Source organism: Lacerta agilis, chromosome 1 (genome assembly GCF_009819535.1).
Source record: "Lacerta agilis isolate rLacAgi1 chromosome 1, rLacAgi1.pri, whole genome shotgun sequence".
Classification (NCBI taxonomy): domain Eukaryota; kingdom Metazoa; phylum Chordata; class Lepidosauria; order Squamata; family Lacertidae; genus Lacerta; species Lacerta agilis.
The window spans coordinates 130,695,993-130,984,350 of NC_046312.1; the positions used below are offsets into that span (position 1 = coordinate 130,695,993).

At 42.2% G+C, this 288,358-nt stretch overlaps 3 protein-coding genes and 1 pseudogene across 6 annotated transcripts; 2 read left to right on the forward strand and 2 right to left on the reverse strand.

Moving 5' to 3' along the window:
* Positions 1-43,965: 43,965 nt before the first annotated feature.
* HDAC4 (histone deacetylase 4) lies at positions 43,966-185,658 on the forward strand. 4 transcript variants are annotated; one of them, XM_033171306.1, is made up of 27 exons: positions 43,966-43,985; positions 68,865-69,107; positions 80,491-80,545; positions 98,537-98,781; positions 100,511-100,661; positions 107,381-107,501; positions 111,840-111,961; positions 117,022-117,153; positions 118,143-118,255; positions 122,848-122,964; positions 123,061-123,259; positions 124,964-125,202; positions 129,339-129,593; positions 130,982-131,168; positions 132,977-133,110; positions 134,833-134,953; positions 137,482-137,528; positions 139,547-139,654; positions 140,005-140,060; positions 149,922-150,009; positions 152,009-152,128; positions 164,589-164,686; positions 173,514-173,632; positions 175,641-175,774; positions 180,716-180,800; positions 182,720-182,864; positions 184,937-185,658. In XM_033171306.1, the coding sequence occupies exons 3-27, from the start codon at positions 80,494-80,496 to the stop codon at positions 184,974-184,976; spliced, it is 3,228 nt and encodes a 1,075-aa protein (XP_033027197.1). In that variant the 5' UTR covers positions 43,966-43,985; positions 68,865-69,107; positions 80,491-80,493; the 3' UTR covers positions 184,977-185,658. The 4 variants fall into 4 exon arrangements, with proteins under 4 accessions (XP_033027197.1, XP_033027195.1, XP_033027196.1 ...); XM_033171304.1 differs by lacking the exon at positions 80,491-80,545 and adding an exon at positions 80,569-80,640; XM_033171305.1 differs by lacking the exon at positions 80,491-80,545 and adding an exon at positions 80,569-80,640 and having other exon boundaries at positions 124,979-125,202.
* A 3,280-nt stretch (positions 185,659-188,938) lies between these two features.
* LOC117049109 lies at positions 188,939-190,183 on the forward strand (annotated as a pseudogene).
* Positions 190,184-201,293: 11,110 nt separating this feature from the next.
* On the reverse strand, positions 201,294-223,906 carry TWIST2 (twist family bHLH transcription factor 2). The gene is made up of 2 exons (XM_033174202.1): positions 223,144-223,906; positions 201,294-201,598 (listed from the first exon to the last, which is right to left on the reverse strand). The coding sequence occupies exon 1, from the start codon at positions 223,662-223,664 to the stop codon at positions 223,182-223,184; it is 483 nt and encodes a 160-aa protein (XP_033030093.1). The 5' UTR covers positions 223,665-223,906; the 3' UTR covers positions 201,294-201,598; positions 223,144-223,181.
* A 15,762-nt stretch (positions 223,907-239,668) lies between these two features.
* LOC117049176 lies at positions 239,669-261,017 on the reverse strand. The gene is made up of 3 exons (XM_033153928.1): positions 260,777-261,017; positions 240,053-240,607; positions 239,669-239,739 (listed from the first exon to the last, which is right to left on the reverse strand). The coding sequence occupies exons 1-3, from the start codon at positions 261,015-261,017 to the stop codon at positions 239,669-239,671; spliced, it is 867 nt and encodes a 288-aa protein (XP_033009819.1).
* Between the last annotated feature and the right edge of the window lie 27,341 nt (positions 261,018-288,358).

A 288,358-nucleotide genomic window follows, 5' to 3' on the forward strand; every position in this document is an offset into this window, starting at 1 on the left:
ATTATCCTCAGCTAGTAAACAAGTCATATTCAAAATACCTCAAGGGCTGTCACATGGAAGATGGAGCAACTTCAAGCTTGTTTTCTCCTGCTCTGCAGGAAAGGACCCAAACAAGTGGATTCAAGTTACAATAATGTAGATTTCAACTAAACATCAGGGAGAACTTTCTGACAGTAATTGCTGATCAACAGTGGAATGGTCTCCCTTGGGAGGTGGTGGAATCTCCTTCTTTGGAGGTTTTTAAACAGGTTGGATGGTCACCTGTCATGAATGCTTTGACTGAGATTCCTGCATTGCAGGAGGTTGGACTAGTTGATCCTCGGGGTGCCTTGTAACTCTAAGATTATATGATTCTCTCTGTGTGAAATATATAAAATACATGGAGGGGACAATGTAAACAGGGGGCCCAAAAGGCCATGAAAGCAAGAAATATAAAAGATCTGTGATATTTCTCTGCAAAACTCAGGTGTATGCAAATAACCATTCATAACAACAGTAAGTGTCCTAACCTTGCTTACTATGTTTAATGGGAGAAGAAACCATTGCATAGATTGAGGTCTAAACAAACACAATCAAAGTTACTCATAAACTATCTGCTCTCATTAACATTAGCTGCTCAGTCTGATTCATCGTCCCTCCCCCAACAGGAAGAACGCCAAAAACCCACCTTTCTTCTCCTTCCCTTCCGTTGCTCTCTGAGCTTCTCCCATCTCATATGGGGACTGAACAGCTAGCCTGTCCCTTCCCCATAGCTGTCAACCTTCCCTTTTTTGCAGTGGGAAACGGTGCTGGAATAAGGGAATTTCCCGCAAAAAAATGAAAAGTTGACAACTATGCTCTTCCCCAGAAGACACAGCCTCAGACTCTGGCTTATCTGATGGTTGCCTGGCAATGCTTTAGCCAACTTCCAACTCTTCCTCTCCTTGAGAGCAAACAGCTTCTTCCCTGGGAAGGAGGAGTCTGGGCTGTCCTCTCTAAACTCAGACAAACAGCTCTCATATGCAGTCAGCTCCTTGCTCACTCAGCTCAATTTCTGAGGCTGACTCTTCCACTGCGCTCTGAGGGGCCACGTTCCTGACAATTGACATAGACTATCTGACAGTGATGCAATAATCCCAGATGCCAACTTTGCTGCCACATAAACCCGGACAACACTATTACTGGCCCCAACAACATCAAACATACCATCTCAGGACTATTTAATTGTTCATCTTCCAACATTGTGTATGCCATCAAATGCCAACAGTGCCCTTCTGCTGTCTATATTGGACAAACAGGCCAAACCCTACGCCAAAGGATAAATGGACATAAATCTGATATGAGGAATCACAAGACAGAGAAACCAGTAGGAGAACACTTCAATCTCCCAGGACATTCTATAAAAGATCTCAAAGTAGCTGTCTCAATACAAAGGAATTTCAGAAATAGACTGGAAAGAGAAGTGGCTGAATTGCAACTAATCACCAAACTTAAAACCATGGAGAAACCTGGTCTGAACAAAGACATTGGAGTCTTATCTCATTATACATGACAAAGCTATCTTTAGCCACCTCACCCCTTGCCTTTCCCTGTAAGACCCTGTAAAAATTGCAGCCGTCAACAGGTTTTCCACACCTATCAGCTGATCAGCCATTCCCACCGCCCTTCTGAGTAATACCCCTCCCCACTCCCTCACTATATTTAAGGGTCTGGTGACTTCCGTTTCAGTGTATCTGAAGAAGTGTGCATGCACACAAAAGCTCATACCAAGAACAAACTTAGTTGGTCTCTAAGGTGCTACTGGAAGGAATTTTTTATTTTATTTTGTTTTGACAGTGATGCTGATACTGGCTGAGTCTGCCTTCCTTTATTTCAAATCCTAATAATCTTCAAATCCTGAGTAATCTACTGGAAACCCTCATTCTAGACCTGAACACTAGTGTGGAACACCTACCCCCACACTAGCCTGGTCTCTGCTTATGGTTTCAAACATTACCTTAATAAAATTTACATAATTTGCACATCAACTAAGCACTAAAGATGTCATGCTGAAAGGCTTAGTTCAGATTACAGGTAGAGGTTTACTACCAGCAGACTCCAAGAACCAATCCCTGTTCACTAGCTTTACAAGATTTCAGATCCTTACTAACATACAACTTTTCTCTCTAATTGTGATTATGTAAATCTTTGGGTTTAGTCTATATTTAATCTATATTTATATGGGGGTATGCCTTGTTGAATAAGAGAGGTCTTCTGAATGAACATACATAGGATTGTACTGCACATGCTATTTATAAAGTAGCAGCCTGTAAAATCATCATTTTTATGTGAAAACCTTTGATTGAACTATTATTATTATTATTATTATTATTATTATTATTGAATTTATATACCCACAGGTCTCTGGCGGTTTTAAGCTGTTTGCACCGCTTTGACATCAGAATCCTCTGTAAAAATTAGTGTGATGACTTTAAATAAAAAGAAAGGCATTAAATAAAAGGAAACGGTGATTAGCTGCCAGTGTGGTGTAGTGGTTAAGAGCTGTAGACTCGTAATCTGGGGAACCGGGTTCGCGTCTCCGCTCCTCCACATGCAGCTGCTGGGTGACCTTGGGCTAGTCACACTTCTCTGAAGTCTCTCAGCCCCACTCACCTCACAGAGTGTTTGTTGTGCGTGGAATGGAAAGGAGATTGTTAGCCGCTTTGAGACTCCTTTGGGTAGTGATCAAGCGGGATATCAAATCCAAACTCTTCTTCTCTTCTTAATGCATAATAATATGTTAATATGAAACGAATTGAGAGACTTCAAATAAGCCTTTATAGCATCTATTTTAAACTTAACCTGTGCTTTATTAATTAAAAAAACAAATTAACACAATATCTTGTGAACTTTTAATTGGCTATGTTAAGTCCCTCTGGATAATTCAGCATGTGAACTATTTGTTCTCCTTTATTGCCCTATTAGGTCAAGGTAAACTCTTTTCGGAAGCAGCTATGTGTCATGAGTCAACAGGGTGTGCAGCACAGGACCACTTGAAATATTTCCACTTTCCTCTTATAGAAAATAAGAACCCAAGCAATTTCCAGTCCATGTTTAGAGAGCCTCATGTCCGTAACAGGATTGGGGGTGTTGTCTATTTCAGAGTGATGTAGGGGTTTTACCCTCAAACCTTACTGATAAAGTAAGACTCCTTACACAAGACTTGAAGGTGAATCTTTACTTGTCAGGATAGCAACAATTTAACAAGCTGTATTATTTATATATCAAGTTCAATGCAATTTATTTCTCTTCCTTGAGACGAGGAGAGGGTCTCTAAAAACACATTCTTTCACAGCATTTATGCGCATATCCAGGATTTTTGTTAAAGGGGCAGGCCTTTTGTTGGTGGGGCAGAACCTCAGCTATGTATTTTTATTGATTTTTATCGATGGGGGGTGCAGCTACCCCTCTCTGCTGCCTTTGTGCCCCCCCCCCAGTTATGCCCATGACAGCAATGTATAAATCATTAGTCCATAGCTTGCCTGTCTTTGTAAGCTCTTCCAGAAAGAGTCTGCTTGAATTCTTCACATTCCCATGTTCTCAGCCAACAAAATAATGGCGACACAACCAGCCAACCTCCAACTTGCTCCCTCGCTTCTAAGACAGACAGACAGACAGACAGACACTCTCTCTCTCTTACTTTTAAAGGCAATTAACAAGTTAAAAGGGCAATGATTCAGAGTTTCTGTGACCTTGATTGGAGTCACCTGCTTTGCAGCTGCTACATTACATATGCTTTCTTTTCCCCAGTACAATTTATTCTTTGTAAAATACATTTTTCTAACAAATACAGTACAGTGGTACCTGAAACTGTTCTTAACCTGAAACTGTTCTTAACCTGAAGCACCACTTTAGCTAATGGGGCCTCCCGCTGCTGCTGCGCCTCCAGAGCATGTTTTCTGTTCTTATCCTGAAGCATTATTTCTGGGTTAGCGGAGTCTGTAACCTGAAACATATGTAACCTGAAACGTATGTACAAATACAGTGGTACCTCGGGTTAAGAACTTAATTCATTCTGGAGGTCCGTTCTTAACCCGAGGTACCACTTTAGCTAATGGGGCCTCCCACTGCAGCACGATTTCTGTTCTCATCCTGAAGCAAAGTTCTTAACCCGAGGTACTATTTCTGGGTTAGCGGAGTCTGTAACATGAAGTGTCTGTAACCCGAGGTACCACTGTAGTAACAAGGGAAATGTTCTGGAGTTGTATGGACCAGTGTTGTCCTCTTCCTTCCACTCCTCTCCAATGGCCAAACCAGAGCTGCATCTGTGATGAGCACCCTGCAGATGGTCAAGTGGTGTTTTAGACAGCTTTCTAGTAGGCAGCCTGGCCCAGAAGGCAACATGGAAATTGGCACATCATAGGAATCCCAACTAGTCACTAGTATAACTGGGAAAACAGAGAAAGCTGCCTTAGAGTTAGCAGCTATGATTCAGCAAGCCCAAGTAGGCCTATTGTTAATACCTGCTAGCCAAATATTCATTTATTAGACAGCCTGTCGGAATGGCTGGCAGATGGGAGATGGGGAAAAGGGAATAATTGAGGTCTCTGTTTGAATGGTACATCCCTCAGTGCTGGGGGAAGGCAGTTAAGTCGAGACAACAGATTTGTGGGGCTATAAGTGGGCAAAACATCACCTTATACTTTGGAAAAGGCAAAGCAGAGGGAGGTATTTGTGTGTGTGAATTGAAGACATGGGAGAGGGCATGACCTCTCTGGTCTGATAAGGAGGTAGCAAATTTGTTGCCTTGTAAGAGGCCTAGCTGTTTGCCCCCACTTACGTTCTGCTTCTATATTTGTAAATAAAGCAAACATTACAAGAAAGTCCTCAGTGCTCTCTCACCCAACCCCAAACAGTGCTACCCCTTAAATGTCTTATCATAGCCCGTCAAACTTCCCCTCTCAGGAAGTAGAGAGTATTTAACAGTTATTCTTCATATATTGATAAAATCAGAGTCTTATGAAACTATTTACAGAATTGCAGAGGAGGCTGAAACAAGCACAAGCCAACATGGTCCAGTGGGGAAAGCAGTTCAGTGCCAAGCCTTCAATAAAACATGAACAGTAAATGATGATGATGATGATGCAAATAAGTTCAAATTTTTGGAGATCTGAAGTAGGACTGGCTCCAAATTGGAAGGGCCCCTCAGTAAAATAGCCTCTGTGGGAAGGCCCTTCTCCATCATGGCATGGTGGGCTTACTTGGTTATGAAGGACGACAGCGTCTAGCTGCCATGTTGTTCTCTCACAATGCTTTGGAACACTACTATGTCAGGGGCATCTTGGGAAATTTTAATGGAGGCTAAACTAAAAGTGGGCAGGGCAGCCATCATTAGTGGGCTCTGCTGGGTTGTGATGCACCATCAACAGGCCCAGGAGGTGGGTGCTGCCACTGGGCCTGCTGGAAATTGGTCAGATAACCTGAATTCCCCCCCCCCCGGCCTTTCATAAACACTAACTATAAATGTATTGTTTTGACTGCTTAACGGATACCTTAATCCCAAACTCTGTTTTCCTGACTGAATTCCAGGGGCTCAGAAGCTTATTAGTCTCTAGGGGGGTGGCATGTTGGGATGGAACAAGTGTCCGTAATCTCCAGAATCCAATTGTTTCTTGTTTCTATACAAGATCTCAAAGTAGCTATCTTCAGGGGCGTCGTAGGGTGGGGGTGGTGGGGGCGGGCCGCCCCTCTTGCCGCTCCTAGGCGGGTGTGTGCGGTGCTGCTGCTCCCGGGGTGACGGAGGGAGCGGCGGCGCATGGGGTGAAAAGCGGCGGCCCCTCCCACCACTCCCACGCGCCGCCGCTCCCTCCGTCACCCCGGGAGCAGCAGCGCTGCACGGATGAGGCTCCGGAAGTGGCGGCCCGGCATCCCAGGGGGCGGGGCGTCGCCGCGTGTGCGTGCGTCATGACGCACACGCAGCGATGCCCCGCCCCCGGGGATGCCGGGCCGCCGCTTCCGGAGCCTCGGTGGGCTGCAAAGAGCCCTGAAGCCACAGCCTGGCACCCCTTTGCGCTACGGCAGCGGCTTTGGGGCTCTTTGCAGCTCGCCGAGGCCCCCAAGCCCCCGCCCGGCATACCCCGGGGGCGTGGCGTTGCCGCGCGTGCATGCGTCATGACGCACACGCAGTGATGCCCCGCCCCCGGGGATGCCAGGCCGTCGCCGCGCGCGTGTGCGTCATGACGTCATGACGCACGCGCGCCCCGCGATGCCCCGCCCCCCAGGGGTGCCTCTTGGCTTCCCGCCCCGGGCAGCCAAGGGGCTAGGAACGCCCCTGGCTATCTTATTGCAAAGGAATTTCAGAAAAAGACTGGAAAGAGAAGTTGCTGAATTGCAACATATTACCAAACTTAAAACCATGGAGAGACCTGGTCTGAATGGAGACATTGGATTCTTATCTCATTATACATGACAAAGCTATTTTTGGCCATCTCACCCCTTGCTTTTTCCTGTAAGACCAATTGCAGTCGTTAACAGTCGTCAACAGGTTTTCCACACCTACCAGCCAATCACCCATTCCCACCATCCTTCTGAGTAATACCCCTCCCCACTCTCTCACTATATATAAGGGTCTGGTGACTTCTGCTTCAGTGTACAGTGGTACCTCGGGTTAAGAACTTAATTTGTTACGGAGGTCCGTTCTTAACCTGAAACTGATCTTAACCCGAGGTACCACTTGAGCTAATTATTATTATTATTATTATTATTATTATTATTATTATTATTTGTACCCCGCCCGTCTGGCTGGATTTCCCCAGCCACTCTGGGCGGCTTCCAACAGAAATCAAATACAAAAATATCAAACATTAAAAACTTCCCTAAAAAGGGCTGCCTTCAGGTATTTTCTGAATGTCATACCAAGAACAAACTTAGTTGGTCTCTAAGGTGCTACTGGAAGGAATTTATTTATTTATATGTTGTTTCTTGACTAAGCTTGCAGTTCTGTGCACACTTACTTGGGAGTAAATTACATTTTATTGAATGGGGGCTTACTTCAGAGTAGACATGTTATTGGCTTGAAGGCCATTACATGTAGGATAAAACTGTATCAGATCACTGGAGGGTTTTTGCCACATTGTTATGTATACCCAGGAATGTAGCTTATAGTTTTCTACACTGACTAAGTACTGTACTATATGTACTGTACTGTCAAAACTGTGGTCCAAAACAGAATTTCAGATGACCTGATAGTTCATTATTCCACTATTCCTCCCACCCTCCTTCTTTTGCATATTTATAAACACAGTAGCAGCCAGAAATCTTCCTATGATGAAACAGGCTACAATACCTAAATAAGGCTTACAACAATGCCTTTTGTAAGTGGCCACCTGCAGATAAGTGTTCTTTTGTATTGCTGTTCTTGAACTGGCACAACATTTAAAACGTTTAAAGCAGAACTGAATGGAGATTATGCTTCTCTTACCTTCTCACATGGAACATTTAATTCTTCACACCTTGTCCTGAATTTAAAAACTTTACTTTCACAGATGAACATATATTATGTCAGATTTGGTGTAGATGGGTTTTGACTTCTCAAGCCCACATGTTGATTTATGCATTAACATTATCTCTTGTACCTTCCTCCACATCTTATGTCACATCCAACTTCCACCGGACCTACATTGCCAAAGCAGAAAAGCAGCCCTTGAGTTTAAAGCTGCGAAGGATTGGTTGACTGTGCTGCCCTTTGGCAATGCGGCTGGGCATTGTTGTGCCCTCAAAGGCAAGAGCAAGAACCTGTTGCCTGTCTACTGGCAGCCCAACAAGAAGGCCTGGGTGACTGCTGAAAACTTTCTGGACTGGTTCCACAAGTGCTTTGTTCTAGAGATGAGGCATCACCTGCTGGAGTTCAAAGTGCTGCTGCTATTGGACAATGCTTCTGGTCACCCGCAGGGACCACAATTTGAACATGAGCATGTAATTGTTGCTTTTCTCCCCCCACCCACGATATGACCTCACTCATCCAGCCTTTGGATCAAGTTCACTACTTCAAGGCTCATTATACCTTTTTTGTATTAAAAAAGGAGGATGTAATTGGTTATATTGATTGATAATATGTTTTGTTAAAATTCGTTTAATAAAAATAAAAATAATAATTTAAAAAAAGAATTGCAAGGCTCATTATACCAGCCTCACCCTTGCCTTGCTGACTTGATGTTCTGGATGCTGATCCAGATCTCGATCTCGTGGCATTCTGGAAGTTCTTCAGCACTGCCAAGTACATCACTTAAAGCAGACAGTGGATGCCATCAAGCCTGAAACCGTGAGCTCCTGCGGGTGCAACCTATGAAAGGAATGCCTTGATGATTTTAGTGGATTGAGGGGGCCAGGCCGCCTGCCAACAGATATTGAGGGGGTCAAAGACACTCTGGTGTTGGTGCACCTGCATTGCCACCAACTTGCCTCACAATCTGGACAATGTTTTCCATCTCAGTGGCAATGCCTGGGAATCCACTGAAAGTGATGGAGTTGCCAATGCTGAAGAAAATCTTGGAAATGGGGGGGGGGCTTCCCCCCGCCTGCCCCCCAGTTGGTGCACTTGCTGGCCAGCCAAAGCCGTTTCCTGGGGTGTGGCCACGGTCGCATGCTTACAGCTTCTAGGAGTCGCAGGTGAGAGCTGAGTGCAGGGTGGGGACCAAAGGTGGACAAACTACCCCAAAAGGAGTTCAATGTCCCCCCCCAGGTACTACCCACCCCCTAACGCCCCATACACAGCAGCAAGGCTGAGAGGGGGATCTTGTCAGCTGGGCAGCCCAGGACCTCCATATAAACTGCCCAGGCTCACAGCCCAGGGAGGTCACCAGTGTTGCTAATGCAGCAGTTTGACTTCACTCCTGAAGGCGCTCCATGGTCTCTCGAGACAGACGGATGCGAAAAACAACCATTATAAGAGAGTGACATCTGCTCTAGCGTCTGAAGATACAAACTTCCTGAGTCCCTACTGCAGTCAGAACCACATGTGGAAAGGTGCATATGTTCTAATAGAATGCTCATTAAATCAAAGTAGCTTATTCCTCCTTCAGGTGGAAGTAGTGATTTTTTCCCCTTTTTTTATTAAAGATTTTCTTGGTTTACAAAAGTGTGTACAATGTCTCTCGCATTTTCCCATGTAACATTTTTACAGATCAATTTTGGTTGTTGAGACATTAGGCAGAAAGGGGGAAGTAATGATTTTTTTGGGGGGGGGAAATCCTCCTTATTTCTGCTTGAAGAAATGATGTTTCATGTCAAGACAGTGAACTTAATATGAACTAGCTAAAAGCATTTTGAAGGGTATCCTCTCCCTCCCACCTCCCCAGCTATTGCTGTGAAGTACAACTCAGGATCTGACATGTGGTGGTCACTCAGACTTTGGCAGATGCAGCAGTTAGGCTCAGTTGACACTCTTCTAGCCCACACTAGATAGTCTAGAATGATATGGCTGGATTTCAGGAAGCAGAGGAAGGTGGCCAGTGAAAACGATTTCTCTCTTCACAGACTATAGCACTGCAGCTTCACAGACGTAGGTAGGAGCTAACTGCCTATGTCTTGTTACAGGAAGGTAGCCGTGTTGGTCTGCCGTAGTCAAAACAAAATAAAAAATTTCTTCCAGTAGCACCTCAGAGACCAACTAAGTTTGTTCTCATACCAAGAACAAACTTAGTTGGTCTCTGAGGTGCTGCTGGAAGGGATTTTTTTTATTTTTTGTTTTGTTTTGCCTATGTCTTGAGAGAGTGCTCCTCCCCATGGCATAAAATGGAAATGTAGCAATATAATTATAATGGCAAATCATCATAGAGTTGGAAGGAGCAAAACTATCTAGTCCACATCTAATCCATTTTTCTAAATGTGCCAGCATCTGCCCATTCTCATAGTTTGTTAAGATTTCTTTTCTCTCTCTCAGTGGCTATACCTGCTCAGCTATTGCAGCTTAGATGCAAAAGAAGATTGTATTTAATAGTGCGATGGAATAAAATACTGTAAAGCTGATGGCTCCTATCCAAAGATAAACAATGCACTTCATTTTGGTTGTGAATTGAACAAGTCTGCAGTGGACCATTCAAACAATGGAGAGATTGAAATATAATTTTTGGGAGACATTTCCCCTGTGCTTAGCCAGCACTTTAGGCATGCTGATAATCCTATGCGGGAGTTCCAGAAAACAACAAACCAACCTGTATCATTTGGAGAAAATGGCCTGCTGCTGAAGACATTGTACCCAAAGCAAATGATGATGTTCTGCATCTTTTAAACTTAGGATATTCTTTCATATTGCTCTGAAAGTTGTAAAAATGTCACGTTCTCTTTTACCTTTTGCCCCCTGGAATGAAATGACTGGATTTGAGACTGTTCTAATACAGTGGTACCTCAGGTTAAGAACTTAATTCATTCCGGAGGTCCGTTCTTAACCTGAGGTACCACTTTAGCTAATGGGGCCTCCCGCTGCCGCTGCCCGATTTCTGTTCTCATCCTGAAGCAAAGTTCTTAACCCAAGGTACTATTTCTGGGTTAGCGGAGTCTGTAACCTGAAGTATCTGTCACCTGAAGCGTCTGTTACCCGAGGTACCACTGTACTTACTAGTAGTTGTAAGGATGGTTTCACCTCCACTTCTCTGTAACTAGAGCTCTGTCCCTGCATGATTCTATTTATCCCATAACCAGTTTCAACAGAGTTTGCCTGCCAGCCCCGAACTAGAGGAGAAGGGTGGTGCTGAGTGATGCATGCAATAAATGCACTCCTCTGGTATGCTAGGACCATAGCTGTCAACTTTTCCCTTTTCTTGCAAGGAATCCTATTTGGAATAAGGGAATTTTCCTTAAAAAAAGGGGGAAAGTTGACAGCTATGTCTAGGACTACCCCTTTTAGAGGCTAAAGTTTAACTAACCCATTGCACTACAGTGCTTGGCTTTTATTTGGAGATCCATCTAGGTTCTAATCCTTGCTTGGCTATAAAGGTGTTCCTAAGAAGTAGGTATTGAATCTAACCCTAAGATACCCCAAAGAGTTGACAGGAAGCTAAACTGCACAACTGAAATATTGCAGCCTGCTTTCTTTCTTTGGGATTATGGCAGGGGCGTAGGGAGCCGCTTTGCCGCCCAGGGGCAACCCCTGGGGGCGAGGCGCCACTCCCTAGCACGCACACGCCGTGACGTCACAGTGCACGCGCAGCATCACAGGTGGACTGCGCATGTGTGAACATGCGCAGTCCACCCAAGATGGTGGGCACGAGCGGCCGGCACCCCTCCTGACCGTGTGATGGCATGGCAAGTTTTAAGGCTGCAGCGCGTAAACAGCAGCACAGACGCTGTGCAGCTATTCGCACGCTGCAGCCTTAAAAATTGCTGTGCGCCGCCGCCGCCGATCACGGGGGCGGGGCACCGCCCAGAGTGTCACCCCCCCCAGGGCGGTACCTGGGCACCTGGGGCGGACCACCCCCCTGCCCCCTTGCTCCGCCCCTGGATTATAGCATGGGAGAAACCTTCATTAGGGTTCTTGACTTTTGATGAACTGCATGTCCTCCTTCTGACTGATCACATCTTACCACTGCCTGTGCAGGAGATTTAAGGTGTTGCAGTGAGGGGATGCAGATGGGGGGGGGACTGCATGGCTGGATGCTCCCCTGAATACAAAACTCCCATAAACTAAAAAACAAAACAAAAAACTAGTGGAGCAGGGAATGGACTCAGCTGTAACCTTTTTCCTCAGTATGCTGACTTTGTAAAAAAGTAATGAGTAAAAATGAAAAAGCATTTCAGAATTCTATCTCTGTAGTTTGAAGTGGAGTGGTTCACTGTACTGTACCAACTCAGGATTCTACTGCCTCATTCCACCGCATTTGCAAAAATATGCAATGGTTCATTTCTTTTTGCTAATTCTTTTCAGAGCAGTACTCCACTGAGGCCACTTTGAATTTTAATTCTACATGGTTCCCTTTGCAGTGTCGCTTGATGGCAGCATTGCTCCACTTTGGTCCAGGAAATGTCACTTTCAGACTCCATACGCCCTAAATACCACAGAAGGCATTTAATCTAATTTGTGGCATTTTTATAATGTGAAGGGGTCTGCTCCAGTGACTACTTCTACTTCCTATATACTGGGAGTTCCTGCTTTCCTGCCTGATGCTCCCTAGTTCATTTCTGCCTACATTCAAGTAAGAAGTCATTTGAGAAATAAGTACTAGCAAAGTGTGCAATTCTAGCAACACAGAGTGCATATGTGTACATAGGGTGGTAGCTATTGTGCAGAGTGATGCCTATAAGAACAGAGTAGGGCCTATTAATCAGTTATACAAAATTTGAAGTGTTGCAGCTCAATGTGAGTTCAGAAGCTTGACAACATTTAAAGAGCCTCCGAGGAGTTCCCATCCACCCCGGCTCCATAAAACACATTGGAGTTGTTGTTGTTGTTCAGTCGTTCAGTTGTGTCCGACTTTTCGTGACCCCATGGACCAGAGCACGCCAGGCACCCCTATCCTCCACTGCCTCCCGCAGTTTGGCCAAACTCATGCTAGTCACTTCGAGAACACTGTCCAACCATCTCATCCTCTGTCGCCCCCTTCTCCTTGTGCCCTCCATCTTTCCCAACATCAGCGTCTTTTCCAGGGAGTCTTCTCTTCTCATGAGGTGGCCAAAGTCTTGGAGCCTCAGCTTCAGGATCTGCCCTTCCAGTGAGCACTTAGGGCTAGTTTCTTTAAGGATGGATAAGTTTGATCTTCTTGCAGTCCATGGGACTCTCAAGAGTCTCCTCCAGCACCATAATTCAAAAGCATAAATTCTTCGGCGATCAGTCTTCTTTATGGTCCAGCTCTCACTTCCATACACTACCTTGGAGTACTTAGCCCCAATGACCTAAACTGTGTTGGGAGATTAAATTTCAAACCACTAGGTAGATGGATCAAGCAGGAATTGTGGCAATGGTCTAAAGTTAATTTGTCATGGTTTAGCCAAATAGCTGCACTAAAAAATGCCCATATTCCCTTATCTTACCCATAGCACTACAACTTGAAAGTTGCTGAGCCTTGCACAAAATGCGAAGTTTTTTTTTTCCACATAAAGGAAATTGGTCAATGTTTAATTGACATCTTGCATACAAAATTGTGAATCAGGGACACCTGGGGGTCCTGAACATAAAATTATACTATGATACTTTCCAACCGAGGCAGCTAATGAAGTTAATGCAAAATGCATAAGATAGATGATGGATTTTTAAAGAGTCAGATATTCTCCTTCTTACTAATGTTTTTAAGGCAACATAGGTAATCCTTCCTAAAAGTGCTTTACAGGAAATTATTTCACAGGTGGCTAACACCACCTACATTATTATTATTATTATTATTATTATTATTATTATTATTATTATTTAGGGGGAGTTAATAGCGCTATTTTTGTAAGATCCACTAGTAAAGTAAAGTCTAGTAATCAGCCAATGGGAACTTTCATTCCATTGCAAACAACTGGGTCAGAAAGTTAGATCAGGGCCACCATGGAAACAAAGCGTTAAGTACATAAGAACAGCTTTGCTGGATCAGGCCTAAATCCAGTCTTGTTCAGCATTCTGTTCTCACAGTGGACAACCAGACACCTGTGGGAAACCCAGAGACATGAGGGCAATGCTCTTCCCCATCCTCAACATTGGGGAACAGCCATCCTAGGCCTTCTTCAGAGCAAAGAGAGAGATTGCATGTATGGCTGACTAGAGACATGAATACAGTCTAACTGGCTTACCACACAGTGTGGAATTGTGTCTACTTCTTAAAAGTGTGCTGATATGTAGTGGTTGGTTTGGCTTAATGTGTGGTTGCTGAAGCGACACCCCCAGTTGCTCACCTGTTGTGTTGGTGTAGGTTGAATGCCTAATCCCTTCCTGGTTCTTTGATCAGGGAAAAGTTTATTCATAGTATTTATGGTGTTTCATAGAATTGTACAGTTGGAAGAGACTCATGGGTCATCTAGTCCAACCCCCTGTGATGCAAGAATCTCAGCTCAAGCATCCATGACAGATGGCATCCAACCTCTGCTTAAAAACCTCCAAGGAAGGAGAGTCCACCATCTCTTGTGGGTGTCTGTTCCACTGCCAAACAGCTCTTACTGTCAGAATGTTTTTCTGTACGTTTAGTCGGACTCTCCTTTCTTGTAACTTGAAGCCATTGGTTCAAGTCCTACCCTCCAGAGCAGGAGAAAACAAGCTTGCTCCCTCTTCCATGTGACAGCCCTTGAGATATTTGAAGATGGCTATCATATCTCCTCTCAGTCCCCTCTTTTCCAAGCTAAACATACCTAGCTCCTTCAACTGTTCCTCATAAGGCTTGATTTCTAGTCCCTTGATCATATTGGTTGCCCTCCTCTGCACACGTTCAGCTTGTCAATATCCTTCTTAAATTGTGGCACCCAGACATGGACACAGTATTCCAGGTGTGGTCTGACCAAGGTAGAATAGACTGGTGATATTACTTCCCTTGAACTGGACACTATATTACTGTTAATGCAGCCTAGGATAGCGTTAGCCTTTTTTGCTGCAGCATCAAACTACTGACTCATGATAAGCTTGTGGTCTACTGAGACCCCTAGATCTTTCCACATGTACTACTGGCAAGCCAGGTTTCTTATATCTGTGCAGCTGGTTCTTGCTGTCTATGTGTAGAACCTGACATTTCCCCCTATTGAAATTCATTCTGTTAGTGTGGGCCCAGTTCTCCAATCTGTTAAGGTAATTTAAAGAGAAGTGGACACGGAGCAATGGATTCAAACTACAAGAAAGAAGATTCCACCTAAACATTAGGAATAACTTCCTGACAGTAAGAGGTGTTCAACAGTGGAATTTGCTGCCAAGGAGTGTGGTGGAGTCTCCTTCTTTGGAGGTCTTGAAGCGGAGGCTTGACAGCCATCTGTCAGGAATGCTTTGATGGTATTTCCTGCTTGGCAGGGGGTTGGACTGGATGGCCCTTGGGGTCTTTTCCAACTCTATGATTCTATGATTCTAATTTTGAATTCTGATTCTGCCTTCTCCACCATTAGCTACCCCTCCCACTTTAGTGTCATCTGGAAACTGGATGAGTATCCCCCCAACACCTGCATCCAGCTCATTTATAAAGATGTTGAACTACAAAGGGCCCAGGATAAAACTCTGCAGCACCCCACTTGTCACTTTTTTCCAGGATGATGAGGAACCATTAGTGACTTTCTTGTTCTGGTCAGTCAACCAGCTACAAATCCACAATAACCTCATTAAGCCCACATTTTACCAGCTTCCTTGCAATCATATCACGGGGGAGTTTGTCAAAAGCCTCACTGAAATCAAGATACACTACATCCACAGCATTCCCCCCCCCCCGATCCACCAAGCTTGTAATTATCTGTTCAAGACCTTTCCTAGTTTTGATGTAGGGATGGTGGAGGCACTGTGGTCTAAACCACTGAGCCTGTTGGGTTTGCTGATCAGAAGGTTGGCAGTTCAAATCCATGCGATAGGCTGAGCTCCCGTTGCTCTGTCCCAGCTTCTGCCAACCTAGCAGTTCAAAAGTACGTCAGTGCAAATAGATAAATAGGTACCACTATGGTGGGAAGGTAAACATCATTTCCATGCTACTGGCTTTCATCACTGTGTTCCATTGTACCAGAAGCAGTTTTGACAGGCTGGACACATGACCCAGAAAACTGTCTGCGGACAAACGCCAGCTCCCTTGGCCTGAAGCAAGATGAGGTCCACACCCCTTTACCTTTACTGTACCTCAGTATTGATGTCAAGCTCACTGGTTGGATCTCCTTTTCCCCCATTTTTGAAGATAGGAACAATATTGGCCTGCCTTCAGTCTGCAGGGACCTCACCTGTTCTCCAAGGTTGGACACGGTTTTCCTTTTGGGTCAGACAGAGGCAAAGTTGGTGTTGAGCAGTTCAAGTTTGCAGGTGACACCAAATTAGGAGGGGTGGCTAATACCCCAGAGGACAGGATCACACTTCAAAATGACCTTAACAGATTAGAGAACTGGGCCAGAGCAAACAAGATGAATTTTAACAGGGAGAAATGCAGAGTACTACACTTGGGCAAAAATAAAAATAAAAATGGAAGGCACAAATACAGGATGGGTGACACCTGGCTTGAGAGCAGTACATGTGAAAAGGATCTAGGAGTCTTGGTAGACCACAAACTTGACATGAGTCAACAGTGTGATGTAGCAGCTAAAAAAGCCAATGCAATTCTGGGCTGCCTCAATAGGAGTATAGCATCTAGATCAAGGGAGGTAATAGTACCACTATATTCTGCTCTGGTCAGACCTCACTTGGAATACTGTGTCCAGTTCTGGGCACCACAGTTCAAGAAGGATACTGACAAGCTGGAACGTGTCCAGAAGAGGGCAACCAAAATGGTCAAAGGCCTGGAAACGATGCCTTATGAGGAACAGCTTAGGGAGCTGGGTATGTTTAGCCTGGAGAAGAGAAGGTTAAGGGGTGATATGATAGCCATGTTCAAATATATAAAAGGATGTCATATAGAGGAGGGTGAAAGGTTGTTTTCTGCTGCTCCAGAGAAGCGGACACGGGGCAATGGATTCAAACTACAAGAAAGAAGATTCCACCTAAACATTAGGAAGAACTTCCTGACAGTGAGAGCTGTTCGGCAGTGGAATTTGCTACCAAGGAGTGTGGTGGAGTCTCCTTCTTTGGAGGTCTTTAAGCAGAGGCTTGACAGCCATCTGTCAGGAATGCTTCGATGGTGTTTCCTGCTTGGCAGGGGGTTGGACTGGATGGCCCTTGTGGTCTCTTCCAACTCTATGATTCTATGATTCTATGAGGGGTCAAAGGAGGAAGACTGGGAAGAGGAAGGTTCAGAAGCTGAGGAGGTAACAGAGCTTAGTGAGCTGTGAGAGTCTGTGGCAGAGAGAAGATAAAAATCAGAGGCAGAAGCTGAAGCAGGGGAGGAGAGACACCAAGAGGCAGAGATGATTCAGGCTGGTGAAGAGTCGTGGGTGTCTCTCTCTCTCTCCTACTGCAGCATGCTTCCCTCCCTGCTTCCCTCCTAGCATGAAAAGGGCAGAGGAGAGATTGATGATGGGCACACACAGTCTCCAATTGCTTGGGGGAAAGCCCTGGAAAGGAGGGGACTTGGGCAGCTGTGGGGAGGCAGGGACCTTCATTCTCAGCAACTGCTTCATGGAGGCAAGACCTACTGGGGATGAATTGTTGTGCTCATTAGGCCTGACTTTCCCGTGTCTGTCATCTTTTTGCTCATAAAGAGTTAACTCCAACTTGCACTGCTGGGTCGCTCCTGACATTCACACATCACAAATCAAGATTTAATTAATTAATTAATTAATGGAACTTTTTGGCTTAGAGTACAATAAAAAGCAGATTAATCTAAATAAATAAATAAAAAGACGAAAAGAAAAAAATACAAAGCCCTGTGAGGTAGATCTTAACCCTTGTCTCACATAAAAAGGGGCTGGACCCTCCTGGTTCACCTTTCTTCTCCCAGTCTCTCACCCTGGGAGATCTTCCCTTTCCTGTCTCTCACACAGAACTCAGTTACATAAGTATAAATAAAATGTTTTAAATGCATTACACCACTGTGACACCAGATGGTGATGCAGATCTGAAATCAGAACTCTCTCTCTCTATATATATAAAAATCCATTGTGAGCTTTAAAACGTTTTCCCCTCAGAGCATTTTCAGAGCGTTTTTTTAACAGTTGTGTAGATGCAGCCACAGGGTCCTTCACCTTCTATCCATTACCTTCTTATGTGTACCCTCATTAACCCAGAGCAGAGGACCTCAAAAAACAAGACCAAACATAAGCAAAAGCAAAATGGATAGAAGAAGAAAGAGAACAAAATAAATACCTTTTTAAAGGTTTGGGGTTGGCTGCTTTTGTTTACCCCAAAGCATCACATATGAAGGAAACAGTTGCCTTCTTTTTGTTTATGACCTGTATTCATGTGTATATATAGTGTGATCGTAATATAATGTATTAATATCAGTTTCAGTTGTAATAAAAAAATGGCTACACTGAAAGTACTATGACACATTTATCCATATTTGCACTGCAGCTTCATGGACAGAATTAAATGAAACGCAAGCTCTGTGTTCTCCCTTTTTTGCCATGTTAGTTATCAGCCCACACTGACTCAGCTTCCAGAGTGGTAATCCCATTTGTCTGTTTATTAAGAACAACAAGCATGAGTCTTGTGGCACTTTAAGGCTAACAGGTTTACCACAACTTTTGTTACTGACTAGACTCTACTTTATCAGATGAATAAAATGTCATTTCTGAGCTGGCAGGTATGGGGGGAAGAATTGGAAACAGTGGGGCCAAATGGCCTTGAAATGCAATCACACAGCCTGTGACAATTAATGTAATGTTAAATGTATCCCACAGTAACCAACATAGCAGCCGTAATTGGGGAATTATGAAATGAGAAATTTATGTCTTAGAAGAAATTTGAACTAGGACATCACAGCTAATTCTCCTATGATAAAGCCATAGCCAACTTGTTTTCAATCACAGACAGAGAAAATGAATTTTTTCCTTCCACATAAGTTGCTTTAAAGATAGATGGTAAAGGTACTAAGGTACTAAGGCTTAACATCCAAATCATGTTTGTAATTTGTAATTTCCATGCCCCGCAGAACTTGTAAGTGAACTTGTAAGTAGATTAACTCTTCTCTTAACCTGAAGATTTAAAAATATGTACACAGTGACTATTCATCATAAAGCTTTAACTGGAGCAAGAGAGTCAGAAGTTACTGCAGTTTATGAATCCATTTTGGGTGAACTTTAGGCATATTTCTGAGATAGCAGGGGAGTCAGTTGTTCATGTTAAAAAATGGGGTTGAATATCAAACATTCCCTGGCCTTATTGGGACCTGGTTCTGACTTACTCGGGATTTCCATAAAATGGAATCAGACTTTTATAGACTGTCTAGTTAAGATATGGAAATGACTGCTCTTAGGACAATAAGGGTCACAGTTACAAGGCTGCCTTAGCAAGTGTTTCAGGGCCTTTGTGTTTTTAACACACGTGATATAAAACATACTTTGTGTTTTAGTGGTTTTGTTCCAAGTGAAATAAACACGCAGCTACTCTCTGCATGGTTTTGCAGCAGCTCTGTCTGTGCAACCAGGAACAGTTTCCTTGGCAATCCCAACCCTGCTAAGGCTCTTTGAAATCTTCCAATATTATGAAGCCAGTAATTACCTCCTCCTTTTCCTGATTCCTTTTCCTCAGCAGACACCCTGCGGTGCTTTAAAAGACAGAATGTAGTACCAGAGCAGCTTGGTTAACAAATATCCTTTATTTTCTTTACTATTTGAATGCCCCCTTATGCAGAATTGGCAGATTTTGCCCACTTTCTTCCCTAGTATAATGAATACATGCCATTTTGCTGATCTTAAAGATACCAGTATTTGACCAGGGACGACTTAGCCATTGAGGCTACTGGAGCAAGGCACCCCGGCCAGAGGAGGGCCTCCAGCCCCACCGGCAGTGCCACTCTCACCCACCTCTTCTCGGGCTGCGGATGCTGGGAGGCCATCGGCAAGCCTCCCGTCGGCGCTGCAGCCAGGGCTCCCTGGATGGCAGCACCACACTGCCACTTTGGCTGAGCAGGCGGAGATGGAGCACATCTGGAAGCGTCCCCACCCGCCCCTCTGCGCCCTCCGGCTGCCCGCTGTGCCTGGCCCTGCCCAGCAGAGCGCGGGGGGCGCCGGAGGGATCTTCGCACCAGGGCACCGGATTTACTTAAGACGGCCCTGTATTGGACCCTATCTGCTCTTCCTCCACACCTCCCTTCCTCTTCTCCTCTATGCAAATTGACTTATCTTGATAAAACTCTGAAAGCAAAATTCATGTGATCTCCTTTCCCACAAACAATATATTCCTCTACTTCATGAAGTGCAGTTGATATATATATATATATATATATATTAGACATTAGAAATATTAAGGAAGCAGGCAAAGACCATCACCTTCCTTGTAAAATGACAATTAGCTTTGTGGATATTTTGATGCTCAGTTTGAGGAGCTGGTGTATCCATCTCCACTAGTGAGCTTGGAGTACTGTGTGGGTGAGGCTTCAGAAGAGTCTTCAGAACAAGACTGATAAACTGCACGAGACAACTGGAAATCTATACAGTGGTACCTCGGGTTACAGGCGCCTCAGGTTGCAGACTCCGCTAACCTGGAAGTAGTACCTCGGGTTAAGTACTTTGCTTCAGGACAAGAACAGAAAATGCGCAGCGGCGGTGCGGAGGCAGCTGGAGGCGCCATTAGCTAAAGTGGTACCTCAGGTTAAGAACGGACCTCCAGAACGAATTAAGTTCTTAACCTGAGGTACCACTATATAGAAAAGAGCAACTTCTCACTATGGCAGAATTACCAGGAGTGAAATCCCACGATATGTACTTTAGCTGCATTTGTTGTCAGATGTGACAGTTTGCCTCCTGTCCTGTCCCATAATCACTGAGAGCTCATTTAAGTAGTCCAGTGCCTTGGTAATAGCAAGTTCTCTGACAACCATTCAACCTGCTGGTATACCTTTGAATACTAGTGGGGGACACACACATCTGGCTCGTGGGCTTTTCCTGCAGGCATTTGGCTGGCCACGGTAGGAAACAGGATGCTGGATTAGCTAGCCTGATCCAGTGGGACTGGCCTTACCTTCTTATTGAAGGTACAGCTCCACGATTCACCTCTGGTGGGTCCCTTGCACCGGGTAGCCAGCCAAGGGGGCACAAAAAATAAAAATAAAACCTTTATTTACAAAAGAATAATAATATTATGGGTGGGTGGGTTTGCCAAATTCTGTCCTTGTTCAGAGCGCAATATTACCAAAGTCCACTCCTGCCTCTGGACTCAAATGGCTGCAGGAAGTGAATGCATGGTGCCTACTAACTGACTCCACCAAACATTTTTTGAGATGCAGGTGCCTGTGTTGGCTGCCAACATTAGAGGAATGGTGGAATTTGAACCCTTGGTCTGATTGGATGTAATCTGAGAGTGAACAACTGACACAACTAAACTACTGAGCTGCAATAGCCGTTCATTCAAAGTTTTTGGTTGTGTTGTGTATGCTTCAAACATAGCTGTCAACTTTCCCCTTTTCTTGCGAGGAATCCTATTCGGAATAAGGGAATTTCCCTTGAAAAGGGGAAAAGTTGACAGCTATGGCTTTAAAATACTTCACTGCAAATTCATGAAGCGTTCCATATTTTTGCAAATATGTACAAAACTGGGTCAAATATATGTTGGAAACGTAAAGAAAAAGAATGTACGTGTTATTATATGTGGTGGGAATGTAGAGAAGTTTAAAATTTTTAGGAGATGATATATAATGAACTGAAAAAATGTTTAAAATGACATTTGTTTAAAAAAATCCTGAAGCGTTTTTGTTAGGGATTTTAGGACAAGACCTGCCAAGGAAAACAAAGAACTTATTCATGTATGCTACAACAGCGGCAAGAGTCTTGTTGGCACAACGCTGGAAGAATGAGGAAATCCCAACGAAAGAACAATGGCAAGAAAAACTGATGAGTTATGCGGAAATGCCAAAGTTAACATATAAAGTACGTGAGAAGGACAACCGGGACTTTAAGGAAGAATGGCAGTTTTTCTAAAAACTACTTAAAAAGACAACAAAATTATTTGGACTCCTTTATTAGTAGAACACATGATAAATGAAGTAATGATATGTACAAATTTATAACATGCAGAAAATAATATGTACAAAGAAATCGGAGAGGGCAGCTGAGGGAAGTCTCGGGGGTGGGAGGGAGCGGTGGGAATAAAAAGGGGGGGAATGTAATTGATTATATTGATTGACAATTGTTTTGCTAAATTTGACAATTTTTTTTAAAAAAAATACTTTCTTGCCCTTAGCTGTGACAGGATAAATAATAAGTTAATTAACACAGAGTCTAACAGAACAATCATGTTTGTGTGTGTGTGTGCCCCCACTTACCTGGAAAGTATGTGTGATACACACACACACACACACACACACACACACACACTTTCCAGGTAAGTAAGTATAGGAGTGCAGCCTTCAAATCATTGTGTGGTATGCAACTACATTTTACTCAGAGTAGACACAGTGAAAGTAATGGCCATAACTGTCAGGAACGTGGCTCACCAGAGTGCAGGGGAAGAGTCAGACTCAGAAACTGAGCTAAGTGAAAGAGGGACCGACTCTGCAGATGAGAGCTGGATGAGTCGAGAAAGGGCCGTTCAACCCCCCCTTCTCGAGGAAGACACTGTTAGCTCTCATGAAGAGGAAGAGTTGGAAGTTAGACCCTCAGCAGGTGGGGCCCTTTGAAGCAATAGAGCAGATCATTCTGGTGGCATTCAGGTTTAGGTTGCCAATTTCCATGAAAATACACCCTGTATTTCACAGAGCACTGTTATCCCCAGTAGTTCCTGCATACCCTTACCAGACCCCTAGGGAAGCACCCCCCCCTGGTAATGGTGGAGGTAGAAGAGGAGTTTGAAGTGGAGCAGATTCTGGACTCTTGCTGGATGAGGAAGTATCTGATAGAGTGGAAGGGATATGGTCCATCAGACAGATCCTGGGAATTCACAGAACATGTCCATGCTCCTGAACTACAGAGGGAATTTCACTGTAGCCACCCCAACAAACCTAGACCCAGAGGGTGGAGGGAGGAAGAAGAATAAGAGGAGGAGGAGGAGGAGGAGGAGGGGAGTTATGGAGCGGGGTGGTGGTGTCAGGAATGTGGCTCACCAGAGCACAAGGAAAGAGTCAGACTCAGAAATTGAGCTAAGTGAAAGAGGGACCGACTCTGCAGATGAGAGCTGGCTGACAGAGCCGAGAAGGGGTAGTTCGACCCCCCTTCCCAAAGAAGACACTGTTAGCTCTCAAGAAGCAGGAGAGTTAGAAAGCAGCCAGAGCATTGCTAGGCAATCAGCAGATAAGCAGAGGTCTGAGTCTGTGTCAAGTGAAAGTGGGGAGGGGGAAGGCCAGCCTCTCAGGCCCCATTCTAGGAGACTGGATAAGATCAGAGGGCAACAGAAGGGCAAGTGGGGAAAGGCGGGAGATTGGCGTCCTTCCTGCTGTGGATTCAGACTGACCAACTATCATCAATGCGAGCAAGCAAAGAAGCAGCGCTCTGGATGTGTTTTGTTGAAAATAAACGTACATAAAACTGCTGGAGAGTCATTACTTCTTATCGAGGCTTGCTTGCCTGCCAGAGATCATTACACTAACTTAGTCATGTTCATGAAAATCAGTGGGTCCACTCTGAGTAAGACTTAGTTGCCGTAACTACCACCCATTTGCAATTATGAAAATGTGAGTGCAGCCTACCTGTTGTCTCCCCCTTAAGCACTTGCTGTGAAATAGACAAATAAACGTGAACATTGTGCACAGTCATAGGAGCCGCACATTGTGACTAGAAAAAGCACAAGCGCCAGTCAGTGCTATCAATCACAGAGGTGCCTCTGGCCATCAAGACAGAGTAAAGAAGAAAAGAGAGAAATAATCTCTCAGCTGATTTATGGAGAAAGGAGCCGAATTAAGAGAGCTTTCCCATTCATTACTCAGATGTCCCGAGGGAAAGTTTTAACTTAATGTAAAGTCATGCATTTCTCTCGCATGCATTCAGAAGGTGATTCAAGGTGATTAAAAAAAAGGAAGGAATTAAATGCATTGAGGAAGGTTGTCACACTGGGGCTTTGATTTGGCTTGTCCATATTATTAGCATTTTATATTTATTGCTATTTTAATAAAGCTGTTGAGGCTAATTGACTTTTAGGAGAAGCATCTTTCTGGACTAGAATTTGTATTCATGTTTTGCCTCCTTCCTTAGCTTGCGATGTCTCATTTCCCTCACAGTGTCTGTGACCACTTTGAATGCATTTGTTGGTATATAATTGTATTAATGCTACTGTCCTACTCCAACCCCCAACTGGCTGGCAAGATGCTTTATCCAATTCATCAGAAGAATCAAGTGACATGGCTTTTGCTTAACTGTATCCACTTTAGATGTTAAATGCAGGGTTGTTGCCTCTTGGGGTCCCCCACAACTATGGGAGGCTACCCTGACATTCTATTACTCTGTGTATCAGAAAGGTTTAGAGAGAAGCATCCCAACATCCCATCTGTAGATTGGAATGGTATAGCCCAGGAAAAGCTTTTCTGCTTAATTTTGGTGTTAAAATTTCTGCTTAATTTTGGTGTTAAAATTCTGGGCACCACAGTTCAAGAAGGATACTGACAAGCTGGAACGTGTCCAGAGGAGGGCAACCAAAATGGTCAAAGGCCTGGAAACGATGCCTTATGAGGAACGGCTTAGGGAGCTGGGTATGTTTAACCTGGAGAAGAGAAGGTTAAGGGGTGATATGATAGCCATGTTCAAATATATAAAAGGATGTCATATAGAGGAGGGAGAAAGGTTGTTTTCTGCTGCTCCAGAGAAGCAATGGATTCAAACTACAAGAAAGAAGATTCCACCTCAACATTAGGAAGAACTTCCTGACAGTAAGAACTGTTCGACAGTGGAATTTGCTGCCAAGGAGTGTGGAGTTGTTGTTGTTGTTGTTGTTGTTATTCTATCCTATACTCAAAGGTCTCAGGGTGGTTCACAACACAAAATTACAATATGCAAAGCACAAAATATATACTAAAAATAATCAAAACAAAATACATAATAGAAACAATCAACAATAGTAATGTAAACACACTAATAAACAGGACACTCCCCCAGCAAACCCAAGGTCAGCCTCCATATCTGAGAACTGGAAAATGGTCCACAAAGTATATTTTTTAAATAAAAGGATCCAGAGTGGATCTGAGAAATTATAGTTTATTTCTGTTCCAGGAAAATGGGGCTGCACATACTTGGAAGAGTCAACTGGTTCTTAACACAGTTGCTACTGCATTGTCGGCAGGAGATGACCATTCTGAGCAGAATATAGCTGAGCTATATTCTACTATACCTTCTGCGAAAGCCCTTCTCTGGAGGATATCCCACCTGTAGCTATCAGCGATGTGGCTACCAGGGAGAAGGCCTCTGTGATGGCCTGGGATTCAGACTCAGATGCTGAACCTGAGAGAGTCCAGCCTGCACAGGATTCCCTGCCTCCAGAACCAGCAGAGCTGGGGCTAGGGCCTGAGTCTGAAAGGTCCTCACCTGTGCTGGATCCTCAGGTGTAGGCATCTGCTGAGTCGGCTCTGGCTCCTGATGGGATGGAGGACCCATTGCCTACAGGTGCTCCACTCCCAGCCCCATCAGAGGAAGCTGAGGTTGCCTCTGGGTCAGGTAACCCCCCAGCCTCTCCTGAGCTGCAAAGACTCAGGACAGAGAGGCGAAGGGAACTCTCCAAGCCAGGAGAGGCAAGTCTCCAGAGGATCGGGGCTGCCCTATGCCTCGGGGCAGATAAAAGCTGGTCACCCCCCCAGCCCCAGGTTGAAACCTGTCCTGCTTTCCTGCCTGAGCTTCTGACCTGCCCTGGTTCCCTGCTTGCCTACCTGTTCCTGACTTTGCCTGCCTCCCTGCCCTGCACCCAGCTTCAGATACTACGGACTGCCTTCACATTGCACTTCTGACCACGGACCGGACTTGGACCTCACCTCTCAGGTGACCCGCGGGACCAGCACAGCCTTCTTCCGTAGTTGCACCATGAGTGTGGAAAGCCACCTTAAAGGAGATCTACTTAATGCCTTCCTTTTCTTTTTTAATGCCTTCGGTGCTGGGCAAAATCTTGTTTTCTCCAGGCTTTTGGAGCAAAATTAGGTTGTCTATTTGTGTGTGTGTGTGACTGAACTACTGCTTTAATTGCTTTGTTTTCATACTGTGACATGTTTTAGTCTGGTTGCTGGAATTTTGCAATTTTTTAGTATTTTTATTGTGCTTTATGCTTTATTGTTTGTTAGCAAAACAGTGGTGTACAAAAGAAGAATAAAATACTGTAAATAATCCAAGGGGAAATGGCAAGATGCTAGCTAATCTCTATGAAATTACCGCCTGCTAGTCCTTGTCTTTTATGCTTGACTCTTCTCTAAATTGGGGGTGGTCCTACCTTCTACAAACCCAAACTCAAACCTTCATACGCTACTAGTTGTTTGGCCGTTTTTCTAAGCCTGAAGTATTTCTCTTTGTATGCCAATTGGTTTCAGTTTTTTTTCAAAAAGCCATGCTTAAAACTGGACTTCATCATGATGACTTTCAAACACAAATTAAGAACAAATGGTAAACCAAACATAATGCGAGTCACAAAGGAAACAAGAGGTTCTCAAGGATTATAACACATTTTTCTGGTCAAGGCCATGCTTTTATAATTCTGGTCATGGTCACAGACTTCGTTTTTTCAGTTTGTTTCAGTCTTTTGAAGTTCATTGTCCCTGTTCAGCTAACTTCACTTTGCTGATCTCAATCAGTTCATGATCATTAATTTAAGCTTTCTTCTGCCACTATATAATTCTCAGCTATTTCCTGCCTGCTGGATAGAATCTGATCTCAAATGCTCCATCTTTGAAACCTCTAATTTCTGAAAGAGAAATTTTCCTGTGCTGACTTTACATTCTAATGTTCTGACACCATAGGTGCCAACTCCCTGGATCCCTGGATGCCCAAGCACCCACAAAATTCCCCATGAAGGGGCTGGGCACCCACAAATTTTGGTGCCAGGGCCATGCATGGCACCCACAGTCGCAGGGATAAATTGGCACTCATGTCTGATACATAGATTATTTAGTGACATTCTTGTTTCAAACTAGAAAATGCCTTTCCCTTTGTTGTAGTCAACCATTTGGCAACTTTGATTCAAGTCTTGTGAGTCTGCTACTTCCCTGAACATTCCAGCTGCTTATCCTCCAAAAGCAGGGATACCTTCTCACTACATTTTCTGTAAACCACATATAAAAGATCAAGTCATGCTGTATATTAAACATACTCTTTGGGTTTCATACTTAAATGAATCATGCAGGTTACAACTACCACTTCACCTATAAATCAGTGGCAGGAAACAGCACAGATCAGGAGTTTTGCAGACACCATAGGAAATCTATTTGGTAATCTTCATTGGTGTGCAATGTTACTAGTCTGGTATGCTCAGTGGCAGAATCTTTCACTGAGGTCTCTTTTTACTCTTGTACTGCTCCAGCACAAGGGAAGAGTTGCAGAGCGATTGATTTGTATGTGCAAGGTCTCAGATTCAATCTCTAGCATCTCCAGGTATGTGCTGGGAAAGACTCCCGTGAGTCATTGTAGACAATATTGATCTAGCATGGCCAATGGACAGGAATGGTGGGAGTTGCAGCCCCACAAAACATTCTTATTTATTTATGTCTATGCATTTCCAGTTTTTATTTTACAAACATTTATAATCTTACCATCCTATCCTTCAGTGACATCCTGAGTTGGCTGGCTGCATCTCCATTAGTTTCTCCACCCCATGTCGTCCCTTCACTTCCCTTGTTTTGTCAACAGTAGGTTCGTCCCTCCTTGCAGATTATACTTAATGCCATATCTTTTAAAGTTTTCTCTAAGACATTACCACTTGCTCTTTATCTTCCTCTCAAGCCAGTTCCCGATTTTAGCTGTCTGCAAATTCTATTAATTTATGCAACCATTGGTCTTTTGTCAGGATAACCTTTTCTTTCCAGTTTCTTGCATAAACTGCTATTGTGGACACTGTTGCATATAAAAATAAATTGTGTCCTTTCTTTGGTATCTCCTTTCCTATTATAGCTAGAAGAAAGCCTTCTGGGTTTTTTGGAATGTGAGGAACATTTTTTTTTAATTCCTCATATACCATCTCCCAATATTTTTTTTGCATGTTTACATAGCCACCACATATGTATTAAAAAAGCCTTCCATTTCTAAACACTTCCAACACAGTGTAGCCCCACAAATCAATGGAGAGCGCCATGTTGGCTATACCCAGTGTGGACTGTAGTGAGCTAGATGGGCCATTGCTCTGACTTGGTATAAGGCAGTATCTTTTGCTTCCTATGTTTCTATTCAGACACATATTCTTTCTGTTCAATGGTTAAGCACAGAATGTTCCCTGAAGTTGTCTAATTCAGCACAACAAACAACAACAAACACCTCGTAGCTGTACCTCTCGGGCTATTGAGTTCTACGTTTATTTCATATTGTGCTTGTAAGTCCTGAAGCTACAGCCCATCAGCTTCGTTGTGAACCCAATGAGAGGGTGAAGCCTCTTTCGCTCCAAACCAATTATGGTATAAACCTCATTCATGTCCTCCTCTAAACTGAAAGTCACAGCCTTTCCTGTGTTGCAATGTTCTGCCATGCTAAGAATGTTTTAATATTGATTAATTGTTTCCAAAGCTGGTCCACTCTCCAGTGCTGGAGAGCCTAGCCATCTAACACCCCCCGCCCCCCCCCCAGCTTACAGCATTACTATTGTTCCTACTGTTCTTTACTCTTACCTATTTGATAACAGTGTCCTTAGATGCAGACTCAGTTAAAGGTCGTGGTGCAGTTGGGTAAATATTCATTTATAACCTGGATAAGCTATTTACTTGGCAAATGCATTTGATGTTGCCACTGCCACAACTTCTTTATCACCTGCAAGATTTCTTTAACATCTCCCAGATTTACTTTTTATTTTACTTACTGGCAAGAATTCAGCAAATGCGCACACACATCTGTAAAATGTTTGCGTGATCTTCTTTTTGAATGCTTGACAAATTAAGTCCTGTGAAAACTGATAATGCAGTGCAATGAATGACATTTTAATAATCACAGAAAATAAGCCTGATGTTAAGTAGAATGTTTAGCGGCATCTTCTCCCTGGTTATTAAACATCTATTTAAGTAGCCGAATTATACATCTGTCAACAATGTTTAGAACGAGAATAAAACTTTCTTCCATGGCGAAAGGTTATTTGAAACAAAATACACAGTATAATAAGTAGGTTTAGTTTTGAAGGTTTGGGGACAGCCTCTCTTATTCACTGCTCTGTGCTCCTTGGCAGCAGTGCCCATGGCAACGCTCACTGGTACAAGTAAGACTGCAACAATACTGCAGCTGTTCCTATCATAAGAAAGAGGGAACTGAATCACTAGTGCATGGCTTTCTCAAGGCTGCCATTCTCTCTGAGCAAGGCTCAGGAGTGTCACTGGCAAGCACCCAATCCGGATGGAGTAAGAGACACTTCGTCCACAAAAGTAACTGAATGAGTGCAGCACCATGACTGACTGACTGACTGACTGATTGCAGATCTACAAACCTTTGGCTCCCTCAGAAGTGTTCCTGTGTGACTGAATTCCCGTGGGTTGGGGTTGAATGAATAGAATTGGATGCTTTAATTTTTACTGTCAGGAGAAATGGTAATGTGAATGTGGAGGAGGAATATTAATTATGCTTGGCAGACCTTCTTCAAACTTAAAAAAACCAAAAACCTCAACTGCACAGGCACAAAACAGCACAAAGAAGGAGTCTGAGGAGCTGATAAGTGGTGGAACCTTTTGTACTGGAGACCTGTAGAAAACAGGTGGGTAAAGGAGAATTACTTGTCATTCTCAGTTTATCAGTTCCATAATTTTATTTTTGCCTTAAAAAAAAAGCCACACAATTTAAAAACAGAATTTAAATATATAGTTTAAAAAAAAAAACATTTGAAAGGCTATAACATGGATTAAAAAATAAAATATAATACCATAAAACCCTTCCTTCCAGTCACCTGCCCTTTCTCTGTCTGGTCAAGTACACCAGTTCTTTACATTAGGGAGATGCAGAGCCTGGGGCAATAGCTGACTTCTTCCTGAAGAGAGCTGCCAACTGGCGAATCCAAGAGTGCCCTTCAGCCTGGCCTATTTACATATGGTTGATAGGAATGCCAGGGTGTATGGGGTGTTAGGGGAGGGGTAGTACCTCTTGTTGGGGACACATCATGCTCCTTCTGGGGTGGTTTGTCCACCTTTGGTCCCCACCCTGCACTCAGCTCTCACCTGTGGCTCCTAGAAGCTGTCAGCATGCAACAGGAGCCACACCCCCCAAAACTGTTTTTGACTGGCTGGCTAAACCAGGTAGGTGAGGGTAGCTGATGGGTCTCAAACCCTTGGTGAGATAGGGACTTCCCCTGCAAGTGAAGACAAGGCTCTGGTGGACTGTGCAGATGAGACCAACAGTGGGTCCAATGGTCAAGAAGACGATTTCTGCATGTGCTGTAAAGAGATCATAGAATCATAGGGTTGGAAGAGACCACAAGGGCCATCCAGTCCAACCCCCTGCCAAGCAGGAAACACCATCAAAGCATTCCTGACAGATAGCTGTCAAGCCTCTGCTTAAAGACCTCCAAAGAAGGAGACTCCACCACACTCCTGGGCAGCAAGAGATGCTTGTCAACTAGGTAGCCCATCTAGGAGAAGGAAAACTCTGATCCTAAACCTCCACTGCCTTGTGAGATATCTTTGGGAGAAGAAAAGGCTAAGGAGTAAACCCTGCACAAATCCAGAGTAGAGGTCCTAAGGCAGTTGGGTGGCGCCTTGTACACCTTGTATGCCTCCTCCCACCAAGCTGGTGCCAAACGTCTTGCTCTTTCTTTGGGCCACATCAGCAAGGCTGAGGGCAGGGTCATCTGGACAGCCCAGGCCCTCCATACACACTGCCCAGGCTTGCACTTCGGTGCTGCTAACACAGCAGTTTGACTTCAGCCATGGAGGTGCACCCCACTGTCTCTTCAGACAGATGGATGACAACGATGACAGCAGCAGCAGCAGCAGCAGCAACTGATCAAAAGCCATTCCCAGAGGGACAGAAGAGCCAGTGTGAGCAAAGGCTATTTAAGTGTCAGCTGGACAGCTATTAGCCGTGACTGTCATTTTGGAATTTAACTGCTTGTCTCCCTATTCCTACTGCTTGCAGGGAAAGACCAGCCAAATCTGGTCAGCCAGCTAGCCAAGGGACCACTAGCATCTTGGTCCAAAGTGAGGGCATCCCATCACCCACAGCCTGAAATACCCACTGCAAGGTATGCTTCCTGGTATGCAGAGATAACACCCGGTGCCAATATAGACTGCATCAGTGCAGTGTAGGCAGTTTGAGCAGCTGGGAGCATCGTCAAGAAATGCATTGTAAAAAAAAAAAAGAGTACAAAAGATGGCACAGATCTGCATGTGCTGATTTAATATACATAGATAGAAATATAGAAAAATCACTGTAATAGAATTGCAATATATCTCACCATAGAGGAAGAACTGTGACCAGGTGAACTGTGTGCTTGCTCTGCTGTCTGGATGCTACCAATAGGTTTCTTCTCTTTAACCAGACTTGGACTAAACAGGCCTTCAAACAGAGGACGACCAAAGCACAAGGAAGAGGCATTCTGGACTTACTGTAACATCTGGCCCTTCACTTCGCTACTTCTACCACTATGGCAGAACCCCATTTACTGATTTTAATGGTTTTGTTGCTTCTCTGAGGGTGCTGCATTTATCACTGTGATGTATATTATGGGATGGTTTGTAGCCGTTCCATTCCTCACTCTTAGGTCTATCTGGTCCAGTATTCTGCTTCCCATTCTGGCCTCTGAGAAGCCTTCCAGCTAGTTAAAAATGTGATAGGTAAAGGTAAAGGGACCCCTGACCATTAGGTCCAGTCGCGGACGACTCTGGGGTTGCGGCACTCATCTTGTGTTACTGGCCGAGGGAGCCGGCGTACAGCTTCCGGGTCATGTGGCCAGCATGACTAAGCCGTTTCTGGCGAACCAGAGCAGCGCACGGAAACGCCGTCTACCTTCCCGCCGGAGCAGTACCTATTTATCTACTTGCACTTTGACGTGCTTTCGAACTGCTAGGTGGGCAGGAGCAGGGACCAAGCAACGGGAGCTCACCCCATCGTGGGGATTCGAACCGCTGACCTTCTGATTGACAAGTCCTAGGCTCTGTGCTTTACCCCACAGTGCCACCCGCGTCCCAAAAAGGTGATAACCCTCTCCAATTCTTACTTATTTATTACATTTATATGCCACCTTTATCTTCCAAGGATCTCAAGGTGGTGTACATGGTTCTCCTCCTCCTCGTTTCATCCTCACATCAACCCTGCAAAGTAGGTTAGGCTAAGACAGGGGTAGTCAACCTTTTTTTACCTACTGCCCACTAATGCATCTTTCTTGATGGTAAAATTTCCTTACTGCCCACCAGTGCTCGATGGAAGGATTTTCAGCTTGTGCCGTAGAACCCCCTACTGCCCACCTAGAATCCTGAAATGCCCACTAGTGGGTGGCAGGGACCAGGTTGATAACCCCTGGGCTAAGAAATGATGACTGGTTCAAGGTCACCCAGTGAGCTTCATGGCTAAGTGGGGATTCAAATCCTGCTCTGCCATGTCCCAGTCCAACATTCTAGTCATTACGCCACACTGACTTTACTATATGAGCAGTAAACTGCTTCAGAACATGGAGATGTCATATAACTGCATTTTAACTTTAACTGTAAGCTACTTTCATTGGACTGAAAAATGGTGTCTGAATACTATAAAAATGGTGAAAATAGTATTCTGCTTACTGTCAGTACTGCTATCATGCTTTGGTGCAGGGATGCCAACTTGCCCACCACATGGGGGGTGCATCATGTGACATGTCATGTGGTGTCATGGGATGCATCCCGCCCCCACCACTGTGATTCGCACACTGAGCTGGACTCCATGCTTGGCCTCCTCCTTCCCACGGCATGTGCCAGGCAGGGGCAGGACACATGGAGGGCGATCTTTTCCCTTACTCGTCCCAGTCCCCCTGGCTCCCGGGCAGGGGCTGTGGCACGCGGGGGGGGCATGTGGCGGTGGCAGGGGATGTCTGTGCCCCTGCTTTGATGTATTACCAAAAGAGTCATCATTTGAGGAGATACCAAAAATTCTTCTCAGGTTGAAGGTTCTTTTGACAAGTAGCTGTGAAAGATGGTTGGCTGAAGGGAGTCATCTTCCTTCATTTTTAGCAGATTCTACCAAAATATCATGGTGGAGTACTGAAGAATAAACAAGGTGTGGATTGCAGCCAAAGCCCAACTCTGCACAGAATATCAGGGGAGACAACAAAACCAGTTGGTGAACATACGGGAAATTTAGGACCGTTTCAAAGGCAATACGTAAAACACACATATACTCAATACTCAATAATATAATGACAGGACTGTAGATTTCTAAATAACATACAAATTTCAGAGGCTGTTAAATTAATGGCATAGAGCTAAGACTTCACATACAAGCATTCTTGTGAAATTTATTTTCATGAGCTTCTATAGTCTACAGCCTCTTCATTCAGTTTTGAATAATGGTTCAATTGAGCTGTAAAAGCTTCTAAAGTTGGAAACTTCTGACAAGTTAATTTCAGCCACACAGGGTAAAAATCCTCCTCCACCTCCCAGCCAGATAAAAGCTTCCATATCATGAATGTAGCAGTCATTCTAAGGAATTTAGAAAACAACAAAAATGACGTCAACCCTATCTTGCCAGGAAAAGAATAACACATATAGTGGTATGCTTTACGGAGAAAGTAGATTACACTAAAACACTGCTATTCCAAAGAATAAAGAGAAATACAGACCTAATGTGGAGCGGGGGGGGGGGGATAAAGTGGAATGCCTTATAGAGAGCATAGAATCATAGAATTTTAGAGTTGGAAGGGACCCAAGGGTCATCTAGTCCAACCCCCTGCAATGTAGGAATCTCAGCTAAAGCACCCATTACAGATGGCCATCCAAACACTGTTTTAAAATGTCCAAGGAAGGGGAGTCCACAAACTCCTGAGGAAGACTGTTCCACTGTCAAACAGCTCTTACTGTCGGAAAGTATTTTCACATGTCAAGTCGGAATATCTTTTCTTGCAACTTGAAGTCATTGGTTCAAGTCCTACCCCCACTGAGCAGGAGAAAACAAGCATGCTACATCCTCCATGTGCTATCCCATCTCCTCTCAGTCTCCTCTTTTCCGTGCTAAACATACCCAGCTCCTTCATGCGCTCCTCATAAAGCTTAGTTTCCAGAGCCATGATCATCTTGGTTGCCCTCCTCTGCACACATTCCAGCTTGTCAACATCCTTCTGAGATTGTGGTGCCCAGAATTGGACACAGTATTCCAGGTGTGGTCTGACCAAGGTAGAATAGAGAGGGACTAATACTTCCCTTGTTCTGGACTCTATACTTCTGTTGACACAGACTAGAATATCATTCACTTTTGTTGCTGCTGCATCACACTGTTGACTCATGTTAAGCTTGTGGTCCACCAGGAGCCCTAGATCCTTTTCATGTGTACTGCTAGTAAGTCAGGTGTCTCCCACCCTATATTTGTGCGTCTGGTTCTTCCTGCCTAAGTGCAGAACCTTACATTTGTCCCTATTGGAATTCATTTTGTTATCTTGAATTGCATGAATTGCACTAAATAATAAACCACTAAGCGTTTGTAGTCATCATATAGTGGGGCCCGCTACAAATAGCCCGTGAAGACCTGTTCCTCACTCGTGTTTTAGATTGTGAGCCTTCGGACAGGGACTCCCTTAGTACTGATTTTTGTAAGTGACTCAGAGAGCCTCTTTGACTAAGGTGGCTTATTAATTAATTAATTTTATGTACTACTATGATCTGTGCATTGTGAAATGTAAGGTACCAACATATTGTTTGTAGACATACTCCATTTGCCATCCTGGTATAACTACTGATGGCAAAGTGAGCCAATTTGTCTATGCAAGCCAAGCATAGGGATGTTTTGCCAACCATTGCCTCAAAAATCAGAAAATAAACTAGAGGAGATTATTCTGTGCTGTTTAAAACAAGCGAAAACAGTACATTTAAGAGAAATTCTAAAGTTGTAATCTAACAAATGATTTAGTAATATATAATGGACAGTATAGGGGAGATTTAGCTCTGTTAGATCTGACTAGAGCCAGACTATCAGTCAAAGAAAGAAGTAATGATTTGGTAGCACTGCAAAATTTGTGAAGAGTGCATTCTTAACAGATGTCCCTTTCTTTGAACATTTTCAGAACTCTTCACTGCTATGGAAATGATCTGAATACTATAACCAACAATCAGTTAGGAAAAGCTGTGAAGTTATGAGCAATTAAAGTTTGTGAGTTTAATTATTGCTATGACAGTATGTAAATTTATGGGCTATGCATTTCACTAAAATATTAATACCAACAATTTAAAAAGTGCTTAAATACATCATAAGCAGCTAGGGAAGTAGTTGTTTCTTTGGACAGCAGTGGACTTAAAGGTGTGCTAAAGAAAGCAAAGGTAATTGTGTAGAAGCTGATTTAATCATTTCCATTTGTTTTTACTGTGGGAGATGGAACATAGATACTGGTGCCTGGAGTGACAATATCAGAAACAGAATCTGAAGAAATGGGACAAATAAGAGGGACAAGAAATGAAGTTCTGGGCGGTATGGCAAAAATATTAGAACTGGGAAGAGGTCAGCATAATATTCTTTTTAAAAATTGGATCAGGTGTGTGAATTGATAAAATTACAGGCCAGTTAGAGAATCTGCTCTGGGAAAACTGATGGGAAGAATATGTCCTGCTGGAAAAAAATCAACATGGCTTCTGCCAACAAGTCCTGTCTCACTAACCCTTTTCACTCTCAAGAGCCTCATTTCTGTGTGCCCCCTGGCTCTCATTGGTGGATGCAGCACTCATGTTCTCAACTCAGGTTTTGCTGATGGCTTTAATGCATAGATCACTATGCGACGTAAGTCAGGTTACAAGGGACACTGGTTAGCATCTGCAGCAGAGGTTAAAATATCTGACTAAGCACAAACTGGGCCATGTCCCCCAGACTCATTTTGAATAGCAGAATGGACACTGGCATTAGTATGGTTGGTGCTCCAAGAAACAGGACTGGGCAAGTAAGTGGCACTCCTTTGAATGGTCTGGGTTTGCTGAGTTTGTTCATGCAGGTGCAGCCATCTTTGTGTCCTTGGGGCTGGCTTTCTGCCTGATCTACCCACTGGCACCTCCTTAATGGGAGGAGGTTCTTTGGGGGTGGGAGGTGGCCTGGGCATCATGAGGCAGCTGTGACGTGGCACCCAAAGTGTCTGATGGCACTGAAGCAGTCTTCTCCCCCTCCCCAAAGTCTGAGTCAATGTCTTCCAGTACTGTTAGTACCCCATTTTCCTCTTCACCAGACCACTGCTGCAAGATTTTTCATGGGGTTGGGCTCTAGTGTGTCAAACGAAACAATCTTTTTCAGTCTGTTGATTGAAATACTTTGTTCTTTTAATTTAGATTAAAAACTGTTTTGGATAATGAAAAGTTAAATTGATTTTTGGGAGGGATAAAAACTGAATGCAACCAGAAGCAACTTTTCCTTTATTTTAAAAGTTTGTGTTCCCATCCCTGGAGTATTCATTTTGTACCTACAGTTTCAAAAAGGTTTTAATAAAGTTTCTTACCAGTAGTTTCTGAGTAACTTAACAGTCATAAGATAATATTAATAATATTAATAATATTAATATTTATTATTTGTACCCCGCCCATCTGGCTGGATTTCTCCAGCCACTCTGGGCGGCTTCCAACAGAAATCAAATACAAAAATAAGATAAGATGACAAATTCTCTTATGGATCTGTAACTGGTTAAAGGATGCAGAAAAAGGAATAAATAGACCATACTCACAAAGGATAAATGTATGAAGTGAGGTCCTACAAGGATCTGTATTGGGACCTGTACTTTTTAACGTGAATAATCTGAAGTTTACAGATGAGCAGTGAAGTTGCAATGTAATGACACCACATTATTCAGGGTGGTAAAAATTGTGGGGTCAGGATGGGTAACTCAATGAAAATGCTGATGTAGCAGCTGTGATAGAGGTGTGTGAATTTATAGATGGTGTGGAGAAAGTGGCTAGAGATTTCCCCCCTCTTTCATAATATTAAAACCTGGGGTGTTCCAATGAAGTTGAAAATGTAAGAGTCAGAGGGGAAAGTACTTTACATAGCACATAGTTTCAAACTATGGAATTTGCTATACAAGACGGTAGTGATGACCACGTTTGTTTTAAAAGGAAATCAGACCAGTTTATGAAAGATGAGGCAAGCAGCAATGGCTGCCGTGATGTTCTGATAGTGTGTATTGTGTTAAATGTGGACGTAATTAGATTAGATGAATTAGGCTAAATGTTGGTTGGGAGGGGGAGGGAGCATGTGTGGAACATTGGAAGTGAGTGGTGACGAGATAGGAATTTTGAGGGGGAGTTTGAAAACTAGTTGGGATTGAACGTGGTTGAGAGTATATTGGATGTAAGGTTTGTGAGATGGAATAGGGTCAGTGTTGTTATTGGTAATAGTTTTGGGATAAATGGTGAGGGAGGATTTAGCTTAGCTATTTTTGGAAGGGTAGAATAGGTATGAGTGTTTATATGAATCAGAATAACTTCTAAATACATAAATTCTAACTACATAACTAAAACCATATGCTTCTGTGTGCTGAATTAATATTTGATTACTTTTATTAGTTCTGTTATCAGTAAAGTTGTTGTATTAGACACGTGTTTCTTGACTGGCCTCGCTAAAGGTGGAATCATTCAGACAGTTTGTATCTGTGGTGGCAGCAAAAATAAAAGAGATCCTAGATAGCTAACTATCCATTCTCAAGGAAATCGGCCCTGAGTGCTCACTAGAAGGACAGATCCTGAAGTTGAGGCTCCAGTACTTTGGCCACCTCATGAGAAGAGAAGACTCCTTAGAAAAGACCCTGATGTTGGGAAAGATTGAGGGCACAAGGAGAAGGGGACGACAGAGGATGAGATGGTTGGACAGTATTCTCGAAGCTACTAACATGAGTTTGGCCAAACTGCGGGAGGCAGTGAAGGATAGGCGTGCCTGGCGTGCTCTGGTCCATGGGGTCACGAAGAGTCGGACACGACTGAACGACTGAACAACAACAACAAAGATAGCTAACAGGAACCCAGGTGAGGGCTGTACACCTTAGAGAGAAGGTGGTCCACTGAAGTTGAGGTAGATCTGAGGGCGATGTCAGAGAAGCACAAAGCAGAAGCAAAGTGGAATGACACCTATTAGTCACGATGGCTGCATGCTACCTGCAAGATCAGAGGAGGTATAGAAATAGGACTTTCAGGATGCTGGAGAGATTCAAAAACTAAACTGAGTGATGCAATTAAAATACTGGCTTGGTTATGGGAACAGTCTAGAATAGGTAACAGAATGGGATTAATTTCTAATTATGTATTATTTTCTATAATGGATAAGTACACAAACTGAAAAATCACCTTTTTTCTAAGAACAATTTCTAATTTTTAAATAACTTGTTACCATACCAAATTTTAAGTAAAAGCATAACAGGTTTTGGGAAAAATTGGTCTGAGACCCTGTTATTTGCACCATGTCTAAGTGCTATAACAATGTACCAAGTGTTGCGAGTAGGTTGATTGGACTAATTAAAGTCCTGAAGGTTAAATGAGTATTTAGAGGAAGCAGCCAGAGGAAAATAAAGATATCTTCCTGGTGGCAGTGCTGAAGTTAACAAGAAAGAGGAATTGTTTTGGCTGGTTTGCTTGCCTTCCTAGCCTCTCATAGTACAAGCTTCAGACTGTGTCAGCCTAGCCTCTGAATATCAGTACAGTATCTTGGGAACAACAATTAAGGGAGTGTTATTTCACTCATGTTCTGCTTGTGGGTTTCCAGCAGGCATCTTGTTGGCCTCTGTGGAAATGGAACGCTGGGCTAGAAGCATTTGGCCTGATCCAGCAGGGTTTATCAGCTCATCTGGGAAAAGCCATCTGAATGCACACTTAGTAGTATTAGTCCCACTGAATTCAATGAGGTTTACTCCTAATTATGGGTACATAGGATTCCAGTTTTCCCAGTAGTAATGTATGGAAGTGAGAGCTGGACCATAAAGAAGACTGATCGTCAAAGAATTGATGCTTTTGAATTATGGTGCTGGAGGAGACTCTTGAGTGTCCCACGGATTGCAAAAAGATCAAACTTATCCATCCTTAAAGAAATCAGCCCTGCAAGTTGAGGCTCCAGTACTTTGGCCACCTCATGAGAAGACTCCCTAGAAAAGACCCTGATCAATTTTTTTTACCTCATGTCATCCAATTTTCTTAATACTTTGTACACTTGTTGAATGATCAAGACTAAGTCTAAATCTAAAATTTTAATTTTTTATCTTATCCTGTTTTTGAGTTATGAGGGTTTCAAATTTCAACTTTTGGGGGGCTTGCCGGACTACACAAAAACCTTAAAAGCTCAGCCCAGAATTGAGATATTTCAAAAATAAAAAAACCAATCTCTTCAAATGTCATATGATGGGCCTACTTTAAAATTTAAAGTTACATAATTTAATTTTTTAGTGAATTAAAAAATCATTAAAATTTCCCCCCAAATTGTATTAATTATTTCATATTTCTAAGAGCTTCCAGCAAAATTTCATTTTGGTATCTCAATGGGATCACATTAAAAAAACATATTTTGTATATACATGTTGGGCTTACTGGGTTCTATTTAGGATAAATGAGTCTTCTTGAGGTAAAATAAAACAGAATAAACAAGACTTCAAAGTATAATATCAGTTAGTTCAGGGATTTCTTCAAAAAGTTATTCAATTAAACAGTAACTGAACGGCTAGTGAGGCTTTTCTTTTTAAAATGTGTTCCAAAGCAGAGTGATAACTTGCTGTTGCATGATAGAATTAACGCTTTGAAAAAATCCTTGTTAGTACTTCATTTCATGAACATTACAACAAAATACATATCAAACAAAATTATGAAAAAACCTTACACATCAAATGGGTCTAAAAACATCTATTCTTCCATTAATTATACTTTATACCAAACACTTTTCAATAGAATTTGTTGCACATGACGTTTGTCAAAGTGTAAGTGTGGCCAGTTGTAGTCCTTGGTTTGACCCGTGTTAGAACTTTTGCTCGCCTTACCTTAAGAACATCCCAACTAGATGTGTAAACAAATTATGATGCTGAGCTTGGCAAGTGTCAGAAGGGCAGAGTTACGTCTTCACTTTCATAGTCCACCAACAGCACACAGGTCAACCACCATTATTACTTTTTTTGTATTCATAGGTTACATACCCAGTTATCTCAGCCATATCCATAGATTTTGTACCTCCTTCAATGTCGAACTTCTCACTCTCATTGCTAAAGGAGTACACTTTGGTCACAATTTCTGTTGGACTTGATGTAGATGAAACAAAGCAATGAAATCCTTGCATTCCCTTGATTGCTTTCACTCTTTCAAAGTGTTGTTTTAGGAATGTTCTTTTCTGTACTCATTTGTTGAAAATGACAACTCGGTAGAAGGGGTGTTATCTTGGGACCAGTTGGAGTTCCAGTGGTGTCATAATTTTGTTTGCTTATTTTGTTGTGACTGTCAATTTTTAGATTTAAACTTAGTTTTGATCATTCAACAAATATACAAAATGTTAAGAAAATTGGATGACATGAGGTAAAAAAGTAGGATCATTTGATATGGAATGACCTGTATGTGAAAAGCTTTTGGCACTTTGCACTTAGTATTTAAATAACTTTTTTGAAATTATTATACATTTAATGAATTAAAATGTATCTCCTACTTCATCAGTTGAATATGAACATTCATCATCTTTCTTTTTAACAAGGTTCCAACATGTCAGGACTACTTACACAGTAATCATTTTGATTACAACAGTGCACTGGCTTACAGACCAAATAAGGGAGTGCTGAGTAACTGGATGCAATCTGTAAGTAGATACAATAGATTCCCAAATGACACCATGTTAAAGGTTTGGGTGTACTCTTGCAAGGAAAAACAGTAAATAATGCTTGAAGGAATTTATGCTAGTATGTGGTCGTTGCGAACATATGGCTTAGGTGCTGAACTGAAAACTGTTTGACACTGAACTCCTTGGTGGTTTGATGGCAAGTCACAGTTATATGCAGTGCTATAAATGTAAATTGTGATCTATTTATGTGAAAATAAATAAAACAAGGATCATTATGAGGCTAAGTAGCAGACAGGTGTTGCTTAATTGATCATCAGCAATTGTGATTATCTCTATAAAAGTCAAAATTTTAGCAGTTTGATGGAGCATTCAGATGTGTTTTAACACAATGCCAAGGAGGAAAGACATCAGCAGTGCTCTTAGAGAAGCAATTGTTGCAGACCCTGATGTTGGGAAAGATGGAGGGCACAAGGAGAAGGGGACGGCAAGATGGTTGGACAGTGTTCTCGAAGCTACCAACATGAGTCTGACCAAACTGTGGGAGGCAGTGGAAGACAGGAGTGCCTGGCGTGCTCTGGTCCATGGGGTCACGAAGAGTCGGACACGGCTAAACAACAACAACAACAACAATGAAACTGGGAAGGGTTATAAGACCAACCAATTTAAAGTGCATCATTCTACAGTAAGAAAGATTATTCAAAAGCGGAAAACATTCAAGACAGTTGCCAATCTTCACAGGAGTGGACATCCCAGCAAATTCACCCCAAGGTCAGACAGTGCAATTTTCAGAAGAATTGCAAGAAACCCAAGAGTTCCATCACAGGCTCTACAGGCCTCAGTTAGCATCAGTGTTACAGCTAGAAAAAGACTAAACCAGTATACGGTAGGTTGTTGGAAGGGCTGTCAGGAGAAAGCCTCTTCTCTCTAAAAAGAACATGGCAGCATGGCTTAGGTTTGCAAAATTGCACCTGAAGAAACTACAAGACTTCTGGAAAAATGTCCTTTGGACAGACAAGACCAAAGTGGAGTTCTTTGGCCAAAATGCACAGTGCCACATTTGCCAAAACCAAGCACAGCTTATCAGCACAAACACCCCGTACCAACTGTCAAGCAGGGTGGCAAAGTGGTGATGATTTGTGCTTGTTCTGCAGCCACAGGACCTGGGAACCTTGCAGTCATTGAGTCAACTATGAACTCCTCTGTACAGCGAAGTATTCTAGAGTCAAATGTGAGGCCCTCTGCCCCAAAGCTGTAGTTTGGCTGAAACTGGGTCATGCAACAGGACAATGATGCCAAGTACACCAACAAATATACAACAGAATGGCTGAAAAAGAAAAGAACCAAGGTGTTGCAATGCCCCGGTCAAAATCCAGACCAGAGAGCCGTGCATAAACAAATGTCAGCAAACCTCAACAAACTGAAGCAACGGTGTAAAGAAGAGTGGGCCAAAAATCCACCACCACAATGGGAGAGACTGAAGTCATACAGAAAACAATTGCTTCTAGTTATTGCTGCTAAAGGTGGTTCTATTGAATCGTAAGGTGTACTTACGTTTTTAACACATGGCATCTCCATTTTGGTTTCATTTTTGTTAAATAAATCATGACACAGTGTAGTATGTCCTGTGTTATTGTTCATCTGTGGTTGTATTTACCTAATTTTAAAACCTAAGGAACACATGATTTTTATTATGTCCTAATACGTACAGCCACAAAATTAAAAGAGGGTGTACTTTCCCCCAATGGTAGGAAAAGGTAAGACCCCTGGACAGTTAAGTTCAGTTGAATTCAACTATGGGGTGTGGCGCTCATCTCGCTTCAGGCAAAGGGAGCCGGTGTTTGTCTGCTGACAGCTTTTCAGGGTCATGTGGCCACCAGACTAAACCACTTCTGATGTAATGGGACACTCTGTCGATTGCCAGAGCACACAGAAATGCTGTTTACCTTCCCGCCAGTGGTACCTATTTATTTACTTGCACTGGTATGCATTCGAACTGCTAGGTTGGCAGAAGCTGAGACAAAGCAACAGGTGCTTTTGCACAGATTCCAATGACTGTATATTATACAGTGGTACCTCGGTTTAAGAACAGTCCAGTTTAAGAACAATTTGGTTTACAAACTCCGTAAAACTGGAAATAGTGTCTTGGTTTGAGAACTTTACCTAGGTCTAAGAACGGAATCTGAAAGGTGGAAGGGCACTGGCGGTGGGAGGCCTCATTAGGGAAAGCACGCCTTGGTTTAAGAACGGTTTTGGTTCAAGAACAGACTTCCAGAACGGATTAAGTTCGTAAACCGAGGTACCACTGTACAGTCCAGCATGCTGTCACTTACTCCTGAGTTGAAGTGACAGAGGGGACACAATCTAATGATGTCTGGGCTTGCCCTAAGGCATTTTGTACCTAAGGTGGAAAACCCAGATGGGGTTCTGTGTCCAGTGATAGTAAGAATAATAATCCATACAGCCTCATCAATGCATTTGCTGAGTGGGACACAAATGTAGAGCTCTTTCGTCACAATACATACATTTATGCTATTTTTGTAGCAGAGCTGTGAGTTAGTCTGGGCCCTGGGTGAGATCCAGGGCGTTTGGGTGGGGTCCTAGGTGGGAGGCAGGCGGCTGGGAAAGGAGGCCACCTCACCTGGCCTCGCGGGTGGGCCGGCCCTGACCTCGGGCCAGTAAGGGGGGGGGTTGAGAGGGCGGCGGCGGCGGCAGTTTCGATTGGCTCGATGCTTTTGTGAGAGAGATGAAGGGGCATGCATTCCCCCCGGGGGGGGGAGGCCTGGGGCTGCCCGCCGTTCCCCACGCGCGTGTCGGAAAGGTCCCCCGCCCGCAGAGATGCGGAGACCCCTCTTCGGCGGCTTCGGGGACGCGCCTCCCGCTCCCTCAAAGACCAACCCGGCGCAACCCCGCGCCTGCCGAGCTCGCCTCCACTCCACTTCCGGTGCGGAGGGGGCGGGGATGTTGTTGGTTTTTTTTTTTTAAAAGGGAGGGGGTGAGGATGAAAAAGGGAAACGGTGCTATTAATAGCGCCGCTGCCTGATTGGTTTAGGGAAGCAATATATATATATATATATATATATAAATATATATATCTATAAAGCGGATTTTTTTACCACGTGATTTTCCATCCGAAAACTCCAAGATGGCGGGTGCCGTCACGGGCTGATTCCGTTGGCGGCGCGCGCACCGCTGTGCCAGCGCCAAAGGGCCCGTCTGGTGTGTGTCCCTCCCTCCCCGCCGCCGCCGCCGGCTTCCGTGAGGGTCCGTCGTCGTCGTCGCCCCTCCGCCACACACTCAGCCCCCCCCCCCCCAGCTTCTTAGCCTCCCGTCTTCGCACGCAGGTCAGTGTAAGCGGCGCGACTTCCCAGCAGATCCTCCCTCCCTCCTTCCCGTCTGCGGTGGGGGGCAGTTGTTCTCCCGCGGCCGCTCGACCGGCACTTTCCCTTTAAACGCGCGCGCGGGGGGAGAATGGATGATGGTGGTTATTATTATTATTCCCCTCTGCAGTTGTGCTCTTCAGGTCGGGCGGCGATGATGCGGTGCACGCCCCCCCCCCCCGTTTTCAAGAGATGAACAGCGTTCGCGTGCTGCGTTCGAAAGGCGCGTTTTTGATTTCACGGGCCGCGTGCGGGGGGGGGGCCGGCGGCCGGTCTGCGGGGGGGGGGTGAATGGAACGTCCACGGGTGTGTGTGTGTGTGTGTGGTGGGGTGACTGACGCCTCCGAGCGCCAATCAGGGCCCCGCCTGCTGTCTTGGCGGGCGCTTTTGAGCCACCGTCTCCGATGCCCCCCACGTTGGGCTGTGGCTGGCCAGGATCTCGCGGGGGTGGATTGGGGGGGGGCGCTTTCGCCATCCGCCGTCCCCGTCGGAGAGCGGAGGGCGGGCCTTGGGGTCCTTGATCGACACCTGCGCCGGCCTTGCCCCCCGTGTCGCCCATGGCGCGCTCTTCTCCCTCGGCGTGGAGGGGAGGGAGCCGCCCTTTCGGGCGCTGAGGGAAGAGCCTGTTCATTGATCACAAACGATAGATATCTGTTTGCGACTGAGGCGGCGGCGGCGGCGGCGAGTGGTCCAAGAGCCGCGCCCGCCTCCGCAGCGCCTCCGTCCTCCGAAGTGAGCGAGGCGCCCGAGGGGTGAGTCTATAACGGGGGACGGACGGGAGAGATGCGGCGGCTGCGGCGCGGAGACGCCCATCGGGGCGAGGCTGGGCGGCGTCCGCCTTCCCTCCCGGCAATCCCGGCAGAGGCCGGCGCGGAGTGAAGGGGAGGGGGAAGGCGGCCCGTTCCCGCCGTGCTCGCGGCCAGGCAGGCAGCCGGCCGGCCGGTCGGTCAGCCTGGCATCCCCGACGGGAGAGCGAGCGGTTCCTTTTGCGAGTGTTGGCGGCAAGGCAAAGCCCGTTCAAGAGACAGCAGCTCTCGCTAGATATGTAGGCCTGTCAACAAGGTGTTCTCGGGTCTGACCGTCGGAGAGGGTAATTGCGGTGCCGAAAAGGGCCAGCAGACCTTACAGGGGCTTTCGGTGGCTCGTCGCCCGCTTTGGACATCTGAAGTACGTGCGTGTGTCTGTGATTTTGTGGAGAGAGAGAGAGAGAGAGCTGTGGGTTTCCTTGCCTAATCTCTGCCTTTTAAGCCCCGAGTCTTGCCTCCCAGGGCGATCGTGAAAAGGAAATAGCAGCCAGAAGACTAGAGTTTTTGTTGTTGCGAAAGTGCTTTTAACTTTTACATATGAGGCTTGTTTACTGATCCTAGCATCTTTTCCATCTCTCCTTCCTTGGAGGTTTATAAGCAGAGGTTGGATGACCATCTCTCACAGATGCTTTAGTTGAGATTCCTGCATATTGGGGTTGACTAGATAACCCTGGTGCCCCTTCCCACTCTACAATTATATTCTCCTCATCTCATGTATCTTGGGTATAGTTCATTAATGGAGCTTTGCTTGCATAAGGTTTCATGCTCAATTCCTGGTATCATCCGAGATCCTTTTTAATTGGAAACAGGGCTCTAAACAGCCATTGCCAGTTGAACTAGACGGTATCGGGCAAGATGGGCCACTGATCTGACATGAGATATGCATAAGAAACAGCCTTATATCAGTCATATGTATTTAATGATTCTCTCCCCCCCCCCCCAGTTTGGGTTAAAACTATCTGTTCTTGCTGTGCAGTATCACAGGTTGTGCTTGCTTACAACTTGTTCTCAATGCAATCATGCTTCACCTTGGTCTCTCATGCTCAAATATATGTCACATATTGTCCTGGTTCTGTATTCCCTTAAGAAGCATTTGAGCCCTAGGGCTCGTCCACACTTACACTTTCTCCACCTCTTTTCCCCGTGAAAACCCACTCTTTATCACTGAATTGGAGTGAATGTAAGTTGGATTTTTTGTGGATTGACATTTGCTCTGATTCATTGATAAAGAGTGGGTTTTCCTGGGGCAAATGGTGGGGCAAACAAAAAGCTGTTTAGACCAGTGCGTAGAAAGCATGGGAGAAGCAGAAAACCTTGGAACTGTGCTTTCTAGGCACAGGGCAAGCAAAGTGCAGACATAGGGTTGACCTGTGCCTCTTGGTTTCTTACAACAGGAGCTGGCAGGATGGTGAGGGTACTTTTTTAGTACCTTGCACAGTTCTCATGCTGTCTTACTCCAGAGTAGGCTTCTGTGTGTCATTACTGTAAAAATGAAGGACACGAGTTTAGGTTTCTTTTTCTGGATTTGGAACTGCAAGATGAACGAGAAAAATGTTCATTCATCACCATGTTGATATTTCCAGCTGTAGATATGCTGTAAAATATCTGGGGTTGCTTTGGAACCTGAGATGTTTGGTGGGGATGAAATGGGCTAGGTGGTATGGTGTTGCAGCAGAGAAGAAGGGGTCAAGAATTATTTTCCATTGTGCGTCTTCTTTTCTTCAGATTGCACTTCCAGCACCACTTTGCAACAGAAAAGATGTATGAAAAAAGTTTTGTAAGGTCCTGTGAGCAACTTTTAGAGAAGAGGCATTGCACAAACGCACTGAAACATAAATAATAAACATAAATACCTGTAATCATGGGGTTACAGGTAGGTAGCCGTGTTGGTCTGCCATAGTCAAAACAAAATAAAATATAAAATTCCTTTCAGTAGCACCTTAGAGACCAACTAAGTTTGTTCTTGGTATGAGCTCTCGTGTGCATGCACATCTCTGTGCATATCTGTGCATATCTGAAGAAGGGTGCATGCACACGAAAGCTCATGCCAAGAACAAACTTAGATATGCATCTAAGATATGCATATCTGTGCATATCTGAAGAAGGGTGCATGCACACGAAAGCTCATACCAAGAACAAACTTAGTTGGTCTCTAAGGTGCTACTGGAAGGAATTTTATATTTTATTTTGTTATAAATAAATAAGTAACCTGTTCTTGCTCAAAATCAGTATGCTCACCTCTCCACGCTGTCAATATGCACTTTTTTTTGTCTCTTTAAAATCTATGAAACAGGTGGATCATTTTCAAAATTTTGCTTTGACACTTTTCATTACTGACACAACTATCTTTTGCAGCTAGGAAGCACAGCTATACACACACCATACTCCAAGTCATTAGCAGCAGTGCCAGTTTTGCCCGTACTGATTCTGAGAAGAGTCCACATTTCCCACTATTAAACCTATCCTGTCAGCTCCTGATGGAAACAAGACAGGCATTAGTCAACCCAAGAATGATTTTTCTAGCAATATAGTAAGGCTTGGATACTTCATGAGGTAACTGGAAGAAGACAGCATAGGACATATTTACTGGTTCTTCATCTGGATTTCACCCTGAAAGACCAAAGAAGAGTATTAATATGCGGAAAGTAAACTGGAAGCAAGCACAGTTTGTGACATTACACAACATTGCTGATCATGGGGTATGTGTATGAAGGCACTAGCCTTGTCTTCTGATTTTTGGACATTGTGGAGTTTCATCTAATGTGAGAGCCTTAACTGATTGTAAACTGGCAGGTTTAGCTTTTTATTATTGACTTTTCTTGGTTTTTGAAAAAAAAAATGCATTAAAATTTTATGGGCTGTTTAAACATGATAGTAGTTGTTTTGTAACATAATTGGTAGTTTTCAATTATCCATTCACTTCCATTCACACTCCAAACTGTACATTGCTCCCTGAAGCAGCAAACGGAAGTGGAATGCAGAGTATTACAGCATGAATTTGCATAAAGTTCGATTTAAAAGTTTGAACAACTAACTGCATGGCATATCATTTTTGAAAGTAAAAAGAGAATGTCTTAAATCCTCTTAAGTTCAGTAGAATGGCCTGGACAAATCTTGTCCAAATCTAAGAGCCATCTCCAAAATTTAGGAGCCAGAATTAATAATTGACATTTTAATGTACCGGAACCAGGGTATATTTGATTTAAATGAAATCAATATAAATCACAAATTAAACCACAAATTATATCACTAGTCAGTAAGACTTGATTTAAATCGGGGGGGGGGGGGGAGTTCCAGAAAGACATTCCTGCTGGTATAATCTTAATATTTACAACCACATGAAGGTTTCATTTTTGGAATAATAAATTTTCCGAGTAGTTTTTACAGTTACATAAAAAATTACTGATTTGGTTATACTATTAGAAATACATAGCCAGATAATTATGAAATTATTGTGAGGTTTAATAAGTTAACTGTTTATATTTGGACAACTTTTCTGTACTTTATTAGGAGAAAAATAATCATTTCCTTAATAACAATTTAAACAATTCAGATCAGAGTTGTTGAGTTTTTTCAGGGAGGAGGTAAAATGTTAGCCGCTTTGAGAATCCTTCGGGTAGTGAAAAGCGGGATATCAAATCCAAACTCTTCTTCTTCTTCTTTTTTAAGAGGAGCCACAGTTGTTCAGCTTCTTTGGGGGGAACCAGTGATCTACCGGTGATCTACCGCAGACGTCTAGTGATCTACCTGTTGGACATGCCTGACATAGAAAATTGCTGTGAATTTTAACTTGTTTTTAGTATTTTAGCATGTTTTAAAGTATTACAAACTTTTCTTGATTTTATTGTTCTTTATAAACCTGTTTAAATACTTTTTAACAATCGAGCAGTATATAAATTTTATGAAAATAAACAAATTAAACAAATACATAAATGATAGTATCATAATTTAAAAATGACTTAACTCTGCCTCTAAATGAATAAGAAGTTGGAGCAAGATGCACAGATGCAGAGCCACAACCCAAAAGCTCTTAATGGGCCCTCACAATAAACATCTCATTTAACACAGACCACCAGCAGAGCCTTATCTGTTCAGCTTAATACATTGGTAGGATGATATGGAGGAAGGCCTTCTCTCGGATATTTGGGCCCCAATTGTTTGGGGTGTTAAATGTCAACATAAGTACCTTGAATTGGACCTGGAAGACGACTGCCAACCCATGCAGCTGTTAGGAACAGCAGGTCAGTTGCATATAATTCATTCTCTATCAGCACTCTGATGCCACATCTTGCACAAGTTTGCAACTTCTGGATTGTTTTAAGGGCAGCCTCATGTAGGTGCATTACGTTAGTCAGAGCATGAATTATAGTACCAGGCTACCCCTGTGCAGAAATGGGTGTGGTAGATGCACCAACTGATATTAGGTAGATGCTCCTAGCCACTGAAGTCACTTTGACCTCAGCTGACAACAATTGTTCTAGGAGCACCTTGAACTTCCAACCTGCTCCTTTAAAGAGTGTGCAGCCACATCATAGCACAGACCTCAGAACCACCCACCCATAGGACCTGCATCTTGTTTGAATTTATTTTCAGTTTATTGATAAACATTTAGCCCATTAATCCACACACCAATTCAGAACCATCACTGCCGCCTCTGATACCATTAGCTGCGTGTTATTAGCATATTGATGGCACCTTGCTCTAAATTTCCTGATGACTATGCCCAGTGGCTTCATATAGATATTAAACATGGGCCACAAGATTGGCCCTTCAGGAACCCCTAGGACAGCTGCCATGACTAAACAGAAGATGCCTACTTCTATTTATATAAACCACTGAATTTAGGCTGTTTACTGGCTGTTCAGTTTTCTAATGTTTTTCTCCTACATGGCATACTTTGACCCAACAACCAACCTTTTGGGGAAATTTGAGGAAATAGCTACTATGGTTGAGTGTTATTAGATGGAGAATGATTGCTGTGGATTCGGGGCACATACCCAATTCTTCCAAACAAAGAATCAGCTATTCAATTAGCTCTCAATCCACTCATTTTCCATCTGCCTACAAACTCAGCCTCCTGTCCCCCCCTCCCACCAAGCAGGAATGGATAAGGATATAGGGGCAGTGAAACATCAGTGGAAGCCCCCACCCTGAACGAAGCCTGTTCCCACTTTTGTTTCTGCCACTCATGTTACAATCATTCACTTTCTGCTCTCTCTGCCTTCCAGGAGTCTGCATTGCTGTGGCAAGGGTCTGGCCCTGCTCCAGAAAAATAGGTTTCTCCAAGCAATTCCCATTGAAAAATAGTGTTCAGGATGGCAACAAGACTTGCCAGTCTTCCAAATAGACTTACTTCCTTGTGATTGGTGGCACCCAGCCAATCAAGGCACAGATATTTACATTAATCATGAGGAAAAAGTTTTGAGGACTTCCGGTTTGGCGCCATCCCCACCGGTCGGGAGAAACCTCGCGTCCGAGGTTTCTCCGTCGCTGCGGGGGGAGGGGGAGTCGAGACTGCTACTCGACCCCCCAAAATCACCAGGTGGAGAGTCCTGGTGCCGTGGGACCCGGCGGGCCCCCCAGGGCGCCTCCCTTGCTCTCCGGTTTGCCCTAGTAAGGGCAGCCGTGACGAGCGAGGTTTGAAGGCGTGGGGGCTGTGGGTTCATCGCTAGCTTCGCAGCGGGAAGCGGCGGAGCCGGCGGGGGAGAGCGCCAAATTCTTCTGGGATTCGGCTAATTGGACCTTGTAAGTACCAAATTTGTTTTTTTTAAAAAATTGATTTAATTTGGAAGTTTTGGGAACTCTAAAAACGGAAGTCGGTTCCCTAAACGTTGAAGAAGGAGGACGCAGTGTAACTTTGAGTTCTGAAGCATTTTATGGATTTTGTAAATAGAAAATTTCCGAAGCTTTTAAGATACAATTGTTCTCTCTCTGAGATATTATTTGGACTGCATAAGCTTGCTGGAATTTATGGACTTTACTGACCTTATGGACTTTATTGATTTTATGGATTTTATGGACTTTGAGGATGCCCAAAAGGAAATGGTCTAAGGATTTCAAAATAAAAGTCTTGGAACTTTTGTGCAATTTAACAGAAGGATTCAACCAGCTAAATCAGCTAACGGGGACAGTACTAGCTGCGGACTTAGCTGTGCAAGAAAAGGAATTTAAGGCCTTTTGTGAGAGCTATAAGGACAATTACAATGAAGAGGAGAAAATCCGAGGAAAAAAAGGTGGATGCAACCCGTCGAGGAAAAGTAAGAAAATTAAGAGGCAGAAAACAGCAAGAAGAAAAAATGGGAAATCTGTAGGAAAAAAGAGTGTCCGGAGGAAGGCGGTACAGACTTTGGTTGTTGAAAAACTCTCAAGGACATGTGAGATAAGAATGGAGTACAAACCAGTTTCCCAGGACTGTGGAATTATGGTATTTGAAAGGGAGGGGGTGGGTTGAAAAACTTATGAACTTTGTGGAAACTTCTTTGCTATTATGGTTTGACGTATGGTATGTTAACGGATAATGGTATGGTCTTAAAATGAATGATGAGATAAAGGGGGGAAGGACTTTAAGGTAAATTTAATTTTAAATATGTTGCTGTAATAGATTGGGGAATAACAATGAAAGCTTAGAAATACAGTGAATGTGGAGGACAGTTAAAAATGATGAATTAGATTTATAAATTGGAAAAGTATTTTGTAAGAAATATTGGTAAATGTAAGAAAGAGAGGAAATAAGATTGGGTTTAATTGGTAATAACTGTAAATTAGGTTTTGTATGGAGTCAACGGGTGGGAGCCGGGGAAGTCCACAAGGCTATGATGATACGTACATTGTAAGTGATTAAATTGGCAAAGTATAAGTGTTCACCCCAGTGAGAGGGGGGTTTATTGGGTATGCTCCTCTTGGTGAGAGAAAGGGGGGTTAGAAAAATTTAATCATGTGTTGTAATCTGATTGTAATTTGGTTATAATTGGAAAAAGCCTAATAAATATTATTATTTTTTTAAAAAGGAAAAAGTTTTTGGCATAAATTTTGTCTGTGATTAACATCCACAACCATTTAATTTCAAGCAGTGTTCAAAACTCCCATTGTTCTAGGCACATTTTGTGACAGAATTTCATCAATGCGAGCAGTTTCTGAGCTCGGCGCAGTACTGTACCTAAGATTTCAAATTAAAACTGCAGTGTGGAAGGAAAGGAGGACCTTTTTCTGCTTCCCCACTTCCAGCTACTCTCTGAAGTCTGGAGAAGAGACCCTCTTAAAAATATTAGGGGGGTGGGCAGGGGAAAGACTATACCATGTGAAAAATGAACATAATATTTTAGCTGCAGTTCATTCATTTTCAGCTTTGTAGACATTCCATTGTTGTGCCCATAACCTAGGTTTAAGGTGCCATTTAGCTCCTAGCTTTCATACCTCAGTTTCTAACACTGACTTCAAGCACTGTGACTCCCATGAAAGCAGTAGTAGCAACCCTGAGAGCTCTCAGAACCAGACCTGCAGCTACAAGATAGTTTTAACCTCCTCTCCCTTTTCCTTCCTTACTCTTAATGCTTTGGATGTGAGATGGGAGGTCTTTGATTCCCCTGAAATGGCATTTTGTAGCTTTGTTTTTTTGTATGTGTTTTTGTTTTGTTGGCTTGTACACTCTGTTGGTCTTAAATTAATTGGCTTTGGGTCTGACAAGTTTGCATGCCCTGAAATGGGGTTTGGCAACAGAATTGTGGCTGTTAAAATTTAGTGAATGCATTTCAGTGCCTGGAGCAGCCTCTCAAATTTTGTTGAATCTGCATTCTTAGGAAAGATACACCTGTTGAGTATCTGCCTCTGCTGTAGCTGTTAAAGGTACAGTAGTTTTGTGTAGAGAAAAGGTGGTAATCGTACTTGTCCCTGCAATTTTATGACCTCTGGCATCTTTCTAGACTACATGGCTGGCAGCAGAATCACCAGCTTTTTTACTAGTTCTTCTCCTATGAGTACCAGCAACCATGCTGTGAAGAGCTTCGCCTGCTTAATTTCTGCATTGCAAACTGCTCTTAAAGACAGAAGAACAGGACCAGTAGAAAGAAGAGAATCATAAAATGGCAATTCAGTATGCGCTTTCTTGGGAGCAAGTCCTAATGCATTCTACAAGGCTCATTTGTGAGTAAACGTTCATAGCGCTGGGTTGCATGTTGTAAAATAACACTGTTTTTGAGGTCATGTTTGCTGGACTGTATCAGATTAATGCATTTTCACTATATGTAATGTTTGTTTATACTATAATTACTAGCAGCCCTATGCATTTTACCCAGAAGTCCCACTATGCTCAGTGGGTTTACTCTTAACGTGAATCTCTGTAGCCTTGCGCCTTGCAGCATTCTTGCCTATTGTTATTCCTGCCTAGGCTTCTTTTGGATGCTGTCTGCTTCCCTGCTCCCTCTAGCCCTGGTGAACACCAGCAGCCACTGTGTTGAATGATTTGGCTGAGGTGTGTGTGCAAAATCTAAACTAAATATGGGCAGGGCCTAGAGATGTGAAGGCTCGGAAAAATTCGGAAAAAACTGGTTCCCCCCCGTTTTTCCCCTGAAGCCTTTTTTGTCCCCCCCCCCCCCCGAAAAAATGAAAAATATATTATGGAATGTTTTATTTTAACATGATGAATAAATATTTTAAGATAAGTGGTTCAAATATTTTATAAATCATTTCTAAAAAATATGTATGGTATCAGATTATTCTAATTTCTGTGAGGACAAGCAAGTCCTAGGTTACAAACCTATGCATCTCCAATGCAAGAACAAGATACATTTCTTCCTTTAGGAGGTACTGTTGTCACCAGAAAAGAAAAAGGTTTCAGTTTTGTTTTTGCATATGTGTGGTATGCATTGGTTCTGTTCCTCTTCACTAGGCCTCAAAGCACTGGAAGAAAATATAGAGCAACAAAAAGGGCCTGAAAGTATATACTTAATTACAGCTCAGAAAATGATTCTGATTAAATTTCATGCCCATTCATTGAAACTTAGTCCCACTTCCTTCTTCAGTTCTCTTTACGAGAATTTTTTTAAATACTGTGGAGAGGAAATATATATAATTGTTACTTTTGGATTTTTAAAAATTGTTTTGTGGAGTTTTTTTTTTTTGTTCCACATAAACTAGTAAACAGTTCAGGAGATTGTTGCTCCATTTGTTAAAAATACAAATAAATATTATTTTAAAAGTAAATTCTGTTTGTAATAATTATTTGGATACACTATATTTTTAATATGCTAGTTGTGATAATTTTATGCCCATTAAAATTGTCCATAGTTATATTTTATGTTTCTAAAGTAACAGAATGACTTTCAATCTGGAAAAGAAAAAAGAAGTGCTAATATAGCATTTTTTCAATTTTTCCGAAATGTTCTGTTTCCTCCCGGAAAAAACGGGGCCTATGGCTCAGTGGTACAGCATTTGCTTTGCCTGCAGAAGGTGCCAGTTCAATCCCTGACATCTTCAGGAAGGAATGGGAATTTTTCTTGCTTGAAATCTTTGAGAACATAATCGTGTTCAAATGAATGCATGGTTTTAGAAAGACCTTTCTTTCATTAAGCCTGACCTTTCCCTCTCTACCCTCTCTTTGTCAGACAGACCTCTTCAACCCTCAAAAGTACTTCACTGTTGCATCAGTTGACATTTCCTGCAGATGGAGAAGGGGATCCATGTATGGTTGTCCTTGCCCACTTGTTCCACTGGATAGGAAGTAAATTGAGAAGAGGTCATCTGAGTGGGTCAGGAGACCTCTCCCCAGTTTGATACCATGACATCTTTCTGGACTGTCTAGAGGGGCTGGGAGCTGGGGGCACTGTTATACAGTGGTTCCGCTCCTTCCTCCTGGGCCATGTCCAGAAAGTGGTGTTGGGGGATGAGTGTTCAGACCCCTGGGCCCTCACTTGTGGGGTGCCTCAGGGTTCCGTCCTCTCCCCCATGCTTTTTAACATCTACATGAAGCCGCTGGGAGAGATCATCAGGGCTCTACCTGTCTTTTAAATTGGAACCAGTGAAGGCAGTGAAGGTCCTATGTGAGTATCTGGAGGCGGTTGGAGGATGGATGGCAGCTAACAGTTTGAGGTTGAATCCTGACAGGACAGAAGTACTGTTTTGGGGGGACAGGAAGTGGGCAGGTGTGGAGGACTCCGTGGTCCTGAAGGGGGTAACTGTGCCCCTGAAGGACCAGGTGCGCAGCCTAGGAGTCATTTTGGACTCACAGCTGTCCATGGAGGCATAGGTCAGTTCTGTGTCCAGGGCAGCTGTGAAGGAAATAAACAACTATCTGACTTTTAGAAGACATCTGAAGGCAGCCCTGTTTAGGGAAGTTTTTAATGTACGATGTTGTATTGTGCTTTTAATTCTTGGGAGCTGCCCAGATTGGCTGGGGAAACCCAGCCAGATGGGTGGGGTATAAATAACAACAACAACACCAACAATTATTTATTTATTTAATTCCTGACCAGCTTTACAGCAGGCTGCTCTCTCCATAGCTCTAAGATAGCCTTGAGCTATGATCCCCGCCCCAAATTTGATTGGAGGGCTGAGGCATCAGAAAGCCTGACCTCACCAGCCATCTTTGCTAACTCATCTGCTGACTTGGAGCAGCCCCAGGTTGCATGTGGAGGGGGCTCTGGGACTCACTGCAGGAGCCCATAGCTGCTACTGTCCAGGTGCACCTCAGTGGCAGCTCTGACAACAACTTGCTTTGGTAAGCAGGGAACTTGGGAGAGGGGGTCTGGCCATAGTATCCCTCCCCTCACATAGGAGCCAACTCCTAGGGGCTGAGGGGTCTTCGGTCCCTGCCCCTCAAGTTGATGGTCGTTACCATTCAAATGGTGTGTGTGACTGCGTGTGCCGCATCATGTAGTCGATTATGCAGGGTGAGGCTTACCTCCCCCCCCTCATTTTATTCAAATTGGCATCCCTGCTCCCAGTGCTCCCAGAAGAAAAAGGCCTTGTCCAAGAGCTGCTTAGATGTCTCAGCCAGGGCCTTCATGCCAGTGGCTTGGCAAGTGCCCCCTGCTGTAGACAGCAGTGCAGGTTGTCGACCCTTCCTGGGCATCCAGGTGTATGTGACCCCTCAGACGGCGGCCGCCCTGTGGATGTTGTGGAGCTGGGAGGTGATGAACAAAATCAGTCCTCCTAGCAAATGGGGAAAATATCCCATCACTTACCCAGTTTAGGACATTTGACACCTTTCCTCAGCAGGGTATGTTTTTCTTTGAGAAAAATAAGTGGCTTACTTAAATGTAAATAATAAAGAAAACTGTAACACAATAACATAATGAGAGAAACTAAATACAACAACATGAGGCAAGTACTCATACATGAGGCAAGAAACAAGAAGAGAGGCGGTTGGTCCCTCTTAAATAAAACTTAACGGAACACCCTGAAGGGAAGGCTGATTCTTGGAACAGAACATGCACAGAGAGCCTACCAGATCCCAAACATTCTACTGATTTTTTCTTACTTTGGCCACCATCTTGGAAGGAGGCGGAGGGGGGATGCGCTCTTCTGCTACCTTCTATTTTTCCTCCCCCCCTCCAGTGGCAGAGTTCCAGAGGGTGCTGCAAAGGCTTTGAGTGCCGCCATACAAGTGCAGGCCCTCCTTCAAAGCCCCACAAGAGTTGGCTTGGTTTCACATCTCAGGCAAACAGTTTTGGCCCTGAAACCTAAGCAGCTCTTCCTTCCTCTGTGCACAGGCTCTCATGTTAGAATTTCCAATGCTATTTCCAGGAATTTCCAGTGCTGTTTTTCTAGAAAAAGAGGAGCCGGAACTCAACATGAACACCTCCCTCGTTCTTTTAGAATGGCAATGGCACCCAACATAGATGCCGGAACTGAGTTCCCGTGAGTTCCCTATAAAAAAAAACCCTGGGAATTTCTATATGTGGATACAGTCAAACCTGGGTTGTTGAACATAATCTGTTCTGGAAGCCTGTTTGGCTTCTGAAGTGTTCAACAACTGAGACGTGGCTTCCGGTTGGCTGCAGGAGCTTCCTGTATTCAAGTGGAAGCCGCGTCGGACGTTTGGCTTCTGAAAAACATTCGAAAACCGGAGCATTTACTTCCAGGTTTTCGGCGTTCGGGATCTGAGGTTTGTCTGCAACCCACTTACAGCAGGGGCAGTACAAACGTGGCATGACCTCTGCTTCTGTGGCTGATACTTCAGTGGATGCACTACAGTTCTTCATCAAGGCCATAATCATGGATGTAGCTGTGCACAGGCAGCTATAACTAAATAATTGGAAAGGCCAAGAGAAGTTTTCCAGTGACGCCTTAAATGAGGGCAAACTTTTTGGGGATGGGCTTGATTATGTCTTGGTGAAAGCTAGTCACAAGAGGAAAGCATTGTTCCAGGGACCAAAGAGATGATTGGAGGGGAAGCAAGGGCACCCTTTCCTCCTTTCATTCTGTTAAGATTTGCTATCCTCCCTGGGATGGCAGAGGTTCTAGGCTCTTCTGGGGTGGACAGGGCTTTGCTGCATGACAGCAGAGGTAGAGCTAGATTACCTTCTCCAAAGCTGGTCAGTCAGGCAGGCTGGCAGTGGGGCAGGGAGGGCAACAATAGTAACAGCAATAGGCATGACCAGGCACCCATACCAGTGGTTGGCTTCCACTATGGAGCAATGGATTCTGAGCATCATCAGATGGATACCTCACCACTTTGCCTCTTGCTCCAGGGCCTGCAAGTGTCAAAAACATCAATTGAAGCTACAGGTCATCAAGCATCTTCAGGACATCAAGGCAACAGAAGTTGTGCCATATTCTCAGATTCTATCTGCTATTCCTAATAAATTGGGGGACCAGAGTACCATATTGAATTTGAAGTGGGTCATTTGATTGTTAAGAAAGTTCTGGATGGAGACTCTCCAGACATTACTGGAGAGCCTTGAGCCTGGGGACTTCATGTACTTCCAGGACTTGACAGAAGTCTAGCTATATATACACAGATTCACTGACTGCATTTCCAGTAGGTGTGTTCTGCCTACCGGAGTAGATGCTACCAATACAGCTCTTTCATTTGGTTTAACCATTGCTCCAAGCATGTTTACAAAGGTATAGGTGGCAGTGGTACTACATTTGAGAAGGCAGGGTGCCCACATGTTTCTTTACCTGGTTGGCATTCTTGTGTGCTCAGGCTCTCCCCACATGCCCACCATCAGGATGTCACAACAACACAGGATTCCCAGCATGATTTCCAGATAAATATGGAAAGGAGCTAGTTAGTACCTTTACAGGAGATGTCACATCTAGCAGCAGTGATCAGCACCCAGATGGTGTGGTGAGTCTGCCAAGGAAGCACATCTCCATACTGCATAAGGTGGTGGGAGTAGTTCTTGTTTCACAAAGGCTAGACATCTTCCATCTAGCCCAGGGAGCAATAATTGCTTCCATAGGGTCCATCCCATGGGTGCCGTTCCATTCAAGTCTGCTCCAGTGGGCCTTCCTCCCTTATCAATTGGAGATTGTACACCACCACTATGTTAAAAGTTCAACTGAGCAAAAGGGTGAGGCGTTCTCTACTCTGCTGTCTCTCTACAGGGAAGTCTCCTTCCAGGAGTTACTCCAGATCACTGTGGATGTGTGGCTCTTAGACTAAGGGCAGTGAAAATCATTTGGGGGAAAATCCATTAAACTTTGGGCTCTGGAAGAGGTAGAAAGACTGATAAACTATCTGGAGCTGCAAGCAGTAAGGTTGGTCCTTCTCCATTTCTTACCTCTGGTAATCCACAGGTGTCCATGTGCTCATGGGCCATATGACCACCAAGGCCCCAGAGATAAATAGGGGTCCAGATATCACTCTCTTCTTTGGATTAGACAGAGAAGCATCTAGAATCCCTGTCAGTCAACCACATCTCCACTGCCTCCAATGTGCAAGCAGAATGGAGTCTACATCAGCAGGTGTTTTTACAGATCACAGTCATGTTCTGAATGCCTTTGGTGAACCTGTTTGTAAGTCTGGAAAACGGGAAGCTGAGCATGTTCTTTTCTCCCCTCAGGACCCAAGGGGCCTTGGGCATGGATGCCCTGATGTCAGAATTGCCGTATAGTTGTATGTCATTGTTTTCATGGCTCTGATCCAAAGGGTACTTAGGAGGAACAGGACAGCAGAGAGGGAGGTGATTGCTGTGGCCTCCTGCTGCATTTAAAGGGCCTGGTTCTTGGACTTAAGCACCATATGGGAGAAGGGAAGGCTAAGGAGAAGCTACACCAGAGCTTTCCAAACTTTTCATGTTGATGACAACCCCCCCCCCAATTTTATAATTTTATTTTGACAAAGTAATAATAAAAAATAAGAATAAAAATGTGTACCCCATCACCGAGACCATTCCGTTATAACTATCCAGCCTCCCAAAATTTTAACTCCTCTTGCAATGGTTGATCCCTTTCCATTTTAACGGTACATATTCTGCAAACACCTTCCATATCTCATTCCCTGTCTTACCTTAATAGCACATGTTAATTTATCATTAATATTTATATCCCACACCTCTTTATCCTGCACCTCTTTATACCATTCTTCCATTTTATATTCACCTTGCCCCTTATACTTCCTAGCTATAATAACTTGTGCAGCTGTCATTAAATTTGTGAGCAAGTCCTTCATAGCCTGCGAACCTTCCAGCCCATCGTAAATTGATAATAATTTTCGGTCAGCTTTAACCCAGTGATTTCTGTTATTTCTTTAAACACCCTTTGCCCCCCCAAATTGTAAATATTTACAGCCCCACCACATGTGAACAGAAGTCCTGGTTTCCTGGCATCCCCTCCAACATAACACCGAATAGTGATTTAATCTGGTGTTAAATACCAACTCCAAACTAAGTTATAATAATTTTCTTTTATCCTTATAGATAATATTTTCATAGTGTGTTTCTTCAATATTTTCCCCAGCTTTGACTATTTATCTGCTCTGTTGTCTCCTTTTCCCACACCTCTTTTAATTGATCTTGCTGATTCTCCATTTCTACTTACATTTTATAAATTTCACTTGTTTCCCCTTTTAAACTATATTTCTTCTTTATCCCCCTTTTTATAATATTTTTTCAAATTTTGTATATTCTTTGCAGTTCTTGTTTTCCCTTAACCACTTCCTTGTCCATTGCTCCAGTTGTATACAGCTAAACCAAGTTATTTTACTCCTGTTAGAGCTTCTCTTAATTGTTCTTTGCTTCCAATTTTCTCCACCCATTCTTTAATTTTAAGTTTTCTCTTTCGCTTCTTTTTCAATTTCCTTTTTTAAATTTCATGGGAAGTCTTCTATCATCACCACCACCAGAGTTAGTGGGGAATTTGCTGGTATCAATTTTCCTTTATATTTCACCCTTATCCCAATGATGTTTCTTAATGAGGGATTTTCATTGCCTATTTGGTTTGATAAAATATATATTCACTAACTTCTCCCTCACTTTCTGTGTACCACTCTAACCATTCTAACTCTCCTTGTTCTGTTATCCCATCTATGTTATATCTTAACTGATTTGCTATATAACTTTATGTTGGAGAGACCCATTCAACCTGTTTTCTGGGGTTTATACCATCTTCTTTTATTCTAGTTTTCTTATCCTCATTGAAAAATTTATTAATTATGCTTTGCCAACTTTATCTCCATTCCAAATATTCCAAATAAAAAAATTATTCTAGACAAAATTTTCATTGTAATTATCACTATTTTCCCAAACCATGAAAGCTTAATTATTTATGAAATCATTTTTATTTGGTTTTACAATACAAAATTATATTTAAAAAATTCAGATGCATATTCATATACAGAGATTTCTCTGAATCTCAGGCCTCTTCCCCACCCCCTCCCTGGAGTCCCATTTTAAACATTAAAACTGCATCTTCTTCCATACTCTATTATATCAATCCATATTTCCCATGGTAATTATTACACTACAAGTGGAATCAAAATCCTGCCAGTGTTTCCATCTGCTTACAGTGGTCTTTTAAGTAACTTACACCCCGCCCCCCATTCTTTTGTAAAGTTTTTGTCCTCTTGGTTCCTGAGTTTTCCAGTCAGTTTGGCATAGTCCATCAACTTGGTTTGCCATTCTTCTCTGGTAGGGACTTTGTCTTGTTTCCATCTCTGAGCTAGTAGCATCCGTGTGTCTGTTGTTCCATACATAAAAAGTCTTTTCTGGTCCTTTGGGATATCGGTACCTATAAATCCTAATAAAAAAAGCTTCTGGTTTTTAAACAAAATGTATTTTAAACATTTTTTTATTTCATTATATATCAACTCCCAGAAAGCTTTTACCACATTACAAGTCCACCACATATGATAAAAGGTACCCTCTTTTTCTTTACATTTCCAGCAGGTATTTGTACTTGTCCTATATATATATATATATATATATATATTTGCCAACTTATTCAGAGTCAAATACCACCGGTACATCATTTTCATGTAATTCTCTTTCAAAGTACAACAGGCTGTAAATTTCAGGTCTGTTTTCCATAACTTTCCCCAATCTGCTATCTGAATATTATGTCTCAAGTCTCTTGCCCAGTGTATCATTACGGACTTGACCTGTTCATCTTTTTGTTAATTGTTAATATCTTAATTTTCTTATATTCCTCCAGCTTTTCCTTAATTTCCCTCTTTAATTTGTTAAGATTCTCTTTAAATTTTCTGAATTTATTGTTATAGTTATTCCTAAGTACTTTATTACATTTCTTAACTTTATATCTATTTTTATTTCTTTCAAAAAATTGTTTTTCATCTTCACCGTAATTTAATATTATCATCTCTGACTTGGACCAATTAATTCACAACCCTGTTATTTCTTCATTTCCCCCCCAAATGTGCCTCTATTACCTGCATATTTTCCATTGGATTTTTGATTGTTAGCGAGGTGTCTTCTGCAAATAACACCTTGGTGACACACTTTTTAGACATGCATCATTTTGCGACACTGTACTTCTGTTTTACTAGCAAACCGGAGGTTAAACTAACCCTTTTCCAGCCCCAAGAGGAGCATGGAGAGCAATCGTGTGAAACACAGACACCCTGCGGCTGATACACTGTTGTGTCACGACACCCAGTTTGGAAAGCTCTGCCCTGCACAAATCCAGAGTGGAGTCTTGTATGCCTCCTTCCAGTTTGGCCAAGCTGATGCCAGACCTATTGCTCTGCTTTGCTTTGGACCACCTCAGCGAGGCTGAGAGGGTGGTCCTGTCTTCTGGGCACCTCAGGACTTCAATACACCCTGTTTAGGCTTGCACCCCAGGGAGGTCACTTTGGTGCTGCTAACGCAGTGGCTTGACATCACCCCCGGAGGTGTCCTCTGTCTCTTGAGACAGATGGATGCCAACAACAAGGCTATTAGTGGCTACTAGCCACAGTTGCTATCTCCATGCTTGGAGGCCATATGTTCTGAATACTAGTTGCTGAAAATTGCAGAAGAGGATAGTACTCTTGTGCTCAAGTCCTGCTTGCTTGCTTCCCATAAGTATCTACTTTGCTCCTATGAGAAGAAGAAGAGGAAGAATTTGGATTTGATATCCCTCTTTATCACTACCCTAAGGAGTCTCAAAGCAGCTAACAATCTCCCTTTCCCTCCACATTCTGTGAGGTGAGTGAGGCTGAGAGACTTCAGAGAATGTGACTAGCCCAAGGTCACCCAGCAGCTGCATGTGGAGGAGCGGGGAATCGAACCCGGTTCACCAGATTACAAGCCCACTGCTCTTAACCACTACACCATTGGCCTAATCCTACAGGCTCTTATTTCCCCCCCCCCCCACCCACGTGCCAGTTGATGGTTTGCTTCCATGGCAAGGGTTTGAGGGTGCTTGTGCTGCAAGTTTCATCATTTGCTTTTTAAAATATTGGATGACACATGTGTCTTAAGATATCTAGCAGAACAAAGAAGTGTTGAATATTTGGAGTGGACTTCAGGCGTTGTTACAGTCTTTCAAGTTCACAGTGGTTTAGTTAGCAAAGCTTCCTAATTTTATTACAGTTGTACCTCGGCTTCCGAATGCCTAGGGAGTCTAATGTTCCGGCTCCTGAATGATCAAAAACCGGAAGTGAGTGTTTCAGTTTTCAAACATTCTTTTGAATTCCGAACATCTGGCGGGACTTCTGCGGCTTACTGCAGCCAATCAGAAGTCAGAATGGATTCTGTTCGACTTCTCGTGTACAAGTGTAATTCTCTCTATCATCTGGTATATCATCTGTCATGGTTGTTCTCATTTTGCAGATGTAGAATGGAATTCAAATCAGGATTTGTAAAGATTTATTGTACATATTAAATGTAAACTATACTAATACATTGATAGCCACCTTCAAAGGTGTATTAATAGTAAAGCTTCTGTAGCTTCTGCTGATCTTTGTTCAGAGTAAACCACATACACAAAGCTTGTATTTCAAGCTGTTCTGACTGAAAACCCTGCTTAAAATGCAATGCATGATTTCTGAAACATACATCTTATTTCTTGTTTCAATACATATTCTAAGGCAAGGGTAGGCAACCTAAGGCCCGTGGGCTGGATGCGGCCCAATTGCCTTCTCAATCCGGCCCGCGGACAGTCCTGGAATCAGTGTGTTTTTACATGAGTAGAATGTGTCCTTTTATTTAAAATGCATCTCTGGGTTATCTGTGGGGCATAGGCATTCCTCCCCCCCTTAAAAAAATTATAGTCCGGCCCACCACATGGTCTGAGGGACGGTGGACCAGCCCACGGCTGAAAAAGGTTGCTGACCCCTGTTCTAAGGGTTGGTTGGTGCAAGGAAGCAGACTGCTTTTCTATCTATACTGCATACCAGGTCATGGGAGTGTGTGTCTGGTTGTCACAATCTCTACTTTTGAAAAGGGGGTGGGAAAGCAACACATAAGCAATGCATGTTACACGGTGTGTGCTGTGACGTGTGCATGCATGATTGTATACAATACTTTAGGACACAGCTTTTCAAGTTGGCGACACACTTTTTGGACATGCATCATTTTGTGACGCAGTAATTCAGTTTTACTAGCAAACCGGAGGTTAAAGCTAACCCTTTCCAGCCCCAGGAAGCGTGTGGGGATGACACACCTACACACTGCAGACGACACACTAATGTGTTGCGACACACAGTTTGGAAAGCTCTGCTTTAGGATATCAAATGGAGGACAATTCACCCAATCTTCTAAAGCTTTGTCAGCTTTTCTAAGTAGCTAGCTGTAATTTGCAGACAAACTTTTTAACTATAGTAATAGTAAGGTATTTGTATCTGAGTTTGGTTAGTTTACCTATTTTTTAGAATATGATGGATTGTTGCAACAACAACAACAACAACAACAAAATGAACTATCTAATAAGAACCTGGGGCAGTATTCAACTAAGTTCTACTCAATAGTAAACCCATTTACATCAATGGTCCTATGTAACTTAGTTCTCTTCATTAATTTCAACAAATCTATGAGTAAAATGCAGTTGAATACATTCCATACATTCTATACTGCTATGTATCCATATATCCATATTTCAAGAGTGACTGGGGCAACTCAGTCTCATGGGCGGGGTACAAATAATCAGTGTTAGAAACTGAGATAGGAAAGCTAGGAGATAGGAAAGCTAGGAGCACCGGTAAATGGCACCTTAAACCTAGGTTATGGGCGCAACAACGGAATGCCTAGGCACACTTTTTTATTACAAGAATACAAAGCTGAAAATGTATATAGCAGTGATCTATAATAGATACACAGGTATATCTTTGTTTATCTATATAGCTCCTTATTACATTCATATTTGCCTTTCATTTAAATAGCTCAAGTTGGAATACCTGCTACTCTGCCATTTTCCATGTTATTCTTGCAACACTATGAAGTTTGTTAGTCTGAGAAAAAGTAACTGGGCCATATTCGTTCAGTGGAGCTTTATGGCTGGATGGAGATTTGCATCCAACTCCCCCAGCCCTCATTGACTGCTGCACCACAGTATTTTCTCAGTTACCTGAGACTGTTCTTTCCCTATTTGTTTTACTATGTTTTGAAATTAATATTTTGTGCAGTGAGGGTGTGCAGTCTGCTTGTTTTTAGTATGTGGCAATCTTGTAAGAAATTTCTGTGTCTGAATTTTATCTGGATAGCACTTTAAGCTACTTTCTGAGTATTAATACTTTGTGATGCATTACAGGAATACATGTGGTAGCATTTGGAAAAGTGTGAGTCTGATTAGTTTATAAACTACTAAAAGTAAAGTTCTGTAACTAACAGTAATAGAGCTGCATGATTTGAAATTATCTGTAAATTTTGTGTTGGAATTTGTCAGCAGAGATTACGTGTAACCCTTTGTATAAAGTTTTGTATGAATATGCTTTTAAAATTGCATTCTGAAGTTACATCATGACTGTTTGGATGTCCTCCTAATCTGGCATTGGATGGATTTGCCTTAAATTTGCAGCCATTCAGTAGAACCAATGGATGTTTATTTGGGGCTTGTTAGCAGCAGAATTATTGATTGCCTTTTTTTGGTTGGTTATGAATGAGGCATACTTGATTACTAGTTTTTCAATAAACAGCTCCTCAGTGGAAAGTGATGGTTCTGCAAGGTACTCAATTTGCATTTATTCTGTCAAGAAACACTTCACTACTGTGGCAGCAACCGTTACAGTACAATTTCGTCTGGTGTCTTCTATACATTTATAAGTCACAGAAAAATATATCGCCAAGGACAAGTGCTCCACAGTAAGGTGTATAGACAAACAGAGAAATATAGATGTAGTCTTTTTCTCTACAATCACTTGTATTTGATAGAAGTAACACCTATTCATAAGTCAACACCCAGACGCTGTTCCAGTAAACTCAGTGTTTCTTCCCACAAAGGGGCTTAATCATTGAGCTGATAAGATAGAACAAGATATATAGTGAACATCTGTTTCCGTGTGGAATAGTTACATTTCAGTGAGAATACATACATTATCTATTACCTGTACTCAGTAGTAAGCAAGCAATAGCTTAGAAAACAGGACAAATCTATAAAGATAGGACAAAATGACAAAATTATTAATCAAATTGCAAAAGCATCTGGAACTGATGCCAACCATAATCACTTATATGGAAAATTTGTAAAACATACCTCTCCCTGTACTAATATTTCCCAATGGAAGAACAGAAAGAGGCTCTCCAGCCTTCTATTTGTTAGTCTTCCTTGGGGAATGTTTGCAGGGCTCACATATTTACAGTTTTTGAGTCGTTCGGAAAAGTAGATGGCAGCTACGGCCTTTGATATGTGGTTCATATTTTTTTTGTGACCAAAATTCATAATTCCATTGTGGAAGGATTCTTGGCCAGGTGGTGGAGTCCCTTTGCTGCTTTTAGTATTGGTTTTGGGGGTGCTAATGGAGGACCCCTCCCATATTTTCCAGTGTCTTTGGTTCCTTGTTATCTCCCTTCCCTGGATTTTGAAGCTTAAGTGCCATTGCTCCTTTTACGTTTACTATGCAATCCTATACACCTTTTTTTTAAGTACAGTAATTTTTTATGATTTCAATGGGGCTTACTCCCAGGTACATGGGTGTAGTGTGGACTGGGTACTGGGATGAAAGAGTGCTCCACTCATTGCTCTGCATTTATTTACACTGGTAACACAAACTTTGTTGAGGGAGCTTCTGCTAGAGAAAAACGGGGGAGAAAAACCCAGGATCAAAAACAGGTTGCTGTTTTTGAGTCTTAAAAGGGTGGTGAATTAAGTAAGCTCAGCTGCTTGTATAGAGGCATCAAGCCATTGCAAGGCAGTAGTTATTGTAGAATTTCACTGTAGCTATGGCAACGTTCACTGTGCTACATTTGGAAATCCAAAATGCCACCCAGCAAGAAGAGATTAAGTTTTAGCTGGATTTTGGTGCAGTCAAAATTAGTGCAAGGAAACCTTCTAGATTTGCATAGTCTTTTTAATTTTTATATTTTGAGTCTGAGATTGCTATATGCAGTCATGGGAAAAAAGAAAGTATATCCTCTTTGAATTCTGTGGTTTTACAGGACATAATAACAGTCATCTGTTTCTTAACAAGTCTTACAATACAACCTCAGATGAACGACAACACAGGATATATTACACTGTGTCAAGACTTATTTAAGAAAAATAAAACCAAAATGGAGAAGCCATGTGTGAAAAACGAAGTATACCTTACAATTCAATAGAACCACGTTTAGCAGCAATAACTGGAAGTAATTGTTTTTGTATGACTTTATCAGTCTCTTCCATTGTGGTGAAGGATTTTTGGCCCACTCTTCTTTACACCATTGCTTCAGTTTGTTGAGGTTTGCTGGCATTTGTTTATGCACGGCTCTCTGGTCTGGATTTTGACCAGGGCATTGCAACACCTTGGTTCTTTTCTTTTCCAGCCATTCTGTTGTAGATTTGTTGGTGTACTTGGCATCATTGTCCTGTTGCATGACCCAGTTTCAGCCAAGCTACAGCTTTTGGGCAGAGGGACTCACATTTGACTCTAAAATACTTCTCTGTGCAGAGGAGTTCATACTCAACTCAATGACTGCAAGGTTCCCAGGTCCTGTGGCTGCAGAACAAGCCCAAATCATCACCACTTTGCCACCCTGCTTGACAGTTGGTATGAGGTGTTTGTGCTGATACGCTGTGCTTGGTTTTTGCCAAATGTGGTGCTGCTGTGCATTTTGGCCAAACAACTCCACTTTGGTCTTGTCTGTCCAAAGGACATTGTTCCAGAAGTCTTGTAGTTTCTTCAGGTGCAACTTTGCAAACCTAAGCCGTGCTGACATGAAGAACTCCAGGCACGACTGGAGGATGTGGACCATTTGGATCCTTTCCAATTGGGATTCAGGCCTCATCATGGGACTGAAACTGCCTTGGTCACGCTGGTCGAAGTTCTCCGGCGGGCTAGGGACAAAGGTGAAATCTGTTTCCTAGTTCTGCTGGATCTCCGGGTAGCCTTTGATACCTTTGACCATGGAGCAGGTCAATTCTGTGTCCAGGGCAGCTGTCTACCAGCTCCATCTGGTACTTAGGCTGAGACCCTACCTGCCCATGGACTGTCTTGCCAGAGTGGTGCATGCTCTGGTTATCTCCCGCTTGGACTACTGCAATGCGCTCTATGTGGAGCTAGCTTTGAAGGTGACCTGGAAACTACAATTAATCCAAAATGCGGCAGTTAGACTGGTGACTGGGAGTGGCGGCCGAGACCACATAACATCAGTCCTGAAAGACCTACATTGGCTCCCAGTTTCTTTCCGAGCACAATTCAAAGTGTTGGTGCTGACCTTTAAAGCCCTAAACGGCCTCGGCCCAGTATACCTGAAGGAGTATCTCCATCCCCATTGTTCAGCCCAGACACCGAGTTCAAGCTTCGAGGGCCTTCTGGCAGTTCCCCCACTGCAAGAAGTGAGGTTACAGGGAGCCAGGCAGAGGGCCTTCTTGGTGGTGGCACCTACCCTGTGGAACACCCTCCCATCAGATGTCAAGGAAATAAATAACTATCTGACTTTTAGAAGACATCTGAAGGCAGCCCTGTTTAGGGAAGTTTTTAATGTTTGATATTTTATCGTGTTTTTAATATTCTGTTGGGAGAAGGGATAAGATAAAAGTTAACTGAAAAGAGAAGGGGAGGAGAAATTACAGGTGATGAGTAACAATAGTTTGAGAGGCACCAGGGTGGGATGGAGGAGGGTTGAAGGGGAAACATAAAATAGGCCCTCTGCTTAGAGTGTCTGGAGCAGCAGATTCTCCCTAAATTGTGCGGCTAAGTCAGCGTATGTGCACAATTAATATCTGAATTTAGCTAAAAACCTGTATTTCAACCAGTGCTGCTTCTAAAAACACTTGATAGACGATCAGCTGAGACTTTCTGCTTGATGCATTTATTAAAAAACCCTTTACTGTTGCCCTGAAATATGAATGTACATATGGTGAGAGTGAAATCAGGCAAAAGGAGAAATGCTGGAAGAGATGCAGAGTGGTATATAATGATCTGTTGTGTCTTAAAATGAAAGATGGTAACAAGCAGTAAAGTATGGGAGCATGAACACTGGATGTAAGAAACCAAATTCATTTGGCATTTTTTTCTTTACAGGATTACGTTTTGAAAACAACTTGAATAGTCTACCATCTTGCTGGATTGCATTGCTTCACAACATAGAATGTCTTTCTGATCTGGAATTTATCTGGTGGCTATGAATGTGTTTCCTCCTGAATTTACGTCCTATGTTCCATTGGAGCGCTGAAGCTCTTCAGGACTGTTGTCTGTTCAGAAGCTAGCCTCTTTTTCTCACACTTGTTTAAATTCTGCTAGCAATGAGTTCTCAAAGCCATCCAGGTAAGGTCTAAAATCCTTTCTTTCTAGAACGAAATGTTACCACGGGAAACCAGAAGTGATAGATGATGTGAGTTTTAAGGCTACTTACACAATATGGAGCAAGTTAGGAAACCTACCATCTCTGAATTGTAATCAGGATCTTGCAAAGAACAAGGGATGTAGACATGTAGCAGGATCTGGGACCAGGTATGAATAGAGAGGTCTAACCGGGTACTCTGGATGAAAATGACAAATGGAAGAATTTGAGGAATTAAGAAGAGTTTTAAAGTAGTGGGGGTAGATGTTGGTGGAAGCTGAAGCAGTGGGTCATTGTAGTCGTCCCTGGTAAATTGCAAGATCTGCCCCATTTCCTTCTGATACCAGCTTCTGCCAACCTAGCAGTTTGAAAGCATACCATTGCAACTGTAGATCAATAGGTACTACTGCGGCAGGAAGGTAAACGACATTTCCTTGTGCTCTGGCACTTGTCACGGTGTCCCATTGTGCCAGAAGCGGTTAAGTCATGCTGGCCACATGACCCGGAAAGCTGTCTGTGGACAAACGCCGGCTCCCTTGGCCTGAAAAGCGAGATGTGTGCTGCACCCCATTATCACCTTTGATGGGACTTAATTGTCCCGTTACCTGAAGAAGTGTGCATGCACACGAAAGCTCATACCAAGAACAAAGTTGGTCTCTAAGGTGCTACTGGAAGGAATTTTTTATTTTATTTTGTTTTGTCCCGTTACCGTTACCTTTTACCCTTGGAGAAGTATGACTAAGTGTTCTGTAACGATTTATAAAGCTTCTGCAAACAGAAGCTTAGGAAGATGCCTAGAATTAAAGGAGCCGTGTCTTCAAAATTTCCTACAGGGGCTGGATAGGCTTTGTCTAGCTGACTTACAGAATCTGCTGCCCCCGAAAGTCTTAGGACACTGGATTGCGTCTTGTATTACAGCCTTCAATGTGCTTCAACTGGGCCAGCTTGGCCAGCTGTTGCTCTAACTTTGTGCATACCAGCTAGACTTGCGGTGGCATCTAATACCTCCAGCCGCTGTGCCTTCTACTTAATGTGATCTGAGGGCTGGGAATTAAGCTTGCACACTGTCTCCCCCAAAACTTTGTTTGGTGCTGATTCTATGTATGTCGGGCATCTTTTTACTGATGTTCCAGTTCTTTGAGCCTGGGCCAGCTCCAGTCTCTCAAGTTTCTCAGCACATCCCTCAGCTTGGGGCCTTTCCAGGCTTTCGTCAAGTGGTACATGCTCTTTTCAAAACCTGGACTTTTCAAAACATCGGAGTTCTGAACTCCCAAGTTTTGATATAATTGCTCCTTTAATGGCTAGGAAGTTACCACATATTGACAGTCTTGGTCTGTCACATTTTTGCTAACCCCCCCCCCCAAGTAGTGTGTCTTCTGTGCTTTAATTTACTCAGTGCAATCTTGTGGAGATGACACGTTATGATAAGATGTTGGCATGAAAGAGGCCTCCACATTCTGTCCTGCATAGATGTGACCAAGAAACACCACCCAGGTAGTAGTATTGGGTTCAAAAACAGGATATAGTGATTTTTATGTGCTAATATGGTGCTGGAGGAGACTCTTGAGAGTCCCATGGACTGCAAGAAGATCAAACTTATCCATCCTTAAAGAAATCAGCCCTGAGTGCTCACTGGAAGGACAGATCCTGAAGTTGAGGCTCCAGTACTTTGGCCACCTCATGAGAAGAGAAGACTCCCTGAAAAAGACCCTGATGTTGGGAAAGATGGAGGGCAAAAGGAGAAGGGGACGACAGAGGATGAGATGGTTGGACAGTGTTCTCAAAGCAGTGAAGGATAGGCGTGCCTGGCATGCTCTGGTCCATGGGGTCACAAAGAGTCGGACACGACTGAACGACTGAACAACAACATGTGCTAATATAGCCACCAATAATAACAGATGAAAATGTTAATAGTTCTGTGAATGCTATCATAAAATAATGAATTATTTTATTCTCTTCATTTTGCTAGTGTGGAGGAGTTAACTTTTCCTCCACTTACTTTAACTGCTGTGTTGCCATGCAGTAAAATATAATTTTCGCATTTGGGAAGTAAATATAAATTATTAGTAGCTGGTTGTTTGTTCCTGAAAAGAATTCAAGTTGAAGTAAAAGTTGAATTATTGCCCTTTTCTTGCTGCTTTTAAAATAACCTCAAATATTGGTGCTCTCTGTTCATTCTAATGCCAGAGGTCACCACACTAAGGGTGCCATACTTCCATTTTATCTTAACTACAAAAGCTTTTTTTATTCCAGAGAAACATTATTGGAGAAAGCAAGTTAATATTCTTTCATAAAGGTTATGACTGATTTTTTTAAAACTTGAAAATCTGGGGCACAAAGTATTGTGCGCCATTGAAGTATGTATTTTTATTTTATTTTTAAATATGCTGTTTCTGTCAGTACTAAGCATCCTGAGATGCTTTCCTTACTGGACCTATACCATCATGCTTTACTTGTGGTGTTCTAATAAACCACTAGGGAGTATTATCAGTGGCATTGAGCCTGATAGTCATAGTTCCAAGGCACCATGCGTTTAAGCAAAATCACATATATTTGAAAATCTATTGTAAAAGCCCGCAAAGACCCCACTCCTGCCCTGCCCCACCCCTTTTTGTGACTTTGGGGTCATTTCTGGGTTCAGTGTGCCTGCGTGGTCATACATATATAGGACACGCCTAAAATGGTCACTGCTTGTAGTGCATTTTAAAGTGTTAATTTACCGAGCTTGCTTTGACAGCACATATACTAAAATATAATAAAGTCAAAAAAATAAAAAATAAAAAGTTCCTTCCAGTAGCACCTTAGAGACCAACTAAGTTTGTTCTTGGTATGAGCTTTCATGCACACTTCTTCAGATACACGAAAGCTCATACCAAGAACAAACTTAGTTGGTCTCTAAGGTGCTACTGGAAGGAACTTTTTATTTTATTTTGTTTTGACTATGGCAGACCAACACGGCTACCTACCTGTAATATAATAAAGTGTTATTTACCTTACACTCCCACTTGTTCAGTCGTTCAGTCGTGTCCGACTCTTCGTGACCCCATGGACCAGAATGGGGCTTAAAAACAAAAGAGGGACACCGAACTGGACACTCAAGGTGGGTGTCTCTGCCATCAGTTGTGTAGGCATGTAATATGTGTTGGCAGGGGCACCGGCTATAGTGAACGGAAGGGGCTTCAGCCCCCTTAATATTTCCAGACAGAGAGCTGAGCCCCTCCAATCATGAAGGGTTGCCATCCCCCGCTTCCCCCAGGCAAACACTTGTGCCCAGCCTCAGCTCTGCTCCTGAGTCAGGTCTGACCCAGTGGAGGAGAGGCAGCGGCAGTAGCGTTGCTGTGCCACCACCCCTCGTCTGTACAGGGCTGCAGGTTCAAGGGAGAGGAGAATCATGGTGGCGTTGCCACTGCTCTCAGCTGGGCAGCACCGTGAGACGATGCTGCTGAGGCATCATTCTCGTGCAAGCGCTGGCCCGCCAGGTGGGTGCGGGAGGCGTGGAGGGTGTTTTTCACCCTCCACACTCACTGCTGTGATCACCAGAGTGCTTTTTGGGAAGGCGTTCTGGCGATCCTCAAAAGGACGCCTGGCTGGACTGGGGGGCAGGAGTGAGGAGCGTCACGCATGTGACATCATGTACATGTGACGGCCTCCCTAATGTTGGGCCCAACTCAACATGCCTGTGTGTGTGTGTGTGTTGTTGTTGTTGTTGTTGTTGTTGTTAGTACAGAATCAGGAAATGGTAGTTACTCTGGATTAATTTGCCCAAAATACAATAGTATGGTTTGGGATACTTTTGATGCTTTCTTTTTGGAAATGTTAATTGCTTCTGTGTTTCAAAAGGCCACAAAATACACCTGAAGTAACCAAAGGGAATCAAAACAGAAGCTTAAAAAGTGGGAAAACACCACATTACACTTTTTGAAATTTATTGTGTTGACAATATATACAATTCACTTTCAGGTTTGCAATCTTGTTTTTCAAAAAAGGTGCCTAGACATTCCGTCACAGCGACTGTAACCTAGGTTTAAGGGGCAATTTGGGAAGTAGCTTATGTATCTGAGTTTCTAACACTGCTCACCTCCTTATTCTCGAACTGTGAGGGAGGAGTGAGGGCATTGCTGGTTGCATGGCATTTTGGAAATGTCTTGCAAGTCCAGAGCAACTGGTGGTGATAAGTCTGCTTCTCGCCATCTACCTGCCGTGTTTGTGATGCATTTGGCTGGCCAGTGTGGTAGGCAGGATGCTGGGCAAATTCAGGGCATAGAAGAGACCATTACTCTTCAAAAGATGTGAAGCATTTCAGGATTTGGACTGAAGACTCATAAATGATTTCTCTAACTAACTGTCCAGAGCACCATGCCAAGAGGGTACAGTATATTCCAACCTTTACATTACTAAGATGTGCTTCCAAACTGTGTCATCCTTCACATGTTTGCTTTGGAAACTCATCTGGATCCCTTGCTTATTTGTTAGGGATGTTTCATGGGGATAAGCATCCTTTTAATTTAATATCTCTCCCAAATTGCTGCATCCCAATGTGCATTTTTAGTACAATAATATTTATCAAGGTTTGGGATTGTGATTGGCTGTATAATGTCTTCCAGCCCCTGACAAAGAGTTGAATTATTTTGACTTCCGGCGAGGTCGCCATCACGGGCGGTCGTGGGTTGCCTCGGCAGCGAGGCGACCCAGTCCAGCCCAGGGGTTGGAGCCCCGCTACCGCTAAGCGGGGCTCCGGTGAGGCGCGGGAAGAGCGTCCCGCGCCTCGGGCTCCCCGGCGGGCCCGCTAAGCTCCGTACCCTTCCCTCGTTCCCCCTGTAAAGGGGGAGTGGGGGTGAAGGGAGCGCGGAGCTGGGCCATTAGGGGACATGCCCCAACCGGGCGGAAAAGCGGCGAGTGCTGGCCGTGACGAGCGACAACGTTCTCCCTGCAGAAGATGAAAGGAAATGAAGCCCGGTGGTTGTGAGTACTTGATTGGATTAATTTGTGGACTTAACGATCCGGGAGGTTTCAGGGAAAGGAAGCCTGCCTCCCTCCCTTCGGTGGCAAGAAAATAACGGTTTTTGACAGACTGCTGCTACAATGATGGTTACATTGTTTTGTCTTTTTGATAAGTGAGACTATTGAAATTTTCCTTTGGGGAGGAAGAAGATGGAAAATATCCCCTTTTAAAGTTGTGGTCTTTACGCCCCGGTTTCGGGGAAAATGGCTGCGAAAGCTTGAGTTGGAGTGGAAAATTACTGGCATTAAGATGGAGAATCATTGAAATAGAAACTGAAATTTGACACCTATGCCCGCTTCTACCATGTTGGGCTTTGTTTTTGAGCTTGTTTTGAACTCTGGATTAACTGATGAACAAAGGATTACCTTTTTGAGACTGGAACTGCTTAACCAGAAACTGATGGTCTTGAACTGGGGCATGAAGAAAAATGTGCTTCCCACAGAGGAGACCTTTCAGGTGATTGATTCTATGGAAGAGAGCCTTGGCAAAGAGCTGAAGGGGATGATAGAAGAACAGAGAGAGATGGCTTGGCGACTCCGGGGAAAAGAAACGTCCTTTGGGGGTGGCAGGCCCGGGACGGTGAAGATTGTTATATCCAGCCCTCGAGGTGAGAGCTCGGGAGCGATGGGCAAAAAATTGAGATGTCTACAAATAGAAGAAGAATGCAGCATTGAACCGGAGAAGCTGGAAGAAGATCAATTGTGTACCCTGATGCTCGAGGCAAGGACTGTTATGGACTACGTCTGGATCTGTGGACTTATAAGAAAAGAGGACAATTCGAGGAGTGGTTCCGGTGTAAGGTGGAGAAGGACAATGGTTAGAGGGGGGATAGGGTGAACTGTATTAAGTGTAAAATATAAATGGTCTGTTATGGTAACCTGAAATCGGTGTGTCAAGATATTAAGTCTTTAAATAAGAAAGGGGATATTTTGAAATTTTTTTTTGTTATTAGCAGCAGTTTAAGGGAAAGAAGAAGTTTGTTTTGATGTGATACAAGAATAATATGTTAAGATAGAAAGTTTTGCTATGAATTGTCATGAAGTTACAATATGATTTGATTTTATCCAAGATAGAAGTGAGATATAATTGTAAATTGAAAATAAGATTTTAAGAGGTTTGTTTAGATTTGATTTTTTTTGTTTAAATGAATTTAATTTTTAGAGAGGTGAAGTTATTAAAGTAGAATCTGGATTTGAAACCGAAGGAGAGAAGGCAGGGAAAGTCAATTGTAAAGATTCGAAACAAGAATTTTTTTGTTTGTCTATGTAAACAAGGAGAAGAATCTTGGTTATGTTTGTATTTGTCTGGTATAATTGTGGGTGGGTGATTGTTTGGGTAGATGTAGGTGTGGATGTGGGATTATTCTTTGTTATGAAAAATACCAATAAATTCTTTATAAAAAAAATATTTTGAGTAAAGCTAGCACTTCAGACTTTTTCATAATGGCAGGTGACCTTTGTCATTCAACACACATGGATTGTCTGTAATATTGTGTTTGTCAGGAATCTGCTGAAGGAACAATTTCTTTACATTTTAGTGTATTACACGTATTTCAACAAAAATGTATTAAATGTATTTTTCACTTACTTTGTCTGTCAGGCAAGTAGGCAAGTTTTTAAAAGGCACAGAGCATTGGGAAATGTTCTGGCATGAATAGAAAATGGATCTTGTTCCCTCAGACAAGGGCATCTGCTCTACATGCCTGGATGCGCTTTCCCTCACATTTAATTGCCTTTAGAAAGCCACTGTTCCAATGTCTGCTCAGCAGTTGAGCTGAAAGGCAAGGAGTATCTTGGAGAAAGAAAGCACACTCCGTATGTTTTGAGACAACATGCTCACCACATCTATGAATTATCTTGTATTTTTATGTTGTGATCTTCAGATGAAGGGCCGTATACAAATTTAATAAATAGTAATAATAAACGAAGCCATCGCTTTCAGGACAGAGGAAGGAAAGGATAACAGAAGTAATCATGCAGTCTGGCATGGATGTGATGGAAACGAGTTCTTTGTGTATATTGGTGGTGTTGCAAGTACAGATCTGGGGCAGGTGTACTGTAAGTATTGCTTATAGAAAAGTAAAGGTAAAGGTCCAGTTGTGTCCGACTCGGGTTGTGGCGCTCATCTTGCCGAGGGAGCCGGCGTACAGCTTCCGGGTCATGTGGCCAGCATGACTAGGCCGCTTATGGTGAACCAGAGCAGCGCATGGAAATGCCGTTTATCTTCCGGCCAGAGCGGTACCTATTTATCTACTTGCACTTTGACGTGCTTTCGAACTGCTAGGTGGGCAGGAGCTGGGACTGAGCAACGGGATCTCACCCCGCTGCAGGGATTCGAACCGGCGACCTTCTGATCAGCAAGCCCTAGGCTCTGTGGTTTAACCCACAGCGCCACCCCCGTCCCTATAGAAAAGTACTACCTCCTAATTATTATCAAGGCTTCTATTTTTCCTTACTCAACCTCAGTCCCATATACACGGAGCAGGATTCACATGACTTCTGCTTCCACAATGGAGGCCCCCCTCATGTGCCCTTGAGAACAGTGCATGGGGGAAGGAGCAGGGATTGTCCTGTCTGGGAAGCTGATATGCTTGCCTGGATGGAAGGATCAACATAGTGCCGTGTTGAATTCCTCACATGACGTTTTTGGCTGTATTCATAACTGCGTGGCTTTTTACATTTCTGCATTCACAAGAGGTGACCTGTTACAAGCCAGTTCTCATTGTTTACTGTAAATGGCAGCCCTCCCGCAGGACTAAATATTTGTCGTACACACACATCAAGTCAACATGAACAAACACATAGACAAAATTCTCCTACCCTCCTGTCCAGGCAGGTTAGATTGCTGGGGTTTCAGGCCTTTTGGGGCAAAGTGGTGGTGTTCACCCAGACCACATAGTCCTCAGGCTTCAAGTAAAATTGATGTTCCATAGGACTCAATGAATCATCCCCACAATCTAATGTGTGTGTGTGTGGGGGGGGGGGGAGTGAGTTGTTATTTTTGTTTGTTACTGTAGTATGTATTTTAGTGTCTTTATATTGTAAACCGTCCTGTGATCCTCAGATGAAGGGAGGTATAGAAATTTCATTTATAATTATAATAGAGGGGTGGTCACATCCACATCCTCTTACATATGTAGAGTGGCCTTGTGATTTCACCCCACCGCATTTATTAAATTCTACAAGGTGGATAATTAAGTTTTCATTGAAAACATAAAGGAGAAGGCAAAAAAGCAGGAGAAAGCAAACAGGTTCCTCCTTTCAGTTAGCACACCCATTCAATCTGAAAAGTGGAGAGGCAGGAACTTGTCGCTTTAGATATCCTGAGATCGCCATCCACGTGAATCCTAGTCCTCCTTAGATTGGGGTTGGGGTTGGGGAGAGAATGAATGAATGAATGAATGAATAAATTAATAAGGATTTTAAAAGTAAGGTGCACTTGTTTCCTGCTTGGCAGGGGGTTGGACTGGATGGCCCTTGTGGTCTCTTCCAACTCTATGATTCTATGAGAACTGGGGAGCCCAACACAAAGACTCCTCCTCATAGTCTGTCCCTGCCTTCTACTGGTGGGAGATGACAATCCAAACTGACTGAGATGCTCTCTCAGAGAAAAATAGGAAACTTTTGCCTGCTTATCATTTGTGATAATTTCACACCCAGTCATTGCAAAATACACAGAGCTCAAAAGCAAGGTAAAGAAACTCATAGAATTGTACAGTTGGAAGGGACCTCAAGGGTCACCTAGTCCAACCTCCCACAATGCAGAAATCTCGGCTAAAGCACCCATGGCAGATGACCACCCAACCTCTGCTTTGGTGGAAGTATCCTTTGGCAGGAGGACCTTGCAACAAGTTCTGTGAAGAGGGGTTCTCCTCCTGCCCTCAGTGGACACCCCATACCTGTATGCTCTGCTGAAGGAGAACCAGAAAGTTCAGCTAACCATAAACAGAAAGTTTGACTTGTGAGGTTCCCCTCTATATAAGAAGCAGAGCCTCTGTGAACCCCCATTTTATCCTGCCCCCTTTGCCTTTTACTTCAGTTTTCCTTGTTCTGTTCTTCCAGATTATTCTTTGTCGTTGGGAATTGTAGGTGGTTGCCGTGTAATGTTTTGTATCTTGCTGGCCAAGTCTAGCGGCTGGAGGAAGGTTTTTAGCAGAGTTTTTTTTTTCTTTAGTGGGTCATTGAAGCCATTAGTAACTTGAGATAGTCAAATCTTTTTCAAAGAGAACACAGCATAATTGCTACTGAATAAGAACTATTCTGACATTTTACCTCACGATTGCCAAATTTATCTCTCAGTGTTCTATGACCTGCATTGTTCTAGTCTGCACTGTACACTCCTGACCTTTACAACTGTTCTGTTGGCCAATGATTGTAGAAATAGAAATGTGATTTGCATTCAGAATGTTGTATTTGTTTGCTGACTTTTTCTCTACTTCGTTTAGTTGGGGAATATCATTTTCATCTGCAATAATATAACTTAATTTCTCTCTAGTTAGACCCAGTGTGTTGTTTTTCTTGACTAAATTATATGTGAGATGTGGTAAAATGGGAATGTTTCTTTCTCTCTCTTGTTTTTGTATCTAATACCAAGGAAGCATTGGGTTTCTGAACTGGTGCTTCAAGTCAAAACAAAATAAAATAAAAAAATTCCTTCCAGTAGCACCTTAGAGACCAACTTAGTTTGTTCTTGGTATGAGCTTTCGTGTGCATGCACACTTCTTCAGATACCAGATTCGTGCATGCACACGAAAGCTCATACCAAGAACAAACTTAGTTGGTCTCTAAGGTGCTACTGGAAGGAATTTTTTATTTTATTTTGTTTTGACTATGGCAGACCAACACGGCTACCTACCTGTAACTGGTGCTTCAAGGTGATCATTGTGAAGCTCAGTACAAGACAGATGTATTCCTGGTCAGGAGGGAGGGAGACTGTGGATTAGGAGTTGAAGGGGGTTGTACTCAACTTGAAAAATCAGGTTTACAGTTTAGGGGGGGCTCCTAGATTCAGCTTTATATCTGGATGATCAGATAGTGGTAGCAGCTTGAAATGACTTTCCATTCCTGAGGAAATTGCGTATAGCTATGGCTACACATTGTAGGTGGAAACTTCTCACCTGTGAGCCAGTCTGGGGGGGGGGTGTCCAATTTGGCCTCCAAACCATGCCCACCTGCTTATGTTACTAGTGATGCCAGCTGATGGGCAGGACCTTCTTGGAAAGCTGACTTTGCACTGATCTCTTCAGCATCCTGGAAAGATCAGCATGATGTGGGTCAGTGTGTGGGAGCTGTGAGGACTGTGGCTGCGGGCATATTTTTTTTGAGGGGGCATGACCAGGTGCCTCCAACAACAGGCTCCCTCATCGGAGCCTGAGTCGGCCCAACGCGGCCAGCTGCAGCTCTACTCCTGTGTCAAGCCTGACCCCCCGGGGGCAGGGAGAGGAGAGTTGCAGCAGTGCTGCCCTCCACTTTTCTTGGTTGTGGTGCGCTGGACGTGGCAACTCCTGACCCAGAGGCACAGTGGGCTCCCTTCACACCCTGCCTAGAAAAAAAATATAATCAGGAAAGTGCTTTGACAACATGAATTTCTGCTTACACCATTTAAAGTAAGCCTTTCTTAAAATGTTGTCTTCTTGAAATCTCAATTGTGTGTTGAAAAACTTATTTTGTCTTTTTTACAATTTAATTTAATTTAATTTAATTCCTATATTGGACTGTTTAACATAGAATAAGGATTTTAAGAACATACGATATATATATATATATGTGTGTGTGTGTGTGTGTGTGTGTGTGTGTGTATTATTCATAGGGCCTATATATATTTACATTCTACAATCTGTATTTTGTATTATAACAGCAGTGAAAAGCCTCAAACGATTCCAGATTGTAGCTTCATTTCATGCACTTAATAAAAAGGAACCCGAAATTCTCAGAATTGTTTATTACTTTGTTCAGTATGTTTTTTATTAACTCTGTAATAGCTTCTTCTGCAACTTGTTGAAGTATGAACTTAATAAAGTTTCTACTAATTATTTACCAATAACTTAACCAAACTGTTAGAATGATAAATTTGTATTGTATTAGGTATCATAGGCTACAACAGGGGAAACTCAGCCAGATGAGCGGGGTACAAATAATAAATTATTGTTAAATTATTATTACAATTTAAATGCAAGGCACAGAATGCCAGTAATATAAACACACTGTGTAAAAACAACAATGTTCTTACATAAAATTTAGTTCAATACAGTTCAATACTGAAACAAAATATACTGTAATATAAATTGTACTTATACCTGATAATTGTATTTATATATATATATTGAGAATTGTAGCTCAGTTTCTTTGCCTCTATTTTTTCATCAGGTCATGTCTTCAGAACCTCTGGTGAACTTTAACCTGCTGGAGCTACTAACACTAGGTGGGTTTCTCTCTTTTTTTCAGATGGACTTTCTGGCAGGGACCAGCCAGTAGAATTGTTAAATCCAGCCAGAGTAAACCATATGCCAAGTTCTGGTAAGAGATAAAGCTAATATTAGCTGTTTGATATTATGCCATATGTGAGAAGTATACCCAACATTCTGTAAGGGGTGGGAGATCTGTAGCTTTATACTTTTGGAATCATTTGGAGCATAGATTATTTGTAATATTTAATGTCAACTATGGAAAAATAATACTTAACAATGGAAACGGGAAGGATATTGAAGGAAGTAAACAAAGCAAAGCTGAGGCCAAATAGTTTTACTAATTTTTATATTAACCTTGGAGTTTTATGTTGATGCCTCATCGGTGTAAATATGGCTCCTTTCCGTCTGTAAAGGCTGATTTCTTTGTATGCCTGTGTTTATGAAATGGTGATTATTCTTTGGAATGAGTAGATATGACAGAAATTAACTTTTTTTTTTAAAAAAGGTTAACTATCCATTATATAAAAAAGGTTAACTATCCATTATAGGTAATATTAAGTTATATAATGTCATTAGATCCTTTTGTGGTGTTAGGTTATTTGAATAGCATGGTAAAGAAAGAATATTATGAGCTAGAATGGAATAGATAAGGATTAGATATTAATTTGCTGAATTTATTCAAGATAATCAAAATAGTATTGAGCTATTATTATGGTTAATGATTGTATTTATAATCTTGGCCTATGCTGCAGTTTATATATATATATAACATTATATATATATATATATATATATATATATATATATATATATATATATATATATATATATATATAATGTTATTGTAATCTGCTTGATTATATTTGATGCTATTGATTGGTACTAACCTATAATAGGATGGAATGATATTTGGTAACTAAAAGGATGGCCAGGTTTTTGAATATTGAGTTGATTGTATAAATATTATCAATCTCCATCACTGTGTCACATGCACACACATACACAAACTCACATACTCGGTGTACAGATTTATTGAACAATTCTTTGTGTTTGCAAATCTGTGGGGACAGGAAGCATAATTACATATGTATGTAAGGGGAATTTCATATGTATGTTAAGTTGCTAATGTGTATAACAAGTGCCACTGCAAATTCTCCTAGCCTCATAGAGAATGTGTTCATAACCCTTCTGTGAAGGGGGAATTATGTACATTTCCTAGTCATTGTTTTCTAGTCATTTCCTGGTCTTCATCAGGCATTGGGGAATGTGCATATATTGACGTAACTTTTCTGCATTCTCCAGCCATTATTAATAATCTCCCACAGGCCTTGGAGATGTACATACTGTATTTTCCGGGGTATAAGACGACTGGGCGTATAAGACGACCCCCAACTTTTCCAGTTAAAACATAGAATTTGAGATATACTCGACCGCAGATTCTCCACCCGGTGTATAAAACGACCCCCAACTTTTGAGAAGATTTTCCTGGATTAAAAAGTAGTCTTATACGCCAGAATATACAGTACCTTGACTGCATTCCATTGGTTCTCCAGGTAGTATGCACATATTCTGATCTGTACACGTAGTCTCCAAGAAACATACATTTTTTTTCTATTTCTAGTTCAGAAGTGTGCAGTCTGCCCTCCACCCCACTCCCCTGGCCGATACTGGCCCACTGCTTAATGTTACATGGCCCACAAAATACCCTCCCACTAATCCACAGGAAATGAGGGGGCCCCCAGATACAGATTAATTTATTTCCGTAGTCCAGCCTCATTTTCACTATGCTTACATGTTTGCCAATCAACTGAGCAGCAAAAGAGGAATTGCAGAGCGGGAAATGTTAGACCTCTCCTCCCACTCTCACAACTCTCATGGAAATTCTAACCACTCCTGCCACTGCTATTAGTTTAGGAAAAGCTCAATAGCAGCATAGGGTCAATCATAATGAGAATCACAGCTGGGCTGGTGGGGTGTGTGTGGAGATTTAACCAGTTTAGGAAAGGTTACTCAGCAGGGAGAAGATGGCTAAGAAGAGGAATCCACAACTGGAGTAACACCACTGAGAATGCTCAGTTGGAATCCTCAATCTCCCTGTGCAAGTCACCCTCCAAGTCAGATTGAGTTCTGAAAGCCGGCCATAAGGGATCTACATAGGGACTGGCAACCTAGGACCTTCCAGATATTCTGGAACACAATTCCCATCATCATGGCCAAAGGTGAGCAATGATGGAAGTTGTAGTCCAGAAACATATGGAAGGCAGTATATTGCCTACCACTGCTCTAGATAATCAATTTATGGAACTAGCTAGAATTGTTATGCCTCTCCATGTTTTTAAATGTTGTCCCCAAAGGGCACATTTGATACTATTTTGTGTCTGGTATTGGCTGATGGACAGTAGTACACACCGAGTAGCCAAAGAAGGAAAAGATAAGCTTTGGGTCAGGAACATCTCCCCACCTGAACACTGTTACTTTAAAGGCCTTTGTGGCCTGATGCCAGCTCTGGCTTACCCTTCATTTAGGAATAGGAATAGGAATAGGAATAATTTATTATTGGCCAAGTACATTTTCCAACATACTTGGAATTTGTTTCGGCTACATTGCAATGTAAACATACAGACACTGTTCCTCTCACAATACAAAGAAGTAAAGAAACCCCACCCATATTTTACCTCCCCTTAAGCTATACAACTACGAATTTAACAATTTAATGGCACAAGGGAAAAAACTATTCTTGTGCCTGGCCGATTTTGTATATGAAGTCCTGTAGCGACGTCCAGATGGAAGTAAATCAAGCAGATGATGACCGGGATGTAAAGGATCTGCTACAATTCTCTCTGCTCTCTTCCTTACTCGGGTAGCATAAATTGTCTCTATTGAAGGCAAGCTAACACCAATTACCCTTTCTGCAATTCTTACAGCTCGTTGGAGCTTTTTCTTGTCTCTCTTAGAGGCTGTACCGTACCAAGCTGTTATAGAATTACAGAGAACAGTTTCAATGATGCCTCTGTAGAATTTACTTTGTGCCAATAGCTGAGAGCCTTCTCTAGAAAGTCATGATTATAAAGCACACTCTGGTTTTGTACAAGCCATTTGGGGGTGGGTGGGGAGAGGAGTATACCATATATTCAGGTCAATATGGCACTCTCATGCTTCATGAATCATGGTGTGTTTTTTCTGTAGCAGCCAGATATCATGGTTTAAAACAAACTCTGGTTTGTTTCACAGCAAGTCATTGTTAAATCACGGGTTGTGAAGCTTGTATAATCAAGTATCCAGTTTGTTTTTAAAGTGTGATCTAAGAAGTTGTGGAAATTGAATGAAATTCCAGAAGTCACTTTCCCAGTTGTGCAGCAAAAGAAGGGGGCGCAAACAAGCCCGAAGCTTTGCTGAGGTTCATTCTAAACTGCATGTAGTGCTAAACCGTGATCTATAGTTATTCATGAACCAGTTCCTGGTTGTGCTTTGGGCTTTTGGATTCCTCTTTGTGTGTGGCTGAAGGTAGTGTGGGAGTGATAAACTGGTTAATGTTCAACAGGCTTAGCTTAAAAGAAGCAACTTCAAACCACATTGTAGTTAATTTTAAGCACAGTTCTGGGTCTAGATGGCATGGCAAGCTGTGGTTAACCAAAACTGAAAGCAAAAGCTTCCAAAAGCATCCTGACTGGGGTGGGGGGAATGTACAAGCCTAAGGGTTGCTGAAACTCATTCCTGTTCATTCATTGTGCTAAGCCACATTTTTGCACAACATGTGAATGAAGCATAGTGCTCCTAATCTCGTAACCCTGATGGGAAGGCAGGAACTGTATTGTGTCTCCCTTTTAGGACTTGAGTTTCTCCATCTGATTCTGTTTTAGGAGATAAATTTGGTGCACGTGTAATCCTGACCATGGTTAGCTCTCTTCCTACCCCCCCCCAAAAAAAACCACAGGGAAAATTCTCATATAGTCATACCTTGAGTTGCGTACACTCCATGTTGCGTAGTTTGACTTACGGACCTCCGCGACCCGGAAGTCCTCCCCGGAGCGTGTGGGTGCGCAGAAGCGTTTTGCGCAGAAGCGCAAACACGGGCAAACTTCCGTTTTTTTTGGGGGGGGTGTTCGGGTTAAGCACGTCTGTGTTACGTAGCGTGATCCGGAACGGATCGCGTGCATAACACGGGGTACTACTGTAGTTTGGAGAAAGGACTGAATTTTCTGACATTAAGACCTGTTCAACCGTGGAACCGACTCCCACAAGAGGTGGCAGACATTGGAGGTTTTAAAGCAGAGATTGGATGGCCCTCTGTCATGGATGCTTTAGTTGAGATTCCTACATTGATACTGGAGTCCCTTCCCACTCTACAATTCTATAGTTCTATTATTCTAACTTGGGAACATGTTCCAGATTGCCTTACCAGCGTTGAGAGACTAGCACATATTATCTGTGCTGAGCTCATCCTAGTGTCTTACTGTGAAGGACTTCCAATTTGAATATGGTTTGCAATATGTAAACCATATTACTTATATATTAGGTTTTGAAGTTCTGCTTGATTTTTATTGTTTTCAATCCTTAGTCTGGCTTCATAGTGTTCAACATGTTATAATTATTTGTGACTAAAAAGGCTTTTAAAACAGAATGGACAAATATCTGGTAATTGTCAGCTACAGCTTGCTATTATTCCATGTTGAGGTATGTTTCTACTACAGCTTAAATAAAAATATCATTCCTGTATCTTGGCACTGCAGTCAGATACTGCAGAAGCTTGTTTCTATAAATAGCTATGATCTCACTGTCTCTTAGTGTTTCAGCAAATTTTGACATTTACTGAAGTGTGGACCGTGAATAGAGTGTCATGCATATACAGTGCAATCTTCTAAGCAATAACACTGTTAAGCATGTATTTGTGACAAATATTGAGCAGAAGAAAACTGATGCTCAGTGAACAATTTTTAGAGATAATTTTAAAATGGATTCTGGGGGGTTCATCCTCTAGGTGAATTGCTAGTCTGTTTAAGTGGCTTTGTGCTAATATATTCTTGAGAACTAACAGCATTTGTTTGAATGTTCCTTTGAATTTATTATTATCTCCATTTGTTATATGTTGGACATACCCAAATCATATGCTACATTTTTCTCAGATGAAAATATTGTTTGGCAGCCATTAACTTGATCTAAAATTCTGAAGGACTTGTAAAATATATGTTGAGTTTTTGTGCAAGGATTCTACTGTCTGAAATAGCTTAAGATACAGTGGTACTTCAGGTTGCGGACATGATCCATTTTGGGGTGCCGTTCGCACCCTGAAAAGTCCACAACTCGAGCGGTGATATCGTGCATGCACCAAAGCGCGATAGCGCTTTTGTGCAGACCGCGCAGAACGTTTCTGCGCGTGCGGCGAAACCTGGAAGTAAACACTTCCGTGTTTGCCGCGTTTGTAACCTGAAAAAACGCCACCCGCAGCTGTCATAACCCGAGGTATGACTGTACTCAAGAAATAACATGGTGGCTTCAAGTTCAGAGACTAGGTTTCTGGTAGACTAAAATAGCCATAAATTCAAAATGTCGGTTAGATAGTTGTGTTCCTCACATATTGTGTGTTGAGTTAAATGTGGGGCAGTGGAGTGCTGAATCTCCACTGCCCCACATTTACAATGTCTTGGAGGTTAGTTCTTTACATAGGCAATCTTTGGGAAATTTTAATTTCCCAGTATGCAAGTTTTAACTTGGTGTTAAAATGATAACTAAGACAGCGATCTATCTATAATAAAAAGTAGTATAATCATTGAAAATCTGTATGATATTCTTTTGTGGTGTTGAAAAGACTGGACTTCAAGAATACAACCTATTCATAATTTAAACCTAATTTGTGCCTTTGGCATTTCTCATTAAAACTCTGAATATAGCCTTTGTATACTTTTTGTGGACGTCATGAATCTGATCATACTAATATGTTGTGAAGACATAGCTGTTAAAAGCAATTTTCTAGTTCACCATAAAATATTCATGACAATGCAGGCTTTTTCTGTTTGGCTGACATGTTCATTAAGTAGAGAAGGTTTTATTGTTTCCCGAAGAGTACTGTGGGTCAGAGGCACTCATTGCTTCTGTTTGGAAGTTGTGGCATGTCTGATACTTTTTTGTGACTGAAGTAGTATGAGTCATGTTTGACGCACCAGTCTGTGAATACAATGAATGGGAATGATGTTGATGATCTCTGCAGCTGGCATGCTTGTCTAATACTGAAGGCATTTGAGGTAGATATTATTTGTAGCAACTAAATAGGTAAAATGTGTAGGTTTTCTTCAGAAGTGGCTCTGCCACGGTGCAATAAAGCTGGTTCTACAGGGCAAATTTGAGACGCGTGCTAATGGAGAAGCATTGAGTTTCTGATTCTTTATATCAGTACAGAAATGCGGAAATGACAAAATGCAGTTTCATGTTGAATGAACTACACATCTGTTTTCAAATTGGGGAGGTTTCGTGGCACTTCTGGGCTCTGATTTAGAGAAGGTGAGTCAAGTGTGAGTCCAAGTGAAATCAATAGGATATGGACTCTCATTCTCTTCAGTGGGCTGGGGCCGTGATAAAATACTCTGGTTTCATAGTTTTTAAGTATACAGTGGTAACCTCCAGTTGCGGATGGGATCCGTTTCGGAGCTCCGGTTGGATCCTGAGGTTTCCGCAACCGGAGAGACTGCTTCTGTGCATGCGCACGTGGCGAAACACTTCCGGGTTTGCCGCTTTTGCAACCCGAAGGTAACATAAGCTGAGGTGCTACTGTATATTCAAACTTGTACATTACTATGTTGCTAAAACTATTTCAAGCACCCTTTTCAGTTAGAAATGCAGGATAAAAAGTGTGGAAAGGAAAGAAATAATATATAGGACATTGCTTCTAGATCTTGCTAAATTACATGTAGGTACTATGCATCTGAACATATCAGAAATATGTACTGATTTATCATGATGATATTAATAAAATAATTTTGTTTGGTCTCCTGGGGGCCTTAAGGTTGTAATGAATGCTATTGGTAAACCAGTGTTATAAAATAGATTTATGTAAGGCATGTTGTTTTCTGGAAGGCATTATGAATGAAGTTTCCTATATGCATTGTATAACATTGCGTAAAAAGGTAAAGGGACCCACCCCAAATTCTTAGGGTCAGCATTAGAAATTCAGATATATAAACTAATCCCCAAATAGCACCTTAAACTTTGGTTACAGTCACCACAACAGAATGTCCAGGCACCACTTTTTTGCAATTATATTTATTATGATGATTTTATAATTATTACTCATTTCATTGAAGGGAGTCTAAGATGTATGGGAGTTTCTAAAACGAGAAATATTGAAGACCCAAAAGCAGACAATTCCAACAAGTAAGAACAGTGGGAGGCATCTAAGGAAACGGGTGTGGCCGTATAAGGAGCTTTACAGATGAGCTGAGAGTTAAGGGCATGTATAAGAAAGGGGAAATCACAAAGGAGGAGTATACACAAGTAGCCAACAGTTGCAGGGGGAAAGTCAGGGTGGCTAAAGCTCAGAATGAGCTCAGGCTTACAAGAGAGGTTGAAAATAATAATAAAAATGTTTCTTTGGCTATGTCCGAAGGAAAAGGAAGAACAAGCAAGTGGTAGGTCCTCTGTATGAAAAAGATGGAGAAATGCTGTTAAGTGACAAAGAGAAGGGGCAACTACTCAACACCTTGTTGTTGTTCAGTCGTTTAGTTGTGTCCGACTCTTCATGACCCCATGGACCAGAGCACACTAGGCACTCCTGTCTTCCACTGCCTCCCGCAGTTTGGTCAGACTCACGTTGGTAGCTTCGAGAACACTGTCCCACCTCTCGTCCTGTCGTCCCCTTCTCCTTGTGCCCTCCATCTTCCCCAACATCAGGGTCTTTTCCAGGGAGTCTTCTCTTCTCATGAGGTGGCCAAAGTATTGGAGCCTCAGCTTCAGGATCTGTCCTTCCAGTGAGCACTCAGGGCTGATTTCCTTCAGAATGGATAGGCTTGATCTTCTTGCAGTCCATGGGACTCTCAAGAGTCTCCTCCAGCACCATAATTCAAAAGCATCAATTCTTCGACGATCAGCCTTCTTTATGGTCCAGCTCTCACTTCCATACATTACTACTGGGAAAACCATAGCTTTAATGATACGGACCTTTGTCGGCAAGGTGATGTCTCTGCTTTTTAAGATGCTGTCTAGGTTTGTCATTGCTTTTCTCCCAAGAAGCAGGTGTCTTCTAATTTCGTGACCATCTGATGTGATCATGGAGCCCAAGAAAGTAAAATCTCTCACTGCCTCCATTTCTTCCCCTTCTGTTTGCGAGGAGGTGATGGGACCAGTGGCCATGATCTTAGTTTTTTTGAAGTTGAGCTTCAGACCATATTTTGCGCTCTCCTCTTTCACCCTCATTAAAAGGTTCTTTAATTCCTCCTCACTTTCTGCCATCCAAGTTGTGTCATCTGCATATCTGAGGTTGTTGATATTTCTTCCGGCAATCTTAATTCCGGCTTGAATTCATCCAGTCCAGCTTTTCGCATGATGAATTCTGCATATAAGTTAAATAAGCAGGGAGACAATATACAGCCTTGTCGTACTCCTTTCCCAATTTTGTTTTTTAAAAAAATAAGAATTTATTGGTTTTTCCATAACAAACAACACTCCAACACCTTCACCAACATTAACCCCAACACTTACCCACCACTATGACTAAACACATACAAATACACCAACGATTCTTCTTCTTATTCAAATAATAATAATTTCTTGGTTCGAATCATCATTATTGACTTCCCCTGCTTTCTCTCCTTCGGTTCCTATTCCAAATTTTACTTTAATAACTTCATATCTCTAAAATTAAATTCATTTATAAATCCAAAACTAAACATTCTTCTTAAAATCTTGTTATTATATCTTCATATAACTAATAACACAACTTCATACCTTAACATATTATTCTTCATCTCTAAACATATTGTTAACATATCTTAACATATTATTCTTCATATCTTGACATACTATTCTTAAATCAAAACATATCTAACCTCTTCTTTCCCTTAAACTGCTGCTAATAAAAGAAAAACTAAATATCCCTTTTATAATCCAAAAACTTAAAAGAAGCTTGACACACCGGCTTCAGGATACCAATACAGTTCATCCTATCCCGCTTCTAACCATTTCCCTTTTCCATCTTACGTCGGAACCTCTCCTCAAATTGTCCTCTTTTCTTATGCATCCACAGATCCAGACACAGTTCACGGCAGTCCTTGCATAGAGCATCAGGGTACCCAGTTCTTCATCTTCCGGCTTCTCCATTTCGACTTTCCATTCTTCTTTTATTTGTAATTGTTCTTCTCAGAGATGCCAAGCCATTTTGCTCCGTTCTTCCATGATCCCCTTCAGCTCTTTGCCAAGGCTTTCTTCAATTGCAGCCATATCCTGAAAAGTCTCCTCTGTGGGTAGTACTTTTTCTGTCATATCCCGGTTCAACAACACCAATTTCTGGTTAAGCAGTTCCAACCTCAAAAAAATAATCCTTTGTTCATCAGTCAGTCCAGAGTCCAAGACCAGCTCGAAAACGAAACCCAGCATGGCTGAAGTGGGCATAGGTGTCAGATTTCAATGTTTTTCTAACTTAGTGCCAGTACATTTCCACTCAATCTCAAACCTTTGCAGCCATTTTTCCTGGAGCCAGGGCGCAAGGACTGTAATTTCAAAAGGAGATATTCTTCACCATCTTACCCCCCAAAGGGAGATCTAAACAGTCTCACTTGTCAAAAATCAAAAGATTGTAACCATCACTGTAACAGCAGTCTATCAAAACAGTTATTTTCTTTCCACCGAAGGGAGGGAAACAGGCTTCCTTTCCGTAATGCCTCCCGGGTCGTTAAATGTCCAAAATAAGTCCAATCTGATACACACGACCACCAGGCTTCCTTTTTTTTTAACTTCTGCAGGGAGAACGATGTCGCTCACCGCGAGCGGCGGCCGCCGCTTCGCCGTCCCGGTTGGGGCATTTCCCCTATAGCCCGGCTCCGTAGTCCCTTCACCCCCCCTCCCCCTTTACAGGGGGAACGGGGGAAGGGTTGGGAGCCATAATGGGCCCGCCGGGGAGCCCGAGGCGCGGGACGCTCTTCCCGCGCCTCACCGGAGCCCCGCTTTGCGGTAGCGGGGCTCCAACCCCCGGGACGGCCTGGGTCGCCTCGCTGCCGAGGCAACCCACGACCGCCCGCGATGGCGTCGCCGCCGGAAGTCCTCCTTTCCCAATTTTGAACCAATCAGTTGTTCCATATCCAGTTCTAACTGTAGCTTCGTGTCCCACATAGAGATTTCTCAGGACACAGATGAGGTGATCAGGCACTCCCATTTCTTTAAGAGTTTGCCATAGTTTGCTGTGGTCAACACAGTGAAAGGCTTTTGCGTAGTCAATGATGCAGAAGTAGATGTTTTTCTGGAACTCTCTAGCTTTTTCCATAATCCAGCGCATGTTTGTAATTTGGTCTCTGGTTCCTTTGCCGCTTCGAAATCCAGCTTGCACTTCTGGGAGTTCTTGGTCCACTCAACACCTCAACACCTACTTTGCCTTTGCCTTCACTCAAAAGAAATGCGATGCCCAGCCTGGTGATAATAAATGATGTAAGGAGGGAGCTGCAGCTCAATATAGGAAAAGAGGTAGTAAGGGAACACCTTGTTGTTCAGTTGTTCAGTCGTGTCCAACTCTTCGTGACCCCATGGACCAGAGCACGCCAGGCACCCCTATCCTCCACTGCCTCCTGCAGTTTGGCCAAACTCACGCCAGTCGCTTCGAGAACACTGTCCAACCATCTCATCCTCTGTCGCCTGTTGTCTTTGTCCATGGAGTTTTCTTGGCAGGGATACTGGAGTGGCTTGCCAGTCCCTTCTCCAGGTGGATCACATTTAGTCTAAACTCTCTGCTATGACCTGTCCATCTTGGGTGGCCCTGCATGGCATAGCTCATAGCTTCCCTGCATGGCATAGCTCATAGCTTCCCTTCAAGCCCCTTCGCCACGACAAAGCAGTGATCCATGAGGGAGAAGGGAACACCTAGCTACTTTAAATGAATTCAAATCTCCAGGGCCTGATGAGCTTCCTCCAAGGGTTCTAAAGGAGCTTGAGGATGTAATTTCAGAGCCTTTGTCTATGATCTTTTGAGAATTCTTAGAGAACAGGTGAGACCCCTACAAACTGAAGGTGAGCAAACGTTGTCCCCATCTTCAAAAAAGGGGGGGGGAGGAAGACCCAGGTACCTACTGACAGGTGAACTTGACATCAACACCAGGAAAGGTCCTAGAACAGATAATTCAACAGTCAGCCCTTGCTAACGCCTTTGTCAGCTCTTCCCTGCCAGCAGCCTGCTGCAAAAATCACCACATCTTTGAGAACAGGTTAGCACTCCCCACTATCACTAGAAATAGCTACAATAGCCTGAGCAAAAACAGCTGCCTGTAAAAATTTCTGCCTCTTTGAGAACTGGTCAGCTCTCCCCTGCCATTGCTACAAATAGCTACAGGTTGAGGAAAAAATGACCCTCTAAAACAGTGTTTTTCAACCACTGTTCCGCGGCACACTAGTGTGCCGCGAGATGTTGCCTGGTGTGCTGTGGGAAAAATTGAAAAATTACTTTATATATAGTCAATATAGGCACAGAGTTAAATTTTTTAACATTTTCTAATGGTGGTGTGCCTCGTGATTTTTTTCATGAAACAAGTGTGCCTTTGCCCAAAAAGGTTGAAAAACACTGCTCTAAAAATCTCTTTCTCTTTGAGAAACAGGTTATTGCTACAAATAGCTACAAAAGGTTGAGCAAAAACTGCAGCCTGATTGAGAAGCAGATCATTCAAGAAACCATCTCTACAGTCTCCCCTGCCTCCTCTGTCTGTCTCTGTGTTAACCCTTTCCCTTCCTTGCTCCAGAGATGAGCTTCTCTCTCTGTGGGACTACCCTTCCAAGGAACTTCTTTTTATTAGCCCCCCCCCTCTCTCTCCCCTCTCCCTTGCTCCCTCTTTCCCTTCCAAGTTGCTTGCACTATGCTGCTGCAAGTGGGAGGGGTAGCAAGTTGGCTTGCAAATTGTCTCAGAGTAAAAGGAACCCCTTGTGTTTTTTGTGTGCGCCTTTCTTTTGGGGCAAAAGCAACCCACATACTATATGACTATGCCAACAGAGGACATTGACGAATGCCCTCTGGTATGGTGGAAGGCACATGAGACATCCTTCCCAATGTTGAAGGTGCTTGCAAAGAAATTTTTGGCTATCCAAAAATGGAACAAGTGTGCCATCTGAAAGTGTGTTCAGCACTGCTGGCAATGTTCTTCAAAGAGAAATTACATCTCTATTGCCAGAGAATGCCAAAATGCAGATTTTCCTTGAAAATATAAATTTCATTTAATAATTTTTTGTTCCGTAAAATTTTATCCATTCTTTCTGGTTTGGCCTGGTTTGTAAAAGAAATGCAATTTTTCCTGGCAATAAAAATATAAATTTTGTTTAAAAATCTTTTTTTTCTGTTAAAATGTATCCATTCCATTCTTTCTACTTTGGCCTGATTTAGAAAAGAAAAATAATATAAAATATAATAATAAAATGAAATAACTGGAGTTGTGGGATGTAGTTTAAACCACTGAGCCTCTTGGGCTTGCCGATTGCATGGTTTGCAATTCAAATCCATGTGACGGGGTGAGCTCCTGTTGCTCTGTCCCGGCTTCTGCCAACCTAGCAGTTCGAAAACATACCAGTGCAAGTAGATAAATAGGTAATGCGGCGGCGGAAAGGTAAACAGTGTTTCTGTGCACTCTGGTTTCTGTCACGGTGTTCTGTTGCACCAGAAGTCATGCTGGCCACATGACTCAGAAAGCTGTCTGTGGACAAACACCGGCTTTTTCGGCCTGAAGTGAGATGAGCGCTGTACCCCATAGTCGCCTTTGACTGGACTTAACTGTCCAAGGGTCATTTACCTTTTACCTTTTATACTCAATAGTGAATTATACTTGAATAACTAAAAGTGTGACACTGAATTGGCCTTTTACTTGTTTTGTAATGTAATTAATTTTCTAGGGAACATTCTCTCACCTTACCTTTGATATCTATGTTACTGACTATTTCTACAGCTTAAATTTTAGAGAAAATGTGATAATTTAAACTTTATCGGTACAGTAGTACTGTAACATAGCAGTTGTAACAATATGTTAAGAGTAAGTAATTTTTTTTATCAGTTTTAGAATTAGACCAGTAGGTTTTAGCATTTGCCAGGACATTCCCACATTCACTTCTATATAGCTTCAGCTTTATTTCAGATATCGTGATATATCAAAATATTGTGATGTTTAGATGGTGATATATCACAATGTTGAAAATCAGATATCAACCAGTGATTACTAAGACCCAGCATAGGTTTCTCCAAAATAAGTCATGACAAACCAATATGATCTTTTTGTTTTTGTTTTTGGATGGAGTAACAAGCTTGGTGAAACAGGGGGATGGTGTGGACATAGTGTATCTTTATTTCAGTAAGGCTTTTTGACAAAGTCCCCCATGATACTCTTTCGTGGAAGCTGGTAAAATGTGGGTTAAATGAGGTAACTGTAAGGTGGATTTGTAACTGGTTGGTGGTTCCTCGTAATCCTAGGAAAAAGTGACAAGTGGGGTGCTACAAGCTTCGGTCCTGGCCCTGCTGTTGTTCTTCAATGTCTTTATAAACTACTTGGATGAAGGAATGGAGGGGATGCTCATCAAATTTGCAGATGACACCAAACTGGGAGGGGTAGCTAATTCAGTAGAAGACAGAATCAGGATTCAATATGACTAACAGATTGGGGAACGGGGCCCAAGCTAACAAAATGAATTCCAATAGGGACAAATGTAAGGTTCTGCACTTAGGCAGGAAGAACCAGATGCACAAATATAGGATTGGGGACACCTGTCTTACTAGAAGTACATGTGAAAAGGATCTAGGGGTCTTGATAGACTGCAGGCTTATCACGAGTCCACAGTGTGATGCAGCAGCAAAAAAAGCAACTGCTTTTCTAGGCTGTGTCAACACATCAAGGGAAGTAATAGTCCCACTCTATTCTGCCTTGGTCAGACCACACCTGGAGTCCAGTGTCCAGTTCTGGGCACCACAATCTCACAAGGATGTTGACAAGCTGGAATGTGTGCAGAGGAGGGCAACCTAGGTGATCAAGGGTCTGGAAACCCAAGCTGTATGAGGAACAGTTGAAGGAGCTGGGTATGTTTAGCACGGAAAAGAGGAGACTTGAGAGGAGATATGATAGCCATCAAGAAGGCTGATCGCCGAAGAATTGATGCTTTTGAATTCTGGTGCTGGAGGAGACTCTTGAGAGTCCCATGGACTGCAAGAAGATCAAACCTATCCATTCTCAAAGAAATCGGCCCTGAGTGCTCACTAGAAGGACAGATCCTGAAGTTGAGGCTCCAGTACTTTGGCCACCTCATGAGAAGAGAAGACTCCCTAGAAAAGACCCTGATGTTGGGAAAGATGGAGGGCACAAGGAGAAGGGGACGACAGAGGATGAGATGGTTGGACAGTGTTCTCGAAGCGACTGGCATGAGTTTGGCCAAACTGCGAGAGACAGTGAAGGATAGGCGTGCCTGGCGTGCTCTGGTCCATGGGGTCACGAAGAGTCGGACACAACTAAACGACTGAACGACTGAACAACAACAACATGATAGCCATCTTCAAATACAGGGGTCAGCAACATTTTTCAGCCGTGGGACGGTCCACCGAACCTCAGACCATGTGGTGGGCTGGACTATATTGGTGGTGGTGGGGAAATGAACGAATTCCTATGCCCCACAATTAACCCAGAGATGCATTTTAAATAAAAGTGCACATTCTGCTCATGTAAAAACACCAGACAGGCCCCACAAATAACCCAGAAATGCATTTTAAATCAAAGGACACATTCTACTCATGTAAAAACACGCTGATTCCCGGAAGGAACAGGTTCGTAGCCTGGGGGTCCTCCTGGATCCTTTGCTGTCACTCGAGGCTCAGGTGGCCTCAGTGGCCCTGAGTGCCTTCCATCAGCTTTGGCTGGTGGCCCAGCTACGTCCCTTTCTTGACATGGATAGCCTAACTACGTCTATGCTCTGGTAGCCTCAAGGTTAGAATACTGCAATGCGTTATAACAGGGCTGCCTCTGAATATGGTTCGGAGACTTTAGCTGGTGTGGAATTCAGCAGCCAGGTTGCTCCCTGGAGGAAGACGGTTTGAGCATATTACACCAATCCTGATACAACTGCAGTGGCTACCAATTAGTTTCTGGGCCCAATTCAAAGTGCTGGTTTTGACCTATAAAGCCTTAAATGGCTCAGGACCACAATACCTCAAGGACCTCCTATTTCCATATGAACCTACCCAGACCCTTAGAGCATCTTCTGGGGCCCTCCTTCGTGTCCCTCCTCGGGAGGTCCGGAGAGTGGCAACACAAGAATGGGCCTTCTATGCAGTGGCCCCCCGTCTGTGGAATGCTCTCCCCAGGGAAGTTCGCCTGGCGCCTTCATTATACACCTTTAAGCACCAAGCAAATATGTTTCTTTTTAATCAGGTCTTTGGTTGATTTGATTGACATCCTATACCTTTTTAAAATGTGGCTCTTTTGGGGGAGTATTATTGGGTTATTGTTTTTTATATTGATTTTATATATTGTGATCTGTTTTGTGAACCGCCCTGAGACCTCCGGGTATAGGGCTGTATATAAATTCAATAAATAATAAAAATAAAATATTTCAGATCCTTATATGCAGACATGTCCAACTTCTCGTTTCTTGTGCATCCTGCTTCTTGACTAGCACTGACTTGGGGGTAGAGATGTCAGGAATCAAAGCTTCTTTCTGTCCATTGTCTTGTTTCAAATCAGTTCTTATTTACTTACTTATTTATTTATTTACAGCCTGCTTTTCAGACAAATACTGTTTCCTAAAACAGCTAACACCAGTAAATATATATATAGAAGAATCCCAAGGGAGGGTTTGTAAATTGATTAAATAACTTCATAATTTGAACAAAATTTATTAATTATTATTTTGTTTTGACTATGGCAGACCAACAAGGCTACCTACCTGTAATTCATAATTTGATTAATTATCTACCTTCTAAATGATCAATTCATTCACATTTAATCTGCATATGTTCAAAACATCTGTATAGTTGTTACCGGTATATATTGAGGTTATCATGAGAGCTTTTGTTAAATTGTAAGTTACTTGTCATTGTAGGAAGGAAAGACTAATATAGTCTGCTTTTCTCATTCTTTATAACTGAAATATGGTAGCACCAAAATAGCTTCCAAAAGTGTTTTTGTTTTAGACTTACTGACTTAAATGGTTCTTTGGGATTAACTGATTTGAGCAAGGATAGTTAACGTTCAATTGTTTTTAAGCTGCAACGCCCAGCATCCTTGTCATTGTTCATGTGGCTGATCAGAGTTAGATTTTAAGGACAGCAGTGGCTATTAGAATTACATTTTGATCCAAATATGATGTTATAAATCTAAGCGGCCTTAGTGATAAGGAATGCTGGCACCTGTCTTTGCCTGCCTTACTACTATTACTACTACTACTACTAATTTATTTCTACCCCGCCTATCTGGCTGGGTTTCCCCAGCTACTCTGGGGGGCTTTCAACAGAATATTAAAAGCAGAATAAAACTTCAAACATTAAAAACTTCCCTAAAGAGGGCTGCCTTCAGATGTCTTCTAAAAGTTGAATAGTTGTTTATTTCCTTGACATCTGTCGGAAGGGTGTTCTACAGGGCAGGTGCCACTACCGAGAAGGCCCTCTGCCTGATTCCCTGTAACTTTGCTTCTCGCAGCGAGGGAACCGCCAGAAGGCCCTTGGCGTTGGACCTCAGTGTCCGGGCTGAACGATGGGGATGGAGACGCTCCTTCAGATATACTGGGCCGAGGCCATTTAGGGCTTTAAAGGACAGCACCAACACTTTGAATTGTGCTTGGAAATGTACTGGGAGCCAATGTAGGTAGCCACTCCCAGTCACCAGTCTAGCTGTCGCATTCTGGATTAGTTGTAGTTTCCGGGTCACCTTCAAAGGTAGCCCCACATAGAGCGCGTTGCAGTAGTCCAAGTGGGAGATAACTAGAGCATACACCACTCTGGCGATACAGTCTGTGGGCAGGGAGGGTCTCAGCCTGCGTACCAGATGGAGCTGGTAGACAGCTGCCCTGGACCTCCATGGACAGCTGTGAGTCCAAAATGACTCCCAGGCTGCGCTCCTTCTCCTTCAGGGGCACAGTTGCCCCATTCAGAACCAGGGAGTCCCCCACACCTGCCCGCCCCCCAAGAACAGTACTTCTCTCTTGTCAGGATTCAGCCTCAATCTGTTAGCCACCATCCATCCTCCAGGCACTCACACAGGAACTAGAGTTGTTCTGAGACTGAGAGAGCCTGGGCTCAGCAGTCCATTCTTTGGTGACCCCCTGTTTGGACTATTGCAATGCATTCTATGTGGACTACCCTTGAAGAATGTCCTGAAGTTGTAGCTAGTGCAGAATGTAGTTGTCAGGTTTGTAAGCGGGGTAGTACAGTGGGATCATGTGCCACTGGTTTTACAAGCACTGCATTGACTGCTAGTGAGCAACTGGGCCAAAATCAAGATGTTTTTACTGGTATAAAGCCCCTAAACCATTTGGGATCCGAGTACTTTAAAAACTGCCTCCCCTAATACCAGCTGCTGCAGGCCTTGTGATTGGTAGGGGAATCACTGCTGGTACCACTGCCAGTGAGTATTGCTTGGTGGTGGTGACCTGTGTCAGACTGTTTATCAGCTTTGAAATTATTTTTGACGATTTGGAAGTATACTTTAATTGTTCAGATTTTCTATTTCTAACATAGATTATGTAAGACTGCCCTTGGGTCATTTGGAAGGGCAAGTGGGATAAAAAACACCCCCTAATAAATACTGCGTAAAAATTGTAATAATAATTGGAGATGAGCTAACCTTGCCTTTGGGGTTTTGCAGTTGATGTGACCACAACACTACCTTTGCAAGTGGCACCATCTGTAGTCCCTATGGATCTCCGTTTGGACCACCAGTTCTCTATGCCAGTTGCAGAACCTACATTACGTGAGCAGCAGCTTCAACAGGAATTGTTGGCCCTCAAACAAAAGCAACAGATCCAGAGACAGATCCTCATAGCAGAATTTCAGAGACAACATGAGCAGCTCTCTCGTCAGCATGAAGCTCAGCTACATGAACACATAAAGGTGAGTGGCGAAAATTCAGTTTGAGTTGGAACAAAGTCTCCCAAGCAGTGGCTGATGTGATAAACAGTTGTCTTTACATAATCACTTTAGATGCTCTGATGGAAAGAAACATGTGTACCTAGGTGTATATTGAATCAGTTCCCCTGTCGTGGCAAACTACAGCCTAAGATAAGCCATGGCTTCCCATGAGCTTCCTGTGGGCTCATGCCTGCTGCTCCTTCTCTCGCACCACTCTCCTCCCTGTGTCATGCTGGAAGGATACAAACTTGAGCGCTGGCTTCTCTTTCTGTGCGAACTTGTGGTTTGTTTCTCTCCAAATTCAACACAAGCGGCAAACCAAGAACAAACTCTGGTTTGTTTGTTCTCGGCATGACACAGGGAGGAGGAGATGGGTGTGTGTGAATGAGCGGCATACTCCAGCACCCTGCATGTTCACAGGAAGCCATGGCTTATAGTTTATGGTTTTGTGTGAATTGGGTCATTGTATCCCTTATGTAATGGCCATGTATGTGTGTGCTTAAAACCAAACAAAAGACAAGAGTATCTTTTGTTGTTTTTCTAGACACTGCTAGTCAAAACACTAACAGTCCTTGATCCTTGTTTGCAATTCACAAAATTATGTACAGTTGTAGTTTGTAGTTATTTCCGCTGTTAAAAATCTGGTGAACTCCAGGAGTGATGCTTTGAGTTGGGAACAGACTGTCACCAGCACTTTAAATTTTTTACTTTTTTAAAAAATCGGCAAGCATTTTAACTGAGTTCTGATTTTATATTTTTAACTGTTTTTAATCTTTATTGTATTGAATTACCAGCAAACCCTTAGAGCCGACGATAATTAAGTGGCATATAAATTGTCAAAACAAAGTAAATAAATAAATGTATCCCTCATGCAGTGTTAGTCATAGGCCTGCTTCACATGTAACAGTCAGCCAGAATGTGACTTACCATGACAGTTGGAATGTGTTAGTTCATGTGAGGAGTTTATACCCAGTGTGGACAAACAGCTAAGCCAAGGTGTGATTTAGCATGTTCTCTGAACTTTGTTAAGGAACCACTTCCTTACTGTCTGTAGCCAAGCTTTGTCCTATTGTTACAGATTGTGGTGAAAAAGGAGAAACCTTAACTGCTGTCCTGAGCTCAAACAACATATTAAGCCAAGCTTTGGCTGAGCTGCTGCCCTGTGCTGCCCTATGCTGTGTGGGGCAGGCAGTGGCAGGGCATGATCTAAAAGGGCAGGGCATGCAAAGCCCTGTTGCACAGCGCTTCCCAAGCACTCGACAATTAGCTGCCTACTGAGCATGTGGGAAGCACTGTGCTTTGCAAGCCTCTGGGCTCAGTGTTTCCCCGGTTGATTGTTAGGTGTTTGGGAAGCTCTGTGCAAAGAACTTTGACACATATTAATTACTTGATGTCATTATGATATTGAGTGATTGACAGGTGAGTTGTTCTGCCCAACTCTCAAAGTTGACCCTTAAATATATGGCCTACCAGACCAGAAAGGTTTTCTACCCCTGATCTGGTGCACAATTGCAAAATCCAAAATTATTGCTGTGCTGCCTCCTCTGTTTCCTTGTGTGAAATTGGAACGTTCTTTTCTTAACTTTTTAACAGTTTTATTCTGACTGTTGCTTAGGAGATGGCAATTATAAAGGGCAAAGATTGTGACCGAAAAGGCAAAGATTGTGTGCATATACTTTACACACGCCTCTTTTTTTTTTTTGCCCAACAGCAGCAACAGGAGATTCTGGCAATGAAACATCAGCAGGAGCTCTTGGAACACCAGAGAAAGTTGGAAAAGCATCGACAGGAGCAAGAGTTAGAGAAGCAGCATAGAGAACAGAAGCTGCAGCAACTTAAAAACAAAGAGAAAGGAAAAGAAAGTAAGTGACAGCAGCACAGATGATGTCAGTGATGCATATAGTGATACATGAATAATGAGGAAGGCAACTTTGATCAGGTTACTGTGAAGATTACTGTAGATTGCAGTGTTTAAGTAATTCAGGTGTTTGTCTCTGAGTAAAACTCACCCTATCTTTTATATTGACCTCTACTATGCTTTAAACCTAAAAAAAGAAAGGCATTGTAAATGTTAACGGAGATCACATTTGGAAAATTTCCATTTTAGGGTTGATGTCCTAATTTATCCAAAGAATACCTGTTCATGTGAAGTTTCTGTTCTTACAGACCACCTGTTTTGTGAATATTTGTCCACTTATTTACAAAATTAGATGGCGATTTTATACATTTGTATAAATGAATTGTTGCGTTATGAGCAATGCTCCCTTCTGCCAGCATACGAGTGTATCTGTGTGCATATGGCTGTTATGGGGATTGAAAGGTTTATGCATACCTGGAGTGGCCAGGGATGGGTGGCACTATGGACCTGGCCTTCTGGTACCAGCATTGCTACCTCTTACTAGGATGGTGCAGGACAGCAGTAAGGCCTGGACATGGCTAGGGCACTGGTGGGAGTAGCTCTCTTGGACCTTGCTGCCACCCTAACTCAGTATGCAGTAGAGCAGGGGTTGGCAAAGTTTTTGTGGCTTGGGCCGGTTCACGGTCCCGCAGACGCCGCGGTGGGCCGGAGTGTGTGTGTACGTGCGCGCATGTGCAAATGCTATTTCCAGTGCGGTGGAGGCGTGCACAGCTTCCCATTGGCTGCAGGAGCTTCCTGCAGCGAATGGGAAGCCGGCTAGCATTGTGGAAGGCGGTCCCCGCTCTGCTCCGCGCCGGTTTAGTGCAGCGCACAGGATCTGACCGAGCGGGGGGCGGGGATCCATGGGCCGGTTAAACGACCCCCATTGGCCGTTTGTGGCCCAGGGGCCTTAGGTTGCTGCCCCCTGCAGTGGAGACACTGTTGCTGGGAGGCCAGGTCTCTGCTGCTGCCCCTCCCTGATGGCAAGACTCTCTCTCCCCTTCTGCTTAATCCAAGTAACTCAGACTTAAAGGTCAATTAACTTGCATTTTTGTAAAGAGCAGCACCAAGGGCTGGATAGGAATAATGCAGCTGTGCACAAATTTCTTGGTCACCGTAATGTCCTTGCATAGTCCCTGCTTTCCCATGAGTGTATGCAGAGGGGTGTAGTTGGGAGAAAAAGAGTTTTTTTTTAATCCTGTGGCAATCCCTTGGTACACATAGACTGCATCCATGAGAGACTTGATTAGGTATGTCCATAGTATTTCCATGTTGCAAGGAACTATCTCAGAAAAGATGTGCTCCAATATTCTTCCTTTAAGGGTCATCAGGGGCATAGCAAGAGGGGGCGGGGGGGCGCCCCTAGTTCCAGGGGAGGGGGGGTGACACTTTGGCCAGCCCACCCCCACCCCGCCTCGCCGAGCGGCTCGAACGGGGGCATGTCGCCTTTCCCCCCTTCCAGCGGCTATTTTTTGGCGGGGGGGGGGAGCCAGCAAGGAAGGGGTGTCACGCTGGCATGACACCCCCTCCTCGCTGACCCACCCCCCGCCGAAAAAAACCGCTGGGAGGGGGGGAAAGGAAGCAGAGCAGGCGCATTCAAGTGCCTGCTCTGCTTCTCTTTTTCCCCTTTCCGCTGCTTTTTTTGGAGGGGGGGCCGCGGGCCAGCGGGGTGGTGGTGGTGTCACGCTTGTCACTGGCATGACACCCCCTCCTTGCTGCCCCCCGCCAAAAAAAACTGCTGGGAGGGAGGGGGGTGAAAGGAAGCAGCGCAGGCGCATTCAAGCACCTGCTCTGCTTCTCTTTTTCCCCTTTCAGCCGCTTTTTTCGGCAGGGGGGAGCGGGCCAGCGGGCCACCCCCCTCCTCGCTGGCCCACCCTCCCGCCGAAAAAAGCAGCGGAAAGGGGGAAATTCCCCCTTTCTGCATCCATGTGCGCCGTGACGTCACGATGACTTCATGACGCACGCGTCGTGCCCCCTCCCCCAGGGGGGTGCCTCTGCGCCGCTGCCGCCCCCCGTAGCGCAGAGGCTTGCTACGCCACTGACAGTCATTCTAATTTTCTGTGGGTCTTTTAGCATAGGAAGTTTAGCGTGTATTTTCATCTTATTATTCATACTTAGGGAATTTGATCTTCATGAATTCCAGTATGAACCAATGCATACCTCCCCAAGTAATGTGCACTTTCTGAATGTTCCCGTTGGTATTCTTGGGTCAAATGTGTTTACAATGTGCATTTTAAGAGAAAACCCTTTTTTAAAAACAGGAATTAAATATATATTTGGAAGCCATTTTTGTATAGATTAACACACCCAGCCACACAAAATTTGCAGTTTAACATGGAAATAGTAAAGAATGGACTTAAGGGTGAAATAGGTACAGACTGGAAGTAGACTGATCCATCCATTCTTATTATTTGGCATCTTTCCGCAGGGCCTGCAAGACGGAGCTGTTCCACCTAGCCTTTGGGTTGGTTTCAGTTTAACCCTGATGTTTCGTTCTTTTGGGGTGATTGGTGGGCTACCTAAAAATGAGGCTGAAGTTTAGATTTAGTTTTAAATTGTATTTTAATCTGTATTTTAATGAACTGTTTTATGTTTTTGTTGTGATTTTATTGGTGTTAGCCGCCCTGAGCCCGGTTTGGCGGGGAAGGGTGGGGTATAAATAAATTTTTTATTATTATTCTTATTCTTATTCACACTTACTTCTACATCTGCCTTATTTGCTCCTTTAATGATTATGCTAGGATTGGTGGCTAAATCCTGTAGGGTATCCTTCTCAACATCAGTCATTGTTTGAAAACAAAGAAGCTTTTCTTCCAATATCTCAAGTTTCTTTCAAGATTAGTTATAGAAATAGTTGAGTGGGTGAAGGAACAGGATCTAAAGGGGGAAAAGCTGAACTTGTTACATAAAGCGTTGCTTTTATGATCAAAAGCCTGCTTTTTAAGAAGCCTTAATTTGAGAGTTCAAATAAAGTGGAAAAAAATTCATTGTTGTATCTGGAAGACAACCCTCTATTTACACATTCTTCCTTATCTGTGAGTCATCTGTTAGCTGGATTACATACTAAACTCTTCTGCTTTGATTTACATCTGTGTCTCTTCCATCATTCTTCTCCTTTTGAAGCAAGAGTCTCTTAGATGGAAAGAAAATGCTGATGCCCATCTAAAAATTATCAGAATGGTACTATGTAAAGATAATTAGATCTAAGGGATCTATGTATGTCCCTTTGAGTGCCAAAGAAAGCAGGCGGTGCATAAATATATGAAGTGTTTTCTGGAATTGGAGACCCAGTATATAGTATAGATTTTGTTAATGACCTTGTACTCTCTGCACACAGTCACCTGCCTCTGAGATGTCTTAACTTCCTAGGTTTATTGTACTTGTCATATTCAACATGCACACTAATGATAATCATTGCCATTTCACAAATGATGATTATTTCAGTGCAGTAGGCAGCAGGTGTAGCCCTGGTGTTTCTCACATGCCTAGAAACATGCATGTGCATTATTGGGTATGCTAAGAAGACAGGTTTTATGGACATAAACAGTTATCTGTGGCTTCATGAATGAGATCTTTGTTTATAAAAGCATGTGGGTCAGTGACTAGAGGTATAACAAGAGTTCATCTTAGGTTTTGTAGCTTGAGGGAGCTTCCATTTCCCCATCGTAACCAACTATCCAATTAAATGTATATATAGAGAGTATATGTCAGGAGAGTATATATAGAGAGTATATGTCAGGAGAAGGGGACGACAGAGGATGAGATGGTTGGACAGTGTTCTTGAAGCTACTAACATGAGTTTGGCCAAACTGCGAGAGGCAGTGAAGGATAGGCGTGCCTGGCGTGTTCTGGTCCATGGGGTCACGAAGAGTCGGACACGACTGAATGACTGAACAACAACAATAGAGAATATACACATAATTAATAAGCTACGGCTTTTTAAAATAAAGTGCGAAAGAGCAGGTGGGGTAGGAAGTGAAAAAATTGAAACATTTTATTGTAAGAAGAATAAGTAAATAGCCTGTTAGTCATGTGACAAGAAAAAAAAGGTAGGAGTATTTTTGGCTGTGTTGTAAAGTACTACACTTGGGCAAAAAAAATGAAAGGCACAAATACAGGATGGGTGACACCTGGCTTGAGAGCAGTACATGTGAAAAGGATCTAGGAGTCTTGGTAGACCATAAACTTGACATGAGTCAACAGTGTGATGCAGCAACTAAAAAAGCCAATGCAATTCTGGGCTGCATCAATAGGAGTATAGCATCTAGATAAAGGGAAGTAATAGTACCACTGTATTCCGCTCTGGTCAGACCTCACCTGGAATACTGTGTCCAGTTCTGGGCACCACAGTTCAAGAAGGATACTGACAAGCTGAAACGTGTCCAGAGGAGGGTAACCAAAATGGTCAAAGGCCTGGATGAGGAACGGCTTAGGGAGCTGGGTATGTTTAGCCTGGAGAAGAGAAGGTTAAGGGGTGATATGATAGCCATGTTCAAATATATAAAAGGATGTCATCTAGAGGAGGGAGAAAGGTTGTTTTCTGCTGCTCCAGAGAAGCGGACACGGGGCAATGGATTCAAACTACAAGAAAGAAGATTCCACCTAAACATTAGGAAGAACTTCCTGACAGTAAGAGCTGTTCGACAGTGGAATTTGCTGCCAAGGAGTGTGGTGGAGTCTCCTTCTTTGGAGGTCTTGAAGCGGAGGCTTGACAGCCATCTGCCAGGAATGCTTTGATGGTGTTTCCTGCTTGGCAGGGGGTTGGACTGGATGGCCCTTGTTGTCTCTTCTGATTCTATGATTCTATGAAAGAAGATACCCACGAGGCTGTTCATGAAGAAACCATCTTTTGCTCCAGGTGATCTTGGTAGCTACCAGTTACAGGTGGGTAGCCGTGTTGGTCTGCCATAGTCAAAACAAAATCAAAAATTCTTTCCAGTAGCACCTTAGAGACCAACTGAGTTTGTTCCTGGTATGAGCTAGAAGTGTGCATGCACACGAAAGCTCATACCAGGAACAAACTCAGTTGGTCTCTAAGGTGCTACTGGAAAGAATTTTTGATTTTGTTTTGGTAGCTACCAGATGGTTTGAAATATTCGCAGTTTGCCAAGGTGATGAAACTGATGGCAACTATTCAACTTCAGTTGTATAAATGTAAGCCTATTTTAGTTGAGGTTCTGGTCTGGTTTGTGGGCTGCTTTCCGCACTGTGATGGGATGTCTGCTTCAAGAGACTGAAAGTAGAAGGGCAACTCTGAATCTCTTTGACTTCACAATGTCCTATCAGCCTCAGTGGCAGAGCTTCATGCTCTGGCACCGGGGGGGGGGGGCAGAGAGCAGGCGGGGCCGGGGCTGGTGCTCATCCCAGGAGTGTGGCATGCCGCCCACAGGGGCATGGCGTGCCGTGTGTCTTGGGAGTGTGGCATGCTGCTTGTGGGGGCATGGCGCCCAGCGCGGGGGGAGCAGCTGTGATGGTACCTCACCGGGATCGCGCTGCCAGGGCAGTGCGCTCCCCCCTCCACTCCTCTTCCTCCACCAGTGATCAGGCTATCAGTTCTATGAGCCATTGTATCTTTCTGGAATGACTTTGTGAAATTGGAATCAGAGCACAACAATTTGCACAACTGCAAATTTGGACAAAGCCTCTAGGAAACCTGTTTAACAACAACTACTACTACTACTACTACTAATAATAATAATGGTGGTTGAACTTCCATCAAAGCTACCAAAAAATACTCAGCAGTTTTACTTATTTCAGTAAGACTTTCAGTTCATGTCATATATAAATCCCATTCTTCTTCCCTGCAGTACTTTTGAATATTGGTTGTTTTTGTTTCTATTTTGATTATGTATTTTGTGTTTTTATATTGTGATTTTATCCTGTGAATCTCCCTGAGACCTGTGGGTATAGGGCAGTATACAAATTTAATAATAAATAATATGGAAAGTTGATATTCCACATTAGAAATAAACTACATAAAGTCAGGACCCAGAGACTGAAAAGGGTCATGCTGATGGCAAGACTATAAAGTTTCAACATGTTGCTCTTCTGAAGTCTCACTGCACAAGAATCTGTCTGCATTGATGGACTGGTATCTTGTGAAGTAAATAGTGATGAGAAATTATGCTGCTAGAAATGTAATTCCAGACTTTGAAGACATGTAACTTCCATAGATGCCAGATTTTATGTTTGACAAAACAGATGATTGACTGTGAATGGAAATATTTATGCAGATATAGTGAACAAAGATCCTTATTTGGAAGGTTTTCCTAGACAGTTTCTGTACATGAGCCATTCATCTTCAACCTTTGCCTGCAGATGTAACTTTAAAAAAAAAACTGAGTATGTACAACACTTCTGTTCTTAAATGGTTTTAATTCAGAGAGGCTAGAAAAGCTTCTACAAGTGCTTTAGTTTAGGCATAATTTTGTGCGTAAAAACCTATTCAGCTGCACCTCCCTTCATAGGAAAAAGATAAATCTCTGATTAAATTTACATTTCCAAACATCAGTTGTAATTGTGTACCACTCCTCATTGCAAAGAATAATTCTTTATTGATAGCTTAAAATATTGAAAGAGTTTGATTGAAATCTTTAGATAACCTTTTGTAAGTTCATGAAGTAGGTCTCAAATTAATGTCGTAGGTGCTAGTTCAGTCTATTTACTTTGGGTTTGGTATTTCAGGTGCAGTGGCAAGCACAGAAGTAAAGATGAAGCTACAAGAGTTTGTCTTAAATAAAAAAAAAGCTTTGGCCCAGCGGAATCTCAACCATTGCATTTCTAATGACCCGCGCTTCTGGTATGGGTAAGTAGTCTTTAAAGGTAAAGGTAAAGGTACCCCTGACCATTAGGTCCAGTTGCTGACGACTCTGGGGTTGCAGCGCTCATCTCACTCTATAGACTGAGGGAGCCAATGTTTGTCCGCAGACAGTTTCCAGGTCATGTGGCCAGCATGACTAAGCCGCTTCTGGCGAACCAGAGCAGCGCACGGAAACGCCGTTTACCTTCCCGCCGGAGTGGTACCTATTTATCTACTTGCACTTTGACGTGCTTTCGAACTGCTAGGTGGGCAGGAGCTGGGACCGAACAACAGGAGCTCGCCCCGTTGCGGGGATTCGAACCACCGACCTTCTGATTGGCAATCCCTAGGCTCAGTGGTTTAGACCACAGCGCCACCCGCATCTTAGCCCCATCCTATTTCTAACAACATTTTTACGGCTTACTAGATAATATCCTCCCCTTTCTGCTTGAAAGAATTCTCTGCTCCAAATTTGAACTCAAAAGGGACAGCCTTTGGAGTAAACCATGGGTTGTTGTTGTTCAGTCGTTCAGTCGTGGCCGACTCTTTGTGACCCCATGGACCAGAGCACGCCAGGCACCCCTATCCTCCACTGCCTCCCGCAGTTTGGCTAAACTCATGCCAGTAGTATGGGTAGTATCTTCTAAAACAGTTGTAACCTGTCTTTGAATGTGATGGAAAATAAGTCCACTTGCCTGCCCCGTGCCTATGAAAGTAGCTACAGTGGTACCTCCAGTTACGAACTTTATTCTTTCCAGAGGTCCGATCTTAACCCGAAACCGTTCTTAACCTGAGGAGCGCTTTCGCTAATGGGGCCTCCTGCTGCCGCGCAACTTCCGCTCGCATCTCAGGGCAAAGTTCGCTACCAGGAGAGCTACTTCCGGGTTAGCGGAGCTCATTAGCCAAAGCGTTCGTAAGGAAGACGGTACGTATCTCGAGGTTCCACTGTAATGGGTTTCCAAAGCATACCATAAGGGAATTATTGACTGTACTCAATTTCTAAGAGCTCATGCAAGCACTGCAGCAGGGAGTACAAGGTGCTCTCAAGTAGAGCTGGGCTCTATATTGATAATTTGTCTGAAACCGGTATGGCATTCAGATCGCAGTACTGGTTTCAGACAATTTGACCTGGCAGTACATTGTGCCAGCTCAAATTGCCTGCAGACAGCAAAGACGCAGGAAGGCAAGCAGGCACAGCCTGAGAAGGTTCCGGGCAAGCACCTTCCCGGGCTTTGCCTGCCTGCCTACCTGCACCTTTGAGGAAGCTCCCTGCTCCTCAGGCTCATGTGCACTGAAGTGGTGGTGGAGGTGGGGCTCGCTCAGCTGAAGGGCAGGAGGGTTCCCCCTCCAGCTGAGCTGTTTAACAAAGCCCTGACACCTCTCCAGCTTGTGCGAGCCAGAGCAGAATCAGGGCTTCCTTAGCCAGGGGACATGAGGCTTCCTGCCACCCAGCTGAGCAGTTGAAGACATTGTGATATATCAGCATATTGCGGTATTTAGCTGCTGATATATCATGATGTTGAAAACTAGATATCGCCCATCCCTACTCTCTAGGTGATGTTGGAATTCTCAATTTCAGACTGCATGGCCAATGGTCATGGGCGATGGAAGTGTATAGCCCAGCAACATGGAAGAGCACTGTGCTGACTAGCACTGCAAAATACTTTCTCCTATATGAAAAGCTTTCATGTAGGAGAAATCATGAAATCTGCATGTAGGTTATCCTGGCAGGCTGCAGCAGTTCTGACTGCAGCCTCTGGGAGCTTGTGACCAGGACTTGTAAACTGGGGGATTTGCAAGGATGTTTTGAGCAGGAGGCCTGGAGTGTATGTGGGACCAGTTGTATGTAGTGTACATGGAGTACGTAGGACCAAGAGACATGGACGGCAAGGGAGCTGCTGCAGTGACCTGCAACAGCTGTGCCATGTTTGTCTTCCTGCTTGAGAATGTGCAAAATTACACCTGTAGCAAGTGCATACTGGTTGCCTTGCTAGAAGAGAAGGTACAGGAACCTGAGGCCTGCCCATCCAAATTTTGAGCTACTGTGCAAGATGAGGAATTTCTTGATAGAGCAGAGTGGATTGTCTTGCGACAGCGATGCAGGTGAAGTGTCCCTAGAAGGAGGAAGATCTCCCATTGCAGGAGATAAACTCTTAGAGGAATGTAACACACAGAAACAGGACTGTCAGGAGCCATGCTATGTTACTGGAGCTGCAGAATTGATTGCATGTCCTCATCTCAGACAGCGATTCTGGGCCAGAGGAGCTAGGACAGCAGTTACAGACTTCAGAATACACCAAAATGGCTGTGGGAGGTGTACAGAACAATTGCTGCTATTCCCTAGAGAAGGAAGAGACACCATGTGATGGTAGGTGATTCCCTACTGAGGGGGACAGAGGCAGGAGTGTGCAGAGGACGTCCCAGGAAGTGTGTCGCCTTCACAGGTGCAAAGATCCATGATGTAACAGAATAGTTGCCAAGACTTACAAATCCCACTGAGCACAACCCCATCCTTCTGATTCTTGTGGGTCATGATACTGCCAGACACAGCCTTTGACATATAGCAAGCGACTGAAACTCAGGACAGGAAGCTAAAGGGCCTTGGGGTTTTTCCATCACTCCTTCATGTTGAAGGTTGTGGTCTAGGAAGAAAGAGGAAAATACTCGGAAGTAATAATAATAAGCACTGGTGTGCTTTTGAACTGCTAGGTTGGCAGGACGTGGGACAGAGCAATGGGAGCTCACCCCATTGCACGGATTCGAACCGCCAACCTTCCAATCAGCAAGCCCAAGAGGCTCAGTGGTTTAAACCACAGCGCCACCCACGTCTTTTTTTTCTCTTAAAGTGTCTTTGGCTATGTTTGATGCAAGAAGGAAGAACAAGCAAATGGTTGGTGCTCTGCATGAAGAAGACAGAGAAATGCTATTGGGTGACAGAGAAGGTGTCAGCTGTTCAGCACCTGCTTTGCCTCTCTCTTCACCCAAAAGGAAAGTGATGCCCAACCTGGTGATAACAAAATTAATGATGTGAGGAGGAAGCTGCAGCCCAAGATAGGAAAAGAGATGGTACTTTAAATGAATTCAGATCTCCAGGACCTTAAGAGTGGTACCCAAGAAGTTTGAGAATGTAATCTCAGAGGCTATGTCTACAATTATGAGAATTCTTGGGAACTGGGGAAGCTGTAATTTAGGGAAGGGGGCAACAGTAGAAAGTAAGGAATACATAATATCAAGCCTATTGTGAAATATCAAGATAGATATTTGGAAGCATAAAACTGAAAACACATGTGGATGAAGGCACACAAACACAAAGAAATGGATCAATGTTCATATTAATCTCCTAGTAAGGACACAGTCTCATAGAGAAGGAAGAACAGCTCTCTAAGGAGAAGAGGAACAAACTGAGCCAGAGCTGTCAACCTTCCTTCTTCTTCTTTTTTGCATTGGGAAACGGCCATAGCTGTCAACTTTCCCTTTTTTTGCAATGGGAAATGGCGCTGGAATAAGGGAATTTCCCACAAAAAACGGAAAAGTTGACAGCTATGAATTGAGCAGCTGTTGAACAAACTTTTTCAGACTGAATTCTCAGTCTGGCTGGGTTTCCCCAACCACTCTGGGCGGCTTCCAGCAAAAAAAAAAAACAACAACACATAATAAAATGTCAAACATAAAAAAAACTTCCCAATACTCTTTATCAGGTGGAGGGGACAGAGAGTGGAGATGGGGAAGCTCCAACACTGCCCAAAGGGGATAATGAAGTTTCCCTCTGGAGCACAGCAAAACCCTCTGTTTCCTTTCCCTGAGTCTTTTAATAGGACCCTTTTGGCAGAGTGGCTCACCCTAACCAGACCAATGTCTATACATTAGCTGATCAACAAACTATATATGCTCTCTGAGCATCTCCATGAAGTGCCTCTGTCATCACCAGCCATCCCTCCCACAGTAGGAGGGTGGAGCTCTAATAATGTATTGAGTTGGTCCTTGAGAGCTTTGAGGCTTCCTCCTCATGCCTTCAGGCATCTCTTACCAAATTTGATTCTTGCAAGAGCTGCTTACTTGTGGATGGATGAGGTGACAACCTTGAGCTTGGACTTGCCAAAGCCCTTAAAGGACTTTCTTCATCAACACACTCATGGCAGCTCTAATTGCAGATTTGTTACTGGATGCCTGTCACCAGTAGGAACTAAATCTGGGATTGCAATCAGGGCTGGTTGGTACAGCCATTGGGGGAACTAAGCTTTTTGGTGAAGCCCACGTTAACTGTCAATAATCTTGCTTATTGCTTAAGGGAAAAGTAGTGTACACTTAAACTGCAAGGCTAGTAATGTCTCACTTTTTCTGTAGGAAGACACAGCATAGTTCTCTTGACCAGAGCTCTCCACCGCAAAGCGGAGTATCAGGCACTTATAATCATCCTGTGCTAGGGATGTATGATTCCAAAGATGATTTTCCACTCAGGAAAACAGGTAAGTTCTACATTTCATTGTTCACATAACATTCTAAAACATTTTTTTCAAAAAGTTACATAAAGAATTTGTTCTTTTGTTCATTCATGTGCTTTTGCTTGTGTATATGCCTTTATTTTTTCCTAATATTTATAGCCATTCTTTTCACACCAAAGGCGGCTAAGATTAAAAACACAATGGTAGGATATTAAATCTTAAAAGAAAACAGCAAATAGCACAGCCAGAAGTTAACAGGACACAGCAGAAGAACATGGAAATCAGCAAAATAGAATAATCACCCTCAGGTAACCACGCTGTCACTACATGCGTAAAGGCAATGTTTTGGAGCAATTGGGTCTCCTTCAGGAAGGCACTCCTGTTGCGCCCTGGGCACAGTTCACACCATATGGGTGAGGGTGGAAGGGTATGGAGGAATGCCTCTGCTTTGAAACAAATGCTCAGGTAAATATGTATTTCATCTCCTTGTCCTATATGAAGCTGTTCACTTAAAATAATAATAGTCACTTTAGCTCCTTTTTGCAGGGACCAGAAATAGAAGGGAAAAATTCCAAAGAACCAACTAATCAAATTGAACCATCCCTCACATCCAAAACTCAAAACGTAAGAGTCAAAGAAAGGAAGTATAGTCATGCAAATTTACCTTATTGCATAACTTTAAATGTGAAAATTTAAAATTCACTTGACAGCAGAACTGGCTGATTTAAAATTTTAAAACTGATATAAAAACATACAGAGTACAGTACAATTCTCATATTACTGGTATCACCTTGGAGAACAGTGCACAGGTTAGTTATATTTAAGTTGGTGTAAGTTCCCTTAGTTTGTTGAAAAACTAAAATTCTGCTCCGCTCTTCATTTGTCACAAAGTGATGTGAGTGATTAATGGCTGAAGTAATAGCCATTGCCTATTAATAAAAGTTACGAAGGGCACCCAAGTTATTTCAAAACAATCTCTTCTTGCAGCACTCTCACAGCTATTGTGCTGAGTCAGCCTTTCTGGTCCTGCTAAATCCCAAACTATCCAGCTGTGTGTTAACAAGTGGGCAGTTTTCCATTGTATCACAATTTCTGTATGTGTCACTCAACAAAAACTTCACCTATTTTAAACCCATCCACAAGATTGATTGACAATAATGCCAGCACTGGATCAGGTATTACTAGTTGACCCGCTATTGCAGACATTCAGACAAAAATCTCACCCGCAAACCTGCAACATACTCCTGATCCCACCATATCTAAATACGTACTACAGGCAGCTCTCCATTTACGTGGGGGTTCTGTTCCGAGGCACGACATGTTTCAGTGAAATTGCATATATGAGGGAAAGCATTGAAAATGCCTGCAAACACCCTGCAAACCTCCTTGCTCAAACACTAACCCTCTACGGGCCTCAAAGGTGCAAGTACTCCTGGGATTGCACTTATGAAGGCTTGTGGGATTGACAGATGCTGTTTTTGTGCCATTTTCGTCATTTCCACTCTCTTTTGTGTGAAAACAAAACATTTTTTCCCCTTTCTGTACCACTTCTGGGTTTGCTGTGATGCACGCATGTTTGGTCATGTGTGCCTTGAACTCATTTAAATGGGAATTTTCCTGTACATAGCTTTTCAGTTGAAGCAGTTGGTTCACATAATCGGAGGAAAAACAGAAGTGTTGTGGGGTAAAAACAGAAGTGTTGTGGGGTAAAAACAGAAGTGATGGGGAAATGGGACAGAGTCCCTCCAGTTTCAGGACTTGGCCATTTCAAAACATTAAGAAGCAGGATATTGATGGCATAGAATCTGTTTGTGAAAATGGCAAAAATGGATTGGAGTTGTGGCTCCAAGGGAGTCTCCACTATATCCAGTTAGTAAAGACAGATTTGACCAATTTGGGACCTGGGAATCAAAAGTCACATATAAAGAACCTCTCTTGAGAAAGTTGGGTACTGTCTGAAGGAGAAATTAGACATAAACTGGGGTTTGTAAGACTGATGTGGACACACACACACACACAAAACACACGGCCCTGTCATTTTCTTGCAAACTGTTGAGGGAAAGAGACCTGTTGAGATGACTAATGTAGTGCAGAAGTCTTTGCAATAGGGTGATGTGTACAAAACCGGTTGGGAAAATCACAGGCTAAAAATGGTCTTGAGTCTACCACCGATGGCAGTGATGCAGGAGAAGGCTCTTCTCCAGACAGTTTCTGCGAAAGTCCAGAAATTGCTGCTCAACTTTCTCCACTGCTGATATATAATTTATTAATCATGGGGGATTTTTTTGCCTGGGGGGGCCTCAGACTTGCACATTTTGTGTTCCAAAGTGCATCTTATGACCCATAGAAGCAGAAAAGCATGGGCTGACTTTCCCTTTCTCTAGCTGATAATGCAGAGCATAACTGGCATGCTGGATTATGATTAGGTCCCAGGTGCTGGTGATCCAAGTTTCTTTCCATTTGTTAATAGCCCTTTCTTTGTTGATTCAAGCCCTTTAAGATTTGCCCTGCTTATTTTCTGTTAGTGATGCTTTAGTCAGTTTATAGATCTCATCGTGAAGATGCTGAGATCTTGTCATGGAGCAGCATCTGCTGCTGGATGTTTGTATACTTATTTACCAATTGTATTATTTCCAAAGAGAAAGCTTTTATTGCAAAGAGCTGTGGTTCCAGAAAACAGGAAAATTAGGGCTATTATTTCTAATATGCAAAATTGTACAGCATGCTGTTTTATTTTTGCAAAAATGTGGGGAAAGTGTTGTTGCTATGCTGATCAAATTACTGTGACTTTAACACTTCTGTTAAAAACAATCATGTTTGGGTTGTAAACTAGCAGTATGTTTTAGCAGTAAATATTCCTCTGCAAGCTGATGCTGAGCTTATGAATGCACTAAGTGACATATTAGAAAAATTGCATGGCGACCTTAAGTGCTTAATGCAGTGTGGATGTGCAATTCAGTGGGAGCCTCCACTCCTTGTGGTGCACAAAACACCATGACAATATCTCTACCCACCCTGTACTTCCTGTTGTGGTCATGGTCCAAAGTCTGGTTCTACTGAGCGTTATTCTTTACTCCAAAATGCCACATCTTGTCAAATTCCTAAATACAGGAGGAAATTACTTCAGATATTGTTCCCTGTAGCAGGTACTAACAAGCTTCTAGTTCAATAGCCTAGCTGGCTAGTGAAGGTTTAAGAACATACATTTTGGTCAAGGCCTTTCCTGACTCCTAAGGCTCGATTTTTGTAGCTCTGCTGTTTTCATACCTTTACTGTTTTTATGACATGTTTCTATTACGCTATGTCTGTGGTGTTGTACTTAAGCCACTCCATAGGATGGTTATAATTTGTGTGATTTAAAAGCTTGATTCTAATCTAAACCAATATACATAAAAATAAGTTCTGTCTATTTCAACGGAGCTTAACTATTCTGATGCACTTAGAATTGCAGCCCTATCATTTTAAAGTTAAAAAATGGTGTGTCCTTGGGAGTTATTTTTGAGCGAAAAGGTGACCACCCCCAACTAATTTTATAAATAAAATGAACAATAGTGGTAGGACATTCTCTTTTTCTTTAAATAATTAACTTGATGGCATTGTCTAGTGGATTGTCTATTTGGACTTGTTTCTCTGTCACCAAATTTAAGTTTTTTTCAGTTCTTCTACTTTATCACTGAGTCATCATTGTCTATGGTCAAGTATAATATATTCATATATAGTCAAGTATCAAAGGAAACTGCAATTTAGGGTCAAAACAATATATTGTAGATTCATGAACTGGGGCTGGGGTTATTTAGTTAGATCTTTTAGCATGCCTAATCCTGGATTTTGTTTCGACATGTAAAAATATTTTTAAGCATACTTTAAAATAGAACCTAAATCAAGAGCTGGTGTAGCATGGTAACTAAGAGACTGAGCTAGGAATCTTGCTTCAGATCTTGGAACTAAGTTGCCTTTTAGACAAGTCTCACTCGGTCCTAATTCCTTCCACCTGCAACATGGAGGACACAAATACTGGGTGATATCCAATGGCGTAGTTTTGTTAGCATAACTTCCCCTCGCTCTCCTCTCCCTGCTCACCCACTGTGACCTCCTCAGATCTGCTCTGGAGGATTGGGGGGAAACCCATAACAGATTTTGGGAGGTTGTAGGGAAAGGAGGGGAATGTGAAATTCCATTGTGCAGCTAGAAGTTTCCATTCCTTGCATTAATAGAACTACATTAGATACTACTCCCTGACTTAACCCTTACATGTTAGATAACATGTAAAGTGTTTTGAACACTACAATATCAAATTTGTTAATAATAATAATAATTAGCATTTTAAATTAATAGTCCAACAAGCAACAGCAGTGCTCGTGCCAGGAGAATGACTATGCAATGCCACCCCATTGCACTGGCAATGTTTAACATCAAGTTCATTCTTGAGCATAACAAACAAAAGTATGCTACCAAGAAAATGTGTTCATTCCCATACACATAGACAATCACCTAACAATGGTTTAAGGAACAATACTTGGGAACTAGCTCGGAGGAGGAGGACACAAGAGAAGAGTGCAAACTTTCCCTTTAGAACAGACAGCAATTCCATTATTATATGTACATACTTGGGAAACTAATTTATTTTAACTAACTTTGGTTAGAAGATGGTGCTTTCAGACATTGATGTGTGATCTGACCTTCTCAAGTGAATGAATAAACTTCCAAGTTTCTTGCACTGATGGGCAGAGGAAGTGACGGCATAGGATTGCAATATAACGGTTGAGGGTGTCGTTTTTTTGATGTCGTAACCACTCTGGATCGCTTATCTAATTACATGAGAGGGCTTCAGCAATATTTGAAATACATTTAATGGATTACTAGCTGCTCAGATTTAAATCCTTGGGTCCATAATGTCTTCCTGAAATGTTGTCTAAATCCAAGCTTTCAGATGATGTTCTAATTCAGTGGTAAGTATGCCCTGTGTTAGATGTTATGTTTTTGGCATAGCAAGTGTTAGGGTTGTTTAAATAAGATATTTTTACTGGAAAACTGTTATGCATATGATAAGCTTATATTCTCCCTTGTCGCTCTCTTTATTCCAGCATCTGAACCCAATCTTAAATTGCGATCCAGGTTAAAGCAGAAGGTTGCGGAAAGGCGGAGTAGCCCCTTATTACGAAGAAAAGATGGACCTGTAGTTACAGCTCTTAAAAAGCGCCCATTAGATGTCACAGGTAGGTTGCTGACCGTTAGTTAATTAAATTTAAATTACAAAATATGTAAATAAATTGTATAAATATTATGTCATGTTTTTTATATAATTGCAATAATCACTATATGTTTTGTATTCCTATTCCATTATTCAGTGAGCAATGACTCTCTTTCAGTAAATTTGTTGTATTTTTCTGCCCTTACTCTCCCAGAGTTAGTTCATTTGAGGATTGTGGCTATTCAAATTCTGAGATGTCAGTATATATAGGATATGGGAATGGTGTCTTTTATTCCAGTAGGCTACAATAATTTTGGCAGCGGTTAAAAAACTGAACTCCAAAGCTGTAATTTCTACTGATGCTTCTAAATTGCCCAGATAAAACAGTAACTGAATTATACACCATAAGAGAGCAAGTTTTTCTTGGTTTTTTGTTAATATATTCTCCTATAATTTTAGAATAAGTGAACACTTCCACCAGAAGTGAAAATATTCATATTTATTGCCTTGCAGCTCTATCAATTATTATAATTAGAGCTGTAGAATTGGATCCAGAGTGTCCATCACACAAATTTGTGGAAGGGACATAGATTTATTTAGGAAAAGGTGGTTTTCATCCATTGTCCTCTTCCCTTGCAGCCCCCATACTGCTTCCCACATTATTTATTTACTAGAAAATAATAAATGCTAGGCAAATTATGTAAAACATTTTTTAGTTGTCACCTCTTGGATGGTATATCTTGACATGCCATTGTTTCATATGAACTCTTTCCGTAGCTTTTCGATATAATGATAATTCTTACCATAAATTGTCAATTACTTTATAGACTTCTAATTGTATAATTAATTCTGTACAATCTTGTGTGTATTTGGAATACTTGCAGAGTTATGTTAAAATATCCAGTTAATTTGATAAGTTTGTTGAATCTTAGTGGAAATGCTGAGAAAATCCTGTTATTTTGTAATATGATTGCATGACAGTGGCATTAATAAATGGTTTTCAATGTGTTTTAGACTCTGCGTGCAACAGCGCGCCTGGATCTGGCCCTAGTTCTCCAAATAATAGTTCCAGTAACATAAGCACTGAGAATGGAATTACTGGATCAGTTGCAAATCTTCAAGCAGAGGTAAAATACATTGCTTTGCACATTTGTGTTTCTCTCTACAGTACACCAACTTGCATTATAGATTATGGAGAGCAAAGTACTTTACTTCAGATGTTACACATTTTTAAGAATATACTGTAAATAGAAAATGTGAAAAACCTAAGTATGCTTCCATTTTTGTCACAGTGAGTCAATATTTACAGATTTTGTCTGTGAAGGGAAAGTTGTATAATCACCAAAGTTCTGAAAAGGAGGTTAAAAAAAAGATTGAATACAAAAGCTGGTAAAAAAAAAACTAAACAATGTTTGCAGTGTTATTTAAACTGTGCGCACAGCTTTAACTGTGCATACCCATTTTTATTATTGGGCATTTTCATTTTTCAAATGTTTGTCACCTTTCCAGATAAATATTCGCAGTATGACTTGTTCAATGGCCTTATTTCATGTCATGCTCAGCCAGTTATGGGGAACCTTTGGCCCTACAGATATTGCTAAAGTGCAACTGCCATCATTGTTAGGCCACTGGCTATGCTTGCTAGGGCTGATGGCAGTTGTAGTTCAGCAACATCTGGAAGACCAGATGTTCCTCATGCTTCCCAAGCTGAAATGAATCCAAATTAGATATGGGTTGCATGCCCCTCCCCATTCTCCCATGCAGCTAAAGAAACTCTTCAACAGACTTTACTTTGCTTTCTAGTGTTGGCTATTTGCAAACTTGGGTTCATAGTTAGTCAGTAACTGTTCAGTTTCAAAAGAAGCTATGTTTAAGCCCTTGGTTATGAATCTGATTTGCTTTGAACTAAGTACAGTGGTGCCCCGCTAGACGAAAATAATTCGTTCTGCGAAAATTTTCGTCTAGCGGGTTTTTCGTCTTGTGGAGCGGCAATGGCAGCCGTGCTCCGCAAAACGAAAAAAAAAAGACGAACATTTTTCGTCTTGCGAGGCAGCCCCATAGACTTTCGTCTAGCGGGGCAGCCTTCCGCTAGACGAATGCCTTCATCTAGCGAGTTTTTCGTCTAGCGAGGCATTCGTCTAGCGGGGCACCACTGTAGTTTAAACCATGGACCAAGGTTCACATGTAACAGAAGAGCCAAAATTAGTGGAAACAAAGTAAAGGCACCCAGAGAAGTATCTCAGGATGATCATGGTGAATGGCAAACTGATCTGGAGATGGACACATTCCACAGGTGGTATTTTTAAAAGAACATTTGTTGTGTTTATGCACTGCCTTTCTGCCAAGGCACCAAAGGGGCTTTACAGTTTTAAAATACTAAAACAAATGTTATAAAATGTGGAATTTGTATGCATTTCCTGGCCCTGGGTGGTAGGTGGAGATAATAGCCCTCTCTATGGACCACTATCCAGGAGAAATACTCTTCAGGTAAGACCCAGTGGTCCCACTGCCACCAGCCTAAGCCAGTCTCGTCAGTGGTCAGGGATTGTTTTCCACAAAGAAGTCTTTTAGAGGTAAAATTCACTATAGGAAACAGAATGATAGGCTGATGAGTATCATAGTTCATCAGTATCTGAAGAACCACAGGTTAGCTGCCCCTTCCATAATCAATAGTATCAAGACCACTGAGATGTTCAGGATGGTGAGCCAGGTTCCACTTGCCCTGTCTCTCTTCCAACATAGATTATCAACCAAAACAGATTGTGTGCCAAAACCAAACCTGAAGCCAGATTGAAATGTATCCAGATAAGCATTCTTATTGAAAAGTGGGCACAACACACTTGCCCCAAAAGGGGATATTAGAGACCAGACAATATAATCCTCATGGCCCAGGGATGACACTTCCAGGAGTAGCCTCACAGTCACCTCTTGAAAGGCAGCTGGTCCTGTTCCCTCTTGTAAAGATGCATTCACCACTTCTTGGGCTCAACCAGTCAACCTCTTCCTGTCAGCTGTAAGATGTAAATAGTGAGCAATATGAATAGTGGGATGTGCGCTTCGCAACACCTTTACTGCACTGCTCTTATATCCGACTCCTCGAAAGAGTCCATCAACGGTGTCTCCGGAAATTTTTACACATCACTTGGGAAGACAGGGGAACTAATACCAGTGTACTGGAAGAAGCAGAGATCACCAGTGTTGAAGCAATGATTTTTCACCATCAACTTTGTTGGACTGGTCATGTTGTGCAAATACCTGATTATCGTCTTCCAAAGCAACTACTCTGTTCCGAATTTTAAAATTGAAAGCGTAATGCTGGTGGTCAACAAAAGAGGTTTAAAGACTGTCTCAAGGCAAATTTTAAAAAATGTAGTATAAACACCAACAATTGGGAAACGCTTGCCTGCAAGCGCTCCAATTGGAGAATAGCCTTTACCAAAGGCTTTGAAGACACTCAAACTCAGGACTCAATGGAGAAACATGCTAAGAGGAAGGCACACTTGGCAAATCCACACCGTGATTAACTCCCGCCTGGAAACCAATGTCCCCACTGTGGAAGGACATGTGGATCCAGAAATGGCCTCCACAGTCACTTACGGACTCACTGTTAAGACCATATTCATGGAAGACAATTTTACTCGGCTACGAGTGATCACCAAAGATCGTTGTTGTTGTTGTTGTTGTTGTTTACATTTATATACTGCCCTTCATCTGAGAATCACAGGGTGGTCAAAATGGACATGCTTTATTTTATCAAAATATTCAGCAGACATGTTGCATCATGTTTCTGAGGGTTCTTTCACTTTTCCCTGTGGGCCAAACAGGCCCTGAACAGCTTGGAAGCACTCTGTTGGGTGGCATTCTTAGGAGAGAATGGTAAAGGTGATGTCCTCTTTTCTTCTCTGCCATTACTGCCACTGAGTACTCTCGATAATGGACTTTTACATGTGTTTGGTCTAAGTTGTATGTAACAAATAGGCATTGTCTGTGAACTACAAGATATTAAAAATCATAGCTATGTATTTACAGAAACTGAAGCTCTTATCTTTAAAACATAACATTCCATCAATGTTTTTTACTAGTATTCTGACACAGAAATTAAAGAACATGAAGCAGATCATACACATGAAGTTGCTTTTGGCATCAATTACAGATTGTATTTTAGCTTGCCCAACACATTAAAATTGGTGCTATTAGACTTACATTTCACACAGTACTTCATAAAATTGCAATTACTGTGAAAAGTGTTAAGGTTGTAACACCTGCTGGTTATGCTGGGAGCCAATCATTAAAGCATTTTTCATGAGAAATAATATTAAGCTTCTGGTCAGAAGAGCACTGAGATGAAAATGGTCTGAAATATACACAAAAGTAATTACAAAAGTGTTCAAGGGATGTATTGTTGAATAGATGATAGTAAAGTAAAGATTATGACTTGCTACACAGGTGAAATCAACAAATTTGTTTAGAAACTCTTTAGCCATACTCAGTGCTGCAAAGGTTGGCATTTCTTCCCCTATAATTATCTTTTTACAGTGCACTGAGAGCATGCTTATACATATCTGCTTGTTTGAAATGTATGATTAGTAGTCAAATGTCACAGATTTATTTCATATTCTCCATTAATCAAGCCCACATCTCTTTAGTGATGGTTCAAGGCCAGTGGAATTCTATGATTTTAAAATTAAATCCAATAGGCATTAGTTTATTAATATAACCTGGAATTATAATATAATAATATGAATAAAAATCAAGGCTGGCTTCAGTGAATGATATGGATCTTCACCCCTTTTCCTACTCCAGCACTTGAGTACTTTTAAATGCGCCAGGGTTTTCTTCCTCAGCTTCCTTGATACCTGACAAGCTGCTCTGGATGGCTTACCTTTAACAAAGATTGCCTCCACAAAGAGAGAGCAGAAAAGCCTCTTTGTGCACACAGAGGCAACCTTTTGCTAACTTCAGATTCAAATTAGGTGGTTAATATTAAAATTCCTTCTAATTTTTTTTACAACATATTTGTAGAAATCTGTTAATTTGTAATCAACAGCTGTCTCCCCCCCCTAAAGTTTAGTAGCTGCTATTGCAAACAGTGGATAGTTATATGGAAACAAGCTAATGTCACATGTGTATGTGTTGTTGTGTTCCTAAGTATTTGGGATAAAAATCACTGACTTGAGTGATAAGTATATTGGTGCAACCTGCAGGGTATTGCATATAGAGTACAGTTGTACCTTGGAAGTCAAACAGCTTAGTTCTCAAATGTTTTGGCTCCCGAACACCATAAACCCAGAAGTAACTGTTCTGGTTTGCGAACTATTTTTGGAAGCCAAAATCCGACGGGGCTTCCGTGGCTTCCTATTGGCTGCAGGAGCTTCCTGCAGCCAATCAGAAGCCGCGTTTTGGTTTCCGGATTCCGTTCAACTTCCAAGGTACGACTGTAGTTGATTTTGCCTACAATTAGGTAAACTGGACATTCATTCAGCGTCATGCAGCAATTTTGTCTTAAAATGTATATTTAGGCTTACGAATATAATCTTATTTCCTCTAGGAGCATTGGGCTTTTAGGAAGATTCAGTACAGTTTGATCACCAATAATTTCAATTCAGTTGCCCTTGTATTTAATCTTACGTTCCTTTACAGACTGATAATGATGATAGATGAAGTGTGTGGTTCTTGTGTTGTCCTTCCTTCTGAAGCAACCATTTCCCCCCCTTTTCAGACCAACCTGGCTCATAGACTTGTGAATCGTGAAGGCTCAGTAACACAGCTTCCTTTGTACACATCTCCCTCCTTGCCGAATATAACGTTAGGACTGCCTGCAACTGCCCCATCCAGTGTAAGTGATGTTTAATGCAAAGTTTGGGGGGGGGAGTGTTTGTTTGTTACATTAACTGTTCATAAGCTCAATGTATTACCAGTTATATGCTTGCAGGGGGGATCAGGACAGCAGGATGCTGAAAGACTTGCTATTCCACCCTTACAACAACGAATCTCCTTGTTTCCTGGCACCCACCTCACTCCTTATTTGAGCAGTTCTGCAGTGGAAAGGGATGGGGGAACTGCACACAACCCTCTTCTTCAACACATGGTCTTATTGGAACAACCAACTGCACAAAACCCCTTAGTCCCAGGTGAGCATAACCAGAGTTTTACTGAAAAAGCATGTGTGCGTTCCTCAGAGTCAGTGCCAAAAGCCAAAGGCTAGCTTCAGATATACATATCTCAATAAACTGAGATATGTACAAACTTTGTGCCAGTGTGCGCTGACCTCTCACTACTCCTTTCTTTTCTTGAAGTTTTTAAAGTTTTCCTGGGTTAATCAATCATAGTCCCCCATTGCATCTAAATTTGACGCCTATGATTACAGAATCTGAAAACACAGATAGGAGTTGGTTTCTGATCCTGATTTATCCAATCCTGACTACAGTTCCTTGATTTGGGTGCAGTGAGAAAATCTATAGTTAGCATATTCATAAAGACTTCGGTTACAGCATGTCAGGAAAGAAGGAGACAAGGGCTCATACAAGGATGGAGTGCCCATTTGTCTGTCTCTCAGCATGTTATCTCAGACCAAAGTGTGATATGTTAAGGGAATACAGATAATGAATACCCAAAGGAAATAATTCGTGTCCATAGTGGATGTGGAAAGGAGAGATTAGGGTGAACACAAACTGGCTTAAAAGAGAAGCATAATAAAAAGTGCCCAGAGTTCCCCCTGCCAAGGGTTGATGGGATCCTGCCGCTGCTGGACTATGCAAGTGATGATGTGAGCACTGACTGCCATGATAGCTGTGTTAAGGCGCACCAGACAACACCAGCGAGCAAGTGCCATTTTAATTTCTTCCAGTGCCCCAGATGCAGCATCACTCTGAAGTGACACTGTGTCCAGGAGGATTGGGGAGGAGTTAAAATGATAACTTGCTGCACGGGTATGGTGCTTCTCTCAGTACTGTGAAGCATTGGAAATATTGAAGGACTCATCTTGGCTCAGTGAAGGTAGACTACCTGCACCTGGAGCAGGTTGAATCCATTCTGTATATCTATATCTATCTCTGTATCCATATCCTGCCTACTGCTAAGAGGAATACCATGGAGGAGCAGTGAGCAAGCAAACCACTATTTTACTGCCATCACTCATGCCACTGATGAAATGTTGCACCAGAGTGTGCTATTTCAGGAATAGATCAGAATGAAAGCTTACTGTAGGCGTGCAATGCTCCATTCAGCCACCAGCCAGCCAGGTGCCCAGGCCTTGGGGTTCCGGCACTTGCTTGAGAATGCCACATTTTGCTGTTGGTCAATTGCACTGAGTTACGTTGAGTTCTAGTGCTATAAAGGATGGCAAGAAATTTCTCTCTCCCCACTATCTGCATACTGTTTTATCAATTGGCCATTTTTCATGTTCTCCCCAAACTAATGAAAAATGTTGAGCTTCCTGCTCTGGAATTCAGTGCCCAATTCTGTACAGTACACAAATAATAAACTCTGTGAATAGAAGCCGGACACATCGGGGTGCCTGCAGCTTGGAAATATGCTGATTGATGACACTTGTGATGGAGTGTGACAGCACTTGTCTTTAGGGGAAAATGTCTCCAGGACAGCTCTCACTTATTCCTCATATTGCTGTCTAGCTGAACTTGACTCTGAGTCAACATCAAACTGTGTCTCATTGTTTATCTTCATATCTGTTGTTTTAAAAACCTTTCAGCAGCATGACATAACACGGTGGCTGGCTTAATAGCTCACGTTCTTACCGTGTGAGTTACTCAAAAGCTATTTTCTCCCTTCCTCTTTTCTTCTTTCTTCTCCGCTGTTTTCCTCCATATTATCTTCAGACTGGTATCTTTCAGGGCTTGGGGCACTGCCCCTCCATGCGCAGTCCCTGGTGGGCACAGACCGACTCTCCCCCTCCATACACAAACTGCGGCAACACCGCCCTTTGGGGCGCACACAGTCTGCTCCTCTTCCCCAGAATGCACAGGCCCTCCAGCAATTAGTGATCCAGCAACAACATCAGCAGTTCCTGGAAAAACACAAACAGCAATTTCAGCAGCAGCAGCTGCACATTAACAAGGTAGGTATGCTGATCGCAGGCTCTTACTCATGCAATTTTAATGCCCCCGTTTTGAAATGTTTTTTGCTCTAATATGTACCGCTTATAATTATGTAATGTCAATTTGTCTTCATCCTTGGGGTTGCTTACTGTTAGGATCAACGTAGAAAACACTGGGGAAAATGAGACGTTAGAAATGTGTACAAAATGTGGCTTCCTAAAACTAAGTAGTTGGAAATAAAAAGGATTCCATTGATAGTCACTTATTTGAGTGAAGTGCGTATATTTCCTTAATTCATTCACCAGAATACCATTCTGTGTGAAAGGAATTGTTCTGAATACTGAATTAGCACCTGGGAACCTTGAATTCTATTCACAGCTGAGAGCCTGATAGACTCCTTCATCTTAGGGCCATTTGCTGCTCACTTTCTTTCCCTCTCCTCCTAAAAGGATTCTGTATATTGACTATTAATATTTATGAGGCATGTGAAGGCTGAAAGAATTATGTAAGTGTTTAATGTCTAAAATTCCAAGAACCTTTTGAGAGAGTAGGATGATAAGCTTATTTCCAAATGGACATATAATTCACGAACATCCTGGTTTTAGGTGTGTGTCTATTCTCCACCCCACCTCTCTCTCCATGCCTTACTGTAGGCATCTTGCAGTTGGAGTGAAATCAGTAACCAGATTGGCTTTCAAACTGTTATGGTTTCATTTATGGTAGAAAGATTATTGCTGTTCTTTGATTAAAACCACCACAAGAATGAGTTATATTGGCCTAAAGCTTTGGCTGCTCGTGTAAAATTTTTTCCAGTGAGAAAAGGAGAGACAATTGGGGGGAGGGGGGTAAAAGCACTTTGTTTATAGAACAGAGCAAGACAAGATGATTACACAAGCCACTGACGTCATTTTTGTACTTCTGGAAATATGCCACTGCTATGCATGTGCCAGACCTGGACTTCATTCAAATTAGCATACTGATGTAGTTTAGAGCTATTATTTCCATGGAGATTTCATTTGCTGTTCTACAAACATACTTTGTGAAGCAAAGCTTTAAAATTAGGGTTACTAGAAGACATGGGTGATGCAATCTCTTTGAAAGTAAATATACTGCAGTTCATTTGTGTCAGTTTTAAAGATCCTTGTTGCTAGTATTGCAACAAAATATGTGTTAAAAGATTTCATTTATTCAAGCCTGAATGCAGACCTTCCTGGAAACAGATTTATTATTTCTAGGCAGACTATGTCTTTCCCCCTCTCTCAGTAGCTTAAAACCTGGATTTAGACTGTCGATTATCTCAATTTCAGGCTTCAATGGACAGTTCCCATTGTTTCAATCTCATACAATAGCAGAAATCTCTCAGTCTGCTAGTTTTGTCATATAGCAGAGTACCTTAAAACTGTGCCATCATAGCTGTGTGCAGTTGCTTGCTGTGTGCGTTAGGTCCTGTTCCATAATTACGCTGAAAACAACTAAGAACCCATTTAAAACAAACGTTCAAAGGGAAGAGTAGAAATGCATATGAAGCTGACCAAGGTCCTTTGGCGATAGAATTCCGGCATCTCATTATCTGTGATACTATGGCCAGAGGAAAAAGCTACTGACCTGCTTTCTGTTATGCTTTAATGTCACAGTTGAGATGACCAAAGGGTAGCATTGAAGTTACTGGGTCAGTAGGATCAGGTGACACATGAGCCAAAAACATTACACCTGGCACCCATTCCCTTAAATCTTCTGTCTCTGGCCTGACTCCTCGGTGTGAACAAATGGTCACATAGATGGTCACTAACTGCCCCCCCCCCCTGCTTAATAATCTGGCTGCCCTGCCACTTGACTGTTTGTAGGTTCAGCTGTTCCACATGTTGGTACCTTCTTGCTTCCAGATAATGTCCAGGAATAGTGAGTGGGCTGTGAAAAGCTCAACAGAGGCAGCTTGCTAATTTAGTCTGCAACCCTAACCTCACTTACCTGAATTCAATGTGACTTACTTCTGAGTAGAAACTTTGAGGACTGCCTTGTTTATTACCGTATTTTTCCGTGTATAAGATGGGCTTTTTTGACCCAAAAATGAGGTTCAAAATTTATGCTCATCTTATACACTGGTAGTGCTGAGGGGGGGGGGGGGGCGTGCGAATGGTTTTTTGGCATGAGTCCTAGATTATAAGCGGCGATTGGCTCACCCGCCAGAGCGCAGCACACAACCACTTGGGCTGCTTACAATCTTGGGCTTGCATTTTGTTCCGACAGGTGAGCGATTTTCAGCATCCCCCCCCCCAACAATCAAGTGGCCAGTCGCTGCTTAAAAACTCGTGGAAACCACCTATCAGCTCCCCAGTCACCACCAGCGGCCGCCAATCACGCTCCCACTTGCTGCGACAAGGCCAGCTGTCTATTGGCTGCCACAGCGGCAAACAGGAGGGCTAATGGCGGTGATCAGGCAGCTGCGACGCGAGTGGTTTTGTGTGCTGCGTTCCGGCGGGTGAGCCATTTTCGGGATTCCCCCCCCCACAACAATCAAGCGGCCAATGCCGGAAATTGCTCACTTGCCAGGACGAAGCGCAAGCCTGAGTTTTTAAGCGGCGATTGGCTGCTTGATTGTTGGGGGGGGGGGATGCCGAAAATCGCTCACCCATTGGAACGAAGTGAGAGCCCGAGATTGTAAGTGGAATTGTAAGCGACCCAAGCAGTTGTGTGCTGCGTTCTGGCAGGTCAGCGATTTTCGCCATTCCTCCCAAATAATCCTCCCCAAAAGCTCAATCCCCCCTTTTCTAAATTTTGAGGCCCCCATAATAAGGGGCGTCTTATAGAAGGAAAAATACAGTACAGTAGTTTAAAAAATATATAGATTCCCTTTTCAGTGCCCACGCTTTCTGCCAAATAAGTTGTTTAGGATACACAGTGGTTTGCATGCAAAGTGTCCAACATAGTGGAAAGGTAGGAGAGATCTGCAACTCACCCAGGGAGCCCGTTTGGGTCATGGCAAGATCTGTGTCCATCTGCATAATCTGATTGTATGGCGTAGAGCTGGGCACCAGATGTGACCGAATCACAAACCAAATCAAGCCAACTTGGTTTGACCCTGGATTTGGCTGGATCGAGTCAGTCCTGGGTCTGATCAGCTACACCTGGAGCAATGCAGGCCTGTCAGAGGGAAGGGGGAGTCTGGTGGCAAGCGGGGGAGGGGGAATAAGACATGCTAAGAGCATGTCTGTGTCTCTTTCTCAATGTCGCCTGAACACAAGCGCAGGGGCGTAGCAAGGGGGTGGGGGGTGGGGTGGTCCGCCCCGGGTTCCATAATGGAGGGGGTGACAAATTATCAAGGAACAATTTTTTTTTGAAAATGCCTGCTCCGAAGGCATTTTCTTACTATACTAGCTATATATGAAATTTCATGCATATCGGTTAATATCTTGACCCTCCTCCACCAAAATAGCTGTTCACTTGGCTGTTTTCCTATGTCATGAAGGCTGAAATTTGAGTTCAGAGAACACTTACTGTTCCCAACCCTAACCCTGTGGAAAGCCATCTACTTAGACTTTAATTTGATTTTGAGATGTTTTTAGGAGGTAATTTATTGTTTGATTTTATACCAATGTTATGTATCTGATGTTAGCCACCCTGAGCCCGACTTCGGCCGGGGAGGGCGGGATATAAATAAAAGTTTATTATTATTATTACTTGTTATTATTCCTTTGTAAGAAAATATGAAATAACATAAAACCATTTTGGGGGGGGTCAATGGGGGGTTGACAAGAAATTTTGCACACCGGGAACCACCTGACCTTCCCATGCCGGGGGGGGGGGGTTGACAATTTTTTTGCCCCTGGGTACCAATTTACCTTGCTGTGCCCCTGCACAGGCGTTTACACCCTAATTAAACACTGTGCAAGGCTGCTAAATCATTTGAGGGCCTGAGTGGTTAAATGAAACAATCGTGAAAATGAGCAAGCCATCGTGTTATTCCTTTGCTTAAAAATATATTGTATGTATATGGTTTAGGGATTTAGAGTTTGTTATAAGAAGTAAACAGGTTATAAATGGCAGGAAAACTTACTTTTCTCCCATACTTGACAATTGCAAATGGTTTTTTTGATTAGACTTTGCTTTGACTCTTGAGGTCACACTTTCAGTGGTAAATTTTGAGGAATGTTTTCAGATTATGCCAAAATCAAACGAGTCTTCCCGCCAGCATGAAAGCCATCCTGAAGAGACTGAAGAAGAATTGCGAGAACACCAGGCATTTTTAGAAGATCCTTATATTGAGCGGATATCAAACCAAAAGGAAGTCCAAGGGTTGGCCAGTATGGTCCAGGTGAAGCAAGAACCTGTTGAGAGTGATGAAGATGGAGAGTTGCAACAAGAACTAGAACCAGGGCAGAGGCAAGCTGAGCAGGAGTTGCTATTCAGACAGGTAAGACATAGTGCAATAAATTGTTGTTGTTGTTGTTGTTGTTGTTCAGTCGTTCAGTCGTGTCCGACTCTTCGTGACCCCATGGACCAGAGCACGCCAGGCACGCCTATCATTCACTGCCTCCCGCAGTTTGGCCAAACTCATGTTAGTAGCTTCGAGAATACTGTCCAACCATCTCATCCTTTGTCGTCCCCTTCTCCTTGTGCCCTCCATCTTTCCCAACATCAGGGTCTTTTCCAGGGAGTCTTCTCTTCTCATGAGGTGGCCAAAGTACTGGAGCCTCAACTTCAGGATCTGTCCTTCTAGTGAGCACTCAGGGCCGATTTCCTTGAGAATGGATAGGTTTGATCTTCTTGCAGTCCATGGGACTCTGAAGAGTCTCCTCCAGCACCATAATTCAAAAGCATCAATTCTTCGGCGATCAGCCTTCTTGATGGTCCAGCTCTCACTTCCGTACATTACTACTGGGAAAACCATAGCTTTAACTATACGGACCTTTGTTGGCAAGGTGATGTCTTTGCTTTTTAAGATGCTGTCTAGGTTTGTCATTGCTTTTCTCCCAAGAAGCAGGCGTCTTCTAATTTCATGAGTGCTGTCACCATCTGCAGTGATCATGGAACCCAAGAAAGTGAAATCTCTCACTGCCTCCATTTCTTCCCCTTCTATTTGCCAGGAGGTGATGGGACCAGTGGCCATGATCTTAGTTTTTTTGATGTTGAGCTTCAGACCATATTTTGCGCTCTCTTCTTTCACCCTCATTAAAAGGTTCTTCTGTATAATTGAGTTTATAGTGACTGAGCGGCTTTGAATCTTCTCAGTGTCAAAAGTGGTGTCACAGGAAAGAACTCTGCCTTACACTGAAATGCAAGTTTATTTAGCAGAGTCAAGCAGCTTTTCTCCAGTTGCTGTACTTTCTCCTTCTCTTTCTCCACTCAAAAGTTGAGTGGGATTTGCTGCTTGTGTCCCACCAGTCTTGGATTATTTATCTTTATCTTAGATGTTCTTTTTCTGCTTCTGCTTCTGCTTCTTCCTCTTCCTCTTTAGAAAGGTTGGTGATAAGGTAATTAATTCAACTGCCATTTAAAACAAGACTGCATTCGTAGACAAAACGTTAACAAGATATATGAGTGGTACCTGTTTGTCTGAATACTTTTTTTTTAAGGGAACACTGGTAAAAAGGCTTAACATGTGAAATGGTGCAGCTGGCACATTTGCAAAGCTAAGCAGGATCTGATATGGTTTCAAATTGGATGGGGGGGCACATGTTGCGATTCCTGCATTGGACTCTTCCAATTCTACAATTCTGATTCTCTGTATCTGTACCAGTGATTTTATTCATTGTACCATTTTAATTTGTGTTTGCAATAACATTTCGTCCTCCCTAACAGCAAGCACTTCTACTGGAACAGCAACGGATTCACCAGCTGAGGAACTACCAGGCATCCATGGAAGCTGCTGGCATCCCGGTGTCTTTTGGAGGACACAGGCCACTTTCTCGTGCCCAGTCTTCACCTGCCTCTGCCAACTTCCCCATGTCCGTACAGGAACCACCCTGCAAGCCACAATTCACAACAGGTAATGTACAGAACTATTCTCACAGTATTAAATTTCACCGTAAGTTCGGCTTGTTACAGTTAGCCTTCTAAATGTATTGGCCAGCAGTTGTGTAGGTCAAGATTTGCTTCATTGAGGCAAAGTTGCCATAAGCAGTTTAGTATCCTCCTTTGCACAGAAAAAAACCCCCAGCATTATCTTGGTATTGTGCAGAATTTCCTGATAAGAACCAGGTGGTAAGGAAGAGGAGAGTTGAACGCAGTAGAATGGAACCCCCCCCCCCCAACAAGTTGTCTCTGGAAGTCTTATTTCACCCCTGTGTCTTTTGAACCATTCAGCCAAATTATAACAAATCATCATATTTGAAACCTTTTTGGTAGAAAGCATCAAAACCCCCGGGAGCTGTGGTTCTTATAAAACGACATTTAGCATGACCATTGCTCATCCTTTGGTTAAAACAAACTTTTAAAAGCTGCTCTTCTTGGAAAACTGTTCAGTGGCCTTTTGAATTTTGCCAGCATTTTGGGCAAATACTAAGAAAAAACAAACAAAAAACCTTGAGAGTTTTTGCAAGCATCCTTTACAAATATTTTCAAAATGTGGAGGGTGTACGCAGCACTCACACCCCCCTGCCTGTTCCCCCATCAGTTCTCTCTTACCCCACCTCCTTTGTGAAGAGGGATTAGTAACCGGTAATGGGAGGGCTCACTTGGCAAACAGAATCCAGAATTAAAAATAATATATTTGAATATTCTCAGGAACACTGTTTCCTTCCAGCTTGGTGGGATTTGTATTTTTCTGTGGTCAGAAGTAAGAAAAGAAAAGATGCGGATGGGTGAGCGGGGTGAGGGTGGGGTTGGAGGCTTCTGGTAGGGTTAGGGGTTGGGGTCCTTCTGGCACCAAGACACAGACACAGCCATTCCTTGCTATATCTTCACATGATGATGATGATGATGATGATGAAGTTATTATTTATATGCTGCCCATCTGACTGGGTTGCCCCAGTCACTCTGGACAGTTTCCAACAAAGTATTAAAATACAAAAAATCTCAAACATAAAAACCTCCCTGTACTGCCTTCAGGTGTCTTCTATAAGTCTGAGAGGTGTTTATTTCTCGGACATCTGGTGGGTTGGCGTTTCATGGGGTGGGCATGACTACCGAGAAGGCCCTCTGCGTGGTTCCCTTCTCACAATGCCCTCCCTCCTCCTGGTTGGATCTAGAACTCTTGTCTCTCCTCACTGGATGCCAGTGGAAGAGAGAAGAAATTTTGGCACTCCCACCAGAGAGAGCTGTTCTCTCTCCTCCTCTCCAAGTCTGCTGACCAATCAAATGGTGGGGCATAGGCAGACAATGTGTACAATGCTTGGAAGAGTGAAGAGAAACTCGAGTGCAGAACAGATTGGAGAGCATGATGGCACTATCTTGGGGACCTCAGGTTTGGGGAAAACTTGTCAGACTAAAGTCTGAATTTAATTGAATTTGCTCATAGGCAGCCAAGCTCTTTCCTTATCTTTTTGGGGTAAATAGATGGGTTGACTGTTCTAGGAAAACAGTGGCAGAGGTTAGGCTCCTGCCTACTTAAGTATCAGATCGTTCTGATACTGAGCTAAATATTACCTAGTTCATTGTAAAATACCTTTAAAAATATGCCCATCCTTTTTCTGTTGCCCAGGTTATTTTTGTGTTTTTGTTAAAGTTGTGTCCCAAAATCAATTCAAAATACTTTACTTCAAAGAATACATTTTATGCACATATAATAATAGTGCATTTAATAATGCAGTTCTGTACAGGATTGCAGCCTGATTGACTTTGTATTCTCTAATGCAGGCCTTGTGTATGATACTCTGATGCTGAAACACCAGTGCACTTGCGGCAACACAAACAGCCATCCAGAACATGCAGGGAGAATTCAGAGCATTTGGTCACGGCTTCAGGAGACAGGTCTTCGTAGCAAGTGTGAGGTAATGTATGGCCTAATAGAATTGGGGAAAGGCAAAAAGACTTGTGATACTGGGGAAATGAGGCTGCCCTATGTACATACGGTGGCAAGAAGTGGCAAGTGTCTGAGTTGATAGAACTCTGGGTTACACCGCTTAAAAAACTTTTTTTCAAGTAGAAAACTAGCACAAATAGGGAGGTGCTATTTCATGTGGCGCATTCTAAGCCTATTAGGTTTTATTTTAAAGGTGCACAGTTTGAAATTTCTGACTACCGTGTTTCTCCTTTTTAAAGACGTAGTCATAAAGTAAGCCATAGCAGGTTTTTTTCACAGTTGCAAAAAATAAGCCGCACCCCGAAAATAAGCCGTAGTGCCGCCATTGTCCCCGTCGCCTCCTCAGCCCCTCCTACCTGTTCTTGGCGCGCAGGGAGACAGTGAGCGAGAGGCACTAAAAAATAAAAGCCTCTCGCCCGAGTCCTGCCCCGCCTGTTCCTTTTTAATCAATATATATTACCAGTAATAAAAATAAGACACCCCCTGAAAATAAGCCACCCTGTTTTTTTTGAGTGGAAAAAATATAAGACTGTGTCTTAAAATAGGGGAAACACGGTATTTTGTTAATACATAATTTACTGAGTGGCTTGGCTTGCATTTCACACTCAGCCAAACCATGTCTTATTGTAACTGTGTGGGCTCCCAGAGAACAGATTGTGGCTGCTGTGCTTCTCCTCTGACTCCCACATTAGTTTGCTCCAGCATCGTGCTAAGCTAAATCATGGTTTGACTTTGTGTGTCATCTGAATTCATGCTGCTGGTTTAGCTCGCTTGAGATTAACCATGAGCTGTAACCAAGGACTTGTGGCTTGTGGTTTATCTGGAAAAGCTAAACATAAGCACAGTAAACCAAACCATGGTTTATCTCAACATGGTGCAGCAACCAAACTAGGGAGGCATGCAGTGACCACAGGTTTTTTCTGCTGGAGCCCAATGGCTTGTGCATTGCACTAAGCCATGATTTCATGTAGTGCAATGTGCATCCCAGACCATTATTGTAGATTTTATTGCCTGATCCGAGTGTGAGTTGGTCATAGTCTGGGTCCAGTGGTTGATCTTTGCATAGTTACTGCAAACAATCTAAGATACAATATTCCATTCATTCATCCATTTCTGTTATCTCAGATCAGAGGCCTTGAATATGTGGGAAAGGAACTCCAGGGAAAACTTGCAGTGCAAGTCCTTTTTCAACTTCTAGTTATTATCTGAGTGAATTTGGAAAAAAGAGTCCACAAGAACAAACTGCTGTTACATACAAATATGTTGGGTATTAAGACCCACTCTGATCCTCTCATATTAGCTGGTATCAAAAGGCTACATATTGTTTTCCCTGTGGGCACTAGATGAGTAATAGTCAAGCAATATTTTATTTGATGTGTCTTATTTAGTTATTTCAAGTTTTACCACATTATTTCAAGTTTTACCACAGCGAGTCCTGTTGAGGCAGTTTAATTGCTCATGAATTGTTTTTGTTATTTTCAGCAGCCAGAATAACAAAAATCTGTTTTCATAAAACATCCTAAATTTCTTGGCTTAGTTTGAGAAAGAAGTATTCAAAAATGTAAGGATAAAAATGTGGAAATGAAACATGAGCTTAGAAAGTAAACCTATGTTTAACTTCAGTTATATTTCCCCCTATTTGCTGCTTTTTTAGAGTAAATGTGGTTCATTGTTTTCTTTTCTCTTGCAGTGTATCCGTGGAAGAAAAGCTACTCTAGAAGAACTACAGACTGTTCATTCAGAAGCCCACACACTGCTTTATGGTACCAACCCTCTGAATAGGCAGAAATTGGACAGCAAGAAACTGTTAGGTACAGCAGGGAGTTTAGTCCTCTCTACATCTTTGAGCATCAATCTATACATCCTGACCCTAGTGATCTCTGCATATAGAGAGATGCAAGGGACATGATGATGGTCTACTCTTTTTTTATCTGGGGTTCAATCCAAAGTTCTGTGATCTTCATTTGCATTCAAGTCTATACAAGCTTTTGTAGGAGAATGTTCGCTGATGTACTTCACGCTTTTTTTCTAGGGACCTTTCTCACAGATACACACGTACGCACACACACACACACACACACACAGCACATCCTCCTCCAATGAAGTGAATTGATAAGCTGTTGTATTTTATCAAGCCTTGTTCATTTGCAAGGGATCTCTGTATGTGCCTTGTGTGTTGCCTAGAAAATCATAGCCAGATTTTAAATAGTGCTAGCCCACATTTAAAACAGAAACAAAAAACTTACAGTGGCAGGCTAAGAACAAAGCAAGCAAATGGGGTGTTGAAGGCATGACTCTGTACCACATTTTAAGAACAAATAGAAATCTTAAGTTATTGTTTTAAGAAATGTAAACTAAAACAACTACAATAATTGCTAATAAATCCCTGTTCAGATTCAGTTTTTCCATGCTACCCCAATTTAATAATCCTGGAATATCAGGGAAATTAGGCAACTGGTGTGCAAAACGTCAATTAGAGCACCCTCAAAATGTGATCTGATAATATTTGAAACTTCAAGGTTTATAGCTGGTTAGGCTCCTGGATGAAACTTTGGAAAACCTTACAGAGCCCAGTTATATGCATGTGTACTTGGAAGTAAGTCCTACTGAGTACAATGGGCTTACTCCTAAGTAAGTATGCGGTATTGGACAATAACAGTTTTCTTACAAGAATAAACAATAATTAAGATCAGATAATGTAATTTTAGAGACAATTGGCCTTGTCATAGTAACCTCATTCAGGTTTGTTGGGTTTTTTTAAGTGATGTGACACACTTGGCTCGTAAGTTAGCCCATTTACAGCTTCAACTTGTGAGGTATTTGAATTAGTACTCCGTGCCAAAAAATAGCACACTGTGATTTATTAAAATAGCAATGTAGTGCATTTGTTAACAATAGATTGACACTTCACCAGTTATTTAGGAACAGGAAGTGATTTTGTTCTGGTGTAATCATACTGGATTTGGAAAAATGGTATAAGGTTTTCTGAACAAGCTGAAAGTAAACACAAAATTGCTGCTGCTACAGCGGGGGAAAGGTGCACATATTAGTGGAGTGGCAAATGATAGAATAACTGACGGTTCTCATTTAAAATCCACAATTTTTAACATCTAGCGAATTTTAAGAACAAAGCAATCAGGCCATATCCTCATGGAGATTATCTTGGAAATCAGGAAATGTGTGATAATATACTTCATTCTTCTTCATAGGAATTCCTGCATTGGTCCCCGTCCCCCCCGCCTAAATAAAATAGATTTTTCCTATATATGTGCCCTAACATTTTTCCTCATATATTTTCCAATATGCATTGGTTTGCAATTTGCTGATTGACAACCAATTCTGATGCCACTAGTGGTGTGCTTTTCATTGAAAACTGCATGTTTGGTGCATTTGCACATCGAGGTAAGTCATGATTTGTGGTTTACCATGAGTCCACAGATTGTTTCCACTTTGCTCCTCTCCACTAGTGAGCAGGAGCCCTAAACCACAATGCTTGGCTTATTGTTGCAGTGAACCCAGGGATTGGGTTTGTTTCACTCCAAAGAAACCACCATGTAAAGTCAAAGGTTGTCCTTGGCTTTATCGATCATGATTTATTTGAGCAAAAACAAACTGTGATTTCCAGTTCAGATATAACAAGCTGAGAATTATGGTTGCTTTCTCATGCTTGCTCGTGTGGAGGAGTAAATTAGGCGTGTTCTGTGTTTGTGGTACATTTTGTGTGTTTGCAATAAACCATTAACCATGGCATACCGTTATATTCAGTTGGAAACAGAATGATCTGACTATCACATTGGATTTTTGTTTCTGTTAAATTGCTGGTAACATTTTAATACCCTCAGACAGAATGATACTGATATGATTTTCTTTTTCTGAAGTGTCTTCAGAGAATGTGGATGTTCTTGAAATGGCTTTGGAGCCCTGATCAGAATCGTATATACTTTGAGATGCGTATGGTTTTTTTTTTAAAAAAAAAAACAGATTGAAAATGCAGTAATATGTATATAAATCAGGGATAGGTTTTGTAACCATTCCAGGGCACTATTATGCCCTTTAAATCAATACTGCAACCCATATCAAGTCACTAGGATGACACAGAAGGTGTTGGAAGTTAGTTTAGGAGAATCTAGACTGAAGGTTTAGGAAAACAAAAGTCAACGGGTGTAAGAAAGAGGCAAATGAAGTCAGATGTATACATGCAACACTTAATATTCTGTGAATGGGTAGGTTTCTACTGCAGCTGACAGCAGGTGCATGTTCATAAAAAGCTTAGTCTAAAAGCCTGAGAATTGAATTGTGCACTTTCAACAGTTTTTTGCTCTGCTCTTAACTCCCCCAGGCTCTTTAACATCAATGTTTGTCAGGCTCCCTTGTGGTGGCGTTGGGGTAAGTACTCCCTCCCATGAAAATAATGTGTGTATCTCGTAGGTTAGAGTTCCGTTGTGTATAGCTAAAAGGATTGAATAACATAGTATTCATTTGTACCACAGACTGCTGCAGAAGTAAGATATGAAGCAGGGAGAATATCATTACATGAAATAATTGTGTTGCGTCCAGTGGTGTTCCTCCACTGACAGAATGATCCTATGAGGACTGTCACCAGTAGAATCAGCAGAACGGGGAGGGTAGGGACCTTAGCTGTGAGGGGGAATCATAAAAAAATCTGCACCCTCTCCATTCCTCAGATGGAAACCCCTCCTGGATCAAAGAGACTTTTATCAACAAAAAAGTCCTATTGGATGCAACACAGAATGACTATTTTCACGAAATAAATACTGATTATTGTAACTAACAGTATTGCTTTGTATTGGGGACACTGCTCCTCTGGGTCTTACCTATTGCACAAAAGCCTCCTTCATGGCAGGTTCAGCTGTCTGTTTATCTCTGTATATATCATGTTGGCTGTTCCCTCATCTCTTCCAACTATTGCAGTTATTTGAGACTTTGAGGGAGTGCTTGACATTCTCTCAATGCAGTTTTGTATAATTATAAACTAAATGCAGGTTAATATTTAACAACAACAACAACAACAACAATAACAACAACAACACCCCTCCCATCTGATTGGGTTTCCCCAGTCACTCTGGGTGGCTTACAGCATATATTCTCTAGACATGGCCCAGGAGGAAGGAGCAGAACCACTGAATAACAGTGCCCCCAGCTCCCAACTCCTCTAGATGGTCCAGAAGGATACCATGATCAATGGTACCAAAAGTCACTGAGAGATCCAGCAGAACCAGGAAATAGCTTTCACCTCTGTTCCTAACCTGCCAGAGATCATCAACCAGTGTGACCAAGGCAGTTTCAGTACTATGATGAAGCCTGAATCCAGGTGTGTCTGGAGTTGTTCAGCGACCACCCACTCAATCACCTTCCCAATAATGGAAGATTTGAGACTGGGTGATAGTTGGCCATATTGGCTGGGTCCAAAGATGGTGTTTTAAGAAGCAGTTTAATAACCACCTCTTTCAGCGGGTCTGGGAAGGCTCCCTCACAGAGAGAAGCATTTACCACCTCGCAGAGCCTCTGACCATAAAACACCTCCCAATAACAACAGACAAATGCCCAGCTTCATTGTGACACAGCACAGAGCCTTTTCTGTTATGGTGTCCCAGTTGTGGAACTCCTTTTCACTGGAGTAACGACTGTCCTTGGTGCCAGCACCTTTTAAACATCAATTTATATTTGTTCCTTCTGTGGACATATGTGTCTGTTAGCTGTTCTGTTAACATGTACTGTGAAATTTGCTGAAGTTTTATTATGTTGAGATTTTGTGGTTTTATTGTTATATTTTATGGGAATATTTGTGCAGTTTAAGACTCAATTAGAATGTAGCTAATAATGCTTATTAATGATGATGGTGGTGGTAATGCTATTTGATAACTACAGTATGCTTTTAAGATATAAGACATTTAAATCATTCATTGATTGGGCTAGTTATAAAATACAGAATGAACTGCACTAGTTATACCTTTTCCCAGTTCCAAGAAAGTGCTGGATAACTAATGCCATTTCTCTTGTGAAGAAAAGAAAACTGGGCCCTGCCCTTTGTCTCCTCTAGGATGGTAGCAGCCCACCAAACAGTGGCTAAGAAGTGTCCTTGTAGTCATCATCTTAAAACAGTTCCCTAATGGATCTCTCTAAACAACAACAAGCAAACAGAGATAGAATGGTGATGTCACTGTTGCAATCCGTCATAAGTCAGGTTGTGATCCACTTCTAGGTCCTTGCATTGTGGTTTGTTTGATCTCACTTGACAAAAATGCAAGAATTGTGCCATCAGATATTAACGATTAGCACAATTACGATTAAGCAGCTTACACAAGTAACACAACCACAGAATTTAGTACACAGGCCTGTGACTTTGAAAAATAGCTTTACTGACGTGAATCTGTTTTATGTAGGTTGACAGTGACACAATTTGGAATGAGGTCCACTCCTTCAGTGCTGCTCGCCTTGCTGTTGGTTGTGTTATAGAGCTTGTTTTTAAAGTGGCTACAGGGGAGCTAAAGGTTAGTATGATGCTAATGATCCTTTGCTTCTTACTATGTAGATGTGAGAATAACTTGGTCATGAGGACTGTATTTTATAAATCATGTGCAAATGTAAACTGTAATCCTTACTGAAATAATCCCAGATTTCAGCAGCATGCCTAAAATTTAAGAAGCAGCTAAAACATTTTCCTGTATTTTAAAAGGTAAAAGAGTTTGGTTTGGTTTATTTGGTTTTCTACCCCCCCCCCCCAAGTATCTGCTTATGGGGGGGGGGGGACACCCAGCAGAATATGTCACAAACTACATAGCGTATTAGCTACAATTATTTAAATATGGTTGAAATTTATGTGGCGCTTTTGTTTTGGTAGAATGGATTTGCCGTAGTTCGACCACCTGGTCACCATGCTGAAGAAAGCACACCCATGTGAGTATGTGTTTGTGCTTTGGCTACGTTTACTAGTGTTTTAACAGAGCTTAGAGCTGAAAGCTTCAGGAGTGTCTTTTTCACCTGAAAAAAACCTCCAAGTCAATACTGAGCTTGCTTTTTTTGTTTTGCAGTTTGCATGTATTGCCAGTGTATGGTCTTCTGTGGCCTCCTCTCTGGTTGTCCTTTTGCATCAGTTCATAGTGTTTCCCATGCAACTTTTTCATACAAAATGGGTAAAATCCAACACCATTCTGTTAACAGAACATCAGTAGCATTCATTTAAATAGAATAAAAGCGATTTTTTTATTTTTTTTTGCTGATTCCTACTTCTTTCAGTAGCTCCCTGTAGCTTCTGAAAATCTGTTCCAATGGTTTAGGAAAACTGTAGAATAGCAAGGAAGGTAGTGTTGGGGGGGGGCAATTAAATTTGTGGCATTCTCTGTGGCAACAAAAACATTCCACAAGTGGAACGGTACAATTGCAATTCACCCAGATGACTCTACTGGGGTATAGTCAGAAGTTCAAAGTTCCATTCAGCAGCTGGGTGAGGTGATATCTGGTTTTCAACATTGCAATATATCACAAGCTAAACACCATGACATATTGATATACCACGATGTCTGAAATAAGGATGGAGCCGTGTAGAGGAATTAGCTGGCTTCATGGGGGGAACTGGAGAAGCAGGAGGACTTTCCTACCTTCTACAACTGCCTCCTGAAGTCATTTATGATTGTCGGAGAGCTTGAAGGAGAGGCAGGCTTTAAATAATTAAAAAGTATTTTTATCCAGCTCTTCAGCCAAATAAGGCTCCCAGTGCAGCTTACAAATGTCATTGATAAGACCGACTTGCAACCAACCTTGCAATTTAGAAGACATGACAGAAAAGGGAGGGAGGAGAAAAATGAAATCTCAGACACTATGGTAAGCCTGCAACTTACATGGGGGTCACATCCTGGGGATTGTGCTTAAAGTTAAATCACATATAGTCAACAGCCATTGGGTTCAGTGGCTGGTGGGATTGCCAATGTCATTTTTTTAAAAAGATATTTTTTTATTTTCACATTAAGCAGCAGAAACACAATACACACACAAATACAAAATAAAAAGAAACATAATAAACACATTAAACAACAACAACAAAAAATAAGAGAAAACTTATACAAACCTACATACACAGGAACAATAAACTATCATTATTAATTCTAGTTTCTATCTTCTTTAGGGGGGGACTTCCCCCGTTCCCTCAACTGCGTTCAATATTAATATACTTTAGTAACTTTGAATCTATTTTCTTAACATTCACCACTCTTCTTAATAGTCTTCAAGATATTAATTAATCTAATATAATTCATTACTTAAACTGCATATCCTAAAACCTTCCTAACCATTTAAATCGTTCATAACAATGCTTCTTATATACAATATTTATCTAACATCAACTAGCTAAAGCCAATTCAACAAACTAATTCTGCTCTAATATCCAATTTTCACGATTTTTTAAATAGTCCTTAAATTTCTTCCAATCTTGTTGCACCTTCTCCTCCCTCTGGTCTCGGAGTCTCGCGGTCAGTTCAGCGAGTTCCATAAAGTCCATTAACTTCATCTGCCATTCTTCCACTGTCGGAATCTCTTCGCCTTTCCAGTTTCTTGCAAGTAGAATTCTAGCAGCTGTTGTGGCATACATAAAAAACACTCTATCCTGACTGGGTATCTCATGATTGGTCATGCTCAAAAGGCAGGCCTCTGGTTTCTTACTAAAAGTAATTTTCATTACCTTCTTGAGTTCGTTATAAATCTTCTCCCAGAAAGCCTTAACCCTTGGGCATGTCCACCACATATGATAAAAGGTACCTTCCGCAGTTTTACATTTCCAACATACATTACTTGTAACATGATATATCTTAGCTATCTTCACTGGTGTCAAATACCACCTATATATCATTTTCATAATATTTTCTCTTAATACATTACAAGCAGTGAATTTGATACCTTCCTTCCACAGCCTCTCCCAGTCATCCATCATAATATTATGTCCCACATCTTTTGCCCAGTCTATCATTGCAGATTTAACCAGTTCATCTTTTGTATGCCACTCTAGCAACAAATTACACATCCTGGAAAGGTTTTTGGAATTCGGTTCAATTAACTCTGTTTCCAGCTTTGATTTTTCTATTTGAAAACCAATCTTTTTGTCTAATCTAAAAGTTTCATAAATTTGATGATACTGCAGCCAGTCAGTGACTTCTTCTTTCATTTGATCGTAAGTTTTCAACTTAAACGTCTCACCTTCTTGCTGCAGTATATCTACATATCTTGGCCATTTTGCAGACAGGTCTTTTATAGGCCTTGGCCTCTACAGGTGAAATCCATCTAGGAGTCTTTCTCTCCAATAAATCTTTATTTCTCATCCAAACCTGAAAAAGGGCTTTTCTAACTATATGATTCTTAAAAACTTTGTGGGCCTTTATCTTGTCATACCAAAGATACGCATGCCATCCAAACACATTATCAAAACCTTCCAAGTCTAACACATCAGTATTATCTAGTTTAAACCAGTCCTTCAACCAGCAAAAGGCTGCTGCCTCGAAATAAATCCGTAAATCTGGCAGGGCAAAGCCTCCTCTTTCTTTAGAATCCGTTAATATCTTAAATTTAATTCTTGGCTTCTTCCCCTGCCAGATAAACTTCGTCAAATCCTTTTGCCATATCTTAAAACAGTCTAGTATATCTAAAATTGGAATCACTTGGAATAAAAACAGCATCCTTGGTAATACGTTCATTTTAACAGCAGCTATTCTGCCCATCAGTGAGAGTTTCAGTCTTGTCCACATTTCTAAGTCTCTTTTTATCTCGGCCCATACTTTTTCATAATTATCCTTAAACAGGTTTAGATTTTTTGCAGTTAAATTAACTCCTAGATATTTTACTTTTTTAACAAAATTAAGGCCAGTATAATCCTGTAGCTTCTGTGTCTGCACAGGGTTCATATTTTTAGTCAATACTTTGGTCTTCACCTTATTTAATTTAAAGCTGGCTACACATCCAAAAAGTTCAATTATTTCTAAGGCTTTGGGGACACTGCTTTCAGGTTCTTGTAGGGATAACATCAAATCATCTGCATAGGCTCGTAATTTATATTCCTTCTCACCCACCTTTATTCCTTTAATCTGTTTCTCCGCTCGTATCATATTTAGAAGGACTTCCAGGACCGTGATAAACAACAAAGGGGAGATAGGGCACCCTTGTCTTGTTCCTTTCTCAACTCTAATTTCCTCCGATATCACACTGTTGATTATAATTTTTGCTTTTTGCTCTGTATAAATGGCATTGATGCCATTAAGAAATCGTTGTCCAACTGCCATCTTTTCTAGGTTTTTCTTCATGAAAGTCCAAGATATATTGTCAAAGGCTTTTTCTGCATCAATGAACATTAATGCTGAATCCGTATTTATGTTTTTTTCCAGTTTTTCTAAGATATCCACAATGATTCTCGTATTATTACTTATTTGTCTTCCTGGTAAAAAACCTGCTTGGTCCTTATGAATGTAATCCTTCAGCACTCTTCTTAATCTCATAGCCATGACATTAGCAAATATTTTGTAATCCACATTCAATAACGAGATCGGACGGTAGTTTTTCATCAAAGTCTTATCTGAATCTGGTTTCAAAATCAGTGTGATATAGGCCTCCTTCCATGTCTCCGGTGCCCTACCTCCTTCTAGTAAGTCATTGCAAACGTCTTTCAAAGGCTGTGATAGCCAGTCTTTTAACAATTTATAATACTTTGCAGTTAATCCATCTGGTCCTGGTGCCTTCCCTATCTGCATGTTGTTGATTGCATCTTCTATCTCTTGCGTAGTAATCGGGTGGTTGAGCATATTTATTTTATCTTCTGGGACTTTATGTAATCCATTTTTTTTCCAGAAACTGGTCTATTTCCAATTCTTCTATTTCATCTTCCTTATACAATTGTTTATAATATCTTTGAAAACACCATCTAATTTCCTCTGGATTCTCCACGTTCCTTCCATTGATTACTAAATTGTTGATGATATTTGCTTTTTGCCTTTTTTCAGCTGCCAAGCTAATAACTTTCCACATTTATTTGCTGATTCAAAAGTTCTTTGTTTCATCAATTTTATCTTCCATTCTAAATTTCAACAATCGTTCCATTTCTGCGTTTTGCTGCTTCCTCTTTTTTGCTTTTTCACTAATGAGGAACCCTCTCATGACTGCTTTGCTTGCGTCCCATACTGTCCTCTTTTCCACCTCAGTATTCAAATTAATTTGAAAATATTCCTTCATCTTTTTTGCAGCTCTTTCTATCAGCTTGGTATCTCTCATCAGTGCATCATCCATTCTCCATCTAAAGGAGTCCTTGGAAATTACCTTTAAATTCAGTTGTACAGGATTGTGGTCTGAATAAGTCTTAGGACCAATTTCTGCTTTTTGTATTTTTGGTGTCAATTCATTTGAAATCCAGATGTAACCTATTCTCGACCATGACTTCTGAGATTCTGAAAAATAAGTTGCCTCTGTTTCAGTTGGGTTTCTCAGTCTCCAGGCATCCACCAAATTCAAATTATCAACCATTTCAAAGAACGTTTTTGGCAGTTTCCCATCATTTGTAATTTTTGGTCTTTGGGATCTGTCCATTAATGTGGAAACTGCACCATTAAAATCTCCGAGGCATACTATTTTATACTCCAAATAGTCCAATAGCAAGTCATGAATCTTTTTGTAAAAAATTGACTTTCCATCATTTGGTGCATAAAGTCCCAGGATCAAAATTTTTTCGCCTTCTACCTTAATTTCAATAGCAATGTATCTCCCTTCTTCATCTTTAAATAACTGTCTTGGGCTGTATTTTTCTTTTGCATAAATTACCACTCCTCTCTTCTTGACTTTATCCGATGAAATAAATTCCTGGCCTAACTTTTTGTTTTGTAAAATTCTTCTGTGTTGTCGAACTACATGGGTCTCCTGTAAACATACAACGTCCAATTTCTTCTTCTCCAAACTATGGAAAACTCTGTGTCTCTTCGGTCTCTGGTTCAATCCCCGAACATTCCATGTCATCAATTTCAGAGCCATCTTCTAATCTACTCCTCCAGACGCCTCTGCTTTCTTGTCTTTTTCTGGATCTTCTGGATCTTCTGGCCTCGGTGCCCCTGGTAGTGGCAATACTCCTGGAAGTTGAAAGAAAAAAGCTGGATCTAATGCTGAACCTTTAAAATCTTCCAGATGCTTGTCCAGAAATTTTTGTTTCTCAGCTGGGGATCTTATCCTTATCTTCTTCTCTTTGAATGTAAATGCAAGGCCCTCTGGAAATTCCCAACTGTAAGGAATTTTCCTTGCTCTTAGCTCCGATGCCAAGTTGTTATAAGTTACTCTTTTTTCAAGGAAGTATTTGGGGATGTCTTTAAAAATTATGATTTTCTTCTGCTGTACCACCAGGTTGTTCTTATAATGTAGATCCAAAATATAGTCTCTTTGATATCTGTTCTGTAGTACAATCAAACAATCATTAACCACTTTGGAACTTTTCTTTCCTCTGGATCCAAATCTAAAGGCCTTCACTATGAGTGCTGAGACGTCGTTCTCCTCCAACTCCCAGAATGTTGAAAATTCATTAACTATAAAGGCTTTCAAGCTATCTTTTTCCAATTCTGGAAGTCCTCTTAGACGGAGATTCCCTTCCCTCTCTCGGAGTTGCAGAAACGCGAGAGCTTCTTCCACGTTCTTCTGCTGTGATCCAATTTTTTCAATCTTTTCCAGATCAATATTCTCCAATTTCGTCTCCACTATTTTTATTTTTTCCTTTACTTCTTTAAATTCCTCTGTTTCCTTTTTTAACACTTTCACCTCTTTCCCAATTTTACCAATTTCTTCTCTATTTTGCCTGACTCCTCCTTCAATTGCACCAATAGATTTTTCCAATCTCTGAGTGGAGTCCTTTATTTCAGCTTGTAATTTTTCTGTTGCAGTATTTACAGCCGTATTCACCGAAGTCTGTGTTTGTTTCACATCTTCTCCTATTTTTCCCAGCCTTTCCGACAAATCCAAAATATTAGCATTTAATTTCTCAATAGCAGCCGCCATCTGCTCTTGAGTAATTGCAGATATTGAAGCTTTTCGTGTTTCTTTTGCTTTTGCTCTTGTACTATCTTGCATTTCCAAAACACTCTGCAGCTGGTATTTCAAGGTCACTCCAGTTGTTGTAATTGTCTCAGACATTCACAGGGAAAAACCAACAGTCCCTAAAGTCAACACCAGGTGGCCAGCATGGTAATTCAGAGAACAAAGGAACAACAGAGCCAGGAGTCCCCAACAGTTCCAACCAACCGTTCAAAGTTTAGGCTTAAGTTTCCAAAGTTTTAAAAGTTTTAAAGTTCATCAAAAGCCAAGAAAAGTTAATCCTTTAAGCAGTCCAAGACAGTACTTTACTATTCTTCTTGCAATGTAACCACCAAGTCCAGAAAAAAGACTGCAGCCAGCCACAAAGAAGTTAAAATGTCTCCGCTGGTAAACAGTTGCAAAACAAATGGCAACAAAGTAACGCAGCCCGCTACCGACCCAGGATCCTATTCCAGAGGGCGAGCGGTGTCTTCTTTTGCCATAGTCCTTGATTTTAGGTCTTATAAAACAGTTTAAACAACTTTTAAACAACTTTTAAAAAGTTCAGCAAAACTAGCAAACTTTTTTCCCGCTAGTCGCGGCTTAGCTCCTTTGCCGTTACCTTGCTCTATTAAGCAGTCCAAGAGAACGGGCTTCCTTTTTACGTTCTCTCTGCAAGTCCAAATCTTTTCTTTTTAGTTTCAAAAATCAATTAAAGTTCACTACTCACAGAGCTTCTTTTGCATAATCCAATTAAGAAGTGCTGAGCGCTCGGATCTGTCAGGATCACTGCTTTGTTCCTCGGGAGCAGACGTCTCTTCAGCTCCGTGCCGGAGCCTCACTCGCCCGATTTTCCCCCTTACGAGGGTCAATCGGGAGCGGGGACGGCACGTCTGGAGCCCACGAGACCACGGTCCACGGGACGCTCTTCCCGTGGCTTTAAGGGGTCCGTAGCGCGGGTACGGAAGCCCCAAAACCCCCGAGGAACCGGAGCTCTTCAGCTCCCGTCTGACATGGCCGGCGCTAAACCGGAAGTCGGGATTGCCAATGTCATTTTCCCCAGAACCCCACCCCCTTTCCGCTCCTTTTTTTATTTGTTTTATTTAATTTTTGGCAAGCCTGTAAAGCTGAATGCGCACAAGTTAAATGTGCGTAAGTTGCGGCCTTACTGTATTTCTTTGTTGCAGAGTTCTTGTAATGACCATCTGAAATGGAAATATTTCAAGGAGAAAAGGAGTCAGAAGTTGCTAACCTTTTAGAGTCCTGATGGAGAGGCCTTGCAGTCCCTGCTTACTCCTTGTCCCACAGCATGATAGAATGGACTTGTTTCACTTCACAGAGTCACTACTAGAAAGTATCATTGGGTGAAGCCAGCTTGAGCCCTTGGTTTTGGGGTGCCACAGGGTTCTATTCTGCTTCCAGTGTTGTTTACAATCTATATGAAGCCATTGGAAAGTAGTGTCACCTGTATGATGATGACACCCAGCTCTGTTTCATTGTACCAACTGAGTCAGGCAAGGCTTTGCACATCTTGGACCAGTTCTTGGGATGTAGTGGTGGAGTGGATGAGGAACAGTAAGTTGAAACTGATTCCTGGCAAGATGGAGGTCCTGTGGGTAGGCGGTTTTCAGGCCCAAGAATTGGGCAGCTGTCTGTCTTTAACGGTTGATGAAAAAGTAGGAAGTCCTTGGGGAATTCAGGAAGTCAAATAGAAAGGTTGCAAGGACTCAGGCCAGGACGAAAATACACAATGGTTTCCTCTATTTTTGTTGTTTAAAGTATGACACAAATTCCAGTCCTGTTTCTTTAACTGTGTAGCAGATCACACCTTAACTAGTCAGACACACTTGGTACACTTTGACCATAAAACTAAGAAACGACTGGTAAGCTGTCTCTGTTTGCTACACGAATTGCTGTATTATTTACTATAATTTTCTATATATAATTTTTATGTGTATTCTTTCATATAGATATGTTAAAACATAGATAAACTTTCTCTGGATGTCGGAATGCTTGTCACACAATTGTTTTGATAGAAATGACTAAATGGATAATATTGTCAGAAGATATAAGTTTAATTTGAGATTCTTTATTGTTCCAGCTGATGAAGAATAAACTAAACAGGGCCTTGTCCTGGAGTTAAAAATCATTGCAACTGGAATTTGTGTCATACTTTAAACAACAAAAATAGAGGAAACCATTGTTTCTTTTCGTCCTGGCCTGGGTCCTTGCAACCTTTCTATTTGTCTGTTTTTAACGGGCCTGAATCACACTGTTGACTCATGTTAAGCTTCTGCTCTACGAAGACCCCTAGATCCTTTTCACATGTTATGGCAAACCAGGTGCCCCCATCTTATATTTGTGCAGCGGGTTTTTCCTGCTGAAGTGTAGAACCTTACATTTATCCCTATTGAAATGGGTCTAGTTCTCCAATCTGTCAAGGTCATCTTGGAACCCCGTTCTGTCTTCCGTGGCATTAGCTACTCCTCACAGTTTGGTGTCATCTGCAAATTTGATGAGCATCCCCTCAATTCCTTCATCCAAGTCATTTATAAAGATGTTGAACAACAACAGGCCCAGGACAGAACCCTGCAGCACCCCACTTGTCACTTCCCCCCAGGATGTATGTTCTAGGACCTTGCTGTATATTATTGTTGTAAGCCACGCTGTGCTCTGATCTGAAGGAAGGGTGGGGCATAGAAACTCTCAAATAAATAGATAAATAAATAAATATAAAATAAAAGAGGTATTAAAAGACATAACAAAGAAAGGTCATGCTAGGAAGTGGCAAACGGTCTTGTTACAAATTTCATCCAAAGTAGAAATTGAAAAGAAGATTCCAACTAAACATCAGGAAGAACTTTCTGATGGTAAGAGCTCCTTCGGAGGGCGGTGGACTCTCCTTCCTTTATTTAAGCAGGTTTTAAAGCAGAGGTTGGATGGCTCTCTTATCTTGGATGCTTTCGTTAATATTCCTGCATTGCAGGGGATTGGACTAAATGACTCTTGGGGTCCCTTCCATCTCTAAAATTCTATCAAGTGACATCCGTTTGGAGTCAGAAGATTATGTTTTTTTTGGTTTGGTTCCCCCCCCCCCTTTTTGTTCCACCACCAATAATCCCTGAAAGATTACATAACATCATCATCTGACTCAGGGTAATTTCATTGATGTAGGCCTTATCTACATTGAAGTATTTGAGTGTGTTTATAAACTTTTTGAATTGGATTACTGTAGTTTGCTAAACCAAAGCTGGTCAGCACTATTTCAAAATCATGCAAGTTTTACACGAAGGAAAAAATAGTTTTGTGCAATAAAACCCCTTTGGGTACATATGTAATGCTGTCACCATCATGTTTAAGTGGCACCCAGTTACCAGTGATAACCCTGAAGGACAAAAAGTTGCCAAAGCAACAACAAGGGAATCAAATGGCAGCAAGCAGGGGCAAGAAAAGAACCAAACATCCTCTCCAGTATTTTTTTTAACAAGCCCCACCCCCCGCAAATCTGAATGCTGTGCTTTAAACCTGAAAGTTGAACATGGAGAGTGTTTAGCACAGATATAACTAATAGTCTGTGCATTAAATAGTTGGCATTGCCATCTTCATATTCATTTCCGTGTCTTATTTTATCTCCTCATTTTGAAGCAACAGCATATGTCATTTTCCTTGGAAAGTGTTTGGTGCTGAAGTTGTCAAGTGTACTTTCCACATATACCTCTATAATAATCTATTATCTTTCAGGGGGTTTTGCTATTTTAATTCTGTGGCAATTTCAGCCAAGCTTCTCCAGCAAAGACTGAATGTGAACAAAATACTTATAGTGGATTGGGTGAGTGAAACAGCACTTTTTTTTTTTACACCCCATCCCCTTTCCAGTACAGGTACAAAATGCAAGAACTTGTTGGCAAAAGTGCAGTCATTAGATCTCAATAAAATGTGGATTTGAATCCTCAAAACATCTGAGCTCAGTTTTCTCCTTTGCTGACAGGAGAGCGAGGCCAACTGTGCATTCCAAGTTGAAGAGCAGTTTGCTCTCAGTTAGTACAGGGCTTCATGTCTGGAGCATTTGCAAAATGCTAATAATCATGAGGGTACCCCCTTCTTTCCAGAGCATTATAAGCTTTGGAGGCAAGTTAGGTATCTAGCCCCACCAGGCAGCACCAGGGAACATCTACATGAAAGTCTCCTCTGTATTTTGCTTTTGTTGTGGAGATATTCAGCTTGTTACAAGCAGGGCTGGACCAAGAATTTCAGTACAGCACCCTAAAAGGCAGTCTGTTGCCCTAGGGAAACCAGGGCAAAAGAAGGCATTCACACATCAAATGCTTTCTTTTCTGGTGCATAGGTTCCTATTATGAAGCACCTGTCCTTTGTTCGGAGGGCTTACACTAAGAACTCATTCGAACCTATTTATTCTGCTTTTTAAAGGCAGGGGTGAGGAGTGGTGTGTGGCCCTTCAGAGGTTGCTGAACTACAGCTCTGAACATTCTAGACCATTGGCCATGCTGGTTGGGGCTGACAGGAGTTGGAGTCCATGTTAGCTACCCATGTCTTAAGCGCACTAACCTCAAAAGTGGTAGGTAGACCTGCTTGCCACTGCATCCACATCTGCACAGGAAAGTTGGAGAGAGAGGAGCCCTTTCAGCCAGTAAAGAATTGTGCACGTTTTATCCAGATCTTCATACCAAACTAATCCACTCAAGTTTCTGCCTAGTTGTTACATCCTATGGAACACCAGTGGCGTATGATTGATGTTTGAGGGAGGGAGATTGTCTAAATTGCAGTGGATGAGTTGAGCTTCTCTTTGTTACATAGAAGGGGAGAGCGCACAGGCTTGCCATTCCTCTAGATAAACCACCAGCAGCGATTGTATTGGCTTTGCTTATTAAGGTACTAGTTTTGCTGCCCCAGGAAGTGCTGCTGCTGCAGCTTCTGTGGCACTTCATATTTGTGCTCTGTCAAGGACATTTGCAGCATGGCAGTTTGGGCCTTCCTATCTATCTGTTATAAGGCACTGTTAGATTGGTGTCTCCTGTAGATTCTATCAGGCAGCATGTTCAGTTGTAAATTAATATGAGGGCCAGGTCTACCTACGGCTCTGTTTCCACCCTGTCTGCCGCACCACCACTAAACAAGAAAGTGAAGTTGGTCTTAAGGTTGGTGAGACAGCAGGCAAAACACAGGGGGCAGGGCAGGGCAGGGCAGGGCAGGGCAGTGAAGGGCCATGTTAGCACAGCACATCCAGCATCCCAGTTCAGATATTCCCTGGATTTCCCTTGCAGTGTTTTTCGGTCATTTCCAATCTGTTTTCTTGGACTCTTTTCTCAGAGATGCAGACCCTATTACTTGTCTGAAAGGTACTCACACAAGCCAAGGAGTAGCATGGCCACACATTCGCCTGCCCCCACGTTTGTGTGTAGGCTTTACATCCTTTATCAATGGAAGGATCAATTCTTGATAGTTTTGATGATGTTACCATACATAGTTGAAATTATGTCAGGGCAGTTCTCTATGTTCAGAAATGCTTACTTGCCAGTCCCCCTTTTGCATCTTCTATTTATAGGACTGAAAGTGATTCCCTACGCAGTATGCGTCTCATTTGACAACCAAGCACAATGCAACAAGCATTGTCACAATCACTTAACCATACATTAGGGTTACTAAAATCAGTGGGGCTGTATACGTATGAAACTGTGCCTTGCTGAGCCCCCCCCCCCCCGCAGGGCTTTGGTAGCATGAACATGAAAAGTTGTATTACAGTTAGTGTTAATGTAGACAGCCTATCATGTTATAAACCTTCTCATATGATATAATCTCTATCTCTGAAGGATGTACACCATGGAAATGGCACTCAGCAAGCTTTCTACAATGATCCTAATGTTCTTTATATTTCACTACATCGCTATGATGATGGAAACTTCTTCCCAGGCAGTGGAGCTCCTGATGAGGTAATAATAATATTGATATATGTTCTTACAGCATTTGTTATAATAATGGTATTGCAATCTTAGAGGTCACTCAAGCAATAAGGATTAGGACTTTCACTACAATTCGTATGGGAGTGTGGCAAGTATGAATGTGTTGATGCCCTATTCAGGCATGTTGTTTGCTTGCAAAGGGACACCAAACATCACATCTATGCATGCTGCTGCCCTTGAGGCAGGGTGCAAAGCCTTCTGCTTGTGAAGGCTCCCGATGTGATTTAGAATCCCTCAGAACTGTGTTTCTGAATAATGCAGGCAGCTTACATGAGTAGAGGAGGCTCCCTGCTTTGAACTCAAGGAGAGTGGCAGTCAGTCTCGGTAAAATGAGCGCATGAGCCTAGTGCGCTCGTCCCATTCTCCCTACTTGCATTCATCCTTTACACACGAGCAGCACTCTCAGATTCTTGTCTTCAGTCTTTGCAAATATCATTCAGTCTCCCTCCCCACCTCCTACCCCAGCCTCTAGTCCAGGCTTCCTCAACCTCGGCCCTCCAGATGTTTTGAGACTACAATTCCCAGCATCCCTGACCACTGGTCCTGCTAGCTAGGGATCATGGGAGTTGTAGGCCAAAAACATCTGGAGGGCCGAGGTTGAGGAAGCCTTCTCTAGTCACTACAACAACTAGAGACAAGTATTGCTAATATAGGTAGGCAGGCAAGAGTCACTTTTTTGAACTTTGGTTAGCATTCCTAAAAATAATAGTTGGCATTTGGTACCAATATTTATTTAGCTTTGATTTGTCATAAGGTCTTGCTTTTTTCCACCAGTAGAGGACACTCCTCACCTGAGTTCTTGGACCTGGAAAAGGACAATTCTTACAACACAATACATTGCTTCTAATGAAAGTGAATTATGAACAGTTTCACAATCCACTCTCTACAAGGTTTTGTTATTTGTACTTACAGGAGGGAGAAGCCTTTCTTGCCCTATCCTGTTTTTGGCCATTTGCTGATAAAAGCTGTGAATGGAGCTAGTAGCGATGGTTACGAAAAGCATGGAGTTCTTTGATAAGTTATACACCTCTGGAATTGGGAAGATCTATTACTCATTGCATTATTTAAGAAGTGGAAGTAAGAGGTTGCCCTGTAATATCCCGGTGGTCAAATAAATTATGTACCAAAGAAAAGTAATATATTGGCTGTTATATAACCTTGGTCAATTGTATATTCTATCTAGGTAGAAAATAAAATTGAATGTTTTGCAGAAATTTGCCCAACCCCCATTCCTACAGTGTAAGTTGACAAGGGGAGGTATGGGAAGGTGACCGTAAGAATGCGTGGTCAGGGTAAAGCATAAATGCTCTTTTGGCAGAACATGAAAGGTTCATGGCTGACCACTTTTTTTTTAATAAGAATTTTATTGGTTTTTTACAAAACAAAGAACAACAAAACACATACAACAACACAAACACAACAATCAAAACATAATGAAAAACAAATGCAAATCCCCACTGAAACACCAATAATTCTTTTTCTTGTTTAAAACAAACAAAAAAAAAATTCTTGTTCGAATCTATACTGGGTGACTTCCCCCGTTTTCTCTCCTTTGGTTTCAATTCTAATTTACTTTAATAACTTCTCATCTCTAAAGTTTAAATCATCCAAGAAAAAAACTAAACATACTTCTTAATATTTAATTTTTACTTCAAAATAGCCTATTACTTCTTTTTTATTTAAAGAATTTTATTATTTTCTACAATAAACAACAAATATAACAAACAATATACAATTAAAAACATAAAAACACATCAAACAAATTAAAACATCAAATACAACAACAACAAAAAAGACAAGAAAAAACTAATACAAACCTAAAACAAAAACAGAAAAAATATCATTGTTTACTACTTCTTTTAAATCTTCTTTGGGGGGACTTCCCCTGTTCTCTCGTCTGCGTTCAATACAAATATACTACGGTAACTTCTTTACTATTTTCTTAACATTCACCATTATTCTTATTCTTATTGTGCTTTGACATACTGGCTAACCATATATATTTCATTACCAATGCTTAAACACCTTAACCTTAAAAAACAATTCTAAATATCTCTAAGCCTTTTATAACATTACTTCTTATATACTCAGTATATCTAACATTATCTAGCTATAGCCATTTAATCAAACTGATTCTGCTTCAAATATCTAATTTTTCACGGTTTTTTAAATAGTCCTTAAATTTCTTCCAATCTTGTTGCACCTTCTCCTCCCTCTGGTCTCGGAGTCTCGCGGTCAGTTCAGCAAGTTCCATATATTCCATGAGCTTCATTTGCCATTCTTCTACTGTCGGGAGCTCTTCACCTTTCCAGTTTCTTGCAAATAGAATTCTCGCCGCTGTTGTGGCATACATAAAAAACACTCTATCCTGACTGGGTATCTCATGATTGGTTATGCCCAATAGGAAGGCCTCTGGTTTCTTAGAAAAGGTGTATTTCAACACTCTTTTGAGCTCATTATAAATTTTCTCCCAGAAGTCTTTAGCCTTTGGGCACATCCACCACATATGATAGAAGGTACCTTCCACTTTTTTACATTTCCAGCATAAATTACTTGTCGTATGATATATCCTAGCTAACTTCACTGGTGTCAAATACCATCTATACATCATTTTCATAATGTTCTCTCTCAATGCATTACAAGCTGTAAATCTTATACCTTCCTTCCACAGCCTCTCCCAGTCATCCATCATAATATTATGTCCCACATCTTTTGCCCAATCTATCATTACTGACTTAACCATTTCATCTTTTGTATGCCACTCTAGCAACAAATTATACATCCTGGAAAGGTTTTTAGAGCTTGGTTCGATTAACTCTGTTTCCAGCTTTGATTTTTCTAGTTGAAAGACAACTTTTTTGTCCAATCTAAAAGTCTCATGAATTTGATGATACTGCAGCCAGTCGGTAACCTCTTCTTTCATTTGTTCGTAACTTTTCAACTTAAGAGTCCCCCCTTCCTGCTGCAGTATATCCACGTATCTTGGCCATCTCGCGGACATATTAGGTCTTTTATAGGCCTTGGCCTCTACAGGTGATATCCATCTAGGAGTCTTTTTCTCCAATGGGTCTTTATTTCTAATCCAAACCTGATATAGGGCTTTTCTAACGATATGGTTCTTAAACACTTTGTGGGCCTTAACCTTATCATACCAAAGATAAGCATCCCACCCAAACACATTATCAAACCCCTCCAAGTCCAACACATCGGTATTTTCAAGCTTAAACCAATCCTTCAACCAGCAAAAGGCCGCTGCTTCAAAATAGATCCTCAAATCCGGCAAGGCGAAACCTCCTCTCTCTTTAGAGTCTGTTAAAATCTTAAATTTAATTCTAGGTTTCTTGCCCTGCCAGATAAATTTCGACAAATCCTTTTGCCATGTCTTAAAACAGTCTAATTTATCTAGAATTGGAATCACTTGGAATAAAAACAACAGCTTTGGTAGCACATTCATCTTGACAGCAGCTATCCTGCCCATCAAAGAAAGTTTCAGTCTTGACCATGTCTCCATATCTCTCTTTATTTCAGCCCAAACCTTTTCGTAGTTGTCCCTAAACAGGTTTATATTTTTCGGGGGTTAAATTGACTCCCAGGTACTTCACTTTTTTAACAAAGTTAAGGCCAGTACAGTCCTGTAATTTCTGTATCCGCAAAGGATTCAAATTTGTAGTCAATACTTTGGTTTTCAACTTATTTAATTTAAAGCCAGCTACACCTCCAAAAAGTTCAATTATTTCTAAAGCTTTGGGGACACTGCTTTCCGGTTCTTGTAGGGATAACATCAAATCGTCTGCATAGGCACGTAATTTATATTCCTTCTCTCCCACCTTTATTCCTTTTATCTGTTTCTCCGATCTAATCATGTTTAAAAGAACCTCCAGGACCGAAATAAAAAGTAAAGGGGAGATAGGGCACCCTTGCCTTGTTCCTTTCTCAACTCTAATTTCCTCCGATATCACACCATTGATTATAATTTTTGCTTTTTGTTCAGTGTAAATGGCATTAATGCCATTAAGAAATCGTTTCCCGACCCCCATCTTCTCTAAATTTTTCTTCATAAAAATCCAAGATATATTGTCAAAGGCCTTTTCTGCATCAATGAACATCAACGCCACTTCTGTGTTTATATTTTTTTCCAACTTCTCCAAAATGTCCACAATAATCCTTGTATTATTATTTATTTGTCTTCCAGGCAGAAAACCTGCCTGGTCTTTATGGATATAGTCCTTCAGAACTCTTCTTAATCTCATGGCCATGACATTGGCAAATATTAAAAAATCCACATTCAGGAGCGAAATTGGTCGGTAATTTTTCATTAATGTCTTATCTGAATCCGGTTTCAAAATCAGTGTGATATAGGCCTCCTTCCAAGTCTCTGGTGCCCTACCTCCATCTAATAAGTCATTGCAAACATCTTTTAAAGGCTGTGACAGCCAGTCTTTTAATGATTTGTAATACTTTGCCGTTAGTCCATCTGGTCCTGGGGCTTTTCCTAATTGCATATTATTAATCGCCTCTTCTATCTCTTGAGTCGAAATCGGGCGGTTGAGTAGATTTATTTTATCTTCTGGGACTTTATGTAATCCATGTTTTTGCAGAAATTGATCTTATCTCCAATTCTTCTATTTTATCCTCCCTGTACAGTTGCTTATAAAATCTTTGAAAACACCATCTTATTTCCTCAGGATTCTCCACGCTTCTTCCATTAACAGTCAAATTGGTGATGGTATTCGCTTTTTGTCTTTTTTTCAATTGCCAAGCCAATAATCTCCCACATTTATTAGCCAAATCGAAGGTCCTCTGTTTCATAAATTTTTGCTTCCATTCTATTTCTTGATTTAGAAATTTTGCGTATTGGGACTGCAGGTACTTAATTTCTTTCTGGATTTTTTGACTTTTGGGGTGTCCTCTTAATTGTTTTTCTTTCTCTTTAATCAATCTTAGCAATCTTTCCATTTCTGCATTTTGTTGCCTCTTCTTTTTTGTCTTTTCACTCATGAGGAACCCTCTCATTACAGCTTTACTTGCGTCCCATATCACTCTTTTCTCAACATCAGTGTTCAAATTGATTTGGAAGTATTCCTTCATCTTTTTTGCAGCTCTTTCAATCAGTTTGGCATCCTTCATCAATGCATCATCCATTCTCCATCTGAAAGAATCTCTAGAAGTAACTTTCAAACTCAACTGTACAGGATTATGGTCTGAACATGTCTTAGGACCAATTTCTGCTTTTGATATTTTTGGCGCCAATTCATTTGAAATCCAGGTGTAATCTATTCTCGACCATGACTTCTGAGGTTCTGAGAAATAAGTTGCCTCTGTTTCAGTTGGATTTCTCAGTCTCCAAGCATCAACTAAATTCAAATTATCCACCATTTCAAAAAATGTTTCCCATCATTTGTAATTTTTGTTCTTTGGGATCTATCCATCAATGTGGAAACAGCCCCATTAAAGTCACTGAGGCAAACCATTTTATATTCCAAATAATCTATTAGCAAGTCATGAATTTTCTTGTAAAAAATTGACTTTCCTTCATTCGGTGCATAAAGTCCCAGAATCATAAAAATTTCGCCTTGTACTTTAATTTCAATAGCAATGTATCTCCCTTCTTCATCTTTAAATAGCTGTCTTGGACTGTATTTTTCTTTTGCATAAATTACAACGCCTCTCTTCTTGACTTTGTCAGAAGAAATAAATTCCTGGCCTAATTTTTTGTTTTGTAAAATCCTTCTATGTTGTCGAACTACATGGGTCTCCTGTAAACAGACAATGTCCAATTTCTTCTTCTCCAAACTGTGAAAAACTCTGTGTCTCTTTGGCCTCTGGTTCAATCCCCGAACATTCCATGTCATCAGTTTCAGCGCCATTTTCTATTATACTCCTCCTGATGCCTCTCCTTTCTTGTCCTCTTCTGGTGTTTCTGGTCCTGGTCTCCCTGGCAATGGAAGATCTGGGTATCGAAAAAGAAAGGCTGGATCTAGTGAAGAGCCTTTAAAGTCTTCCACGTAGTTATCCAAAAACTTTTGTTTATCAGCCGGTGATTTTATCTTTATCCTTTTCCCTTTGAACCTAAAGTTTAGGCCTTCTGGAAACTCCCAGCTGTAAGGAATTTTCCTAGCTCTCAATTCAGATGCCAAATCGTTGTAGCCGTCTCTTTTCGAAAGGAAGTATTTGGGGATGTCTTTATAGATGATTACTTTCTTCTGTTGTACCACTAGGTTATTCTTATAATGTAGATCCAAAATGTGGTCTCGCTGGTATCTATTCTGAAATACAATTAAACAGTCATTGACCACTTTGGAGTTTTTCTTTCCTTTGGTTCCAAATCTAAAGGCCTTCACTATGAATGCTGATAGGTCCTCCGCTTCCAGCTCCCAGAATGTTGAAAATTCGTTGACTATATAGTCCTTCAAACTATCCTTCTCCAATTCTGGAAGTCCTCTTAATCTTAGGTTCACCTCTTTCTCGGAGTTGCAGAAAAGCAAGAGATTCTTCAACACTCCTCTGTTGTGATCCCATTTTTTCAATTTTTTCTACATCAATACTGTCCAGTTTCGTCTCCACTAATTTAATTTTCTCTTTGACTTCTTTAAATTCTTCTGTTTCCTTTTTTAATACATTAACCTCTTTGCAAATTTTATCAATTTCCTCTCTATTTTGCTTAACTCCTTCCTCAATTGCACTGATAGATTTTTCCAGTCTCTGAGTGGAGTCCTTAATTTCAGCTTGCAATTTTTCTGTTGATGTGTTCACTGAGGTCTGTGTTTCTTTTACATCTTCTCCTACTTTTCCCAGCCTTTCTGTCAGCTCCAAGATATTGGCGTTCAGTTTCTCAATGGCAAGAGCCATTTGATCCTGCAGACTTGCAGAAATTGAAGCTTTGCGTCCTTCTTCTTTTTTTTTGCACTTTGGACCTTGTGCTATCTTGCATCTCCTGTACACTCTGCAGCTGGTATTTCAAGGTCACTTTGCTGACTGTTACTGTGTCAGACATTCACAGGAAATCTAAGTCAAAACAATCCCTAAAATAAACACCAGGTGGCCAACATGCTAATACTGAGAACAAAGAGAGTTAGAGCCAAGAGTCCCAGGCAGTCCCAGACAACAGTTCTAGTTTTAAGGCTTTAAAAAGTTCAAAAAGTTCCTCCAAAGTCAAGAAAAGTTAATTTTTAAAACAGTCCAAGGCAGTCCCTTAATAATCCTCTTGCAATGTAACCCCCAAGTCTAAAAAAGTAACTGTAGCAAGCCAAAAGAAGTTAAAATGTCTCCGCTGGTAAACAGTAGCGAAAGGAACGGCAACAAAGTAACGCAGCCCACTTACTGACCCGGAATCCTATCCAGAGGGTGAAGCGGTGTCTTCCTCTGCCAAATTCCTTATTTTTAAGTCTTAAATGACAGTTCAAACAACTTTAATTCAACTTTTAAAAAGTTCTGCAAAACCAGCAAACTTTTTCCCGCTAGTTTGCGGCTCAGCTCCTTTGTTGTTACCTCGATCTGTGAAACAGTCCAGGAGAACGGGCTTCCTTTTTAACGTTCTCTCTGCAAGTCCGAATTTTCCTTTTAATTTTAAAAGTCAATTAGGAGTATTACTTACAGAGCTTCTATTTTGTAGTCCAATTAAGAAAGAGCCGGGTGCTCGGATCCGCCAGAATCGCTGCTTCGTTCCTCAGGGCGCAATGGCTTCTTCAGCTCCGTGGCGGAGCCTCGCTCGCCCGATTTCCCCCCTTACGAGGGTCGATCGGGAGCGGGGACGACACGTCTCGGAGCCCGCAAGAATGCCTGTCCGCGGGACGCTCTTCCCGCGGCTCTAGGGGGCCCGTAGCGCGGGTACGGTAACCCCAAAACCCCCAAGGGACCGGAGCTCTTCAGCTCCCGACTGGCAGGACCGGCACCCAAACCGGAAGTCCCCAAAATAGCCTATTACTTCTTAACTCAAATCATACATCTTATTTCACTTAAACTGCTGCTAATAAAGAAAATTAACATATCTCTTCACTAATTCAAAATCTTAAATTCTTAACACACTGACTTCAGGGTACCATAATAAGCCATCCTAATTATATTTTATATATTCTCACCCTATCCCTTTTCTAACCATTTTCCTTCGCCATCTCGGGATCTCCCCCCAGACATTTCTCCGTCTCCCTCCAACACCATTGTCCAGAATGTCCTCTTTTTCTATAAATCCACAGGTCCAGACGCAGTCCATAAATGTCCTTGCAGGGAGTTTCAAGATACACAAATCATCTCCTTCCAGCATCTCCATTTCAAAGTTCCAATCATCTTCCGGTTGTAGATTCACAAATCTTCCCATCATTTCTGGGCTCTCACCCCAGAAATTGGATATAAATTGTATTCCAACCCTGCGTCTCTCACACCAGCAGGATTTTTCAACTTCTCGGAGTTGCGCAGTCACTGTACTTTGTTTTCCAATAACTTCCTCAAGTTCCCTAGCAAGATTTTTTTCCAGTTTACCGAGGTTCTCAAGAGTCTTTCCTGTAACATATAACTTTTCTTCGACATCCTGGTTCAACAAAATTAACTTCTGGTTTAACAGTTCCAACTTCAAAAGAATAATCCTTTGTTCATGTGTCAGTCCCGAGTCTAGAGCCAGTTTGAAAACGAAACCAAGCATGGTAGAAATAGGCAGAGGGTTTCAAGTTTCAGTACTTTTCCATCTTTAACCATAGATTTTAGCCGCCATTTTCCCCCGAGTCAGGGTGGAAAGATTGTAATCCAACAATTTCAAAAAAGAGATATTTCCGATCTCTTAATTCCCCTAAAAGGGGTTCAGCCAGTCTCACTTGTCAAAAACTCCGTAGAAACTTTGTATCCGCTACTACAGCAGCAGCTGAAAACAATGTTATCTTCTTCCTTAAACAAAGGGAGGAACGGGCTTCCTTTTTCACGTTCCTCCCGGAGTGCCAATTAACAAAAATTTAGAATCCAATTAACTCCGTACTCACGGCCTCCGTGATTCTTTTCCCCCCTCTCCAATCAGGTAGAACAGCGTGCTCAGTGCCGGCGGCAGCCGCCGCATCACCGGCCCGGTTGGGGCATGCCTCCAAAGCCCGGCGCTGTGGTCCCTTCACTCCCGCACCCCTTTTACAAGGGTAACGGGAGAAGGGTTTCACGCCATAATGGGCTAGCTGGAGAGCCCATGCCGCAGGACGCTCGAACCGCGGTTTAGCGGAGCCCCGCTGTGCGGTAGCGGGGCTCCTACCCCCGGGCCGGCCTGGGTCGCATCGCTGCCGAAACGACCCACGACCGCCCGCAATGGCGTCCTCGCCGGAAGTCCATGGCTGACCACTTGAGGCTTCAGCAGAGCAGACTATATGTGCAAAACAATGAGAATTGGTACACAGTGTACTTTTTCTTGCACGCAAGAAGTCCTGACAATCTTTGGGCCCATGTAACATGAACTGAAAGATCACTGATGTGATGAGCAGTGGTATGTTTGGCTGGAGCCGTATCTTTTCCAGCAGTTTTAGTAGTGTGAATCACTGTTGTTTATACACCTTTGATTGCCCAGCTGCTATGCAACATTTGTCCATGACAGTGTGTAGCTGATAATGGTTGAGACTGCTTGTGTGTGTGCTGCATGAGCAGACCTGGGAATAAGGAACCTGCATGCTTTTATAACGTGAAATGGAACTCATTCCCTCATTCACCAACCTGCAAAAATCCTGTGCATATATGGAAATCCATGCTGACTTACATTCTAAGGTAGAAGGTATTTCACTAATTCTGTATTTCCCCTCTGGTCTTGCTGCTGCTGTGATACTCAGGGCTAAGCTTAATGTTGTGTCTGAACAGACAAACCACAGGCCGAGGTTAAGCCATAGGCATAGGTAGCATGATGGCAGCAGGACCAGCGAAATAGTTTTTATCTCTCCAGGAACCCATGCATTATGTGCACAATGGGCCTCTGTCTTGCTGATGCCATTCCTTATCCTTCACAGTGCACCACTGTGTTTTTGTTCCTCGTTATCTCCTGCCAACCAAGTTCAGTCAGCCTAAAAAGGTAAAGGTACCCCTGACCGTTAGGTCCAGTCGCGGATGACTCGGGTTGCGGCGCTCATCTCGCTCTATAGACCGAGGGAGCCGCCGTTTGTCCACAGACAGCTTCCGGGTCATGTGGCCAGCATAACTAAGCCGCTTCTGGCGAACCAGAGCAGTGCACGGAAATGCCGTTTACCTTTCCTGCTGGAGCGGTACCTATTTATCTACTTGCACTTTGATGTGCTTTTGAGCTGCTAGGTGGGCAGGAGCAGGGACTGAACAACGGGAGCTCACCCCGTTGCGAGGATTCAAACCGCCGACCTTCTGATCGGCAAGCCCTAGGCTCTGTGGTTTAGACCACAGCGCCACCAATAGTGCCAAATGCTTGACTGTACAGCATGAGCTGCAGCTTCATCGTTAGGTTTTGCTGAAGATTTCCTATTTGTTGAACCATTGTGCACTTAGTCCTAGTATTTGTAATTAAGAACACTGAATGCTTCTTGTACCCCCAAAGTGCACATGTCACGTAAGTACCCAAGAGGGAAGGAGCCCCAGCTTCTACTCTTAAGGTTTCAGTGACTGGGTTAAGGGCATAGAGAGGTAGCCTCCTAGGTGTCTTGCGGCATACAGTCTCCACAGTGTTCACATAGCTTATTTTTCTCCCAATGAACCCAACATCTGACTGTGAATTTGAATCTTTATGCCAATAAAGGTGTTATATTGTATTATTGTGAATTTGAAGTGCAAGTTGAACTTGGGGACATTTTGTAAGAGAAGTGAAACTAAAAGCAAATAGCACCAGAATAAACAATGAGGAAACAGACTAACATTTTGAGAAAAATCGTGGTACTGTTATACTTTGCAACATAATGTCACAGATCCATTAAGTAAAAATAGTACATTATACATCTGTAGTCTCTGCTGGTGTTGTAACTTGTTAGTGCAATTTTGGTGGGCAGGTTATGTGTGGTGAAGTTTACTGGGTGGCCTTTTACACTATTTCCATTGGCTCCTTACCTGAGCACACAACCTCGCTGTTTTATTTCTGGTAGCCAAAACTTAGAAGAATGTGCCTATTTCTAGCAGTTGCTGTATGCTGAAGGTATACTTGAATTTCAACAACCCAGTTAAGAGAAGCTGTTCTCTCACAATCTCCACACAGCACATATAAGGGATTAGCTTGGAGACTATAATCAAAACACACACACAATACAAGGAGAGTCTTGCACAAGATCTTATCACTGTTGTGCAATCCTTAGGTAAAAATCTAAAACTAAAACAAAAAAAAAGCACACAGCTCCATTGTGAAATTTTCTAACATTGCTTTTGCACAATTTTGGGTTGTTGTTTTTTAAGGTGTATAGATCCAGAAATACTTGCACACGTGCCCAGAATAGAAAGGACTAGGGAAGAGAGATTGAGGGGAGGGGCAACGCCCCCCCACACCTGTGGATACATCCTGTTGAGTTTTGACCACTGATATGGATGGCAAGCCGCAGAATAGCAATGAAAAAAACATGAAAAAGCAGCAGTGTGGAAGCCAGTGTACCAAATAGGCACACAGAAAAATTAGATCTTAGCGATCCTTTGTGATAAAAGGCAGGCCCTGACCTGGATGCAGCCATGGACAGAGCACACCATGCCAAGGTCATAGGAACTCAGGCAATTGGGGGGGGGGGCAGAAAAAACCTGCTCCAAGGTCCAGCTCTGCCACGTTCACTTAAGAATGACAGCTCTTAAGATACATTCTTTATATTTTTATCGGGACCGGGAGGCATGGTTTCTTCTGATACGTGCTCCTTTTTATGTGCTATTTTGTTGATTATAAGAGAGTATTTTGTTATTGCAAATAATCTCAGCCAGTAGCTTCTGGCCCAGAGCAGCAGTACTAATCCTGAGCTCACGGAATCCGGTAAGGAAAATGTGTGCACTTTGATATTAGAACTCCAGGAAACATTTCTGGGAAAGAAGTTGATTCTGCATTTACAATATTTGTGGCAGCCAAGAAGCTACTTAAGTGTACCAAATCCAGAGTCCCCGGCAATTCTCTGTGAACTACTTTAAAATATGACCGGAACTTTAAACAATTAGAAAATGTTGGTGGGGTGTGTTTTGTTTTTTAAATGTAATAACTATTTTAAAGTTACAAGCATGAGCATGCGTTTTTCTTTTAGATGCTAACTAAGGATTAAGGCTGTTTCTGCCTATCTTCCCACTCATTGATCTGATGGCGCAGGAAGCAGCGGATTTTTAAGGAAAATAGAATACCTTCTCAACAACAACTGTTGTGTTATCACACTTTGAATTGTAGGAGCAACATAAAATTATTGGAGATATTGCTGGGGTGATATGGGCAGCCCCCCATGCATGGCAATATTTGTCAGAGGTGTAACCTGCTGCTTTCTTTTCCTCTCCGCCCCTTTCTTAGGTTGGCATAGGACCAGGTGTCGGTTTCAATGTTAACATGGCATTTACAGGTGGTCTTGATCCACCCATGGGAGACACAGAATACTTGACTGCTTTCAGGTAATCCTCTCTGCTTTTCCTGCCTATATTTCTCCCTAAATGTGCCCTTTGAGTTGTTGTTGTTGTTCTTGTGTGTGTGTGTTGAGTACCTTGCTGTTCTGAGACCAAGGAATGAAAGCTGACTGCGAGTGGCAAGGTGCTGATGCAATATGGAAAGATTGACACATGTACGCTGTTCTCCAGCACAGTATTGATAACCCTCATGCATTCATGCATTCATGTTATAATAATGAATAGGATTCTCTCTCAAACATGAAACACAGTGAAATTGCCATTGTACATAACTTTGTATAGGAAAGCCATTTTGTACAAATTCCCATTTTATGACACAATTTCCCAAAGTTGTTGTGACCCAGTTCAGATGATCATTCAAGACTTCATAAGCCATGGTTTATGAAACAAGCTCAGGTTATTAGCCATTCCAGGCTGGTTGCTGCATGTTGTCTGCTTTAATGGTGCTAATTATAAAAAAAATGATTTCAGTTGATCTGGATTTACAAGCAAAGCAAATTTCTACCTTATTGTTAGATGAACAGGAGATGGTAGTCCTACTCAAATGAGACCCGTTGAAGTTAATGGGCATGATTAGCTTAGGTTCATTAATTTCAGTGGGTCTACTCTGAGAAGGACTTGATTAAATAGAAAGTATGTCCCCTGCCAGCACAGAACTAATTGCATTTTCATTCATATTTAAGTAATTTGTTAACACCTATCTAAATTTGGTTCCACAATGCATATGTATTCTTTACTTGTTACTTATTTTCATCACCTCTGATGGTCCACTTTGGTCTCATTCTGCTGTTTCAGTGAATTCAAGTAGAGCATTGTTTGATTAAAGAGTTTATAACCAGATTGGAAGAAGATATTGATGGAATCGCAGTTCTCGGTATCATAATTCTATGTATATGCTTTCAAATATCGTCAAAGGAAATCATAATACACAACGCAGTCTGGAATACATAATTCTTTTATTGAAGCTTTAACTAAGGTCTCTAAAGTAGGAGCTTTCAAGTATCCATAAGCTAAGTAGATTGCACTATCCAGGAGTCTTTTTTTTTTAACGGAGAGTCATAATGTATAGGTTCACTTGAGATGTGGAATTTTGCATTACAGCTGTGCTCTGTACAGTGTTCAAGTGCTACTCCAGTGTGCCTGGATGTTAGCACATCATGCTAAATGGGCAAAGATTGCAGTTAAGCTCATCCTCCTGTGTACTGTGTTGTCATTGTGCTACATAGTGAACCTATTGCCTGATATGGGGAGAGTTTTAGGAAAGTACAATGCCAGAGGAGTGAATACATTCCCTACCTCTGATTTATAGCAGCATATGAGCATTGCAGATCTATGCTTCCCTGTCAGATGGCTGTGGTTGTCATGCTCATCTCAAGCCACATATGTTAAATGAAGAAGTGTGCAACACTAAATCAAGATACTGCCATTACTTTCCCTTCAGCAACAAACAATTGTAAAGACCAGTGGTTGAGTACATGTCTTCACAGCTAACTGTTATGGATCACTTAAACAGTGAATTTTGTTTAGATTATTGTCACATTAATTTTTTTAATATCCCTCTGTACACAGGGACACATTATTAAAATATTGCATGTTTATTCTGCATTTTCTCCAAGGATCTCCAGACAGCATACCTAATAGTTTCCCTTCCACTCACTTTTTCTCTTCAACTCACTCTCTCTCTCTCAGCCTCCACCATGATTTACCCAAAGGAATCTAGTGAGCTTCATAGCTGAAAAGAGATATGAACTTGCACCTCCCCAGTCCTTGCTTGGCTTTCTAACTAGCTTTAAACTTCTTTCCATTTGATGGAGCACTTATTTGGTAAACAAAGTGAAATGGGGCATGTCCATGATTTCTAGATCATGCTCCGTTGTCTTCTAATTAAGCGCTTTTTATTTTACTGATGCCTGTAGTTGTTGTTTTGCAGTTTGCATGAGATGCAAGCTTTTACAAGTAGTAAAAACATTTTGATAACCATTGTGGCATTTACTGGTAGTTGGACTTGCCAACTTTTATTGTTCCCAGGTTTTGTTTTACAGTCGTACCTTGGATTCCAAAGGCCTTGTGAGTTGAATGTTCTGGCTCCCAAACACTGCAAACCTGGAAGTGAGTGTTCCGGTTTGTGAACGTTCTTTGGAACCTGAATGTCTGACGCGATTTCCGCGGCTTCCTGCAGCCAAGTGGAAGCTGCACCTTGGTTTTGGAAGTCGAATGGACTTCCGGAACGGATTCCATTCGACATCCAAGGTACCGCTGTATTTTGCTAAAAGTGATATGAAAAGCTTTACAATTATTTTGAATAACTCCCATCTGTTTTCTTTTATGGTGATCCCCCACAAAGCATTACTGTGGGGTACTCAAGCCTGCTATACCCAAAAGCTTAGTTCCTGCTTACTGCAAAGCACCACAGAACACAAGCAGTACATAGAAAGTTGTCTTATACTGGGTCAGGCCATTGGTTCAACTTGTTCAGTATTGTTTCAAAGCAGCAGCTTTGACTTCTGAGTTCTGTCCCAACGCTACCTGAAGATAATGTGAATTGAACCTGGGACCTTGTACATCCAAAGCAGATGCTCTGCCTCTGAGCTGAGGCCGTTCTTTAAGAGCTTGATCAATCGCACTAATAGTTCCACTCTATTCCTGAGACCAGATTTTATTGTCCACAATAGGTGACCACTGTCTTCTCAAAAACGTTCAGTACAGAAGTCTGTGATGCTCGTGTATTGAATGATACTGCCACTGGTCCTTGTCACAAAAGAACCCAATGCTTTGCCAGTATCCTTTGGGCAATCTCCACCTTTCCTGGTCTCTTTGAATACCTCTAGAGCTCCACCTTACCTTGGTGTCAGGAATGAGTTATTTGTAAAGCCTTCCTGTGGATTTTACTATTGGTGAAGGTGAAGAACTTGAGTATCATCTTGGATAGAGGTGTTGCTGTTGAAGGGCAGACACTGTTGCCCTGTGACTGTCCATCCACTTAAGTTGAAAAAACCAGGACAGTGTTTGGACCTGGGCACTTGCTGGATGCAACTAGTTACTTGTATCTCAGCTAGATGTGTCCAGTGGTTTCAAAACATTTGGATCTTGTGCCATATTGAATACAGATAACTGGGTGTCAGCATTGCTATATAGAGCATAAGTATGGAAACACTGCATTCCCATCCAGTTCCCAGCTTCTCCTCCTCGCTTTGATACAGCTCCCACTTCAGGTGCGGGTGAATAGGGAGTGCGCCCACTCACTGCTGCCCCCTGAATACCTGGATTGAGCTTCTTTTGAAGTGTGGATTTACATAGATGTTTTAAAATACTTTTTTTTTCCTCCTGGGCTTGTAGCTTCTGCTTCTGCTTTGTGGCAGAGAGAACTTGCCACTGCATCTCTCTCCCAAGGCAACTGTTGATGCCCCAAATGACAGTGGTACTAGAATGGGGGTGAAGGAGGTGAGAGACAAATGGGAGGGGGAGGTAAAGATCTAAGAGGTATTTGTATGCTAGAGTGCTCCCCACTGCTAAGTGATTATAACAATACACCTTTTGTCTTCCCTGCTGCTCTTTACTGTTGCTGGGGCCTCTCACATTTCCAATTCTACTGCAGTTCTAAGTATTTGAATGCAAATATTCCCTGAGAAGAGGCACCAGCTTCAGTCCTCTTAAATGGGCCATAGGCGAACCATAGTAAACGGTTGCCTTCTTATCTGTGTTGGCTAGCCTTGACTCCTGCAGCACTGAAGACGGCCACACAGCCTTGAAGACGGCCACACACTCTCGGCAACCTGGAATGTCAGCCAGATCCCCAATGGCCAAGCTGTCATCCCCTACTACTCCCTGTGGGGCACAAACCTGCGCCTGCTAGAAGAACATATGATTGCACATCACATTCATAGAGAACAATTCCAACAGTACATGACTATGTGCAAACACCTTCAGCCTGGAAGTTAGGTTGGAAACCTGTTTAATCTTGTGCCAAGCCCCCCTGCCCCATGATAATAGATTGTCAAGTGGCCTTTGAGGTTCATAACCAGCTGCTTTGAAAAACCTTTTCCTGATTCACTTTTATTCATTTTAATGTAAAAAGGTTCTTTGAAGTTTACAATGCATAGTCCCCAGAGAGGCAGAAAAGTGAAGGCTGTATTCTCTCTCTCTCTCTCTCCCCCCCCTCAATCTTATGAGGCAATGCATGCTTTAAAGGCAGCACCTTGTTACTGTGGCCCATTGAGTGCCACGTTGCATTTCCAAGGGATCAAACCAAAAGTTGAAGAAAAGATAAGAAAATTAGCCCTAATGAAATCCAGAAGCAACAGGCAGTTTCACTATGAACTTAGAAACTCAGAATGCAGAACTGAGCTCTAATTCAAACCAGTCCAAATGCAAAATTCAGATGCTTTGAAGTCTTCAGATGAATCAGTAGAAATCCTTTTGAGCTAGGCAAAGATACACATGCCTTTTCTTTAACTCCTAGTACACTTTTGTTCATGAAAAGGTAGCTGCCGTCAGTGAAAAATATAAGAAAGAAAACATTCTCTTTAGCTGCAGAATGTCAGTGGAATTACTATATATTCTAATGAAACCAGGCACTGTTATGAAACTAGAGGCCTTTGACTGAAATATTAATGGGTTATTTGGTGTCAGTGCGAGAATTTCACTCTCTACCACTTTACCCATTGTTTCTGGGCACCAAGATTGTCTCCTTTTTACAGGCACCTGAGACAGGTGAATTGTCTTCTTCACCCACTAGAATGTAATCCAGAATCATGTATTCAACAACACAGTGTTGCAGCTAGTCCATCAAGTTAATTCGCTTTTCTTGACTATTTTTGAATATTCCTGTCCCAGCTTTTAAATATGACTTTGGGTGCAAGCCAAAACAGCACAAATCAAATTATTAAAGATGCTTAATCTCTTCGCAAGGGGAGTTTCATATGGATCCAACGCATTGCTTGATACTCTCTTGGTACCTAAATAGAGGCCCAAAGTAGATTATAGTGGAGGGTAGTATCTAGAAACGTTAAAATTTCTGGAAATTTTGAAGCCATGGAAATAAACGAGGGGTTGTTTTGTTTTTTTAAGGAAAACTGAAATTGTGGGGGGAAATTGAAAAACACACAGTGCTTCCCCCCCCCTTTTTAGTGCCCTTTACAGAATAAAATTTTGTTTGTTACATTGGTTTGCCATAAAATTAACATGTTCGTTATATAAAAAGTACAGCTTATTCAAAGAATAATTGCAAATTGAATTTACTTCTTTAAATTAAAAAAAATGTTAGAGATAAAGCTATTAGCTGCTGAAATGTACGGAACCCAGTATCTATTCACATTTGCCAGTTATAAGGAACAGTCAAAAACAATAAAACTTAAGAAACCATCAACATTATAGTAAAACAAGGAAAATGATTTCTCTGTTCCTCTACACTGTAGAGTCTACAGTGTCAAAACAATTATGAAGTACTCGTTTTCATAAAAGAGCTAAGAATCAGTTAATACTACATGAAAATTAATCAGTCTCATTTTGTGAGCTATCGCTAACAGTTTCTGCTTCTTCTGCTTCTTTACATTTACCACCATATCTATCATAGATGTCTGAAAATTGAATATCTGCCTAGAACAAAACAGAATAAAATAAAAAATTCCTTCTAGTAGCACCTTAGAGACCAACTAAGTTTGTTCTTGGTATGAGCTTTCGTGTGCATGCACACTTCTTCAGATACAAGAACAAACTTAGTTGGTCTCTAAGGTGCTACTGGAAGGAATTTTTTATTTTATTTTGTTTTGACTATGGCAGACCAACACGGCTACCTACTTGTAACTAGAACAAAACAGGTTTCTCTACCCTTTCACATGCCAGTTCCTTTCTTGTTTTGGTGTGAGCATTTCCAACATAGACCAGATTCTCTCACATGCTGCAGAAGATGAAATAATCTGAAGTAGGCAAGAATTGTAGAGTTGGAAGGGACCCTGAGGATCATCTAGTCCAACCCCCTCAGGGATATGCAGCTGCCCATTATGGGGATTGAACCTGCAACCTTGGCATTATCAGCACCACGCTTTCACTAACTGAGCTATCCAAGCAGAAGTCACAGGCTGTGTTCTGCCATGTTGCGGGAGGAATATGTTTGACAGAATCCTAGACTGTGTTTCTGGACCCAAATACCTGAAGATGTTCTTTGTTCTGCCTCCCTTGAAAGTACCTTTCTGGCACCAAAGGTGTGCCACAGCTTTTGCAATCCAGTCAAATGCAGTTGCTGTGCTGTTATCAAGTGCATTTTTGCCTTTGAATATTGGATACAACAGATTTGCAGCAGCATGAATTGCAACACAATTCTTCTTGTTTCTTAATAAGAACTTTACTTTCTTCTAGTTACAGGTAGGTAGCTGTGTTGGTCTGCCATAGTCAAAACAAAATAAAATTAAAAAATCCTTCCAGTAGCACCTTAGAGACCTTTACTTTCTTCTGTACTTGTAAATGGAAATACACTTAGACTCTCAAAAACAGTTGATTATGGTGAAGAACACGGCTCTGTTCTTGCTGTCACCAGCATAAAAGTACGCAGCTCTTTCTGAAACAAGTTCTTGTTCATCACCATCAAAGAAGGAGAGGGGTAGCTGTTTTGATCTAATAAAACTTTGTCTCGTTGTTTTGGTTGGTTCAGTGAGGACCCTCTTCCAAAAGTCCTCCATTACCCTGCATGTCTTTCATGTGTGGGAATATTTGAACACACAAATGCTCCCAACAGCCTGGATTCCTTGCATGATTAATTGTTCGCTTAAGAAATGGATGTGAGGTGATATTGGTATATTCGTTTAATACTGCTTTCATATTAAATATTAAATAATGCTTTCTGACATGAACTTACATTGTTTCTTTTGTTGTAAGGCCACATTTTCCACACCTGTTTTCCACCTCTACGTCAATGTGACGCAGTGGAAGACAGGAGTGCCTGGTGTGCTTTGGTCCATGGGGTCACGAAGAGTCGGACACGACTAAATGACTAAACAACAACACCCAGCCAGATGGGCGGGGTATAAATAACAAATTATTACCCCCACACCAGCGCCCTCCCAGGGCCCTTGGCACGTGGGAAGCCAGCGCACCCTGAAATGCCCAATTCCCTCTTTACCAGAGGAAGAGCTCCGTGGGGAGGGGGGACAGTGGCTTACTTCTGAGTAAACGCAGTGAGGCTGGAGCTGGAAAGGTGGGGAAAGTTCAGCATCCACGCAGAACTAGGAGGGAGAGGGTGTTTTCTTTCCACAGGAACCAGTGGGAGGGGGAGAGGGAGGAGTGCTGCAGCTCCATAGTTTCATTGGCTGTTCCTGCCATTTCCGACAGCTTATTGGACAAATACCATGTGCTTTACTGGCTTAATAATGGAGGCTTATTTTGTATTGGGGTAACGTCTTAAGTTGTTTCCATTGATTTGCTGCCTCCACCACAGGCTCCCAAGTCAGCCACCCCCTCCATCACAGATCGTGTTGATTTATGTACCATTGTGGAATTGCTGTCATCCTCAGGGAGTCAAGACATCGCTTAGTTGTTCTGTTCCCCAACATGAAGTTTAAGGTTCCTTTCTCATGATGAGAGGAATCCCTGCTGCATACCCCCAATTGAAGCTTACCCCTTTTACCATTCGCTCTCCACTTTCTAGCGCTGTTTTAACTAAATTGTACATGGTAGTAAAGAGATTTCAAACTTGTCCACCATCTTCATTTAGTGACATCACAGTTTAAAAAATCAGCTTTATATTTTATGTCTACTAAAGAGTTCAGCCAAATCCCAAAATACATAGAAAATATTGCTGCTGAAGTCACTGGAGCTTATATTGCTTCCAAGTGCAAAAGATCACAGTATAAATGTGTGTGTGTATGAATTCTCAATTATCTTTCTATGGCAGTTAAGAATACTCCTATGAGACCTGATCCACTTCTTGACTAACTTCCTGCTTCTGATAATGGGCATTGAGATATTATAGAAAGTCTACAAGCAGTGCTTGAAGGCAACATGTCTCCTGTGTGGTTCACTTTCTAGAAACTATTGTTCAAATGTTTACTGTCTCCAGAATAGTAAAGATTCCTTTTAGCTATCCTGGCTAATAGCCATACACCTGTCCTTTCCCATGAATCCTTTCCCAGTCCCCCCTTTAAAACTATAAAACAGTGGACATCACCAAATATTGTGGTGCTGAATTCCTTAAGTAAGTTATGGGCTATTTGAAGAAGCCGATGGAGTATAACATTGCCACAGACCGAAATTTAAAATATCTATTTGAAGCTGCAGGTGCGTTGTAATTTGATATAACAATATGTAGACAGAATGCTTTCTCTAAAAGTGTATCACAGTTTCAGATGCTTGTCCTTCAGTCTATTCAGATTTGTGTGAATGAAATATGCATTAATCTCCCCCCTTTATGTTACTATAGCAAGATTGAAATCACAGAGATTTAACCATGCAGTTAAGTTCTTAAAACCCACTAAATCAGTGGGACTCAGGCACACCCACCTGGTGGTTTGGATTACCATCATTAGCCACAACCTAAAGAAATGTCATGGAACTATAGTTTTCTATAGTATCATTTACTATGCAACTGCTCACAAATCTGAAGAACAAGCTACTTTTTACACTGTAGCCCAAACAACTCAAGAAACGCCCTTGTACACTGTCTGGTTCCCTTTCTAGTCCTTTCTTCCATATTTTGTTCAATATTTTGTGCTAAAAAGCACCCTTGAACAAGATTGTATCTCATAGTAGCTGTCCAAACAGATCAGAGTCCATTCAAGAGCAAGGCATAGTAATGTGCTTTCTGTTGTTCCTTTTTTTGTTACAGAACAGTAGTAATGCCTATTGCTAATGAGTTTGCTCCAGATGTTGTGCTTGTATCATCTGGGTTTGATGCAGTGGAAGGTCATCCTGCACCACTTGGAGGATATAATCTGTCAGCAAAATGTAAGTCCCCACAGGCTTAAATTTCAGTGATCTCATCTTCTTTGCAAATTTACCCTGTTATCTATTTGAGTTGTCTGTTTAATAATAACTTACTGTACCTAGACTCTTCCTACTCTTGTTAGTTTGGGGGGGGGGTTATAGGTAATAATATAATAATATAATATAATATAATATAATATAATATAATATAATATAATATAATATAATATAATATAATATAATATAATATAATTCAATCCAATCACAAACAATGCAAAAACACACTTCCCTGTTATACATAGAATTCAGATTCCTTCTTCTATTTATCTAAACGTTATTATCCCACCTCATCAATAGCTGGCAGTAGCTTACAAATGCAATATAAAATAAAGACCTAGAAATAGCATAATTAAAAACAGTAAAATGAAATCAGCAACAAAATGTGGTAAAAACAGCATTAAACCCAAAGACCTTTCTAAAAAGGTAGATAGATATGGAGTTGGTGCTTTTTTCTAGACCAAGCATAGGCAAACTCCGGCCCTCCAGATGTTTGGGACTACAATTCCCATCATCCCTGACCACTGGTCCTGTTAGCTAGGGGTGATGGGAATTGTAGTCGCAAACACCTGGAGGGCCAGAGTTTGCCTATGCCTGTTATAGACCAAAGGGTGCCAAAATGTACCTCCCTCAGAAGACCCACCCCAGAGCCCAAAGAGAATATATTGGGGGGGGCGTCTCCTCACATGCCCGAGGCAGCCTCTGTCAGGCTTCACTTGTGGGACTGCCTCAGCCACCTACGCATGGGGGGACGGACTTCCTCTTCCTCCCAGGAGAAAGAGATGGCTTGCCTGCCCGTGAGCCAGAGCAGCATGGGGGCTTGTTCAGCTGAGGTGCGGCTTTTCTGCGTGTCAGTTTGCAGAAGAGCCTCAGCAAAGCCCTCCTGCACCTCTATCTCGCCTGCGCCTCTCTGGAGCTTGTAGAGGATATCCCCTTCAGGAGCCGGAAGTGCTAGCGGGGTTTTGCTGAGGCTGGTCAGGTCTCTTCCCCCACTTCTGGGGCCCAGCTGAGAGGTGCCAGACCCAGTTCCGGTGAGTTCCAATGGGGGGAAAGCCCTGCTTGTGGTGAATGTGCAAACCATAAGGGCTGAGTGTGCAAACCATAAGTTCTTTGGAGGTGTAAAAAGTTTTGGTTGAATCACAAAAAGGGATCTCTGGTGGGGAACACTCCTTCTGGGTGGTTTGTCCACCTTTGGTCCGCACCCTACACTCAGCTCTCATCTGTGGCTTCTAGAAGCTGTCAGCTTGTGACAGTGGCCATACCCCAGGTAATGGCTTTGACTGGTTGAATAAACCAGGTGAAGGGTAGCCAGTGGGTCTTAAACCCACCGTGAGTTAGGGACCTGTCTTGTGAGGAAGACTTCTGGAGTAAACCCTGAAGAAAAATCTGTACCTGCGGCCTTGTGGGATATCTTCGGGAGAAGAAAAGGCTAAGGAGTAAACCCTACACAGTTCTGGAGTGGAGTCTCTAGAAAGTTTGGATGGCATCTTGTATGTCTCCTTCTGGCAACTCTGGCAGCCAAGCTGGTGTCAAATATTTTGCTTTGCTTTGGACCACATCAGTGAGACTGAGACAGGTGGTCTTGTTGCACACACTGCCCAAGCTTGCATCCTGGAGAGGTCTCTTTGGTTTTGCAAATGCAGCAAACCAACAAAGTTGCCCCATTTTCACAAGGACTTAGGCTTATGCAGTGGAGGTTCCCCCCCCCCAATCTGTTTTGGCAGTTCCCCCAACCCCCTGGAACAAATTTGGAGTGGGGTGGGGAGAGCATAGGAGGGAGGGGTGTTCCATTGGCTAAGTCCTTGTGCACACATGACAACTTAGTTGAATGCAATGCAATGTAATTAATTAAGTTTGGTTCTACCAAATGCCTTTATAAGTAATTTTATTCATTTTTATAATGTTTCCAACTTTATAGAATACATTAAATCTGCTAATTGTTGCCCTTTTCTTGGCATTTCTTGCATCGCAGGCTTTGGGTACCTGACAAAACAGCTCATGGGTCTTGCTGGAGGACGAATCATTTTAGCTCTTGAAGGAGGCCATGACCTGACAGCCATTTGTGATGCGTCTGAAGCATGCGTTTCTGCTTTGCTAGGAATTGAGGTATAAAAAAACACAAAGCAAAGTCGTTATTTATTATTTATTTATTTTTACACACATACTGTGATACACCGGTAGTAGCATCAGTGATTATATTATAATCTCAGTTTGAAACCTATCAATTTTGTATTGTTATGTATTGGGCAATATTTTCTGTATAAGAACAATAATAAATCATGCTAAAATCCTCAAGTCATTGGCACTACACTTGTCCTATTAAAATCTTGATAATGAGAAGTCTGGAAAATCTAGTTGATTTCTGCAGTCGAGAAATATGTTTGGACACTGGAGTTGCCCTAAAATTTTCTTGTTCTTCTACTGCCCCCTTACTACTATTTTGTGCTGCATGGGCGTAGCCAGGATTTTTGTTGGGGTGGGGCTGCTGGGCTTTTTTTTAAGGGGAGCCACGAAAGGTATTCAGCCTTTTTTAGCAAATGAAAGTTCAGACAGCATAGCTTCTGCCGGGGGGCAGGGGCAGGTTTCTGCTGGGGGTGGCAGAACCTCAAATAATTAAGTATTTTGAATGCTTTTCCATAATGTTTGTAGATCTAGGGGGACAGCTGCCCTCCTGCCCCTCCTTGGCTACACCCATGTCCGGCTACAGTTCTTTGCTCTTTTCCCTGTTGGAGTGTATGGCAGCTATATGAGAGAAGCCTACAGATGATTATATCAACCATGATCAGCTCCAGAATTGAGGATGCCCCTGGCAAGGTCCAGTGGGCCCCTGAGGGACATACTCATGACTACACTCGTATTTTTCATATTTCCCAAAATGCAGCCCTCCCAAACTTCCGGTCATCACTTTCCGGGGAAATAAAGATGACGGCCACAATGGCAGTCATTATCAGTAGTGGGCCTCAACAGCTGCTTGAGCAGGCTTCCCCAACCTCGGCCCTCCAGATGTTTTGAGACTACAATTCCCATCATCCCTGACCAACCACTGGTCCTGCTAGCTAGGGATCATGGGAGTTGTAGGCCAAAAACATCTGGAGGGCTGAGGTTGAGGAAGCCTATGCTTGAGGATACCAAATGGTGATGTTAGGCCTCTTTGGCTGAAAAGCCAAATAAATAAATAAATATTATAAAGAGATCACATTTTGTTGCCTTTAGAGACTATAATCAGTTATAATTTCTGTTATAATGCAACCAAAATTGAAAACTGCTATATTTCAACATATTCCTTGACAGCCATCTGTCAGGAATGCTTTGATAGTGTTTCCTGCCTGGCAGGGGGTTGGACTGGATGGCCCTTGTGGTCTCTTCCAACTCTATGATTCTGTGGTATATATATCCCTGGCCACTGGGACACACACACACACACATGTATGTCTGAAATCTGGTGCTTGAAGTCCCAACAACCGAGATGCAGGAACATGTTCTATTCCTAATATTTTCCTTTTTAATTGTCAAAATTTAAACTGAAAATTAAAGTATCAAAAATTCTCGTGTATTGTTATACTTTTATTTATATTCATTCCCAAAGTAATTGCAGCTTTAGTTACTTATGTAGTCAAAAGGTTGCCAACAGCAAATGGGCTTTACATTCATGTCTTAAGATTTTGTAATTGAACTGCATTTTGAACTGCATAGTGGAAAACTGAATAATTAGGTATGCTTTATTTCCCTAGTCACATTTCTGGCTAATTTCTACCACACAGCAGCATACTTTGATTGGTGCAAAGAACAAGTAATCTAATATACCTGTAGAAGATTTCACTGAAAGCACCACAGTCTATCTTAGTACTGGACGCCTTATGGTGTGCTTTTTGTAGCTTCATGAAAATTCCATTTTCAGTTTAACATATTTCAGCCATGATCAAAGAAGTAACAGTCACTTCAGATTACAAACAAGTAACAGATATAAAATGCACTGCTTAGGAAGTTGCCCACACGCTTGTAAAATTATGTGCAAATCTACATCTCGTCTGCAGACAATTCTGCATACTTGAGATAAACTCGGAACACATGGATCTGACGGGAAAGAAATGAATGTCACTGTAAGGCTTTTCAGTGGTTGCTCATGAGAAATCAGGCTGACGCAGAACTTCTAAAAACTTAGTTCTTTATTGTGCAGCTATTTACAGTGGAGCTAAAATAAAGACATCCAGCTCATCCCTCTGCAGAGTCCGGGAATGTCTGTTTCTGGTTCTTTGCCCAACATAAGAGGCGCGGGATCCTGAACCCCTGCCTCCCCCCTCTACGTCCTTCCTCTCTGCCAAAACGGGGCGACGGAAAGGGTTCCTCTCCCCCTCTTCCCACTTGGTGCAGAGGCTCTCCATCCCTGCCACAGCCCCTGCTCCGACTTCCTGCCTCCATCTCCCCCTCCCCACTGGAAGAGCGATCGCTTCCTCCTTTGAGCAGGATGACGAACTGCTCAAAGGAGACGGGGGTTCCCTGTACTGCAAACGCAGGATCGGTTCCCGCTGCGGCGAGGGGGGTTTCCTGACAGTCACTAATTCATATTATTGTGAAAATATGTAGCAGAGGTATGAGGACACCATGCAACCACTATTATGGTGAAAATACGTACATTTATGTAATTCTAAGCAACTATAAAACCCATTCATTGAGGGTTCTCCAAAAACTAAACAGAGCTCAAGGTTTCAATCAATACTTGCAACTGAAAAAAGAATTTTGTCTTTGATCTGAATGGCTGAGCCAGTTTGGCTGTGACCAAGTTGCAATGGAGAAATTGTGTGTATGCGCCTCAATTCCTCACAGAGCGTGGTACAACTCTCACATTTGAATTATCATTTTTTTTGTAGAAATACTCTTTTCAGTGACCTCTCTAAATCTGAGAATAGTCATGATGGACAAATTAGTTCAAGATAATGCTTTTTTCAGGGATATAAGAGAAATTCATCTACCACAAACAAAATATCATATTTGTTTTAAAATATTTAAATGGCTATATTTATATGTTAAATAAATAAATAGACCACCTTAACATAATCCAGATATGGGCAAAGAGCAGGAATGATTATTTTTTTTCTTATATGGCTCTTTGGATCATTGAAACCTATATTCTGAACTCATATACCTTCATCACATCTAGATGTTCATCTACTCTATTTGTAAAATAGCGTGACCAAGAAACAGAATCAAGGCTGGAGAAGCAGATATGAGCTAGCTTGATTGTGAGTGGCTGGAATTGCTACAAGCAGAAACCAGGTTTATTATTCACTTCATTCCTAGCTTGGTGCTGGTTGCCATTCACTCCTACAGAGAAAAATAGCACACTGCGCATGGGGATATTGTTGCATCAAGAGCAAACCTGCCTTTTGTATCTAACACTAGGTGGCCTGACTCTCACTGGCAGAGATCCTTTAGGAATACGTATTATTATTATTATTATTATTATTATTATTATTATTATTTGTATTTATATATTGCCCTATACCCAGAGGTCACAGAATAAAATCAAAATATAAAACCACAAAATACATAATCAAAATATAAAAAACAATAACCCCCCACCCCCAAAAGCACATTTTAAAAGAGCATAGGATCCTCACAACATTTAAAGTAAGACAATTAACCTTTTAATCATTGCACAAATACCCTGAGTTGTTTGTATATCCTTGAGATCTCAGGATGTTTTACTAGTAAAAAAGTATAAGAATACCTAGCATTCATAGAGAATGTCATGTGTACAGAGTCTTCAGATACCCCAGAGCTTTCCAAACTGTGTGTTGTGCCACGTTAGTGTGTCAGCTGCAGTGTGCAGTGTGTTGTACAAGCCTGGGGTTGGAAAGGGGTTCGTTTAACCTCTGGTTTGCTAGTAAAACTGAGTGACTGTCACGAAATGATGTTGGTGACAAAGTGTGTCACCAACATGAAAAGTTTGGAAAGCTCTGACATACACCATCAGTAATCCATATAACAGAGGCCACTATAATCATTTTGTAAAGATTTGGGATAGGTCTGAGGGTGAGAGGATGGTGTCCTAAGATTACCTAATTTTATGGCTAAAGTGTGGTTTTGAGATGGGGACTTCACATGCTTAATAGCCAAGCTACAGCAAATGTTTTCAGTAGAAGTTTCTGTTAGCAAACAAATGGTGTGTGTTTTAACCAAGCCCAAGAAGTTTATTGATGCCTCTTTTGAGGAAGCATGTTTTCAAGAAATGTCTTTTGATGGTTCTCCTTTGTGGATGTGCATAAGGCATGCGTTGCTTATTTTGAGTGAATCCCACAAGCCAGTTGTCTGCCCAGTCCCTACTAAGGAGGCCAGTAGGAATAGACATCTAAGAACCATAGCTGTCAACTTTCCCTTTTATTTTTTTAAGGGAAATTCCCTTATTCCGAATAGGATTCCTCGCAAGAAAAGGGAAAAGTTGACAGCTATGATAAGTGTCAATACTTAAAGTTCTTAAATCCTTCACTTTGGGAAAGTTATTTGTCCCCAGAGTATGCCATTTTTGAATATGGTCAGGAGGTTCATTCACTGTTGTGATAGAAGACTGTCAAAATAAGGTCCCGACTGGAAAATTTCAAAGAATATTAACACATTGGAAGTGCCAAGTGAAAGGCTGCTTCACATTGCCAAATATAAATGAGATTTGCTGAAGGTGGCCACAGAACTGCATTCAAAAACAATCAAACAGATAATTAGAACATCTTTTCTTTCAGAGTTCTTTTCTGTAAGGGTTAGAGGCAACTGCATTTTTTTAGGAAATGGGAAAGAAGCAGCAATAGATTATAGTGAGGCAGCGAAGGGCAGGGCATTGGCACTCTCGAAAGTTGTGTCCTGCTTTCAGAAATAAACTAGCAATGGAAGAGCTGCATTTTATCCTTTTACAGAGCAGTGGTGAGTAGTCAGTAGTGTTAACAGGCAGACGGTAAGCATAACTTGGTTATGTAGAAGTCTATAACAACTGTTGAAATAATACATTTTTTTAAAAAAAAATGATTAATCTAAAGTGCACGTTTTTAATCATTTCAGCTTGATCCTATTCCTGAAAAGGTATTACAGCAGAGAGCAAATGCTAATGCAGTACATTCCATTGAGAAGGTCATTGAAATACACAGTGAGTACCTGGGAGCAGTCATTGCTATTCCACAGTTAAACGGAGTGAAGTTATGTAGTTCCATTAGCTCAAATAATAAACCACAACTGCAACTTGCATGCAGACTGCTTTACACTTAAGAAAATCTATGGAGATGTAAAATGATTCTGAAAGAAATTATATTAAATGTTTCATCATATAAAATCAGAAGGGTTATTCTACAAGCAGCCAAAGCCCAAAGAGTAAACCATTAGAACTAACAAAATCAATTAAAAACATAATATACACAAGTAAGAATCAAAATGCCTATTGTAATAGAAAAGCCCCAAAGTTCCAATACTAAAAAATGCAAATAGCAAAGGTAGCCGGGGAATGAAACTGTAATGAGGCAAATAAATTGACAGGAGTTCAGTATCTGATCTTGGAAAAAGGAAAAATGGCGGGAAAATGAGGTGGAGATTGCAGGTTATTTGGAATTTGTCTCATAAATAACTTCTTTTGGAATGGGCTAACTGGTTACTTGCCAACCACTTCACTTTTATATTTCTTATGCATATGGTTGCATGGCTAAAGTGCATCTTGCGCACGCTTCCTCGTGGCCATATTGATTATAATTTTTGATAGATAGATTGTGAGCTTTTAATTGTATTTTGTATGGATGAATGTGTTTTGTATTTTAAATTGTGATCTGCGACAAGATCACTTGTGATTAGGAGTGGGATATAGGTTGTATAAATATTTTAAAACTTTAATTTTAAGCCTATTTAATTTTTTTGTCTTTGACCAACTTTCAACATGTGGGCAGGACAATCGCCTGACATCATGATGTCAGATGATGGGCAGGTGGGTTGTCTGGCCCACCTGTCAAAGTCCTCTTGCAGCACTTCCCAAGCACCTGGCGGCCAGTTTGTTGAGCGCCTGGGAACCACAGCACAAGAGACTTTGCCATCCCCATTGTTCAGCAAAACACCAGCAGGGACCAGCTGTGTGCTTGAGTTCTCCAAAGGGAAGCTGGTTGCACAGCCAATGCTACAGGATTGAACTCACTTCCCAACTGGTGATGGGCAGGGATTTCAGTGATTCCTTTTTGCAAACGAATTCCGCAAGGGAAGCTCAGTGGTGCAGCTGATCCAGCCATGTCTGTACCTGCCCCACATATGCACTGATGTCACATATCAGGTTGGATGTGGGACAGGTGGGCAAAGTCTGAGGAAAGCAGTCTCACAGCATGGGTGTAGCCAGAATTTTTGTTGGGGGGGGCATAACCTCAGATTTGTATTGCTTTTTATTGGTTTAGGGGGGCAGCTGCACTCCCTGCCCCCCCCCCCCGGCTGTGCCCATGTTTCACAGGCCAAATCAGGACCCATGGCATGCCAAATTTGGCCTGCACTCCAGAGGTTCCCCACCCTACTCTAGTCCCAACATCCTATTGTTTCCCTGTGTAAGGCTCTTTGGGTAAAGATAAAGGGACCCCTGACCATTAGGTCCAGTCGTGTCCGACTCTGGGGTTGCGGCGCTCATCTGGCTTTACTGGCCAAGGGAGCTGGCGTACAGCTTCTGGGTCATGTGGCCAGCATGACTAAGCCGCTTCTGGCGAACCAGAGCAGCACACGGAAACGCTGTTTACTTTCCCGCCGGAGCGGTACCTATTTATCTACTTGCACTTTGACGTGCTTTCGAACTGCTAGGTTGGCAACTGCTAGGGCGCTCACCCCGTCGTGGGGATTCAAACCGCCAACCTTCTGATCAACAAGCCCTAGGCTCTGTGGTTTAACCCACAGCGCCACCCACCTGTTAAACTTGTTCTTTGTAAAATGGTATGTACATTGATGGTGCTATGTCAGTAGTAGTGATAATAGTTGGGATTTTTCTGTAGCTATACTAAAAGCAATGGGCAGTAATGGATTCCCTAATGGCATATCATTTTTTATTTCCTTTAGGTAAGTACTGGCACTCACTCCAGCGCTATTCCTCAACAGTCAGCTATTCCTTGATAGACGCACAGAAGTGTGAGAACGAAGAAGCAGAAACTGTAACAGCTATGGCATCATTATCAGTGGGAGTCAAGCCACCACATGACAAAAAGTGAGCTTCACTCCTTTCCATCTGCTTATATCTAAAACAGTGGTATTTAAGGCAAAAAATTGCAAATTAGGCATCTGCAGGTGAAGCACATTAGGATTCAGCATAGTGTCCTGATTTGAAGAAAAACAAAAAAGGGTTGTGTTCAGCAAAGAGAAAAATAAAATTCAGTGCAATGATAAGACACTCACAATTTTAAAATACTTAGAAAAGACTTGTATTCTGGTAAGATGTATCAGCTTCAAGCTGCAGCAGGATTGATTTATGTTTAATACTAGAAGTGCATCAATTGATCATTGCCTGTAAAACTGCACGTGTGTGCATCACCACAACCCGGAAGTGGTCAGAAAATGAGCCAGGATTATGCGTGCTCACCGACATGCATGGGGGTTAGAAACACAACGGTTTTGAATAATTGAACAGCGGAACCAATTGCTTAGCATAATATGAAATATTCCTCTATAGATTCTAAAGCTGCTCTCAGGTCTCCCATCAAGTGGGTCTAGAAAAATGCATTTATCTGGGAAGTCCTTTCAAATGTTAAAGTACTTTTATTTTGTGGCCTTCAAAATTTGAAGAACCACCATGCATTTTTTCAACGCTGAGTGCTTTGTAGCTTAATAATGTTGAATGGAGGTGGAAACTAAACCTCACCCTGGTTCTTTATTAAAGTTGGGAAGCCAGATTTATCCCCAGAAGTTTCCAACTGATTATTACAAATATAACAGAGTAATCCAAAGGGGATGGGGAGGGTTTGAAGGAAGGTGGATCTGCCCAATCCAAAAGTGTCCTAGACTCAGTCATGGTGAAAGTAAGGGCAACATTTTCCTCTTCGTTTTGCTTAGGTTTTTTGGCTAACTGCGGGTTGGTTTTTTTAAATTGTCCTTCTCATTAAGACCACTGAGAAGGAAAATTGCTATGCCGGGAAAGCTTTCAATCTGCTCCAGAATGCCTCCTTTTGGCCCTCTGTTGTTGAATGATTAGTGGCAGAGAAGGAGCAAGCAGTGGACATTTTCATGTCAAGAGCTCCTACTCTACTCATGAATACCCCCCTCTACCTACAGAGACACAGCGTGATGGCCTAAAGAAACCCTGATGGCCGTGCCAAATTTACATACAGGCTCAGTGGGCTGCAGCCCACAGCCTCATAATCTAGGGGGCATTGTCTTCTTTCCAGTTACTATTTTTTTAAAAAAAGCAGGCAGATTTTACTATCTAGGCCCTGATGCTTAGTAACATTAAGTCCATGATGTATGAGTCTGACTGCTTAGCAGTTACACAGGTGGATAAATGCTGTTTAGTAAAGTTCATGGAGGCTAAAGCTACTCAGAATCAAATTACAAAATAAAATAAAAAATTCCTTCCAGTAGCACCTTAGAGACCAACTAAGTTTGTTCTTGGTATGAGCTTTCATGCACACTTCTTCAGATACACGAAAGCTCATACCAAGAACAAACTTAGTTGGTCTCTAAGGTGCTACTGGAAGGAATTTTTTTTATTTTTTATTTTGTTTTGACTATGGCAGACCAACACGGCTACCTACCTGTAACTCAAATTACAAAGTCATCTATGAAATATTACAAGTGTTCAGATCACTGTCTGTCATCATAGTGTGAAAACACAAGAGTCTTTTATATCATTGTGCATCACAACAATACTTAAATTTGACTAATTGTGAAAGTAATGAGTAAGCAATATGAAAGTGATACAGATGTAACTGTGATTCCCCGATGAATGTTCTGTGTGAATTTCTTCATTCACCCCCTACTTTCGTAAACTTATTAAAGGTTATAAATTTATAAACGTATCTTTTTATCAATGCTGAAATTTCAGTAATATTCTACTTTCATTGAGTAGATAAAGAAGAGAATGAGGTTTTGTTTCTCATGATCAGATGCTATTAAGTTTGGCCCTCCCGAAGTCCAGCATAGGTCTTTAAGCTGAAGAAGGTAAATCTGTAAGCAATATATCAAGTCACAAGGAGCCTTGTGTGACCCTTACTCGCTCTGCACCTCCATCTGCTCCACTGCACCCAATTCCTTCTTTTTGACTCCTCTCCATGCGTTTGTTTCTAGGCCAGATGAGGAGCCCATGGAAGAGGACCCTCCCCTGTAGCAGTCATCTCTGAGGCTGGAGTTCTCCTGTTTGTTCGTCTTGTCTTGAAGCTCTGCCAAGAAGCTTTCTCTTGTTACTCCTGCATCCTGTCATGGTTTTCTTCCAGACTACAGAAAGGCAGCCGTGCGTAAAAGAAAGCTAAATCTCTCTGTATCTGTACAGAATATGCTTGTGGAAAAGAAAAAAAGTGCAGGTGACGAGCAGAAATATTAAAGACATGTGCACTGAGCCCTCTTCCTCTTTTCCGAAATGGAAGTTTGAGAGGCAAGAAGCCAGTGAAGTATTTGGCAAACTTGCCAACTTTTTTTAAAAAAAGAAAGAAATCAAAGATTAAACACAGATATGACAACTTTCATTTAAAACTGGTGCTTAAAGTTTGATTATCCTCCGTTCAGACCACTCAGACCATATTGTAGTTTTGTGTTTTGTGTTTTATTTTTGTGGCTCTTGCCTACCTGTGATCCAGACACTCTCTTCAAAACCCAAACAATATGAGAAGTCTTTTTTCCCCTTTATATGAAGGGTGAAAAGAGAACTAAGCTTTTTTATACCTAATATACATGCGGACAGACTATAGATGTGTGGCGAGGAAGAACGTAAACCAAGGAAGAAAGCCCAGAAAGGGGATCGGCTTTAGCATCTCCAAAGCCATCTGAAGAGTTTGTGCCTTTAAAAAAAAAAAGATTGGATTGATTTTGGGCAGCTGGTTTTTTCTGACGTTTTGATGAACAATGCCTTAAAGAAAAGAACTCTGCAGTAATTCTTCTGGAAGGGCAGGCTGAGAACTGCAATCAGCAAGAAAGGCTCCAGGATTTCTGCTGGCATGATTACTTAAAGCAAGTAATGGCCGGAGCTTCTCCCAAACAGTTGACAAGTTTGGATTTTATTTTGTTTTGGTTTATTGCTCTTTGAAATGAAAATTAAGGTAGTTGCCAGTATTGTGGCAAATACTGTTGGGTTTCTAAAATTCAACAGTTAATTAAAAAACCCCAACATCTTCTCCTATACATTATGTATAACCATTTTAACTATCAATTTGGTTGTAAAAGCATGCGTCAGATACAACTGCAAATTTTAAAAAAATTGGAATGCTTTTTATTAAAAGCAACTAGCATGATATACTGCTTAATATTTTAGGTATAATTATATAAATGTATATGTATAATGTATATTCCAAATGTATTCCAAGCTTAGAAACGAGACTCTTACAAATTATTGATAAAAATATTTATAATGCATTTATACAAAATATATAAATAAATGCAGATTACAATGGTAGCCATTGGAAGTTCCCTTGCAAAAGATTTATTTGTGAATTGGAGTGTAAGGGTTTTTAGAAAAGGGATCTTGTTTGAAACTTGACCATTTTCAAACTGTAGTTTGGAATGCTTTCAGAATGCCAACATTTTAGCCGCTAGGCAACTACCCTAACATCACTATTTTTAATTTAAGATTTTTAATTTCGATCTTCTTTTAACAAAATGAGTTTTCTAGTAAATATGTATTTGCTGTTGCTTTATTTTATATTGGTTTTTACAAAATCCTTAAAACAGCCTTATTGCATGAATTTTCATTTTATTTTCCATTTGACAGCCGTGTTTCTAAACAGTAACCATTTTCTTGACCTGTGTCACTTTTCCCTGCACACTGGAGTTTTATTTTGTGTTTGGACTTCCGTACCATCAACCCTTTTCATGGTCATGTGGGACAGTTGCAAATTGTTAGGCTTTGTTTTTAGAAAGCCCTTTTCACAAAAGGAAGGATTCCAAGGTCTTTTTTGTATCAGGAAACTGATTGTATATTTTATCAGTTCTGCAGTCATAGTTGCTATGCTACATTAAAAAAATAAGGAGCTTTCTTAACCTTAAAAATATATTAATATTACAAAGAGCGATGTATCATATATCCTCAGTATAGAGTGTGACAAGGATTATTAAAGGCATTAATAACTTTAGTGACCATGTTGAAGGTCTGCCAAACTCTCACGCAGTTAATGCTAACATACACACAGAACTTTTCTTAAACCACTCTGGTTGAGTTAGTCCTCTAAAAGACTATTTCACAGTGAATCGTAATATTGGTATCTTCTTCTTGGCTGGGAGATGGCTAATCTTGCTCACTATTTCCTATCCCCCAGTTGCCTTTTGAGGTGAGGGGAGTTGACCCTCAGAATAAGTAACTAAACTTTTAGTGGTGAAATTAGATACCTGGAGGAGACTGAATTCATGTGTTCTTTTTCAAGCAGTGTAGGATATTACATGCCCCTCATCTGAATAACCAGTGGTATTTTCCTTTTTTAAAAAATATTTTTGTTATGATAACTGACAGGGTCCCTTTGTAGTAACTTATTTTCTGGTTCGGAAAAGTTTTGTTTTTCTTCATTCCATTAAAACCAGAATTGTGAGAATTTAATTATAAATCTGACTTGAGTGCCGGAGAGAGTTTGAGGTTCTTATTTAATGCTTGATATGCAATTTTTAAGACACACTACAATATTTGAGTTATTGCTAACCCAAATACATGCAAATTGATGAATACTTTTTGGCATTAGAACTGCCGAGAGCATACTCTAAGAGTAAAGTTTGACAGTAAAGATAAAACGTATATTTTATAGAATGACTACCTTGCTGCTGTGATCTTTAAAGATTTTTTGCTGTGGAATCATCTGATTTCATATTTTGTTAGTTTAGCCCTTTATGACTGTTGATCAAAGTGATGCATCAACAATTACTTCAGTCTAAAATACATTTTATTTTCAACACCAGTTTACATGTTTTCAAAATACTTACTGTATTTACGTGAGTCTAATGCGCCATGAAATTTAATGCGCACCTCAATTTTCAAAACCTTGGAACCAAAAAAGTATTTGCTGGTGACTGTAAATGCAGCATCAAATCTAATACGCGCCCCAATTTTCGCAATGTAATTTGGCCAAAAAAGGTGCACATTACATTCGAGTAAATACGGTACTTTTTCATTGCAAGAAATTGCTGATACACACAACTCAACGGTGTTGACATGTTGGCCTGGAGTATTTGGTAACTGCTTTCAATGTTGTTAATTTTAGGACTCTTACTTTGTTTCTTACAAACAAGTGTTGCTACATCATTGGCTTTCTAAAGTAACAAACAACTTTGTTATACACCAGTCTGTTCTATAATCCAAAATTCTGAGATCTGTTTAAAATTGCCATTGCCTAACCTCGCTCCAGTAGCATACGGCAAACATGAGCATCATGGCTGTTGGGAAGGTACCACTGTAGCCTTGTTTCCACCACTTAACATGGACCTGCTTGTGAGCTTTAGGGATAAACTAAGAATCCAAGCTGATTTGGGCAACAGACCCATGCTTCCCACATTTTTGTATACTATGAATATGAGGTACCTGAGTTCCACCAGCAAGATACTCGAGGTTTTTGCTAACTCAACTTCCAAGATATTGGGTGGCTTATTACAACTCTTCTCTTGTAGCAATTTAGAAACAAAGGAACATCTTGAAGCTGTATTACCCAGAAGCAAGATCCAGGTTGTAGTACAAAGTACTAATAGTTGTGTATTTGGGGTTTATTTTACTTTCAGTACACAAACATTCCTTTTTATTAGTCATGTACTCATTCCATTCTTCCTTTTGTAAACTTTTGGGCCCACATTTTATGGGCATTGATATATATATATAAATATATATATATATAAAATATATATATGAATATATTTTTTTAAGTTTCCTACACCTTGAGGTTGCATGGTCTGTTAGGTTGGCATGTCTTTATATTGTATACAGATTTTGCACGCCACACATGGCAGCTTTGGAAAGAGAAATCCCCTCTAATGGCATTAGCAACAGATAAACTGTTGGGGTGTTTTCTGTCATGCAAATTAAAGTGAGGAGCATGAAGGGGGGGGGGAGTTTGTCTTACTGAACTTATTAAGGACCTGTGCTTTTTATTGTAAAATTTAAAAAATACAAAGGACTACTTAAACATTTGTCATTTTAAGAGAAAAAAATATCTAGCACTTGTGACAAACCAATAATAGAGTTTATTGTATTTATGTGGAAATAATGTTCTAGGGGAAACTGTACAGAACACACAACTGCCTGTGTCATTTTTCTTGAAGGGGGGAGGAGTTTTCTGTTTTTGTTTTTCATTTAGGCAGGAAAGGGATAAGGCAGGCACAAACACATGCCAACTTCTTTTTATATTAATGCTCAAAAATGTCAAGAACTTTTAAGAGTTAACTCTTCAGCACAGCTGTGTTAACATTTTTATTTTGAAAGATGTATCAATAGATTTCACTTTTAAGCAGTGATGTGCAAACACTGTGGTTTCAAACAAACTTTATATCAGCAGGAAATGAAGTTTCTTCATAGTGATAGTTGAGCTTCACCGTGTATTTGATATTGATGAAAAATCCTATTGATAGAAAGGAAAAAGAGGAAAAACAAAGAATCTAACACTTCTGGTGCTCTACATTGGAGATGCTATGTATATGGGATGGAAATCTATTCACCCAAGAGCTTATTACAAATATGTAGTACCAAAAGTTGTAACTCTTATTATATTCTGCTTTATACCTATACATGCTCAGTATGTTGTCACCATTGGTAGCAGCTACCAGTTTATTCTGTAATTTAGACACAGTTTCACTCTTAACTGTATGAACCCTTTAAGTGATGGTAGCATATTCTTTGTACTTCAATTTTCTTACCACCTTTTTCCTTTACTTGGTGGGGTTGAACGTTTTGGGTTATTTTTCCTAGCTCTATATATCTCTCTCTCATTCCTGTTTTTGTTGTTTTGTTTCACTTGTTTTTTACTGGCCAATGGTGTCTTTCTCTGACAATACCAACTTCACTTTCAACTTTAATAGAAGTCCAGTATTTTGTACCACATTATGACAACTTGTTATTCTTGTGGTGTAAATAAAAAGATAAAGTGAATTATAGTACCATCTCGGTTGCAGTTGCTGATCTTCATATCTGTTGTCTTCCGTTGTTTGACTCATTCTTGTACTCCTACACTAGTGTTGCCATCTCCTGACTATGACTTGGAGGTGTGGCATATGTTGCCTTCAGAGCTCTGGAACAGAAAAGCTTTTGCAGATACGTCTCTCGAAAGAAGGAAGCATATCCCAAGGCTTTGTTCCAGCGAGGGGAAGACTTGTTTTTTGGATTGCACTGTTTCAAACAGCAGGTTGGGGCTCCCATGACTGAATACACCTACAAACCTACCACCACCACCACCACCCAAAAACACATGGAAAACTAGATGTTTTGTTTTAGTTTTTCTTCTAGTTTTCTGTGTAGTGGGTATGTATTAGTTTGGTTTTTTATGGAATAGCACTCCATCCCCTAAGGTCTGAAGTGTTGCAGCCCAGACGCAAGTAGACTCCTTCAGTGATGACTAGACGTCTGTCATAATGTTGAAACACTGGAAGTCGCTATTATTCATCTTCCTTAGCATTTCCCAAACTATCCCTCGGGCTTAACAAAATGGTCTCTGCTAGGGCAGTAGCATTTCAGTCCAAATGTATGCAAAATCAGATTATTAAGAGAGGTGGATAAAGCATACATTACAGCACAATGTATAAAATGTGCTAGTCAGGCCCTTGCTTTTTCATTGTCCATTCGCTTTCAAATCCCTTGCCTCCTAAAACACTCACACATTACAGAGAAACCAGGAAAATCAAAAGTATAAGGAAATGACTTGTTCATAATACCCCCTTTCTGCTGTATAATTTACCTCACCCGTAATGTGATTTATGACCTCCAAGCATCACCTAGAGCTCACAAACCTCGGAGCGGTTGAGCTGCAAAAGCTTGCCCCTTTCCCAAATCACAGCAGAAATGGAAGAGCAGATGGTCCAGATCACTCCTGCTTCTTCAGCTTCTCTGCAGCAACTGTCTCTTAGGTCTTGCGGATTTTCCAATGTTTCACTATTAAAAACACTTTTTGTTACAAATATACCAGCACCCTTTTCTGCAAACACAAGTGGGAACAACATTCATGTGTCTAGAACCACTCTCTCCTTGTAACTGTGCTGTTGGTTACTTGAATTCACCTCTAACTGTTAGCAGATAGAAAGATGGTTCCCAAAACCTTCCATAAAACGGTGCTGGTACTTCAAGACATGAGGGAATTGATAGGACATCAGCACTTGCTCAGCACTAGCCAAGAAGGTGGGGTGGGGATTGTGACAGGGTTTGCTGGTATCCTGATTTCATGGTGACAAATTCCTGATTTCAGGAATGCTTTGGTGGTGTTTCCTGCTTGGCAGGGGGTTGGACTGGATGGCCCTTGTGGTCTCTTCCAACTCTAAGATTCTATGCAATGGTCATAATGTGAATAGATCCTTTGGGAAAAGAATGAGAGTTTCCTCTGAAAAAACCAAAGCAATCCAGCCCGGCTGGATCGGACCAACCTCCTCCCTTGGTTGAGTAGTTTTGTTTCCAACAAGTGGACCAGTCAGATGCTTCCAGGAAGACCCCATACAGAACGTGAGCCCAGGGCCCTTGTCCTCCTGTGTTTCTCCCAGCAACTGATCTTTACAGGTGCACTGCCTCTGCACATAGAGGCTCTGTTTAGCCTCTATTTAGCCATTCATGGCTATTGGCTATTGACAGACCATCCTCCATGAATTTGTGTCCTGCCTCCTAGAAGAGGCAATGCCATGGCAGCACGGTGTTTGGGCCTTAGCTTCATGGTACAGGTGTCTGAGGCCGACAACATGGTCCTATAGGTACAGGTGGCTATTGTTCCACCCGCACTTCCATCAGCGCAAGCCCATCTGGCCTGTGCTGGACCTTCAGCTCCTCTTGAGATGGACATCAAGAGCTGTTTTCTCCTTACATGGTGCTTGCCTACGCAGCTGTTTGAAGCTGCAGGGTCTGTGCATAGTATAAGTTTGTTGCCTTGCAAAATAGGCAGTTGGCGTATGGAGTGGCTCAATGGGGGTGTAGGGATATGGCCATCTAAGGCAGGTGAGGTGGATTTGGAAGTTAAGTCTCTGGGGGTGGGAGTGGGCTGAAAGAATATGAGGCGGGTTTTGCTTGTTTTTTGAAAGTGTTGAAAACGTCAGGTGGGCCAGGATGCAACCACACTTTCCCCTGTGTGTTCAACTTGGGAATGTTTGGGGTGATATGGAAAGAGTTGGAGCTAAGACACTTAAAAGGGTGGTGTTGCCTTCAGAATTTATTTTTGACCATAAAACTAAGAAACTAAGAAACAATAGCTGATGAAGAATAAAAGAAACAGGGCCTTGTCCTGGAGTTAACAATCATAACTGGAATTTGTTTTCTACTTTCAACAACACAAATAGAGAAAATTGTTGTTTATTGCCATCCAGACCTGAGTCCTTGCAACCTTTCTACATTATTTCCTGTATTCTCCAAGGACTCCAATTTTCTAATTTTTAGATAATTAGCCTATCAAGGAATGGGTAGCCCCAATCCTAGATCTATAGGAGATACCTGAAGTTGTACTCTGCACTAGCCCAGAAGCACTCTGATGACTTCATATGTACCAGAGCTGAGTTCAGATAAGGACCACATACTCAGTTGCTGCTTATTAGTTTGTTTATTGTTTTATATATATTTGTTGTTACTTGATTTCTGGGAGCCCTAGACAAGTGGAAGAAAAGTAATCTGGTACAACGTAAATACATATATAAATAGCCACCTCCACAGGGATATTTGCACTGCAGTACACAGAGCAAAAGAGTGCTCTGAAATTGAGACTGAATGTCCTTGAAGCGCTTGGTTTTTTAAATGATACTTATCATGGTGATCTTTATTGGGTCTTCTGAGTACTATCACTTTTCAGATAAATAATGTATCTTGTAATGCAAATTCCATGTCGCTGAGAACTTTTTAGAAATGCAGGATGTCCTGTGTTAAAATGCCCATATTATTTATGTGGCATAGCACACACTATCACAATTATTGGGTGACAAGTAACTCTCTAGCTCTCCCTAGTGGATAGAATTTGAAATCCCTGGAAAGAAATCACAGTATTTCATTTGGAGGTGGGAAATGAAGTTAAAGTAGGCAGCCTTTTCAAAATGGGATACTTTTATAGCTTCTCAGGGGCTGCTCTGCCTTTTCCTGTAATGCTGAGGGTGGAGCCTCCCATAGGAAACCGGGCCTTAAATGTTTCAAATGAATGAGTTAATCTACATTTGACAGGTGTATGTCTGCTGTTGGTTCCTCCTGATGCCTTTTCAGGACTGCATTTCTCAATATATGTCACTTGCCTGCTCACTTCCAACTGGCTGGCTGAAGCTGCCAGGCACAGGGTGACAGTTTTGGGAGGTGGGTGTTTTAAAATGGTACCCGAAAGCTTAATCTGGCATGCTGGGTGCATATCACTCGCAACCAGTTTGTGCAGCTGTTCAAGTAGTTCCCCTGCGCCAAGTGGTGATGTGGATCATCATCCATGGCAGCCTGGATTCTTCTTGGCCTCCCCTTGCAGTGTGGCATCTGCCAGTGAATCATCCGATGATCCTTGAGATTTCATGGTCAGCCAAGGGTGGCTTCCTGCTGGAACTTCTCTCTGCTCTGGGAAGAGGAGAAGCTCATCAAGGCCTGAAAAAAAGCAAAATATGCAAAGAAAAATATTTGCCTGGGAGTGGTATAACAGGCCCACCATGTATGTTTTATATTTGATGTCATGTAATGGATTCTCTTGTTTGTCCTTTGAAAAACACACACACATTTGCATGGGTCCAAGAGCTCAAAAGGTGTACCTTGGTGCTTTGATCAGATGCCATGCGTAATTTGTTGAAACGACATTTTAATGCACGATGCTATGTTTTCTCATACACCTTGCTCACAATGTGTAGGACAGGAGTCAGCAAACTTTCAGCAGGGGGGCGCTCCACTGTCCCTCAGACCTTGTGGGGGGGCCAGACTTTATTTTGAAGGGAAAGAATGAACGAATTCCTATGCCCCACAAATAAGCCAGAGATGCATTTTAAATAAAATGACACATTCTACTCATGTAAAAACACGCTGATTCCCAGACTGTCTGCAGGCCGGATTTAGAAGGCGATTGGGCCAGATCCGGCCCCCAGGCCTTAGTTTGCCTACCCATGCTGTAGGATGTTTTGTTAGCACTGGATTCTTCACGGTAGCGTTCTTTATTGCCCTGGGGTGGATCTAAACACAGGAATACAATGCTGTAAATTGGCCAGAAATTAGATTGTTTTTACCAAAAGACAAATTTTCAATGAGAAAGCTCGTTTTAAACAATTTTTGTTCTCTGGCACCATCTGATGTTGCATGTTTAAAACACATTCAAATTGCGTTACTGTGACGAGTGTAGCTGAGTCCCTAGTTATTTTTTTCCTCTTTTCTTTTTGCCTTCTCAATAGCACCCTCTGCTCACCAAAAGCAAATGGCAAGACAGAAATATATTCTTCATTGCCACTCCCAAATGTCCCAACAGTCATGCGCCAGATGTTTGCAGAAACTCAAAGCGCAAGCAAAGGGGATTTGGGGGATAGGTGGGGAAGGTGTTGTGCTTGCTTGCTGTTTTATATACAAAATTACATTTGTCTGTAAAAAGGTTGCAGTGCATCCTGATCCTTAAGAGAAAGGGTGGAGTGGAAATATAATTGAAATCCTCCTAGCAGATATATTACCACACCTCCCAGGCCCAGCCATGCCTATATAACCCCGACTCCCTCGCTACACACACACACACACACACACACACACACACACACACACACTTCCACCACAGTGTCCCAAGGTCATCTCTGCTTGGAGTGTTTTCAATTCCTTGAATTCTGATCCTCCTCTTGTCAATGTTGGGCTGCTTCCAATATGAGGTAACTGTCCACCTCTTCTTATTAATTAGCACACTGGGACTCTTCTGCATAGCTTTGGTGTAGACCACTAAAATTTATCCAAGTATATTCTACACATTTCAAGGCAGGAAAAACTAACATCTGGACAATCTACTGCACCCTGCCAGTCACTCTCCAGTTTATAATGTTATATAAAGCAATCTCATCCCTTCCTTGGTCTCTTTAAAAAAGCAGGGTGGCTCTGTCTGTGTTCATGGCAAAGTTTGTTTATTCCAGAGTCAAAAAGACAAAAATGCCTTGTGCCTGAAGACAGGCCTGCTGCTGAAATTTCATCTGAACTGAAATTTGTCGTCACCAACAACTTTTATTCTGTGGTCCCAGACCTGATAATACTAAACTTTGAATGGAAGGGTTTCTCATGGGACCAAACCTATCAGGAATTTTGAGGGAAGCCAAGTATTTCAATAAGAGTAATGCACTTTCTCAGATGGGGTTTTGCACCTCCTGTGGTTGTCATTGGATTTGGCCCAAGCAAATGTGGAGATCTTCTCAGGAGCAACACCCTGGAGAATTTAAAGGGAAGCCAAAGGAAATGTATTAGGCATGACATTTTTCAAGGGGTTGGGGGTTGGGGGTGGGTTTGCACACCAGCTAGAAACTTCTACATCCATTTGCCCTGGTCCAGCAAGGGCGACCATAGCACAGAGGTTGCGTGCAGATGCCCTGGGTACCTCATTCATTGTACTTAAAATCAGAGAAAAATTGTGACTTTTTTTCATTTCCTCACTATCTCTGCAATAATGGCCAAAGTGAAATAAGCTCTATTTGTCATATCGTGGGAGAAACCAAGTTATACTGGGCATTTATACTGGGCAGCAATTTGATGGGGTAGAGGACTGCTCTTCCCTTTGCATGGAAGGAACAAAATATTCCTGTTTGACCAATTCAGGAAGATAGGAAGTTGAGGCAAGTGGGCTAGTGCTCTTCTGACTCCAGCAATACATAAGGTTCACAGCCTGGCCCTGAGCACCCAGCAGTGTTGGGTAAATACTACAGCATGTGCTGTAATAAATGGTTGTTATACAGAATCCCTTTCTTCACATAACATCACTGTTCTTCCTGAAAAACTGAGATCATGGTTAGGTCTCCATGGAGGTATCAATTCAAAGCCCCTCAAAATGACAACATGGTTAGAATATGGTTAGTAAATGTGTTCCCATTGCAACTCCTTTTATTCTTTTGATACAAATACAATAGAAATGCAGAAGAAATTTGGGAATGGAAAGGCTTAGAATCAAACCCTCTTAATTTGAAAAATCCCTGAGCAATGGGGAGCCAAGTTCCCACCTTCATCCCTCTGAATTTCACTTCAACTCGCAATGGCTTTGTGCCACCTACCCTCTGAGCTGCTGCTTCCCCTTTGTTCCTGCTCCTCCTCTTCTCACACTTTCACAAACTTCCTTCGCCATGTTCAGGCCTTCAGAAGAACGCACACAGCGCTGTGTAGAGCAGGATGGGGACTTCAGGCCTGGAGGCCAAATGTGGACCTCCTGTTGTCTCTACTTGGCTCTTTGGATTCTTCCAGGACCGCACCCTTCACCAGCCATGCTCTGTGTCCTCCTTGAGTGCTTAATCCTGGCTGGAATATGCCCTTGAACTAGGATAATGCCTCTTGCTTGCTTGGATGGAGATGCATTTTCTGTACACAGAGAAGAGTTCCTTCAGTTGTCTCTGGCCTCACCCACCGCTGCCATGTGGCCTCCAGAAGTTTTCTCATGAGACAGTGTGGCCCTTGGGATGGAAATGTTTCTCCCCCTGCGGTGCAGGGACATGAGGAGTGCCAGCCACCCTGCCCCAAACATCCCCATATGGAACTTGCTTGCTGCCTTCCACACACTGTGCACAAAAAACTGTGAGGAGGAGATACTACTAACAGCCATTCAGCTGAACATATTGTTACAAAAGGCCGCTACCTGCCCCTCTCTCCACAAAGCAGTGGCAAGAGCACAGGGGCCCACAGGCACACACACAGCGTCTGTGTCCCTTTGTAGACGATTGTTGTGTTTTAAGAAAGAAGGTTTATTCGCCCATTTACACCTTCAGTCCATATCTTATAGCATAGCCCAAAGCATTGCAGACACCCCACCAAGATGGATCCCAACCTCTCTTCCTCCTTCCATGGGCGGTGGGGGTGGTCTGCCCCAGGTGTCATCCCAGAGGGGGGGGTGACAAAATCCCCCCTGGGCAGATTGCCCCGCCCCCAGGTGCATGGCATGTGTGCTGCTCCAGGTGCCTGAGCGGCTAGCCCTGCCGCTGCCTCCTTCTACCCAGAAACCCTTGCTTCAAACCTCCCTTTTCCTTTCCCCTCAAACACAGTTATCCTGGCAACCTTTGTGACATCTGACAAGGATCCTTCTTGTAATTCTTACAGGTCTGCTCGTCCGCCGGCCAGCCAGCCAGGCTGGTTTGCGTAACACAGGAATTCGTTTGCAGCTTGCATTCTCCCTTCATACCACAAATTACCAATATCCTAGCATTTATTAATTTCTAGGTTCATCCTATCTACAACAATATTTAGAAACCTCCTTCCAGCTGAGGAAACCTGGTTGTTGGGAGGATTCTGCGCGTATTCAGCTGGACATGTTTAAAATCTCCCTTCAGACGGTTGTGCTCAATGTATGGGAAGTGGACGAAAGAGGGGAAGTGAGCAGAGGTATGAGACAGCACTAAAATGCTGGCGAATTTTCATAGGGATGTTGTTGTTTTTTTAAAGGGGGGAATCATAAATTGCTGCAGAAATGTGGAGAACTGAATTTAAGATTGGAAAAGTGAGAAACTAAGATAAGTGAAATTGGCAGACCCTTCCATTCCTAGCAGACGTTCAGTTGAAGATCCCGTGCCCAGCCATGATGATTTTGAATACACAGTTTAACTCTCCTGATAGGGCTAATGAATCACGCTTAACACAATTTGGGAAAGATTTAAATGCAATTAATTTTGCTTCTTACATGTCCAAAGTAGACAATTTGCATTCTGAGCGTTCATACTAAAACAAACTGCCCCTCTCTTGCTGTGAACTTGGGAACTGATACTTAGTGTTCACGACACCATTTAATATGAGTAGGCTCTTTCCAGAAATTGCACTTGGGTGGCCCCCTGAGTTACAAGCTTACAAACATCTCTGAGCAATTGCCAGCCCCCCCCTCCAGCTCCCTTCTCTGTCAGCAGCATTCCCCAGCTGTTCCAAAGGGACTCAAGCTGGCTGGGAGACTGAAAGATATTGCTTGGAAGAGAAAAGGATCGGACTTGGACATGAACTTCTCCTAGAACAGACTTTGTTATATTCAAATTATACTGCAATTCTTCTTTCATTTAGCCTTGAAACAACCCTGGACCTTTTAGGTGTGCATATTTATGTTTGGGGATTGCCATCTGTCATGGATGCTTTAGCCGAGATTCCTGCATTGCAGGGGGTTGGACTAGATGACTCTTGGGTTCCTTCCAACTCTAAGATTCTATGATTCTAACTGGGGCAGAGAGAATGAGTTGCTTGTCCAAAGCCACCCAAAAGGCATGACTGGTATAGGAGAATTGTCAATGCCCAGTGTTCTTTATAACACTGCTTCTAAAAATAGTGCTGTGAGCTTGGTGGGTGATGCCTGAGTCCATTGTAATTACTGGGGTCCTGGATCTATCAAGGGCTAAAATCTAATGCAGAATTCAGTTGTTGAAGTAGCCAGGCCAGCTTATTGGTGAGTTAATGGGCCTAAGCCTGCTCCGAGTCCTTAGTACAGTGGTACCCCAGGTTACGTAATTAATCCGTTCCGGGTTGCAGTACGTAACCCGAAAAGGACGTAACCCGAACAATTCATTCTGCGCATACACAGACCGGAAACCCCCCGCGAAAAACGCTCTGTGCATGCACAAATCGCATGCACACCGGGTTGCGCTTCCGGGTTAGCGGAGTTCGTAACCCGAAAAATAGGCAACCCGGAGCGTACGTAACCCGAGGTACGACTGTATAACAAAGGAAGTGGCTTTGTGCCAGACATCAAATGGGTAGGCCTCCCTCACCTGGAATCATAGAATTGTAGGGTTGGAAGGGATCCTGGGGGTCATCTAGTCCAACCCCCTGCAATGCAGGAATACGCAGCAGCCCCACGCGGGGATCAAACATGCAACTTTGGTGTTATCAGCACCATGCTCTAACCAACTGAGCTATCCGGACCGAGACAAACAAAGTTCAGAGCTGGGCAAGAAGCAGGCCGAAGCCAGAGAGCCATGCTTGATTTCTGCTTGAATCCAAGGCTGTGACTATGGGAGAACTAATACCTTCTGGGGTGTTATTGCTGTGAGCCTCCATCGTAGACTCAGGTTGCATATGTATAAATAAATAAAATCCTAAAGACACCACAGTCACCACCGTCCCTCATCCCAAGGAAACCGAACCCTGGTTTGAGTCTGGAACTCCTGGAGTCTTGCAACACTAAAAAATTGGGTGCCGTGAAACAATAGATGCATTTTGGCAAGCTAGGAGTAATTGTGGGCAAGGAAGTTCTAGCCACCACAGTCCTGATCTTTATATTCAGTCATTATTTGCATCTGGAAGACATATGATGAGACAGAGCGTAAGACTTCTTTCCTTTTGAGCCATCTACGGTAGTTTTACAATGCCCAAGGAAGCCCAGACGCTCCAAGTGTCCCTCTTTTCCAGGGAAAGTCCCAGATTTACAGAAGCCATCCCAGTGTCTGATGTCATCCTGGAATGTCCCATTTTTCCATAGGACGTCCCTAAGGAATGAACAATTTCATTGAAGAAATGTTGGAGGGTATGGAGTTATGCAACCCCCGAGCCAAGGAGATAAGTAACTATACAACTTTTAGAAGATATATGAAGGTAGCTGTGAATAGGGAAGTTTTTTTTAAAATGTTTAATGTTTTATTATGTTTTTATACATGTTGGAAGCTGCCCAGAGTGGCTAGGGCAACACAGTGAGATGGGCGGGGTATTATTATTATTATTATTATTATTATTATTCAATAGGATGTCCCTATTTTCACTGGAGGGGGCATAGAAGCCTGAGATCAGAATAGTATTAGTCCGTTTCCATGTAGTAAACAACCCAGCTCCACACGTCAGAGATTGGCAGGCCTGTTGCTTCAGTCTCAGTGAGACAACATTAAACTTTTAGCTTTCTTTTAACATTTAGAATTTAAACTGTATTTGAGCTCTTTCCCCTTCTCTCTGTACAGTGTGCCAGAATATAAGATGCAATCCTATTACTTGAGAGGAGGCCACATTGAGCTAAATGGGACTTACTTTTTTGAGTAGACATTATTGTGCCATTAATTAAAATAGCACAACAACATTCTTTTGGTTGTATCAAGCCAAATTTTGCCCAATAACATTAAGCTTATATCCTGTGTCCCTATGTTTTATTTCATCCTCGAGGGGGCAGCCACGGGGTCTCGACACGCAATGAGCAACACTGAAAAAGGTAGGTTTAAGGAAACAAACTACTTTCAAGTTGATAACCTAACCTTAGTTAGGTAAAGGGACCCCTGACCATTAGGTCCAGTCATGGACGACTCTGGGGTTGCGGCACTCATTTCGCTCTACAGGCTGAGGGAGCCGACGTTTGTCCGCAGACAGGTTTTCTGGGTCATGTGGCCAGCATGACTAAGCCGCTTCTGGTGAAACCAGAGCAGCACACGGAAACGCCGTTTACCTTCCCGCCAGATCGGTTCCTATTTATCTACCTGCACTGTGACGTGCTTTCAAACTTCTAGGTGGGCAGGAGCTGGGACCAAGCAACGGGAGCTCACCCCGTCGCGGGGATTTGAACCGCCGACCTTCTGATTGGCAAGCCCTAGACTCTGTGGTTTAACCCACAGCGCCACCCTCTTGGGGCCTATTTTGTGCTCTTACTATACCTGTTAAAAGTGTTATACAAAAAGTCCCCCAAAAATAAAGAGTACGCATAATTTGGTAAAGCATGCTGATTCTTTTAAAAACTGGGTATGTTTTCTCTCTATCTTTTTGTTATTATTATGAAACTCACAAATAAATCAAAGGTCTTGCTGTTAATTGCATCACTTTCTTTTAATTTTTTGAGCTGGAGAAGCATTATACACAAACCAGTCTTTTGCAGTCTTTTGTTTAAAGATTTCTCAATAAATAAAACAAACAATAAACAATAAGGAAGAGGCTGGTTAAAGCAAAACAATAAGGAAGGTGGCGCTGGGTGCAAGAAGAGAGAGAGAGAGAAAAAGGTGTATTCCAGGCTTCCTTGATGAAAAAGAAATGTGCAGAATTTAGGAAGTTTGCTTTTGAAGTTTGAATTTAGGAAGTGAGCCTTGGTCCAGTTTCTGACATTACTTTATACAACATGATTTTAATTAAACTATTCACACAAAAAGACAGAGAGAATTTGAAATCCAAATCAATGGATTCCTCATTAATGTGTTCCTGATTTTTTTTATTAAAAAAATGTAAAACACACATGCTTGGACGCACAAACACACAAACACACACACAGACACACACATACAGACACACACGAGCTCCAGCAAATAAACACAAAGCTGAATAGCCTCTTTGTGTTTTAGTTTTGTCTCTTGGGGAGAGATGTTGCAACATTTCAAACCCATTAGCTTTGGTGCTGCGTTTCTGATCTCTCTAGATGCTCTGCAGGAGTTCAAGGGGAGGGAAATCAAGTGGTTCCTTTGGACCAGTTCTGTTGAGGTTGTTAAGGTTTCACAAGCTACAAACGTGGATACATTTCAGCTCCACTCCAGTCTCCAGAATTGGACAGTCTAGGGGAAAAGAAAGAAAAATACAGTGTATTACTGTTGGATGCATCCCAGTGTTGTGTTCTCTGGTTCCTCCTTTCTTTCCTAAGGTCACAATTCAACAGTAGGACATGTTTGTGCCCAGAAAAAAGGGGGGTGGGGTGGAAATGCTGTGTTAGAGTTGCATTAACACACGTGTCATAGAGAAGGCATGTGACCAGCAGAACCGCTTCCCTCCAAAACGCATCAGTCACACAAAAAAGAAATATGGAGATGAGCCAGAAAGGGACAACATTTAAGGGAGAACAGGGTATTTCAATGAAATGTTCACTTCTGAAAATTAGGCAGTATAAGAAAGTATCTACACCTACTGATCTTCTTTAAAAAAATAAAAAAATAAAGATCAAAGTTAAGGAACTCTGGGAGGCAAAGCAAATCACATGCTTAACCCTCTCCCACCACTGGGAGTCTGTACTGGACTTGACTCTTTTCATTCTATGTGGTATTATTATTATTATTATTATTATTTTAAACAAAGTAATAATAATACAGGGAGAAATAAAAATAAAAATGTGCACCCCGCCCCTGAGACCACTGTCCATCGTAACTATCCAATCTCCCAAAAATTCAACACCTCTTGCGATGGTTTGACCCTATTCTGTTTTAACAGTACAAATTCTACAAATATCTCCCACATCTTCTCAAAATCATTCCTCCTCCACATTCCCCATCTTACCTTAATTTATCATCAAATAACCAACGTTATTTGAACTCTTATTCTTTCCATAAACTAGAGGAAATTATATCCACAGACAAACACCAATTAAGGGATTGGGTGCCACTGGACAGAATCACTACGTGACCTGCTGCAAGTGATCAAATCATCTAAATGCTCTCCTTGGTTCCTGCTTCTAAAAACAGTCCATTTCAGAGCCAGTTACCTGCCAGACTAAGATTTGCTTTTGCTGAGCTGCGTTTTCAAGCTATGCCCTCCACAGTCCTAGGCGGATGATATAACAGGGTACCCCTTTCACTTGTATTTATTATTGATTCAGATTTGTCATGGTAATTGTCTAGTACAATAAAGTTATTTGGATTGATATAATAATATAAAATGTATAATGATGATGAAGACCATCATCTTCTTCAATATTTTTTTCTATGTTTGCTTTTTTCTTACTTCCTCTCAGTCCCTATGTCCATTTGTGCCCCCTTTTTAAAAATTGTAAACGTGCAGGCAGGGACTGCCTTGTTTCCATTGACTGTACATAAGCAGCTCTTGGAACCTTTTCCACCAAAGAGCAGGTTCTAAATGCTTCTAAATAGAATAAATAATCCACATAGGCATTTGAGTTTGCAGGGATTCCGTGAGATTGCACAAGTTCTGCACAACTTGGTACTGGGTAATCCTGTAATCACTTGCATAATGCTTAACAGGATTCCTGTTTTCTGCTGTCTGCTGGCAGCTTGCAAATGCAGAACGCAAACCAGATTTGTGTCCTCTAGCTGTTCCTCAGCCACCATCATCAACAGGAAGCATCTCAGTGCACAGATCTTATATTTGGGGGAAGTTCATTAATCCGAGCCAGGCTACGGTATGCAGTTCCTCATCAGGCAAATCCTGCAGCCAGGCTAAGGAACCTGTGCTTGCTGTTGGACTCCAAATCCCATCAGTCCCAGTCAGCATGGCCAGTGGCCAACGGCCAACGAGGATGGGAGGTGTAGTTGAGCAGCTTGTTGCTTATTGCATGTATATCCCACCTTCTTCTCCAAGGAGCTCAAGGTGGTGTGCCTGGTTCTTCCCTTCCTAATTTAATCCCCACAAAAAACCTACCGGTACCTGTGAGGTAGGTTAAGATGAGAGGAAGTGACTGGTCCAAGGTCACCCAGTGAGCTTCACAGCTAAGCAGAGATGCGAACCTTGGTCTCCCAGCACCTAGTCTGACACGACACTCTAACCACTACACCATGCTGGCTCTCTGTCCAAGGAGATCTAAATTATTATTATTATTATTATTATTATTATTATTATTATTATTATTATTATTTGACCAGAAAAGCAGAATACTGCTTTAACATCTGGGAAATTCCAAACATATGGCAAGCTTTTTGGAAGTGTAGATTTTGGCAAATTTCCTTCAAATTTCCTTCTTCTTTTTTCAGATCTTGAAAGAAAGGGGGGGAAAGCTCAACAACTTTGGGCAAAACTAAAAAAAGCTGAACAAATTTCGTGTACCTGAATGGCTGATGCAACTCACAGCAACTACCAGGCGTTTTCTTGAATGGCATAATTTATGTGGGTTTCCATCCTAAATTGCTCCTCTTTCAAATGGGAGGGGCACTTTCCCAAGGAAAAGACTTGCAAGTGTCACAGGTGGGAAGGGGAGTCAGGTAAGCCCTAGTGTGTGTGTGTGTGTGTGCTTCATTCATAAAGGCAGCTGAACCCCTTGTCTCTGCTGTTCATATGAAAAGTCAAGGAGGAGGAGTAGCCACCTCTGCCGAAGTACCGTGAATTCCTGCCCATCCTCACACACTGGAAATTCTGGTTGCCCACCCGCAGACTTCTGATTTTTCTCCTGGGATTGCTGCCCATGCCGTCTGAGATTCTAAAGATGCTGGATTGGGTGCATGGTCCACATTCTGCACTCCTAGCTCTCCCTGTCCCTATTTGCGTGGAATCCTGGAATGCACACACAGCTCTGCCCATCCTGGGAGGATAATTTATTAGTGCATAAGCCTTTCAGATATGACATGAAACCTCCTTTTAAGGGCAGGGCAGGACTGACTCAGCTCAATGGTAAATATGTACAATCACTTCCTCCCACAAAGGAAAGCTTCCATTTCGGCTCCTTCCCCACTCAGATCCCCCCCACCCCCGCACCTCAGATATTATTTATCTAATTACAGTGACATTCTGCAGAAAAGCCAGGGCTTGGCATTCAGCCCTGGAGTACTTTGAAGATCTTCAAAGCTTGGCACTGCCTATGCAGAGTAGTGAGCTCAAATACAGATGCAACTATTGCAAAAGGCATCAGCAGAAAGAAAACACACGCATACACACATCCCAAACTATAATCAGTTCTGCAATCTGTATCATGTGTGCTCAGAACTGCTCTCCTTTTATTCCAAGCTTAAATGGATCAGTGTTGATGTCTGATGCTTGGGCTGGCTGCTTTAAAGAAGATTTAAGAAATTGTAAAAAGTGATGTAAAATATACATTTTTTGTGTAGAGACTCGGCTGGGTATTTTAAAGCAAGATGTAACATTCATCACACTGTTTCTCTTGTTCCTGCTTCCCACCACCAACAAGTAGGCCTTGTTCTCCATACTCTAGGACTTACATGGGGGGGGGGGTCCCAGAAGACCCCCAGGTTCAGCTCTCAGCCATAGGTGTCAACCTTTCCCTTTTTTGTGGGAAATTCCCTTAGGGGAAGGGAAGGCAAAAAAGGGGAGGGTTGATAGCTGTGCCCTCATCACCTCTGGCTAAAGCCAAGGGAGACTCGTGTCTGAAACCCTGCAGAGCTGCTGCCCGTCAGCCTAAACAATACTGAGCTAGATGGACCAATGGACTTACTGTAGTTGGTATAACGCTATACACTTCTCCAATGAAAATAGGGGCGTCCTACCATATTAGGGTGGCCTTATTTCAAAAAGTAAAAACCAGGACACCCCGAAAGTTGTTGAGCTATATTTTTTCTGATTAACTTGCCTGAGATCCAGAACAAAGTAGTGCCTTTCGGAAATTCCTCCCGGGCATCAATTCCGCCTTTGAAATCCCGGTAATGTCCAGGGAAACCCAGACGTATGGCAGCCCTATGCCGCATCTTCGAATATTGTTCCAATGAAAACAGGGACTTCCTAAGGGAAAGTGGGACTTTCTGGGATTGAATCAGAAACCAGGATGGCTTCTGTAAATCTGGGATTGTCCCTGGAAAATAGGACATAGGGTAATCCTGTAATCTGGGAGGGTCTGTAAGGCAGCTTCCTGTGTTCTAAAGTTCACCTGGCCATAGGCCTGCAGGTAGTTAAAACTAAATAAAAATGATTAAACACACCCACCCACACCACCTTAACTTGTTCCCCTGAACTTATTTTTTGTTCCACAAGCATATTGTCAGGGATTTGCCTTCTCCTCGTGAGGAGAGCCCGGGGGCAGGTCTTACTCATGAAGAGAGCCCAGGTACTCCTCGTGGGGAGAGTGGGGAAGGTGATCCTGCTAGTGGGAAGGATCAGGGTAGGGAACCTCCTCGAGAGGAGGTCTTGCTCAGGTACAGGGAGCCCCAGCCACTGCTGTCATCTGACTCCTCTCAAAGCCCATCGCCAGAGCTCTCTCCCGCGGAAGAGGAGGAGGAGCCGAGGGTCAGGGATACTGGGCAGAGACCCAACAACGCCAGCCAGAGGTGATCAGAGGGGGAGTTGCAGCTCCTGGCGCCAGCGCAGCATCGGGGGGTCAGGGGACACAGAAGACGTTGTTTCAGGGTGCTGAGGCTTTGGTGCTGGGCGGGAAACAGGAGAGGGGCACTTCCGGATTCTGCAAGTGACTGAGCGGTCATGTTTTTAGCTAGCTCTGCACTGTAAATACCTGTAGTTATGCACAATAAAGTAGTCTTTAGTGTGAGAGGACTCTGTCGTTACTCATGAGCAACACCGTGGTGTACCCTGACACATATCCAGGCATTTAATGTTAACATGTAATCTTGATAAGCAGATTTAGTAAGTTTAAGTCTTAAAATTACTGATTTTATTTTACCTTTTTGATTTTTTAATGTATTGTGTACATTTTAATTTTAATGTTGGTTTTTATTAGTATTTTAAATCATGTTTTAAGACTTTATTGCAAACCACATAGAAATTCCTTAGTAGCAGTGTATAAATTTTGTTAAATAAAGTCTGCCTGAAAATGTGGAATATGCTCTGGCTTTGGGCATGTGTTTGTGGAAAGGAAGTCCACACCTTTCTTAAGGCCTGCAGAGTTAAGATGCAGCCTGAGACCAAGTGAAATATCATGGCTCCCTTCTGTTTCCTCTCTCTGTTACAGCTCCGTGAATTGTTGGGTATGAAATATTTTACAAAAGGTACAAGACCAGGCAGTTTGCTAATGCCCTAACATATTTGTTTCTTAACTGCTAAATTGAAGCAAAACCTCTCTTCAGATTTCCCACACATTTGATAGTTTCCCACCAACAATATAGTGAAATTTGAATGTAGATAACTCCAAATTAAAGACATGCTTTCTTGAGAACAGGCAAACGGCTGCCATACAGCAAAACAGCAACAGCAATACAGAACTAACTCAACAGATTTTTCATCAGAAACAGCTGCTTTAAGAGGGCAGGTCACTGCTGCTCCAACTTGCGAATGCCATTCACTTTTAATCCACGGTCCTTCTATGAACACTTTCCAATCTATTTATATATTGGCAAAAAAATGAAATAGTGCTAATCTTGTGAAGTAGCTAAGGCTGCAATTTGATCCATACTTATGGGTGATTAAATGTTATTTATTCTTTGGTATATTTATCAAAACACACACACCAATAAATTAATTTTAGAAAGGGGCAAGATTAGACTTGGAAACGCAAACCATTACTCAGAAAGACTCTTGTGTCTTTATTCTTTTAAGATGGATCGAAAGGGGACACCAGGAATAATCTTAACTAAGAGATTCAAATGAATCTGCAAACTAGCTTCCAGCTATATTGAGGGGAATCTGCTCTGCTACGTCACTTACTAGTGTGAGTGAAGGAAGCATAGTATTTATTCAATATATCCTTTCCTACTATCCTTAATATTCCCACAAAGAGACAATTAAAAACAGCAAGTAATGAGCATCAAGTAGTTTGAGGACCAATTTTTAATGTGATACCAGAAAACCTTAGACCTTATATCAGAGGCAGAAGCACTGGCCATTCTGCCATCCATAATCAGGTTGTGAGGACTGAGGCTTTAGACTCTCAAGAGACAAGGAAGTTTGAAATTCCTTTCTTCCAAAATTGATGTCTGAATAAACTTATATTAACGTTTGCATCTGCCTGAAATCGTTTTCACTTTAAAAATCTATGAGTTAGTTAATTTGTCTCGTGTCAGACGTATTTTGTTCTAGAAGATCACAAATTGATTTTAAGACTTGATGGATTACAACAAGTATGCAAGCTCTTCATATCTTAGATTATGGAATTCCTCTTCATTCAAATGGGCCTCTTGAATTGCTGCTGAAAGTGTTTTGATTTTAGAATGGTCCAGACTGTGAAAACAGATGAGAGGCAGTACATGATGCTTGAGGGGTTGTTCTTGCATGTTTTTGTGTGTGTCTCGTATGCACACCACTAATGAGAGAGAAGGGCTTCAGAAGTAGAAAATAAATCGACCCTTTGAGCCAGTGTAGGTTTACTCTAACATTTAAAGCTCTCGTTCAAAGGGTTGTTTCGTTTTCTTCTGAAGCCCTTGCACAATATTGGGCAATTTGGCTCCTCCCAAATCCTCACATGTTCCTTCTTCTCTTCCACTATTAAACACTTTTAAGGGCCAAACTGGAGATTACACACATACAGGTGAAACTCGAAAAATTAGAATATCGTGGAAAGGTTCATTTCTTTCAGTACTGTAATTCAAGTTAAAAGGTGAAACTAATATATGAGATAGACTCATGACATGCAAAGCGAGATATGTCAAGCCTTTATTTGTTATAATTGTGATGATTATGGCGTACAGCTGATAAGAACCCCAAATTAATAATTTCAACTTTGGGGTTTTCATCAGCTGTGCACCATAATCATCACAATCATAACAAATAAAGGCTTGACATATCTCACTTTACATGTCATGAGTCTATCTCATATATTAAACTCCAGTAGCTAATGAAAACAATTGCTTACATAAATGGATTTTTCCACGATATTCAAATTTTTCAAGTTTCACCTGTACTGTATCTAACTGTATGCTTTATTAGCAGAGTGAATTGTTCAAAGCATTTCTTCCAAAGTCAGAAAGCCTCATTCGATAAAACCCTATTATTACCAATCATATAGTGTGTGACCCTTCCCTGAATAGCAATGAGCAAAAATTCAAATAGAATTGTATAATGAAAACCTTAGATGATCTGTTCCCATTTCCACTTTTCAGATTCCATTTTCTATCAGCTAATTTGTTGCTTTTGCACACACTTAGAAAGTGCATACCCCGACGTCCTACGCACACCAGCAGATCAAAGATGACTGCAGTCTTTCCAAGTACAGTGAAATTTCAGCTAACAGCACACGCAGGTCTTTAGAAACTCCTGCCCCGAGGTCATGCAGCTGACAAAATAGCAAATGAATTAGAATATTCTTTGGGATGTGAATTTTAAATGTTTGCTTGAATATTTTATTTGGTGAAAGGAAGAGACGGGAGGCACTGACATTGTGCTGTTCAGGACCCCTGCCAGACTTGAATGAAAGGAGAAAACACATTCTTCTGTTCTGCTGATACCTTTCTCAAAACAGTGAGGCAGGAAAGCCATGTGAGACCAGATCTCCTTGGTGGGTGGGCTCAGCTGCTGCCACCTCCAGCGCCTTCCAAGGTGGGGACTAGCCTTGCTGCCTTCAGCTAAGCAGTACCAAGGCCCTACAGTGGCTGAGCAGTGCCAGACAAGAGCCACCGTGTGTGGGCAAAGGTACAAGTGGCCTTTGGGATTGTGAGTCCAGCCACAGCATGTCTGAAACACCGTGAAAATAAAATAAGAATAGTGATGGCATCTCGTATGCTCACTGATTATGAGAATCCCAGTGAAAGAAATGCTCTGCTTAATGAATTATCCCACTAAAACATCCTTGCCTATAAGAATGCTTGTATCTGCAACCCATTGAAGCAGCTAGCGTCCTTTGAAATCCCGTGAGTGTATTCTGGAGCAGCTGAGATTGGGGATGAGAGTCCTGACAGGATCGGCAGGGAGTGAGACTTCTGTGTTATTCATCATTATCATAAACTTTATTGCACTAGCCAAAGGCTGTGGCATCATCCAAAAACATGGATATTAGAACAACAATTAATTGTGAGTTGCTATTAGCCTGTGATAGGGACGTGGGTGGCGCTGTGGGTTAAACCACAGAGCCTAGGGCTTGCCAATCAGAAGGTTGACGGTTCAAATCTCCGCGACGGGGTGAGCTCCCATTGCTCGGTCCCTGTTCCTGCCCACCTAGCAGTTTGAAAGCACGACAAAGTGCAAGTAGATAAATAGGTACCGCTCCGGCAGGAAGGTAAACGGTGTTTCCGTGTGCTGCTCGGGTTCGCCAGAAGTGGCATTGTCATGCTGGTCACATGACCTGGAAGCTGTACGCCGGCTCCCTCGGCCAGTAAAGCGAGATGAGCACTGCAACCCCAGAGTCGGACATGACTGGACCTAATGGTCAGGGGTCCCTTTACCTTTTACCTTTATTAGCCTATGATAAGAGTTGCTGGTTAATAAGACATCTGCCCAGCATTCAGTTCTTCAATATTCATTCATAAGGATATTGTTTTTGTTTGTATGACTAATTCTACTGATTCTAATTCTTTTATGTCTTTGTGTTACACTTGTCATTACTTGAATTTCCAGGTCTGGAAACCAAAGCTGAGGGAGAATTAAGAACTATGGAACTCACTGCTATAGGATATAATGGGCAGGCCACTGGCTTACAAATGACAAATGAATGGAGGCTGAATCTGCCACTGGCTTGACGGCACATGGAACCTGCATGTTCAGAGGCATTTCATCCCGGGGAGGAAGCCTTTTGGGGATCACAGAGGCTTCTGTGCAAAGCAGGATGCCAGAATAAATGGGCCCTTCATCTGATCCATTATTGCATTCTTCAGCTGACACCCACCACGGTAACAGACAAAAAACATTTCTTGTGAGAAGTGTTGTCAGTGAATGTTAGAATAAAGTATCTTTCCGCTTCAGATGGAACTGGACTATATAATTTTTAAGTCTTCAAAATCCTAGCAACGGGGGAGGGGGGGAAGAGGTATGGGTTTGTTTTGTTTTTTGTTCTTATTAGGTATTTAGTGTTTTTATTTTGTATTTGTATGCTGTGAACTGCCCTGAGAACTTCGGACGAAGGGTGGTGTACAAATTTAATAAATAATAATTTTAAAATTATGTGATTTACCATATAACTCCTGGGATGATCATAGAAGCTTAGAGTTGGAAGGAACCACCAGGGGTCATCTAGTCCAACCCCTACAATGCAGGAATCTCAGCTAAGGCATCCATGACAGATGGCCATCCAACCTCTGCTTAAAAACCTCCAAGGAAGGAGAGTCCGCAACCTCCCAAGGCAGATTGTTCTACTGTCAAACAGCTCTTGATGTCCAAAAGTGTTTCCATATGTTTAGTCAGAATCTCCTTTCTTGTAACTCGAAGCCATTGGTTCGAGTCCTACCCTTCAGAGCAGGATAAAAAAAGCTTGTTCCATCTTCTTTTCCAGGATAAACATAACTGCTCCTCAAAAGGCTTAGTTTCCAGACCCTTGATCATCTTGGTTGCCCCTCCTCTGCACATGTTCCAGCTTGTCAACATCCTTCTGAGATTGTGGTGCCCAGAATTGGACACAGCATTCCAGGTGTGGTCTGACCAAGGCAGAATAGAGTGGGGCTATTACTTCCCTTGATCTGGACACTAGACTTCTGTTGATGCCGCCTAGATTAGCATTTGCTTTTTTGCTGCTGTATCACACAGTTGACTCATGTTAAACTAGTGGTCCCCTAGATCCCTTTCACATGTACTGCTAGTAAGCCAGGTGTCATTGTCCCGCATCCTATATTTATACATCTGTTTTACACAAAGTGTGTCTGGGGTGGGGTGGGGTGTAATCATATACTAGCAGAGAACTCTTGGGTTGGTGGGGGAGGTAAAAGATAGCACAGCTACTGTAAAAATAATAAGCTGGCATAATTAAATTCTGAAATAAATGTGCACCTGAGAATGGTGGTATGTTAGGTTGAGCTGCAAGCAAATAGTCCAGCCTGACCAGAGGTGCATACAGGCCTCCCATAGTTAACTGAGGAAAGCTTAAGAGCCCTTTCCTACCAAAAGGGTCTAATATCAGGACAGCATGCTCTGGGTTTGTGTAGCCAGCCAAGAGTCAGTACACTTGAGCCATTGAACAGTATGGGATAGAGGCATGGGCGATGCTGAGCAGGGGGAGGAAGGGAAGGGAAATGGCAAGGCCATTTTTATTTAAGCTCTCTTATTTTAGGATCCAAGCCCAATTTTGGGTAGGTTGCTCCACCACCAGTAGCCCCCCTCATATTGTTCAGAAAGGTCCCCTTACTCCCCAGAAAAGCTTTTCAAGACCTAAAAGTCTTGTTGAAAGACAAGGGTCTTCAATAGGTGCCAACGTATCCCCAATGGCGTGACAGATAAAATACTGGAAGAGCAAAATGTACTGACTTTTTTCAGTCTCAGGAATATAATTCCAAGTGTTAAAGATATACAGAATCATTTAGAATTGTGGTGGGGCCTGGGGCCTTCTAGAAGTTGCTGGACTACAACCTCCATTGGTTAGGCTACTGGGGATGATGGGAGTTGGAGTCTAGCAACATCTGAAAGGCCACCAGTTCCCTATCTCTGGTTTTGAGGCAAAGGATACTACTTCAGGGTAGTGGGAAGGAGACAATATTTACTTTCTGTATATGAAGTGAAGATGTTGACCAGAAATGGAGGCAGTGCAACTGCCAATCTCTTCTCTAACTCAGCAGCTCTCTGTTGGCAATCACATGCGCATATTAACAGTAGATGTTGCACGTAGCCCCTAAGATTCCACAAACAAAACTAGGGAGACCCCTCTAACATACCCAGTGCTTTTTTCTGGTTACTATGCAGGGGTATGCATACCCCTAAACATTTTGTGAATTTTTTACTTTTGTCCATTTACTGTATTTATTTTCCCCGATTTGAACTATAAAATAGTGATTCTCTTGAGTCAAAATGAGAGTACCCCTAAACATTTTTTTTAGAAAAAAGCACTGAACATACCTATCATAATACCAATATTAGTACCTGAGACCTCCCTGCTTTCTTCACTACCGATTTCAGAAGGCTCTGTTCTGTATTCTGTATGCTTACACTGGCTTGAAAGGCAAGAAGGTTTTGCTAAAAGTTACGCTAGAGCATCAGTTGTCTGTTGTCAAAAGAGCAAATGGAGCTTTAGCAGCTTGTGAAATGAGAGCCTGCATGCTATGCTACCTAAACGGTGTGTGTGGGGGGGGGGGTTTACATGTGGGTCAGAGACAAAATGCATCTCCCTCACTCCAACATTTTCTAGAGACCCCAAGGAAGAAGTAGAGCTTTTATAACTTTGATAAACAAGGCAATCCCCAAAAGCAACAATAGTGATAAAATATGGACAATTATTTACTGCTGGGACAGATTCCAGGAAATGGGGTGTATCCCTGGCAAACAGGGAGAGTTGGATTGCATGAGTAGAAGGAACAGTTAAATTATTCAAAATGAACTAAAAATCCAGCCAAAGTTATGGACATCATAGATGATAAACTGGACTATGTTAATTGTTTCTCTCTCCCCCCCCTTCTATTAAGAGCTTTCCTTATTTCCTGTGGGTGGATAGGTCCCTCAGGACAAGGAAGGAAAGATGAAGTCTTAGCTGCTAAGTTTTTATCGTTCTTGGTGCATGTATCTGGCATTTTATGTACTGTATTTTTGCAAGTGATTTGGTTGCTCAGAATTATTCATTTGTTGCAACTGAGGAGTGTGATTTTGTTTTTATTGTTTGCTGAAATGTTATTATCTTGTAATATTATAAGCAAAAGGGATTACTGGACATTGCTAAACTTGTTTCTAGGTATATTGTGACTTGTGACAGAATGGCACTGTGATTTTGTTGTGCATGTTGTCACATTTCTGCATCAGTTTGCTAAATTTTTTAAGCAATGAAAATTATTTAGCATTTTAGTGTGCGTTTCTCACAATACACACATTTTTGTATGCAATTTGCTCTAGCATAACACATTTTGTATGCTATTTCCACATTTTGTGCATAATTTCCCGTAATATACACATTTTTCTTCACATATTTGGTTGCAGAAATGCATTGCAAAATTTGAAGGTGTGTGGATTTCAAAGATAGCTGTGTTTCTGTTGATGTATTGTACCTAATACCAATCTTAAAATGAGAATTCCCCCCTCAAGTAATTCATATATTATTTACAAGTAATTTATATATTTCAAAAGTTTGATTTCTCTGCCCTGTTCCATAATTTTTACAAAATAGAAAATTCTTTCCAGTAGCACCTTAGAGACCAACTGAGTTTGTTCTTGGTATGAGCTTTCGTGTGCATGCACACTTCTTCAGATACACTGAAACAGAAGTCACCAAATTTTTACAACTGTCTAAGTTTCAGCCTTTTGCAGCTTCTTTGACTCAAAATCCAGTCAAATGGCTTGTACTGTATTACCTGCAAATTACTGCTCATCTCAGCATAGCCTACAATTTTTGCTATTTGATGTTCCAATTCACAAGAGAGCTGTTAATGTCCATGGGCCAGTATTGGTGGGAAAAATGCTGCTCAGTTTTATGCAGATGATATTTTTGTTTTGCTGTTCATTAATTCATGATACTTCCTAATGTGTACTGTGGCCTCCTGGGTCCCATGAGGACCCAGAGGCATAAACTGGATGTACATTCATGTACATCTGAATGTGAATAACACCCAGTCTCTCTGCATTACTGTTCAGATTTACATTCAAACGTGCATACCTCTCCACATTTTGGTGCATGAGACTAAAGCCAGACTGGAGGCAACTGTCTCTGCAGTCGTTTCCTGCGATGGCAAGTTTTAAAAACAAGCTTTTGTGTGATTTCGCCCTTAATAGCAATCCTTAAACCCTTCCATTTCTCCAGTGAACCACCATTAAATTAACATTTCCCATTCCATTTTCTGTGCTAAAAGAGGCTGGGCAAGTGAAGAGAAAGGAGGTGGGGGATATATCCCTGTGCAAATCAATTGCCTAGAATAATATAACAGGCTCTTGGAAGATGGTGAAAATCATTTTATTATCCAAAAGTTATTCCAGATTCTATTTATGTAAAATACAATCAGGTTCTGTTGCAAGACCCTCAGAAGCAGAGCTCCCGGCTAGCCTGGTCAATCTATGCCAAATACGACCACCTATTATTATTATTATTATTATTATTATTATTAAATTGCCTTTCTCAAAGTGAATTACAAGCATATACTACAAACAGCTAGAGACAGGTTTAAAAGCAATAGTTTGAATCAATTAGCTGACAGCTCAACATGCTTTGCCGCACAAACTCCTTGCAGCACAATCCTAAATGCCCATGAAGCTTCTTCCCATTGAGTTCCCCGGGACTCCTTCCCCTCTCGCTGTGTTTAGGCGGAGCAAGCGAAAGCCGTTTGCAAATGACAAAACTCCTACTCTCGCCAGCTGGAGGAGGATCAAATCCCAACCTACTATTATTGACTTGAGGGAATGCCTGCTACAAAATACTGAGATTTATCTATTCAGATTTGCTGGCATGGCTTTAGTGCAGGGGGAATTGAAGACGCTTGGAGAAATAATTCAATGGCTGGTAAAATATTCCTGCATAAAGAAGACATCATAATCCTGTAACATTTTAGGGTATAAGGAACTGCTAGTTGAGAACTAGTGGAAATCACAGGTGTTGATACCCATGGCTATGAATCTGGACTAGTGCTTTTACATGGATATTTGTTTTTGTTTTAAAAAATGTGGGATAACATTGAACTAAGAAAGCTTGATTGTAATCTTCTTTCAAGATCAAATCAACATTATTTTGTCATGGGGCCCCTAAAAGGTGTGGGCCCCATAGGCTAGTACCTACTTCTGCCTATTTTGTAAAGTTGTGCCTTCAAGTTCAGATTTTCAAATATTAAGACTTTCATATCCACTGAAGTTATTGTATGAGTTTCCAGACTAAAACCCAACAATCTTTTTTCTTTCAGTGTGGATATGCCCCCAAATTAAATCATTTGGAGGAAATTATTTGTAATTCTTGAAGGCCTTATAGAGATATGTTAAGTTACACATAACATGGGTCAAAACTTAAAAAAATAATTAGAAATTCAAGACCTGGTATCAAGTTGGTTTCAGTATCATCAAGTAAATGAGCTATTTAAGAAGGATGTGTTAAATGGTTTTATGGAAAAAAAGATCTGACTTCAAAATGGGGCTGCTTGAGAGTAATGAAAAACTGATTTCTAAAATTTATAAAATCACTAGAATAAAGATGAAATGGTTAAGTCAACAGTGATATAAAGGGCTAAAGACTTATTGATATGGCTTCTTGGGAGAAGTTATGGGGAAAGGATATAAAATTTACTGCTTGTTATACACCTACAGAAAACTATATTAAAATGATGTACAGGTAGTATTTAACGTCAAATAACCTGGCTAAGATATACAAAAGTGTGTCAAGTAAATGTTGGAAATATGAGCAGATACATGAGTCAAGTCATTCTTCCATATGTGGTAGACATGTGAAAAGGCTAAAGGCTTTTGGGAAATGATATATAATGAGATGAAGAACATCTTTATATGGGCTGTTCCCGAAAGACCAGAAGCTTTCCTTATAGGTATAATAGGGATGGAGGTTCTAAAGAAGATGTCTAAATTCTGTATGTATGTGACAAGAGCAGCTAGAATATTATGTGCACAGAAATTGAAAGGAGAGACAGTTCCAACAAAGGAGGAGTGGCTTCTGAAAGTAATGGACTATGCAGAAATGCAACATTTATAGAAGAATGGAGGCCATTTGTGGATTATTTTAAAAAATATTACAGTCAAATGAAATTGCAGGCAGGATTTGAGAAAAAAGCAGCGGAAGAAAAATGACAAAATAATTATAATAGAGAAAGGTATAATGCATCAGAAAAGGTTTGAATAAAAACACTGAGAAGGTGAGGGTGGGAAGTCAAGTTATGAAACAATGTGATTGTTTGATTAAAACGTTATTGTGAAAATGTTTGAAATAATAATAATAATAATAATAATAATAATAATAATAATAATAATATGTGTGTGTGTAAATCTCATGAACAAATGACTAAAAATAGAATTCTAAACAAATCCAAAAGAACATTTATTGTTGTGTAAAAAGTATTTCATCTTATCAGAAAATACTTGTTTGTATTGGCAGAAAATCATGAAGCATCTTCTTCATTTATAACGTTATGAGAAGTGAACATGCATAGCTCTTTCCTTTCAACAGGGAAATAAATGGTTCCATTTAGTGTTTTAGTTTAAGCTGTGACTGAGAAAAGAAAGCAAGCCTAGCATTTCTTGCTCAAGAGATTTCCAGGCACCCCTTTCCTTTGCACCCCAATTAAAAAATACCCAGGTGCAATCCAGACTGGAAATCAATAATACTTATTGATTTCAATTGTAATAAGTTGAACATACTTAACTTTGGGGCAATGATGACCTGAGTAATTAAAGTAAAAGTCTGTCCCTATCTAAAGAAATACACTATTTCATGCCAAGAATGACCGTTCCCCACATCAAATGGGGTGCACATTTTGCGTGGTCGCGCGCAGCTCCCTTTGATCCCAGAGCAGCACCTGGCAGTTCGGACTGGCGCCACCTTCCCTGGCTGGATACCTGAGGTCTCCGCCTACCCAGTCAACTGCCCAATCCCGCCTGGGACGGTGTCACCAGAGGGATTGGCCAGGTAAAGGGAGGGACTACCCAGCCCACACAATAGAGGGTGTAGCTTACCTGGGAAACAGCAGTCGGCTCCAGAGCTTCTCCTCCACTCCCTCAATTAACGCTTACTTTGCAGGTTAACCTCTTTTCCTCAGGCACTCAGGCGCTGCTATGTCAAGGTCGGTGTTGAAGGGCTGGAAAGGAATTTCCCTGCATTGGCAGGTTTCGCCTTTCCCGTACCAATTCGTCACAACTTTGGCGGTTGCAGGCCTTGGGCAGAATCCTTTAGTCATCTTCCTAAATGGGGTGGGGCGTGGGGTGGTGATCCCATTGCGGCGTCAATACCAGGGTTCTCGTTAAAGGGGTCTTGGGGGGAGGCATTGTCCATACGCCCAGAGGTTGTCAATGCCCTCCAGCGGCGGCAAACAGGGGGGGCGGGCTATCTGCTTGAACATATGTTCTCCAGAGCTAGCCCAATCCCCTCACATGCTGGATAACCCTGAAGCTACCCAGATCCACGGCTGGGGGGCTGGGAAGGATAAACACCCAATGCCTGAGCCAAGGTCTCCCTACATCTGAATCTTAATAAAGTTGTGGCCTGTTTTAATGCCATAGCACGTTGTCTTGTGTCATTATTCCGCTCAGGGGCTGCCTGGGGTTTGGGGGACTCTGCCTGACCACGCAATATCTAACTTAGTTTATAAACCGTTTAAAAACTTAAATAGATATTGAAGTAGGTAATGATGTAATGCATACTAATGTTTGTTAAAACTTATTCAGAAAATTTCATTTTTGAAGTTTATAAATATATAATTATATGAACTAATCAGTCCATGAATATTTTAAAAACATAATTGCATGAACTAAATTAATGGATTTATGAAATATTTTCTTAAAGATAAGCAGGGTGTAGGAGGAACAGAATATATTTTTAGATATCGGTTATAGAATCTGTCCTGCATTTCCACAGACCCCCCTCTGCATACAAGACATGTAGACTATAAATCAACAATATTTTGTTAATTGTATATTAAAATTATTTATAACCTTAAAATATTAGTATATTGAACAAACATGGAGATTACTTTTTGCTCAGCACCAATATAACCAATGAAGAAACTAGTTGACTCCTCCACAATTATTAACTGAGATTTCAAATGGGAATGCCTGTGCTGAAAGATAGTCAAAGTCCACATAGTGCTATGTAGTTAACGTGTCATATAAATAACAGTACTGTTTTACCCTTAATTCCCTTTATTCTTCAACATGCCCTCATTTTAACAGCATCCACACTTAGCAAAACAACACGATTGTGTTAATGTTAAACACGCCCCTATACATTTTTGCTTAAAAGTAAGTTTCATAGAGTTCAGAGTAACTTACTCACAAGTAACTATGTATTGGGTTATGTGTCACTGATTATAAATGAGTGCTGAATTCTTCCATTTACTGTAAATCCTCAGGAATTAAATGTATCTGTGCAATATACATAAATCCTATTAAAACTGTGAAGTGTTATTGATTCTCTTACATAGCAGTAAAGACTAGGAAACAGGGAAAACTGGGTGATGGGTTTGGGGAGATTTGCAAGAAGGCAGTTCAACTACTCAAGTACAGACTTGGTTATCTGAAGAAGTGTGCATGCACACGAAAGCTCATACCAAGAACAAACTCAGTTGGTCTCTAAGGTGGTACTGGAAAGAATTTTTTATTTTGTTTCGACTATGGCAGACCAACACGGCTACCCACCTGTAACTGAGACTTGGTTATGTTATCCTAAAAGCTTCCTTGAATAGCATGGCAATGTGGGGAAATGTGTGATACTGGAATACTTTCGCAGCACTCAGCAGTGGGCAGTTTTGAAGCTAGGTGGTACCCCCCCTTTCCTCACCATTATCAACCCACTTATCACAGGTAGGTATGCACACGAAAGTTCATACCAATAACAAACTTAGTTGGGCTCTAAGGTGCTACTGGAAGGAATTTTCTTTATTTTGTTTCCACTTATCACAGTTCGGTTTTTAAAAACTTCTCTGGGTCTTCTGCTGACAGAAGCAAGTCTCCATTCCTCTACAAGACAGAGAAACCCCGGCTGGATCAATCCTCAGATTTACTTTGGCATATTTTTCTCAGGAGGCTGATTGTTGGGACAAATAACTCTATTTACTATTTTGAAACATGGTGGGGTGGGGTGTGAATGGGACCCATCAACATTGGCCAGCCCGTTGGATCTTAACAAGACTTTGCTTTGTACTAGTTTCCAAATTGCATATTTTATTTTTGGGACTTTCTCCTTTCATCTCCGCTTTTAACTTGGATGGGCAACTATTAGGTATCTATTAGGTGTGAAGGCCATAGTCTACCTCCACAGTGTGAGGCAGTGTGCCTCTGAATCCCAGTTGCCGGGAATCCCAGCCGAGGAGAGGGCTGTTGCTTGCAGGCTTTCCCCACGGAAATCTGGTTGGGCACTGTGAGAACAGGATGGGCCCCTGGCCTGATCCAAGAGACTTCTTGTTAAGAATTAATGCTGCAAAATGCACAACTTCAGAGTACCCACAAGGAGAGCTTTTAACATCACCCAGTTGTTGTTCTTACACTGTAAACCACATAATTCCCCATGCTTCAAATGGTGCATTCGCCCATCTTCCGTCATGTCAATTTTTCACTCACATTTTACAGGACAAGGAGTAAGATTCACACTGAACTGTTAAACGTGTTCTACATTATGTGAACAGAAGATTCACAGTATGAGAATGTGCAAGCTAAAGGAACAAGTCCGGTGGTATCAATTAAATTCAGATGTACAGTGAGCCAATCTGCATATATCAGACATTAATTTGCCATCTGAAAGTAATACAGTAAGAATGTATATCAATTATAACAGAAATTCATTAGACACCAGCATTTGGGAGCTTCCAAATGGGTGCTTCTTGTGGGATGGATGCTCCTCATATATGCAAGTGGGTTTTGGGGGGGGGGAAGGGGGAGCAGCATTTACATGATGATGCCAACCTGTCCCTGCAATTTAATCTGGATTCATTCTTTCTGGGGGAAACCCAAAGAGTAGAACATCACCACCACATCTGTTGTCAGTGACCGGTTTGCAATATCTTAACCACCCATTTGCAAATTATTCCCCCTTCTAGAAGTACCTTTTGTGTTGATAACATGGAAATAGATAGGGTAATTACATAGTATAATTGGAGCATATATTCCTATAGAAGAATTCTGAATTGGCCTTTCCATGTTTGGTTCCTGCAAATGTGTGGGGCTTCCATTGTCACTTGCTTTATTTCTTTTTTATACAAGTGCCCTGTTCTGTCATAATCTGGATCTGGAGCAAAGAACAACATATTATCAAAAGTAATATTTAAGAATAATAAGCTAAAATAACAGTTATTGTGTTGCTACATAATATCTAGAAACTGTTGTAAGCACTGCATCCCTTACTTCCTTAGCATTGACCTGCACATTCTTGTTCCACCCAAAAGTTCTTACGTTGCTTCTGAAACATGGCAGGTCCTCTAGAAGGTAATTTGTATTAATGTAAAAGCTACAATGGCTATGAATCCCTCTTTCTGCGTGCCGAGTCCCTGATAGTATTGTGAGGTGGAATTCTAGCTTATCACTCTCTGCCCAGATCATTTGTGCTCATTTTATTTGTCCAGACCATAATTTAGGTTTGAATAATACTCAAAATTTAAATTTCTCTACAAATGCCATAGGCTAGAAGTGAGTATATGTAAAAATGCTTCTGAAAAGAATGTTTGGAAAAGAACGATTTTCATCTGAGGCATGATGCGTTACTTACAGAAGTCCCATACAGTTACTTCACTTTTGGTCTTTTTATTCTCAGGAAAACATGTTAAATTTTATCAACTAAAAACAGTTTTTAAAATGTGAAGATGAAATACACATTCCGTCTCTTAACATGTTTTCAAATGTACATGTCTAAAGAATGGCATAGGGGAGATTAAGAAATGAAGGCTTACTTCCTCTGGACTAGTACAGTTAGATTTAATAGGACTTCTTCAGAGTAAAAAGCTGTGGATTGTAGCCAAAGAACTGCTAAGTAATTGCAGATATAGTGAATTTATTGTTTCTAAGACTGAATAATTAAAGCACAATCTAAACTCTAGCAAACTATGTGTCTGAGACATTTTACATCTGCTTTGGGCAAAGGCAGGAGAAGATTCCCACAAAGCGGGGTGCCCCCCCCCCAAGTCAAATTTATAAATGGGAATCCCATGGATTTTGCTTCGTTTTTTACATGTATCTTTGCAGCTGATACTAAAGCAAAGCCACACAAAACTAGTCCTAATTAATGTATACTTTTTATGATATAAAGTACCTAGGGCAAGGAGGTGGAGACATCGTTTCACTTAATTAATACTTATGCATCCACTTATATATTTAATGAACAAGTCGCTTTAAAGAAATGTATTCATTTTTTCCTTCTAAATACAAATAAAGCATGAGCATTCATTTCCAAAACGGTTTACAATTGTGCATTTTTAAATTTTATCTGTTACGACTGATGCCTATGCATCTGTATAACAGGGCCAAAGTTGAGATCGCAGGCTGCCAGTTGCATTCTGGTCTTTACATGTAAATTTTATAATCTTACTTATAAGCAGGAAACCTAAAAAAAAATATTGTTGTCCTCAAATAATGAATGTATCTTTCCCCACATTTTTCTGCACTCTACAAATTATACGTGCCATTGTAGGTCTACAGTCTGCATTTATACCTTTATAGTATTTTCTGCAAAATGACTTTGCTATCATTGTCCATTGGTGTTTCAGTGGGTGCCCACAATGTACGAAGCATTTTACATGTTTCATGTGTGCATTAGGACATATAAAATAATGTTGTGATTTACATAGCCGAGGGAAAGTGTTCACATTGTTCTGAGACAATGTAAAGTTATGAAGTGCTCAGATAATGTTCAACTCTCTCTCTCTATGTTAAAATGCCTAAAATATTTGTCTTGTAATAGATAAAGGGGGGGGAACAGAATGAGCCTTGGGGGCTGCATTTAAGGCAACAGGCTGGAATAGGGGGGCGTAGGGGGCGGTCCGCCCCATGTTCCATAATGGAGGGGGTGACAAATTATCAAGGAACAATTGCTGCCCTACTAGGGTGGTTCATTAAAATCCTTTTTTAAAAAGCCTGCTCCAAAGGTCTTATCTTACTACACTAGGGATTATATAGCTATATATGAAATTTCATGCATATCGGTTAATATCTTGACCCTCCTCCACCAAAATAGCTGTTTACTTGGCTGTTTTCCTATGTCGTGAAGGCTGAAATTTCAGTTCAGTGGAGCACTTACTGTTCCCAACCCTAACCCTGTGGAAAGCCATCTAATTAGACTTTAATTTGATTTTGAGATAATTTAATTATTGTTTGATTTTATACCAGTGTTATGTACCTGAGTCCAACTTTGGCTGGGGAGGGTGGGATATAAATAAAAGTTTATTATTATTATTATTATTATTATTATTATTATTATTTGTTATTATTCCTTTGTAAGAAAATATGAAATAACGTAAAACCATTTTTGCAGGGGGGGGGGAGACAATAAATTTTCCGCACCGGGTACCACCTGACCTTCCTACGCCTCTGCAGACAGGTAGAGTTCTTTATGGGTTTTGCTATATGAAAGCCCTATCATTCCCAACTTACAGACTTACAGAAAATAAATTTAGGCTAGGCAAATAGCAACATGCCTAAAGGCTATCAAATAATTCCAGCTGGGATTTTGACTCCACATCTCCATCCACCACCACCACATTTGCTGCATTACTCACTTGCCACCCCAACCTCCCCAAATATTTCCAGAGTACGGCATGCCACCTAAGCCTGCAAGCTTTGCCCGGAGTAAAAAGAATGAGCCACATACCACTTTGGCAGTCATCCTTGGTTTTACCCTGATGTTGGCTAGTGTGAGGCAGACATTGACCAGGCTCCTTCCATCCTCCACACAGAAAAGGCGTAGCTGAGCCGCTCGTGAGCCACATAGCTGCAGCTGGTCATCTTATTGTCCATCTCATCGCTCTGCAGGACCTGGTAGAGGAAGTCTATGTACCTGGCAGCAAGCTTGAGAGTCTGGATTTTACTGAGTTTGTCAGAAGGCAGTGTGGGGATGATTTTCCTCAAGGCTGCAAAAGCTTCATTGAGGGACTGAGTCCTCTGCCTCTCTCGGACATTAGCAAGGATCCGTTGGCTTTGGAGCTCCTCATAGGACTGTGCGCTCGGGCTGGACTTCTTTCCCCGCTTGCCTGGGTTTGGACTTCCATCTTCGCTGGATTTCTTGCTGTATCTCCTCTTCCTTCCCAGCCTCTTTGGCTGCCTCTCCAGCTCCTCTTCACTGGTCCCCAGGCTGTCCACAGGAGAAGCAGGAGGGCTAGAACTTTCTTCCATTCTTTCTGTAAGGAGGGGAGGGAGAGAGGGAAAGGAATTCTCCCCCCTCCTCAAGTGGTGGGTGTCTGTGTGTTTTTTAAAAGTGTGCTTTAAATTCCTGAGACAGAGCCTTTGGAAAAACAGGAGGGTTTTGCTGAGCAAACGTTTTCCAGGTCTCTTGAAGGGATCTAATTTCAAGGACCGGGCTGTGCAAAAATTGAGGTCTTGGAGAGAGGAAGTTATTCTAACTTTTTTGGAAACTTTAGCTGAGCTCAGTTGCTAAATAGTTGTCAGAAATGAGGGAGATGCAGGGCTGGTTTCTGATTGGACGAGCAGGCCAGTGGGAGGAAAACATTTCCCTCAGCTAAACTTTTACAGTTTTGTGTTACACTTAGCAAAATCCTGGACATGCACCTCCAGTAAGATGCAACTACAACCTTCTCCCCACACCCCAAATTTTCTATGTATATATTTGTGGATATGTCAAACCCTCCAAATTAAGCTAGTCAGGAAGGAACTGTTTGTTTATTTGCTGACATGTGTCTGTGAACCTGTAAGGAAGAATGTCAGCTGAAGCTCCAAATTGTGAAATATAAGTTGAAGGTTTACCGCTCATCCACACTTCTGCTTGTCACACCGTTTTCCCACTGGAAAACCCACAGTTTACCACTGAATCAGAACAAACATAATTCAGCTTTTCTGAGGATTGACGTTTGTTTTGATTCAGCGGCAAGCAGTGGGTTTCCCTTAGGTAAAGCAGTGGGACAAATAAAAAACTGCCCAGACCTGGGTCTCGAAAATGTCCGGGAGGCCAGCTTTCTAGGCACAGGACAATTGGAAGTGTAGACGGGCCTTAGTTTATTGAGACATAGAAAAAAACAGCATCCCAATTATTTTGAAGGTTATTGACAATCGTCAGATTTCCTCATTACTATTTTACACATTCCTCTTTCACAGCCCCCTCCCCAGCTACTTTATTCCTAATACATAGAGAGAATGCCCACTATTCATGTTTTCTTTTTAAAGCAATTTGTACTCAAGAGTTCTTCAACAATCAACCCTGAATCTTCATTTGATGCAATCTATGAGCGCCGCAACCCCAGAGTCATCCGCGACTGGACCTAATGGTCAGGGGTCCCTTTACCTTTGCCTTTATTTTGGTTCCACGCATTACAGGTGAGAACAGTTAATGGATATCAAATTACTAATGTTTTGATCAGGACTTAAGAGCAGGAGCAAATAAGCCAACTTTCTGAAGTAAAAGAAGAGAAAGGAGGAAACTCCTAACTACAGGCTCTAAAACTGGCATTTTCCAATGGAGAATTATCACCACCAACATAGCTAGAAGCAACCACAATCTGTTGTCTGCTAGATTGATTGGAGAGCGGGAATTCCCTGCTGCAACCAGCTGACTATTATTCAAGAGAAAGCATCACTTTCATAAGGAAATGTTTCCAGGCTCAGCAGTCAGCACAAAAGTTTAAAAGCATCAAAGATTTGCCAGCTGGGTTTTAAACCTGCAGCAGCACAACCGGACGCCTTCATCTGCCTGGCTGCAACAGAACATGCCTCTCCCACAGCAGACACTGTAACTCTCCAACAGTTTGCCTTCACCCCACCAAGGCACACTCCTTCATTGTCTCCTGAGACAAATGGATGCCAACAACAATAATATGCATTTGAAACTGTTTTTATTAAAGCTATTCTATGAATAAGTAAGATAATAAAGAAGAAAAATGAGAAACTACCACATCCCCTTCATCACACATTAGCGCAGTGCAATGTTACATTGGAGTTTATCTACTAATATATGCATTTATATGCACATTTTACACTCGTGTTTGGATTTTTGTACACATTGCAAACAGGGTGACTGTCTTTCGGTTACCATCTGGTTTTAAAACAGTACAAATTAGTTTCGTTTGCCTTTAAATATAGACTGAATCAAATGTCTCCCTCACCTCTATTTGTCACACAAATGCCGAATTCAGTGTTTTCATAACAGCTCTGTCTTTTCGCCAAACACCCCCCCCCCCCTTTTCTTGTTTCCTTTTCCTTTTGAAGGTTGTATCCGTGCCATCACTGCTGACGGTGTGGACAGTGGCAAGGAGATCCAGAGCTTTTCCAGTCCCCTGGGAACTTTCTCCATTGAGAGGCCTCTTTGCCAGATTATCTCCCAGTGGGCCTTTCCCTTTCTTCAGGGTGGGTGGGGTGGGGCTTCTTCCGGCTTCTCTGCTGAAGCCTCAAGGGCTGCTTCTTTTTTCATGGGTTTTTCTTATAGATTCTGTTATTTTAAAGTTGTTCTCTTTTTTTAGCTTCTGATATCAGAGTCAGCTTGAGAGCCAAACAGGACACGTTAAACAGGATATTAAATTTTAAACAAACAAATAAAGCGTCGCACCATTGAAATAGGAGCTCCTTCCCACCACCAACTGAAGAAGTTATTCAATAAGGTGCAAAACCTTGCTTGCATGTTTGCTTAGAATAAAAACTCCAGGAAATATATAGGAAAACTGCTACATAGGGATTTTCTGGAATCTGCTGCAAACATGAGCACTTGCACTGCGTTTTCATTTTTACAGAAACAGACATATAATTTCTGGGCAGGTTTTCTGCAAAAGCAATAAAGGTAATAGGAGTTATTTTTGGCTTGGAAGAAACAGAGACAGAAAGGGAGAGAGAGACCAGTTTCCAAAATTCCACATGCCAGCATTCCCTTTCAAAAACCATTTGCCACAGAGACTGTCATTGGCTCAGGACACCTATTTGAGCTAGGGGAATCTTCATTTTGCCTCCCTCCCGTCCTCTGGTCAATGTGCTTTCCTTTATTGAAAAGCCATTATCTTTTGATGAATTAAGACATGGCTGTGCCTGTCTGATTTGACTGAAGAAGAACAGGGGAGGTAAAGCTTCTTGCCTGCTTGTTGTCACTGAAAAAGAAGACTCATGGCACTTTCCCAAACATCCAGTTAAAACTCCTGATAAGAAGTTTTGTGGTTATTTTTGTGCAAAAGTATTGGGTGGTGCTGAGAATCTTATGCAAATTTGGCTACTTGCTAATATATTTTAGAATTCATTTGAATGGTCTATGAAGAAAGGCAAGAACCAAGGTTCTATTGCGATATCTATGTGCAAGATAGTATGTTTTCACAAAAGAGAATTTGCGGAGAAATTGTAGTAGTAACCTTATCACAAGGGGCCCTTGCCTTTTTCAAGTGAGCTGATGTCTGCATCCGGGGGAGGGAGAAAATAGTAGGCAAAGAAATGGGGGGACAGCAAAAGTACTGTTATGAGTTGGGGGGGGTGTCTGCTGAGACACTTCTCATTGCTGGATCCAGCAAGTGTTAAAATCTAATCAAGGGTTCTAATTCTTGGAATAACCAGGCTAGCCTCCTGGTGAGACCCTTTTGGGGTGCTGATGCTGTGAGCCCCTCCATTGTTGGCTCAGGTTGTATTTATCTGGAACGAAACCATATATCATAAAGACACCACAGTCTCTGCTGTGCCTCCTTTCTGAAAGGAAAAATGAACCTGGACCTGGAACCCCTGGAATCTTGCATCGCACAAAGATTGGGGTGGCAGGCAACTGTACTAAGAAGAGAGTGGTCCTGTAGAGGAGAGTGGCAGGCTACTTTCTGAAATCCCGACATTCTTCGTTCTCATGATCAGCTGGTGCACTGCTGGCGGAAGAATTAAATTAGAGCAGCTTGGACATATTACAGTCCCATTGCTTTCCTGTGCCAGAAAAGAAAAACGCACAGCTATAAGGGTCCAAACCAAAACTCCTTGATCTTTCTGGAAAGGCATCCAGTGGGTTCAAATAGGCACAAATTTAATCTAAAGAGTATGTTCCTGTTTGATAGTCCTTCCTAAACCCTTTCCTTGATTTTTATTTTATATGGATTTATTTTTAATTGTGTGCTTCACCATAATGGTTTTACTAGTGAAGCGTGTGTGTGTGTGTGTGTGTGTGTGTGTAAAGATAATTATGTAGATTCACAATCTCTGCAGCCAATCTGAGTGGAGCATTCCTACAATTCATATAAAATAGTTGTTTTGAACACTGTTGGTGGCACAATTAAGATTTAATTAAATACAGAAATAGAAACTTGCTTTTTTCATTTGCACCTCAACATCTGCACACCAACCAGCATAGTGGTTTCCTGTACTGCAATCGTGCATACTGTCAGCAAGTGTTTCACATTATCTTCCATTTTGCCAGCCACACTTGCACACTTGAAGTCAAAGAAGAAGTAACTGTGAGCGCCTGATAATTCTGCTCCTACAGTGAGGTTCTCTTTGTATGTCCTATTCACCTACTAATATTGGGGAGTCATGGCACACTATAATAGACAGAGATACATTAGCCAGTGCTTAAATGCAAAGCGCACAGGGCCTGTGGAAAAGGGGAGTTTAAGTTTGCAGTGTCTGTCAGCAAAGCAAGCCACCCTGAGGCCAGCAACTCAGGAGCCAGGCAGGCCAATCAATGACAGTGAGTGGCGCTCTGGCTGGCAGCTGGCAGGCCTGATGAATCACCCAACTGGACCCACTGCCACAGAACCAGCTAGGATTAAAACACGGATCTTGCAGGTTTCCCTCCCTCCTTCCCTGGGATAAGTGCAAATCTGGAGCAAGGAGAGGTAGGGGGAGAAAGACAAAAAGGGTGATGAAGCCAAGTGGCCAAATGCCTTACTTTTTAGGGGACAGGCCTCTGTTTGAAGGGCTCTCTAGTCCAAGTTTTGTTTTAAAATACAGAGCCATAAAAAGGAATAGCAGCAGGGGCCTTGAAATTGCCCTTCAACAGCACCAGGGCAGAACAGACTGAGCAGATACGGAGCCCACCTTGACACAGTCTTCCTCACTATAGTGAGATAGATTGCATTGTCTGAATTATTGTAATTATATGTAAACTTGCACACACATGCACATTTTATGTAAATCTATGTTTTGTGTGTGTGTGATGTATTTCCTCTTTTTGCCATTGTGTAAGTGGGCACTGTGACGTGGGGACAGAACAGATACTTTGCCACATGCCCTTAAGGGAAGATCCCTCCCGTTCCCTCATTCACCTCCCAGAAACACCGACACCACCAGGCATGTGACCATTTTATCTGAGGCTTGCTTAGTTTGTTTTATGCATTTATATCCTGCCTTTTGTCCTGCAGGTGAAACTTGAAAAATTTGAATACCGTGGAAAAGTCCATTTATGTAAGCAATTGTTTTCATTAGCTACTGGAGTTTAATATATGAGATAGACTCATGACATGCAAAGCGAGATATGTCAAGCCTTTGCTTGTTATAATTGTGATGATTATGGCGTACAGCTGATGAAAACCCCAAAGTTGAAATTGTTAATTTGGGGTTCTTATCAGCTGTGCGCCATAATCATCACAATTATAACAAATAAAGTTACAGGTAGGTAGCCATGTTGGTCTGCCATAGTCAAAATAAAATAAAATAAAAAATTCCTTCCAGTAGCACCTTAGAGACCAACTAAGTTTGTTCTTGGTATGAGCTTTCGTGTGCGTGCACATCTCTGTGCATCTCTGTGCATATCTGAAGAAGTGTGCATGCACACGAAAGCTCATACCAAGAACAAACTTAGTTGGTCTCTAAGGTGCTACTGGAGGGATTTTTTATTTTATTTTGTTATAACAAAAAAAAGGCTTGACATATCTCACTTTTCATGTCATGAGTCTATCGCATATATTAGTTTCACCTTTTAAGTTGAATTACTGAAAGAAACGAACCTTTCCACGATATTCTAATTTTTTGAGTTTCACCTGTATAAAAACAGTGAAAGACAACAGGCAAACAAAAGGCTTAAATACTGAAAACTGTCTAGGATTTTGGAGGCGAAATAGGAAAAGCTCAGCAGTGACTTTGTTCATGTTCTGAAGGTCATAAAGAAAAGAGGCTGTCCCTTCTCCCATGATGGCACATGAGAAAGAGGTCCAGTCCTGCTCTTACAATGGAACCACCTTTCACACCAGAAATTAGCCTTTGCTCTGCCACTGCAATGGCGCTCACAAAGGATCCATACTCGGACTGTGGAACAAGCCCATAGCCAAAGCTGTACAAATACTGGAATCTGCCCAGAGTGGCTGGGGAAACCCAGCCAGATGGGTGCGGTATAAATAATAAAATTAGAATTATTTATTATTAAATTCCCTGTAAGAAACAATAGATTCCATTTGAAGAACGACAGCATGTTTTTAGAACAAGAAGCAACATTTCTGGTTAAAAATAACAAGGGTCACACTGGTAACTCCCCCCCCCCCCTTCTTGCAAAGTGGTAGTGTTTCAAACTGTTCCCACCTAAGATGCCCACTAGTACAAGATCAGAGGTGCCGGAACTCACCTTGTTCTCTTATGATGGCAATGGCACCCATCTGAGAGGGGCCGGAACTGAGTTCTGGTGAGTTCCAGCTGGGGGGGGGGAAGCCCTGCTGTGACTCATATCATACTTAAAACATCCAGGAAAATAAATTCACATTTAGCAACTATGTTGGTGAGCATGGCAGGCTGCATCAGGTGTAGAGGGCAGGATAAGTTTTAAAAGGTTGCTGCTTTTGGAAAGTAAACTGCTTTGGCATGTGGCGATAGGAGTCTTGACATTTCTGTTAGTTATGAGGAAACTGATTTTCTATTCATTTCTCTGAAGCCTGACAAGGAATTGGAGAAGCCTGTGCCTGTTTTCCTGGAAGTAAATCCCACCAAACTTAGTTTCCTAGGATTATACTTTATGCAGAATACTTTATAGTCCTTCTGTGGAAAGACAAATGTTTGTACCTTAAACAGTGTTCGCTATCTAGAAAGAAGAGATGCAAGAGCTTGTGTCATCCTGAAGACTTTCTACCTAAAACAAAATAAAAAATTAAAAAATAAAAAATTCCTTCCAGTAGCACCTTAGAGACCAACTAGGTTTGTTCTTGGTATGAGCTTTCGTGTGCATGCACACTTCTTCAGATACAGTGTGCATGCACATGAAAGCTCATACCAAGAACAAACTTAGTTGGTCTCTAAGGTGCTACTGGAAGGAATTTTTTTTTTTTTTTACTATGGCAGACCTTAGCTGTAACTCAAATTACAAAGTTAGCTATGAAATATTACAAGTGTTCAGATCGCTGTCTGTCGTCATAGTGTGAAAACGCAAGAGTCTTTTATATCATTGTGCATCACAACAGTATTTAAATTTGACTGATTGTGAAAGTAATGAGTAAGCAATATGAAAGCGATACAGATGTAACTGTGATTCCCCGATGAATGTTCTGTGTGAATTTCTTCATTCATTTCCTACTTTTGTAAACTTATTAAAGGTTATAAATTTATAAACTAGTTCCTGAGGGAGGGGAACATTTCAAGCCCAGGGACACTTTCATTCATTTTTACTTCCTTTATTGAAGGGTTAAGTCTTAACATTAAATGCAAATGCTGGGAGTGAATGCTGACAAGCCTTGGAAATGAATATAAGGAATAACTAAAAATTAGCTGTATTAAGAGTGTTATTGCATGCATGCATGCTTCTAAGTCGTTTTGATTCACAGGACAGTGCTGATGATGGTTTGATATTTTACCACATTTCTGTGACAGTAATTAATAATAATAATTGTTTTGTCTGTCATTGACTATATTTGGGTATCTTTCCTTAGGGCAGTGCTTTCTTTTTCGTCTGTGAAGGAGAAAGTTTGTATGCGGTTATGATGATCTGCATCCTGAGCCTAAACATATGCAATGTTGGCATAACATGGTTATAATGCCAATATTGTATGCTTCGTGATATTACACTGATGGGAAAATATCAGTGTGCTTCATTGTAACCGCAAGACAATGGAACATCTGGGAAAGGATTTTCCTTCTATAATGGTGTTTCTCTTGTAAGTTATGTCTGATCTCCAGTTATGGATCATGTTATAATTGAGATGAACATAAGCTACATATTCTTTATCCTTCAATCAAACTTCTATATCTTTAAGGCAAACGTAAATATTTATAAAGCCCTACTGAGATAATAATACACCTTCTGATCATGGAGACTTGGCTTAATACGTAAATGTGCATAGAAAGAAGTATTGGATCAACACATGCATTCACAGTCCCACATGGCCCAAGGCTTCTCCTCATGTATAAATTGTCCCCACAGCTCTGAGGGCATGTGCAAAATCTGAGCATGCCCAGCTGAAGCAAACCAGGAAGTTTGCCTGGTTTGGAAGCACACCTGGATTGTGACATTTGAATTGGGTTTACGTCCAGTTTCCTGCCCCCCTGTCGGAATACGTTTCACGGATCCGCCATAGGATCCACATTTGTTTAATTATTTAATGAAGTTTTCGAGAACTACTTTTGGTGTTAATACGCGCAAAAGCGAAAGCAAAAGTAAGAATGAATAGTCTGGTTCACTAATAGATTAATCCGCCTTTACTTTATAGTTCCGGTCATGTTCAAAGTTATTAATGAGCGTTAAGTTTGCTTCCCGCCTTTTTGGAGGGCAGCAACAGTGATTTTATTGGTTGAGGCATTGATCATGATGTCACGTTGGTTCCTAAATAAAAGGCCAAGGCACCCCGCTTAGGCAGATCGTTTTTCCTAAGTTCTTTTGGTTGAGTTAGTCAAGTTTAGGGGATTAGGAGCGGGCTGGATGGGTTGGATGGGTTTTCTTTTAGTTAGAGTTAGATCGCGGAAGATCATTCGGTTTAGCCTTAGTTAGGTTTCTTTTAGGTTTAGCCTAGGGCTAGGTTTACGGAAGATATTTCGGTTTTAGTATTATTTAGCTAGCCTCGCGGAAGATTGGGCGCGCAGGGACTTTAAGCTTAGGAGAACTTAGCTTAGGGGACGAGCCTATGCGGGTTCTGCCGAAGCCACTAAAGATACAACCGGTGTCTGTCTTCCTTTGGGGGTAAAAGGGGGGAGTAAAAGGTTTAAATTAAAAATTTTATTTCCTTAAGTTGGTCCGTCTATTCAGAGTCAGGGTATATTCTATTTCTCGAGGCAACGTTTCATTTAGAAGGCAACTAAGAACTCATGCACCTTCGGAGTCATCAATTGGCTTACTCAGCTTCCTTCGGATTGTGAGACTTGGCCGGCGCCCGTGCTCAAAAGCACGCGGAACGCTGGCCGCTTTCCCCGCAACTGGTGCCTCGTGCATGAGCATTACAAGTTTGTGCACGAGGAGCTCCAGCACTCAAACCCCGACACCCCCCTCCCCCAAGAGCCAACAATTTTATTAGAGAAGTCGATGCTGAAACATAGTCCATTGTAGCAGGTTCACAGCCAGTTGCTGTGTGAGAACATCTTTGGTGAAGAGCCAATGTAGTTACAGCTGGGTCTGATCACAAGAATCCAGTCAATTAAGAGATTTTCAAAGAATTCTAGTGGATGTGTGGTAATTGAAGGTCTTTTCAAAATACATTTGTTTTAGGAAGCGCTGAATGAATCTAGGAATATTGGATCTACTGGGCCCTGGGGGAATGTGTGTTCCTTTAGCAGAGGAACTGGAAACCAGGAAAAGGAGGAATGTTTTGCTCATCATTATCAGCTCGTTCTCTTTCCCTAAGACCAAACACTCAATTTTTTTGTATGCTGGGGTAGTTGGTTCAATGTCTTTTTACACAGGTAAATATATAGTTGGAAATGGTCTCACAAACAAGCCCCATAAAAACCAAAATCAGCTATGTTTGCCCATAAGAAAAAGCTCCCAATCCAAAATGCCACATAATAAAGGTGCAGCGCTCAGATCTGACACTTTGCTGTGTACACAAATGGAGGTGTGCATCAAAATGTTGCTATGTATCTCTGGTGTGTGCCTGCAGTTGTTAAAGGCAGGAGTCTCTGCTCTTACTTCAAGTGCATTCTGTAACATTAAAAAGTGCAGTTAGCCTGCATTCAAGTCTGTGGGGTGATTCTTCTGCGTGCTGCTGAGTGCCAAATTTAGCCTGAGCCGAGTTCTGAGGGGGCAATTGAAGTAGACTGACCTTTACTGCAATCTGAGCGGTTTAGAGAATCTTTGACTGGGAATCCGCCGTAGCTCAGGCCTGTTTTATGTGCTCTCACCCAGCACTGCCCCCTCCCAAGAACTCGTAATAGCAGTTTAAGAGTGCAGAATAACCTACACTACAAGGCTGTGTTAAGTTCCTCTTTCAGTAAGGGTTTGCAAGAAGCAATGGCATGATATTGGATGTGTTTATGGCTAAATGGGGGGGGAGCAGTAGATTTTAAGAATCCATTATGTGCTTGTTTAAGAATCCATTGTGTGCTTGTTTTCCTCAAAGTAATTAAAATAATTAAAAGTGTTGTCAACAAAAGATGGTACCGTGTGTGTGTGTGTGTGTGTGTGTGTGTGTGTAAGAAACAGAGATGAGTACCGGTACTTTGGCTTTCAAGTGGTCAGATGCAAAAGAGATGCTCCTGCATCTTTAATAGTTGTGCAGAAGAGTTGTTCAGCATTTTGCATGACAGGCTGCATCCTCTGGAATCCCTTCTTTTACGCAATTACTGGTGCAGAAGCCTTGACCTCTTTTGCATCTGACCAACCAGCATGGCAACTGTCCTCAGGCCCATTGAATTCTGTATAACAAGAGTTGATCAGTTCCCAGAGCCAGTGATCTGTCTAGCGATAAAGGTGCTCTTGAGGAAAATCAAGGCAGGGTCTGCTAACACGGAACTGCAACATCACCTCCTGCGCCCGCACATTTTGGCATTTCTGACCAGCTCTAATGTTATCCTTCCACCTCTGGTTAGTTGGGTGGTGTTAGCCTAACAAGTCAGCCAGGCTATTGGGTTGGCTATTTTCATAGCAAGAAGCTCTATGGAACACACAAACCTGTCCATGCCCTTACATGCGCTTATGTCATCTTTGGAGGTCCTCCTCTGGTGCCCCTGCAAGGTACAGATGAGGTCTCTATATGTGGGATAAGGTCTTTAGGGCTGCTTTCCAGTGTTATAGGTAAAAGGTAAAAGGTAAAGTCCAGTTAAAGGGAACTCTGGGGTGCTGCGCTCATCATGCTTTTCAGGCTGAGGTAGCCGGTGTTTGTGTACAGTGAGTTTTTCTGGGTCATGTGGCCAGCATGACTAAACTGCTTCTGGTGCAACGGGACGCCGTGACGAGTGCCAGAGCACATGGAAATGAAGTGGTACTTATTTATCTACTTGCACTGGTGTGTTTTTGAACTGCTAGGTTGGCAGAAGTTGGACAGAGCAATGGGAGCTCACCCTGTCATGTGGATTCGAACCACTGATTGACAAGCCCAAGAGGCTCAGTGGTTTACACCACTGAGACACCACCTGGTGTTATACTCAAGGAGACACACAAGAAGGCTATGTCTATCTATTTTCATCTCCAGGCAAATCCCTTTTGTTTTCCTGGGCCCTTAAGCCGCTGCTGATATCAGTTTTACTTCCCCATGTTATTCTTCCATTGCGTTTATTTGTTTTTAAATGTTAGCTTTCATTTCCTCCCAGGCAAGTGTGTACAGAATTGCAGCCTTAATTGTCTGCTTGTTTTGTTCCCATCCCAAATGAAAAGGCTTGCACTATCTGCCACTAGAGGGCAGTGCTAAGTAGCTAAATTTGCATAGTTATTTCAGTACTGTACATAATAAAGTCTTTCTGAATTTTATTGGTGTTACTATTTTATCATTTTGAACAAGACTGTTTCTCATAGAAGTAAGCTATAAATCCATAAGGAAAAAAGCTGCATGACAGTTTATTATGTAGTATCAAGTTTAGCTATGAAGATAAAATTGCCCAAATAAATATCAAATTATTGCAGGAATATGGAACCACCTCTGTGCTCTGAAGCAGTGTATTTGAATACCAGTTGTTGCTGGACAAACAACAGGTGAGAGTTTTTGCCTTCGTGTCCTGTGCTTGTGCTGCTCATAAACATCTGGTTGGCCACCCTTGAGAACAGGCTGCTGGAGTGGAGACCTTGATTGATCTGGCAGAGCTCTTTAAATGCTCTTAAATGTCAGAATTTGATGCTATCAAAATTTTTCTTAATGAAGATGCAACAGGTTTGAATCTAATCTCAGCATGTCTATCATGCTCTGAAAATACAGTCAAGTTCTTTACATGAAGGGATCATGTAACTCCTTTTACACCAGGTAATCCATTATTTTTTACAGTCTTGCTCCGATATGTGGTTGAATGGCATACTGGAATAACATTACTATCCAGAAAATTTGTACAATCAAAGATGGTGTACTTTTTCAACTTTTTGTTGTTCAGTCGTTTAGTCGTGTCCGACTCTTCGTGACCCCATGGACCAGAGCACGCCAGGCACCCCTATCCTCCACTGCCTCCCACAGTTTGGCCAAACTCATGCCAGTCGCTTCGAGAACACTGTCCAACCATCTCATCCTCTGTCGTCCCCTTCTCCTTGTGCCCTCCATCTTTCCCAACATCAGGGTCTTTTCTAGGGAGTCTTCTCCTCTCATGAGGTGGCCAAATAATTGGAGCCTCAGCTTCAACTATCATGTGTTAATTAATTCCTATTTCATGGAAGAGTTCCCTCTTCCAAAACAAAGAGCCCACAAATTGAGCAATAGCCAATTGGCCTATGCTGGAAAACCTATTTCAGTTAAGTACCGTATATACTTTAGTAGATTTTGCAACAATCTTTTAAAATACGATAAATGACTCGGATTAAGGAATTGAGGAGATGCTCATCCAATTTGCAGATGACACGAAACTGGGAGGGGTTGCTAATGCCGCAGAAGACAGAATCAAAATTCAAAATGACCTTAACAGATTGGACAACAGGGTGAAAGGTAATAAAATGAAATTTAATAGGACAAATGTAAGGTTCTGCACTTAGGCAGAAAGAACCAGATGCACAAATATAGGAGGGGGGACACCTGGCTAACTAGCAGTACATGTGAAAAGGATGCAGCAGCAAAAAAAGTGAATGCTATTCTAGGCTGCATCAACAGAAGTCTAGTATCCAGATCAAGGGAAGTATTAGTCCCACTCTATTCTGCCTTGGTGACACACTCACACATGGAATACAGTGTCCATTTTTGGCCCCCACAAATTAAAAAGGATGTTGACAAGCTGGAATGTGTGCAGAGGAGGGCAACCAAGATGATCAAGGGACTAGAAACCAAGCCTTATGAGGAACAGTTGAAGGAGCTAGGTATGTTTAGCCTGGAAAAGAGGAGACTGAGAGGAGATATCATAGCCATCTTCAATTATCTTAAGGGCTGTCACATGGAAGCTGGAGCCAGGTTGTTTTTGTCTCCTCTGGTAGGTAGGACTCGAACAAGTGACTTCAAGTTACAAGAAAGGAGATACAGAAAAACTTTCTGACAGCAAGAGCTGTTTGACAGTGGAACAAACTCCCTCACAAGGTTTTTAAGCAGAAGTTGGATGGCCATCTGCCATGGATGCTTTAGCCGATATTCCTGCATTGCAGGGGGTTGGACTAGATGACCCTTGGTCCCCTTCCAACTCTAAGATTCTATATTTAAAAAAGAATGATTGGAGCTTTTGCAACATCTTAAATGTTTCTTTTTAAAAGAAAACTTGGTGTACATGTGTATTATCACTTATGAAAGCACTGGTTGTTGTCTAATGGGAAACTCTTGATGTCTAATTCCAGTGGATTTAAATAGAAACTGGGTCTGCCAATCAATCTTGAGTGTGTGTTTATTGTTGTCATTTCATTTCAATGTAATAGCTTATGTTTGCTGTGGTGAGAACTTAACGGCTGGTGTCAAGCAGAAAAATCCTTTGAAGCAGCATCTCTTAATCCCATTTTATCCAGGACAAGCGGGCTGTAAGATCTGCAGAGAGAGGGGGGAAACAGTAAATCTTGTGAAGAAAATGCACAATGACTCAAATGTGCACAAGAAGTTAGCAAGTCATACTTCCATCTCTTTGAAAAAAGTAATTCCATTATTTATGTCCCTCTTGAGCAAAACAGTTAGCTAAGAGTGCAATGAAAACACATTGCACTTCTGGACAAAGTCTTTTAATTTATAAAGATAGGAATGTGTTAAATTGTTATCTCACAATTACTTTCCCCAATGCTACCATATGTTTGATGGAACTAATTGGATTAAAAGACTTAATTAATGTGCAGTACGCTTTCCTTTTAATTAAGCAACTGATTTGCTCATTGTGTTAGTGGCAGTTCGGTCAGGAGGAGCTACAGTATTTTGATTTGCAAAGAGACGAAACATATCAGGCTTGCTTCACTCTTTTCAGTGAGAGTCTGCATTTCACATACTGACTGACTGATATCAATAAAAGAAAGGTTAGGAAAGCTGGTGTTGCACAATGGCTTACTGACTGAGCCATCAACAAGGAAGATCCTCAATGAGAGAACCAGGCGACTTTAGGAACCCCTTTATCTCTCCTCACCCACCCCGGAATGGCGAGATAACGTATGTGAAGTTAACATTTTAAAATGTGACATCGAAACTAAGCATTGTTATTAATAAATGCAAACAGTTATGATAAGTGGTTAATATCAGTTAATATCAGTCATAAATTCACCACGATTGTGACAGAGTTTGGATTTAAACAGCCTGTGCTTGTAGCCTTTAAAGTCTGTTTTTGCTAGGAAGGATCTAAGCATATACTAAACTCCTCAGTAAAAACCAGTTGATCTTATAGTCACTTGGCTTTGCTTCATCATATCCATAATTGCAATATTTGAGTAGTTTATAGTCATTCTCAGAACTTGGCATACTCCTTTCCGAAGCAAGCTCACACTGCCACCAACACTTTAATATATTTAATTTAATATTCATTTAGCATCCAACAGTATGGATAGGTTAAGTTTTGCCTTGAATAGCCACGCCATGCCACGCGGGTGGCGCTGTGGGTTAAACCACAGAGCCTAGGGCTTGCTGATCAGAAGGTCGGCGGTTCAAATCCCCGCGACGGGGTGAGCTCCCGTTGCTCGGTCCCAGCTCCTGCCCACCTAGCAGTTCGGAAGCATGTCAAAAGTGTAAACGGTGTTTCCGTGCATTGCTCTGGTTTGCCAGAAGCGGCTTAGTCATGCTGGCCACATGACCCAGAAGCTGTACACCGGCTCCCTCAGCCAGTAAAGCAAGATGAGCGCCGCAACCCCAGAGTCGGACACGACTGGACCTAATGGTCATGGGTCCCTTTACCTTTACCTAGCATTCTCATAACACAGAAAGGACACCAGAGAGGAATTGTTGTTGATGAAGATGATTTTATATAGCACTTATTTAGTTTTCAAAATATAACTATTACAAGAGCACCTGTTGAGCAAATGGCTATTGTTCTCCCCATACTATCCACAGGGTCACCTATTAATTATATAAAGGCATAATTTGAACCTGCAATGTTAAGGTCTGCTACAGGCTGGACAAGTGGCCAACCAACAACCCTCCCCACAGAAAAATAGAAAGAAGGATGGATGGGGGGAAAGGAAAAGGAAAACAAAAGTAAAAAAACAGAGAGGAAGGAAGATGTAATGAATCGGTGAGCAGAACGTGTCTCTAATATATTCTTTGAGTAAACTTATGAAAATCTAAAGAAAACTGTATTCAATTTTTCCCCTATTCAGTTTTTATCTTTTTCATCCATTTCTTTTAAAGAAAAAACTTAGCTCCTTATTAAGCTGCATGTGCTCAAGGATTCGATTACTGCTGCACTCGGCACTGTTTCCCCGCACTGCGCAAAATTTGTCCAGCTACATATTTGAATAAACTATGTCATACATCCTGATTCATTACACATAAAATTTCATCTGGCTGCCTAGCCTGCTGGATACCATGTCCTTACCTTTCATTTCCACATTTATTATATAGATGTATAATAAATAATTATATAATCAAATTCAGGGCACTGGCTGAATTGAGGCAATTTGCTTTCATTGATTTAAACCAGCATATTTCTATGATTTTCACTGCTTCTAGTGGTTTTCTCAAGTTATTGTTGCTGATCTGGGTTTGTTCGTTTTTCTTTTTTATAGGCTTATGTGGTTACAAAACAGATAAAAGGTCTCCATGCTTCAATGACCAGTGTAAGTGTACGAAACAATCATTCAGTCAGGGAAGCCCATGATTTACAAGTTTACTTTGTTGTATTGCAAACTGAATAGTTACCAAATAAGCAAGATCTAGAAAATGTGAGAGCATAAGGACATATTAAGCAATATAGTATTTTTAATGGGACCTGTCTAAAATCGCCCCAAAACTATTTACACCGAGCACGAATCACAAAAAAGATTGGTTATCTTTTCAGATACCTGACCAGTCTGTGAACAAGGGAGAATACTATGTTACTTCAATTTGGTTTAGGTACTATTGCTTTACTGGTTTCATTTTTTTTTTTGCAATGAAAGCCAGATTTTAATATAGTATTAGAAAAAAGAAAAAGGGGGGGGGGAGAGAAAAAAATTAAATGAAACAAAGCAAATTCTGTACACTTACCACTTGTGTTCCAGATTGCATTCTGATGACCTTTATATCCGTTTTTCATACATTTCTGCACATAGGATTTGGGGTCAGATCCTGAAGTCAGGATATCACTAAGCAATGCGATGTATGCTATGGCCAGTCTGAGAGTGTCAATTTTGGAGAGACGCTTCTCATAAGGGAAGGTTGGTACATGGCCTCTAAGTTCATCAAAAGCAGAGTTGATGCTGAGCATCCTTTTTCTTTCCCTAATGTTGGCAGCATGTCTCTGTGTCTTGTACGGGTGAGCAGGAATGAATCGGTGATATTTAAACTGCAGGTCACTATCATCAGATTGAACCAACAAGGAGCTGTCCAATTCAGCACCACCCTCAAACTGCCGAATCTGCCCACCTGGGTCTGGGAGTGGTATTTGCACATCAGGAAACAATGACTGACAAGGAAAAGGTAGCCAAGAGGAGCCTTCACCTGTTGGAGTAGAACGGTCAAGTAGAAAATGATCTGGCTGAGAGGAGAGTTGATCAGTAGAATCCACATTGACCCAGAATTGAAAATCTGATACTGAATCTTCTTCAAAATTAAAACAAGACAATTCCATTATGTTTGCCTTTGAATTGTACTTAATCCAGTTGAAAAGTAGCAAACTGATTGCAGCGGAAAACTAGCAAATATTATCTGGTAGTCTAACTCTTGGCTTGACAAAATCTCAAGAATCAGAATAACACCAGCTTGTTATTGCTGCAAACACCTATAAAATTTAAATCCAGAGCTAGACGGAATTGAAGCTTTAAATACTTGAAACCTTCAAAAGAAACTGCTCTTGTTCTATTATCTCTTGGCTGTACTGTGATAACAAACAACTACTTTCTATTGACTTTCAGATTGAAAACCTATTGATGTCATTCCCAAGTTTTTCTGCAAGATCATTCGCCCTACTCTTTGCCTGCTATTTGTGGAACATACTCTAAAAACACTTGTTTTTGTAGAAAGAGAAAAGAGAATAAAGTGCTTCTTTTTATCCCTTTAAAGAGGTTAACAGAATGTTGTGCAACTGATTGAAAAAGAACAGAATTTATCCCATTATAATGGTGTCAGAAACATATGATACTGTCCCTTTGATGCAACAAGACCACTTGGATCCTCCGATTTTCATTTTTAAATAAGGAACAAGTGAAGTGAGTGGGAAGAAGGATCAATGCAAACCTGCTGTGTTGAACTGGAATACAAATATCTGATACTGTTGCAATCTCATAATAGCTAGTTAAACCAATACTGTTTTATTTTAATCTATGTTTTTAAAAAAATGACATTACATTTTCTAAAAGTCTGGATTCTGAGATTATTTCAGGATTACGCAGATTTCATCACAATATCTACTGATCTAGTCTACACAGTATAAAGTACAGATATGTCAGCACAGAAATTGTTAATATTTAATTAAGTCAAAATAGGCCACTGTTTAAGGTTAAGTGGGTTGTGGATAAAAAGAACAAGCCAAGCAAGGCACATTTGGAATGCTACATCCCTACACAGAGAACAAAGCCTATAAATAAAATGAGCCATGTTAATCTGCATCCTAACCATGGTTCCTTCTATTGCCTTTAAAGCTTTAAAGACTTAAGGTGGGTTGAGCCGCCAGAGGTTGCTGAACTCCCATCATTCTTGGTCATTGGTCATGCTTGCTAGAGCTGATGAGTATTGCAGTTTAGAAATACCCAAAGGGCCAACGCTTCCCTACTCCTCACTCCTCTAAAGGTTATCTGAAGAAGGCCTACCTCTGTTTCCAAAGAAGTCTCTTTTCCTTGCCAGTCTACTGTTGTCAACTACCCCTGCACTAGTTACACAGAGACTTCTGCAATGCCCCTTGTATGGGACTGCCTTTAAAAACAGTTCAGAACTGGGCCTCCGACAGAAGCAAGGGGTGCTGGAAGGGAGCTGGGCAATTGGAACATAAAGAATCACCCCAGTTTCTATCAGTTCTTCGATTATGTTCAAGGAAAACTGAAGTGCCCAGCAGTGAAGTAGAAGAAGAGCTAAAGAAGAAGAGGAGGAGGAGGAGGAGGAGGAGGTGTTTGGATTTGATATCCCGCTTTATCACTAACTGAAGGAGTCTCCAAGTGGCTAACATTCTCCTTTCCCTTCCTCCCCCACAACAAACACTCTGTGAGGTGAGTGGGGCTGAGAGACTTCAGAGAAGTGTGACTGGCCCAAGGTCACCCAGCAGCTGCATGTGGAGGAGCGGAGACGTGAACCCGGTTCACCAGATTATGAGTCTACCACTCTTAACCACTACACCACTCTGGCTCTCTCTAGCACAGGAGCTAGTGAATAAGAGCTTCTAGAGGGAGAGGGAGTGAACAGCAAGAGACACCCAAGGCACCTGCTGAAGTTATTCTTTATGACTATATGACACTCAAGGACTCTATTTAATTTAAAGGCATGGCTGTATGAAAAAGACCAGCCTGCAGCAGGAACTGTGTAGTTTTTTAAAGCAATGATCCACCTCAAGTTAAACACTGGCACCCATGGGAGGATGGGGCACCCACTGGGCAGATCACCCCACCCCCCGATGCACGTCATATTTGCCGCTCCGGGTGCCCGAGTGGGTTCCTCTGCCAGTGCATATATCTACATCCAGTGCTTTTTTTCTTTTTCTTTTTTTTTAAAAAAATGTTTAGAGGTACTCTCATTTTGACTGAAGAAAATCACCATTTTATAGTTCAGTTCAGGAAAAATAAATACAGTAAATGGACAAAAGTACAAAGATTCACAAAATATTGAGGAGTATGCGTACCCCTGCATACCCCCAGAACAAAAGCACTGGTTATATCAGTACAGAAAGGTACCATGCAATCAATTGTAATATAATTATATATTTAATAAAATAATTTTTATACCATTACTACATCTTATTATTACAACTTGATGTATTAGAGAACAGATCAAAATAACTATGAAAAGTAATTTTATTTGCCAGTAAACTATTTTTACTCAGTTATTGCTTCTGCTCATTTACCAACGTTGTTTTTTTTTTTTTATAGATGCAGTAAAGAATAAAGAAACCACAACCAAATCTAACACGATCATTTGCAGATAAAAAGTAAGATACGTATTCTTACATTCTTAATGGACTAGTGGATCCTATAGCTATATCTACATAACAATAGTTTTCTTCTTTTTATTTTACATTACTTGTTGCTTGATTTTTCAATTTGAAATTGCAATGGGCCAGATTCAGGATGGTTGTCAGGAAAATCATCCTGTGAGCATAAAATTGGACAACAGGACAGATTTCATGGATGACCTCTCTGAAGGAACTGCAGAAAATCTCTTTGGGGTGGGTGATTTAGGTGCAAGGAATCTTGCTAGTTGGACTCAGTAGTTTTTGTGATTGAATGACAAAGACACTGAAAGCTCTTCTCAAGAAATATTAGCTAAATTTAACTCAGTTCTCCTGGGAATGTTTTGCTCATACATACATTCTGTGTGTCATTTCACTGAGCTCAGTAGAATGAGTTGCCTGAATCAGCAGTGCTAATTTAGGGAAACAATTTGCTTGTTTTTCTGGGCAGGAATCCATTCCTAAACCATGCTCTCACCAAGCGCTTGATTTTTTTTTAGCCATTTGGTGTTCAGAACAGAGTGGAACCCCTGAGTGGCAAAAGGAGAAGCAGGACAACAGGACAGAAACTGATTTAGGAATAATCCTTCACAAGTAAGGTAACATTTACCAGTGATTTGTGTTCCAGCAGGCAGCTGAGCATTCATTTGACACAGCAGTCATATCCTTTTCACCTGGAGGTCTTGAAATACCTAGACTAGACGAGGACTAGAAATACTATAGAAATACCTAAATACCTAGGACTAGAAATACCTAGACATCTGAATATTGCCCAAAGTGCTTCGCTGTATTCCTTAAGTTCAAATGCATGGCATTGCATCTTGGGGTACTGGGGTTTTCCAAGGCCACACACCATGAATTGATTTAGACTCAGAGGTGCATTCATCACGCTACAAATACATAGAAAAAGTAAAGTGACACAAGTAGGTCCTTCAGTCTTGCAAATTCAATCATAACAGCATTAAATAATGGAAAAGACCATCTTATAAAATAATAAAATTTAACTTCCTTGAAGAATTGAGTTTGGAACACTGGAATTCTTCCCAAGACAAAGTTTACTCATCATAAAGGTAAAGGGACCCCTGACCATTAGGTCCAGTCGCGGATAACTCTGGGGTTGCGGCGATCATCTTGCTTTACTGGCCGAGGGAGCCGGCGTACAGCTTCCGGGTCATGTGGCCAGCATGACAAAGCCGCTTCTGGCGAACCAGAGCAGCGCACGGAAACGCCATTTACTTTCCCGCTGGAGCGGTACCTATTTATCTACTTGCACTTGATGTGCTTTTCATAACCTGGAGTATATAGATTAAAATTAATTGCCCTTTGCTCTACACACTCTGTAACTTCACCTGAATGTTACTATAGAGTGTATAGTACACGTCCAACGCATCAATCGCGATCAACGAGTAGATCCTGCGATGAATTCTGGTCGATCGCCACCCACTCTCCACTGGAGACGTTGGGAGGGGCTGTTCTGATGCCATGCACCCACCCATCCCTGCCATGTCGGAGGAAGCAGCTGGTGTCGGGGGAAGCAAGCAGTGCACTCCCACCCACTCTGCACCCATCCCCGCCCCCTCAGGGGAAGAAGCCAGTACCCGCCCACCCTGGACCCATCCCTGGGTGGTAGATCACTGCCAGTTTTTATATTGGATCGTAGATCACAGCCTACTTCAAGTTGGACATGCCTGCCTGTGCTAGAAAACTGCATTGCTCCTTTTTAACCTAAATAATACGCATTTATGAAAGCCACAAACTGAAAGTCAAAAGCACTTCATTTTATGAGTTGTGTTCTCGACCCTGTTCCTTGCTCCCTTCTTTATCCTGCACCTGCAGAGTATCTCATAAACCTGCCCTGGGGCCCTAGATTTCAAAACCAAGTTCTTAAAGCAGATTTACAGGGTGATATCTACGTGATTGACACTTGTTTGCAGCTTTATGGAAAAAACACAGCACATGTTCACACTATAAAACAAGAACAATTGTTTTGAAAATATCACAGGCAGGAAAAGATAGCTGGGGAAAGGGAAAGAATATGGCCTGATATTACTCATTTCACCAGCTGCTCCTTTGTCTCTGACATGCGGCTTTCCCAATTGCTCTGTCTATTCTTCATCTTATTTTCCTTGGACAGCTTCTTTTAGACCTAGTTCTCATTACAGCAGAAAACCTATACCAGAACACTTCAGATGCCCATATATATATATATATATATATGTTCCCATTGCATGCACGCGCGACACCACCTTGCTCCGTAAGCGCTGCACCAAACAGCATCAAATTAGGACAAAGCGTAACATGACCATGGAGGAAGGATCTGGCATAATAAAAATTCAAAAAAACCACACCTATCATGCCTAAGATATAGAATAAAGGCCCCCCCAAAAATTGGCGCACACATTACGTGTCACCAGCAACAGAACTGAAGACTTTGAACAACCAATAGAAAGGCTCATTGCAGGGCAGCGTCACAGGCTGTGCGCCGACCATAAAACCACCTTCACCTCAGTCAGCCATTTTCAGACAGCAGGGACAACCCCCTATTAATCTCCCTAGCCCCAGCCTCTGCCAAGTCTTACCGCCAAAAAAAACAGTTAAGAGGAAGGCCTAAACTCTCATTCCCCAGCCAGAAACGTTCTTAGTAGTTTCAGCTCCAGGCAGGAAAAGGTTTTTAGGCCCGGGCCATACCATTCCTTATGGCGGGGGATGTAGGATGAGAAAGCTCAGCAACTATGCTTCACTCCCTATCCTGTCTCCACACACAATCCTTTCTGCACTGCTTTATCGCTTTACAAACGAAACTCCAGTTATCAGAAGAGGAAAAAGCGCCACACACAAATGTATAAGGACCCTACCAATTCCCCATCACCCCTCCTTGCATCGTTATGGTCCCTTCTGACCCCAGGCTCAATGCCAGAGTGGACTGTACCAGGTATCAGGTTTCCAGAGGGGGGGAGGAGATAGTAAATCTAGGGCAAGGGTTTAATTCTATTAAAGAGGCATTTAAGAGAAAGACCAGGGTTATAATCTCGCTACTAAGCTCGCCGAGTGACCCTGGGCCAGCCTGAGCTACAACACAGGGTGGGACAAACCAGACGTCAGCCCGGGGTAATAATAATAATAATAATAATAATAATAATAATAATAATAATAATAATAATTAATTCTTATTATTAAATGAGGTGGAGGGAACCATTTATACCCACTTGAACTCATTGGAGAAAAAGGGGGCCTACAAATGCTATGAGCAGCCTCACGCTACAAACCTCCTGAGGAGCCGCCTTTCACACACAAAAACCAGTGGTTGCTGTGGTTTTTGAAATGTTTTTGTAATGCTTAGGTGTAATGTTGAGTTTATGTTAGGTTAGAAGCTGTGGGGAGGAAGGCGAAAATAGGGGGAGGGAGACAGAAGGCAGGCGGAAGTTCAACAGGATAAGCTGTGGGGAGGAAGGCAAAAACAGGAAATACGGAGAGGAGGCAGGCGGAAGTTCAACTGGAGAAGCTGTGGGGAGGCAAGCAAAAACGGGGAAAATATGGAGATGAGGCAGGTGGAAGTTCAACGGGAGAAGCTGTGGGGAGGAAGGAGAATGCGGGGGGGGGAGGGAGACAGAGAGGTGCCAGGCAAGAGTTCAACGGGAGAAGCTGTGGGGAGGAAGGCGAATGTGGGGGGGGGGGAGGGAGACAGAGAGGTGCCAGGCAAGAGTTCAACGGGAGAAGCTGTGGGGAGGAAGGCAAAAACAGGAAATACGGAGAGGAGGCAGGTAGAAGTTCAACAGGAGAAGCTGTGGGGAGGCAAGCAAAAACGGGGAAAATATGGAGAGGAGGCAGGCGGAAGTTCAACAGGAGAAGCTGTGGGGAGGCAGGCAAAAACGGGGGAAATATGGAGAGGAGGCAGGCAAGAGTTCAACGGGAGAAGCTGTGGGGAGGCATGCGCTTTCTCTTGTACATCTTCCTTTTCCATTTCACAAAATGAGCCACAGCAACGCGTGGCCGGGTCAGCTAGTTATTGATAAACTCCTACCATAGGGGTGGGTGGGTGCGAACTAGACATTGAGAAGGAGTGTTTACCAGGCATGTGAGTTTTCTATTGTGTAGGGACTTTTGGGCTGTATGGAGGAACATTCAGTGATCTGACTTGTTACACCCAGCCATAAAGTATAGCACCTTAGTGAGAACTAGGCCATAGTCCATGGGCCTTTTGAGAGAAGGGAATTGGAGCCATTCATGCAGGCCAGACACAGGGAACCTTACAACTACCACCATTCCTGACCGCTGCCCATGCTGGCTGGGGTCCAATGACATCCCGGGGGCCATGGGTTCTCCATCCTTGATGCATGCCACCCAGCTGCATACACCACGAGTTCATTCTCTGTCTTTCTCTTGTCTGCATACAAGGTATGGCTGATAGTGAACCATATTGTTCTCCAAGCAACCCAGAACACTGTGACATTGATGTGTTTCTCTTTCTTCTATACTCCCCTCTTTCTTTCTTTCTTTCTTTCTTTCTTTCTTTCTTTCTTTCTTTCTTTCTTTCTTTCTTTCCTTCCTTCCTTCCTTCCTTCCTTCCTTCCTTCCTTCCTTCCTTCCTTCTTTCTTTCTTTCTTTCTTTCTTTCTTTCTTTCTTTTCTATATAGTACTTGCTTTTTCCCAGGGCTTCCATATTTCACTTTTCCTTCATGCTAAAGCACTGAACCAAGAGTAGGAGAAACTACCATATAGGCAATTCTTGGCGGCGTACAATAATCTCCAAGTCAATTATACATTATTGTATATATAATACAATGTATAATTGACTTGGAGATTATTGTGCGCCGCCAACATGTTGCATATATTATACTGGATTACTACGTGTATCAGCAGCACAGGTACATTTTTTCAGTATATAGGCAATTGGAGGCATATTTGGGAATAAGCTGTACTGAACAATGAGTGTGTGTGGCATATCCAATAATTGTTTGGCAATGGCCAAACTCTGACTATTATGCCCTTCAATTATGCCCTTATCCCAGTACTATATTCTTCTTCCTCCTCCCTTGTGAACTAATAGTAACAGATTTCCCCCCTTTTAAACATTTGGAATTTGTCCCTCCAGAGTTCCTGCAGTCACACTCATAGTTCGAGTTTCCCGGATGGAAGATGGGAAAATCAGGGAATAATCAAAACACTCCTCACAATCCGTGTAAATTGAACTTGGGCCGAATAGCTTGTGTAGTAGTAGCTGTTACACAGATTTCTAGATCTGTTTGCCTCTCTAATGTCTACTCCATTAAATGCACCCCTCTCTCTCTCACACACACACACACTTTCAATGTTCCTGTGACAAAACCAACCAAAGAGGGTGTTCCTAATCTTTCCAGAAAGCACATTCAGGTCTCTATTCCCTTTCACCAGTGTTTGCTTACTAACACTCTGTTATTCTTGTTGGTGCAAGCACCATCTGTTGCTCTGATACGCTGAGCAGAGCATCCATAAAGTTATTTTCCAACCACTACACTTTATTAAAAATGAGAAGTACAAGGTTTGGCAGATGTCCATGACATGAGCACTGCTGTTAACAAACTTCAGCCCCCATCCACTTCCCAGGCCAATGCTCACAATTACCTCAGCATTGGACAAAAGAACAGAGCAATTCTGTGGACAAGGGACTCAACATTAGCTTGGTCTTAACTGATGTATATTCAGAGTAATAAAGTAGTAGATCACACTCTGCACTGATTGCAATCTTTGCCCTGCAGCTCTTTGTGCATGTATCAAATGCAGAAAACAAAGAATTGGAAAGCTGAAAAACAGTGAAAAAACACACACTTGGCAGCTCTGCTTTCCAGATGTTTGTTTCTTTGCCTTCTCCCCCTTTTTTGCCCCCAGTTGAACAACAGCGGATTTAGGGTCTCAGAATCAATGCAACATCATGCCTGAAACTAAGCAAGAGGTGTCAGCATAAGGACGGAGAACATCTGGAGAAAGGAGAAATCTTGATTTTTACCAGGATCTTTAAAAATCTGCTTTAAAAATTCTTGCACTTCTCAGAGGTGTTCTCCCCCTCCCCCCCCCAGCTTCTTTATCCTGAAGCCATGGAATGCTGGTCAGCTGACGCCTTGTGTATTTCATTTACAGCATTCCTCTTGCACAGTTATGATTTCTAAGAACAGAGTAGCAAAACATTTTAAAAATGACTTTTCAAGAAAAGAGCAGGACAATATGAATATGATTTGCTCACTCTAAATGTTCAAGGTGTAAGAATTACAAGACTAGATCTTTCCCCCAGCACATGTCTGTTTCAATTTCTAACATAAGAGATGGCTATTGGAAATCCTTCCAAAATACACTTTGCAATGAGTGTTCAAAGCCGTAACATTTCCTGGCAACATAAAAGCAAGACATTATGCATTAGTCAGCACTTGTAACTGCCTGTTTGTATAGACCAATCAATGCTTTCCTGAAAAACTCTGGAGAAATGTGAAAGCCATGCCAATAGGTTCTTCTGACATTCTCCATGCCACTTTCACTCCCAGATTAGCTTCTCCCAGGGTGAGATCTAGAGAAAGATCTGTACGCATAAGGGTGGCATGACACATGAAGCACATCCCTTCTCTACATTGTTGTTGCCTTGAGAGACAATGGGGTGTGCCTCTGGAATTGAAGTCAAACCACTGTGTTAGCAGTAGTGACCTCCTTGGGTCACAAGCCTGGGCAGTGTCCTGGGCTGCCTCCCTAATAGGGTCCAAAAGAAAGCAGCTTGGCACCAGCTTGGCTTCAGGCGTAGTTGCCGGAAAGAGGAGTACAAGCTGCCATGCAACTGTCTTAGGGACTCTGCTCCAGATTTGTGTAGTTTACTCCTTAGCCTCCTTCTCCCCAAGATATCCTGCAAGGCAGCAGAGATATAGGGTCAGAGTTTTCCTTCCCCATTGTGGGTTACCTTCCCTGGTTGACAAGCCCCATCTGCCCCTTATTTCCATGTACAGCATGAGCAGAAACCACCTTCTTGACCACTGGACCCACTGTTGGTTTTGTCCACTTAATCTGCCAGAGCCTGTCTTCACATGCAGGGGAAGTGTGTAAATCAGCAAGGGTTTGAGACCCATTTGTACCCTGACCTGGTTTGGCCAGAGAGTTGAAGCCTTTCCCAGGGTGTGGCCACTGTCGCATAATGATAGCTTCTAGGAGCCACAGATGAGAGCTGAGTACATGGTGGGGACTAAAGGTGGACAAACTATCCCAGAAGGAGCATGAGGTGGCCTCCACCAGAGCTACTCCCCCCCCAAAAAACATCCCATACATTCCTTCTCTACTCCTTCTCTACATACAGCTAATCTAACCAAATACAGGTAGAAAAAGGAGAAAACAGGACTACAATTTTTTAGTGGCAGCCCAGTGTCAAGTGTTCATAGAATCATAGGGTTATAGAGTTGGAAGGGATCCCCAAGTGTCATCTAGTCCAACCCCCTGCAATGCAGGAATCTGAACTCAAGCATCCATGACAGATGACCACCCAACCTCTGCTTAGAAACCTCCAGTGAAGCAGAGTCCACCACCTTCCAAGGTGCATGCATGCAGCTCTACTCTCAGTTCTCTGGCTGCATTTCAGCTGGTGCAGCTGTTAGGATTAATATTTGTGTGGACAAGCAGAGTCCCCCCCAACCCCAGGAGACCCCTGAGCAGAATAATGACACAAGACAACGTGCTATGGGATTAAAACAGGCCACAACTTTATTAAGATTCAGATGTAGGGAGACCTTGGCTCAGGCATTGGGCGTTTATCCTTCCCAGTCCCCAGGCGGGGATCTGGGAGACTTCAGGGTTATCCGGAATGTGTGGGGATTGGGCTGGCTCTGGAGAACATATGTTCAAGCAGAGATGCCCCCCCTTGTTTTGCCGCTGTTGGAGGGGAGAGCAATGACAACCTCTCAGTGTATGGCCAATGCCTCCCTCCAAGACCCCTTTAATGGGGAACCCTGGTATCGCTGCCATAAGGGGGACGTGGGTCACCACTTCACGCCCCCCCCCCCATTTTGGAAGACTAAAGGATTCTGCCCAAGGCCTGAAACCGCCAAAGTTGTGATGTTTTGCTGCAGGAAAGACAAAACCTGACAATGCAGGAAAATACCTTTCCGGCCCTTCAACAGTGACCCTGACGTAGCAGCGCCTGCGTACCTGTGGAGAAGAGGTTAACCTGCAAAAGAAGACTTAACTGAGGGAGGGCAGGATGGGAGAAGCTCTGGAGCTGATCCCTTGGCAACACCTCCCCAGGCGGAATTGGGCAATTGGCTGAGGTAGGCGGAGACCTCCAGGTATCCAGCCTGGGGAGGATGAAGGCAGCCCGAACTACCAGGAGCCGCACTGGGATCCGGGGGGCTGCGCGTGACCACGCAAAAGGCGCCCCCCCATTTGATGTGGGGAGCGGTCATTCTAAAGTCACCTTACAGATTTGATTCTCATTTTTTTCAAAAAACAAAAATCTATCACATTTATTTACATCGCACTGTACACACAATTGGCTGTGAACATTGAACATAAGATAAGATGCATAGTTTATTGAATACATTAAAAATGCTTTAAATTTGTGTTTATTTTAGAGGGTTAGAGGGGCCTTCCCTAGAGGGACCACGAAAACAGCACTCAGGACCAGAGGGTGAAATGCAGTACAGCTATCAACACTGGGAGCGCTACAGAACACCAGAGAGCTTTATGAACTGAACTGAACTGAACTGAGGGGAAAAGAAAAATTAAAACAATCTTTCTTTACTCATGCTGCTCAGTTCTATTAAGTGTTTGGCTACAACCCAATGTCGTTCTCTTCTTTTTACCTCAAACAGTGTATCCCATTAACTTCAGTGAAACTTACTCTTGGGTAAGTCTATGTGTAGAATTGCAGGCTAAAGAACTATAACAGATGCCCCTGTTATATGGCCCACTACAAAGTTCAGTTAATGGGAATGTGAGACAGGGCTTTTTCTGTGGTAACCCCAGGTATGGAATTCTTTCTCAGAGGACCAACCACATCCCTAACGGTCTTTAGGGAAGCAGTGAAAACATTTCTATTCTTCATAGCTTTTTATGGGTTGTTTTTTTTAATTGATTTTAATTTCAAGTAGTGAAACATACCCATAGAAGGAAAACAGAGCTTAACAGAAATGGAAGAAAAACAGCGGCTGGTGGTTGCCGTTTTAGATGTTCCAAGAAAGGCAATCAAATGAAAGTGTCTCTCCAATTTGGTCTCTCCAGTTTCTAATGCGGGGGAAAAACCTTCTGACACGTCACAAATATGAACTTTTGATTTATTTTAGCCTGTCATGATCATGGCCCACATTGCTGTGCATGTGTTCTGCACATGGCCATGGTTTGTAATGACATACATGGGTGGGCTGGATTGTTGCCACTTGGCTTGTGTGCACTGTGTGTTCCACAAAATCTCTGCTCTTTTCCATGCAGTTGCCTGTGTGGGTTGAGGCTTCTGCAATTCTCCCCCCCCCCCGACCCCCACCCCTGACACACTTTCCATGCCAGGTGACTTGGTTCTGTGCCTTCCCTTTGGAAGCATAATATGCTGCTCTGAAGACAACCAGCTACCATGTCAAATAGATGGGATTGATTGAGATATAAAACATAGATATATATGGGAATAAAATCATAAGGTTAACATTTGTAAACTATCCACTGTTTCTATGAAAGTCGGTGTAAAGGTTTTGAATTTGTACAACGTTCCTTACTGAATCTATTTCGAAGACTACCAGTTCACAAACTTGAAGCTGTGTCTCTGAAGGGTTCCTCATGGCAGTAAAAAAACATGAACTGTTGCCTGGAAAAAAAGGAATGTAGAAAGATAATTTCTCCCTGCTTGTCGGTCTCTTTCAATAGCTTTCTCTCAGATCAGAGGAACAGAGTTTCCTGCTCTTGGGATAGCATAGATTGTTCCAATTTTCTAAAAATACTCTACAGATACCACAACAATAGGAGAAAATGATGGGCCTACAAGGTTGAAAAACTAAGCGAAAGCATACTGCTTGCACTGCAGCAAAAACACTTCCAGATGCCACTTCTGCGTTTATAAATAAATCAGTTCAAAAGCAATTGAAATTGGAAAATTTCCTTTATTTTGCAGGATGGTTATGGCTCTTCAGCAGCAGTTGGCTCACGCCCAGGGCTGTCCTAAGTAAATCCGGCACCCTGGCGCAAAGATCCCTCCAATGTCCCTCGCACTCCGCCAGGCAGGGCCAGGCGCAGCGGGCAGCCGGAGGGCGCAGAGGGGTGGGTGGGGATGCTGCCAGATGTGCTCTGCCTCCACCTCTGCCTGCTCGGTTGAAGCGGCGGCGTCCGCAGCCCGAGAAGAGGTGGGCGAGAGCAGCACTACTGGCGGGGCTGGAGGGCGCAGGCACCCTCCTCTGGCCATGGAGCCTTGTGCCAGTAGCCTCAATGGCTAAGACGTCCCCACTCACGCCTTAATCTCCACTTCTTAATGTCTTCTTTTGTTCTTTTCTATCTACTCTCTTTGCGGCCATCACTCCTGGTGCTTCCATGGGGCTGCATGCCGCTCTTTGTTAAAAGCAAAAATTGTTTCTAACAGAAATCATTACTGTACTGTATTGCCTATAGGCATTTTGTGATTTAGCTAGTTTTGCCTAACTAAATGGAAAAAAAATGTCTTAGTTTGGTTCAGAAGGGTCCCTGCTGTCACAGTTGCTTCTCTACTACTGGGAGAAAAGTTGTGTGACCTGGTTTCTCTCCCTATGCTCTTCCTTGCAGACGACAGCATTGCCTGGAGCCAGGCAGTCAGGTTGCACACCCGCAGAAGTGACCAGAGGAGGAATGACCACTGGGAGGAGCGCAGAAAGAAATAAAAAACATGGTCCATCTGCATCAGCATAACCAGACATCTTCATCTACCCCAGCTGCAACAAAACCTGTCCCTCCTGTCTCAGTCTCTATAGCAACTGCAGGCACTGTTGGACTTCACCCCTAAAGGCACGCTCCTCCATTGTCTCCCAAGACAGAGAGATGCCAACAATCTCTTCCTTTGCAGAGAAACAGTGGACACTGTTTTATTAATACTTTGCACCCAAGTGTCTTGGTTCAGAAGGGGTTCCTGCTGTCACCATTTCTAGAGTAGGTTCATGCCACAATAACTGCACATTACTCAGATGTAAGCCCTGCTGAATTTCATGGGGATTGTTCCCTGATAAGTATGTACAAGATTGCAACCTGAACTGGCTACTCTTAAAGGGGCCACACAGGACTGTTAACTCCATAAATTTCTAGACCAACGGGAAAATATTACCACCGTCACCCTGTATTCAACTCTACATTTTTACCCAGAATGTGGAATGAAATGAATGGATATTAAGTGGTCTAGATTTCTATTCACCAGATCTGTACTGCAGAGGAAACAGAATTGACTGTGTGTATCAGTACAGTGCACAGTTCTTCATTTGCTAGGTATGTTCATGCCATATTGGAGGTAATTGGGGAGGAAACAGAAATAGGAAAGCAGTTTCAGTTACCGTATATTCTGTAGGAAGCAGGAGATGGTGTATTCATCTCTTCTCATACATTCATAGATTGTACAGTAGGTTTATTGCCACAGAGCAATAGGATATATTGGGAGCCAGACAAGTAAGACCCAGGCTAAGAGTTGCTGGATAAGAAGAGACTAGAGAGTACTAGAGAGTACAAAGGCAACCCCTGGAGCAAAAGGTGCAAACACAGGTTTTCAAATAAATGGGTGATTATGTGAACAGCTAAGGAGGGGATTAGAACTGGAGGTGATAATAAGAAGCAGATGGGAAGGAAGGCCATAAAGTGTAAGGCATTTTTTTAAAAAAGGAAGAGAGAGAAGTCGACAGAAAGTGCCTGGAGGAATTAAAAAGAAAGTGTAAAGAAGTGCTCTAAGCAGGAATCCCTTGAATTGTCCAGCTTGCTTGGGTTAACCTCATTCAGGTCCCAGGAGTTTTGCCATTTCTCCTGTGGAGGCTGAGCTTTCTGAGTACTTACAGCTTATGCATATATAAAAACACAGCTAAATTTAGCGTTGGAGCTGCTAACAAAACCCACGACGTTCTAGTGATGGTTGTGAAAAGAGGAGGTTGTGCAAAGATCTCTTTGGCACATCTTTGACATAGGTGGAAGGCAGAGAGCAGGTGGGAACATACCCTCCAACATTTCTCCGATGAAAATAGAGACAACCTATTTAATAATGACAACAACAACAACAACTTTATTTATACCCTGCCCAACTGTGTTGCCCCAGCCACTCTGGGCGGGTTCCAACATGTATAAAAACATAATAAAACATTAAAAAAAATTAAAACTTCCCTATACAAGGCTGCCTCCAGATGTCTTCTAAAGGTTGTGTAGTTACTTATCTCCTTGGCTAGTGGGTCGCATAACTCCACACCCTCCAACATTTCTCCATGAAAATAGGGACGTCCTAAGGAAAAACAGGATTCTGAGAGCAAATCAGAAACCAATATGGCTTCTGTAAATCTGGGACTGTCCCTGGAAAATGAGGACACATGGAGGGTCTGTGGGAAGTGGGCTGGTCTTCCATGGTGAAGACCCATGCCAGACATGTAGGGCCACCTGCCCTTAGGAAACCTGAGCTTAACTCTGAATGGATTACAGCTGCCGTTCGCAATTCGGCTTAAAACTGACTTGAAGTAAAACCAGGGCCCTAACCCCTGCCGCCAGGGTTGCACGGCTGCAACTGCTTCCAAGGAGATCTTGCGAGAGTTAGGCAAGATCTCACTGGAAGCTGCCACATGACCCTGCTAAGTCAGACTTTGGCAGTGGGCCACCCCTGGGTAAAATGCAAGAAAGTACAGGCTGCTTCTGGACTGCCAGTACATCGTGTGAACACAGATTAAAAAACCAGTGGTGGCAGCAAAGTGGAGCCAGAATAAACAGGAACGTGTACACAGTCTTCTGCAAAATGTTTAATAGCTTTGGAAACATAGCACAATTTTTTAGCCCCCCCCCCCCAACCGCCAAGAACATGAATTTGTTAACAGCCACCACCCTAGGAATCTTGTCATTTAGCTTAAAGGATTGAACCCGGGATTTCTACATCCAGAGCTCCTATATTTATGTCCCCAACGGCAAATCCTCTAAAAACTTGTAGCATGCTCACATCTGTTTTCCAGAAAAATAACTTCACAAAAAGAACTGTAGCCGTTCTGACTTGTAGGAAATTCAAATAAAGCCAACTCTTTAGCACATCCTTTTGTCCATTAGACACCCGTCAATCCATTAGCCAGAATTAGGGTCAGTCCCTGGCATGGTTGGCAAATGCCTATGACCTTTGAGGAGCCCACCAAGGTGGATGTCAGGATTTTTAAATTTGTTTTTATTTTTTAATATTTAATTTTTTAATTTTTGATCTTCATAGCAAAGGAACTTGTTTCGACTTGGATGTAAATAGTAGTTTTTAGCTGGACAATAGCTTTTCGGAGGTGGGATGTAAATATACTAAATATGTAAAGAAATTTGTGGGGTGATTCTGTGTAATTTTGGCACCAAAATTGTGAGATGTGCTCCCTGGAGGAAAGTGGGCAGAGTAATGCTATTGGGGATGGTGGATGCGGGACAGGAAGAAGCTTCAGAGACAGAGGAGAAAAACCAGCAATTATTAGTAAACAGACTAAATATTTGTGTGATATGTATTTTTCACATTTCACTTCTGAGTGACATGCAACTTTTTTTAGTTTGTGCATCTGAAAGAAATCCCTGATGAAAGAAGGGGGTGAAATATGGGGGAAATACAAAGAGAAATGAAGAAAAATATGACAGCTCATTCCATGCAGCAGTGGAGTTAATGCTGGATTTTTCACTAATATGTTCCATCCATGTGGTTCCAGTTTGATTCACTGATGGATCTGTCTGTTTTCTCATTTTGCAGCACCAGCTTTACAACAACCCCTGAAGGAAGGTCAAGCAAGTTATAAAATGGATGAAAATAGACCTATCCTTGATTTGAATAAGATGGAAAATTCAGTTTGGAGATCTTGAAAGATTTTTGGAACAGGGAGCTCCCAGTTATGTTGGATTTGTAGAGTCAATGAAATATACAGTACCTGGTGGCTCATCATCCGATTAGCTTTTTCGCTTATTTATTTGAAGCATTTCCCCCCATTGCTCTTTAGCCAAACAGTCCCTTGGGCTTTGAATTGTGTGCAGCCCACTTGAAGCCGTAGGGATGCTGTGGGACAATTCAGGCATTGGCAGTGCTGAATTTCCTCCACATGATTGTCCTTGAACCTGTGTGAACTTGGCAATTCCATGTAGGTATCTCTAGTCATTAGACTGCAAGCTTGTCTGGTGCTTAGTGGATCTTTAGGTGCTGAATAAATAAGAAACATTACTGTTACTTCCAACTATGACTACCCCATATGGTCACAAGCACACATGAGCCTATGAACAATCTTGTAGTGAGTACCGTGTCCACATTTCTAAATATGAGTATTCAAATCATATTCTAAATACCTCTTTGTAAACAATTCACTTCAAAATTTGTTGTATGAGTTATTGATGAATCTAGTCTGAATGGACAATGATTTCCCTTTTAAGTTCTTGCCTGCTTGAGCAAGATTCTGCACATGCACCTCGTCAACAGGCACCCAAAACTACGGATGGAAAAGGAGAACACAGCAGGAATAGAGGGGCATGTTTCATGCATAATACAATGGACAATAAGTGACTGCAGTTGCCAACTGGTCAGATCCTGAATTTATGCTCTAGTGTAGCATCCCAGTGAAGCTGTAATAATGGTGACGATCCGATAAATATTAGACCAGTCTTTCCCAACCCAGTTTACTCCAGATGCTGTTGGACTCCAGCTTCAGTCCAGCCAATGTGGCTGATAGTCAGGAATGATAGGAGTTGTAGTCCAGCAACATCTCGAGGAAAACACATTTGGGAAGGCCATAGTAGTACATATCCTAATCCTTTATTTGCCAGCACAGAATAAAGAAGGAAACCCTGTTGGCATAATTCATAGATGAAGATGTATTTGAAGAGGAGCCTGGTACCCCATTCTGCAACTTGAATTTATCCTTTGTCCCCTAGCCAACTGTTTGTGGTACGTGCCACATTTCTGCTGGCATTGGCAAGAAGCAACAAGGCTACACTCTCGGAGAGATCACTGCAGTGACTGGAGCTCAGGCTTGTAGTTATAGACATCATTATAGCAAGCAGACGCTAACAAGACAAGGAGGTTATTCCTCCCTCCCCTTTCCACATCTAAAGTCCTGTCAAAAATGTTAATTAATCCAGCTGAAATTACCCAGGTGGTATCACAGAAATAAACCAAAGCATAAAAGTAAGAAATGTTCTGACTTCAAGAGTGACGGAAATGGACTCTTACTGTGATGGGCTGCATTTAATTATTTCTTTCCTATAAACCACAGCTGAAAACTGTTTAAAGCATAAAGCATAACCACAGAGCACAGGAAGCGTTTGGGGTAGCTCCTTAACTAGCGAGTGTCAAAATGACTGCAATGAAATAAATGTTGATTTACATCAACAAAAAACCATAGCCCTGTGTTTTTCAGACATGCCCTTTAAAGCATTTTCCTGTGTCCCCGCACAGTACAAAGAACTGCCCTTTTGAAATATTTCCCCCATGATCTCATTCACAAAACCCCTGGGGCGGGAGAATGAAATGTAAACGGTCTTATTCTCCTCTCCTTTTTTTCCTTGAGTTCCTTATAAAAGAAGGATAACAAGCTGACAGGGAATGTACTGTGGTCAAGGTTGCTGCCTGGCAGGTCAGGGGTGGAGCCTGATAGGATAGGGGTGGAGCTTAGCGGATGTGATTAGGGCACAGAGGTTACCCCTTGTCTATTTGGAGTGCCGGAGTACCTCAGGACAGAGTAAATGGCAAATTCCTGGAGACAGGTGGCCATGTGTCCTACTTCAAAGAAGACAGCCCTCTATTTGAAGAGCTTCCAGAGGACAGTTCTCTATTTGAACAAGTATTTGCAGAAACCTCTGGTCCATATCTGGTGCTAAAATAAAGAACTAGGAGATGGGAGAGCAGCAGTGTGGTGTAGTGGTTAAGAGTGATGGACTCGTAATCTGGTGAACCGGGTTTGATTCCCCGCTCCTCCACATGCAGCTGCTGGGTGACCTTGGGCCAGTCACACTTCTTTGAAGTCTCTCAGCCCCACTCACCTCACAGAATGTTTGTTGTGGGGGAGGAAGGGAAAAGGAGATTGCTAGCCGCTTTGAGACTCCTTCAGGTAGTGATAAAGTGGGATATCAAATCCAAATCCAAGTAGGGATCTTGAAGTTGCCCAACAGCAACTGTCAGAACAGTTTAAACCAGGGGTCTGCAACCTTTAAGACGAAAAGAGCCAATTGGACCCGTTTCCAAAGGAAAAAACAACAACTGGGAGCCGCAAAACCATTGCGACATTTAAAACAAATATAACGCTGCATATATGTTTCTTACCTTAATGCAATAATAATAAATAACGTATAGGAGCCAATGCAAAGTATAATCAGTAAAAACAACAAGAATAAGTTCTTACTTTTTTGCATTGACTCAGGGGCGTACCCAGGATCAAAACTGGGGGGGGGGGCGGCGCAAGCCATGGTCGTTCAGATTGTGACATTTCAGCACGGAAAGGCGAATTAAACCAAAATTTTAGGGAAATTATATATAATTATAGCAGTGCTTTATTACAATTATTTGCTTGGTTTTTTTAAATTTTTTATTCTAGTTACATGTCTTATAGCAGGGGTGGCCAACTCCCAAGAAACTGTGATCTACTTTCAGCAGTGATCTACCCCTGTTTTTGGGGGTTCAGCTCAAAGTTGTTTTGGGGGGGTGGGGTGGGAGAGAAGGTTTCCCCCTCTAAGATAGGTTGGCAAGCGAACTAAGAAAGAAAGAAAAAAAGGGGGGGAATTTGGTTTAGAAAGGGAGAGGGAGGGACACAAAGGGAAAGAGAGAAAGGAAGAGACGGGGTAGAAAACAGATGGGGGTGAGAATGGAAAAGTGGGGTGGAAAAAATATAAATTGGGGGTGGGGTGGGGTGGGGAGAATATCTATTAAAAATATGTAGTAGTTTAAAAAATAAAAATAAAGGGGGGAAATCTTTTTCTTCTTTTTCCTTTTTTTGAAAACAAAAACAAAAGGGGAAGAGAAAAGAAAAAGGGGGATAGAGGGAGAAAAGGGTAATAATAAAAATTCAAATAGAGTGGCTGCAGCAGCTGTGGGGGGTGTTTGTTTGTTTTTCGTTTGTTTGTTTGTTTTAAAAATGGGATTTTCCCCCTTGGATTAAAAAAGGAGGGGAGGAAGAAAAAGAGGGGGGGTGTGGGAGAGCAAGGCAAAAAGCCAAAAAGCAAAAAACGGGTTTTTTGGGGGGGGGAGGAAAAAAGAAAAGATATTGGGGGGGAAATTAGTAATAAAAAATATTTTTAAAATAGTTTTTTAAAAAAAGAAAAGAAATAAAGTAGAATGTATTTGAATAATAAATATATATATAAAAATAAAGTAAAAAATACTAGGTGAGAGTAAGGCGAAGAGGTCTTTACCAGTGAGAGTCAGGCCTTCCTCCGACGAGCCGGCCGCTGGGGGGGTGGGTTCGGGTTGGGCCTGTGGCCCTTCGTGGCCCTCTTCAGCCTACCTCTCCCCTCTTTGGCGGTGGTTGCACGGCGGCTGGGCACCAGGGAAGAGGTTTTACCTTCCCTGGGTGTCCCTCTTCTCTCCTTGGGATGGCGATTAGCCGGCAGCGGCGGCGGCTGCGATGGCGGCAACGAGTGTTCCTCTTCCGAGGGCTCCCGTCTTTCCCTTGGGATGGGAGCTGTGGGGGCGGCAGGGGGGGTGTCGGGGTCTCCCTTTCCACGGGGGTGGCGCCCCGCCGCCATCCCTTCGGCCACCAAGCGGCCTGATCCCCGGGGGCTCCCGCAGCCTGCCAGGCCCAGCGGGAAGCCCCCACAGCAGCAGTGACGGCGGCAGCGCATTGCGCCCCGCCGCCATCCCTTTGGCCGCCACGCAGCCTGATCCCCGGGGGCTCCCGCGGCCTGCCAGGCCCAGCGGGAGGCCCCTGAAACCAGCGGAGGCGGCCCCGCCTCCATCTCTTCGGCCGTCACGCGGCCCAATCCTGGGGCTCCCGCAGCCCGCCAGGCCCAGCGAGAGGCCCCCAACGAAAGTGTCGGCGGCAGCAGGGCCCATCGCCCTCCCGCGCCGACGGCAAACCCGAACCCGGGCTCCCTCAGCGCTCTAGGCACAGCAAGCAGCCCCCTAAGCACCAACCATAGCGGCCCGATCAGCGGGAGGCCCCCCCAAGGCGGGGCAGCGGCGCAGGCGGGGCAGCAGCGCGGCAAGTGGGTGGGAGGCAAGTGGGTGGGCCAGCAGCACGGTGCGGCGCCGCCTACATTTTGGCGCTAAGCGCCGGCCCTGCCCAGAGCCACAGCAGCCCTTTCAAAGAGCCACATGCGGCTTGGGAGCCACGGGTTGCCGACCCCCGGTTTAAACAAACCCACAATGACAGCCTAGCAATGTTTTTCCTGTATCTCTGCTGTATTTTCCTTTTGAAAATGTTTTTGCGGGTCTTTGGACTGTAATAAAGAATGTGTGCATGGGTTATTCTTTGGGTTCGATCTGACAATCAGCTACAAATCCACCTGACATTTACCTCGTTCAACCCACATTTTGCCAGCCTCACAAGAATATCATGGGGGACTTTGTCAAAAGCCTTACTGAAATCAAGATACACTACATTCCCCTGATCCACCAAGCTTGTTTCTCCATCAAAAAAAGAAAAGAGGTTCATCTGACATGACTTATTTTGAGAAACTCATGTTGGATCTTAGTAATCACAGCATCCCTTTCTAGGTGCTCACATACTGACTGTTGAATTACCGGTATCTGTTCTAGGACCTTTCCTGGTATCAGTGTCAAGCTCACCTGTCAGTAGGTACCTGGGTCTTCCTCCCCCCCTTTTTTTGAAGATGGGGACAAACGTTTGCCCACCTCTAGTCTGCAGGGGCCTCACCTGTCCTCCAAGAATTCTCAAAGATCATAGACAAAGGCTCTGAGATTACATCCTCAAGCTCCTTTTAGAACCCTTGGAGGCAGCTCATCAGACCCTGGAGATTTGAATTCATTTAAAGTAGCTACAGTTGCAATTGAAACAGCTCAATACAGTTGCATTTTCATCTGAATTTGGGGGAACCACTTGAAGCATTTGCTGTGTTGAGCTATTTCAATTGCTTTTGTTTGATTTGCTCATTGCAAACAGCTGAAAGTCTGTAAATTTTGATAATAAACCTGATTTGCAATGGGGGTTGAATAATTTTGATTGCAACTGTAAGCTCCCTCCTTACATCATTTATTCCGTTATCACCAGGTTGAGCATCACTTTCCTTTAGGTGAAGACCTGCTCTTTGAGTATTTCTGACTATGGGATCTCACCCAGTAGCTCCTTCAGTTTTTTGCAATTAGCCTTCTAAAAGTCCAGAGTGCATGTCCGACTACACTCAGCTTTCCCTTGCCTCTATATTGTGAAACCCAGGAGGACATGATCACTTCCCCCAAGGTTTCTGAGTAATTCCACTTCGTTGATCAGCTCCTTCCTCTTGGTGAGGACCAGGCCAGGTGCTTCGTTCACCTTTTGGGAATTGAAATTTTCAGTTAGGCAATGGAGGAATTTGTTGGACCCAGGGGCGTAGCGAGGGGGGGGCAGGGGGCGTTCCGCCCCGGGCAGCGCACTGGGGTGGGGTGACATTTGGGGGTCGCGCACAGTGCTCCGCGCACAGTGGCTGGCTTGCTTGCTTGCTTAGCCAGCTGCTGGCGCCTGCTTTCCTTTTTTAAAAATAATAATAATAATTAACAGGCTTTTCTCCCCGCTGCCGGGGCGGCCAGCGAGGAGAAGGGGTGTCACGCTTGTCACAAGGGTGACACCCCCCCATCCTCGCTGGCCCCCCTCGCCCCTGTGGACAGCTCTGCCCGGCAGCGGGGAGAAAAGCCCCTTTTTTAAAAAAGAAAAGCCAAGGCAAGCAGGCTGCTTGCCTTCGCTTTGCTTTTTTAAAAAGGGCTCCCCCCCCCTGCTGCTGGGGCGGAGCTGCAGTGACGTTGCGTTGTGACGTCACGATGCCCCACCCCCAGGCGTGCCTCCGGTCGCTGCCCTGGGTACCGAGGAGGTCTGCCCCTGGTTGGACCTTACATTCTAGGCTGAGTTTGAGTTCCAACAGATATGGGAGAAACTGAAGTCTCCCATGACTACTATGTCTCTCCTTTTTGAATGTTTGGCAATCTATTCTAGGAAGGCATCATCCAAGTCTTGAGTATGACTCCTAAAGTTTTTGCCCATATTCTCTCAATCTGCTTTCCATGCTCCAGGTCATGGATTTCTTCACAAGTGTACACATCCTTTGCATATAATGTTATTCCTTCTCCCTTCCTGTTTGGTCTATTCCATTTAAATAGGTTAAACCCCTCAGTTCCTGCATTCCAGTCATGGGTGTCGTTGCACCAGGTTTCAGTAATGTCTACCAAGTCATATTTGCCATCCTGAATTAAAAGCTCCAATTCGTCTTGCTTGTTTCCCATACTCTGTGCATTTGTGTAGACACAACTGAAACCATTAGCCATTTTCTCCAGTTGCTTGCTTCTTGTAGCTTCTTGCCCTTATATTCTAAGAAGGTTATGTTTGCCTTCAGCTGTTTTATTTCTGTATTACTTCTGCATTTTTCCAACTTCTGTGCCATGTGAATACTATTGGTTGCTAGGAATGGAATTTTTATTTTATTTTATTTATATACCATCCTACACCCAGAGGTCTCAAGGAGGTTCACAACATAAAACACCACAATATATATAATCAAAATAAAAATGACCCAATAACACACCCCCAAGCCACATTTTAAAAGGGCACATTGTCAACAGGCATCCAAAACCAAAGACCAGGTTAAAAAGGAACATTTTTGCCTGGTGCTTAAAGGTTTATAATGAAGGTGCCAGGTGAACTTCCCTGGGGAGAGCATTCCGTAGATGGGGGGCCACTGCAGAGAAGGCCCATTCTTGTGTTGCTACCCTCTGGACCTCTCGAAGAGGAGGCACCCAAAGAAGCCCCTCAGAATATGATCTCAGGGTCCGGGTAGGTTCATATGGAAATAGGAGGTCCTTGAGATATTGCGGCCCTGAGCCATTTAAGGCTTTATAGGTCAAAACCAGCACTTTGAATTGGGCCCAGAAACTAATTGGTAGCCAGTGCAGTTGGACCAGGTGTAATATGCTCAAACTGTCTTGCTCTGGTGAGTAGCCTGACCTCTGAATTTCATCAGAACTAGATGAAATAGTTCAGTCTGCTTTTCACAGCAGATCAACCTGATCCTGAATTTGTTTGTGGATTGGAATGTGTCAGGTGTGGAGAGTCCTCCCCTCCCTTTGGTAATTTCACAGATAGGAATTAGCGAGCTGTTGATAGATTCATAGTCCTTCTATTACAGCATCATGTTGCAAGCACAAATACACAAGGAGGGCAGTTGGCTAGTCTAATCCTCCTTCCAGCTTCCGCAGCATTTTGGGCGCCAACAGGAAGTTCCTCCCTCCCTCTGACTCCTCTGCTCTCTGATACGTTTGGACCTCCAAGTCCGTGATGGTAGTGGGGTCCCCCACGCTCTCAAGAGATGTTTCAACTAGCTGCCCCCTCCTTTCTGGTTCTGTTGTCATTATCTTGAAACTGGGTAACTCCCCCTTAAGCTGTTCAGCTTCTGTCTTTCTCTCTGCTTCTGAACACGCTGTGGACAAGGGGTTGTGGGTGGGCGCGTGACTCTTTCCCCTCCATCAGAGAGAAGCTGATCTGCCATAGAACGCATTCCCAGTCCTCTTCTTCAGGCCATTCCCCGACAGAATGCAACTCCTAGTCAGCTTACACAGTTATCCAGATTTTGGAATTTCAGTTTCAGTGTACACACACAAATAGTATTGTACATAAGAATGCATACAAAACACCTATTTTACTGTTTTATTGGGGCAGTTACCATATGGTCTTCCTGTCTATTTTATGGGGAAATGCGTTGAAAAACACTGGGGGGAATCCTATTTTACATGTAAAGTATTTCTTTTGCGTAAAATGTGAGTACAGAATTACAATTTAAATGTAACCTTTTTCTGAGTTATTTCAAAACAAATTTTTTTTAAAAAAAACGCAGGCAGAATGGACCTAAGACTGAACACCTGCAATACTTGAAATAGAATGGAATTGGGCTACTCATTCTGTCCCCACTGGCCGTCTTTACACATAGGTAAAGTGGACAGAGATGCAAAATGATATGGGAGTCAATCACAAAGGCAGAGCCAATCTCCTTGGTATTATGAGATTCCTGTGGGGCATCTGAAGTCTGGAGGAAGAAAATAAAATTGTGCTAACTCATGAGGAATGTTTGCAATAAAAAGGAACTGTGTGGCTGCATCGTGTCTTAAGTAAGTCAGGCAGCAGATGTCTCTGATCATGGGGCCAGCCATATTCTTCTGTTTCCTCCCACCCATCCCTTCTCTATCTTTATAGCAGTTGCACCTGACTGACTAAGAAAGGGCAGAGGGGAAATGGCTGAAAATCTCAAAGCCTTTGAAGTTTCAGCTCAGGAGAGGAACGGCAGTGCCATCAGGGGAGGCTTCCAGAAATAGTGTGCAATAGCTACAGAGAAGATTTTTCAAGATATATCAGTCACAGTCAACTCTCAAGTAGGGGGTGACCTCTCCATATATTTTACCCAGTCTGAAAGTCCCAGCTCTGTCAATCACTTGCACCTCATTTTAGTCACTCGGCGTAGGATTGCCAGCTGTCAATATTCAAATGTAAGAGTTGAGACACTATTTTCAGGATCTTGGTCTAAATAATTATGGAGCATTTAAAAAGGGATGACATCTTGACTGTGTGACCTTTGAGTGTTATGTTCCCATATTCCATTAACGAGGCAAGTGATCATGTCAGCCACTACCTGCTGGACTGTTGAATTCCATGGGCATGCCTTTCATTTCCTGTCACTTTATAAGATTGACAAAATACTTTCTTTTATATAGTGTTAAAATTCCTATAACATTACAGCTGACCCCCAGCAGCTCAGCCAGGCAGGCCATTTCCTGAGAGATGACAGTGCCCAGATTTGTGAAAAGAGAACATTTATTGTCCAACAGGGACAAAAGGATTCAAATAGCTCAGCAGCTGTAGCTGTTGTAGACGGCTGTCTCCTCCACACAAAAACTAGCATGCCAAAGAAAAGCTTAGGCTAACCTTTCTCTCTGTAGCAACTATAGGGCGCTTCTTTTTGGCAGGGTATGTGAAGAACGTTTTATCCTGTGCTGCCCCACCTGCACTCTGAGGTGAAGGAAGGGTGGGCAGAAGATCTGGCCAAAAGCAGGGGGGGGGAGTGCTGGGCAGGCTGTGATTTAGTGACCCCGGGAGCAAGCCCAAGCATCCTGGTTGGCTGGTTGGGCCTGTTCCAGGGGTTGGGCCTGTTCTTCAGTGTATCTGAAGAAGTGTGCATGCACACAAAAGCTCATACCAAGAACAAACTTAGTTGGTCTCTAAGGTGCTACTGGAAGGAATTTTTTATTTAATTTAATTTTCATTTTGTTCTGTTTGTAGTTCACTGTCTGTTTATGGTGCTTCTGAAGGGTTGTATCCCTGGGGGCTGCATAATAAGGGGTAACCCATATTTTGGTCATATTTTCCTTTTCCTTTCAGAGACCAAGGAAAAGGGGATGAGGTACCAGTAACTCTGTGCCCAAAGTGAGAATTTCCTGTCACCATCCGCACTGCTAGGTACATTAGGGACAAGAATGGTAATTACAGAATAAAGTTCCAACATTCCAATCATGGCATCCTACCATGCTAGGAGGCCAGCTCCAGTAGTACCAACCCCCCCCCCCAAAAAAACCAGCAGTAAAGTTGAATGTAGGTCACGAACTTATAAAAGATGACACAGTAATAGTTGCCAAGAATTGTTTATGCTTTTAAAATGCAGAACAGTTACACAACTCAAAGTTAGGCTGTTAACTAAAAGCAGAGAATCTCCCAGCTTCCAAATAGCCACGTGTGACGTGAGGAGCCTAGAGGCAATTTTCAACATCTTATGATGCATAGCATGATGAAAGTTGCCTCTAGGCTCTTTGTATCACACTCAGCTTTGTTTTCAGTTTCCATTATTTCCCTTGAGCCTCCTAGCTGAGGTAGCAGATGGTATTTAGATGATCCTTTTACCAGCTGAGCAGAACTGGGTTGCCATCGTCTTCAACCAACAAGAACAAGATCACTGCTGAACTCAATCCTTGCTGCAATATTTGTAGCACAGAACTACCTATTCACCTGAATAACCTAGAGGCTGATTGATTTCTCTTCCAAAAGCATCCTCAATATGATCCACAAAGTCTGTTTTCTCTTTTAAGGGTATTCACCAAAACCATGAGCCAATGGAACCAGGGGGGGGGGGAATTCATGATCAATTTTATTTTTACAGATGGGATGTGGTAAATGTAAGGTGCCTTTTTGGGCATAGGGGTACTGGTCATCTGTTCAAGGCAGGGGGAGAATGGAGAGACTGCATTTAGTCCTCCTTTCCCTGCCAATTAGCACTTTCAAAGCTAACTGCCTGATCACCCATTTGACTGGGTATCCAGTCTCACATAGATCATTGTGAACACAGACTTTGGTGCTGGAGACAGGATCTTTTAGCCCATTTCTGCATGCCTATGACCCAACAGGCCCCAAGAGGCACGCAGGTGGCACTGTGGTCTAAACCACAGAGCCTAGGGCTTGCTGATCAGAAAGCTGGCAGTTCGAATCCCTGCGACGGGGTGAGCTCCCGTTGCTCAGTCCCAGCTCCTGCCCACCTAGCAGTTTGAAAGCACATCAAAATGCAAGTAGATAAATAGGTACCGCTCTGGCGGGAAGGTAAACGGCGTTTCCGTGCGCTGCTCTGGTTCGCCAGAAGCAGCTTAGTCATGCTGGCCACATGACCCGGAAGCTGTCTGTGGACAAACGCCGGCTCCCTCGGCCTATAGAGCAAGATGAACACGCAACCCCAGAGTCGTCCACGACTGGACCTAATGGTCAGGGGTACCTTTACCTTTATGACCCAACAAAACTTAGAATCTACAAACCTAGAGTAGCATATCACAAACTTAAAGCAATATGCATTTTGTAATCATCACACCAACCCTGCAAGGTAGATAGATAGGTAGATAGATGTTGAGTGGTCATCAAGATTTCCTCAGTGAAGTTCTGTTCAAGCAAAACACCTTAACCGTGTGCGAAGTCCCTTCCAAGGCAGTACAGTAAGCTCCCAACTTAGGTGTGGATTATGTCCTGGGGATTGCGCCTAATGCCAAAATCACATATAGTCAAAACACACTGGGTGCAAGGGCAGGTGGGACTGTCAACGTCTTTTCCCCCAGATGACCGCCCCCTTTCTATTCCCTTTTTATTTGTTTGTTTGTTTTTTTGCCAAGTGCATAAAGTTGAATTTGGACAAGTTAAATATGTTTAAGTTGTGGGCTTACTGAATAGAATAATTCCTATCCAGTATGAATATTTAGTCAATAAAATGGGAGCCAGAAATAGGGAAGATACCACAGTATGTGAAAAGTTGTGGGGAAAGATACACAGGTTCTATTTGAATATTATCACAAGAGAAAACTGTTTTAAAACAGCGACAAGGTAGTATATAACACCAAAGGTAATCTATAAAATAAAAAGTATCCAACTACATGAATGAAGGGCCAAAAAATGCAAATAAATATTGGGGGTGGGAAGCAAAATTTTAATAGTAAAAATGGTGAGAGAATAGAATAAATAAAGTTCTTAATGAATTATTTAGGCAGTTCAGTGGAAAAAAGAGCATGGTTGTTTTGTATACATTGAAAGCAGCACGTATATTATATACAAGGAAATGGGGATTACAGGTAAATGAATGAACTGATAAAATCAGTGAATTTGAGTTAGCAGCAAAATTAACACATTATGCAAGGAAAAAAGGAAGGAAGACAATGGGATGATTTTTTTGAGGGGGGGACAGGAGTCCATTTATTGAATACTGTAAATAAAACTTTCAATAACCACAATTTAAAGTGTCTTTTATACTGCAATGAGTTACTTTATATAACAAGTAATGCAATGGTATTTATATACTGTCAACTCCCAATTTACGCGGGGGTTATCATGTGCGTCAGTGGGGAACACCATCTAAGAAGCCTAAACCTCTGGAAACCCTTGGGAAACCCTTTAAAAAGCCAGCAGCACTCACCAGACAGGCATGAATGGTGGCAATGGTGGCTCTCAGTCTTCGTCATCGCTGGGGGGTGATGTGGGAACAATGACAAGGTGGGTAGACCAGGACCCTGATGTGGCTGTGGGTCAGGTGCATTTGCTGCTGCTGCTGCTGCTGGTGACTTGCGGAGGAACCTGGTGGTGGGCAGCTGGCACATTTTCCTCTTCAGCTGGTCAAACATCTCTCTGTACAGCTGCACCCTGCCAGCAAGCGCACACTGGCTCTTCAGGCTGCATTCCAGGCAGGGGTCATGCTGGGAAATGATTTCATTCTTGTGCTTCAGTGCGCCAAAAAGGTGGGTTACTCATCCTGCTCACCATCCTCCTCCTCAATGGATGGCGCGCTGGTAGAGTCCCACCTTGCCCTAATCCTGCAAGATAAGGTCCCTACCATAACCTTGCAGGTGGCAAGGTTCTTAAACTCTGTCTTATCTCAAAAAAGGCGAACCGGCCAACTTCAGGACTTGTAAAGGTCTCTGCTACTTTCCCTTTTGATTATAGTTTAATACCCCTGGCTGGCTCATTTCTGGTGGCCATGATATGGTTTCTTGCTCTTGTGGTTTTATGTTTCCCTGTGTTTTATGAATGTTTTTGTGTTTATGTAACGTTTATATGGGCTTATAGCCGTAATAAGTAAATCTATCTATCATCCTCCTCCTCTTCCCCACTTTCAGAGCTGGAACTTGACCTCAATGGTGCTGCCAGTTCTTCCGGTCTGTTGCCCATCAATCAGTTCCTCCTCCTCCTCCTCCTCCTCCATGAGGTTGTGATGGATGGCAGAGCCAGGCTAGAAACTCAGCTACATTAATAAAGAAACAGCCATTTGAATGCACTATAAACATACAACACCAGATGGTGCCAGAGAGCAGAAAATTTCAAAACGTGGTTTTCCATAGGGATTTCTTTCTTTTGCTATAACAATCTAATTTCTGACTTATTTATAGCGGGTTTTTCCTGTTTTTCCCATCAGATCTGGTGATGCAGTCCCTCAGAATTCCACCAGAGGACTGGACCCTCTCTCTGGCCACCAAGACAGCCAGCCAGAGGGGGTGGAGCCAGCATTTTGGGAGGGAGAATAAAAGGAGCGGTTTCTGAGAGAGCAAGACAATTTGAGGAGAGGGAGGGAGTTTGTTCTGATCTTTGTGTAACAGGCTCTCTGAGGAAAATATATATAGCTAGAGAAAGGAGCCTCTGAGCTTAGATAGAAAGACAGTGTTAAGTTTCTTATGAGAGTATTCAGGCAGGAGTTGCCTGGAGGGCTGAATTTGTGTCAGGAGAAATTTGTGTCTAGAGGGGTTGGAAGCTGGGGGCACTGTTATACAGTGGTTCCGCTCCTTCCTCCTGGGCCATGTCCAGAAAGTGGTGGTGGGAGATGAGTGTTCAGACCCCTGGGCTCTCACTTGTGGGGTTCCTCAGGGTTCCGTCGTCTCCCCCATGCTTTTTAATATCTATATGCAGCCGCTGGGAGAGATCATCAGGGGGTTTGGGCTGGGTGTCCATCAGTATGTGGATGATACCCAGCTCTACCTCTCTTTCAAATCAAAACCAGTGAAGGCGGTGAAGGACCTGTGTGAGTGTCTGGAGGCGGTTGGAGGATGGATGGCGGCTAACATATTGAGGTTGAATCCTGACAAGACAGAAGTACTGTTTTTGGGGGACAGGAGGCGGGCAGGTGTGGTGGACTCCCTGTTCCTGAATGGGGTAACTGTGCCCCTACGCAGCCTGGGAGTCATTTTGGACTCGCAGCTGTCCATGGAGGTGCAGGTTAATTCTGTGTCCAGGGCAGCTGTCTACCCACCAGATGTCAAAGAGAACAACTACCAGACTTTTAGAAGACATCTTAAGGCAGCCCTGTTTAGGGAAGCTTTTAATGTCTGGTAAATTGTTGTATTTTAATATTGTGTTGGAAGCCGCCCAGAGTGGCTGGGGAGGCCCAGCCAGATGGGCGGGGTATAAATAATAAATTGTTGTTGTTGTTGTTATAGAAGCTGTGAGGAAAAAGTCTCCTTGGGTCTCATTTCAGCCGGGGGGGGGGGGGGAGAGATCTTCTAGAAAGAGAAGACTTTCTAGAAACCAGGCAAAAGGGGTGCGTGGGGATCCCCTGGATCCGTTCTACTGCTTGAAGCACCTCAAGAGTGTGATTGATAGAATGTTAGGAAACTGACAGAAAGCAGCAGGGTGTTTCAGAACCAAAATATTAAGCTGCAATGCCTATGCAATTAAGCTAAAGAAATGAAGTGAAATAACTGGAAATATGATGAGCATTTACCATCTTGCCTAGGAACTTGTAGCATCTAACTGAAGGATAATAACTGAATATAAGCAACTAAAGTTAAAAAGAAGCTGTATCTTTCCTACTGTAGGGACCCACAGCTACCTTGTTTAGAAGCCTGCAACATCCACTACATTTAGTATAATTGTTAATAAGTTAACTGTTTCCTGGAAGAACTTTATCTCCTGACACATCTTTTGTTTCGACAACTTGTTCTATACAATAAATCTTTATTGTTTGTTCAACTTCTGCCTGAGTGTCTGAATATCTAAGTTTACCCTCACACAAAAACCAAAAGATAACCCATGGTGGTTCTCAAGTATATGGCGGGGGTTGGCCGCCGTGTGCTCTGGGGACAGTTCCATCCCACATGGACTCTGAAGCTCCAGGATGTGATACCATCAATGCACTTTGAGGATATGAATCCATATCTTATTGGGTGTTTCAAAAATCAGAAAGAAGTCAATTGAAATAAGGCAAGACCAATGCTTCTGTCGCTAAATAATAATTTTAAAAGCTCTGGTGGACTAGAATGCATGTGCCTAGATTGCATGTCATCTTTTGAAGGATACTGTTGAGCTACAAAGCTCCCCTTTTAGATGTGAGCAATGGAAAACAACTTCCTGTCAAGAAATGAACAAAAGCTTGGACAAATCTTCAAAGTGATGAGTTACACTGAAAATATGCTTCAGAGCACTTTGAATGTTCCTGTAAACTGAAAGGAAATGATTGTTCGGAGCATTTTGGCATCTAAAGAGTTTTTGTAAATAATCTGAGCAGGTCTGCGTGTTTTTAGCTATATGTTGAATGTACAACTTGGGGGTGGGGGGGGGGATGACTCCAATAAGAAAATGCCCTGGAAAATGAAACGGATGATACCAAATTTGCAGTGTTCCCTCTTGTGTTAAACATTTGAGCATCTAAGCAAAACGTGCTCTCCAAAGTATTCAGCAAATATAAACACAACCCCATTATTTACTGGAAATAAAATCCAAACAAATATGCACTAAAGTTACATGCCTGCAGGCTAGGCCTTGTTTATATTTTAGCTGTAGGAAAGCACTTAGTATATTATTGGGGGTATATCAATATTTCTTATTTATTTTTATTTATTTTTGTTGCATTTATATCCCACCTTCTTCGCCAAGGAGCTCAAGGTGGCATACATAGTTCTCCCCCTCTTCAATTAATCCCCAAAACAGGGGTCAGCAAACCTTTTCAGCAGGGGGCCGGTCCACTGTCCCTCAGACCTTGTGGGGGGGCCGGACTATATTTTGAAAAGAAAAAAATAATGAATTCCTATGCCCCACAAATAACCCAGAGATGCATTTTAAATAAAAGGACACATTCTGCTCATGTAAAAACATGCTGATCCCGGACCGTCCGCAGGCCGGATTGAGAATGTGTTTGGGCCGGATCTGGCCCCTGGGCCTTAGTTTGCCTACCCATGCCCCACAACAACCCTGTAAGGTAGGTTGGGCTGAGAGCCCAAGGTGACCCAGCGAGCTTCATGGCTGAGGGGGTTCAAACCCTGGCCTCCCAGCTCCTAGTCTAACACTGCAACCCCTAGACCACCTTGGCTCTCAATCTGAGATGATTCTGGAAAGGGCTCCTTCTAGGAGTTTCTTGCTCCTTTCCCATATGGCCACAACTGCAGCAGGGAAAGGCAGGTACAGCCATTCCTCTCAGCTATATTCCATTCTGCTGATATATCAGACATATTGTTCAAGAGCTGAAGTCACCAGGCTCTGCTGCTATTAAAATACCACCTCCGCTTTGCTTTGGTGGCTTTGTGTGTGGTCTAATAAGGAAGACAGAGCAGAGCAGAAGAAATCTAAATGTTAGTGAGAAAGTATGTGGCTGTGAAAAGCTTTAGGGAAATAAAACAAGTTGTCCAGAGGAAGTGCAAAATCATTTAATATCTGGAGACTGGATGATGAGAAAAGATGGCTTCAGTCCTGGGCAGTCCTGCTTTTGTAGGCAGAGGGAGTAGATGACCAATGATTCCCTTTTAAATCCGGTGGCCCTGATCCAGCTACAATTGCCACTAATTCCCACTGAAACCAGTGGAGCAAGTTTGTCACAATCAACTTGTCCCATGTCTTAATTGTAACTAACATGACCTGGGTTGAGACCTAGGATGTCATAGTTGCTGGTGCTATAGTAAGTACTAAGGTAAGCATGACTTTAAGGTTACCAGATTTTTTTTTCAATGAATCCGGGGACAATTTTCAACTTCAATGGATTTTGTATGGGGACTGATTTGTAAATCCGGGGACTGTCCCCGGGAAACGGGGATGTCTGGGAACCTTACTTGATACCACCATTTATTTATTTATTTTAAATAATATTTATTAGGCTTTTTCCAATTATAACCAAATTACAATCAAATTACAACACATGATTAAATTTTTCTAACCCCCCTTTCTCTCACCAAGAGGAGCATACCAAATAAACCCCCCTCTCACTGGGGTGAACACTTATACTTTGCCAATTTAATCACTTACAATACACATATCATCTTAGCCTTAAGGGCTTCCCCGGCTCCCACCCGTTGACTCCAAACAGAAACCTAATTTACAGTTATTACCAATTAATCCCAATATTATTTCCTCTCTTTCTTACATTTACTAATATTTCTTACAAAATACTTTTCCAATTTACCAATCTAATTCATCATTTTTAACTATCCTCCACATTCACTGTATTTCTAAGCTTTAATTGTTATTACCTTAAAGTCCTTCCCCCCTTTATCTCATCATTCGTTTTAAGACCATACCATTATCCGTTAACATACCATACGTCAAACCATAATAGCAAAAAAGAAATTTCCACAAAGTTCATAAGTTTTTCAACCCACCCCTCCCTTTCAAATACCATAATTCCATAGTCCTGGGAAACTGGTTTGTACTCCATTCTTATCTCATATGTCCTTGAAAGTTTTTCAACAACCAGAGTCTGTACCGCCTTCCGCCGGGCACTCTTTTTTCCTACAGTTTTCCCATTTTTTCTTCTTGTTGTTTTCTGCCTCCTAATTTTCCTACTTTTCCTCAACGGATTGAATCCACCTTTTTTTCCTCGGATTTTCTCCTCTTTGTTGTAATTGTCCTTGTAGCTCTCACAAAAGGCCTTAAATTCCTTTTCTTGCACAGCTAAGTCCGCAGTTAGTACTGTCCCCGTTAGCTGATTTAGCTGGTCGATTCCTTTTGTTAAATTGCACAAAAGTTCCAAGACTTTTATTTTGAAGTCCCTAGACCATTTCCTTTTGGGCATCCTCAAAGTCCATTAAATCCGTAAAATCAATAAAGTCCATAAAGTCAGTAAAGTCCACAAAGTCCAGCAAGCTTATGCAGTCCAAACAATATCTCAGGAAGAGAACAATTGTATCTTAAAAGCTTCAGAAATTTTCTATTTACAAAGTCCATAAATTGTGTCAGAACTCAAAATCTCACTGCTTCTTCCTTCTTCAACGTTTAGGGAACCGACTTCCGTTTTTAGAGTTCCCAAAACTTCCAAATTAAATCAATTCTCAGTTTTCATAATTTTTAGCAAGTTTGGTACTCACAAGGTCCAATTAGCCGAATCACAGAAGAATTTGGCGCTCTCCCCCGCCGCCACCGCTACTTCCCGCTGCGAAGCTAGCGATAAATCCACAGCCCCCACGCCTTCAACCTCGCTCGTCATGGCTGCCCTTACTAGGGCAAAGCAGAGAGCAAGGGAGGCGCCCTGGGGGGCCCGCCGGATCCCACGGCACCAGGACTCTCCACCTGGTGATTTTGGGGGGTCGAGTAGCAGTCTCGACTCCCCCTCCCCCCGCAGCGACGGAGAAACCTCGGACGCGAGGTTTCTCCCGACCGGCGGGGATGGCGCCAAACTGGAAGTCCTTGATACCACCATTTAAGTCCATTCATATAGTTTGCATTGGTTTCAGAAAGCAAAAAAACATGCAGGACATTTGGCTAGATGTGGTTCTTCTTATTTTAATGAGAAATTCCATAATTAGAGGGGAGATATAAAATAAAAATGAAGCTGTGCTACAAGACACACACACACACACACACAGCGCATGAGAGACACATCAAAGACAGTGGGTGTTTTCACCCAATGCAGTTTTTGCCCTGCTGTGATGTTCCTTAATCTTTTTACTTAGGATAATTTAAATATACTCACATAAAATGACAGCATTCTCACATATCCAGACTTTGCTTTAAATTGCAGATTGAGCCCTCCATCTGTATTTCATTCATCAGCATCATTACAACATTAACAGCCAATGTAAATGTGGGAAATCCCTCCTTTGTAAGCCTGTAAAATACAGTACATCAGACTGGATTTTATGATGCACTGACCAATCAGAAGGGGAAAAAACCCCAATTCTGTAAACTTTTACAATTCTCTGTGTTCTTTTGATTATAGTAAAAAAAATGATTTGAACTTCTTCTGAGAGATAAAATAGAGTTTTATTAAAAGCATACAAGCCCACTACTTTAAATGAAAAAGGAGAGCAAAGAAATATTTCATGAACTTTCCATTATTTGATTCTGTTTAGTCAAACAGTAACTGTGGAATTTTCAGATGCAGATTTTTTGTAACGAGCACACTCCACTGAAGCCCATTCAAATGCTTTTATTTCCTAAGATAATGGTCATAATATCCTCTTTGGTTCTTACCACATCACTCAAAGAATATGAAAATGTATACAGGCGCATACAACTGATGCCCCATTTCCGACATATGGGTCCTTTTAGACCCAGAAGAGGGCAGAACAGGGGTGCAATGGGGAGGGGAGGGGGGCACTTATGCACATTCCACCGACAGGTGCAGGCACCAGGAAAGGAACTGCCACACAAAATGGCCGCTGCCTCTTTGCACAAGAAATGTATGTGCTTTTTTCCTCTATACTGTAAATGTTGTTGTTGTTGTTCAGTCGTTCAGTCGTGTCCGACTCTTCGTGACCCCATGGACCAGAGCACACCAGGCACACCTATCCTTCACTGTCTCCCGCAAATACACGGACTGAACTACTAATGTCTTTGCAGAGGAAGACACAAAAGCATAAATACAGTACACCATGTAATTTGTTTTTTAAAAATTTATGCTTTGGTTGTGTGGTTTTTTAACGTTTTAATGTTGTAAACTGCTTTGATGTGTTTTGTGATTTAGCAGTATAAAAATACTTTTATAAATAAGTAATGGGGTATGTATATTTATATTTATATTACATTTCTATACCACCTTTTCCTTCCAAGGAGATAAAGGTTCCCCCCCCCCCATCTATTTCATCTTCACAACAACCCTGTGAGGCAGGTTAGGCTGAGAGACGGTCACTGGCCTAAGGTCACCCAATGAGCTTCATAGCTGGGTAGGGATTTGAACCTTAGCCTCCCAGGTCATAGTCCAACACCCTAACCCTAATGGTGTGTGTCAATCTGAACTTTTTCTATGGTTTATTCCTGTAAATCATGACATGAGTGAAGGTGGCATTATTTGATATAAAATATAACTCTCAAAGAACTATGTTGATGCTGGTACTACCACTTCTCTTAAAACGTGACCTGGCATCCTAGTAATTAATGATCAGCTCACTAATATTTGTGATGCCAGAAAACTTTATCTCTGGTAGGCCAGAATGGAGTTTTCTACAGACTATGGAATCTTCCTTCAAAGTCAAGTCATCATTCAGGAAATATACAAAATAACCAGTTAGTCATTTCTCACAAGGGTCAGGTCCTTTCAACTACTAACTGGGCAGAGTAAACAAAATAGCAAATAGACAGAAACTTATAGGATATAAAAAATGGTGCAAAGGAATAAATACCCTAAGGACAGCTCAGTTGGTTAGAGTGTGATGTTGAGAAGGCCAAGGTTGCAGGTTTGATCCCCATATGGGACAGCTGCATATTCAAGTTGGACTAGATTAGGGGTCCCCAAACTAAGGCCCGGGGGCCGGATGCAGCCCAATCAACTTCTAAATGTGACCCGTGGACGGTCCAGGAATTAGCGTGTTTTTACATGAGTAGAATGTGTGCTTTTATTTAAAATGCATCTCTGGGTTATTTGTGGGGCATAGGAATTCGTTCATATATTTTTTTTCAAAATATAGTCTGGCCCCCCACAAGGTCTGAGGGACAGTGGACCAGCCCCCTGCTGAAAAAGTTTGCTGACCCCTGGACTAGATGATCCTTAGGGTCCCTTCCAACTCTATGATTCTGTGTTATAACACTCATTCATCCTAGAAGACCCCTCCCTTTCTCCTAAAGATACTAGACTGCATACTTGAACCCTGAAGGGATGTGACTAAGGCCTTCTTTGGGTAAGCCAGCAGTTTGCATGGCCAGCCTAACTGGGCAAGAGCTTTGTGGGGAATGTTATGAGTGCAAATACACAGTGTAAAGCAGAGGGCCGCCTGGTAGTGTTTGTTTCACTCTCTCCTCGTTCCCGCCTTTTCATTCTTTCTTTCTGTTCCTTTTGCTTTTGTGTGGTTGCATGAATGTGAGTGAGAGTATGATTGCAGCAATGCTTCACATCGAGATGCAAAATCATAGAGGAACTGGTATGGATGTTTAAATAAAAGAGACATTATTCAAAAATGCACAGTGTAACGAAGAGGTCAAACAAGCAACAGAAACACACATTTCCCCAGTGACTCACAAAAGAGCATTGATCTCATTGTAGTGGCAAGAAGTTCCTACTAAAATAATGTGACCTTTACATAATAAAACCTCAAAGAGGTGGGGGGTGTGTGTTTTCCTTCAATTTGGCCAGTTTGGCTCAGGTTTAGCAAAATCTTGGTAAGAGACTGTTCTATTCCTCCTAACTCTGAGCCAGGCTTTAAGCAACCTTCCCAGAACGACATATTGGCTATGAACCAAGCTGAGTTCAGCTCAGCAGATTCATTACTTTGATCTGGAAAATAGCCAGACTCTCATAATCTGGATTAGCAATATTTGTGTTTTAGCTAAGGGTGGGGAAGAAATGCTGTTCCAGAGTTTCTTTTTTTCTTATTTGAAGCCCTGCAGTTATATTGTCACGTATCTGCATTTTGATTATGGTCTTCTTAACAACTATATGGTGCCAGAAAATTGTTTCAGGAAAGACTGGGCAGCTGCCTTGCCCAGGGACCAGGGGTCCTCCTGCATTTTGGTAGGAATGTTAACAGAACCACCCACCTCTGTTGGACACAGATTGTGAGGTTCCACTTTACTAGATAGGTTTGTTTGCCACAGAAGTATATTATTTAGAGAATTTTGCAGACTGGGAGAGGAGGAATTCCTGTTCCCCATTCAGTTTTTTGACCCGGTTAGAAACATACCAAAATGCAAAAAAAATATTAAAAGTAACTTTTCCCTACCGAAGGCATCTGAAATCATTTTTGTTGCAGAATTGTGCAGCTGCTGTTTTTTTTAATCTATTAAAGATATTTGTTTGTATGTTTGTTTGTTTGTTTGTTTAACCAATACACCCAGAGGTCTCAGGGCAGTTCACAACAAGACCACAACATATAAAATCAAACTGAAAGCAGTAACCCAAACCCCGCTCCCTCAAGCCACATTCTAAAAGGGTGTTGGATGTCAGTGAGATCAACCAAAGACTTGGTTAAAAAGGAACATTTTCGCCTGGCACCTAAAGGTGTATAATGAAGGCGCCAGGAGAACTTCCCTGGGGAGAGCATTCCACAGACATTGCAGAGAAGGCCCTTTCTTGTGTTGACACCCTCCAGACCTCTCGAGGAAGAAGCACACAAAGGAGGACCTCCGAAGATGGTAAGTCAAGGCCGTTAAGCCAATGAGGCTACTTTCGGTATAACTTAGTTGGATGTTCCCTACTGTGTGGCATAAGATTTCATAGGCTTCTGAAACACACAGGCAAGGAGTACCCGACACAGCAAAGCTCATGCCAGCATATGTTTATTAGTTTTTAAGGTTCCACAAGACTCTGCTGCTTCTATGGAGTCAGTGCAGGTTCTAGCGCACACACTTGGGATTATTTTCGGGGTAAACACAACTGACCAGTTACATGTTGAATCAGCTTCAGCCATACACATCTAAAAACTGTATAGTAAACTTGGAACATACCAAGAGACTGCCTTCTTCTTTATTTCCCATTTTGATCTGCCATGTAGACCCCATGTAGTGCTCTGGATATTTTTTTAACCTTGTGGGGCAGAGTCATATTGCTTGGCCAGGTATTAGAGAGCTAATCTCTGGGACATTCATCAAAAGTGATGCAGAGCGTCTTCCAGAGGGGCTCCATTCTAAAAAAAACAAAAAAAAAACTGGGCCTGAGCTTTGGTGACTGAGGCTTGGTAGATGGGTATGGGTAAACTACTGGGGTTTGTTGGTTTCATGTGATTTTAACTGGATATTTTAATTGTATGGCACTAAAATTGTGTGGGAGAGGGCTAGGAAAAAAGGGATATACTGGTAATGTGTGCAATAACCTTGTAAGTTACTTTTTACAAATATAGTTTACATTGTATGATTTTAGCTTCTTCTAAGACTATGATGAGAGCCAAAACAAGCCTCCGATTCATCCAGCTGTTGGTGCTTTCTGCATTAAAGATATCATCTCTCATTCCGTGTATTATTTTCTCAGATTCAGTGTTACGAAGAGGCAATCCATTTATCCTTCAGAAGTGCCTGCTAAAAAAGAAAACTTGCGTGCTTAGAAAATCTGGGACAGTTCTTGGCTGAAGCAGGAAAAAAAAACTTAGAATGATTTCATAATCTGAAAAACATGGCTGGAAAACAAATGTTTATTCCAAATGTACTAATGCCACAGTAATTAATAATTGTTTAATATTAACAAGATTGCTGTTGAATCAAAGAAAATACATTGGCGATAGTTGCAAGAAAAACCGACTACAAAAATGCAGATTCCTTCAAATATATACAGGTCGCTTCCAACTCCCCCCCTGCCCTCTGCCCCTTTTCTTAAAATATCCTTAGTAATAACCTACTTCTAATACAAGGCAGATTGTTTGTTACAATGAACGCTGGAAATTTAGTGAATGTCAACATTTGCATGTGAATATTTTGAATCACAGCTGAACAGGGGTGCAAACTTGAATAAAATATTGGCAAGGTAAGCCCTGCCCTGCATAATTGATCACACAAAACAGCACACAAACACTATTTGAATAGCAATGCCTATCAACTTGGGAGGGGGTGCCCCCCGATATTTCATTGGAAGGGGGCTGAGCCCCTAGGACAGTGGTAGAGACCAAGTGCCCAAACTGCAAACCAAAACCCACTTATTTATCGCAAAGTGCCCAGAGTTGTTGAGCTTTTCATTGAGGGTTTTTTTTGGGGGGGGCTCCCCAAAGTTGTTGACCGTTCTCCGGGCAACCAGCAAAAACAACAACAACAACAACAACAGTGTGGATGGGCCGATGGCAAGCGTGCCATGGGTTCACCACCGCTGCCCTAGGAGGTGGTTCCTTTGCAGCTGAATGTTGTGAGAATGTCCAAAATTGCAAATAGAGATACCCCAGGAATTATAAATTCATTTATGTTAAGCACTTACTTTTCAGCCACAAGAACTCCCAAAGTGGACAACACTGAATCATATTACCAGCTTTAAAACAACACAATCCAATTCAAACCATCTAGAAGAGCACAATCAGTAGAAAAATGGGAGGACTAAATTGAACCAGGGCAAAGGAAGAGATTTTGAGCTGGTTCTGAACAGAAAAGGAGCTTTGTACTAGGCAAACCTATCTGGGGAGAGAACCCCAGAAACAGAGGACAAATGCCCCAAAGGTCCTCTCTCTGATCACAACTTGCCTCTCCTCAGTTGGTGGAGAAACTTAACTTGGAGAAAGGGTCTTGATGGTTATATCTAGTTAGCTTAATGTGGGTGGAGGTGGTCCCTGAAGTAACAAAGTAATTAGTTTCATAGCATCTTTAGTAGATATTTGCCCTTGTTATGGATAATAAATTTCATTCAGCCACCATTTTGTAATTTTCAATGTGCTGCATTTTGGGGGGGGGGGGGAAGCTCGTGGTAAGTGTAAGGCCTTATATTAGCTTGTCTTCAAAATTTCATGATTATCAGTTAAACATTGTGGATGCATGAGCAAGTTGTACTGATATCGCGTTGGGGTCTGGCTACCCACCCAGCTTTAGGGTTAAAAGCTAATGTGTATTGCTTAGACAGAAACAGATTTGTATTCAGCAAGTCAATAAAAAAACACAACTCAAGCAAATACCATTGCTTCAAATACCCTAAAAATTTAGAAGTTTTTGCCAGTGAATATATTGATGGAAAGTAGAGTAGCTGTGTATCCAGCTTCACAGAGGACTGCCCTCTGTCTGAAGGGCTGCCAAGAGGACAATCCTCCACGTTAAAAGACGATTTCCCTCAAGTTCTAGAACTTCTCTGTTGGATTTGCATTTTCCCAAAACAGACAAAAATTGAGGCAGTCCTCTTAATTCATGGTGTGTGTGTGGGGGGGGGGGGTGATCCAAAAGTAACCATATCAGGACCAATGCAAAAAGTCACAAAACAGTGAGCAAGCTTTGACATTCCCAGGTGCTCAATTTTGGCCTGGGTGTGTGCGTGAGAAGGAAAGAGGGAATCCTGTGTGTCACAGAAAATATGTGCAGGTGTTTAATTTCCTCCAACAGTGACATTAAATAATAGGTTTCCAGGCATCTATCTTTATCATTGTGGATGGGGTGGAATCACAAGATATACAGTACCTGGCAATTACGACCAGAAGACACTACATATGGAGGTGTTTTGTTTTTTAATGAAACAAATCTTCCACATGGCTGTTATCAAAACACTACAAAGTCTCATCTCATTGCTGCTGAGGAGTACAAGAGGCTTGGGTTATAATTTGAGTCTCTTTTTAGAAAGCCAGACATATGGCAGGGGAGGCTGGCTTTTTAAATATTTTATTTTTATATTGTAAATATATTTATATTATAAATATTTTTTAAAATCTTAATTCAAACATGTCAATCAATAAAAAGCTGCTTGAAACACTATTATATGAATGCTTTTAATCACCACTTTAATCCTCCAACCTTCCCTTGAACACACCATTGCATTTATTTAGTTTTATATAATGCACAGAATCAATCAATTTTACTGTTTCTCTTCGACTTCTTATGGACTGCTTGGTGCACTTTCTTTCTCCAGCAAAGCAGCGGACAGGACAGAGGGCAGCAACTGTTGGCTGTGCAAAGGAAATCTCATGAGCTGATCCTCAGCACCATGACCCATCACTGCCACAGATTTATGAAACTAAAATACCTGCTGAATGGTGAAAGATTACAATAAAATATTCTAGATCTAGATTCCCTGAACATCCCCCACTTTGATATTGGGCCAGTTGCTTTGGGGTGATGGTGATTTGGGAATGGCATATGTCCGCCTGGCTGCCTACTTGGTTTCTACCTGCTCAACCCATATTGTTCTAAATAAACATTACCCAAAAAATGCCATCAGTTTCCATAGGCAACTAGTCTTCTAAAGCTGACCTTGGTGAAGGGGAAACCATGAAATCTAATTATGAGAGGAGAAGAAGAAGAAGAAGAAGAAGAAGAAGAAGAAGAAGAAGAAGAAGAAGAAGAGTTTGGATTTGATATCCCGCTTTTCACTACCCGAAGGAGTCTCAAAGCGGCTAACATTCTCCTTTCCCTTCCTCCCCCACAACAAACACCCTGTGAGGTGAGTGGGGCTGAGAGACTTCAGAGAAGTGTGACTAGCCCAAGGTCACCCAGCAGCTGCATGTGGAGGAGTGGAGACGCGAACCCGGTTCCCCAGATAACGAGTCTGCCGCTCTTAACCACTACACCACACTGGCTCCCAAGCCCAGGCTCTGCCCTCCCCACCTCCCCTGACTGAACATGAATAATGGACACAACACAGCTTGAATTGATTTACAGATGAAAGTGGTTTGGCATAGGCCTTGGGCAACCAATAACTTCTGGCCGACTTGCCGAAAGTGACACCAAGGGTCAACCCGGCAGCGGAAGATTCCTATAACTTACATCAAATGGGGGGAGGGGTCCCCGAATGGAATACTGAGGCCCCAATCCCTGCCTGGGTACCTTTAACGGGATACCCTACCTCTGGAGAGGCAGGCAGGGACTGCAACCTCCTCTCCATCCAAGATGATCTGATGGTCCTCTTGATCCAACATGGAAAACCAGGTGCCAGGGCCAGGGCAAAAAGGTAAAGGTAAAGGGCCCCCTGACCATCAGGTCCAGTTGTGTCCGACTCTGGGGTTGCAGTGCTCATCTCGCTCTATAGGCTGAGGGAGCCGCCATTTGCCCGCAGACAGCTTCCGGGTCATGTGGCCAGCATGACAAAGCCGCTTCTGGTGAACCAGAGCAGCGCACGGAAACGCCGTTTACCTTCCTGCTGGAGCGGTCCCTATTTATCTACTTACACTTTGATGTGCTTTCGAACTGCTCGGTAGGCAGGAGCTGTTCCAATAATTCTTTAGGAGGGAAACCAGGTTTAAAATGTATGCTGTGCATGCAGCCACAATTTCAAGGTGCAGTGTGTATCTTTAAAAAAAAAATATATATACTGCTTGCATGTGATAAGTGGTTCACAAAAATAACAAAACATTAAAATTACCAATGAAATATAATTAAAAACAGGTATTAGAAACATTAGAAATATAATTAAAAACAGCAGTAAGCTAAAAAGAGATTAAAACACATGAACTACTTTCATCTCTAAATTGGTTTGCCTTATGAAAACTTTTTAAGCTGGTGCCAAAAGGAGTAGAAAGTAAAAAATTATACAACTGCAGAACAACTAAAGTGCAAAAGTGCCAGTTCTGCCCACTGAGTGGTTGATTCCTCAAATAAGATGGTCCCGAGACATTAAGAGCCATACGCCTAACAGGATGATCCCTGGGCAGAGTCCCGTATAAGACATCGACACACATCCGCAAGACATGTGCATGCTATAAGACGTATTAGCAGAATTGGCAAAAGCAAAATTGTGTAGGAATTGTGGCATCAAGCATTTTATTATTTGCAGCAAAGAAAACAAAAGAAACATGGCATGCCGCGTGAGCGGCTTCTCACACATCCTCTCTATGTGGAGAGAGAACAAAGAGTGGAAGTATGTCAGCGTGACTTCCGCTTACACAAACACAGTGATAAGAAATGGAATCATCCAGTCATGTGACCCTCTGCAATAGTGGCAGTGGAAATACTGACAATGCCAATTATAGCACCGTGAATTTGGCCCTGCAGGAGATTGGCATAGAATTATAGAGTTGGAAGAGACCACAAGGGCCATCCAGTCCGACCCCCTGCCAAGCAGGAAACACCATCAAAGCATTCCTGACAGATGGCTGTCAAGCCTCTGCTTAAAGACCTCCAAAGAAGGAGACTCCACCACACTCCTTGGCAGCAAATTCCACTGTCCAACAGCTCTTACTGTCAGGAAGTTCTTCCTAATGTTTAGGTGGAATCTTCTTTCTTGTAGTTTGAATCCATTGCCTCGTGTCTGCTTCTCCGGAGCAGCAGAAAACAACCTTTCTCCCTCCTCTATATGACATCCTTTTATATATTTGAACATGGCTATCATATCACCCCTTAACCTTCTCTTCTCCAGGCTAAACATACCCAGCTCCCTAGGCCGTTCCTCATAAGGCATCTTTTCCAGGCCTTTGACCATTTTGGTTGCCCTCCTCTGGACACGTTCCAGCTTGTCAGTATCCTTCTTGAACTGTGGTGCCCAGAACTGGACACAGTATTCCAGGTGAGGTCTGACCAGAGCGGAATACAGTGGTACTATTACTTCCCTTGATCTAGATGCTATACTCCTATTGATGCAGCCCAGAATTGCATTGGCTTTTTTAGCTGCTGCATCACACTGTTGACTCATGTCAGCTTTATAGTCTACCAAGACTCCTAGATCCTTTTCACATGTACTGCAGGCAGTGCAGATCTCTGAGCAGAGGCTCTACATGCTGACTGCAATCACCAGCCTCATAAAAGCAACATGCTTAAGTCTAATGAATGCATGGAGGGGTTAATGACATAGAGCAAGCTGTCCTACCAAGCTGAGTTTGGTCACTTCCCCTCATTTGGGGAGGAAGGTAATCAAGCCTTTTGCTGTACCTCAGTCTACCAGAGAAGCTCAGCTTGTCATGAGGTGTGAGATGGCTGCTCCAAGCTCAGACCACACGGCTCTAACAAGCCCCGTCCCCCTTTTTCAGTTTTATTATGACTTTTCACAATACAATAAAAAGCAAACTATTCTAAACAGAAAATAATAAAAAAGACAAGAGAAAGCAGGGGAGAAAAGAAGAAGAGCTGGAAGAATGAAATAATAGAGAGAGGTGAAAATAAAAGAAAGAGGCAGGTAAAAGCAAGGGAATAAGAATAATAAGAGAGCAAAGCAAAAGAGAAGAGAGATGAATAAAAGTGACTTCCAACTATCCATCTGTCAGCTGCAACTGCAAGAGTCCTCAGAATAATCCAATGTTCAACCCCAAATGGCATCCAGTTCTTCCTCCCTCTGCCAGCCGATGTTTTCTCAGACATCTCATGCTTGTTCCTTATTATTTTCATCCAATTGTTATTAAATATAAAATTCAGCCTTGAACTTCCTCCAGTCGTCCAGCCTCGCAGCTTTCTCATGAATTTCTTTGCCGTGTTTATATAATAGGACAATATCCACTGTTAATTACAAGTTATGTAAGACATTCATTCACACCCTATCCTTCCTGTTACCTTGACCTTCCATCCTTGTCAATTAGAAAGCTTAATCTTCCACTTTCTGAATTTACTTTCTCTTTTCAATGGTATTATGGGGGGGGGGGCATGGCCATTTCTTCTGAGATGATTTCAGATTGTACACAGAGGCCCCGTTCCATTAATTCCATCTCCTTCTTCTTAAACATCCTGGCTCCAGCATTACATTGATTGTCTCCCTCCAGCATTCCTGCTACTGCGGGAAGCTTAGTCACTTTTTCTTCTAAAATAATTCCAGATTGAACTACCAGCAGCACTGAGCCATCCTCTAGGCATGGCTGTGACTCTTCAGGGAACTCGGTGAGACCTTCTTCCTGGTCTAATAAATCATCTCCAATATTTTTTCTCAGGGGCTGCTCTTCACCAACCTTCACTTTATTCAGAGTTTTGCTCATTATTATCTTCTGCATTTTATTCATAATTGTTTTCTCTGTCCATCAATTACTTTTTGCAAATCTTCCACAGTTCACATGCTTGTAATTCTGGGTGCTATTAGATGAACTCACTCAAAGTCAACACATTCCCCACATTCAATCTGCCCCCAGCGAGTGCAGCTGTAGCAGTGGCCCAAAGGGGCCACAATGAATATACCTTTATTAATCATTGAATATGCTTATAATAGAAATGTTATGGTAACCTGTTGCTTTAAGGAAACTGATGATTCTTTGCAAGAGACCTTCCCTACTGGGAAAGAAGGACAGCAAATACGTCAATCACATTCATAAACTAGAACATAAATTGATACATAGAATAAAGGCCTAACACAGATTCCCATGCACGCAAACTAACGAAAATGTAACAGATCGGTGAAAACCAAGGTTTAGTTAGAAATGCTTTTTGCGCATGCGTATTAGATTAGGTAATGTACATGCGTACAAAACTAAAATGAGCTAATGAAATACGATTGGTTAAATTGAAATTCTTTGTCTGAAATGTTATAAATACCCCTGCCCAGACCTTTGGGCGGGGTTGCAGTCTTTGCGAAATGATTTCCACTGTAACCCTTATTGCTTTGCAATAAAGAAAACAAAATGGACTCCTAGCTCCTTTGTCTCTGAGTTTTATTGGCGTAGCTCAGAAGAAAGGCCTTTGCCCAATGCAACACAGCCACCATTAATTCTCTTTACCATCAGCATAGTTGTCCTTGAGATGGAGGATCAAAACGAGCAAAACAGCAATGTAAGTACTTATCAGAAAATACTTATTCCTGCATTGCAGGGGGTTGGACTAGATGACCCTTGGAGTCCCTTCCAACTCTACAATTCTATGAAAATATCAAACAATCTGTCATTCCCCTTGGCTCTAACAAGCCTTTCTTGAGTTCCTATACAAATAATTTAGGAACTTTCACCATTGTAATTACCGGTAAGCCAAGTTTTACTCCTTACACAACTTTTTCTGAATGCTGTATGGAAAAGCACATGAATCTGACATTGGGAGAATTTGTAAGTAAATCATATTTAATTTACCAAACATGTGGTCTTTTTCTACACTAGGGAAAGTGGGAAACTTTGAAAGAAAATTGGAAGCGTGTATTTTAAAGGTCTAACAGCCTACCGTATATTTCCATGCTTTACTTTGCTACATATTTTGTGATTTTAAACACTCCTAAAGACAACTCCAGCGGCTTCATATGGATACTAAATAACATTGGGGTTTTATAAAAGTGCCCCATGTAACTGCCAGGGGGCTGAAAAGCACTCTCCCAGTGCTACTCAGTCCTGCAGGTGGGACTGGAACCACTGTAACACAGTGCCCCCAACTGCCATTCAATGGAGCTGGTCCAAGAGGATTCTGTGGTCAAGTGGTATCAAAAGCTGCAGAAAGATTGAGAAGCAGGAGCAAGACTGCATTCCCTTATCTGGCTCTCCATAAAAGTCATCCATCCACCAGGATGACCAAGGGTGACTCTGTCCCATGGTCAGGCAT

Bases quoted from the DNA above. Each gene is read 5' to 3' on its own strand.
- LOC117049176 (XM_033153928.1), bottom strand. From the start codon at position 261,017: ATGGCGGCGGGGCGCCACCCCCGTGGAAAGGGAGACCCCGACACCCCC. The intron at 240,608-260,776 runs GTAGGCTGAAGA...TTAATTTTGAAG, and splicing joins CACCGCCAAAGAGGGGAGAG to AAGATTCAGTATCAGATTTT. The intron at 239,740-240,052 runs GTAAGTGTACAG...CACATTTTCTAG, and splicing joins TGCAATCTGGAACACAAGTG to ATCTTGCTTATTTGGTAACT.
- TWIST2 (XM_033174202.1), bottom strand. From the start codon at position 223,664: ATGGAAGAAAGTTCTAGCCCTCCTGCTTCTCCTGTGGACAGCCTGGGG.
- HDAC4 (XM_033171304.1), top strand. From the start codon at position 69,086: ATGAGTTCTCAAAGCCATCCAG. The intron at 80,641-98,536 runs GTAAGAGATAAA...GGGGTTTTGCAG, and splicing joins AAACCATATGCCAAGTTCTG to TTGATGTGACCACAACACTA. The intron at 125,203-129,338 runs GTAGGTATGCTG...GAATGTTTTCAG, and splicing joins AGCAGCTGCACATTAACAAG to ATTATGCCAAAATCAAACGA.